The sequence below is a fragment of the Thunnus albacares genome, chromosome 1 (assembly GCF_914725855.1).
Source record: "Thunnus albacares chromosome 1, fThuAlb1.1, whole genome shotgun sequence".
Classification (NCBI taxonomy): Eukaryota; Metazoa; Chordata; class Actinopteri; order Scombriformes; family Scombridae; genus Thunnus; species Thunnus albacares.
In genome coordinates, this window is record NC_058106.1 from 16202183 (window position 1) to 16445975 (window position 243793).

Genomic DNA, 243793 nt, shown 5'->3' on the forward strand with positions numbered 1-243793 from the left:
TCCTGCCAATGGTTTTACACTATTCCACTGATCAGCAGGTGGTGATAACGTGCCAAGAAACACAACAATGCACCAACAGAGGCAGGAAAGAAGACGTTTTCAATATAGATGAATAAAAATAGAACAAAAGTAAGGTTATAAACTAAATAATATTAAAAGTAAATTTTCATTTCATCAAATCTATATACTAAATGGAATAATAATAGTTTTGAAATGGGATATAAAACTTGAAATATTGACTGTAAAGGAAATTTGGACTGTGCTATGGACAAAGAAATGAAATGTATGAAATATATGAAGGTGACAAGAGGAAAAATTAAATGTGACATGTGCATAAATAATTAAAGTATGTAACAGGTTGGATGCAATGTACAATGTTAAGTCCAGTTTGATGAAATATAAAGTGACAAGTGCAGGGATTTAATGATGGATGTGAAATGTAAAGTCCAGTTTGATAACAAATCCAACTATTTAGTAGAACAACTGCTTCTGGAAAGAAGCAGTTGTCTGCTGGTGGAGGTTTTTATGGATGTGAGAAGCCACACAGGAACTGAAGTTTAAGAAAACATACTTGACTTCCCAAGTGGGAAGCATGACTTAAAGGGACATCTCGTTTCATTTTTTCCAAGTCGAAATAGTAAATCTCACAATTCAACTCAAATGTTCACAGCAAGACAGATTTAGCTGTAGATTTCTGTTTTGCTACATTTTGCCCTTTAATGGTCAGAAACCTATTAATGCGGCTTTAAGTTTTACCTGATGGCCAGCTAAACATTTAACATTTTAGTCCACACTACACCTACTGTTGTGCCTATACAGCCATTCATGTGCAACGTATTCTGTGAGAAAATACATAAACAAATCCTGTGCATTTAGCAGGTTGGTTCCCATGGCTGAATCTAAGTGAAGTGCCCCAAGCTAAAAATACAGCCCATGACAGGGGAAAGGTGATTGGCATAGACAAAGTGTGTGTGTGAGAGAGAGACTGTATGATTATGTGTATGTGCATTGTGAAGAGAGGCAGGAGGTTAATTCAATCCTATAGAAACGCAGCATGGAGGGGATTGGACAGCACAGCCCTGAGGGTGTCACTGGCCTCAACCCCAATAGGGGGCAGAAAGCGTGCACGCGTGCGCACACACACACACACACACACACACACACACACACACACACAATATGGACAGTGTGACTTGAGGGTATGAATTCTGAAAAGCCTAGGAAAAGCCAAATTGTTTTCATATCTAGTTTCTGGTGCATTTCATTCAGAGCCGAGGATGGATAAATGATGAACATGGATTAGAATATATATATATATATATATATATATATATATATATATATATAGAGAGAGAGAGAGAGAGAGAGAGAGAGAGAGAGAGAGGGAGAGAGAAAATGCTGCATAGAACAAGGACAAGAAAGAAGAGGACATTTAGAGAGGAGCGGTGATGGAGGAAGAGGGATTGAGGGCATGAGGAGGGGAGAGGGGAAAGGAGTGAATGAAGGCAGAGGTGTATGAGTGGAGCACAGAAGTGAACAAAATGGAGAATTTAGACAACAGGATGACATAGGTGCCAGTGTAAAGTGGCAGAGACAGTCATGATAAACCTTACAACAGTGCAGCTACATATCCAAGTTTCACACAGTATAGCTTTTCCTCATATCAATTCTTGCCATTTCACAGCTAGCTCATTGAACAGATAGACTGTTTCACAGAAATACTTTAGCCTGGTGTGTAGCGTTAGGCCAGACTTAACTTTGTTCTTAGATCAGTCTAATGTAAGTTAGATAGTTTCACAAAAATAAAAACTGACGAAACTGAAGCTGAAAAGGTTAGCAACTCAGTATTAAGGGGCCAAGTTTCCATGGCAACAACCAGTGACACCTACTGATCAGTGGCACCCAATGCAAAAAGAACAAAACATGAGACTTAATTTGTGGTTTGTGAACAATGTTGTGGAGCAAGTAATTTGAAGGGAAAGAGTTTTAGAGACTGCAGTAACCTGTTGTGGAATACACTGCAGTAAGAAGACTGTCCAAATTTCCAGAATTTTTCCAGTACAATATCCTTGTAACTGTTGGATTCTTCCAAAAGGCAAACATTTCTGTTTTTTCTGATAGTCAAGAACCAGGCCGCTTTGTGCAACAGATCAATTTAAACATCAACTTAAGTTTGACTATCAATTAGTTTTGAGCCATAGGTAAAGTCTGAGTCTATCTCTGTGAAACCGGCCAATGGGAAACTTGATATAACTAATGTCTTGGCAGACGGCCGTAAAAAACGTCTCACTTTTTCACGACATGGACACTTAAAAAAATAACGGACTGTCAGGGCCTACCTACTTACCTACTACTTTTGCCTTCCCTCGCAATAAGTTTTGAGCCTCTAACCCATGGAGAAAGGCTGAGCTCTGACAGTAGCATAGAGCATGGGTGTATTAGTAGCAATAGTGTGTATTATTGGCGAAAGCTAGTCAACCTATAGTTCTCTACACTGTGTTATGACCGGCTACTGCTGTGGCTGTGACTGAGACTGCTGTGATTATGACTATAGCTTTGGCCCATTGCAGTTGCTGTGATTATTGCCATGGCTGCTGTGGCTTTGGTTATTATGATTACCATGGCTGTGACAATGGCTGTACCACTAAATACATGCAGGGGTTGTGTGTGTGTGTGTGTGTGTGTGTGTGTGTGTGCGCGTGCGTGCAGTGAAGTGACATGGTTGTGCTGCTTGTGAGCGTTGCAGTGAAGCTATTCTTGAACTCCTGTGGTGTGTATTGGCAAGACATCAGTCATCTAATAGAAGCACTGTGTTCAAATCCTGAGTGTCTGGCTTTATGATGCTTTCTCAGCTGATGTTAAATTAGTAGCTGTGAAGAGTAGCCACAGTACAGCTACAGCATCCCTATATCCATAGAAACAGCCACTGTTGCAGCAATAACCATATCTACAGTTCAACCATAGCTCAACCAGCCAGGCATAGCCACGGCTGGTCACAGCTAGTATACTGCATTTCCAAAGGTTGAACGTTGAAGGACCAGTGTATAGGATTCAGTTGCATTTAGCAGTGAGTTTACAAATTGCAACTAACTGAAAACACCTCCCCCCTCACCCTACACTTCCAATCATGTAGGAGAGCCTACGGTGACGGCGAAACTCGCGAAAAACGCGAAAGTCCCTCTCTAGAGTCAGTATTTGGTTTGTCCGTTCTCGGCTACCGTAGAAACATGGCGGAGCAACATGGCGGGCTCCGTTAAAGAGGACCCGCCATGGACGTATAATATGAGCTCTTGTAATACATCCGTGGGACCCGCTCACTCCGTAGTTATTTGTAAGTTTGTTAACGTTTAAAAAAAATAAAGTCAGGCTTTGTGTGGCCTCTACTGCCACCAGTGGTGATACCGGGCAACTAATTCTGGTGAAAACTCAGCAGCGAGTGTACCCAACTATTCTAATGGGAGGAAACACTATTTGACTGGGAACAGACTTTGACACAGAGAGGAAAGAAAACATGTCTTCAGATGAGGTGAAATGACTTTTCTTTTGGTTCTATTATCATCACATCCCTTGTGCTTATGCTCTCGGTATCGTGACCGTCAACAACTGAACCCACAGCAATTGTGTTATGTAGCGTTACTTGCAAAAGCGCACTGATTTACTATCAGCAGGGTCTCGCCTCGGCAGAACTGTAGCCATGGCAACAATCAAGTTAGTGAGAGGCCCAACATGTAATATGTCCCAGTAACGTCCACATCATCTTAGCGCCGAAAATAGAGTATAGTCTGATGGCTGCTGGTATGTATTGAAAAGGGCTTTTAAATACCCGACAAACAGGACGGTTTGGCTATTACGGTTACTATTACTAACTATTACTATTCGTGACAAAAATAAAGCCGGTTGCGAGAGGTAGTTCGTGTAACTTAGTCTAACGTTGCTGTGCTTTATAGTCACCTTCCTAACAGGGATATTGAAACGCAGCAACAATCAGTGACAACAGAAAAAAAGTAATAGTTAACGTTAGCTAACATATGCAGAGCAGAAGCCAATGTTGGAAGTTACATTACCGGTGAAGTAAAGCAGACAGCATACATCCACTTAAATTTTGTCATTCTATTTTCCATGCTGTATTTCTGTAATTTGTCTTTCTTGTTCTACTCTGTCACACACAACATCTATTGCATGTCTGTCCGTCCTGGGAGACAGATCCCTCCTCTGTTGCCCTGAGGCAAATGTGTGATTTGTGATACTCAGGGTCAGCTGTTGCTTCACTTCTTTCCACTTTATTATTGTTGGACCATGAAGGGTTAATTCTGTCTGACTCTGTTTGTTATTTTATTTTTTTGTCCTACAAACCTCCGGCTGATTTTACTTTTTTCTTACCTGTAACACTCAATGCTCCGGTTAATGGTGGCTGTCGAATTTCCACCAACATGTTTGTTTTGGTCGCCGTCCTTCTTGTTCTTATGTTGTATTATGGCTGGTAAACAATAAAGTGAATCACTACCGCCACCTACTGCTGTGAAAGTGTGTCATCGATGTCTTTGGTTTTACGTCGAAACCTTTGTTCTCACCTTGTTGCTTGGGGACACAGATATGACAGTACATTTTTTAATGAGAAATAATTAACTTTTTGTATATTTATCAGAGGTGGAAACTGACTAAGTAGCCTACATTTATTTAAGTGCTGTCCTTAAGTACAATTTTGAGGTTCTTGTACTTTACTTGTGTATTTCCATTTCATAATACTTTATACTTCCACTCCAGTACATTTCAGAGGGATATATTGTACTTTCTACTCAACTACATTTATTTGACAGCTTTAGTTACTTTTCAGATGAAGATTTGACGCAACCGATAATAAAACAACCTTTTAAAATACAACACATTGTTTAAGATGAAACCAGTGGTTTCCAACCTTTTTGGCTTTTGACGTCTTACAAAAAGCAGTGTGTAGTCAGGGTCACATTTCAGATGTCTGAGTGTGAATAGTGATTTTTCCCTCTAAACTTCTCACATTTCATTTTAATAAATGTTCAAATGATCCAATATTTACCCAAAAATCAAAGATTAGAGAGAAAGTCCAAAAAACTGAAAACAGATTTGTATATCGGAACGGAGTTTTTTCCTCTTTCCTGAATCATCTCATGACACCTCATAAATCCCTTGGCTTTATCTGGTAACCCTTTGGAAGGGCCTGACCCCTAAGTTGGGAACCACTGGACTAAACTAGCTAACTGTATATAAAGTAGTTGAAACTAGCTCCACCTCCAGCAGCTACAACAGTAACATACCGCTCTAACACTGATGCTTCAGTATTAATAATCTAATGATGTCATATATAATAATATACCAGTCAGAGGGATGAAAACAGTACATTTACTTTAATACTTTAAGTACATTTTGCTGCTAATATGTATGTACTGAAGTCATCTGACATTATTTCTGCACGCCAAAATCATAATAAAGATTTGAGGAATTTTGGTGTTGCTATTTTTCAATATCCATGCAGACACACATGCACATACACAGAAAGAAATTTGAAATCAGTGGCAGCCAACACGCTCATGATTTGGCACCATGCTATTACCTTGCTATCACTCAAGAGGTAAAATTGCACTTGAATGCAACGCTATGATGCCTAAAAATAATATGTGTATGTGTGTGTGCATGTATGTGGATGTGTGTGTATGTAACATTTCCATATGGACAGCCTAATATTGTATTTTGCATGGAAAAAACACACAGCCCAGCCATCAATTTATTCCACTTTTCCTAATCAGCAGCGAGGCCAAGGATGTCTCCATACATATTCATGCTGCTCTGGAGACTCAGAGAGACGATACATTTACAGCCTACATTTACCATATTACCCTTAATGTTATTAGACCAGCAAACACAATTTAGCCAAATATAAGTCATACATAAGTAATTTAGAAAATGAGACAATATTAATTGTGCGATCGTCATCCAGTTTTAATCCCGTTTGTGTGATAGCACTTCAATTTCTGGAATTGAATGCGCCTGGCTGAATAAATTAGTACAATCAATGTATGACTAGATTCTTTGTCATGTGGACACACTCTGTGCAAATCTATGCAAATGTCTTACGAAGAGAGGATAAGAGAAACTCTTCTTGGCTAACAAAGCTCTTGATGATTGTAGCCTATCTGACATGGTGGTGTGATGTCATTTTCACACTCTCAGAGGGAAAAGAGAGAATAAAAGAGGAGAAAAATATGATGAGGGATACAAAAAGAGAAGGCTTCAAAATCTTCTGTAGGTAAATGATCATGCAGATCATCAGAGGCTACACATGGGTGTCCATGTCGGGTACACCAAGCTTACTTAACAGTTTTTATTGATGCTTGTGTGAGCATAAAAAATATATTATCATTTTGTTGGCAAACAAAAACAGCAGGCAATATTTTCCTCTTCAAATGTATATGTATGTTATTTAAGAGAGTCTCTTATTTCCATTTAGCCAATATCTCTGGTCTGAAGTCATAGTTAAGTTCCTTCTACCCTCCGTCCACTTGTTATTTTTCCTCACCTGCCTTACTCCCTATATTTCTATATTTCTATCCTCTCCGTCCACAACCTTCCCCTTCTTCCTTCTTCCTACCCCCCTTTTGCTTTCTCCATTTTTTCCCCCCTTTTCCACCCCTTTCCTCCCTACCTCTATCCTAGCCCCTAGCCACCTCCCCTCGCCTCCTCTCCCCTCCCTTTGCTCCTCTCTGCCTGGTATTGATTAGAAGGCGAACCTCTAATCTCCTTAAGGTCATTAGGAACACTTAATTAAAACCTAGTTAGAATGCCTTTGTTCAACCAAAGCAAATTGCAGCTGTTCAAACACGATTAGTATGATAACACAAAAACTTGTCGGCAGGGAAAAAATATAAGAGAGGGTCTTTTTTTGGTAGAAATGTTTACATAATTTAAATGCAGGCCGCTTACGCACACAGTGGAAGTCTAAACCACTGTATACTTCAGCTTGTGCTTTGGCTGTGTGTATTTTGTGATTGTTTATCTTTTCCTAGTGGATGTTCAGCTTTATGAAACTAGAAGATTTATTATAAGTTACTGGGGAAAAATGTAAATCAGAACATTTGTTTAAATTAATGTTTTTATCCATGATGAGTTAGTTCAATGAGAGTGGAATGAATAGAAGCAATAGAAAACTTGCCTATGCTTTATGACATTTCACATAGTTGAGGTTTATTGGTCCCAAGTGAAACAAAGATAAGATTTCTAAAAAGACAGTTCATCTGATGTGAGGAAAGTGGTCAATTAATAAGATGTGTAACATTTGAGGATGATTTTCTCCTTGTGTCATGCGTCCACACTGTCAGTATTCAGACGTCCTTCATGACCTCACACTGCACGTACAGATTTCACCAGAAGCAAACATTGAGAAAAGAAACAAAACATTTTAAATTTGATTATTTTAATCTACATTGTTACAAGGACGATGAATGAAAACTTGCCAACTCCTTTGCCTGTCCTTTTTTTCCTCCATTTAAATATTTTTTGGAATGAGCTTCCTTCATTTCTCATATTGAGATTTGGAACTAATCACAACTCATTCAACAGAGTGACTTTAGTAAACACTATGTCAGATCTTCCGTCTCGTCCTCTTTTTGAAAACTGATACTAATTGTAATTGTAAAGGTTTTATTGATCATGCTTTTGATTAATACATCTCCAAAGTAAAAGTGCCCTTGTGATTTGGTGCATTATATGTATTTGGGGTTTTTTGCCTGCTTCTTTCCTGTTTAACGTAATTTCATTAACTCTACACTGCTTACACACATTTTACATTACTTAGCTTATATGTACAAAATATCTTTGCGATTTAGATTTTTTGTTTATTCACTTTAATTTAATTTTGATGAGACTGGAGTTATTAAAACATTTATTCATTTTACAGTTTTACTTAATAAGTGTGTAAAGGATCAGGCCTATAGTTTGTAGAAAGTTGCAACTTGTGTCCAGGTTTGACAGCACAGCTGAATAGTAGATGCACATAGTCATAGAGGAATCATGAGTGAATGATTTCACATAATGTGTCCATTCATTCATCCTATTGCGACATTGTTCCCTGTTTTTTTTCCCCCTGGATTTTTAGATGTTTGTCATCCTTCTCATAATGTATGATACCATTAAATCGTGATGTGGTATTTTGGTAAAAACATATTTGACTGATATTATATGATTATGGTTTCCAACCCACACACTCTCTGGCCGGAGCGGATCACCGTCGCCTAGCGACGGCGGTAGCGTTGCTGTTTCCTCTGAGAGCCACTTGTCTGAAACCCAGACGCATCCCACGTAGGTGGGGGGTAAAGCATTACTAGCAGGCAGGGGGTAATTATTTAAATCGCGTATTAATGCCTTGCTGTCACGGACAATCTTTAGTATTCTGTAACAGATGCAAAACGGATATGTCGCACTGTTTGTTCTCATGCCGCCCCCGCGGCTCTCAAGTTTGCGTTACTTGGTCCACAACAGTGTAACGCTCCATCGTCGTTACTTTGTGCCCAATATCCTGCCGCCTCTGCTCTGCGCTGCTGGCCAGATGGCGGCTCGCTGTAATCTCCTTAACACCGCGCGCCGCATGTTCAGAATGAGGTAAGACAGGAAGAAAAAAGAGGAGCCTCGTCAAGTAAAATTGTACTGGCATTCAGTCTAGGCTAGAACAACGGATAAAGTCATGTTTGGAAAGGACTATTTTTTCTACTGGAGCGGCGTCTGCTGACAGACAGGTGTGTGGAGAAATACAGGTAGCTTGTTTTGTCCGACTCATGCCAGAGCAACAAGTTGAATGTTTGTTGACGCTGCACTTGTGATGGGGATAGAGCTATGTGCTGGGAATCCACAACAACAGGTAAACCATGAGGAACTACCAGATATTATAGCGTGTTACCATATCTGCTTAGATTTACACATTTTTACAGCATATATCAATACATAGTAGCACCGTTATTAGATACACTGTGAGCTTTTACATCTATTTTTCTAACCGACATAATGGGCAAGAGGGTCCAAGTAATTCAACACTGCAGAGATGACTGTACTGCTGGCCTCTTTTTGTGTGTCAAAATGTGAAATTGAAGCTGATAAGTATTGTAATGAAGAGAGCTTTGGCCTAAGCCTCAATTTCCAACAAACCTATGTGAAAAACAGCCCAATAGTATAAAAACCTGGAGGCCAGATGCCAGGAGGAAAAAAGGGCATGTTTAATTCAATGGAAAATGAAGAAAAAGAGGAAAGCAATGTAGCAGTATCAGTTGAGCTGTGCCTCCATCAAGCTGTACATGGTAGTGTAGGCTTTGGCTTGGGAATAGCCTGCATGGCATTTCAGTCTCCGCAGATTTGTCTCATGTTGGATTTTGGTCTGACCACGTCTCTCTTTCCCTCTCTCCTTCTCTCTTTTCCCTCTCTAGATTGTGAAATCCTACCTATCATGTGAAGGCTTTGGTTGTGGTTCGTGTGTGAGGATGTGTGTGTGTGTGGGGGTGCGAGGGACAGAGACAGTGTAACGGAGAGCTAAGCTTCGTAGCCTCACCCCGGGGGCACTGGCCTGTAAAAAGAAATGTCCCTGTAACCCTGGAACCATGAAACCATGACAGCCATCACTTATTCAAGCACTGCTCGAAGACCTCCGAAAGAAATCCAGGTTCTTGAACATCCCTCTGCCTCTAGGAATGTTCCAGAACCCGTGTCCAAGAGTCTAGATCCTCGGAACATGCAGGAGCAACCGCAGAATCAGATTCTGGATTCTTGTGGGGTCAAAGGCCGGAAATGGTGTGAAGAGAAAGGAGGCCGGAAAAATGAGGGAGGAAAACTGCAGAGGAAGAGACAAACATGGGGCAGAGGAGTCAGCAAAGAAAGGATGAAGAGAGGAGGAAAAGAGCAGCGAGGCAACAGGAAAATTGGAAAAGATCGTAAAGGAAGCTGGGGAGAAAGGGTGGACGGGAAGGACAAAAGTGAGACAGATGTCTCTGGGATTCTGTCAGTAGCTGAAAGAGATGATGAGACCAAGCAGAGTGAGAAATGGATGGAGAAACGCAAGAGCTGGTCTGCCTTTTTGTGGAAGTTCCCCTTGAAGAACAGCACTGCGGAAGAGATGAAGAAAGAGAAAAACATCATGAAAGGGATGAGGCATGGTCATATCTTCCTCTGGTTACCTCTCTTCTTCCTCAGCCTGTGTCCAAAACCTGCTTCATCACTGGTAAGTAGATCCAAAGTCTGTGGAATAGTGAGTAGTGGATTATTGAATGACTATTAAATTGAACTTTTTCACAGCAGACATTTTGACTTCTCCTAGTAGGAAAAGCACTGTTTTATTCAAGTGTCCCATTAAGTCACGACAGTGAGCACACACGCACAACACCAGGACCCTGAAACTGAAGCAGCGAGATGGAATTCAGCGATTATTTTGTTTTGTTTTTTACACCGGTGCTTTTCCCACTGTCATATGTCAAAATGTCGTCTGTGAAAATATTGGAAGCTACTGTAAAATTAATGACTATACAATATGTTCTCTGTGTCTTTTATTCTCTTTCAAAGTTATTGATAATTTTATTGAGAGCAACTGTCCTTACACATTTTAAATGCACTGCATACATACAGTACATAACATGTACTCTATTTGTAGATTTATCCACAAAATGTGTCATAACCCTGTTCTGTAACCAATATTCTATTTCATTTTATAGCACTTTGAATGAGATTCTTCAAATTGCTAAAATGGCATGATAGGTTATTATTGTGTCCAAATTTTTCATATTGCTGTTGCCACAAATAAGTAAACAATGCAAGAGAGACTCAGATTAAAAGGAAAGATCACACTTGTTCAACCTTCTTCATTCCCAGGGACATTTCCCACGAATGGAGAACATCGCTGCCTTCAAACCTGTGTCCACATCTCCGGCTCGTTCCACCTGTGGGCTTCCAGAGCGGAGCAGCTACTGCCAGTCAGCCTCTTCACAGACTGAGCTGCTGATGTGCTATCAGGCCTTCTGTATCCAGGAGTGTCCTTATAGATCCTCTACACCTCCATACGCCCCACTGCTACTACCAGCACACAGGTAATTAGATGATTTGTTCAAATTCATAGGAATGTTCTTAAGGTTTTTTAGAAGCCTACATGATTCTTCATGACCTCTGCCCTTTCAGTCTGTGCAAAATAAAAAAAAACATACTTGCATTGGCTTGTACGGTGTTAATGCTTTATGTTCAGGAATAAATCAGGAGTCGAGGTGTTTAATTTTGGTTTGATTTGGCTGTGCTGTAATAGATCTTTTATAATATATCTAATATATCTCTCTAATTTTAGCATATGACTGTCTTGCATACTGTATATTCATGAGTGATGTAACACACTTTTAAGATCCTTTAAGGAGAAAATATTAACCTATTCTTTTTTTTCCTACACCAGGGGTACTTGTGTAACTGAAGACATTAATGACACTCGTCCTGGGATTCAGACAGAGTATGAGACTCGAACCACCTCCGGCTCAGACGGGGTTTCTAGCAGATCCGGTAGTGTGATGTTTCGGCCAGTCCAGCAGGGATGTCTGGTCTCTCCCCCCTCACAGAATCTGGGAGCTTTAGGATCCCTCACCCTGGCATTGTGGATGAAACCAAGCTCTCCTGGGGAGATGTGAGTTTAACTTTTGTAATTTCTCTGAAAGAAAAAGAATAGCTGTTAGTTGAATAGTTGGAGACATCATGCATTCTTTTACAGTAATAGAAGTATCAAGTAGAAGTATCTATTTACAAATGTTATCTTACAGTACATAATGTATGCTGAGCATTACAGAACGTATGGATACATAATTGATGGATGGATGGATCTTATTTAGCTACTTCTCTCTCTGAATCTGCTGTAACTCTATTAAATGACATATTTTCTCTTATTTAATGCAAAGACGCAAAGGTCAAATACAGAGAAGCTGTGCATGAGTGTACATGACAGGCAGTTGGTGTTTTCTGTGTGTGTATGACTGTATATAAGAAAACATATTAATTGAAATTCTGATTTTGATTGAAGTCAATGATCTAAACTCATCACAGAATGTGATTCATCATGAACAGTACCGAACTGAGAAATATAACAGGTTTAAAAATGTTAAATTGTATGTTAGCCAGTGATAATTTGTATAAATAACTGATGGATAGATTGATCTTAGCTAGCTATTAGTTTCTGATGTCAGTGAAAATGATGAGCCCTAAAGACACTAAAGTCATTTTTATGGGAACAATAACATTGTGTTACATATAGCAAGCTTTGGTAAAACTGGTTACAGAAGTGGCTCTAATAGCTCTAACAGTTATCAGACAGTGCACATTGCCTAGTTAAAAACATGTTGTTACTCAGTTAGCTGTGTTTTTTGTATACTTTCAACACTGGGTCACAGTTCAGGTACCTAAAACCTGACTCAGGGCAGAACACACATGGTGGGTAAAAAGGCATCTTTATGTTGGCAAAGAAAAGGCAGTCAGACCAATTGAAAAATCTAGAGGTCTGAGGCAGACACACAGTCATCGGAACGGGAACAGATAGGTAGGAGGAAGGGATGGCTGGTGATTTGGTAAGGCATGGCACGTCTGGAATGATGTGGTTAGTTAGTTTATACAACACAGAGATTGACCAGATGAACCAGAGGCAGAACAGGAAAGAGAGGAGGATGAAGAAACAATGTCTTGTACTGGATGTATTTTATTAAGTTTAAACATTTATTACAACTTACACTGTAATTAAAGATGGGTTTATTTGTTCTCCATGTATCTCACAGTGACATTAAAACCATTTTTAAAACAGAAACGGGAAATAAGCATTCAAATAGTTAATTCTCCTGCTTTTTAAAATAGACACTTGTGTGTCATGTGCATGATTCACAAATACCGATGTACAGAAATAGAATAGTCTAACACCATCAAATACAGCTTCCCTGCCAGAACACACTGCTGTCCTGATGCATAGTGAAATGTCTGTTCTGATATATCTAAAATGATTTTCAAACATTGAAAAGAAAGTGAAAGCTCTGCGGTATTGATCTAATAACAAGGAACAACTGGGTCAGGTCTGGTCAGGTCAATATCACCATCAGGAAATGTTAGCCAACTGCCTGTCATGTCCTACTTAGACATGTTGTTTGTGAGAGACAGGGGATGAGAGTGTGTTCATATGTTTCAGACAGGGTTGAGATGGTGCAGAGTTACACACACTGAGATCAACTTGCAATCACACACACACATGCATGCACACACACACACAAAAGGTACATGTACGCACAGAAAGAGATCAGTTAGCTCTGCTCGGCAACTCTATCTCCTTCTCCATCATGCAACACTTAAAGTAGATTGTGTCGAACAACATTGACTGCTTTGTTTAAAAAAAATGAGCTACAATGCATGCATGGCCACTTGGATTGTATTTGTTATAGTGTTCATGAATGAAACTTAGCTAGTAATGTAGTTGTTGTTAGAAATACACATCTCTTTGACTAATAAAGATTAGATAAATTACTTTGCTAATCAGGACACATAAAATTATGTAGTGAATCTGTCTTAGGACATGATCAGGAATGGTTGGCTTTATGTGAACTAATAAATGGTTTTGTTGAAGAGATAAAGTACGTCAACATTCACATATTCAGCAATGTGATTAAAAGATAAACGTGACTGATAACTTTGCAGTGGTGTCAGGTCTGAAGAAAGACCAAGTGCAACACTAGACAGGTTGCATGTGTACTCTAGTAACTGACCGGATGTTCAGTTTAAATGTGGCTGTCAGTTAAGTTAAACTCTCAGAAGGAGAATCAGACTAAGATCAGATCCCTCCTTTAAATTTCATGCTGTGATTTTGTTTGTGAAGTTGTCTGTCCAGGGATTCTTGTCTCGGTGTGCCGAACATGACACCTGTACGGCTGAAAGCATCTGAATGGAAGTAATATCTCTCCCCCCACTCTGTCCCCTTCTCTCTCTCTCTCTCTCTGTTGCTGTCATTGGCTATCAGTCTTTTGTTGTACAGACGATCATGGCTGCCATCAAAGAAGCCAGATGAAAGGAGGTCTCTATCCTCACCTCTGTCCATCTCTTCTCACCCCTCTTTTTGTCTCTCTCTCTCTCTTTCTCCCCTTCTTCTGAACAATGAACAGAGCCAGCCACCTGTTCTTACAAATGATAGTTTTGACTGTACAAAGGCTTCACTTTCAGAAATTGATTATTAGGTTATGTTTATAGTTTACTAGACTTTTTGTATATGGACAATACATGGCAGAAATGCACAAACACGTGATGTTAAATATAACAGAAAGACTGATTTGTTGGCATTATTACAAAAAAGTTTGTAAAAGTTTTTTTGCTCCTCCCAGCTGTTGACGCCTTGTCTTTTTCTTTGTTCTGCCCCAACATTGGATTAAATAAATCAGAATTCTTATATAAAAAGCAAAAGCACCTTTGACACAAGAAGCATTCTCAGTCCACTAAATCATATTTATATCAGATATAACTCTCACCAATTTGTACTTTATTTCTTCTTGCACTTATTCTCTATCTGTCCCACTCACAGGTTCACACACACACACACATGCATGTGAAGACATTCATACACATGCTCTTTTTCTCATGCATACATCTATCTGTGATTTATAGGGTATGCTGCTCTGGGTTCATAAAAGCCATGATTTCCCATAAAATGTCAGCGATGGTGGTTAATATGACACGTGGAGGGTGTGCGTGTGTGTGTCTGCACCCAGTGTAGCAGCAGAAACCTAGCAGTCATGTAAAATATTAATATTCCATGTGTAAATGTCAGAATGAGAGACTGCACGTAGTGGCGCTCGACTCCATGGGTTTTGGAGTCCACTCTTCTTTGTGTTTTCTGGGTTAAGCTGAAACAATTCCTCACTGCCAAATATTCAAATGGACTGTCTCCTGCTGCTGAAATAGTGAATAAATTCATAAATATTGTTTATTGACACTGTATATATGTGTGTTTTTGTTTCTTAGGATGCTGCTGGAGAAGAGCTCAGGGCAGAAGTTAGTTTTTTCTGTGACCGTGTCTGAGCAGGTGGTCACCCTGCGGTACGGTCAGTACAGCAGTCAGACTCTTCTAATGGTCAGCTTCAGAACAGAGGGACGACTTGCACTGGAGAGGTGGACGCACCTTGTTTTGCAGGTAACAAAACACACATTACATCAAAAACACATACACAGACAATGCCTTACACTTTCCATACATTTAAAAAGCATGCACAGTATGTCCCATGTGGAAAACTAACTGCACCCCATTTATTCTCTGTGAAGTTCACTCATTTATTCATTTCTAATTGGTGGTTATATTCAGATGTTTGTGGGTACTCTGATGTAGTACTGTTGTCATGTAATTTGTGGGTGGTGTTGGTATGGTGGAGATACTGTACAGTAGATTAAAGTTTGGTAGACTCCTTAGGTAAAGATCCTTAGGTAAAAGAAAAAAAAAATATATATATATATAAAAGGAAAAACTTTTAATTTCTGTAAGTAGTGTAATATGTAATATAACTAGGGCTGGGCGATATCGACAAAATCAAATATCGCAATATTTTTGACCAGATACCTCAATATTGATATTGTGACAATATTGTAGGGATGACTAATGGTGCTTTCACAAAATATTTATACAATGAGATTTTTGATAAATAATCATCAGTAATGTGGATATAATGACTAAGTGGGTAAAGGCAAATAATAGAACAGCTACAACAGTCTGGTAAGTTCAGAAAATTACATAATTTCTGTAATGCAGTCTTTAAGACCAGGAAAAGACAACACTGATGCCATATCACAATATTATGATATCCAAAATCTAAGATGTTATCTGGTCTCATATCACGATATTGATATAATATCGATATATTGTACCAGCCCTAAATATAACCATGTATGAATTTATTTCATTTTATTCATTTTCTTTTCGTTACTTCTTTTTCGTTATTTTCTCAGAACAGGTTGACCCAAGTGGTACATCAACTAGAAATTTTAGAAGGCATTAGAGGTTAGAAATAGAAGGCTGTCATGGACAAAAAAGGCTTTCATTAGCTCTGATTTTTTCTGAAATGGCAGCTATTGGAGTGGGAAAGAGTCTTGAGACCCCAAATGATTGTGTGTGTGTGTGTGTGTGTGTGTGTGTGTGTGTGTGTCTAGTCTGTTTAAGAGTATCATTTTACAGATTGCTCCACTGGACAATCTCTCTTTCAGCATCTCTGAATAACACCAGGGCTAGTAGGGAAGAAAACATGGTCACCATGACAAGCCTTATCACTATAAGTGTCTGTAATTTAAGTTGTTTGATTGTCTGCTTTTTATCAGTATAATCTTTGGACCCACATTTTTTTTTGACCTGGCACCAGTTTTTGAGAGCCCTTATTACAGTTTGTCTGCAACACATTTTCAAAACAAAGCACAGGTGATCGATTTGAAAGAATTTACATTTACTACATTTCATGTGGTAAATGTAAAATGTATGTAGCAAATCACAAAAAGTAATGGAAGAACAAAATCTCACGTCCTCTTTTGAATTAGATGTGTAGCAGTTGGGTGTATTGGCCTGCCCAACATCTTTTTGTTGTAATATACTATACAGCTCTACATGATCATGGATCAGCTCTCCTTTACTGTTCCTCTAGTGCTGAGCAGCTATAATGTAATATAGTAAAATGTATTATACCACCACTGAAATGCTAGAAAAGGTTTTTCTATGAAACTGAAGATGATTGTTTTGAGGTTGTATTTACAACAAACAACAACAGATTAACAGGGCAAAGGGGAGCAGATCAGAATCTAGTGAATCTTCTGTCTGTAATAGCTACTTGTGGATGATTATGACAGTCATATTTCAAACTGAGTTTCCAGTAATTAACTTTTTTCTTGGTTTAACACATCCATCTGTGTATTCTATAACAAGCAAAGTATAGTTTTAAAAATAACAATGAAAGTGCCAAATGCAAGTAGATAAAAGGAATGTGTATTCATTGTTTTTTTTTTTTTTTTGGTTTAGCACAATTTAAGGCTAGAGTGAGAAGCCAGGAATAAAGCCAGGTTATACATGGTGACCAGTACTCAAAGGGAAAATTATTGTGCCAGGTCAGAAAATCTAATTCGACTGCTTTGTTTACTTGCTGGCTGATTGGTGTTGATGCATAGTACAGTAATTTAGCAGTTCAGAGTGTTGTTAAATGTGCTAAATGTGGCGCTGCTGATGGCTCAATCGCTCGCAACTCTGTGTGTACAGTATGTGTGTATTCCCCCGTAGGGATCAGGTGTTTATATATGTCTATTTACAGTATATATGTGTGTTTCACATGTCCATGTAGGCATGTGAAACTATAAGGCTCGTAGGCATTTTGCTGTAAGCACGTTTTGCTTGTGTGGTTTGGAGGTGTTTTGCAACTGTGTGTATGTGTGTGTGTGTGTATTCTCGTGAATCAGTCTGCCTTTAGTTTAATGGTTATGGTGATGTGATCTGCTTTGACCATTCAGAAGAATAACATAATCATCCTTGACACTCAAACACCATTCGCATACTCCCGTTCTCATGCATGCACACACACTTATCTACTCACTCTCTCACTCATACACACAGATACACACTCACATACTCACAGTTCAGCGATAATTTGTAGCAGTCTGTCAGCCACAATACAGACATTACCCTATGAAGGAGCTCGGTAATTTAGAAACCATCCTACACACACACACACACACACACACACACACTTCACACACACACACGCACACACACACACCAGTCATCTGTCGGTTTGAAAAGCTCAAAACACCAAAAAAGACAGTCAAAAGGAATACGGGTTTCCAAGTGCCAGGAGCAATTCACACACACACTCACATACACACATGCACACATGTACACACATGGTGCCACGAGCAAGGTGCTGTAGGGATGCTGGTGCTCCCTAGGTAGTTGTCTTATCTGATTATGGTAACGATGTAGAGAATAGTAGAGGAAAAAGAGGTAGCCTGGGGGAGGGAGGGATGGATTGAGAGAGGAGGAGAGAGGGGGGGAAGTGAGGGAAGTGGTTCAGTGTAGTGTGGTGATAATTTGAAGTCAGTATACTGTGGGACTTTCTGTACATTTTAGCAGAATTAATATTATGTATAATTAATTGTTGATATATACGCATACATACATACATACATACACATGATTTCGCCCAGTACAAAAACTGGAAGTGATAAGCAAGGCTCATTTATTATAAAAGAAATAAAATAAAATTGTGGCATTATTAATGCAAGTAGCTAAACTCGATAGGTAAACCAGGGTGCAGGTCCCCCCCCATGGCGTCCTGAGCCATGTGACGCTGGTGTTTAGACGATGGCTGCCTCCTACCACCATCTTTAGTCGTGATTAACAGTCTGGCTGGGTAGTGCAGAGCAGGGTTTAAGCCAAGGTTGTAGAGGTCCCTCATTACATTTGGCATGCATCTCCAAAACCTCCAAAGTTTAGCTTAGCTTCTGAGAGGGAGTCTCAGAAGCTACCACCAGACCTTTAGTCTGGAGCTTGTGGAAGCAGATTATGACTCATCTGGGTTTCTCCCTGGGCTTTGGTTTAGCGGCGAGGGCTGCAATTTAGCATTGTCACCAGCTAGGTCTGTACACTTCGTCTCTAAGGCCTGAATGCTCTGGCTAATCATTGCTGCATTTAATTTGAGAGAACCAATTCGCTGTTTGTGGTCTGAGAGTCTGAATTATGTCCAGCATTGTTTCAATGGCTACAAACACTGACTTCAAATCAGCTGATAGGGTGACTCTGTGATGTTCGAGCAGAGCAGTCAGAGCAGACATGTCTGTGTCACTAACTGAAAAGTCAGCTTTCTTGGTATTATCTTTTTTTGACTGTTTGCTGGACCCCAAAGTAATGGCTTTGTCAAAAACAGTACAAAAAAGTACTCTGTTTGGTAGAAGGCAACAAATAAGTGAATACTTGGGCAAAAACATGACTTCATAGTGTTAGTTATGGAAGCATAGAACAGAAGCAACTCCTTTGAAGTCTAGTTTACCATTTTAATTAGTATTATACATATACATATATATTACAGGGGCTGTCAGTTTGTGCATCCTATCCAGAGTCTCCTCACATTAATTAATGGTGTTATTGGCTGTAACTGCCAATTTACTGCCATGAAACTAGAGGCTCTCGATGTTGTTATTGTCATGTTCACCTGCGCCCAATCCACTGTAAATGCAGTACTGTTGAGAGGAACTGGATAACTTCTGTGTATCTAGTGAGTGAGTGAGTGAGTGAGTGAGTGGGCTTTACAGAGAGGCAGTTATCTAATATGCCTCAATGGCATGCTGTTCTATTATGTTATTGTAGTGAAAGGGGAACACACAACCTAAAAGTTGGAGATGTACTGTAAGTCTTATGGGAAATCTAGACATTGGAAAGGAAAATAATTCATGATTTAAATAACTTTGTGGTACTATCTTTTGGAGTACTTGTGATTGACTGTGTGCCTGGAGGACCCCCAGAGGGGTCTGTCTGTTAGTGCCTGAGCAAATCAGCATTATCGGAAGAGGCAGTGGCAGGGACAACCAGTCACACCGGTCCCATCACGACCAAACACAGCAGCGTGAATGTTTAACACTTGTGTGTGCACACACGTATACACACTCCCTTTTTGTCTTACTTTCTTACCATTAAACACACACACACACACATACATAACCTCCACACGAGATACACAATTAAACACAGAAACGGCAGGTTGCTTTTTTGTCAAAGGTCTCTTGCCTATTGATAAAGAGAGAGAGAAGAGAGGAGAAACAGAACTGTTAAGAAAATATGAAGTGGTACTACAGCTCTGGAGCAAAGTCTTACGCGAATGTTGGTAAACATGTATTTACCGTAACCAGAAGTCACCTATAAATGGTCAAATGTGCGTTCAGTGTCCCATGTCATGACTTAGGATTCTTAGAGTAACTCCCTTTTTCGCTTGATTTTGGTTAAGCCCCTATTTTAGCGCTGGTGCAGGATTCATCTTCAGTAGTGTTAATACAGACAGTACATGCATTATCTCAATATACCCTACTCCCAACTTTCAATATTCGAACCTTCAAGACGAGGGTACTGCTACTGTGACAGGCTGCTTAATGAATGTAAAGCATCTGTAAGGTATGTGTTTACTGTAAGAGTAATGTAACATTTGATATAAAGAGAGGAAAGAAATAGGACACATCAAAACCTTATGCAGATGGTTGATGACATATGCAGTAGCAGAAGTGTTTTGTGCATTTTTTTTAGTGTGTGCGGCTCCCTGGCAAAAAAGGCAACATTTTCACTCACACACATGCAAACTCTCACACAGTCCTGCACACTTTTCTCTCTGTCCCATGTAGCATGACAGAGACAGATTGTGAGACAGATGAGTATGTGCGTGTGTGTGTGTGTGCGTGTGTTCATGTGCATAGACTATATGTACAGGCATGGGGGCACTATTTGTGCATGTTTCTGTAGGCTATGCGTGTGTGTTTGCGTGCATGTAATTATATGTGTGTGTGTGCATATGTGTGGTTCCGTGCATGTGTGTGAAGGTGAGGCAAGGTTGTTACGTAGGGGTGAAGCGGACACCTCTATGTTTGCCCTCTGCCTGCTGGCACAGGAAGCAAAAGGGCACAAGGCTGGCATCAATTACATAGTGAGAGAGAAAGGTGTGTATGTGTGTGTGTGTGTGTGTGTGTGTGTGTGTGTGTGTGTGTGTGGTGGGGTTCAGGTTTTTCTGTCTTTAAATTCATTGATTTATTTATTTATTTTACATCAGCGTTTCATCCCAGTGTGCAATGTGGCTAGTGAGAGCAAGGCACTAGCACAGCCAGGGTTAGTGGTGTCATTCCCACTGGAGCTTTGAGATATGAGTGCTAAAAATGTGTGCAGCAAGGGCAGAAATATCCACTAAAGTACAAGTTTCATGGCATAGGTTAGTAGCGCTATTAAACGCAAAACAAATATAAAATATAACCACAATATTGTAAATGATAAACAAATCATATCAATATCAAACCAATGTTTCTGCCTAGTGCTACAATTCTGCACGGGCCTGAAATTGAGACCCTGAACCTGCTCATACTTCTGTCTGTAAGACCCAACCTTACTGAACCCACTGCCAAATTTAAAGGATAACTGGTTTATTTCAACCTGATCTATTTTCCATAAATGTGGCCATCATGGCTCTATGGGTCATGCTGACTTTGCACTCACCAGCTCGATTATAGAGATTTGGGGAAATGGCTTATATCGGGCCGAGCTGTCTGAGTCTCCTACAGCTTTCCAAATAAACATCATTTATGCATGTATCAATTGAAACGTTTGTCTCAGAGAAATTGCTGTCCTCAATTTGACTGAAGATTAAGATAGGGCCCTTGATTTGCTCAACTCGGACTACTGCTCAGATTTTGTCTGCCATCACTTATATCAAAATCACTTTGGAGACAGATCTTTTTGTGGATCTTACAGCGACCAATAACTTTTTCAATGTACATATGCACATGTGAGTGTTATTTTAAGACAGACTTGAAAAAATATGATCCAAATCCGAATGCGACCCAAATTACAAAGGCCGGAATGGATCCAAAACCTGATACTTTCTCGATCTGATACCTGAAACCCTGTGTAGATCTGTTGCGTAGCAGAACTCTACTCAGTGCATCTAAGCCCTGGTCCAAAATAATTTTTCTGCACATCTCTCCCCTCTCATAATGTGATAGTGTACAGTATATGTTCCTCCTTCCTTCCTTCCCTCCCATGAATGCCTCTCTTTTTTTTTAAAGAGACCCCTCTTTGCTTTCTGCTTAGAAAGAAAAAGTCTTAGAGACTTATGGTCTTTATTAAAAGGTTGGCATGTCATCTTATATATATGTCCCCCCTCTTTCTTTTTCTCTCTTTATCTTTTCTCTCAGCTTTTTTTTCTTCCTGAAGACGACTTTCCCTTTCTCTCTTTCTCTGCCTCATCTATCTCTCCTTCTCTTCCCCCTGTTTCATTGTCTCTCCCCCTCCACCTTCTTTGTCCTTCCCTCTTTTACTCTCATTTTCCTTACACACACACTGTCTCTCTCTCCCTCTCCATCTCCCTGGAGACAATTTTCTTTTCTTAAATAAACTGTCATAGCTAGTGTTAAATTATGGGCCTTACATGGTGTGAGCGCGGCAAGGCAAAGGCATGGGGCCCTGGGCTGGTATAAAACATGGATAATATGCTGTGAGAGGTAATTGTATCTTTTAGCGCTGGGATGAGTAGAACAAATGTGTCTCCTCTCTCTCTCTCTCTCTCTCTCCCTCTCCCTATTCTTTTATTCCTTTTCCTCCTCTCTTCCTCTCCCTATCTCTTTCTTTACACACTGCAGCCGTCCTAATATGATGGAGAGAATATTGGCTGTACATCAGAGCTGCTAACAGTTCATAGTGGGTAGGGGCAAGTATAGAGGGGGGGGAGAGAGGACTAAAGAAGGTGAGAGAGGCTTGGAGGGTGAATAACAAGGAGAGGGAGAGCAATAACAGGAGAGCAGAAGTGAGAGAGAGAGAGAGAGAGGGAGAAAGAGAGAGAAAGGTGACAGTGTGCCTGGAGATGCAAAAGTGGAGAGCTGGTTATGCGTTAAGTCACATTACACTTTTATTTTACATACTGCAGTTTACATGTGGAGAACTGGAATATATTTGAATATCAGCGACCTGTTTCCCAAAAGTATCCTGAGATTAAGATGATCTAAGTCCCATTGTTTTTCAAGTTTTTCAAGCTGAGATTGTCCCAGAGATGTTTTTGTGTAGTTTTCTAATTACACTGTGGCTTTCAGGAGGGTCTCTGTTGTGGTGGGGTTGAGGGAAGCCGGTCAACACTGCATGGACCAGTACTAGTTCCCAACATTGGTGCTGCAAATCACTGATCTACCTGAAATCAAAGTCATGACAACATAGAAAACACCCTGCACATGTCCAGACCAAAAGATAAAAATCAGTCACAGTGACCGTACACACACAACTGATTTCAAAAATACTGTGACTTGTAACTTTACATTTTTATTTTTAGCTCTAATGAAGTTAGAACAAAACCAACTGGCCAACAAAAAATGAAGATTGAATAAATGAATGAATGAAAATGAAAGTCAAGAAGTTGCATATAACAAACTGGCCAAGCAATTATATCAGTGAAGGGAAAACAAAGATGTCTTGTTGGCCTTTTGAAACAATTATTAAAAAAAACCCCACATAGGCTACTAGGCCTTTGACTGGCCTTCTCAATGAATGTATAGAAAAAAAACTCGTCTCTTGTCCTTGTCCTCCTTGTCTTGTCATCAGCTCTGTTCCTCTGTAACACACAAATCACACACACATACACACCTTAATAACTTTTAGCCTAGTTCTGTTCCTGTTTGTTTAACCCCCTTGTGCACTAACCAGTGAACCACCAGTGTGCAGCTAAGGATTTTAACGTTGACTTAGTATTGCGTGGTTCTGAAAGCAGGCAGCTAATATTTGACAACTTTGAGCTCAGTCAAACTTTATTTAACGTTAGACGTATAGGGAGCAAGTCCAAATAAGCAACTACACTTTAGAAACAAGCCCAAAAAGCGTAACCCATGACTACCAATATTTGTAAGTGACTTTACAGAAAAACAAGCCCAAAGTTGTTTATAATAAGCGGACTTGGCAACTGTGGTTGCTCTGGTGAGCTACTGGTGATCAGGTTTTGTTTGAGTGAGCTGTTGGGACCTTCATGAGATTGTTGCCCGTTATACAAACATTTGTTGCAGAAACAAAGTGATTTATGTTGCATCAATGGTAATGTACACAATTAACTTTGCAATAAGCAACTATATGAGGAACATACTAGAACCATGTTTTTTTATATATTCCTTTTCTTCTCACACTCTCTCTTCCTTCATTGTCTTGGATCAGCTTTTTTTTCTCTCTGTTCTGACTGTGTTACCTTCCTCTTTTCAGTGTTTTCTTATGGTCTTTTTACACAATACTATGATTCAAAGTATTTTGTGCATATTTATCACCCTTTTGTCTTATCTTGTCTTGTTGAATATTGACTGTGCCCAAAATTTGCACCCAGCCCTCCTTAAACTGACATTGATACTGTTTTAATACTGTATGACTCAAATTCATTCCACTGAATGATTTAATGAGCCTGAACCCAATTAAAACCCAAATTCTTTGCAATAACCCTCACTTGTTATTAAATGATGTTCTTAAAATAACACAACTTCTTCTATTATTAACTGTAGATTCTATTCCATTCACAGTTTCTTTCTTTCTCTCTTTCTTCTCTCTAATTTTACCCAGTGTCTTCCTTTCAGTGTCTATTTAGTGTATTCTTGCGTGTCATATTTAATACTTAATTTTTCATTCACTTTTCTTCTGTCAACGCTAGAGAATCTCTTTCTCCAAACTCTTCACTCAAACCTCCCTTTATCATGTCTCGGTTTCTTTCTCTCTCTTTTTCTTCCTTCCTTTCTTTCCCTCTCTCTCTCTCTCTCTCTCCTTTTCAGCCTCTCTCTTTCTCTCCCCATTGACAGCTTCACTGGCTGTGGAATGAGGTGTGTTATCAGTGAGTGGCATGTCAGTCAGTCACAGGGTAGTACAGCCTGGAGGAGAGGGCCTGCGTGAAGAGAGTTTGGTAATGCAGGATGCACGGGGACAGAGACTGGGAGTCAGGGATTAGAGGAGGTTAAATGGAAAGGAGGAGATAGGTGAGGAAGAACAGACAAGCATGAGAGGAGCAACACGAGAGGGGAAGGTTCGAGAAAACAAAAGCTGGGTGAGTGAAGTTCAAGACAGCAGGGTGGAGATGGGTAGATGAAAAGAAGAGATGGAAGGACTGACAGGAGGGAGTAGGAGAACAGGAACTAAGAATAAAGCAGAGAGTGTAAGAGGGGAAGAAGTTGAACAAGAAGACGGTGAAATTTTAAAGTCAGTTTTATTGATACGCACCAAAATCAGCCCAGAATTTTTTCTCAAGAGGGTTTTAAAAACATATACCACCCTCTACTCTTTCACCCTAACTTTGCATGAGGAAAAACACACACACAAAAGCAGGATATACAGTACAGGTGCAGAGCAGACAATAAGACAGGGAAAGAAACAGAGAAAAAGGGAATGGAGGTAGCAAAAGATAGAAGGAAGTACCTGAAAGAGAAATGAGAGAAACAAAAAATAGGACAGAGGAGGTGAGATGAAGGGATGAATGATAAGTGGGTTGTGTAGACAGGATGAGAGGAGGAGAGGGGTCGATGAGGCAGACTGGGTGGGTGAGAAAAATGTGGAGGACAAGGGGGAGATACTATCCTCTGTGGGAAAGGTCAAACTGGGACAGTTCTCTGGGCTTCCCTTCCCCATTTCAGTCATAATTTCTGCTTACATTCACTCACACAAACACACATACAGCATCAAGCTCCTGCATAGAGCTCTACATTGCTTTAGCTCTTAATATAATAGTTGCGCAGCAGTAAAATATGTATCTCGAATTGGTTTCCAGTATAATTCAACTTTAACGTCCCTCTCATTTAATTTGACCTCCAACTGTCACTTCTGAGCTTCTAAAGTCAACACCTAAGATAGCCCTTCTCCACATATAAATAAAATGTTATTTTTAAGTCTGTCTGCAATATGTCAGATGTTTGGATAATGCCTGGCTGCTTAGTAGAGTAATGAGAATTATTCAGGTGAATTCCTGTGTGTTGCGGTAAAACCTTTCTTGGACCGTGATGAATTGAAAAGCTTCAGCGTGTGATTGCAGCATGACAGCTGTCTGTTTGAAACACCTCTACAGAATTTTTGAAGGAACAGCTTATATGATGTGACAACCAAATGTTCATTTCATGCATATTTGAAAGCTATATATGTTTGCTTACATTGCTGAGAGTTTAGTTTCAAGTGACACAGACACTCATTTTGTCTTTTGATTGGTTATTAATAAAATCATTAATAAATAAAGAATTAAATTCAAATGCAGAAGTTCACCTCAAATTTTTGATATACTTGAAAATCATGCTGGCAAAATAATCTGCCATGACCTCAGTGTGGTAACGTGTACTGTAGGTCACTGAGCGGTCGGCTCAAGTTCATGGAAAATGACCCAGGTCATCAGGAAGTGTTGCTGTGGCCCATAGACACCTAATTCCTCTCCTCACCTATCATTGTGGTTAACTGTTAAGTAGCTATCTATCCCTTATATATGCAAACTATCCAAGATTTCACCAGTGCAAAAAAAGGAAAAGAAAAGGTCAATTAAGCAGGTCATCTGACAAAATAAGTTTGTTGTCCATAGTGCAGAATTCTAGCATGTCTAGCATGTGATTTTAATTTAATTTTAAAACACATGTGACTCTTTTTTAATCCGTGTTCCTTTTTTTTTTTTACTTTTACAGAATAGAAATACTAACACAGTAGGTTCCATGCTGGTTACAAAAATAATAGTTCCATATAATATTATTATCTATTAAAATGTATTATTGACTGTATATTTTTGTGTCACTGGTTGGGCTAATTTTTATTCATGGTATATTTTCTTTACCACCCTTTGCTTTTGTTGCCCACATCTACAAAGTGAGCTTGGAAGAGACACTGCTGTCCACACTGTGTACTGAGCCATGGCTTGGCAGGAGTGTGAAAATCGAGAAGAGCTTTAGTCAAAATGCCAGTCTACAGATCACTAAAAGCTTTCCACTCAGGGTTTCCCTGGGCTTTTAGAGAGGCTTAGGTGGTAACATTGCCAGTGGAGTGGGTTTTGCACGGGGAAAGGGTGCTTTAAACTCCATAAGAGCATAGCAACCTTTAGGAACAAAGTTGAAGGAAATTATTTAATAAGGAAAAGAAAATAATGACATAAAATATGGTATGGTGCTTTTAATTTGATAGTCATGTAATATACCTGTAGCACTCCCTAAAGGTGGTGATACAGCACATCAACAATTTTATAGCCATCTGTGGTCACAGGATGTCAAAAGTCATAAAATAAATGTAGCTAAAATGGATGTAATAGGATGTAATGTAGAAATATTATATTAGAATATTAGAATGCTGTAGGTCTGTTGTTATTTTGAACATGAGTCGTGCAGGAATGTTGCAGGAGTATTTTCACTATAGGCAAGCAGGCCAGGTACTAATGGAGTAATGAATGGTGGCAGGACTACAGTGCAGGGGTTAAGATTCAATATCTAGACTGGCCTGGGATTGAACCTTCTGAACACATCTCTCCCTCCAGTTTCAGCTTTAACCTTAATTTGACAGAGTTTGAGTTTGTAGGAGAGATGAGCGAAGGAAAAAATAAATGCTGGAGACATAAAGAATGGTATGTATAGTACAAGTAAGGCTTCAACGATTACTCGATTGACTGCCAACTATTTTGATAATTGATTTCAGTTGTTTTGAGTCATTTTTTAAGAACATTTTCCAATTCTCTGATTCCAGCTTCTCAAATGTGACTATTTTCTGGTTTCTTTAGCCCTCTATGACAGTAAACTGAGTATCTTTAGGCTGTGGACTGTTGTGGATAAAACAAGACGTGAAGACATCACCATGGGGTTTAGGAAACAGTTGTTGACATTTTTCACCATTTTCTGACATTTTATTGACCAAACAACATATCGATTAATCAAGAAAATAATCAACAAAATTAATCAATAATGAAAATATTCGTTAGCTGTAGCCCTAATAGGAAATGACTGTCATGGAGCTTAGGTTTGCATGATTATTGAAGAAATTATATCCCAGCTGTTTTTTAAATATTGTAAAATGTTAAAGCAAAATTTGACCACAAACTTTGGCATTGGTTAATAGATTAGTATATGACATGATAACATTCTTTGGAATTAAAAAGGTAATAAACACATACATTATATACTACAAAATTACACTTGTTAATTATGGCAACAGAGTTGATTGCAGTAAGTGATTATTACTTGTATGGCTCTATTATGGCTTAGTGTAAAGGAAATGACTTCAACACTGCCAGTTTGATTGGAGCAGGGGATATTTGGGCTGAAAAATGTGTGCAGTGATGATGCCTTTAAGTGTGTTGGTTAAAGCCTTCATGAAATGGCAAATCCTGTGTAAATAAGGGAGAAGCTAGGTAGAGTTTAAAGTAGTCCTTTCCTTTCCTCTGGACTTAGTGGACACAGTCCAAATGAGACTAGTTATCACCGCTACAGAATTCTTTAACTCTCTCTCCTCTTTTTTTCTTTCATTCTCAAAAAAATTCAGAAGTTATACTGGCTAAAAGACACAAAGAGGTTGAGGAAAGAAGAAGGTAAAAATACAGATGGACGGAGAAAGGGAAAAACGGAGGGAAAGTGTTTGTGAAAGCTAACAAAGGGGAGTTGGCTGTGTTTCAAAAGGGCGCGTGGCAGCTAAGGAGGATGAAGCGTTTCAGGATTCATTTACATCAGGCCTGACAACTGCCTCACATCTCCCCAAGAGCCACACAGCTCAGCTTAGAGATTCCTAAAGTGGGCCCTTTTTCTAGCTCCGTCTCTTACACCCGCTCTCTGACTTTTCTTTTTCTCCCTCCTGTCTCTTTTTTTTTTTCTCTCTTCTTTTTTTTAAACTCTTATTCTCTCCCGTGCTCACTCTTGTGCTCTCATGTGCTTGCCAGTCTTCAATCAGCCATCATGAAAGTGTCTGTCTGGGCGTCTTAACTATCCTCTGAGAGGCAGACACTTGTCTGGGCCTGCCTTCATCCCCTAAAGGCGTTTTTTGACTTGGACTTATTTCCCTCCTCACACCTTTTCAACTTCCCTAAAGAGCTGACAACAAGTGAGAGCGACAGGGCAAGATAAACATGAGGGAAAGAGACAGGAAGGGAGATGAGAGGGGGAAGTTATGGACAGAGAGAGAAGAGAATATGAAAAATAGGGAGAGTGAGAGAGGGAGCAAATAAAAAAAAAGGTGAGGAAACTCAAAATAAGAATGTGAAGGATCCAGATGACCTCATGAGGAGGAGAAAGGACAAAGCAAGGAGGACCAGAGCAGAAGGGAGACATGAAAAAGATGAAGGAGAGGGGAATTCTAGTAAGACCGGGAGAGTCAGGTTTATCAGTGGTCCCACAGTGTGTTTCCCAAACACGGAATTTAGAGATGGGGCAAAGGGAGAGAGTGGGACAGGGCACATTAAAGTTTTTTTTAGGGGGGAGAGCCCCTCTTATGGAAGCGTCTTTCTTTTCGCCTGGGTTTGATGTGAAAGGGAGCTGCTCCTGCTTTGACGATGTTGTCTGCTGTGCAGTTTTTAATATTCATGCAGCAGATCAGGAAAGGACAGAGGAAAGGAGCGGAGAAGAGATTTTTGGTCAAACAGAAAGCTAATTTGCGGCTGAGGTAGTTTAGCCTGAGGCTCTTCTGCTACTGGGGAAACGAGCTGGAAGATTAGCCGTATGTATAATTCACACACACATGGTCTCACACACACACACATGCACACAGACACAAACACACACATGCATAGATATGCAAAAACACACTAATGGTGTGTGCATAATCTTTTTGTAGATTGATGCACATATGCACACACAGACCAGCTGCCACTCTCTGAGACATTGTGTGTTCAAGAAGTAACCTGCTGCTAGGCCTTTTCTGCTGCATATGCCCCTCAGGCCGCTCCCTTACATGTCCCTAGGTTACACTGTGGTGCTTGGGACTCTTAATTGTATCCAATGATGCTTCATGTAAAAGCTTATTTATTAATTGATCACCTTCGTGCTGTTTTTTCCCCCCAAGATGCAGTATATAGAATAGATGTTATTAGACAAAATCAACCATGTTTGCTCATTAAAATAAATTACACTGTAAGTCAATCCAGGTGCCTTCCTCATCCTAATCACATTGTCATGCTTAACATGCAGTATAAGGGAAACATAGAGATGGGTTGTTTTTTGTGGTTAATCCTGATTTTCTGAAATGTATTACTCTTTTTGATCTGTTTCCACAGAAAATATTGAATGTTAACTTTACAGTGTAATGTTGGAAAACCTGTGAAATATAACAGACACACTGTAAATATAAAGACTGCGTTCTTATTGGTGCACACTGACTTACATCTCATCCTGACTGATTTCCAGGTCCACGATAGACGTGTCAGTCTGTTTCTGAATGGCCTTGAGGAGGATGGGACACCATTTGACACAAAACCTCTGACCACCAGACTCTATGACATCAGCGAGGACGGTGCCATGTGGGTGGGACTCAGCTCTAACGGTAAATATGTTGGGTTTTTTGTTTGGTCTTTTGTAAACATGGTTGGATTCCTCTGTGGTACTGCTATAAAATGTCTCACAAACATGCCAAAATTAACTAAAATGATTATTGATTCATTCATGAAAGAGAGATTTTTGTTATACATTCAATTATACTGTAGGTTAGTTCAAATACTGCCAGCTCAGGTATCATCAAGAGTCAGTAATCAGTGTTTGAATGTGTTTAAAACTGCAGCAGAAAAGAAGAAGAAATTTGTTTTCCAAACCTAAAATGAGCCTCATCTCCAGTCCTCCTCCTTAACAGAGACAACTGTCTGTTTTTTTCCTCCAAGTGGAGAAAAATTACCTCTTAGTTTATCTTGTCTGTATATCTTAATATGGTGTCAATGACTACTCCACCTTTATTTTCCTCCCAGCCATTATCCCCCTTCAACTACACATCTGTGATTGATTGGTGGTGCTTGGGAGCCGTCTCGGAGTCAATAGGAGAGAAATTGAGAGAAAAATGATATCCGTTCATCTCCAGGGTGATAAACGAGTGTTTTTCTTCTCGTTTATCAGGCATTGATCCCTAGTTCACGGCAGGTAGCATCTGATCAGCTGAAGATCACATCAGAGGTGGTGATCAATACAAGTGATTGGCTTTGGGGGGGTGGGGGTGGGGGGGGGAGTGTGTGTGTGTCTGTGTGTGTTTTAGGGTGGTGGTTGAACCTGGCAGCTGTGTCTGGAATTCTGATCAGTGGATTGATTATATGAATGCTGATCAGATGTATTGATTAACAACTATGTCTGTTTTTGGAGGGGACACCACTAACTGAAAATTGTGTGTCTGATAAGTACGATGAGAACTTGTCAAGAATGGCAACCATATTTTTAAGATAGCTGATAAGAATGTCACGATCAATCGTCATCAGCTGCCAATAACAGATTATTAGTAACTTTTAAGAGAACTGATTTGGTGCTAAGGTATGGTTGAGATCAAGTAGCCACAAATATATGACCTTAAAGGGGAACTTGAGCGAGTTTACAGATCAAAGTTTATCTGCAGGTCTTGGGGAGTACTACTGCAGATGTGAAAAAAGTTGTACAAAGCCTTTTTGCGGCTCCAGAGACAGCCGCGCAAAGTCTGATAAACATGATGTGGGATTCACAGCAAACAATGCAACATTACTCTTATTATCTTATTTTATCTCATTGATATCAGCCTCACTGTGCACTGTTCACTCTCGCACAACTGTGTCAGGGCTGTATTAAGTTAATGCATGTGCAGCATTGGTGTAACATAGGGCGGCCATTATTATGAACAAGTATGAGGAAACACATTGTTTTTGTTGCAGACGTTAGCACTAACAGCAGTTGTTTATCAAAAATGTGTCTACAAAACAAGACCACTTTCATTTTTGGCATGTTAGCAGATCAGTTTTAAATGTTGCAGGGAGTAATGGAACAAAAGGGAGCAGCCGCAGGGAGCAAGATGTTAGATGAAGACCTGCAGCCGATTAGCTGCGCACCTCCAACTTCTCAGCAACCAACTGTACTGTGCCCTATTGTGAAGAAAACTACTTGCGCCATGCACAGCTTGAAAATAGAACACACAGTTATTATTATGCAATTATTCTAGTCTGAGTTCTTTATTAAAACAACCAGAATGTGTTTGGCTGCTCTGTAAGTAACTGCCTATTAAACTGCACTTGCTGTTAACACTAGTAACCACAAGTTTCCCCAGAACCATCAGGAAACTGACAACTTTAAATGATAACTTTAAATGATAACTTTGAAATTGTCTACAATCAGGAGTGTATCAGTCAGCAGGGCCAGTGAAGGACAGAGAGGCAAAGCATAACACAGAAAAAATTGCATGAACCTCTTAGTTGCCTGTATCAACTGTCATTAGCTCAAACAACAAAAAACAAAGAGGCAACTTAGAGATCCGGTGAATGACAGACTGAAACATAGAGAGAGAAGACAGAGACCTACCCAGAGAAGAGAGAATTAAGGCTTATACCTTGCATCATCCCAGTAACAATAGGGAGAGTGCTTTTCAGAGGAAGGCATAATCCCATTTCCACACGCTAAAGAAATCCTGAGCCAAAGCCTAAGGCTGCACAACCACACACTGTTCTAACACACTTACATCCCATAACACTCTCCCACTCTCACACTGTTTTACACACACACACACACACACACACACACACACACACCCTCCAGCACATACATGCTCACAGTCGCACACTGTACTTGAGCCAAACACGGTAAAGCCTCTCTCAAAAGCAAATTCACACATACAAGCACAGGCACACGCATACACTCTCATTCTCTAAAGTAAGGATGTTTGTTGGAACACACATGGTAAAGCCTCTAACACACACACACACACACACACTCTCGCAGACAAAGCTAGACATGGCAGGGGTTCTGTCGATGCTTAGAGACGTTATCCGTCTTCTAAGAGTTGTTGTCAAACTAGACAGAAGTTTGTTGGACACTAAAAGAATCTGGCTCCCTTTGGACCAGTTTCATTGTGTGTATTTAATTCTTTTATGTTCTATCCAACATTGTCACATATGTAGGGTTGTGAGTAGAGATGTGTTGTGGGCCTGCCTGTGTTCATTTATGTGTTTGATGGTGTTTTTTGTGTGCGGTCCAGTTTTTTCATGTGTGTGTGGACATATGCTTGAGAATTAGCACACAGTATTAAACAGTATATATATGTTCGCTACAGAGACATGGACAACTTGGCATATTTGGTATATGGAACATGTCTTGTCCCAACATCTTTGCCTTTAACTACCTCCAGATCCTTTCTTCTCAGCGTCAGCCAGCCAGCTCAAAGTACTCTTTCTATTTTAGTGCTACTATTAATATTTGTTCCTGGTTGTCACTTGTTAGACCAACTCATACATGCCTGCTTGAGCTAAAATGATTACATAACTTATTGATCAGTTGATTGCAAGAAAATTCATCAGCAACATTTTTTTTTTAATTGATTTATCACGTAAAGTAATTTTTTTAAAATGCCAAAATAAGGTGGTTACAGACCTTTAAATGCGATCACTTCCTGCTTTTGTCTTATAAGCAAGTAAACTGAATATATTTAGATTTAGAACTGTTAATCTGTTGATTATTTTCTCAATTAATCAATTAGTCGTTACAGATTAATTGAGAAATGTCAGAAAATGGTGAAAAATAATCACCTCAACATCTTGTTTTGTCTTGATCAGAAGTCCTTAACCCAAAGATATTCAGTTACAATCATAGAGGACTAAAGAAACCAGACAACATTCACGTTTAAGAAGCTGGAGTGATAGAATTTTTGTATTTTTTCTTACAAAATGACTCAAAACGATTAATCGATTATCAAAATAGTTGCTGATTAATTTTCTGTTGATCAACTAATTGATTAATCGACTAAACTTTGCAGGTCTACTCTTGGATAAAACCTGTAAAGAACTATTTTCCTTAGTAGTTTAATGAAGCCAGTGGGTAATACCGGATTATTCTTAGATAGACCTGTTTTGGCCTTGCATCATACCAAGCTAATGAATATGCCCTTATAAGCCTTGCTGCTCTCTAGTGGAGGCGAATGTAGACTGTAGCAGATCCTGTTCAGCTTTGTATCATGAACTTAGCCAATATAAGTAGCTATGGGCAGCCTCACTTAGCTGTTATCAAGAAACTGATAAGATAATCTACTAAATACTGTGAAATCCTCACTCACTGCCTTCAGTGCAAACCCATTAACACCTTCTTTATGTTCTTTTCTCCTCTCTTTTCATCTCTCCAGGGTCTAATCAGTTCATTGGGCGGATGCAGGACTTTAGATTTTATCCTGCCACTCTGACCAACAGGTGAGATGGATAGCGTGACGTAGAGAGACATTTAAAGATGAATGAACAGCCAGACTAAAGGAAATGAGTACTGTGAATGGATGGGTCAGGGGGGAGGAGGAAGGGAATCATGGTTGATGCAAAAAGAAGTGATATCTATTGACAGATTGAAAAAAAGGGAGAAAAGGATAGAGATGAGGAGAAATAGACAGATACTATATAGATTAAGACAACAAGGGAAGCGGAGCAGTGTGGAGTGATAAAGAGAGAGGTGGTAGAAGGAAAGAAGGGGAAGGCTAATCGTTGCATCTTAAGATCCATACTGCTTCCAGAGGATTTTCCTACCATTCAATACAAGGCAATTAGTGTTTTGCTTACCAGTGATGTACTCCACACAGTAAGGACTTACAAGTGTGTCTCATCAGGACTGGGGAGAGACAAAATGAAGGATTGAGTTTTCAAATTATGCCTTTGATTTTTCACTTTGCACTAAATGTTCAGTCAAAAGCCCATCAACAGGTGCTTTAAGATTTTATCTCAAGCTATTTTGTTTAGCTTGTTCAGTCACTGTCATTTTTGTTCTTAATTGTTTGTTATTTTTAGATAAAATAAAGATATGTAGATTAGGGGGGGGATATTAAATTTCTGCAAATGTGTTCCTTCATCTCCCAAGTTTAGCAGAGATTTAAATGAATTCGTCTTCAGTATTTTGGTGTAGCTTAATGTACTGTACTGTTTTTTGTTTTAACAGGGAAATAGTAGAGGTGTACTCAGGTGTCCTGCCCCAGCTCCATTCCCAGTCAGAGTGTCGATGTCCTCCCAGTCATCCCAGAGTGCACCCTTTAGTAGAGAGGTACAGTATCACAACTTCTTTTTTACGTGTAATAGTGGACTGTATATTCTAAATATTCAGTATCATAAATATCTTTTGTATATTTATGATTTGATGAGCTTGACTTTGTCATCACTCAAAGCTTCTACAAAGCTGAACCCTGCTTAGAGATTATGAAGTCTTTATTGTTAATATTAAATATGATCACATTTTAATTTAACAAACTGAAAAACGTTTACTGCCACTGTTAACAGATACTGTATTCCCAATGCTGTTGAGGACACCACCAATGACAGAGTCTTAAGACTGAACCTTAATGCCCATCCACTCAGCTACATCAATGATCAAGACATGGGCACCACATGGCTTTCTAAGATCATGACTACACAGGAACTGGATGAAGGAGTCACTATTACAGTGGATTTTGCTAATGGACAGTACCAGGTAACACATCCAATATCACAAATGTGCATGTAAGTTGACACACACAGGTCATGTTACAATAATGACAGTCAGACAGATGTGCAATCAGGGTCCCTGCAGATCCTTAAAAAGTCTTAAAACGTCTTAAATTTAGTTTTTGATATTCAAGGTCTAAAAATGTCTTAAAATGTCTGGAATTGCAGGAGGGGAGGAATTAAATTTGATTTGGGGCAAAATGAATGAGCTTGTCTATGTTTTGTTCAGTTTTTATGTTTTATTTTACTGATATTTCATATCCCACAACAGTGACCATTTCCACAATGTCCAATAGCTATTTGTTTGTACGTTAAATACGTAGCATATACTCTGCTTGGTAGTTGGCGGTACGCCTTGTGTGGCTGTGATCTGCATTTTAACCCAGAAGAAGAACGTATTTATTCAGCTCCTGATTTGAGGGATGCAGTGGGGAAAAAGGAAAAAAAAAAACCAAGAACACAACACTGTGAGCAAGCAATGCAGGCTCAGCCATGGATAAATGCAAATTTAATGAGAAGTGGTTGGTGGATGACAAATATTGTAGCTGGCTGAAACCATCCAGCGATTCGTATGAGGCGCAAAATGAACTCTGTTGCAAAACATTCAAATTTCGGACAATGGGTTGTAAAGCACTGGATTCTCATATGAAATCTGAAAAGCACAAGCGCTTTGCTAGCACTCGAAAAAGTATCCATCAAGTCGTTCACTGCTACAGCACTGCTAGTTTAGCTGTATGTACTAGAGATGATTTGTCTACTGCGAATATGTCCACTCTGGCAAAGCCTTCAGGCCCCAGTACCAGTCATCTGACAGTATTCAGCACTTTCTCTCTGACAGCCAGGTTGAGGGCAGAAGTGCTGTGGGATTTGCATGTACAATAAGTCGCCACCACTCATACACTTCAAATGACGACATCCACACAGCGTTCAGGGAAATGTTTCCTGATTCCAAAAGTGCAAAACATTCACCTGTGAAAGGGACAAGACAGCTCACCTTGTGTGCTTTGGACTTGCTCCTTACATGAAAAAGGAGTTCATCTCAAGAGTGAATTAAGATTCATTTGTCATTATGTTCGACGGGAGCATGAACAGGACCACTAAGAATAAACAACTAGACCTGCATGGAAGACATTGGACAACCAATGAAACTGGCACCCACGTTCAATTCTATTTCTTTTGATCACAATTCATGGGCCATTCAACAGCAGATGACTTGTTGGAACATTTCAAGGTAAGCCATGTGAGCTATGCAGTAACAACTTAACAAACTTAGACAAACCCTTGACTACTTAGGCAAAAATGCGATTTTGTTCAAACTGCTTTTTTATTCCTTTTCATGCTCTCTGCTACAGTAATGTTAGGCCTGGACCCATTTTTATTGGCATAGAATAAGAATGATATTTATTGCCAAGCAATTTTTATACAAGGAATTTGTCTTGGTGTTTGCTCACTCAAAGAGGACAAAAGCAACACATCTAGAATAATATAAAAGGGAATATATAAATGGATAACATGACTTAGTCAATTGTTGTGCGTATCATTGTTGTATTAGTAAGAAGTTGGCTGTTTTTTATATGGCATTTTTATTTTTCACATTTGCAGGAGTGTACAAAGGAACTCAAGCTTAAGAATATGTTTTCCATGTGGATAGATGGACCCAATGTTAGTTGGATGTTTGTGGAGCTCATACAAAAAGAACAGGGTGAGCAATTTGCTGGGGCTCAACTCGAAGTTGTGGTTAGTTTTGAAGAGTGGTTTTGCAGTGTGACAGATGTAGAAAGTGCCCAGAGCCCTGCACTCTCTCTTCAACTGTGCACCAGCAAGAAGGAGGACTTCAGTTCTGCAACAGTTCCTCAACGTTTCCTTAACCTTTCTGTTGCCATCAGTGGCTTGAAAACTTGCCAGCAGTTGAAAGAGCAGTTGAAGGTTGGCCCTCCATTGTGAAGTACATGGACTTGGGGTTATTGTCATATGACACCATCACTGAGGCCCGAATAGATCCCTTCTTCTGGCCATTTCAAGAGTCTTCCTACGTTTTCTGACAAAATACCAGACGGATGCTCCAATAACGCCCTTCCTCTGGAAAGACCTGGATGATTTGATCAGGGTAATTATTCAGTATCTTTCTTGTGTTGTAAACTGACTCCATTGTAGTCCTGTTTAGGCTACTGACCAGCTTTGTTCATATGACAAGCACTTTAATTGAAGAGTTAATATTTCTTTTTCCGTTTAATGAATTGGGCACATACACTCATCGACATAAAATCGTATACAAGATCATATACAACATATTCCCCTAACCCTTCCCCACACTCATTCCCCTTGTACACATACTCCGCATACATCAGTAAATGCTCTACTTATCTCTACTTATTAAACAAGTCCCATCTCTTCCACAATACTTTTCCTACCTATTTCATCTGTCCAGTTATACTTATCTACTTGCCTGCAAGCTGCAACACACATGTGCACCCACAAACTCACACATTCTCCCCTAACCACACAACCACTCACATTCATAAATTTAATCGGTATGGGTGCAGCAGCTGCCCTCAAGGTGGGACATCCAGTATATTCATGCCTTTTATTAATCAGAGCAATTCAATAATGATGTGTTGCAGAATGTCAAGGCAATTTTAAGTAAGTAAAGTAAGTAAAATGTATTTATATAGCGCTTTTCACAGACAATCGTCACAAAGTGCTTTACATGAGCATGATGCCATGAAGAAATACAGAGAAATACACAATCTGTAATTAAAGTGCACAGTAAAAAACATTTTAGGTCAAGTCAAATATTTGTGACCAATTTTTAATATTTTATCTGTAGTTTGATATGTACAGCTGAATTAATGTTAACCAACTGCTGAGTATGTGTAATTATTCTGGAGGTTTGAAAAACCACTTACTTTCGTCAGGGACTGTTGGGGGCCAAAAACAGTGTAAACAAGCTTGGTGTCTTGCAGTTTAACAAAGACTGTGAGATTGCCCTCTCAAGCATCTGCAAGAAGGCTCTGGATAAGTGCCCTCTGAAGTACTCCATAGTACAAAACATGATGTGTTTGGACCCAAATACAATGTACTCCGAGCCAGATGAGTGCCTGCAGAAAAGGAAGTGTCTCATCCAGACGTTTGTGGAGGATAATCCGTTGACAGGCGGAATATCTGCTAGTAAATTGTAGGAGTAAGAATAGAGTTTAATTTAATTTAATTATATTTTTCTGTCATTATTCTTGTCTGAAACATGGATATTTGTTAACAACACATGGATTTTAACATTCTCTTTAAAAATTGGCATTGCCTTTCCTACACCAAGTCCCTTAGTTTGTCAGGGAGTATTCACTTGGTCAGCATATTCATGTTGGTTTGATTTCATTGGCTACACACTGAATGCTGACATTTGATTGACATTGTATTGATGGTACACATGTTACATTACTGGCATCATGGGACAGTTAAGTCACAGCTTGAGAGACGGGGCACACAATGCTATTGTGTTTGTTGGGTGGCAATTTGTTGGGTAGCATAGATGACTTGAGAATGACACTTGCACTTTGGTGAACATCTGTTAAAACACAATTGTTGACTGACTTTTGAATGATTACAATGTTATTGTTTTAATTTTGCTCTGACTTGAACATACATATTTAATCTGTTATTTTGCTATTAATATTATGCGAATATTTACATATATATGTTTTTGCATCTAATTTCAGGGGATTTCACAGCAGTTTGAGACCTTCTTGTTCAACGAGGCCAAAGCTGTGAACTCCATGTCCTTAAGTCCACAAGACCAAGACTCCAGAGTTGATGTGTTTTTACAGCAGCACATCAGCACTTCTTACCCTGAGCTCTGGAGTTTTTGCAAGAAGTTGCTGCTCTTGTCCCAAGGGCAAGCAGAAGTCAAACAGGGTTCTCAGTCAACAAAGAGGTGGAAACATGCAACATAGCAGAGGACACCGTTATCACACAGAGACTTGTATGTGACAATTAGGGCTGTAGTCTCCTGGTCGACTAGTCGATTAGTTGGTCGATATGCTCTCTTCCGACTAAATTCTCATTGGTTGAATAATCTCTGTTACTTTCATGATGAGAAAGTGCTACATCAATAGCTTTCTAGGATTAATCCATTATTTCCTGCAGCGGGAGAGACAGACTAACAAATTACCTGTGAAAACGGGGGTGTATTCAAAACACCCCCATTTTTTTCATAACTTTGAACTCTCCCAAAGTAATGGAGACTGCTGGGTCACTCTGTCCCCCCCCCCGACTAATCGATTAGTTGAAGATTACGTACGATTGTAGTCGACCAAGATTTTCTTTGGTTGACTACAGTTGAGTGTCTGGCGTGGTGACCAAAGTGACTCTTACAAAATGATGGGGAAGATGATGCTGAACTAGTGTGCAACTGCATGCCTCAGGTACAGAGCTTACCTGGATAAGGAAAAAAGCAAAAAGGGATGAGCAAAAGCTGAAGAGAAAGAACGTTGAAGAAAACCTTGATGAGCTAAAGAAGAGGATACACAAGATGTATGCGAGAGTCTACAAAAAGGTGCAGACAACTGTGCCAAACACGCAGAGAATACTGCAGGGACCAGAATGGCAACACCAATAACAAAATCAAACACACTGAGGAGACGAGCAAAGGAAAAGAGAGAGCAGTTGCTAGTCCTAAATAATGAAATTGATAAGAAGGCTGCTGAGCTAGGACACATGTCATGAGAGACATGGTGTCCATGGACAAACAGGGTCAAACAACTATACAAATTATTTCTGCCAGACGTTCTGAAAAGGAAAGTTTGGTGCTTATTGACTGAGAAATTAAAAATTGAAGAACATAAGGATTATTTCTCCCTAGAAATTACCCAGGCAGACTTTAAGGGTCATTAGCGCTTTGTAGAAGTTGAGATTGTCTTATGTACACATTTTTGTGATTTTAGGCCAAAAGGTTGTAGCGACTGGGTTGTCAAGTTGTCTCTACAGGGCCCTCTTATATTTATTTGATGGTAAACGCAGGGGGACATTGTCTTCCATTGGAATGGGTCTAGCCCCATACAGTTTTATTTTCGTTAATGAGAATGCAGTTATGTCAGCTAATGTGCACCGAATATTTCAAAATATTCAAAAAACTCAATAATGGTGTATATTTCAGTCTTGTTTCTTAATTTCTTTTGCCACAGTAATGGTATTATTTTTTCGTTTTAGAGGTATTAAAAAGGTCTTAAAAGTCATTAAATGCGTACTTAAGAATATGCAAATACCCTGTGTGCAATGAAACAGAAAATAAAGTATCTTATTTTGTCTGTACATAGAAGTCTGTTAGACCATTATCAGGATTCTGACTTTTTTTTTAAATTTTAAGTAATTGTGATAATGGTGTCTCAAATTTTCCAGTGTTGACATGTTTTGACTGAGTTAATTGAATATGTCAGCCACTCCCTTGTACGTATTATCATCCTGAAAGACACGATTGCCATCAGCTGGTCGGATGGGCTGATAAGGATCCATTCTGTAGCTGTGAGGCCTTGAGTTTGACCTTGACAATACACTAGGAGTACTCTGTTGCTTTTGAAACTTTGACACACCAGCACTGAATGTTATGACAAACACACATTTGAACTCTTTCAGACTGCTTGCACAGGTAATCCATGGTGTAGCCATTCATTCAACAGTCAGCTTTTACTCTTTATACAGTACGTTACTACCAAACAGAATTACAGTACCGGTACTGTACATTCAAGTGTGTCCAAACCTTTGCCTGGTGCTGTATGTCAACAGGAAACAGATTTGTTTCATATACTATCTATATCTATATATATCTATCTATCTATCTATCTATCTATCTATCTATCTATATATATATATATATATATATATATATATATATATATATATATATATATATAGTATAGTATATTTAAGTATCTGAAATTTATAATAGCAGAAGTTATTATTTAGAGTTTTAGTTTCAGTTGTTAGCACAACAAGTAGCACAAGTAACATGACACAAAAACAAAATACATTAAGGATTACATTCAAATCCAAATTGGCTTATAAAGACATATCAACAAGAAATAAATAAAAATATAGCATCTAAAAGGTAAGTTTATCAATGATGAGGGAAAAAAACTATAAAATAGTTACAAAATGTAGAAGGCCATAAGTTGCAGCTAATATCTTCCATGGGGTTATAATATTTCAATATTAGTTATTACAGAATCCCCTGTCCATCTGTTATGTCAACATTGAGTTGTGTGATATCCATGTGAGCAGGGTTAGGAGCAAATGTGGGTTTATCGCAGGTCTCTGTGTCATCTCAAAGTCTTGGCTTGCTCATTCATTGTTAGCTGCTTTGGGTAGGACAGTCAAATAAATTCCATCATTTTGGAGTGTACAGCTGAAATGCTACAATACAAACACTGTACAATATCTATCTGCCTGCACCTGTGGGTGCAGTGGACAGTAGTTTCATCCTCTTTCTAAGCACTGTAGCGAGAGACAGACAGGGGGCAGAAAGAGAGAGAGAGATTGCTGGATTTGGTCGTTGTCAACATTGGGGGGGGGGCTGTCATCTCTCTTCTCTCTGAAGTGTGTATGTGAGTGTGGGCAGGATTTTGGGAGCTGTCCTGACGTGGGCGCTCAACTCAAGTCCCCAGATAAAAGACACTTTCTGAAGTTTGTGTGTGTGTGTGTGTGTGTGTTTGCACAGTGGTGGTGGCTTAATGCGCTCCCTACTGTGTAACCCAGTGTCCCAGCCCACACTGTAGTGGGGCAGATAACACTTAACACACACACACACCCACACCTACACAAAGACATACACATGGTTTGTGTGTGATAGGAATGTGTGTGTGTTCGTGTAACTATGTGTGACTGTGTTGTTTGAGAGCTGTCTGGTTTTCAACCAAAACCCCTAATTATAATTTTGGGTCCTCCATGCAAGAAAAAGACAAATAATGACCTATAAGGACATTGTCATTATTAGAACATGACTAGAAAAATTAACTAATAGTCATGTACAAACACCAGATTCATTCCAATATCATTTTGTTCGGTTAGCCCTCTGCAATCAAAGTAAAAATAGAAAATAAAAGTTATGAAAATTCCACACCATGGTAAATATTTTTGGCCTAACATACTTCAACTGAGTGCTAGAGATGGCTCAATCAGGTTGAGTTAAGTACAACTAATTTTTTATCAAGATTTCACAGTTAAAAATGTGCTCATTAGACTATTAAACATTTAATACAATGCAATGCAAAACAGCAACACCTCTTACTACAGCTTTGAAAATTGCTATAGAGGTGAATAAATATTTCTGTCACAGTGTCAACAAAAAGTAAAGATTTAAAGTATCACCATGGTGGGATTTATTACAGGGCTATCGTGGACAGGTGTGCCTATTCATCCTAACTGTACCCCTGTCTCCTCCAGGTATTCTACGTTATAGTTCAGTTTGGCGGCCTCTTGCCTGAGTCAGTTCTGATCCAAAGACGAAGGCTCGACCTTACTGACCAGCAGAGTGGCACCACCACAGAACAGCCCTGGTTGGACTGGCAGTATATTGCCAAAGACTGCAGTGTGTTTGAAATGCAGAACAACGGGCCTTTACTGAGACCAGACTCAGTCAACTGTCTGCAACTACCCAGGTAGGATGTGTGCGTGTTTGTGTGTGTGTGTGTGCATGTATGTTTGGATGGTGAGTATGAAAAATGGTATTATTTTTATCCACTGATCCTGGGTTCCAAGGTTACTAAGCTTTTTGTGCATGGTTTTAAACGTACATCAATAATAACACAATATGCTTAGTAGTATGGTAAGCCCTGGGGGAATCAGGGAGGGCAACCACACATTTAGTTACTTTCAGTTCTGTTGTAAAATTTAATATATGTTCTTCTCCTTTACTGCGTCATTAGTCAGATAAGGATACAGATTAATCATTCCATTTGAAACTGCTTTGAATAATCTATATGTGGAAAAGCTGAAAATAAACTCCTCAAACAGTCTGTTTGGGGCTTTCTCCCAAGAGCAGGGACCACATGTTCTCTTCTACCCTGTTGGGTGGTCATGGCCTCTTCCATGCAGAGAAGATGACACAGAAAATTACTGGCAAGACTCAACAAAGAGAATTATGAGCACACACATACACACACACACACACACACACACACACACACACACACACACACACACACACTGACTCATATTCATAAATGTATGCAAGTGTATATGTGTGTAAGCACATGTACTAAAACAAAAGAACATTAGTTTCAGGACATCAAAGAAAACCAGACACATACCCATTACACACACATGCAGTAAACACACAAAGAAGCGCACACACTTTCCTGGCACCCTCACAGTGAGTAGATTTAAAAAGCTAACCACCTACGGCGTTGCCTTGGCACATGACCGGTAACAGGCTCTCGATTGGCACTAGATAGAGAACTGGACTTGGAACGTAGTCTAACATACACACACAATCTCACACACTCAATCTTGGCATAGCTGCTTGTATCAAGGCCTCGGTTGGCACTAGATAGAACAGGTATGAATAGATCAGAGATTATGTAGTCATTGCTTATTTTTCACTTGACTGACAAATGATATCACATACAACCTTCCCTGGCACAGTTACATGTATTAGTTAATTTGGCATGAGAGCAATTGAACCTCACACTGGCAACATAATAAAACACTTTGTGACATCAGTGGTTGATAATTATATCAAAAAGAGCACCTCATTTGATCTTGTGAGATTTATGTTTTTTATCTTGCAAGATTTATTTAATCCCACAGGAGACGTTGCTTCTCCTGAGCTCACTAGAGTGTCTGGTGAGATTAATTTAAGCACGCCTCAGTCATTTCAGGTGTTTTCAAACCAGTCAGTCAGTTCTGCTCCAGGAGGGCTGTTCATGATCTATTTGCCTCTTGTTTACATGTACAGATAAACAGGTAACTTAGAGACAACAGAGATGAACAGCATTACAGCATTACAATATAGGTGCAAGTTTTGATATATGATTATTAGTTATTTTAGTGGTCTAGTTAATTCAATAGTTACAGTTGTATCACAATTTTTTTTTCCATTAGGAAAAAACAAAAAAACAAAAACTGTTGCCCAAATGATCATACTGATCTTTTTTTCATATTGAGCACTGGCTGAAATGTGTGCTGCATAAAAATAAACATAATAAATATCAATATAATTTTTGTTATTGCTTTGAATAAGTTATTATTATTGTTATTTGGGGGGATTTTTTTCCTTATTGGACAGTAACAGTAGAGAGATGAGGAATGACATGCAACAAAGGTGCCTGGCTGGACACAAACCAGGGACTTTGCAGTTCATGGTCGTTGCTTAACCCCTTGGCTACAAGGTCACTCCATATATTTCTTGCACTTATTTCTTACACTGTCCAGCTTTACACAGAGGTGGCCAAGTCTCAAGTCTAACTAGCTAATTAATGACCTGTTTATTACACGTCACAAGCAATGTGAACGGGGGAGCAGGTGTCTATATCTGGAGATTTTCCCAATTTCCCCCTACCTCAGTGTCACATATTCATATATAAATCGAAATTCATCAAGTAGATATATTATTCTTTTTAGTTTTGATGATAGAGTCAGCCTTAGGCAGGACAGATCTACTAGTGTATGCTCATGAGAGCACCCACATGTGTATGTGTTTGTGTGTGTGTGTGCGTGTGTGTTGGTAGCTGAACTGTCAATATGTCAAGTCAGTTTTATTTATATAGCTCCAAAACACAACAGAAGTTATCTCAGCACACTTTTCACATAGAGCAGGTCTAGACCATACTCTTTAATTTACAGAGACCCAACATTCCCCCCATGAACAAGCACTTGGCAAAAGCAGCAAGGAAAAACTCCTCTTTCATGGGAAGAAACCTCGAGCAGAACCGGGGTCTAGGTGGGCAGCCATCTGTCTTGACTGGTTGGGTTGAGAGAGAAAGAGGGAGGGGGAGAGAGAGGAGAGCGAGACACAGAGAAGCACAACAACAACAATAATAACAATAATAATAATAGAAATATGACTAATAATAATCGTAATAGCAGTGGTTGTCAAGCTGGACCAGCTGGACAGCAGGTGGTCCGCAACCAAAAGGTCACCTGCAAGATGAGAAAGCACAAAACTCCATATAAGATGCCAAGATAGTAACATGCATTAATGGGGCATGAATGCGTGCAGAAATGTATGTAAAACAGCATATGCACCAACCAAAATAGAGTTATGTGGACACATTTTTACATACATACATCCCGTTTACATCAATGAATACAATAGTGTGGACTCTGTGCTTGTAGTATGCCAAAAACCAAACTAGCATAAACAAACACGTGCACACACATGCATACACAGGAGAAGTGCCCTGAATACGTCTTACAGCATTACCTGAAGACAAAGTAGAGGAGGCATTTACAGAGAAAGAAAAGAAGAAAGTAAGCAAAGGAGGAGCCTGTAGAGGTGAAGACAGAATGATACAGTAGGAGTTTTTGTCTTTGTCATGACACTTGTACTGTGTGTTCAATGGTGCCTTATCTTAAAATGTTAGTACACCATGAAGAACCCACGGGCTACATACTGAATATAGTATAACAACCCTACACAGAAGTAACACTGCTAAGTTGTGAATAACATTTCCTCAAATGAAACTAGCATATTTCTCATGCGTCCTCCTTGTCACCAAATACAAATGTTTTGTTTAATATGTCTGTTTTTATCTTCATACTTAACTGACTTTATGTTTGTGTGTTTTTCCTGGGTTTCAGTGACGTGCCCTACTCAGGAGGTAACATCACAATCAGCCTGCTGACCCCAGGACCAAACCTGAGGCCAGGCTATAATGACTTCTACAACACTCCTGAACTTCAGAAGATGGTACATGCCACCCAGGTCAGGATACATCTTAGTGGACAGTACCAGACCAGAGCAGCTGGGACGAACCAGCGACACAGATACTATGCCATCAATGAGATCACCATCAGTGGCAGGTGAGGTTTACAATAATTTATCCAGAGAACCAATATAAGTACCTCATCTGTGTCTGAAAGTTGGTGGTATTGTGTATTATGATAAATGAAATGGAATTTAAATTTCCAATCTGGAATTTAATTGGATATGTTAATCTATGGTATATATAAATAAAAGCCTTGAAGAACTTAACTTGCACACTGAGTAGAATTTTGAATCATCATACCTCTAATATAGTTATTTTATACCTTAAAATGCAGGTAAGTAAGAATTAAAGGGTTACTCCAGCAACCTAGTATTATGCTCTCATAAATTTGGGGGGTTAGGTAAAACAGATTTTAAAAGTAAAAAAATATAATTAAAGCAGCATAGACTGAAATATCTTGATATTTACTCCGTAGTATGGGTCAAGCACCAGTAACAAAATGTATCCTATATTTCCCATAATGCAGCTGGATACTGTCTGTCAGTCATCAGACGCTCCCTGCCTAATTAATCTCCACATCTTTCAAACCCTGATGACAGTGTACTGTACAACCTCTTCAGGGTTGTGTTTTAAGTTTGGAGAGCTCCCTCCAGAAACACAGAAAACATTACACAACTGTTTTCACAGGATGTTTAGTACTTCTCATGGCAAGTACACTAAACTTCATAGAGTGAATGAAGTTATCATTAATATTCATAAACTAATACTTTAACTTTTAAGTGTTTTTACATCTTTTTGTGAGTGTTTTCAAGTTCTTTAATGAATGTAGGGAAATCATCACATGTTGCATCATTCCATCTCTTATAGTCCTTAAAGTGTAAGAGTCATAATTGGTTAAAGGGGACCTATTATGCTTTTCTTTATTTTGTGTTATATATATATAATGTTACAATGTCAAATGTTCATATTAAAAGTGGCAAAAGTGTCAAATAGTGAGGTAAAAGTAATCCCTGTGAGCTAAAAGCTCAGGCTTCAGACTGCTCTGAATTAACTATTTCTCCTTGCATTAGTTCTAACTGATCCTCTGAACAAATAGCTCCAAATATCTCCATATGTTGTTGTGTCAACCTGTTTTTATTGAAGAATAGCGCCGCTAACGGCTCTGATAATTTGGTGATGAACACATTTTATTTTCTAGAATTTTTTCACGATAAAAGTCTCCAGTTATTTAGTTATTTAAAAAGCTTTTAATGTGAAGCAGCAAAAGCAGGGAATGTTGGGTTTTCATCAGCAGTAACTTAACACATCAGGCTTCTGGAAGTTGGCCAATCAGAAGAAAGTGGGCTTTTAGGGAGAGGGGCAGAGGGGAGGGGACCTAAAACGGCTCGTTTCAGACATAGGCTGAACTAGGGGGCTACATAAAGGACCAGTATAAGATAAATAAGGAGTTTTTTGAGCTGTGAGTCATGCAAAGCTACTCTAGTAGAGTCCCAAAATAAAAATATAGAGCTGGAAATGAGCATAATAGGTCCCCTTTAAAAGAGACAATTGAAGATATTTTGTTAGTGTTGGTTTGTTAGAAGAGTGTTAAAGCTCAAAAAATATTTTTGACAGACTGTTGAGTTTCAGCAGAGCTTTTCTGAGAGTAATTGTGAACACATCTCTTCATTAGACTGACAGAATGACTGTTTTTATATGACTGTGGTAATTATAGGATTATGCAGGAGGCAATCATTTCTAACTCTTACTGTCCCTCCCCTCCCTCTAAGCTGTTTTAATTAGTAGCTTGTTACACTGAAGTAGGAGAAACAGATTTAGAGCTGCTGAAATCTCATCTTTGCATTCTTTACCCCTCACCATCTCCCCATTCCCCCCCTTTTCTTTCATTCTTCTTCCATCTCTCTTCATTCCTTATAAAGCATGTAAAAAGGCATGTTGGCAAGAGAGAGTACACTCATAACTTAAGCATGTGTGTATATGTGTGTGTGTGTATGTCATTAGCATTGTTTATCCTACATGTTAAAACAACGTCCCCCTTATGTTACATTACGGCATGTTATGGTGGCTATATTTTCAAAAAAACTGTATAGTAGGGGTGTAAAGGTACACAAAATTCACGGTTAGTATGTACCCCGGTTTTGGGGTCACGATTTTTTTCCATACGATTTCGGTGCAGCAGAAAAAAAAAGAAAGGTAGAAAATAACATCCAACAATGGGTCAATGGCCAAAGCTATTACTGAAGCAGTTTAGTTGTGCTGCAGTGGAAAAAGAAAACAACTTTTCTGTTTCTTGCAAAGAGTCAGGACACCTGCTAACAGCTGTTTTATGCTGATTTATGGTCGCTCAGAACTGGTTACGATGTGTTTTGTCCGACCACGTTGGAAATCAAATGTGTTTACAGTTGTGAAGTGAAGAACGGCTTCACTCAAAGGTGACCATCACAGCAAGGGGAAGGGGACCAAGGGGACTGGGAAAAGTTTCAAACTGAACCGAACATCCTGTACCAAATGGTTAGGGACGATTACACGAACTGTTACACCCCTACTGTATAGTATTAAAAGTCCCCCTACTACAAAAATGTGTTTTTAGGGCCTGAGCCCAAAGGGCGAAGACCCTATTCTATTTCGTGTATTTGTTTCTTTCTTCTTTATTATTCCACCACTTCAGCCCTAAATTTGTCCCCCTAAACATGCTCAAAAACTCACCAAATTTGGCAGGCACATCAGGTCTGGTGAAAAATTTGATAAAATGTAAAAATTAACCCTCAAAGTGCCAAAATGTGCTCGAGAGCGCCACCTACGTATCTAATATGGCCGCCACGGCCCGTAGGAATGTCGTAGAGAGATTGAACCAAAACTCAATTATTCGTCTCATCAAGACCTACAAATCATATGCTGACACCCCTGACCTAAATCCAACAGGAAGTCCGCAATATGCCCATCAAAGTATGACTTTGCGCCAATTTTGGACCCCCAAGAAACGCTATCTCCTCCTAGGGCGTTAATGGTATAGACTTCAAACTTGAATACATGACTGACCACTTTGAAACCTGTATCAATGGATTCGCGACGAAATTTCCTACGAAAGAATGTGATTTTTAATGTAGGATTTGGCCAAAGTCATGGGATTTATAAGGATATTTCACAAGAAGAGTGACATTCTCCTCTCCAACTGACAGGGAAAGAGAGAGAATAGGAGAGGAGGGGGTTGAATGGAGCTCATTGAGTGAGAATGACAGTTTAGTGATAAAGTGCTGCAGAAAAATAAAATCAAAACTAAAATTTGTAGCTCTGTACTGCAGTTTTTCCTTTTTAGGGCCCAAGCACCTAGCGGTTCACTCACACTCTCTATTCAAATATTTTTTTTCTCTGTCAAGCTGCAGTTATTTATTGTCTCTACACACCTGACAGTACACATTTCAATCAAACTTTGACCAGGTCATGTGGGTTAAAAGTCTTTACTTTTCTAAAAATAAACTTGATGAAATTAGGAAATTAATTTGTTTTACACACAAACTCATCAAAAGTTTTCAAATTATTAATTAAAATTACAGTGAAAAGGCCCAAAACTTGCATAATTTTGATGACACAGGTGTGAGCAAGACAGACATGTCTCACCCTGCAGAAAATTGTCATCCTCACACCGCTGAGTTTTGATGTTTCATCCTCATTTCCTCCATGACAGAGGAAATTGCTATAACTTTATTGTACATGCTCCAGTCTGCACCAAACTTCGCATGTTTGTAAAGTCAGACCTGTCAGCCCAGGTCTGGAGACATCTACACGCCCGTGACAGAAGCCCTTGGACTGCACCGCACCCCGACGTGTGCAAGGGTGCGAAGGCCCATTCAACGCTGCTTGCAGCTTTAATTCTTCTTGTTCCTACAGTTTGATGTTTGAGCTTCACTGTGCAGAATGATGTATGTGCAGAGTTTGACACTAGAAGGCTGTTATCACTTTCATCTACATTAAGTGGAAAGTTTCTTTGTGCTCATTGAAAATCTGATTTTAAGGGGTGGGCCTACAAGCAGGATTTGTGACATCACAAATAGTTTGGAGCCAATTCTGGTCTAATATTCAACTTAAGCAAGTGTGATGTGAAGCTTGAAGCCAGTGAAGTAGGAAACATCTGGTGTCCAGCAGTTAAACTTCTGAAATGAAATATATTTGCATATTCATAGATCCTGGATTTTAATGAGGGAGAACGAGGAAATGTCATTTCAGGGTTTTTGACGTGGTAATTATACTTTTTTTGTAGAAAAGCCATATCAGACACTCATTATTGTTCTAAGCAGAGTATTTTAGATGTCTTAATATATGTCTAGAGGGGATCTTTAAATATAGAAAGTAGATTTCCTTAGGTTATTAACAGAGAGACTGGGGTTACAGTGTCAGTCTCATCAGTATATTATTCAGTATTGCACCTGACCCAGGACTTTTTGTTATTAGGGTATTGTTAGTCTCCATATTATATATATAGTTTTTTTGTATTTATATCAGTTTAATCTGAATGATAAAAAGTCAGCATTATTTGTGTGGTACGTTCCAGCTTGAAGGCTCTTGTAGTTTATGTATTTCCCACCAGTGAGTATGTACTTATACATTTATGACATCATAAGAAAAACATTAAAGGATAGGTTCACCCTTTTTAAGTCCATCTTAAAACAATACTCACACGTCCACATGTAATCTATTCTAGCGCTGTAAGTGATGGGAGACAAAATCTATTGTGCTATTTCTGTGCAAAAATTGATTCCCAAGTTTAAAGCTAATACGAGGCTTCAGCATTCTAATATAGACAAATCAAGAATCAAGTGGGTAGCTACCACAGTCTTTTTTAGTATCAATACTTCTTTGTCTGTGAGAATCACAAAGAGGAAATTTTGTACTGAAAAGACTTTGAAAGATAGCTACAGCTGTTTATGGATTTTGTCCCCCATCACTTGGATTTAAATTGCTTTAGAAAGGTATCTTTTTGCGACCAATATGGACAGGATGAACAATAATAACTACCAGTAACTCTTTCACTGTACATATTGGCATGAGAGTATTATTTCTAGACAGACCTGAAAAAATGTTAACCTATCATTTAAGATATTCGTGTGATTTTTTTTTTTTCATTAGAAATGTCTTAATGGCATATTGTTAAGCATTCTTAAATGATAAACCCAAAGCCACCATTGTAAATGACAGCACATTATTGTCTCTGATGTTTGTAAAAGTTGTATTTATTCCTTTGGAAATTGCAAGTTATTATCATTATTTTAAATATGATAGTCTGTACCTGAGTTACTAATTCACTGACTGAGTGATGAAGTTACACCATTGCTTGGCCGAATGCTGCCACTTTCTGTATTTTAAATTAAAAGCCCTCTAGCGTTTCATACACACTCCAATCATATACTTGGTTTTGACCTAGTCTTGTTGTATGTGAGTATAGCAATGTATTTGTCATTATTTTCAGTGTTACATCAGTGAGACAAACAATCTGTAGATCTCAAAGGCAATGAAGCTAATTCTTATATGCTCCGAACGATTAGGGCTGTAGTCAACCAAAGAAAATCTTGGTCGACTAAAATCGTACATAATCTTCAACTAATCGATTAGTTGCGGGGGAGGGGGGGGGTTACGGGACAGAGTGCACAGTGAACTCAGCAGGCACATATTTCTCTGTTCTGTATTTCGCTTTTTTGTGTCGTCAGGTTAGGCTAACCCATCGTTGCTAACTTTGGAGCTAACTCCCTTCACTTTTCCAGTACTTGGAGAAACAACAGACGTGACTTTTTAGCATTTATCAACTAACACACTGTATTTTGTACTGTACATTTACTGCCAGACTGACAACTTACTACTAACGTCTTCCTCTGATCCGCTCGCACCCACCGTCACTTCTCTGCTGCTCGCTCGTTCCCACTCGCTACGCAAACATTCTATGCAATGCCGTATTACTTAACAGAGTTACGCTACCAATACTTTCCCAGGCAACGACACAGAGTTTGACTCACCTACCGAACAACACTGCACGGAGGCTCCCGAACGCTAATGATTTCCGAATGAATGGATATTTGGCGTTAATTCTGGCATTAAAAAATATTTTTTTGGCCTGGCGGGGGTTCTCAATGTTATACTTGTGGGAGAAACACTGATTTAGCAAACGTTCAGTAAACGCTTGGTAAACGTTGAGTACAGTTAGAGCCAGCAGTCTCCATTAGTTTGGGCGAGTTCAAAGTTATGAAAACAACGGGGGTGTTTTGAATACCCCGTTTTCACAGGTAATTTGTTAGTCTGTCCCTCCCGCTGCAGGAAATAATGGATTAATCCTAGAGAGCTATTGATGTAGCACTTTCTCATCATGAAAGTAACACGGAGATTATTCGACCAATGAGAATTTAGTTGGACGAGAGCATATTGACCAACTAATCGACTAGTCGACCAGGAGACTACAGCCCTACAAACAATACTGTACAAAAATACATTTTAAATTTAATAAGAAATTAAAAAATTTCAGTGCTTCAGACTTGATTAATTTAAACAGCTTGTAACAGGAAGGGGCATAAAGAGAAACAGAGGTGAAAGGATACATAGAAGAAAGAATAAAAGAGAGAAAAGCAACTGAATATCTGAATGAATAATTAAATCACTGTCCTGCCGTGTGTGTGTGTGTGTGTGTGTGTGTGTGTGTGTGTGTGTGCACACGTGTGTGGAGGGAGAGATGGAAGGAGAGAGAGAGAGAGAGAGACAGAACAGGGCTGTCTGCTACCTGTTATGTTGCTCTGATAATTCTCAGGATGGCATTTATAAATGTTGAATGGGAGCTTCCTAATGGCACTACTGCTGTTCTGTGGAGGGATGGAGGAGGTGGACAGCACTCTGAAGGGGGGAGAGCTTTGGACATGTTGTTTGCTTATCTTTTTGTTGTTACATTTTGTTGTTACTTCTTTTTTCATTTGCAATTTCTCTATGTTCAAAGTTTTACAATACAATCTGTTTCTCTCTCTCTCATTCTCTCTGTTCCGTCTTCCCCTCTCTCTGTCATCTGGGCCAGATGTGAGTGTCACGGCCATGCAGACCACTGTGATACCAGTGTGGCTCCCTACCGCTGTCTGTGTCTACCTGAGACCCACACAGAGGGAAACAATGTAAGTAACAAACATGTGATCACAAAAATATGCACTTTTAAAACCAATTTGTAACGTTTAACAATGGACATCACACATGTTAATGTTTCATACAGTATGAAGTTATTAGAGAGTCATGTTAAGAGTTAGAGTTCCACCCCTACCTAGACACAAAGTTGTGACACTGCTGCACACTGCTTTCACTGTGGATTTTTCTCAAGTTATCAATAGGAGTATTAGATTGTGATATTCAGCATCAGATGCTTCATATCATGTGCAAACAGACACAAACACACACATGCTCACACACACTGAGCACAGAGGAATCCCCCTGGGGAGAATCTCCTCATGGTCTTAATTAAGCACTTTCCTTCCTAGCGACATAGAGAGGACTTCTCTAATACTGAAAATTACACACACACATTTTTTGAACCCTTCCTTTCTGTCCCTCTGTGTAAAGTGTTTTTCCCTCCTTTTACTTCTTTTTGTTTAGTAGAGGAGTGTTTTATTCCTCATTTGCTGAGAAATCAATTGAGCGGAGTTAACTACCTTGCTTTTGGACAGATACTGCATACCAGTGGTGCCAGACAATTCTGCTTTTCACTGGACCGCTATCAGTGCGGCCAGGTTACAAAATATGACAGTATAGTGTATGCTGTTGAAAAGTTACAGTAGAGTGGAGTGACCCATATTTGATAGTGGGTCACTTCTAAATAGACTCCACTTGTTTTATGTTGCTGTCCTTTGAGAAAATGTATCTGTAGCTGGATGACAGGTAGGATAGTAAGACAAGGGGGAGTTGGGACAGATAAGATACAAAAATGAATATGCATGACTTAAATGTTATTCTAATAGTGTGTATTTGAATTTTGTTAATATTAGTGAGCATTAATAGCATTCAGTCTAATCAAGGCTACTTCATTCATCACATGTAGAGATGGAGCTGCAGCACAGCTTGTAGCCACATTTAAAACTGCAGCAAAAAAGAAGCCTTGGACTGAGTTTGACATCTCCATGAATTGTTGGAATCCTTCATCAACCGGCTCTCAGTCCATGGTGGTTTAGAGTTGGGTTAAAATATCACAGTTGGCTGCATTACTTTATCAGAAAGAGAGTAAGAAAGTAGAAATTAAATTTGACTGTGTCTGTTTCTGGTCACAGTTGCTTCCCAGTTTTCTTGCAGCTTGAGTGACACCCCCAGTTAATCCAATAGTATGATACCACACTGGTATGCTGCAGTATGTTAGCTTGAGTTCTGATTTCGAATTTGTGTGATGTAAACCACCTCCTTCTGACCAGGCCTTTGCTTGCAACCGTACTAATACAACTTGTCAGGTAATAGTAGGCATCACCCCAATAAAGCCTCCAGTCGGTCAGCAGTGAAAAGTTTAGTATGACTGCTCTACCTCACTGTAGCACAGGGCAGCCTGCATTATTCACTACTTATGTATCATTCATACACCAGCGCGCGTGCGTGTGTGTGTGTGTGTGTGTGTGTGTGTGTGTGTTTAGACAGAGCCAACAGAGGCCATTAATGCAGAAGTACAACTGTCAACAAGCACCTGTTCAATTGCTTCTTTTACTTACCCATTAAACTCAAATAACAAACACCTTCCTACACGCACTCTAGCACTGAATAGTTTTGATAGTTGTCGTGTTTGTCTTACACGGACTCCAGACTCAAATGAAAATTGTCATGTAAAGCACACATTGTCAAGTACATGCCGTCATCCTGACTAATGCAGATAAGAAATCTCTTTGCTTCCCTTTCTCTCTTTTTTCACCCTTGCTATCTCTCTTTTTTTAACATACCACTTTTCTTTTTCCTCTCTCTAGGTCCCTGTCTCTATCCTCTTCTCTTTGTCGATCACTCTCTCTCTCTCTCTCTCTCTCTCTCTCTCTCTCATATGCAGTCTTTCTCTCCAGGGTCTCAGTTTAAATAATGTCTCAAATCGACTAGAACAATGACATTCCCTCAGCATGCATCTCTAATCAGCTCTCTTTCTCTCTCTGTGTTTGTCTTTCGCTTCATTTCACTCAGCCGTTTTCTCTACTCCCCCTCACTCTTTATTGCCTGGCTTTCTAAGTATTTAATTCATTCCTGTTTGACTCTGTCTCTCATGTTTCATCGCTATCTTCCTTCTATTTTTCTTACAGTCTCAGGTCTTAGCTGTCCTTGCGACATATTTTTCTTCTTCTATCATACATACTGTACAGTAGTTCTTATGTGTTAGAAAGATGTCATGGAAATAAGCAATATGGATATATTTCTATGTGGTTGTGTGCATGTTTTATGTAAATTCCTCTCTACAGGAACTCTTCTGTGAAAGACATTAGTGTATATAGTATGTGTCTGTGCAGATTCCTCTTTGTGTAAGCATTCTGTACGTGATGGTCTCTCCACTTTGGTGTGGGCACGCGTATAAGTGTGCTCGCGCCTGTCTGAGTGCACATTTTCTCCCAAACCTGACCATGTCATCTCTCTGAGTGAATATTCAGGACCTTTCTTCTGTCTCTGTAATAAAAGGCTGTGGGGAATATTAGCGTTTAATATTGCATGCGTTCTGTTGACTTGGATCGGCCTAGCACCATGACGGATGTTGTACTAATCTGCAGAATTTCCACAGTGACATTAAAGTGACAGAAATGCTCAGACATGTGTCAAGATGATCAACGGGGGCTTTGGAAGACACACACTTAAACTCTCTCTCTCTCTCACACACGCACACACACTTAAACACATGCTCGCAAACGCACACACACTCCCACTTTCTCACTCTGTCTTTTGATTCTTTCTTATGTGCACTCTGTGTCAGACTTGATCTCTCATTCTGTCACTCTGTCTCTGTACGTCTCTCCACAACTGATGGATTCAGTCATGTCTGAAAGCTATATCATATATTCTATTGTACATCACATCCCACACTCTTATTTTCTGTTGTACAGTGTCTTTGTACTTTGATGGATCAGAATAGTATTATGGGTACTTTAATGTTGTCTGATATTAGTGTTACAAAAGTGAAAATGTATCTTCTCGGTTAATACTAGTCATTACCTTTTTCTTGTGTATCTTCAGGTTGATTTGAATGTGAACGTGACATCAGTGAACAAATTGTGCATGTGTGTTTATGTATTTCATCGGTGGAGTACTAGTAGTAAGAAGATATTTGGAAGTCTTTCCAACAGTGACAGTTTTTAGATCCAGAATTTAAATTGAGAACACGATTTAGGTTTGATGAAGCAGCATTATGCAGAAGTATTGACCTACTGTATCTAAGGTAGTTTGTACGAATTTTGTGCGTATTTTTCTGTATGTGTTCACATCTGTGTGTGTGTGATAGATATTGATGGCTAGTGACATTAACTAGGGTTGTCTGAGATCTCTGTGGCCAAAGTCTGCCTCAGCAGCAGATTTTCACCTAGGCAGGGGTTAACTGGGTTAACTTCAGATACGCACAACACAAGCGTGTACACACAAACATACTTACGCACACACACACACCAGTGGCACGACCTTTCCAGTGAGAGCGTGAAATTGGTCATGGCATTTAGGATAGGATGAGTTGCCCCAGCAGATTAACACACACACACACATATAAACACACACACACACACACACACACAGATGGTTGTGTCAGGCCATCTGAATGTCCACATATCCATTAGAGTAGGAGTCCTCACTCAGCAGGTTTTGTCAAAACATTCAGATTGAAAATAAGATGTTATTCTTTCCTCTGCATCACAGTCCACCACAGCACACACACACTAACTCACATGTTGGCTTAACTGTAATCTTTTTTTTTTCTTTTTTTTTGCATTAAACCTGACATGCAAAGAAATATTTGGTAAACTACTATAGGTAAAATGTATACATAATGCAAATTAATAACTGTCATTTTATATGATGTGTGTTGAACTATATGATGTTTTCATCTACTGAAAGATAATGACTTTAATGACTCTCTTATCTTTTTTTTTTTTTAGAAAAAGACTAGAATATCTAGAAATTTGAAAAAAAAATCTGTCTGTAGCATCTCACTCGCTTCATTCTGTTGCATCACAATTCGTCATGAGAAGACTGTCTTTTGCAATGAAAGTCGTAACAAATGAAGAGTTCAGAGTCGGGCTATTGATGAAGCACTGACAGAAATGCCGTGGTATCAGTGGAACAAACTTAATAAATCGGTTTTCTAATGAATATAAAGATAAAAGCAATAGAATTAAAACCGTGTAAACTCAATCTTAAGTAGGTGCTGTCCTTTTTTTGCTGCCGTTACTGTGTACAGATGATGGAGCGCCATCAAAACCTTTTGTATGAATAAGAGAATGAACATGTGCACTCTTCTTTTAACTCCCAAACACCAGTCCCTCGACTAATTAGCAGGCTGGGAGAGAGGGAAGGTAACGCAATGTTGAATGAAAAGAAAAGAGAAGAAAGAAAAAAAATCCTCTCCCTTTCATTTAGTATGGTAATATTTCCTGCTCACATACTCACCATGGCTATGAGAACAAGCAGTTGGGGGACGGTAGAGACAGGGGGAAGTGAGCGAGGAAGGGGAGAGGTGGGAAACCGGGTGAGATATACAGAGTGATTTGTTTTTCAGAAAGAGAGGAGATAGAAGAAGGAAGGAAGGGTGGGAAGATGGAGGAGGCACTGAGTTTGAGGGGAAGAAAGAGGCATAAAAAGGGAGGGAGATATGGGAGAGGAGAAGGGAAAACTCACTACATCTTCCTCTTGAACTCATCCCCAGCGGATGAGAGGAAGAGTGGGATATAGCAAGAGCTTTCTGTTCAAAGTGCAGAAGGAAAAGTACCTTTGATATGTGAAACGTTTTTGGGCACAGAGTCGCCGATTGACAGGCAGGCGAACAGAAAGACAGACAGATGGGCAGAGGGGGAAAAGCATCACGGACAAAAAAGAGGCAGGTACAGTAGTTACTGTAGGTATGACAACAGATAGACTTGAGGTCAAACAGCATGACAGACAGACAGAACAAACAGGAACATGCAAACAGCCCAGCACTCCTGTGGAATTACATGTCCCAAGACACACTCTCCTGTGTGTATGTGTGTGTAGGTCTTTACAGGCTTTCTGTTGTTTTTTTTCTGTCTCATGTGTTTGTGTGTGCATGTGTGTGTCTCTGGAGAATATCCTGCTGCTTCATTAGGTCCTGTTAATAATCACTCAACAGGGAACAACGCTATGGACTATGCTCACACACGCACACACACACACAGACACACACACACAAAAAAAACAGACTTTATCTTTGTTCATTCTGTGGATAAGAAGTGTGTTTATCTTCTTAAGTCTTCTTTGTAAATGAGTAGACAGTCCACAATATTTCAATATATTCCTTTATTATTTGATCATGTATGGTCAGTCCAGCAGCCAAACTGAGAGGTAATGTCAAATTAGAAGAATGTTACCAAGTTTTAACACCAGAAAAATGAGAAATAAATTACAATTACTTAAAATATATTAAGATTCTATTGTGGTGTACACATGAATGATGTTGGATAAGTTGAATAAGTAAAAATACAGTGATGCACTGAACAAAATTATGTTAGGACTGTGTAATTGTGTGATTTACTGTCCAAATGTCTAATGATCTGCTAAAAGACCAAGACCAATACGAGACCTTAAAAGCACTATGTGGAGTTATTGACCACTAGTGGTGCTATGGAGCAGTGTTTTTATGAGTTGGTCACTGTTATACTTGTATCGTGCACGTATGGGCGACGCTGTACTCATTCCTGCTGCTGGTTTCATTTGCAAAGAAGTGTAGCAATGTGCCCACATGTGCCCACAAAGGCAGTGATGAAGAAGACTGCAAGCTGGCAAACATAGATGTTAGCTTTGCATTGAAATATTTTTTTAAAAAACAGCTTTGCAAATGTTATATGAGAAAGGAATTGAATTCAACACATTTGTTAAAGATCAATGATATACACATTGCATTTTGTTTAGAGTGTGTGTGTATCGGTCCCGGGCCCTGTGTTGTGTTGTAGCTACACATGGGAGCTTTTGTCGTCTCCACATACTAACATGGATTTTATGATCTCTCTTTCTTCTCCTGCTTCCATTCTGTCCCACATATCTTGCTTACACACTTGTGGATGGTCTTTTGTCCCTCCTGTTTTAGTCTGTAAAACACAAAGGTCTTTTCTTTTTCTCATTTTTGTTCACACCAGTTTCCTGCATTTTTCCCTTCCTCCTCTCCCTCACTAGTATACAGAATAAGAGCTCCCTCCAACCCCCATTTCCATCTACACTCTCCCCCTCCCTTCCCCCTCCTCTGTGTGTCATACATAATAGGCCCAGTGCAGGTCTGCATGTGTCACACATGGGAGGAACTCCTGTGTTTTTTAATACATTTTTAATCCCGCCATTTGATGCCCCCCTTGTCCACCATAATTTGTACTGACTGCTGAACAAAATCAAAGGGCTTGTACTTGCTGCTTCTCGCCTCTGCTGCTCTTTGCTACAGAAAAATGCATTTTTTATTTCGTTTTTTTCCCCCTTCTTCCTCCCCTACACACACCTTGGTATGTTTATTTTGACATGAAAGTGGGCCTGTGTGAGAGCGCTGGCTGTTGCAAGTCACTCCTCATTAGCGATCTGATTTCCCTATGCTGTGTGTGTGTGTGTGTGTGTGTGTGTGTGTGTGTGTGTGTGCGTGTGTGTGTGTGCATATTTGTGTGTAAATGTACTGCCTCCCTATTATATAGTAGAGAATACCTCTGTGTTTTCTATTCAGTTATGTGTATTATTCTTCTCTCTCTTTAGATTTTGATTTACATGGGCCACTGATTTTCTGTTTCCTCATCTCTCTCATTCTGTTTCTCTGCGTTTCACTGTGTCTGTCTCATTCTTTGTCTTTGTTATATAAAAGCAAGTATTTTCATATGTCATGGGACCGTTTTTCTATGCATACACATGCACGCAGTCATTTTGAGTAAATGCACAGTTGATGTGACAATTTTTCATGCCATTGCTTAATACAAACCATTTTATTTTAGTTTATATTAATCCTAATCTTTTGTCAAGGGATGTTTTTGATTTTACAACACAAGGGTGTGATTCATTTCAATATTATGTTGTATTCTCTGTGGGGAAAGTGCTTTTGATTATTGTTTCAACTTGCTGTGTGTATGTGTATGTGTGTGTGTGTCTGTGTGTGGGTCCTCACGTGTGTGTCCAGGTCTGCATCTATGTAAACTCGCATCCATGATTACATTCATTCATTTTATAACTAGATCAGATTCTTTCAGAAAAAAATTGACACTACAGTAACCCGAAATGCTCAGATAGTAAGTTTTCTGCCAGCTGCTAAGTAGTTGTGTTGAATTCTAATAACAATTATGCCAACGTATCCTTACAGTATGTTAGATTGCATTATGATTAGATAAATGTCTGTACGTCTGTATTTATATACTGTATGTAACTGTTTTCTACAGTGCCAGCATTGTATGCCACTCTACAATGACAAACCATTCAGGCAAGGTAACCAGCTCCAGCCAATGAGCTGCCGACCTTGCCAGTGTCATGGCCATGCCCACTCCTGTCATTACGACGTTCGAGCTGATGACCAACCAGACGAGCACTATCGAGGAGGAGGAGGCGTGTGTGACAACTGCATGCACAACACCACGGGTACGGTGTTAGCTATTTTAACAAGAATCGCTCAAATTAAGAGGCAACATTCAGTCAACAGAGAGAGAACTGGATAATTTAACTATCCTTTCATATTTTATAAGAATTACATTGATAAATAATGAAAAAAAATGCCTGCATTGTTTCAAGTTTGTTTGGTCAGCTGTGCAAAGAGGTTACAACTGTGTGAGTAAAATATAGGTAAAAATAGACAGTTTTACACAAGTCAGTATTACATAATGTAAAACTGGTTTAAGGAGTCCTTTAATCTTATTATTTTAGACCTTCTCAATGGTGGCAAATGGAGTAAGAGGGCCATCGGTTGTTGTCCATTGTGTAATTGATTAGAAGAGCTGGTGGTGGTAGTTTTAATTGTGAGGGTGATTATGTCTTGTCTCATGCTGCTTACGTATTGGCATATTGTGGCTGACAGTCATGTTTTTATTTCCAGCAAAAACACTTTCCCACCGGGACAAATAAGAGTAAAACCTGAACTTTTATATCATGAACATCTTTCTTCATTGCTCAGTGGTTTCTACTGATTCCCTGGACTTTTTATGCTCTCTGTCTCACCCCGCATCTCTCTCTCTCTAACAGGTAAAAACTGTGAGCTGTGTATAAGTGGGTTTTTCAGGCTGGAGGACTCTGATCCCACTTCAGTTTATGTGTGTCAGCCCTGTAACTGCCACACTGCTGGAACGGTCAACGGCAGCATCGAGTGTGCCCAGGTACACACCAACACATATAACAAATCGTTGATGAACAGTGAAACCACACTCCCCCCGCTGCCTTCACTTTTCCTCACCAACCTGTTTTCTTCCTTCCTTCCTTTCTCCTTTCTCTCCCTTTCATCTCCTTCCATGTTTCTCACCTCCAGGTAGCGGGTCAGTGTAAGTGTAAAGCTGCTGTAACCGGTCGTCTTTGTTCAGACTGTTTACCTGGGTGGTATGGTCTTCAAGCCTCCAACCCAAAGGGCTGCATCCGCTGCAACTGCAGTGACATTGGCGTCATCAGCAGCTCAATAGTAGGAGTTCCAAGCTGCCATCAGGACACAGGACAGTGCCGGTGTAAACCCCATGTCACAGGTACGCAGACCGCTGACACACCTTGGAGAAAACCTTGGAGGTTTTTAAAGTGGTCACCTTTGATATTCTTATCTTGTTTTTGATTGTGATTACATATTTGATGGTAAGTTACCGGTGCTGTAGTATTTTGCACTGCACTTTTCAAACGTATGTCAGAGGTGTTATGTGGTTGCTTCTTTTTCTTTCCACCTGCTGACACAGAACTTTACCAGGAGGCCTTAACACATATAAAGGTTCATGCAATCTTCCCAGAATCCCACCCAAACAAGCGTGGTGTCCTCATTATGGGTGAGGGTTCAATTAAGATAAGGAAAAGATAAAAGGATTTTTTAAAGGGGGTACTTTTAAAGAAATATCTGTAATCTGTTCAGACTTTTGTATTTTACCACCGCAGCATACCTCTTAAATGCGAAACGTCTTGTCTCTAAAATAGCTTCTCTTACTAAATGTCCCCCAGTACTTTGTGATAACTTGAGCTTTTCATTAGAACTAGTTACTCTGTTTAATTGTCCAGTAATGGCGTCTTAATTAATACATAGACTCAGCTGCTCATTGGGGTGCACAAACAAGCAAAAGTGTATATACTGTGTGCACACACCAAAACAGGAATGTGTATATACACACACTCATAAACACACACACATTCATATCCCAAAGTGTTTTGCCAGCCAAAATAAACAGGCTTTTCTGCTGGCGGTGCTTCCAGCCGTTGTGCTTCTCTTTGTGATAAATGGTTTCACTCTCTCCCCTGTGTGTCTTTGAAGAGCACGCTCGTATGAAATGCAAAACCGGCCAACGCTCCTCAACTCAACGTATCATGGTTATTGCTAAGCCTTACTATCAAGGGCCCTCGGTTGTGTGTGTGAGTGCGGGCATGTGTATGCGAACTTGTTAATGTGTGTAAGAGTGTCTGTTTATGTATATGTAAAAGGGAGAGCGTCTGGATGTGACCATGTGTTCATGCACTTTTGTCTTTGCCTAGCTGTATCTATTGTATGTAAGAGTTTCTTTGCATGTGTGCATAAACATGTCTGTGTGTGTGTGTGCATGTGTGTGTGCATGCATGCCATCAAGGACTAAGCTGGTATTTAATTCTCTAATTCAATGCCAAGTTGATTAAAACAAACTGCTGCAGCCCCTTGTATTTTTCACACTCCTTCTTACAAGACCCACTTTCGTTTTTTTCTGTCCTTGTTTGTTTGCTTGCTCCCACAGGTATTTTTCAGAAATGAGATTTGATTATGGCAATTTATTACCGCCAAGCTGATACTTTGAGTAGAGCAATGGCAGGCACGCTTCAGAAGGACGGAATTGAAATGTGTGCACACAGACACACATGCAGACACACACGCACACTCATAACAAGGTGCCAGAGTGCAGTGTGTACATAATAGTGTTTGAAATGGTGATGCATGAGCCTGTTAACCAGCTGGCTACTGATAAAAGGGCTGGGCCATGTCCCGAAAAACACACACACACACACGCACGCATGTGCACACGCACACCCCAAGACAAAATTACCTCCTTTCTGTTCTATATTCTAAGACATTGAAATTCTCTAATTTGCTCACTTATTTATTGTCTTCTTACTTTTCTCTTTTCTTCCTCTCTTCGTTTCTTCTCTAATCTTTTGACTTCAAAAACACTTAGCCTACTGTTATTGTGCTTTTTGCAAAAAAAGGGATTCATTAATGCCAACTTGTTCAGCTCAGTGTCTAAAATATTAAAAATATATATACTTTTCCATCAATGTTTATTATAATGGATGTGGGATTTTTTTATAAATTGTATAGTTTTATTGAAAAAAAATTCACACAGAGTACAATATATCACAGTATTGTTAGGGTGTAAGCATCAGTCTGTCAGTCTGCATATTTACGACCAACACACTCAGATGTGCACACATACCTCGGCGCGCACATACACGCACATACACGCACATACACGTAGACACAAATCTTCACTGCCCCTGCACTACTATGAAATATGATCTATGGAGAGAAATACTCATATCTATAAAATCATTTAAGTGGGAAGACCAGGGGAAATGCCAAGTGTCTGGCACACACCGAGTAGGACAGACACGCACACACATTCGCGGACACACACACGCTCTAAGCACTAACACGGATGTACAGGTGTGCTCTCATGAATGTATGTGCACACACACACACATTGATACCCACCCACCCACATATGAACACGGGCTCCCTCATAAACGGCTGTGGTGACCGCGTTGCCCCCAGGCATCCATTTAGGGACAGATTGCCTGTCATGGAATACGTATGGCATATTCAAATAAGCCCTGCTCGCTCACACTGCATATCATAGTTTAACTAGCCTTGTAGCCTAGCACTGCTGCCATAAAACCTCCTACAGTATGATCCATTTTAATGTTTGTTACTATTCAATAACTATTAACAGTAGTATTAACAATCTAAGAAATTATTTGTCAGAATAAAATCCTGAGCATAAGCAAACTAATTTTAACCTATATTTAGAATAGATAAATTAATGCATAAATGAAAAAAGAGCAATAACTGAAATTGTTAATTGGTTCATTTCACAAACTTTACTGCCTTGTTACTTTTTGTCATTGAAATTATGGAGAAATTTTGAATATTCAATTATGGAAGGCCTTAAATGTTCACATTTAACTCTTTTATAAGAAGCTGCATTCTTAAGTTTTTTTTAATGCTCTGAGACTAAATCTTGTGAAACCTGTTTGAATGAAACATCAAATATTTTGGCTACAACCAGAAAAAAAAAAGATTTTCTTTATGTGCTCATTAAAAGCTAAGCCCTGGGAAGTGCAAGGTTTTCTCCAGAAGTGACGAAAAGGAACTCACCTTTTCTCGTTTTTACACCAGATGGTAATTTAGTATTATTTTTATGTTCCCCTATCCATCTTTCCATCCTTCCATCTCCTCTTTTTCTTTCCCTCCATTCTTTTCTTGTAGTTGCTTAATTTATTTATTTTCTCGCTCAGTGAAATTAAGTGTTTGGCCTTAGGTGAGTGATCCATCATATATAGAGGGCCTGGCCCTAATGATGGCAGTTTTATACACTCACCCACCATTTCTCTCACTCTCTCTCACTCACTCACACATATGCACGCACGCGCACACACACACACACACACACATACATGATTAGAAACAGAGAGAGGCTAAACACTATTTTGTCAACAAGCAAGCATCATATTACTTTTTAAATTCTCTGTTTCATTTCTCTGAACAGGTTTTTAACGTTCTTTCCCTCTCTCTCATTCTTTCTTTCCAGGTGTTTCTTGTGACCGCTGTGAGTTTGGTTATTGGAACCTGTCCCACCCAGACGGCTGCATCCCATGTGACTGCGACCCCTTGGGTTCCCTCAGCCCGTACTGTGAGCCTGAGGGGGGGCAGTGTGAGTGTAAGCCCGGGGTTGGGGGGCAGCGCTGTGACTCATGTGGCAGCGGTTTGTATGGTTTAAGACTGGAGGGATCCTGTACTCCCTGCAACTGCTCACAAGAGGGGACAGTACCTGGGACAGACTGTGATCCTCACACAGGACAGTGTGTGTGTAAGGCAAGTTCAACTTCATGAGTTTTTGTTATTATGTCAAACATTGTGACTTTCCATAATGGCCATGTTCAACAATCAGAAAACCCCATCTCAGATTGGCCAAAGCAAAGACAACCTCTTCACACTAGATTGCAATGTCACTGGTGGCCACTAGCCAGTGAATTGCAGTTACATTCTGACAAGATATAAAATAGAAGATTAAGGGAAGGATGACTCATGTATATTTTTCATTTTTCAAACAACACAGAAACTTAAAATCAATATACAAAAGCTCTTGAACTTTTTTTTTTGGCATGGACTCAGTGAATTGACTGACCAGTTCGTCACCTTATTGGCCTCAGGCAGTCATTGTTAAACATCAGTGTAACACTTTGGTAGTTGGAGTTACTACAATGTTAGCATAACACTTCATCCACTGCTCATCCAACACACAGAATCATCTTTCTTCACACCCACTAATCTTTTGTCCGCTGTCCCTCACTCTTTGCGACACTCCCATCATATCTCCTTCTTTCTTTTTTAGGAACATGTGGAAGGCCATCACTGTGACACTTGTCGTCATGGTTACCACACCCTAGAGCATCGAAACTCCCTGGGCTGTCTGCCATGTGTGTGTGACATCAGTGGCACTGTGCCAGAGGGTGTATGTGATATGTGGACCGGACAGTGCCCATGCAGAGATGGGGTGGAGGGAGCGCAGTGTACCAACTGTGCCCACAACTACTATAACAGGAGTTCAGACATCCACAGTAAGAAAACACAGAGCTGAAGACAAAATACATCCAAATTTAAGATGGGTTTTTCACTAACAGATTAGATACTGTATATATCGTTCATGCAAGATTAATTTTCTAAAGACATATTTTGTTTCTGTTTTGTGAAACTATTGTGTTGTTGTGTAAACAGTGACCGTTTGGGAGAAAAAGTCTCTTCTGATGTTGTTTTGTGTCCTATCAGAGGGGTTGTCCCAGGGTTGCGTACCATGTGTCTGTGACCCCAGAGGAACAGTGGCAGGGTCAGTCTGTGACAGCTCTACAGGGCAGTGCATTTGTATACCAACACGCTATGGAAAGGACTGCAGTAGCTGTCGACCCGGTGAGTGTGTTATGAATAATGGATGACATATGGATCAAAAAGAAATTTAAAGAGTGATTGGATAAATAAATAAAGTGGTTAGGTAACTGCCCAAAAGTTATTACCAGAAATAAAAAAAGATTTTGAAGAAAATGATGAAGAACAATGGATGATACTCCAACATTTTTGTATTTGTTCTTGGTGTATGTGTGTGTGTGTGTGTGTGTGTGTGTGTGTGAGTGTGTCTGGATTGGCTTGTGCCTTGTGCCAGATCTCCACTCAGTGATTGTCCTGTTGGTGCCAGGTCTTAACAACATCACCATAGAGGGGGAATATTGCATCTTCTCACTCATCTCACTTTGATTTTTTTGTGTACATTAGCTCATGAATTGTGTGCGTGTGTATTTGTGTTTAGTCTTATGGGACAAGCGGTAACAGATGTTGTATTGTGTCAGTAATGGAGAAGGACCAACAATATATTAAGATTTACTATAAACACAGTATGAATGGATGTATTGATGGCAGGATGTTAGACAGAAACAGAACACACAAGGTAAGATTTATTATCTCACAAATACCCCCAAAATCAAATAAAGCTAATATTCAGAATGTTTATGTGGTAACATACATAAACAATGTTTCCAACATGGTTTCATTATTGTTGAAGTCCATTCCTTCAATCTCTGACATTGACCATCTTAATTTCCTCTACTGCCAATTCATGACACTGTATACATGTTATTCAGACATTTCTTTCCAAGTGGCTAAATAGAATATTTCATTTGTTTATTAGTTGCCAGGCTTTGAGAAAAATTAATCAAATTTTGAGCATGGCGTGCTTAATGTAACCTCACACACACTTATTGGCTTTGTTTTAAATTATATTACAAATAAATGGCATATTAGGAGGCAGATTAAATGGTTGCTTCAAAATTATACCAGATTGTGTTCAAAATCACTCATTTACTGAATAAGGATTTCTGTGTAGAACACTATAACACTATATAATCAGATGTTGACATTAGTCAAAAAACATATTTGACACTATTCAGGATATAGACTATGTATGATGGCTTGTTCACAGTTTTGTGCGATGCATAGCCGGTACTTTTGAGCCTATTACATAAGATATAATTATTTTCACTAGAGAAGTATTGTATAGAAAACACTGGTACAAATAGTCGTCCATATAGACATCAATGAATAATTTTGTATGCAGACACATATAAATGATCTCAGAATTCATCATGGATTCAACATTTTAGAGATGTAGAGTAGGAAGGCAATAGCAAAGAAGGAAAAGAACGAATCAAAGAAGGAAGAAACTAAGAAATAAAAAATGTACATGAAACAGATTAAAAAAAAAAAATAAAATGCTAGACAGTCGGATTCATAATTTTCCTTTTCTTATGTTTGTCTCTTTCCAGGCTTCTACCTTTCTACAGATCAGAGTATGTGTGTGGAGTGTGACTGCCATCCCATGGGAGCATCACAGCGTGGTTGTGAGAGCCAGAGTGGACAGTGTGCGTGTGCCCATCCCTCGGTGGGAGGGAGACGCTGTGACCAGTGTCGTGAGATGTTCTTCGGATTCAACCCCGGCCTGGGCAGGTAACTCCCGTAAACTCAGTCTCACACACACTCACACACACTCACACACACACACACACACACACACACACACGAACAGATAAAATCCATATCTGCTGGTCGTACATCCTGTAAAACTTTTTTTTTTTCCATTAATTGCACCACCTGTACATACACACATGCAGCTGCACATGGAAGCACACACATCAGCAGGTGGGGTCTCTGTGAAGACAGTTTACAGATAGATAGGCAGACATATGACTTACATGAGTTAAGAGCTGCTTTGACCTTTACCACTCATGTCTCTACCTGCAGGCTATCTTACACACACACACACACACACACAAACACACACACACACACACACACACACACACACACACAACTTAAAACACACACACACACAAATCTAACTGTACGTTGTTTCTTCCTATGCAATACCTGTGCACACACACATCCTCTCAACAGTGTGTCATAGCAGATAGATGGTCCACAAACTGACTAGTGGTCCACAGTGTGCGTGTGTGTGTGTGTGTGTGTGTGTGTGTGTGTGTGTGTGTGTGTGTGTGTGTGTGTTAACTGACCTTGCCTGATTGCTGTGTTCTCCAGCGTTAAAACATTAAGGATGAGATCCGGCTGTGGCTGAGATCTCTTCACAGTAGAGAGAGATGGAACGATGGAGGGAGGGAGAGCAACAGAGTGATAGTTTAATAATAAACCCTGAGGAAGATCGATGTGCATCGATATGTGTTCATGTTGTTTTTATCATGTAACTAATATAATAAAGGCTTTTTAAGTTTTGTACCTTGACAAAGCAATGTGCCTTTGGGGAATTAATCCTCCCTTTTTGTAGCTTGCAACGAGAGTAAGAAAGTGATGCATTGGGAATGGAATAGTGTAATTAGCAAAAAATAGGGGATGGGAAATGTCCTCACATGAGTATATAATAAGAGTAAAAAAGAAAGAAAAAACAGTGTACATGGTATGAGGCACAGACAGTAATCATTTATACCAGTGTGATGAGTTTGTACCTGTTCCTTTCTTCTCCTTTTAATCTCCCATTTTCTCTCTTTGTGTGGAAGAATGACAAATAAAGTCTAAGGTTATTACTGCTGAATCCTTTTCGTGTGCCCAGAGTCGCTCCATAATAAGGATTTCTTCATCTAAATATCATCAAGTAATTTATCCTCCTCCTTCAATCAATAGGTTTTACACAAATTAATTCACACACACACACTCATCCACACACAATGTGAGCAGTTGGCTGTAGATGTGGTCCAGTGTCTCTATGTGTCTCTGTGGAAAACCAGAAAAATGCTGACTGCTGTTTCCTACTTCACAGGGAAATATGATAGTAATTCTGTCTGGAGGGATTAAATATTGGCATATTCACATATTCAAGTACACACATACACATAATTTTACTGTAAAGGATTACATGTGTAATATTCTAATACTTTAAAACCTTTAGATTAACACGCAGTTTGTGTTAGTGGGACCTAAACATCTTTTAAAACAGTTTCTAAATTATTACATGAAACAATATGACACTTTTTTGTTAATTTGGCCACACACCCTACATCACCTAAAATTACTGTTGCTTGATACTCGTCATCTTTATTAGCATGTTATACCTCAATAAATACTCACAAAATTCTCCCTCTCCCTCTTTCACACACAAACTGTAGTTTGAGGCTGATGAAAAAAGAGAGAATGGGTGTGATGTTGGTGTTTTCTTTCTCCTTGGGAATGGAGTGAAGGTCGAGTCACTATGGCTTTCGTGTGTATTTGTACGCATGTGTTTTTGAGTGTGTGTGTGTGTGTGTGTGTGTGAGCACCAGTTGACAGGACAAATTTGTGGCTCGTTATGAGGCTGTGGCTTTTCACACAGCAATAAAGAAAGTGTAGCTGTGTGTGAGAAGGAGAGACAGAGCATGTGTGTAAAGTATGTGTAAGCGTGTGTGTGTGTGTGTGTGTGTGTGTGACAGTAATAGGGTTTAGACAGTTTCACTGTCTCTGACACTGTAGGGTGTGTAGGTGAGTGTGAGCCAAACATCTTCCAACAAACAGATTGTGGTGCACATGTAATGTATGTGTGTTTATGCGTGCGTGTGACTGCGTGTATGTGTGTGTGTGTAAAGGTGTGAGGTGGCTGGCCGGATGATCACCCACTGCCCAACCCCAGTGAGGGTAACACCACACTGGTGACCCAGACACATACACTGTCAGTCACACGCACACAGGCGCACGCACACACACACACACACTTTGACAACTCTGAGGGGGAATACAGTTTATGTGAAACTAGTTTCACAGCTAGAGGATGGTGGGTGGGATAGACGGTGGTGAGGGTCTCTCTCACAGTGTTAAGGTGAAGACCCAACACCTTTCAGACACACATACAGAACATATCCAGTCTTTCAGTCTTTTTAACAGAAGCCTGACATCCTGACAGAAGCAAAGCTTGTGCTTTCTCTGAATGTCACTGTGATTGCGTATTTAGTACAATACAGGTGCTGTTACTGTTATATATTTTAGCATTATTTATTTGATTGATCATCTCAATGCAGCTGCTCAGGAATTACCATTAGTCTTGGTTGGTAGATAGCATTTACTATATTTTACTCTAACTATGTGCACTGTCATCTGTGTTGTGATTAGCTTATTAAAACACTAACAACCTTGAAGAAACACCATAGTTCACATGAAAAAGCTTAAGAATGTTTTTATATGTAAGTTGGCAGTAGAGTTTGTGTAAAAATGTCTCTAACATGATTCTTGTAATGTTTTTATGTGTTTTGATGTTATTTTCAACCAGCTAGGTTGAAGCTATGAATTAAAACTGTGGATTTATTCTTTCTTTGCTTGACCAGATGCCAGCCTTGTGAATGTGACCCAGTCGGCAGTGTCAATGGTTCATGTAATCCAGACTCAGGAGCGTGCGTGTGTAAGCTGCTAGTAACTGGAGACAAATGTGATGTATGTCAAGAAGGAGCAAGTCATTTGCATGCTGAGAACCACTATGGCTGCAGTAAAGGTCTGGTTTACACACTTACAACACAAACTCAATGTTGACTTAACCATCATCAAAATTCAGTATAACTATGTGCTGATGTAAAATGTAATTAATTCTGTGCAGTCTGATTTTAGGAGTCGTTCTGACTTTTTGTTGTCAGTTTTGATCCATTTATGAATCACTGTTTATCTCTTTCTATTTTAACCTTTTTGTCTCTGTCTGTCCAGCACCCTCTCAGCAACCTGCTCCAGTAGGTTTTGCTCTCAGTTATTCCTCCATTAATCTCTCTTGGCATCCGCCTGACTCTCCAAACTCCAACAAACTCAACTACACACTCATCAGGGATGGACAGTCAGTGCACAGCATCCAGAGTCACTATCCTTTCAGTAAGTACCACGCAGGTTTTCAAAACATTTCTGACTTTTTGAAATGCACATTGAACCCACATCCCTTGTTTCTTTTCACGTTATTCCTTCCACCATCCTTCTCTGTCTCTTTTAAGGCCATGAATCATTTGAGGACACCGGTTTGTTTCCCTACACCAACTACTCTTACTGGCTTATAACAGCTAATGTAGCCGGTGTGACAATAAGTGCATCTGCCTCATACCAGACCTTAGGAGCACCGCCCGAAGCAGACCAGCTCCATTTAAACCTTGTGGGACGACCAGGTCCAACTAGCGCTAGCTTTAACTGGAGCTCACCACGAAATGATACAGGCCCAGTGGAAAGGTAAGGAGGGAGGGGAAGGAGGGGATTTTATTGAGGATTTAGAAGCAGAGCGCCCAGGACCCCAGTCAGCAGGGATGCAGAGTTGGACTGTAAGTCAAACTCCAGTCACAAACTCCAATTTGTGGGTCTTCAAAATGAGAGATGATTCGCAGCTGCTCTGCCTACAGTATGTGTTGTGGTTTTAACTGAAGCTGACTGGCAATAGCATTGTAATGATCAACGAAAGTCATTTGTAGTTTCTGCAGTTTGTCGTTTACTGAATAACAATGTACCTGCATACTGGAGCAGGTCAAGGGCTGAACTAAGGACATGAGAATATAGTAAGATGCTAGACACTTTATAGCTTAAGGGCACGGGGTAGAAGTAGTAAAAGAAGCCAACCATGATAAGTGACCTATTGAAGCCTTTCTTGGGTATACAAATTATTACAAAACACGCTGAATTTTGAATCCCTTCAAGCAAGATACAGTGAGATTACTAACAGTGATGCGACACTGAGGAGAAAGGGACTTAAAAAGCTTCAGTTAGGACGAGCCCCTGATATAATAAATAAAGGAGAAAGGACAAGGGGAGAGAGGGAGAACGGCAGATGTAGAAAGAATTCATGGGAAGGAATTGTGGATAGTGGAGGAAAGGGCTGGAAAATGTATACTTTGCTGGAAAGCTATGAAGAATCAAAGGATGTGGAGTATGCAAAGTGGGTGTGGAGTTAAGAAAGAGAAGGGCATGAGGAGGTGAGGGAAGGAAAAACATCTCATTTGCCTCAAAAGCTGTTTCCCTCAGGGTACAATAATAGAAATTTTAAATTTAGAATATAGAAAATTTGATGAAGGGGAAAAATATGGATACTGGTGTTAGGATTGTCCATAGATGGTATGCTAAGGTAGGCAGTAAGAATGGATAGAAATAAGGAGTAGACGTCGAATGCAAAGGATTAGTAAAGTAGGTAGAAGGTAAAAGGAGAAACATAGAAAGTATGTTTGCGTAAAACCAGCTGAGTTTGAGTCAAGATGGGTTTGTATTTTTGCCTTTAACTGGTAGAAAATAGTTCAGAAGCAAAGATATGAGGAAGTGACATACAGCAGTAGTCGGGTGCCAGACTTCTGAATTGCTGGCGACAATTCAAACCAAGGATGTTGCCCACTGTGACACCACTGCACTAGTTTTTAACTGAACCACATTACAAAACCATACTGGCTTATTGAAGAGGTAGTGAGAGTTGGAAAAATTATGAAAAAAATGAATTATCAAAGTTTTTTTTGTCTCCCACAGGTTTGTGTTATCCTCCACAGAGTCATCTAGCGGAGCAAAGCCTGTCATCCACTACACAGGCCTCTCTACAGAGACTGTGGCAAGTGGTCTAAAGCCCTTCACTCAATACACTGTCATTCTGGAGGTAGGTGGGACAACTAGGCAGCCAGTGTTTTTAGTGCATGTGTACTTGTGCTATTACTTGAAATTATTTTTATTACCAAGAAAAAGATACATTTCTTTTAAGGAATATAGCAAGCATGCTTTAACCTGAGTTTCTCAATCAGTGCACATTTTCCAGCATTTAGGACCAACAAAATGAAAATGACAAAATCCTCACCCTCTCTACAGGCATGTTCCTCTGGAGGTTGCACTTCTACCCTTCCCTTGTCTCTTCTGACAGCCTCTGCTCCTCCACAAAACCAACCCCCACCTAAGGTCACTGCTACTGGACCGCATGCACTGCATGTTTCATGGGAGCCTCCCAGTCAGCCAAATGGTAGGATACCAAACATTCACAGCCATATTGTTCATTTTGTGTAACATGTAGGACTGAAAACAGAAAAACATGCACACACACACAAATTGTACACATATTGCATATCCATGCAATTTAGAATTTGAGTGTTTCATGCTTTATTATAAGTACATTACAATTGTGTGACATACCAAATATACAAATTATTAATGTTCCTGTCAGAATGAGTAATAATCACAAACATGCACACATACACACTTAGATTTTTTTTAACTAACATAAAACACTTGCTTAGTGGCATTTCTTACAGGCTTGTGTCACTTAAGAAGTATGAGAATCATCTAACCCCCTCACACACCACACACTCACACACACACTCACACACACACACAGAACTACAACTGCCTTTGGTAAATCCAGAGAGCTTTGTAATGGCTCTAAGGCTCAGTGTCATACAAAGCCCTGTAACCTGGGTTTCTCTCGCTGTTTGTCTCTCTTTTTTTTCTTTCTCTGTTAATCTGTTCCCCTCCCAGTGTCAATGCATTTCCTTCCTTCATTTTCTCTGTCATCAGTTCATTATTTAAAGAATTGTTTTCCATCACCATCTCGCTCACAGCTGGACTCAACTGTAATCTCAGTCTTGACCTTTATGGCCTTTTTTGTTCCTAGACTTGACGAGCCCTGTCATTTTTCTTGAACTCAGCTGAGGTAGTCTAAACTAGAAATGTACATCATTTCAACTATTTGAGAAAACTCATGTTGGTAAGGTTGAATGAGAGGTGCAGAGTTGCGAGAGGAAAAAAGCCCCTCCGCCATAGGGGATGTATTATCCTCTGGTATTTTGATGCCTGTGGTCATTGTTGATGTGAAGGCAGAGGAACTGAATATTTCTGGAAGAAATCAGTTTCAGTTCCAGTGCATCTGCCAACACCAGTTTTTGATTTACATGGTTAAATGGGTGTACCTACGAGCAGAGTGTGTGCATTAATGGCATTATTGCCTAGTTTTTCTCAACTCTGATTTGCAAACGTGGAATTTCTTTAGTAGTGCGTCTGTATTTTTGTTTTTTGTCAAAAGCCTTCAATTTTTCAGCACCCTTTTCTTGAGTTTTACAAAATTTCCGTCTTCTCCACAATGCTTTTGGCTTGCCAAATGTCTTTTTATTTCTTTTGCTCTTAAGAGATGCAATGATATCAACGCCATTTTAAATTTTGGAGTTGTAAGATGATGAAGAGACATTAAAGAAAAATGTCCTCCATGACTAATTGATATACCATTTTCAATGCTGCTGCTGATCTTGTACAGACCTTGAGTAACAAATATATCAGTAAAAGTGATAAGGTATCATTTGAGATATTCATTAGAGAATTAGAGAGGATTGTCAAACACTAACAAGTCACCAACAATGTAGACGGGTTACAGCCATAATGTTGGGCTTCAAACATCCTTATGTTGCAATTGTGGGAGGGTGTAGATGACTGTATATACACTATATTTGCATGAGAAGGAAGAGAAAGTGGGGTGACTGGGATAAAAAAGATTTAAAAGTAGTGTTTAAGGAATGAAAACTGAAATTGATTTAAAGGAAAGGAAAATAAAGAAAGAGGAGGGTATACAGAGTGGACTCGGGCCTAACAAAGGTTCCGCTTTAAGCCGCTCCATTTTGATTTATTTGTATTTAATACTTATAACAATATTTGGACACTCATTTATTCCATAGTGGGTCTGTAAGTCTCCTATTATAATGTGGTTCTGCTCTGTCCTCATTCTAACCCAGCTCTGTCTTTTTCCTATTAACAAGTGGAATAGAGCATGTGAGATTAGAACAAAAGCCTGGTTTCCACCAGAGAGCCAAACAGGACTAGCCAGGACTTAGTCATTATCAGCCTGTTTTCTACGACAGAGCCAAACACTGGCCAGGGCTTTCTCATTATTTGTGGTACTGATTTTCCTCAAAACAACATTACTGTATTGTAAAAATTGTACCAATTTTAGCATCCTGTTGCCAATAGAGATGAATATTAAGCAGGGCTACAGTTTCAAATACACACATGATGCTTTGATTCTTTTATCATAAACAGGCTGAACTGGCACTGGGACACTGATTCAATAAAAAGAGTTGAGCTAGGGTAAAAAAGAAAACTGTGTTGCTGTGTTGCCCTAACAATTCTTGTATTCCCTGTGCTTGCTCCCGTCATATAATTTCACAAATAACTGTTTACTGAGGAGCACTTTTGTTGTTGCATCAATATTAATCTCTTGCACACACCTCTTTTTTAACTATTTTGCTTTCTGTACAGGCGTTATCACAAGGTATGAGGTCTTTTTACGTGGACCAATGGAATCACTGAACTTTTCAAGTCCTGCTGCTGAAAAGAGAGTGTTCTCCAGCATTGGTTGGCTGGATCCAAGTGTTTCCCCCGAAGCACCACTAACCAATAGGAGCAAGGCCTTGCCCCCTGAGAGCAGTACCACTGTAGCAGGGCTGCAGGCCTTTTCCACCTATCAGATGAGAGTGATGAGCATCAATATGGCAGGGAGTGTCACATCAGGGTGGACAACCGCACGCACAATGGAAGGAGGTTTGTATAGAGACACATCCAGCCACTCATTATTGTTGTTAAACTTAAGTCAGTTTAGTATTCAAAAGTCAGTCTTGGTAGGTAGCAGGTAGTGGGGCTGTGCTGATATTTAATTAGGATCTCACTGACAGTGAGTAAAAAACCAAAGACGTTTTTCCCCATGGATAAACAATTCTGTTTTTACTTTTCCCTCAAGAGTTGTTAAACACCTAAAGGCTCTCTTTAAATATAAGTAAATAGGATTTTTTACACACAAAGTTAAGGATAAAGAAGAGGTTGTCTACAAACTGAAATTGGCAAGCTTCCAAAAGTTTGTATTGATGCAATGTTTCAACCTTTTTTCTGTATTTGCTTTTTTTTGTCCTGCACCTGGACCCAATTGAGGATAGATGTGCACACAAGCCACCTTTTTTGATTTACACAAGAGGCTACGGCCTCACCTACAGTAGGTAGTAAAGTTGGTAGGTAGGTGACAAAGTAGGTACGGAGATAGGTAGATGAATCAGTCAGAATAGAAAATGGCTGTCCGGTAACCTAAATATTTATATTTATTATATTTATTTATATTTGATTGAAATGGTACTCTAGGTTAGATTTTTCAACCAAAACGGCTTGTGAATGAAGTGCATTCCAGTCAACTTGGAGGTATTCTTTAGGGCTTTAGTCAACCAAAGAAAATCTTGGTCAACTGAAACCTACATAATCTTCAACTCATTGTTTAGTCGCAGGAGGGGTGGTGGGGGGGACATGTACAGTGAACTCAACATATTTCTCTGTTCTCTATTTCTCTGTTTTGCGTCTTCAGGTTAGGCTAACCCATTGTTGCTAACTTTGGAGCTAACCCCTTTCACTTTTCCAGTACTTGGGTAAACAGCAGACATGACCTCTTAGCATTTATTAACTGACACACTGTAGTCTGTACTGTACATTTACTACCAGACTGACAACGTACTTTTAACCTTTTCCTCTGCTCTGCTTGTATCCACCGTCACTTTCCTGCCACTCGCCTTTTCCCACCCACTACGCAATGCTCTATTCCTTAACGGAGTTACGCTACCAATAGTTTCCTAGATAACGACACAGAAGTTGACTCTTCAACTCACATTTCGGAACAGCGCTGCACAGAGACTCCCGAATGCTATTGATTTCCAAATCAATGGATATTTGCTGTTATTTTTGGCATTAAAAAATATTTTTTTTTTGTCCTGCTCCTTATAAAAGTAACACACGAGATTATTCGACCAATTAGAATTTAGTCGGACAAGAGCATATCGACTAAGTAATCGACCAGTCGACCAGGGGACTACAGCCCTAGTATCCTTACCTCAAGCACAAGGATGCGGCACAGGAAATGTTAAAATGTAAAACGTAATGACAGAAATCGCACATCTGAATAACTACCAAAATGTAATCAAATGATGATGGATCAAAGGTGTCAAGTTGTCCACCAGAGAACTTTGCTTATGGATGTAACAAGAAATTAACGGTATTATTTTTAAAAACACAACATTCTGTCAGAAGGAATGTAGTAGAGAAAGAAAGTAGGAAAGGAGGGAGGAAATAAAAAGTGTGTGGGGGAGGGGGAACTCATTAAGGTATTTGAATTTCAAAGAGATGATATGGCTCATTAAGACTAAACGATTGCCTCCAACATCACTGTAAGCTATGTGTCTGGATAACAAGCATATGATAACACCATTTTAAACGTGGAGTGTGTTTCAGTGTTTGTGCGCGTGCATGTGCTGTGTTAGAAAGACAGAATATGACTGTGGAATATGTCTCCCATGAATCACATTTCACACTGTATTTCACAGCTAGATGCCATCAACAGTAGAATAAAAGAATCCTTCTCTCTAATCTGTCATGTAATAGTGGCTATCACAACCGTAGAATTATGGAATACTTAAATCCATTAAATCCACATAATATCCACCAAGTCTCAATTTTGAATTTATGTCTTTGAGTCTAAATTTGTGTTTTGTCTTCAATTAACTTACTGTGAACGGTTCATTTCTCACCAAAATATTGATAAATCAACAACAGTTTAGTAAACCTTAAATCTCAGAGATATGCAAGTGTCAGATATTAGCGTCAGACACACATACATATCTAGTAATCTAAGATAAAATGCATTGTTTTGTGTCATATTTGACAATCAAAAACTGAAATGAATTGTAGATGCTGATCTAAATAGATACTAATCTAGATAGAATGCAGCAATATCATATTCTTAGTTTATTTTACTTGTATAAATAGCTTAACCTGTTGCTGTCGCTATTTTGTCTGTGTGTTTTGTGTTGTACTTATTATCTGGACAAACTGAATGCGACCAAAGGCATGATGTATCAGTAAGTGAAGCTGAAGTTGCTTCTGGTTGCACTAATGTGGTGAATTACAATTTTAGTCTAAAAGAGAATGGAAATACAATATTACTTACTGATAGTAATGTAAGCTGAATTGTCCTTCAGCTGCTAGTGCCAGAAGGAGTTCAGGTTTCTCTTGTAATCATTGACTGTCCAAACCCACAAAGTATAATCTTAAATTCATATGAAAAATTTCCAGTTACAGTATGTCAGTGATATGAAGTCATGGTGAACTTATATAACTGTGGAATTTTGTTAGCAGCAGCAATCAAAGTGTCCATAAGTCTCACAAATAGACAGTCATAAACAGTCATAAGTTAATAATTTATGATAAACCTGTATTTTTAATTAAATAAAATAATAGTTTATTTACATTAAACTATTGTGCAGCATCCTGTCATTTGTAAACCAGTAACTTAGTTTAAACTGGCTTTAACTGGTTCAAGCACAGCAGAGAACCAACTGTTCTTTCATATAGCTAGTGTTACTGTCTTTTAATAGCAGGTGAGAAATTAGTGGCTATAGCTTGGTATGTATAATGTTGTGTTTGGTATTTTTCATGCTCAGCAGGATTTAGGTCTTAGGAATTAATGTAACGCTAAGCTAATTTGCTAACCTACCTCTGGTCCAACCTAGCTACACTAGCCTAGCCTTGTTGCTTAAAATACCTCATATTATGCTAGCAGTTTTGCCAACTATTTTCAGAAAGTATTTAAAGCCTGCAGGAGAAGTCTCTAGATATTGCTAGAAGATGTAATGTGCGAATTTGCATATCTATGATATCATGATGTAATTACATACGAACAAGATTATTAAAAAATTTTGGAAAATTAAGTTAAATTAAACTGACTGTAACTAGCTGTTTCATTAGCTATTTTTTCTTTTCAAGCAGCACCTCAATGAGCACCTCAGTCTACTTCTAATAATAATATTTATGTAGGCTGTTGTATCAACTCTAATTGAAGTATCATGAATAGAGAGATAATCATGCACTGGAATAAATTCACTATTGCTAACTCTGTCTATTTAGACAAAACAAAATCAAACTTGGATAGTAAAATTAAATCATTTAGAATAAAAACAATGAGGATCAGTGATTGGACATTAGGTAAACACTTTTACAGCTCATTCACGACTCTGGCTGATGATTGGTCCTCTGAATGTGCTGCTGCTCTGTTCCACCGACTGAACAGTCAATCCAGAGAGCCACGTTAGCACTCATTCACTGAGAAATACTGGCAACTCCCTTCTGGGAGAAGAGTTAAGGTCCGTCCAAAAAGTTGCTAGATATGTCGCTAAAGGGGTCTGAAAAGTTGCTAAATCTAGCGACAAAGTCACTAAGTTGGCAACACTGTATGCTAGCCTCCTTCTGTAGGAGCTTATAAAATTACTAGTTATGTAAAGTTACAGAAAATGGTGATTATTTGGACAATTTAGCTAGCTTCCAGTCCTCAAAAGATGTTTAATAATTTACTGCAGCTTCATTTAAACATTATTAGCTTATTTAATTTATGTGACCCACAGTCTATGATGTGACCTAGTTAGTTAAGAGCCTAGCATTACTGAAATTAATGCTAATCTATTGTGCTAAAATTGGTACACTACTAATTGTGAATGCAAAAGCCGTGTAAATAAAATTAAGAGCATAATATAATGGATCATTTGTACCAGGTAAGGGAACATGGTGCGCTGTGTTCTGTCAACATTAGTGTAAACTGTATTCAGGGAGTTGGTACTTCATGTTCCTTTCTACCTGTTTTATGTATTGTATTTTTTTAAAATATTTTATTGTATACTTAAAATGTTAATAAGTATTTTATGATTATATTACAGTTCAATACAATATTTAATGAATTGTTAACCATATTTTTCATCATTACCCAGTGATTTATTCAGCAGATTTTTAATATCTCAACAAATAAGTCACTGATGATGTGTGATGATGTGATGTATTTTTCATGTGTGGGTATTGTGTCGGTGTTTTCAGTCCCAGAGTTTATGGCTCCTCCAGAAGTGTCTGCACTGTCATCCACCAGTCTCAAGGTTAGATGGAGCTCCGCTGAGGGTGACGGGGTCATTGCCAGAGGACCGGTCGCAGAATATCGGGTCAACTTGCTCACTGAGCAGACCAACAATCCCTATGCTCCTCCTGTTGTTAATCAGGTTAGACACACACATATTCTGATGCACTTGAACACAATGAGTAGGACAACTGAAAGACCCTCAAGCTTAGCTTGAGCTCAGAGTGTTTGAGTCTTAGAAGTCAAGGTAGAAAGGCTGTATTCGTTATGACTGTATTCATAATGTAGAAACAATACTAATGCTTCATTGTGTGTGTTGAAAATGCTCTCACCAGCAGGAGCAGTCAAGTTTTATTTGAATATGTGATTGACCCAAACACTTAATTAAGTGGTAAGACAGTTTGTAGTACTCTAAAAGCCCAGCACTGATATCTTAGCAGATTAAGTTGAAATTTCTGTGGAAAACTGATCACAGTTATCTCAGAATTGTGCAGCCTGAGTGTGTCAGTTGTCACGTTATGTTAATAGTTACTGCACGCACCATCTCTTTGTTGCTCTCATGTGTTTCTCTCTTCTTTTCATCCATAGTTTTATTTTCCCTAATTAAGTAAAACATGTCATTTTCTAAACAAGGTTAAAATTCAATTTTCTTTCCTCTTTTGCAGGTCTTACATAGATCAGGACCATCGTCGCAGCCTGTTTATTTGGTTAAAGAACTGAAGCCTTATCATGTGTACAACTTCACTATTACAATCTGCACAAAGTCCGGCTGCATTACCAGTCTACCAAGCTCAGGACGGACCCTACCAGCAGGTAAGACCACACATGGCTGCAAACAAACATACATATTAGTGGTGGGTGAAAAAGCTGATTCACATAAGAATCGTGATTCCTATCTTCAGCTATTCTGAATGGATTCACAAATGCCAAAAATCGTTTTTCAATAATAACATTAGTCAATATGTCATGTTATGTTGCAAATGCAGAATGCAACCGCAAGGTCAGTGCAGCACCCGGACGGTCTACAGCACAAATGCTTGAGTTATATTGTAGTTCATCTTCATTTTGGATTTAGTAACTTATAATTAACAAGACCAACTGACTAAAACACACTGCAGCACAAAACTTCAACCAACAAAGTAGTCGGTCTTTAGTCTATATTATTTCAAAAGCCCTGCACACATACAGTGTTTTGGATAACAGCAGAGAGGCTGCTCTCCACTGCTAGAGGCATAACTATGTGTTACTGTATGTCTTTATTCCCCCATCACTCCATTACACACACACACACACACACACAGCAACTTCTGTTTTACATTTAACCAGTGATATAAGTCAGTACACTTTCATCTGATTATTCACATACAGGTAGAAGACTGTAAGATGCTTCCAAATTAATTTCTGTTCATCAGACAATGACCTTCATCAAGACCATTTAGCTTAACTGCCAGTTATGTTTCATATTGCAGTTCAATACACTAAGGAAAGGAGTAAATGGTTTGCAACACAGCACATTGGAGTAAGAGCCTATAGTAAAAATAGTGCCCTCTTCTATTTATTGAATCAATAATCAGTTTTGAATCAAGAATTCATTCCGAATCTAATCATGAAAACAAGGATTGTAACTGTAATCTAATCATGAGATTCCCAAAGATTCCCATCCCTAGTACATATGGCATAACAACAGGAAGTAGCCCTGCAGAAAATAAGTTGTGCCAAAATAATTTGCCAATACATTGTCTGTTTTAAGGATAAGAGCCATTCAGTGTATTCATTCTCAATACTGAATGTTATGTCCAAATCACAGACATGAATCATTAAAAAGCGTGATACTCTCTTCATAACAAGGGCAACACAAGCCGCTGACATATGCACACACACACACACAGGCACAAGTGCACAGTCAGTCATTGGGTACTTGACTGGCGACAGCATTGGTTGTGTTAACCAGAGGGGATATTCATGGTGCTCGGCAGTAAAAACAATTTACTGTTAATTACAAGGAGAAAAATGTGGTGTAGCACACACTTCCTGCTGGCCGTGAATCAAACACACACTGAGTTGCAGAAAAACACACACGATCTCTCTCTCTCTCTCTATCTCTCTCTCTCTCTCTCTCTCTCTGTCCTTTAGATTTATAACCATTATAGAAGTGGGATGAATTAGCTGTGTTTAATAACTCAGACACAAATCTCTGGGACTGAGATGAGCACTAATTGATCAGTGCAGTATGACACACACACACACGCACAGTTTTTCGTTCATTGTCATTTGTCTGTTTCTCTCCGGCAGTCTGTTGCTTTCTGGCTTTTTCACTCAATCCGCTCGTCAGTCCTATCTCAGCCGGGCTCTTCCACTTAAACACAAAATAGCACATGGCGGCAGAGAAACATGAATCATTCTGCAATACATATTGCACACACACTTGACCCTCCAACATACTTTTCCATCTGTTTACTCATGGACTCTATTCTTGCTGCTCATTTTATGTTTTTTCTGTTTTGTTTTTGTTTTGTTTATCCTTTTAGGTGAATAGACAATGGGTGCGCTGGGTGGTTGAGAGAAAAAAAACAACCTTTCATCTATAAATACTTGCTCAGGGATTTGAGCTTTTGAACGTACTCTAAACAGCTACATCTGTTGACATAGCAAATATTTTCATTTTACACAATTCTCAAAAAGTCCTTCCTTGTGTTTATTGTGATGGATTATCCTTCATATTGTAATCGGTGGACTTTTTAAATGTATTTTTAATGGCTACATCTGTTGACACAGCGACAATGTTTATTTCAAGTGATTCCAAAGACTTCTCTTGACTGTAATACAGTACAATACAATATGGCTTATTGTACCCAGTTGACTTTTTGAATGTATTTTTAACAGCCACATCTGTTGCCACAATTTTGTTTCATCCAACACCAAAGATGTCCCTTGTTTCAACTATAAGAAATGATAATGGCATATGCCATCTCAAAACAATTTGCATAGCATGTGCTACTCCATTGGGTGTTGAGCTTCTGTTGAAGCTCCACAACTCATCACTTTTTCTCATTCAGCTTAAAACTACCATCTTGAAAGTTCAGAGAAAATGTTTAATAATAATTTTTAGAGCATAATCTAAGAGGTATTGGTGGATGCATACCCTCTTAGTGTTAAAGCAGTTTTATCTCAGCCCTAATAAAAGGCTGTAACCTATAAACAGTAGGGAACAAATGAGTTGTAATCATAAGATAAAAGAAAGCTCTTAAAAGCTGTTACCTTACTTTTTATTGTTTGTTTTTGTGACCATTTATGTAACTGTTTATATGCACTGTACAAGGTTATTTGTACATTCAATTCCTTTTATGCCAATTTTAAGGTGTTTCAAAGCACCGTACAAGTTTCTTGCATGCTCATACCCATTTACTACTGTTATGTAAGTTTTAGACTACTGGCAACCATATTATGTGTAGGGCTGTAGTCAACCAAAGAAAATCTTGGTCGACTAAAATAGTACATAATCTTCAACTAATCGATTAGTCTTGGGGGGGTTACGGGACAGAGTGCACAGTGAACTCAGCAGGCACATATTTCTCTGTTCTGTATTTCTCTGTTTTGTGTCGTCAGGTTAGGCTAACCCATCGTTGCTAACTTTGGAGCTAACTCCCTTCACTTTTCCAGTACTTGGGAAAACAACAGACGTGACTTTTTAGCATTTATTAACTAACACACTGTAGTTTATACTGTACATTTACTACCAGACTGACAACTTACTACTAACGTCTTCCTCTGATCAGCTCGCACCCACCATCACTTCTCTGCTGCTCACTCTTAACAGAGTTAAGAGCTTACTTAACAGAGTTACGCTACCAATACTTTCCCAGGCAACGACACAGAGGTTGACTCACCTACCGAACAACACTGCACGGAGGCTCCCGAACACTAATGATTTCCGAATGAATGGATATTTGGCGTTAATTCTGGCATTAAAAATATTTTTTGGCCTGGCGGGGGTTCTCAATGTTATACTTGTGGGAGAAACACTGATTCAGCAAACGTTCAGTGCGTTCAGTAAACGCTTGGTAAACGTTGAGTACAGTTAGAGCCAGCAGTCTCCATTAGTTTGGGCGAGTTCAAAGTTATGAAAACAACGGGAGTGTTTTGAATACCCCGTTTTCACAGGTAATTTGTTAGTCTGTCCCTCCCGCTGCAGGAAATAATGGATTAATCCTAGAAAGCTATTGATGTAGCACTTTCTCATAATGAAAGTAACACAGAGATTATTCGACCAATGAGGATTTAGTCGGACGAGAGCATATCGACCAACTAATTGACTAGTCGACCAGGAGACTACAGCCCTAATTATGTGGATTTTTGCCCTTACAGACAGCTTTAAAACTCAAAATATCTTCACCTGTCTGGTCTTCGTCTTAATGTATGTTTTATTTGATTTCAGTTGAGTTTGTTTTTCTAATTCAACTCAATTTCTTGACAGCAAAATCAGAAGTTTGACAGCATGTAAAAACCAATTCAACCTACTGTGTTCCTGTGCTTAAGTTTAGATTACTTACCTTATTTGTTCTAAAACAATCTATATTGCTGAAGAGCTGAATGAATCTTTGTAATCCATTAAGTTTTCTCCTCTCAACAAATTGTAGCCATCCCCGCAACTAAAAACATCCTGCATGATTTGTCCTAAAATCTGTCACATTTTTTTAAATGGTATTTTACAGAAATAAAATTAAAATTGTCATATCTCCTAATTGAAATTGTGTGTGGATAAAATGATACTCACATTGGGTGGTGCTCCTGGTAAGGTGTACTTGAGCGTGGTACTGATGCACTGATAAATCTACCACACATAAGGCTGGGCCATTAGAGCCAGCTACCATCTGTTGTAAGTGAGCAGGCAGCATCTGCGAAACCACTGGAGTTACACCAAAGCACATGACCAAACATTAGCGCACACACTGAGGCAGACACAACAACACAAGGAAAGAGTTCTCTGTCCATGTGTGTTGACGCATTTGCAATTGTTTCTGTGTGTGTGTCTTCCCACAAAGTTATCGATCACAACGTAAAGTGAGTGGCTAATCAGGGGCTGATGGTGATGTTTTATGTATCCTACATCCATAAAGTCTTGTTCTACAAGACAGGCACACACAGAGACATACACACATACACACTGTAACACCACTCAACAGAACAGGAACTTTATTGATTTACGCATAATTGGCCTGAGGCCCTTCTTGAGGAGAGAAATATGCATGGCAAGGGATCGCCATGTCAATAAGTAGTGTGCTTGTGTGCGTGGTGTAACTGTACGCTAAGAGCCTGTTAAGACATGTCAGTCGCTGTAAAAACAGAAAACACACACACACATGCACAATTGCTCCTGGGAGCTGGCCCATGATTTAGCTGCTTCATTACCATGTCGGCAGCTAAAATTAACCTTTCTGGTGGACTGTTAACCTTGTGTGTGTGCATGGGTGTGTTTGTACATGTGTGTTTGAGCACACTCATGATAAGGCTAGTGACTTTCGTCAAACCGAATGTGTCATAGTGTCAAATACATTACAGTGAATTAACAAGCAGAAGAATACAAGACAGCACATTAGATTCCCACCAGTTGCTAAGCCTACATTCAGACTGATTTTAGCTCTTCATGGAAAAAAACGCACCTCTTTCAGTTATTAGAGTGGGGGCAGTCTGGCGGCACAACACAGGTGCTAACGCTGAGGGCTCCGGGAAAATAAAATACAGGGTCGTTACGGGGCCAGAACAGCGACAGTTACATTCTGGCATTGAAAATAAAATTTGGCATTGAAAAGAAAACCTGAACCCAAAAAGGAAACATTGGCATTGAAACACTGTATTGGAAAAAGTTGTGTTGGCATTGAAACAAGTATTGGCACTGAAAAAAATTCCACTGAAAAATAAAAACATTGGCATTAAAAACATTTCCAAACAGGCATTATTTGGATAAACTGTCCACATAGTTGGAATGTACACGGTTACTTTCTCACCTGAAAAAAATTAAAAAATAATAAAGTGACATTAACAGTCTGAGAGCAAAAATTACTGTCTGGCAGTCTGGCTCAAAATCTCCACCATGATGCCATTGCACTTTGATATCTTCATCAGATCGCAAGGCATACTGGGTAATGTAGGCCCAGCAAGGGCCATCCTCTCTATGCCAAAATGCTGACAGAAAGTTGAAACTGAAAACCAGTGACACTGAAAAATGTCAGTCTCAACTTTTACTCCAACATGACATCATCCAGGAAGGCGCTGCGTTGGCCAATTAAATATGTGCAAAAGCACATACTTGGTGGACTGCTTTGTAATGAGAATGCTATTTTTCTACCGTTGCGATAGTCATAACAAAAGATAAAATTGTTGCCACCATTATAACTTTCCAGATTTGTAAAATCCTTTCTCTCAGTATTATAATCCGCAGTGCAGTGTTTTGGCATCTGAGAAGCATTCAAATTCACGGATCTGTTACCCAAACTGTTTTTTCTTGATCGTATTTCATGTCCCACCAGTATCTGAAGCTACACGCCCCACCAACTCAGCACTTTTTTCAGGCTGAATGCCCACTAAGGAGGAGAGCTGTCTTTTATGACACCATACACACCCACAAACTCATGGACACACTATCTATTACAGTACACTCCTCTATCCTTGTAAAACTGTCAAAGTTGTTTTCCTAGTTAACTTTGAATTTAAGTCAGTCTTCTGTCAACTTTGGTGGACAGAACACTGACTGAATGTTGTCTATCAATTTTGATTGTGACTCCGGACCTATCCATAGTGCCTGTTTACAGCAACTGATTTTGAAGTCCTGCTGTCCGAAATCAGCAGACATAAGCAGTACTTGTATTGCATAAATTGTTAGGGTAACCCAAAGAAATGAGAGAATGGTACTACAGGTGTTGATGTTGTGTCATTGTAGAGCTGTAACTTGATAAAAATAGAAGAAATGGTTTGACATGAAGTTAGATGTCCAAAAAACATCTTGCTAAAGCAACAGGTGTTGTTACACGGTAGGGTGATTGTTTCCTGGACAACAACCTGCATAAAGACTGAGGCAGCTGTTGGAGTGTAATAATAAAATATGTGATGATTTCGGTAACATATTTAAACTTGAAATTTGCTTAGATTAAGGCATTATAATTCACTCGTAATTTTTCATTTCTGCCTAAATAAATATGAGAAAATTGGTGAATGTTCATATTTGCCACTGAAGAATAAATCTGTTTGTAAGAGGGGGTCTTGCATGAGGCCCACTGATCACACACTTGACACTATTCTAGTAGGAGGAACATGCGCTTTGATTTTGACTGTTAAAATTACAATATTCTCACCAACTTTAGCAACATTAAGTCAAGTCTAATCTTTCCTTGTGTTGTAAAGCAGCTTTTATAGTCCAGCTCTCAGACTATAGCAAATAAGTTAAGCTAGTAGCCACCACACAATAACTGGGTGTTAAGTGATGTCTAGTGCCATCATAGGTGACAATAGAGCTCTACAAGGGTGAGTGAATCAGTTATAATACCCTCAGTAACAATTGCAGTCTCAGAGTCAGACATCACCCAGGGACACACCAGTTCACTGAACCGGCAGAGCGTGGTCCACTCTGCCATTGGGTCTCAGTCAGAAGCCCAGGAAACCTGGCCTGTTCTCTCATGCAACAAGAGACGTGCGTTGCCTCATGTACAGATACTGTAAGATTTAGTTGTGCGCAAGATAAAGAGGCAACTTTCCTATAGACTGTCACATGCAGCTACTTCCATTTTTTATAGACTCAATGCCATACCCACTTCTCTACTTGGATCATACAGTAAACCAGTCACATTTTTTACATTTTCATCTACTGTACATGCCTACTGACCAACCTAACTAACCATCTGCCCCTAATACACACAAACACACACATACACACACATATACACACATATACACACATATACAGACCTTGGCTGGACCAAAAATAATAATTTGTTTTCTAGTGTTTCATCAATCAAAGACGTACAACAATGTTTAAAACAAGGTGTATTTGTACGTGTGTGTGTGTGTGTGTGTGTGTGTGTGTGTGTGTGTGTGTGTGTGGGGCACAGACAATGTTCTAAATATAACCATAGCTCAATTTCAATAGACTGGTAAGCTATCGATTGACAGTAATTTATGGTTTGATGTGCCAAGATGAGCCGCCCAAGACAAGCTGTCCACTTCCCTTTTAAGAGCTCTATTAGAACTCACACTAAAGATGGTTGCATCCGTGTCACTGAGAGCTAATTTACTCCTACCACAGACCATTTAGACCATTACAGAAACGCACGCACACACACACACACACACACACACACACACAGAAACACAAGAATGGAATGACACTTAATGCACGCACATCTTTCCCATCTGTACACCGTTCCATCACTTGTGATGTTTCTCTCTCCATTCTTATAGATCTCCTCACCATATCAGCCAGTCTCAGGTTGATTTATTTATAATACATATTGAAGCTGCGGCTCCAGTAGCTCCCAGTATGTTTCAAAGGGACATTTAATTTCACGTCTAAAGTGAAAGAAGGAAATTAAATTGACCCTCTGTTAAATGAAAATGGGACATTTGGCCAGTCTGGAAATACAGTAACAGACTGTTCATTGTAATTGGTTCAAGACATGTTTCTACTGAAAATAACAAAAATAACAAGACCACAAATTGATTTTATTGGTTTGAGATCTAATGTAAATCAATCAAAACACTGGGCCAGATTCATTCAAGGTTTTTGGACCTGTTTTTCAGGTGCAGATGTGACGCATAAGACCCAAACACATACTGTGTATTTATCAAACAGCCACACTAGGCTGAAGTCACAGTTTGTGTGTCATCTGTGCAAATGCGAGGTGCGCTTCTCTCCTCGTCGCATACGCATTTATGAGAGGATCACGCAAATGATAGGAGGAGTCATGTTAACAGTGGTTTATTATGTATTTGCTGGATTTATTTAGATCACACAATTTGTGACAGTTTTGTGGGAAAACTCAGGTGTAAACAGAACACATGGGATTTATAAGAACCACAACGCAGATTGTAGTGGGGAAAAGAAATGTGAATGAAACATAGGCTTGTCTATAACTAGAAAAAACTAATTACTTAAAAAAAAATTAAGCAATTAGGTTTTTATTGACACACTATCTGATTACTGTAACGTTATAGAATAGTCAAACTCGAATTTGAACTTGACTGTTAATGAACTGCAAAATCACTGTAAGCTACAGCTAAACTTCTCTTTCTTTTGTTAAGACATTTTAGGCCCAAGAAGCTGCATTTATCTCAGTATTAACATCCATCCACCTACTCCACTCTGAACCTCTGCCCATCTGCTGATCTGATCTGTCCATCAGTCTCTCTCTCTCTCTCTCTCTCTCTCTCTCTCTCTCTCTCTCTCTCTCTCTCTCTCCATCTTGTTGTAGTGACGTGTTTCCATTGAACATGTTTATTGCCTTCTTATGTATTTATAAATATGCTAAAGATTATAATATCATAATATTTTGAGTAATATTAATAGTTCATGTCTGATGGAGTTTACCCCCTGTCAAAGTATATATTTGTAATCAAGATCACTAAGATGTTATTTATTTTCTGAGCTTAGAAATCCCATTGCTGAACTGTGCTTATGAGCTCTCTCCCACTGGCAGAATGCATCTGGAGGGCCGAAGATTGCAGCAAGAGACATAATAAGAGAAAGAGAAAATAAAACTATGTTATTAAGACATCTCTAAAAATAGGTAGTTTTTGTTTGCATTGTGTTGACATTCAGTCTCTTATTTTTTGCCTCTCTCTTCTCAGCTCCAACAGGACTGTCGTCACCTCGATTACATCCAGTAAATGAAACCACCATTCAGATAGACTGGGATCCCCCAGCCCAACTCAATGGACCTCACCCATTATACCAGGTCTGTGAAAGTGCAGCATTTTTCTTTCTTTTCATGTGCATGTGTGTTTTGTTTTTGCAACACAGTATTTGTACACGCGCACACACACACACACACACACACACACACACACACACACACACACACACATACACACACACACACACACACACCACCTAGTCTCCAAAAATGTGATTTAGCACAATTTTTCCTGTTGTTGTGTTTTTGTTTAACCTAGACTTTAAGAATATAGGATTTATTATGATTCTAAATCATTTTGCTGGAGTTTAACACTGTAAGATATCAACATGTGATTATATACTAATTGTAATAACCGTAATAACTTATCTGGGTTCATTTTATTAGAGAAATAACAATTTCATAATCCTAAAATATTTTTTTTGTATTGTTGCTGTTCTAGTTACTCTTACTTATTTTTCTAGGTGGAGAGGACAGATGTCTCTCTTTCTGACCCACAAGGTCCTTTGGTCAGAGGAACCAGGTTCCCAGGCAACAGTTACTACCAGTTTCCCAGTGACACCCTTCCTGTCAACAGTGACTTCACAGGTAAAAAAGCATGACTAGATACATGCACATGTCTGTGTGTGCCACCAGATAATGCTCTGTATGTCTGTCTTTGTTGCTCTATATATATATGTGTGTGTGTACATGCATTCATACATACAAGTCTCTGTGGGTTTTACCAGGTTTTTGTGTTGTTCAGTGGTCGCACTGCACTGTCTCAGTCTGCTTGTTACATTCCTTTACAATGACTTCTCCAGTCATCTTAAAGGACAATTATCTTTCTGTTTACCAGCATCATTAGAGGGTTGAGCTGCACAGCCAAACATGTTCTGCTTCATCTGAGAACATCACCCAGTCTGACGCTCATAATTAATGACTGCTGATACTAATCAGTGGGATTTGAGCAGGAAAAGCTCTTCAATGCCACTTGAGATTACTTCACTGTCCTGTATAAACCTAGTGTTTGTTTTTTAAATTTTAAAGTTTAAATGTTTAAAGTTTCTGGAGGGTGGAGATAAGATTTTTCTTAAGCATGTTAAAGCTGTACGATAACATGTCAAAAATTAATTTACATCTGTGGGTAAACCAGTTTTCAAGAAATGGTGACAAATTCCTGACTTAATGCAGATAAAAAAGTATTCATCTGTAATCCTTATGTGACCGCAGTCAACTGTAATTGAGCTAACAAAGCTCTCTGTGTTGGTCACATAATCTTGTTCCATCTAAAACACCCAAATATGTTTGCCGCACAGAAACAAAGGATTCATGTACTGTTCATTTTGTATCTGAAGTATTAGGAGCATACAGCCCAAACAGTAAGTCAGTCCAAACACTGAAGAAAGTATTGGAAGGCCTTTTAGTGGCCTTTTAAATGGGAAAGTAGGTGAGTTTACAAAGGAGGAAAAGGCAAGACAACAAAAGTGGAGGGATCAGAGCAACCACTTCCAAGTTTTACTACAACCAGTCTGCTTTAATGACAGATTGACAACAATTTTTAAGCATGCACACATATTTGATTTATAAAAACTGTTGTTTTTGTTTTTGTAAAGGCCTTTTGAGGGTTGTGAAGGCTAAAGGAAGGGTGATCTTCTATGAAATGAAAGGAGTGTATTTGGACAGATAAACCACCCAAAGGAAATCTGTTCAAATCACAATAATAACCTAAATTATCTGTTTATTAGTATAAAGATATGTTTGATTTTGTGACTTTCCTTAGAGGTGAAAATCACATTTATAGTAATTTTTAAAATGTATTTGTTTAAGATTGAGAAAATCATCCTTCTACTAAGAGCATACACAGTATTAACTTTAATTTCAACAGAAAATCAATTATCAGGAAGTCTTTTATTATTTACTGATTACACTCCTATAATATATAGATGATCTTGTGAACATGGTTGGTCTTGAGGTGTGTGACTGTGTAGCTAAAACAGAACATACAGTACTCAGCAATCATTTTAGTTTATACAGATCCCAGATTAGATATTTAATTATATTGATATCACATCTCTGACCTCCTCTTTATCATCTGCAAGCATTCTTCCATAAAATGTCATCAGTCACTTTGTACACTGTGTTTTTATTCCAACCAGCAGCTGAGGATTTTTTATTCCAAGAAAGTTTTTTTTTTCCCTTGCTTCCCTCCTTGTCCTTTGTAAAAAGTGATGGATAACTTTTCAACTCTTATCGTTTCCTCTGTCGTCTTTCAGAGCTGAATAGTAAGACTGTCTGGTTGTCTTAATGCAAATCAGTAAAACCCATTTCTGGTTTATGTTAAAAATCCCAACAGCTGTCTTACCTCTTTATTCTTTATCTCTACTCATAATTCCTGGTTCCTGTTCGTTGCTCACACTCGATGCTGTTTTTTTTATCCCAAATCAGCAAATGATGATTTTTGATCTCATCCATACTCCTCCATCACAAAGGAAAATAGATCTCTCTGAGTACAGCAAGCAAATAGATGATGATTTTTGCTATTGAGGGGTGCCTCTCATCTCTTCTACTCTCCTTCTTCATAAAGGGTAATGGATCAGACAATCACTTTCAGACCGGATCTATTCTGGACCATCAATGTGTCGGCAGTCCTCAAAACCATCGCCCTTTTACAACCATCAATACTAATAGCATCATCTACAGACAATTATTCCCATCGAAGCGCACGGAACAGCGAACAAATCAAAGCCAAATTGGATTATGAATGTAATGCAGTGTAATGCCCCCTCGAGAGTCAATTGATCACAGAGGAGAGACTCGTCAATCGTTGATGTCTTGGGGAAACCTAGGAACTCTGGCAATGACAACTGTAAAATTTAGATATTTGTATAGTCTTTTTTTGTATAGTTTCATAACTCAAGACAAAATTTCGAAACACGCATTCCCTCAAAATTAGGTTCTTGAGGTTTTTATCTCAGCGGCAGCATTGATGCTTCAGAACATCCTGATGGGCTTTCTGGAGGAAACAGCAGATCATCATTTTTCTCCGTCAACATTATGCACCATTCTCGGAATATTAATACTTTTTTGTTTTCCATAAATTGTTCATTCAGGTTCTTACTCCAGGCTTTCTCATGTCTAAACATGTGAATTAAGGGCACATCTTTGAGCAGGGTCAATACTTAATATGTTAAATCTTAGTTAAGATCAAGATTATTTACCATGTAAAATCACATATTTGCCCTTTCACCTTTAATTTTATGGCCACTTTACTAAAATTATTTTTAGCCAAATAGGTTGTTTTCCATATGCGATTATTGTTATAGGAGGGCATGTTTCCATAAATGATAAGTTTGTTTACTTGTGATTAACGATGCTTCTTAATGCTGAATGAATTTAGGGTACTTAAGGTCAATATTTACCACACTGAATCTTACTTTAGATAAAACAGGTTTATAACCATATGCAATCAGTGCAGTGATATGAAAACCCTGTAAGTGCTTGTTTCCATAAATGCATGTTAGTCCATTCATCTTATCTATGATGCCTCTGTACTTGAAGTCCTACAATGTGACTTCCTACTCTCCTTGTTCATCTTTGAATTAAGGAATCTGTGCATCTCAGTTAAGACTGGAATGCGTTAGTCTGTGGAAAATAATGTATTTAAATGGATACTGGTTCAAAACTGATTATCTAGTCCTCTCTCCTCATTTGTAATTCCTCAGTATTTGAGCCTGAAATGGGCTGATTGGAATGAGGATGATGGCCTGCTCATATTTCCACTAATCCAGATGTATTTCTTCAACCCACAGTAAATGAAGAGAGATGAAACATCACAAACATTTTAGAAAAAAGAAGAAAAAATGAATTCAGAAACAAATAGACTTGGATAATTTCCAGATACGTCTAATACAGTACATTGCTGCAGCACCACTGCAGCAACTGAGCAGGAAAGAGGGAAATGTTAAATGATACAAATTATTTTTCCTTAATTAATATGATTGATTGCCAGGCACTGACGTTGAGAGGAGAGGGGGAGAAATGTGTGAAGGGAAAGTTTGCACAGACATCATTAGTTTTTCCCCATTTAAAGATTAATCAGAAGAGGCTGGGCTCTTTAATTCTGTCATTTGTATATTTAATGGGCTGCTGCAGAATCTATGGGTGTAATTAGCTAGCTGCCGCGCTCTCATTAATACGCCAGGCTCTTGATTAATGCCAGCAGAGAGCTAACATGACTGGAGTTATTCGGGTTATGTTGTGTAGATGATTACACACAACCTCCTCTGTTTACTGAGACAGAGAGAGGAGAAACAATACAGTATCATATGAAATAATACTACCTAATATATAAGAGTCTATTTAAAACTTTAAATGGCTGAATATTGCTGCTTGTTAATGTTACATATTGTGGAATATATCAAAAATAATTTCTGTTTGCGTAGGCACAGATAGAGGAGAAACAGTTCAACATTCAGAGTGAACAATAAACTCAATTTATAACAGTCCATAATAGTTTTTAATTAGTAAAAGACTCGATTTGAACCATATAATTATCTCACTTAACAACTCTAGAGTTGATGATGTGGGTATAATTGGTTTTATGTACTTGTAGGTCATAAAATGTATTCTTTACAGTACATTAAGTAATATATCACTTATGAAAAACCATCCTGATTTTGACATAACAGCACTGTGAAACAACACAGGTTAAGTTTAATGACAAAGGTCTCTAAAAACATTTTTTTTCATACTGCTCAGAGGAGAGGCCGGGCTGATTTAATATTGTGCATGCATGCTATAGATTACACACAGGCTATTCCTGTAAGCCACCTCATACCATAATACGAATGGTAAATGGCTGCATTTGTGCAGTGCTTTTATCCAAAGCACTTTACAACTTGCCTCTCATTCACCCATTCACACTCTCACACCAATGGCAGCAAGCTTCCTTGCAAGGTGCTGACTGTCGGGAGCAATTTGGTGTTCACTGTCTTTAACATGTGTGCAGGAGGAGTTGGGGATCGAACTGCCAACCCTGTGATTAATGGATGACCCGCTCTATCACCCGAGCCGCAGCTGAGAATTAAACGATTTACAACATTTAAAATATTTATTTTACATTATACATGCCAGGTTTTTGCATGTTAGCTGTGAGGCTTAAGGATAGTGATGTTGTTTGGTCAGTAGATTTGCTGGTTGATCAATCTGTTCAACACTTCACTTACAGCAGGATATCTTCACATTTAATGGCCAGGTGGGATTTGGTGCCCTTTTTTTTGTGACTCAGTCAACTTTTGTCCATCTCTGCCATCAAGTCAAATTTGTCTTTTTTTTTTTATATAACAAATGAGCAGGCAGTCAAACAGGGAACCTTTGACCTTTACTCTATAGACATTATCCAGGCCAAAGTTTCCACAACATGAAATATCAGAATGCAGTGAGCAGATTGCCATGAGCACATTTATGCTCCCCAGAGGATGAACCCTTTCATTTTAGATACTACACGATGATTCACCCCTCTCAGGCCAAAATGTCAACCTATGCTAACAATATCTATAATCAGTTTGACAGCTTGTTGAGCACATTCATCATCCCTGGGGAATAAACACTTTATATTAATGGCCCCATGGTATTCCTTTAGTGCACTCTGTAAGGCAGACTGTTGCTCAACACTAGGCTGTTTCATTTTTGTGTCACTTCTTTCTAACTCCAAACCCCAAGATTTTTTTTGTTTTCAAATTTGTAGTCTTCAGTCTTCAGTCCTAACCAAAGTGACATCACTTGATTGTGACTTGAGCAATCAGACTTTGCTTTACCCCCTCTGGAGCCACAAATGTTCCGCTTTAATAACTTGCAAAAAGCAAACTTAGTCACTAGTCCCAATAAATTGATTTTTAAAAATAGGAAAATATTGGGCTACTGTGTATTTTTGGCTCAACTTTCTACAGGTAAAAAATAATTATGTTTGAGAAGACAGATTTTTATTATTATTTTTTGCGCGTGATTGAGCTTGTTTGTGTCAGTGAGGTTTTGGTACGTGTTCTCAGGTGCACAAATACATGCTGGTAGATGCTGTTTGTGTGACTGCACCGTGCAAGTGTTTGTCTGTGTGTGTGTGTGTGTGTGTGTGTGTGTGTGTGTGTGTGTGTGTGTGTGTGTGTGTGTGTGTGTGTGTGTGCTTGCATGCACTCTGTATGTGTAACAGAGACACCTGTCATGATGTGTGCTCAGGTCTGTTTGTTGATGGCTCCAAAGTGGTTGTCAGTGTGAAGTAGCACAAGTCCTGTGGGGAAATCTGAACAAAGTAATGCTGAGCACGAGCAGTGTCACTTAGATGCTGTACATTTGGGCCAAACACCTTGCCCAAGCATGTGTTGACAGTCTGTCCCTCCCTATCACACAGACTCAAATAAACATACTGTATATTATATGCAAACAACAACAGTTGTTTATTGCCTTACACATATCTCTTCAGTAATTTATAATAACCACATACTGTATGTACAAAATGCTCTTTTCTTTGTGAAACATAGATCAATACACGACATGCTGTATTCATGTGTACATATAAACATATACATTAATAGACACATTAACCTATCTCTCATTGCAAACAAGGTCAGAGGAACAATTACAGTTATCTGTAACACCATTACTACTGTTTGGTAACTGTAAACCTAAACTTAAAGCTGACTATATACCTGCATAATTTATCCAGAGAGTTTCCTTATAAACACAGCATTGCATAATGAAACTCACAATAGAGTTTCTGGAGTTTCTGGAGTTTCTGGAGCTCTGGGTCTACCTTAAGACAGTGGAAAAAAGCCTAATTCATTGCAGCAAAGTTCAGGATATTGTACAACATTTCTTTACATGAAGATATACCAGGTTATCATCATTTAGCATTTAATGTCTGACCATTGCACACAGCTATTTTGTATTGTATAAAATGTATATGGACTCTTGTGCTGAGGCATATATGATAGTGATGGTGCTTCTCCAAGGTCAAATCACATGAGTGTGTGTCCAGGTCCCATGGGCATGTCCCCTGTGTACATGACTGGTTATGAGTGATAGACTACATACTTCCTATGTCTGCATGCAGTATATAAAGTACAGTGTAATGTTATCTGTAGTCTATTTTACGATGGATAACTGTTTACACCAGATTACAACAGTAAAAGAGGAACAAAAGTAGGATACATGAGGGGCAGCAGAGTTGGGAGCGAAAGAGGTAAAAGAGAATTGATGGTGCAAAAAGAGAAAAAAATATTCAGAGGAGGCATTAGGTGGAGAAAAGGAGAATAAAAAGGTCAAGAAAAAGAAGAGGAAGGTTAAAAGCAGAGGGAGGAAAGAAAGAAAGGCACAAGAGATCAGGAGAGTGTGACAGAGAGAGAAGGTTAAAGGGGGATAATGTAATGTCAGGTATCTGTCATGACTTCACTCATCTCAGTGGTGACAAGGTCATGAATGTAAATGACACATGCCTGCATGATGTACAGAATGCAAGTCTGATGTAAAGAACATCTATGCCTGGTTTCAACTGTATACTACTTTGCACTTTATATACATGTAGGCCTGTTTATAAATGATTAACTGGGTTAAAAGGTTTGATTTTGTGTACTATTGATAATCATTGCATGTGCGCATTGCAGAGATGGGGCCATTTTAAGAAAATATAATATATATATATACTTATCCATTCATTCCAGATTCAAGTGTGTTTCATTCATTTTCTGATTTTTGCTAAGAAAAATGCAACAAATTCCTTCCTGTCAGTCTCTCACATGAATAGTATGCCAGTTTATCTTCTAAATCAGTTGTATTCTAGACTGAAATGGAAATGGCAAACCTGAACCTTCTTGTAATCCACATCTTGATGTTAGACAAAAGTAAAAATAATCAGTATTAGACCCTGTTATGTATAATATGCATACACTGAAACCGGCATCCATACTATTTGTTAGAATCACTTTCCATCACTACTCTACTATTTCTGACATCCATGTATGCACCTCTTACCTGTGTATATGCTGCTAGAGGTCCTGCTACAGTACTTAAGTGACACTGCTGGTAGACCTAGAGGTGAAAATGTTTGTGTATGCGTATATGGGCACAAGTATTCTAAGGATGTTGTATGTATTACAGATTGTTAAATGCTCTGAGATTAATTTGTGACTTTTGGCTTAATAAATAAAATTGACAAGTACAAGTCACTGTATTTATTATACCAGCATATTGTGTGTAACAATACACCCGTCAAAAAACAGACCCAAGGTAACAACATGGAAAATATATATTCTTATTTGAAATAGTTTGAAAACTGGGAGCTTGAAATGGCTTATCTGTATTCATCTTGAGTTGGCCATGTAACTGTTTGACTTCTTTCGATGTTAAGTAAATTCACTCTCTAATTATTTTACTAACACCGGTTTCTGATGAACCCTGGACTGCCTCCATTCAACTCCTCAGATCTTCCCACACTTCTGTTCCCTACAGGGACAGATAGAGTTGAGGAAACGCACACGTATTCACAGACACACACATAAAAACGCATGCTCTGTGTCGCTGTGTGGATCTAGTAGTGGATTAAGATCCAGTCTCTGATCCACAGTAACATGACAGCACCGCATGCCGGAGGAATTCTCTGTTCTGTGTGTGTGTGTGTGTGTGTGTGTGTGTGTGTGTGTGTGTATTAGAGGATCTGGTCTCTGAACCCATAAGTTTCCCACATTGCTGAAGCTTTGATTCACAATATGCATTAAAGAGGAACTACACACTGAATTATTTTTTACATTGTACAGATAATCACATAGATTCTTGTTGGCATATGTTATTAACACAGGTGATTTTTCCAACAATACACATAATGTGTGTGAAAACTAGCCTTTCTGCTCAAATAACCTTTTCTGTGTCTGCTTGGATTTGAAAGTTTAGTTCAGCCTGATTCCTCGGTCCTTCCCAACATTCACATACTGTAATAGTGAAGACTCTGAGGTCTGTTCTGTATATCAGCTGCTGTACCAGGTATAGATAACAGAATGCTGCCTAACTGTAACCGCAGTCTGCGCCTCTTACACATAGCTGCTGTTGGCTTCTGCAAGCCTAATAAGCAACAACATTCATGAGAACATACATGAACTAGGGATTTATTCCTCTTCTGTAGCAGTAAACACAACACATTGGCCGGCTGATTACTGTATTCAGAGCGTAACACGATATTTAGGGTTGACGAACAGTAATGTTAAATGCAGTAAACAGCAGGGTTACAGCTACTGTATGTACTGACACTCCCCCTCACACACACACACACACACACACACACCAGAGAGCCTCTGGTTGTAGATCCATTAGCTCAGTTACAACACAGGTACCCAGACAGAAACTCTCTCAAAGGGCCATGAATGTGCTTCTAGTGACTGTCAAAGCTCCAATGGACTCCCAGCTGTCTTTCCAGTGCAAACATGAAGAGTCTGACAATAGCTCCATGTGGCTGGTTAGCACTGACTACCAGCTCTATATATATGTCCCTAATCATGCTACTCTGAGCGGCGGTCAGTCCGTATCCCCTGGACCCCCTCGTCACGCACTACATAGTCACGAGACTATGCCTCGTACAGTTGTACCTCCTATCCTTTGTTTAACTTTCGATATTCAAACATTTTAATGTTTTCTTGTGATTTAGCCACAGACCTTCATATAGAACAATGTTGTACAGTAAACTGAAAATGCAGGGGGCTACAGGCTGTAATCTTTCTCCTAAATCAGTTACCTTTAGTGTAGTGATTTAGAGTGAAACTTGAATGAGTTTAAACAATGTTAGGATCCAGTTATATTTCCATTTCTTAAACAGTTCCATTTATTGTGTTTCAATCTATACCTTAAGGAGACCCCACTCAGTCTTTTAATTACTATATGATTCCTATAATATAAAATGGAAGATTGTGGTTTTAAGAGATGAAAGCAAGAGATTACAAGCGAGAGCTGTTAAAAATGTTGAAGCAAGTCTGTCTACTCAGGCTTTTCCTCTGAGGTTCATGTTTTCCCTAAAGTATCTTACTGGTAAGATTATCCTGGACGGTTGGCTTATAGTGGAAATGAAGTCAGCTTAGAGCCTTAGTGAAGTTGGGAAACAGTGAACTTGATGGAGATGTAAGAAGAAATACATTAACACATTCCTTCTCTTTCTCTTTTTCTTTTTTTTTTTCTTGTAAACGGGCATATATTGTACGGTATGCTTGACTTCAGAGCTCTCTAGTAGACTGACAGCAACCCAGCAGGCCTGGGGTTACATTATCCCCGTAGTCTTTATGGGGTTCCCCTTGCATGACTTAGAAAAAAGTCTGGTGGGAGAAGAAAGGAGCATATACACACATAGTATCTGTGTTGATTATTGTATTATCATTATTTTATGACAAATTAAAGACCTTGATCATTTATTTCTGTAGGTTGGATGGTAAACAGTGGCTGCTCTCTGATTTCTAAATATCTTTTACTGAGCTGTGCTCTGATAACAGCTCACCCCCAAATGTGTCCAACAGAGTTTAAAAGGTTGAAGTGCTGTTTTAAGCCTTAAAATGAACATATTACTTGGTTCCTCCATTTGATTATATTGTATATGGATCTTTTTTTACAACAATTCTTGTTCAAGGTTTTGTCCAAATTCATTCCTGAGAACAAATTCAATCTTTTGCTTTCTCTCCCTCTTTCTGTCTCTGTCTCCACACATACACCAGGTGTTGAGTTGAGTTTCAAGACTCGATCCCCGGATGGCCTGCTACTCTGTGCCCTCTCTCCAGGAAATCAGGAAGAGTTCCTGGCTGTTCAGATAAAAAATGGACGCCCTTACTTTTTGTTTGACCCACAGGTATGTAAAGTTTTTATACTTTTGAAGAATGTGAGCACAGAGTGGTCAGGGAGATGTCAACATCAGCCTGATGAGTTTTAAATGCATTAAACTGTAGCTCCAACTGGACTTTCTGGATCATATTTCATTATGTCACCAGTACCTAAAACAACATTTCCCCCACCAATGCAGCCCCTTGCATCGTTTTAAACAGGGCTGTTATGGGTCTGAATGCAGTCTAAAGCAACTTGCAGAACTTGCATCTCCATGTAGCTTGGATCTCTTTAAACAAACACCTGGAGCTGCAGCAAGTGAACTGTTATTTACGGCGTCATATTGACATGACAGCAGAACATGCAAACATTTTATTCAGTTTGGAGTGCACTACTGTCCTTAGAGGACATTTCATTCATTTTGTGTTCCCATCTCATAAATCTTTTTCATCCACACTCTGTCATTTGTTTTTGTTTCTTGGTTTATTTCTAATCACTTTACTTACTTGCTCACCTTCACCTGTCTTTTTTTTTTCTTCTGATCCACCTGTCTCTCTGTCTTTCTCTCTTTTTCTTCTCTTTCCTCTCTCACTTGCTCTCATCTAATAAATGGGATCTGTAGCCCCTCATTGGTTTCTGTCAGGGAGACAGGGAGAGGGGAAAAACTTTGAAAGTGTGTCAACGTTTGAATTGGACTGCAATTAACTCATTCCCTGCAGTCACCACGCGTGAATACCAATTGCAAGCTAATTAAGCTTTGCACCCTCATACACACACACACACACACACACACACACACACACACACACACACACACACAGCCCTGCGTCCCTTATCCATCCATACAGACACATGTACAGGGGTTAAAGAGTCAACGACTTCGATGATGAAAGTGATGATGGGAGATGATTACACATACTTCCATGAGGCCACCAACTAATTACACACTCAAACAAAAACACACATACACACTTCCACTTTCTATCCTCATCAGTATCACTATCCAATACTTGTTATCACAATGTCTTCATCAAAATGTAACTATGGGATATATCTGTGTGTGCAGAGGGGTGCATTTAACTGAATAGATCCTTGCTCATGTGTGTGTCTGTGGTTATGTGCACTGCCGTATGTGTATGTCTTCTCCAACTGGGTTGATTCCTTTGTTTAGGCTAGTTTGGGGTAATTAACAGTGGGAGTGGTGTCACGGCTTATTAGTGTTCCCCTAGATACATATAGCTGGGCCCATTACTTCCCCCTATTAGCCTGTTGAGCTAGCCTAATGGGATTACCAGTGCAGGGGGGGTAATTTAGCATGACACAGGAAAGTGATATGCTCATAAATATGTGCACGTGTGAGCTGCCACACATACACACACATACATTGAAGCTCAGGAGTACTCAAAAACAATCCCTTTCACATGAAGAGGAGATAGACCAAAGCGTTGGAGTTAGCTTACTGATACAAACTATTTAACACACTTGCTGAATCACACAAAAACACATATACTTAAAGACAGGTTTCCAAGCAATGTCATCAGTGAGATGCGCACACCCGGGGGGCAGAAAACAAACCATAATGACTGGCAAGCTGCAAAAGTAATAGGTGGAAAATGTTCATTATTACAAACAAGGAAACCTCCTGGTTAGCTCAGAGTGCAGAATTAGCTGTTATTATTATATGAACGATCTGGTCAGAGTCCTAGATTTTATGACGGAGGTGGATGGTTTTACATTGAAACTGCAAAAAAACAACAGCTCATACTGTTACTGTGTGTTTAAGGCTGTTTAATGAAGAGCATCAAAGTCTGTCATATTCTGTGATCAATCCTTTGATTAGTTTGACATTTAGAGTTTCTGTGTGTGACTCGTTGACAGCTGTGTAAACTGATTACTGTGGACTAGAATAGAATCACTTTTACACTTATAATTTTTCTGAGATAAAAATCCTACAGGTGTCTCTTTTCATGATTCTGTGTACTTCTTTAATGACGCAGTTTCTTATCAGTGAAGCTTTGCCTGTGTACACCACAGTCCAGTCTCTAGTATATTTTGAGGAAACAGCAGGATTTTCCTACATGGTAATATTACCAATATAATAACCAGAATAAGTGCACCTGTGCTCTTAATTTGTGCAGCAGTCAAACAGCAGGAATTTCATGTTAACATTTTGGGACACACATTTCTAACTACCTGTAGTGCTTACTTTGAATAGTCTTTATTAGTGTTATCAACTACTGCTATAACTGCTATTAACTGCTGTTTCTATATTCTTGACTCTTGACTCTTTGTAAATGAGAAACATGGTCTATACCTGGTGCGAGGGTAGAGCAGACAGAATCTGCAGATGAAAGCCTCCGACTCTTGTAAAAGGCACTGCAAGAAGCCAAACAACATAACATCTCCAGTCCTGGTTTATTCTTTCCACTCGTACTGTAGTAGTAGTTGAAAATGCCAGCTTAGTGTGGATAGAAGGTCAAAACCTTCATAAAAAGATGAATTCACTAAGATTGCCATATTCTATAGTGAAATACAGTTACAAGAATTGGAAACAGAAAACAGGTGGGAACCTCAGTAGAGACAGTGAGAGAGACAAGGACACAAGGAGACAAGATAGATGGAAAAAGATCTGGATGTCATCTGATGAGAGTGACACACTTCACCCAGTGTTCCTCTCCTGTCTATAGCCATAAGAGATTGCCTTCAGACACACAAAAGCACACGCACGCGCACACACACACACACATACACTTAAATACATGCGTTTTTGTTCAAACACACATGCTCACATTCTGTAGGGGGCTGCCAAGTATAGCTGGGAAAGCCACAGGGGCAGCACTTTGGATAAGAGCTATTTATTTGGTGTGTGTATGAACTTCCAGTATCACACACTGTATATTAAAGAGATTGGGCATTGGAGTATTCTCACACAACAGTGGACACTCACTTCAATCCAGTGCTGTACAACTCAAGTGAAAGCTACAGTGATGACACCACCATCACCAGTGGGTCTTGGCTTAAGTGGTGTGTGTGTTTCATCCAACTATTTACTCTTTCCACACATAGTGAGTGGCAGGGCTTCAGCTTACACTATATGTTGCCTGGCAAACTGAAAGTGACTCCCCAGTGATAATTCAATTGTGTGTGTGTGTATGTGTGAGTGAAAGAGAGAGAGATGATGACTAAGTGAGAGGAAGGTTATACTCATGTACTTTCTGCCCATGTTTTCCTTGAATTGTAATTATAATTGTAAAACATTTTGACCAGAAACCCGGTCTAACTAATGTGAAAGCTGGCAAAACTGATTACTTGTACTCAATCAATGCGGTTAGCACGATAATATACAAAAACATTTTTCCTATTTTCATTTATTTATTTTTAGTTTAGGAAGGTTAAAATTTGTTGGAAAGGTTTTTCTGAGCACTCACAGATTCAGTCAATGCCTGTTACCCATCCACACCGGAGCTTCACAGTAAGGTCCAAAACATGCTCCATGCAATAATGTAACTGCAAATGGCAACACCCGGCCCAGCTGGCGGAAACACGCCACCCTAGTGAACATACTCAATATGCACTCTTACTCACCGGTTAAGGTGATCAATTTAAGTCCTCAAAGAAGTTATATTGGCTACTTAAAGCTAATCAGAGCATTTCCATGACCACAGTAATAAACAAACATGGCATCCACGGAGGAAAGTGTACTGCTGTGCTCACTGCACTGAAGACAGAAAAAAAGAAAACACAGAAGACGCGATGTGTGGCCTTTGGATTGCTCATGGAGGAAGGACACAGTATTCCTGTCTGAATGAAGAAGTGATAATGTTCAGCTAGAGCTTTGTCAAACTAGTCGTCATGGTTGTTTTTTTTAGTGAACCCAAAGAAAGGGCTCAGCTTTCTCTTGTTGTTTCATTCTATCGCGACCTTGGCTGCAACAGACAGACTGCAGCTTGCGCTTATGTTGCCTTAAGAGTTTTCAGGTGACACACTCCAGGATAAAACAACGCATGAAATCAGCCTCGCAGAGTTCGAAGCGTGTACATTTTCATAAGCTTGGGTCGATCATGTTTCGGGCCTCAAACCTTTACCAGTCTTCTACCTGTCAAACAAATCTCCTTGAGCAGTTGTGTTTTAAATGCCTTGCTCAGGGACACTTAAGTAGTAGTTTTACGGAGAGTTCAGTGTTTCCTAGGCAAGGAATTGAAATGGGTGTGTTTGTGTGTCTGTGTAAAAGAGAGAGAAAGAGGTAGAGAGACTCCTCATCTGTTGTCTTGTTAAGTAGAGCTGTCCAGCAATGGTAGTAAAGATGTCAGAGGCTGATATACTCTGGCATTCATTCATTTATTGATCCCATCATTAAATCTTCATCACTGTGTGTGTGTGTGTGTGTGTGTGTGTGTGTGTGTGTGTGTGTGTGTGTGTGTGTAGATATATATTGTCAGTGCATTTTTGTGAGTGTGCACTGATCTGTTACTCATGTTTTACTACATTACTCTTTGTAACTTGCTAAAAGCTGATCACAACAATGATGTCATACTTAATAGGGAGCAGAGAGCCCTGTAACAACACTTTGATGATTATATGTCCGTGTTCTTGTCCTTTTGGACGATGGTGTGTGTATTATGTGTGTCATCGATCCATAATGTCTAACCTTGTTCGCACAAGAGAGGGATAAAGAAGAGATAATTTAAAATCTTACAAAGTAAGCATGTTTGATTACGCTGTGATTTGAAAAGTGGTCTCTTTAGAGCCAGAGGTCATCTTAGATTCAGGTTAGCAATTACTATAAGACACATAGTTGTTAGACCTCTGGTCAGAGTTAGTAAATGGGTTTAAGTCAATTGGATGTCTTCACAACACCATTAATGTAAATGTATTTAAATTCTTGTCTGTATTATGGGTTTATGTGTGCATGTGTTTGTGTGTATAGGGCTCAGCGGTGGCTGTGAGTGTACAGGGTGATGGAGGGCGCCGCTACAATGATGGACAATGGCACAGCATCATAGCAACAAGGCGAGGGGCCGTGGGAACAATCGTTGTAAACAATCAATACAAAGGTAACTCTTCTCATATTCATACTGACCACAGTGTGTATCTCCCGTTTGTGTAGGTGTTAATGCAAGTGTATTTATGTTCATCTGCAAGTATGTACACATGTGCTTGGATGTGCATAGTGTGTGAGACAGACAAGTATGTGCATGTGTGTCTGTTTCTTTGTATATAAATCCCTCAGCTGTTGAGGTATTAGCCAGGTTAATCCCAGCCACTCTGTGTCTGATGAGAAAAATACTGCTTCACAAACACACAGAAACAACTTAATTTTCTCAGTTCAAATGTGTAACTCATTCTCTGTCTGGGGAGAAACTGCATGAGCATAGCCCTCCTCTCACTTACACCATATCTACAGCATAACAGCAGCAGAAAGTAGTGCTTCATCTGTGAGTCTACACATGGTGCGTTCAGGTACAGTATGGAGTGTAGGTCACCTGCGTTTTGGCAGCACTCAGAGCCTAACACACAAAACGTAAATATATAGATTTGAGGCATAAATATCATGCTTTGCGTCACATTTATGTGCATAAAGTGTGAATTAATTGTGAGCCATTACACATCCTGTGTATTGATAAAAGAGAGTGAGACAGACAACTGAAAAATGTGACAGAAACACCTTCTGTGTAGACACGTCGTTAGTCTCAATCACTCTGCTCTTTCTCTTTCCGTTACCCCCCTTATGTTTTTTTTGTAATGTCTCAGTCCCCTTTTATTCACTTCTCTACAATCACTTTAACTAATTTTCCCTAAATGCTCTGATTCCATCTTTTCTCTTTTATTCCCTCCTTTTTCCACACTATTACTTTGTCCCCTCACATTTACATGTAACAACACTATCCCACTTCCACCTCACTCCACCACCACCGCCACCAGGTAGTGCATCAGCTTCCAGCGGCAGCACCATTATTGGTGAGAACACGGGGGTGTTCATTGGAGGGCTACCTGAAGACTTCACTCTGCTAAGAGAGGATTCAGGTGAGTCCATCCCCACCCACTGTGTTTTTAGATTGGACTATTATATACTATTATTCATACTTTTTAAATTGATTCAGTTAGTTGTGGCTGTCTGAACCTTGCTTGGCTATTTATTTTCTTTTTATATACTTTATTGATTATTCAAAGAAGTGGAAATGGTATTTTCTCAAAATGTCCACTCTTTTCCATAAGGCAGGTAGTGTCACTGCCCAGGATTACAAAGAAGTTTATTATCTTCCTCAATTATAATTCAGCAGGTATTGTCACACAGAGGAAATCAAACCTCAGTACTACTAGATCAACCTCCTACCTTTATGAAATGTGTCATCATTCTCATATTCAGATATTGATACTTGGAACTCCTGGTCATCCTCATGAAAGGCATTGCAACTGCCGCTGACAACTTTTGAACTTGAACTCAGTATTTTAAGGCGTTTGGAAGCATGAGGTAAGAACTTTTAGAGTGACAGTTATGGTTTTATTTTTGTCTGTCTCACCAGGTGATGCCCGGCTGATGCGACAGGGTTTCTCTGGTTGCCTCAGAGACGTGAGTTTTAAGATGACTGACAGCCCCTCAGAGGAATGGAAATCTCTGGACTGGGCAAAGGCCACTAAGAAGATGGCAGTGTATGAAAGATGGGAGGGATGCCCTACTCAAACTGTGGATGGAGCCCATTTTCTGGGTCATGGTAGGACCTTGTTGATTGTTGTTGATAGTAGTAGTTATGATGATTGTTTGTTGGTTTATTCCCTTGTTTCACAAGATGCACACTAATTGGTAAAGAGATTTGCTTCCATTAGGAGTGTAATGATATTGTACACTGTACCACAATACACAATACAATAATTAATTTGGTGTACTGTATAAACTAGTAACTCTGTGCTGTATATCTTAACAAGATGCTTATTAAGTGTAGCTGCTGATGTTGGTGATAATGAGGTTGTTGTTTGATGTTGATAAATATGATGATGATAAGTTAACTTGTCTCTGTGTGAAGGAGCAGGGTCATAAGTGTAGACTTCCTTCATTATTGCTTTGTAAATGAGCCCACTCATCCAGTCCAACATTTTAACCTTAAAGATGACCTATTATGCTTTTCCTTATTTTCAGTCCTATATATAATGTTATAATGTTGGATGTTCATATTAAATGTGGCCAAAGTGTCAAGTAATGAGCTAAACCTATGTAGAGGTTATCCCTGTGAGCAAAAAACATCGGCTTCAGACTGCTCCAAATGCTCAGTTTTCAACATTTTTTTTCTACTTTCAGACAGCGCCAACATCGATTTGTGACAGATTTCTTTATATGGTCATCTGCTCCACGCACAGTGCGCAAATTCACTGCTCTGTTCCACTAACATTATGGTGGTTTTTCATTGTTTTGGGGGTAGTCACACTGAGCCAAGACTCAGGTCGAGCTGGCAAGCTGTTTTTCCAATACACAGCAGGGCAAAGTAAAATAACTTGTTTACCTGTTGGAGGTGTGCTGATCGTCTACAGTAAATTCTTCAAGATAAAAGTCTCCTGTTGTTTAGTCATTTAAAAGCTTTTAAAATGAAGCAGTGAAGCAGGAAACATGGGATTTGCATCAGCAGTAACTTTATACAACTCTGATATGGCTGTCCCTCGGCAGGCTCCCGGAAAGCTGCCCAATCAGAACAGAGTGGGCTCATCGGGAGAGGGGCCTTAAAGAGACAGGATCTAAAACTGCCTGTTAAGACACTGGCTGAGTTAAGGGGCTGCATAAAGGGCCAGTATAAGATAAATAAGGAGTTTTTTGAACTCTGAATCATGCAAAGCTACTTTAGTGGAGTCCCAGAATAAAAATATAGAGCTAGAAATGAGCATAATAGGTCCCCTTTGAATATGTCACTTATTTTTAATGTTACTTATACATATTACTTGAGAGAAAAGTTTTCAGGTCCTCTTGATAAGTCCCCAAGAATTTTCCCTCTGTCGTAAGCCCCTAGCCATGTAATAAAATGATTTGAAATGTTGTAGGTTATTATTTCCTCTTTTTTTCAGGTTACTTGGAGTTGAGCAAAGACGTGTTTAGTGGGGGAGAGGACTTTGACATTTCTATGGATTTTAGAACAGACCAGCTCAATGCACTTTTGCTCTTTACATACAACACACAAACTGAGGACTACATGCTGGTAAGGAGCACACACATATTTAAATTGATTGTTTAAATGCTGAAAATACTCAAATAAAATTCTAGAAATACAGGACAAAGCATTTGTTTGTGATAATTGATTTATCTGTGTATATTTTTAGGTGGAGCTGGATGCCGGTCTCCTGTCCTTCATTTTTGCCTGTGAAGGTCATGTGACTGAACTCAGCATGTGGGTGGGGCTTAGCTACTGTGATGGAGACTGGAAACAGCTCTTACTGGCAAAACGTGGCTATGTTATCTCTGCTGCAGTCAATGATTGGGCAGAAGAGACAAGGGGAGTGGGAGGAGCAGGGAGGCTGAGAGTTGACACACCATTATACGTGGGGGGTGTGCCCACTGAGCTCATACATCCAGCTCTGGACAGCCGAAGTCACAAACACGGTGAGATATGTGTACGCACAAAGTCTTATGAAATAATGGTGCACCCAGATGGCTTAAATTATACAGATAACATCGTCATCACATCCAGCTTAGAGATAGAATATGGACATGCACAACAGACAACTAGAAAACTTCTATTTGTAATTTTGTACATGCATGTTCACACAATCAAAATAGCAGGAGTGCACCTGAGAAGTGTTTCATTCGGCTGTGATTAGTTGAGAATTTAGTTTTTGCCTGGTTTCCCCACCCTCATATACATTTGCCTGCAGCTGGTCAAATGTGGCATTTGATAGCTTGTGGGTTTGTTGTTTTTGGTTTTCTTCTATAGAGTTATACAAAAGAGAGCACAGGTACTTACAGGTCATGTTTGCTTTTACCATAATTTACCCTCTATGCCATTTGGCAAGGGTACCATTAAATCAACCGACCAGGAGTTACAGCTTAATTTTAATTCTACTGGTTACCCTAATTATCTAAGAGATGTAAAGGATTGAGTTTGATGCATAAGGATAAAGGTGTTAATATAAAAGTGGAAGAAGATATTGCTTATTTAAAAAAATGAAACAATGTAAAATGGAGACAAGCATTTCACAAACTTTTCAAAAAGATGTACTCACAGTCTCATCCTTTCTCTGTTCCCTTTTCTCTCTTTCTCCTTTTCTTTTCCTCTCCCCCTCCTCTCTCTTTCCCTCTCTTCTCCTCTCCTCTCTCACAGGTCTAGGAGGTTGCATAAAGGGTCTCACCATACGAAGTGATGAAACAAACCCTCCTGTCAGTCAAACTGTTAATCTCTCTGCTGCCTCCCGCCGTTCTCTTAGAGTCTACTTAGACGGCTGTCCCACCAGTGAAAGCCGGTACAACTGCAGAGGAAACGATTCAGTGTTGGTCTTTACTGGGAGAAAGACACAAGCCACAGATTATAGTCTACAGCCTTTCACTGGTAAAGATTCACAGTAAACATATACACAACTACACTAATATGAGTCAGTTGGCACTCAGCAAATAAGCAGTGTTGGTCTGTCAACGTTATTAAAATGGGGAGTTTCCAGTTTTGCTGCTTAAATGCCAAGTCTCACATTATTTGCATTTTTGACATTATTGTGTACATACATGTATTTCCATGCACTGGAACCCCCCCTCCAATAGTTATAGTAAATAACAACAAAATATGGCTCCAGGTAGTAACAAAGAACCACATTATATTGTACCATAAGTTACTGTAGTTAGATAAGCCTATCATTATGCACAGACAGGGATTTCAGTGTTTTGTAAATCAAAAAAGAAAAGATTTTGTCTACAACTTTTAGCATATTTGGTGTGATTCACATTAATATGTGGGGCATTATTGTGTTTTGGGACCCCACGCTTCAATGAGGATAACTTTTGTTCCCCCTCAAATACAATGTGGACTTTTAATTGATTTAATCAAAATCAACAGCAGCATCTCTTTCCAGTGTGCAATACAATAGAAGTGAATTTATAATCCAGAAAATAAACTGTTCAAAGTTAGGGAGGTCTGTTGACATAGGTTCACCTCCGCTAACAGTATGTGTCAAAATAGAATCTCACTCCAACAGGTTGTCGAAAGTTGGCGACCTTACATATTTTCCAATTCAATTTTAATCATTTATTTTCATTCTCATCCCATGTCTCGTCCCCATCCTAAACCCCACCTTCCATGTACATAAACACACCAGAGTACTTGTACAGGATTGTGGCCTTGGCTGCAGGAGGTTGGGCAGCAGGCCCTTGGCAGAGAGGACGCAGCAGAGGTAAAGGTAAGACATCTCTCTGGCAATAGTTGGTGTGTATTTGTGTGTATTATCAGACCAAAATGTTTTACAGCCAGAGATGAGATATAGCAGACCGATATCATAACAGTAATACTCACATTCACACACACACACACATGCATGCACACTGGGAGAAACACAATTTCAGTAACACAAACATGCCGATATGCTGGAGGTACACAACAACATGTGTATGTAAATTCTCTATGTACGATATAAAGCACATTACACATTGTATTGTTATTTCCTTTGAACATCTATCTGACATACTTTAATAGTGGGAGAGGGTGATAAATCTCTTTAATACATTAATACTCCAAAGCGCGTGTGTTTTAACATGCTGTGTGTGGGGGCGTGGGTGTGTGATCCCCTGTATGTTTGTTCTATGTGCTGTGGGATCTAAGTCACCAACAAAAATGTGAGGATTTTACTGTGATTAAAACATCACAGTATATCCTAACCAACTTTTGGCACATTCCACAAGGAGTAAACGTTCCCGCCTGTTGACTTTCTTCTATGGTGTTTCTCTTTGTTCTTAAGAGATTTTGGATATAAAAGCACTAATATATTGTACAGTATGTGAGACTTCTCCAGGGCCAGTGATATTACGTGTGCCCGACGGTATGAGAGATTGATAAGGCCTCTATAAAGGGCATCTCAGTAAAAGGCTGTTAACCCAGAATGGCCTGTGTGGTCCCTTGTGTAATATAAAGCTGCTCGTTAGTAGTGAACGATACACTGGTAGGTCTGCTATGCTATGACCACAGAGAGGAAAGGAGGAGAGGGAGGGAGGGAGGAAGTGTTAAAAACATTAAGAACCGAGGGAAGACAAGGAGGATTGAGGATGGGGACTGAGAGGAATGGTGGGAGGAAGGGAGGAAGAAGGAAGTAGTAAAAGTCAGGGAAAAGGGAAGAGTGGACAGCAACAAGGGAAGGGAGGATATAAAGAAAGCTGCAAGGTGACTGAGTAATGAAGGGAGGATGAAGAGGATAGATAAAAACAGGAGGACATAAGAATAGCTGATGTGGAGAGGGAAGGTGAGGAAGTTTATGACTGACAGGAAAAACAAAAAAGTTGCAGGAGAAAGAGAATGAAGCAGCTTCCTTGTAGTGAACTTATTTATCACTAAATACTATGTGGTACACTCCTACTGAAAACCAAAACAAAAGCACATGAGTGAGATAAAAGAGATGATAGACTAACAAAAATAAAATAGATATAAAATATAATAATTGATAGAATCTTTTCTTCAGATCGCTGTTTATATATGCCGTTTGATACACAAAAATATCTGGCCGGCCCTGCTGTGTTTGTGATGCTCCCTTTCTGACAATTACAAAAGTTGACACTAATCCAGTCCTCTCTAGGGCTAAGTCCAGCATAGGTGAGGGACAGAAGGATATAAAGAAACATGGAAGGATGGATGGAGACAGAAAATGAAGGTGGTGAGGCAGTGAGACAGACAGAGAGAGGCAGGTAGGTATGGAGGGAGGAAAGGAGATGGACCATCTTGAACGACTGAGGATGTCAGAGGGAGAAAGAAGGGGAGTGCTACAGAGAGGGAGGGAGGCTGATTGCTGTGAAATATAGCTCAGAATGAATGGCTGGCTGTATTAAATCAGTGCTGAAAAAGTTACTACTCTCATAAATACTATTTATGCTAATGGTGAGGTGTGATTTACTGGGCCTATTAAAACACAGAGAGATGGGGGGATGCCTTTTCTTTAACCTCATGTACTCCCGACCTGTTGTTTTTTCTTTTCATCTTTTATATTTTCTTTTTTTTTTTTTTTTGCTTTTATTTGATATCTTCGTTTTGAGTTTTGTTAATTTCTTATATCTTTCTTTCTATGGTTCTCTTACTTGTATTATTACTGTATGTATTGTTTAGTTTGATGGTTGTTTGTGATTCTTTTATTTATTTATTTATTTTGCTGCTTATAGTTATTTATTTCTCCCTGTCTTGGTTCACAATATTCTTCTCTTCACATTCTCTCACATCTTGACTAATCTCTCTCTCTCTCTCCTTCTCTCTCTCTCTCTCTCTCTCTAGTACCTGTGTTTGTACCGCCTCCTATCTCAGTTCAGAGTTTGGATGGTTTCAGTGCCAAGGTGAGCTGGTCTCCACCTACAGGTGACATCAGAGGGCTGATTGACAGATATGAGTTGAGAGCCTACAATAGAGACCAGGCAGAGGCACCAGCTATCAAAGCCATATACCTGGCAAATGGAAATTTCACAGGTAAAACAAACCTTTGATGCTATAAAATATTTGTATATGCTGTACATACATTAAATGACATTGTATACTTTAAGTTTTGCTACTTATTCCATATAATCTCACCTAGGGCACCAACAAGTGAATAAACATAGAGAAATAAACTGTGTTTTGGTCTGTAAGAGCCAGGTAAACATCACAGACAAGTAGCAGCAGTTTCAACATGGATAATTTAATTTAACTGAACTTGCATCTGTATTCTTGTTGAATTTATTCCAACTACATTATTTGTAGGTTTCCTGCCATGGTCATGTGAGAACTTTAAGGGCATTGTGGCCCTCGGTAAAACCACATTCACACTGTCTATTTCTTTCTCTCATACAAACACACATACACACACACTGTCCTAGGTAACCCTGTTAATGTCTCCTTGGCAAGTCCCCAGCTTTAGGAGACTGTCTCCATTTGGAACAAGACACTCAGGACTACCCCAATGATGTCATACCCTGGCATCGCTCCTTTTCCCTCTCTCTCTCTGTTGCTCATTTTTCGATCTTTCCTCACTTCATCTTTTATACTGATGATGATGTCTGCGTCCGCTGCTGCTATTCGTCCCTCCTCTCATCCACTCTGCCATGTCTCCAGGCAAATATGAAGATGAGCTCTCTGTCTCCGTCTTTCTCAGTGTCTCTCTCATTCCCTCCCTCTCTCTTTGCCAGACATTAAGTCCACCGTGATAAGGCTTCTTGTTAATTTATGATGGCCTCGACACCTGACTGCAGAATTACACCAATGGCTAAAAAACACAGAAAGCAAATGAGGGTGTAATGGGAGCGGAGTGGGGCCCTGGCCCTTAATTGAATTAAAAGACATGGGTAACAGAGAGAGGGAGAGAGAGAGAGAGAGAGAGAGAGAGAGAGAGAGAGAGAGAGAGAGAGAGAGAAAGGAAGGAAGAAAGCAAGAGAGAGAGAAGAAAGTAAGACAAGTAGAGGGTGATTGAGGGTGAGGAGATTTGGAGGGGGTGGAAGAGAAGAGGGTAGGTGTGAAAGAGTGACTGAAGAAATACGGAGAGGAGTGGAGAGGGCCGAGACAGCTAGCACAAAAAAACAGCACTATGAGATGACTGAAGCTTTACAATGAGAATAGACTCTCTTCATTTGCCAAATCCAGGAAGTTTGCTTAGCAACAGTAGCACATGGACAAGTAAAGCACTTTAATTTCACTATTGAAGCATGTTGACACATACCTCAGTAACAAGAGGATCTAACACACAGTTAAAGGGAACAGTAAAAAGCATTTAGTCAGGTAGGGTGTTCAGTGTGATTGGCTGACATATCCACTCCATGGGTTTTTTGAATAGTGGAGCTAGCCTACTAGCTCTATGTGAATATATTCACAATTTACATACATTCCTTGTACAACAAGTAAAGAATATATTGTTAGAATGAATATAATTTTAGTGTTAGGTGCCACAGTCAGTTCTGCTGTGGATTGAGACTTCACAAACATGTAGTGATACCGTTATTATTGGACAGCTGCATCTACTTCCACAGCCTCTAAGCTAAAACCACAGCTGAAGCACACTGAATACATTCATCTGCAGATACACAGTAGTGTACATTCTGTTACATTAGTGGGTAACACAGTACATGCATACTGTAAGAAAACAAAAAGAAAAAACACTTTCAACATTTTCAAATATTGTCTCTTTGGCTTATGTTAAAAAGTGTACAGTCCACAATATTTTTCTGATTATTTTTGGGCCTTTATAGGTAGCACCAGTAGAGAGATTACAGGAAATGAAGGAGAGTGAGAGATGCAACACAAGTCCACAGCCAGACGCTAAGCGGTTCATGCTCGTTGTCTCAACCTCAAAGCCATAGGGGCACGCCACACAATAAATTGAATATCTCTTCTATGAAACACACGTGTTATGACCTCTCACTCTTTCTCTCACCGCCTCCATGTATCTTTCTGTCTGTGTCCGCTGCCTCACTCCTTCTCTGACATGTTCTCCTCTTTTCCAGGTGTGTTGTCAGGTCTCACTCCCTCCACTCGATACATTGTCACTGTAAGCGCCTGTATTCCTCTTGGCTGCGCAGAGAGTCTTCGTAACGACAATGGTGATGATAATGATTTGAGATCGAGCCTCAGAACCCCGGAGGAAGGTATGATTGTGACAAATACACACATAGACTCACATACATGGATCCATAGACGCATGAGCAGAACATCTCTTTCTCCATCTGTTACCAGTAGCATTAATTTATGATGGTTTTTAAGTTCAGACACACACAGAAACACCAAGACACACATCAAACTCAGACACTCTCATCCTGTCTCTTCAGTGACGGAGATTTTTAGCTCTTAAGAGGGGAGAAAAAGAGCAGTGATACAAGACAGAGGGGACAGGTCAGAATGAAATAAACAGGAACAGGAAAATGAGAAGAAGTGAAATGGCTGGATGGGGGGAAGAATGAGGCACTTTACAACTGAGTGAAGGACAGATTGTACGGAGGGGAGAAATGTTTTTCTTATCTGGGAGGAGTGGAAGAGGAAAAGAAAGATTTTTCTTCATATGTTAGTCACTACATTAATCTGTGTTGGACTAACTGGCCTTGTTGGGGAGATAATGTGACGGCAGGGGTCAGTGCAGAGACAGCAAAAATCAATCTGAAGTTAAAGAAAAAAACAGATTACTGTATTGATTCTCACTGAGCCCAGAGTTAAGACACTAAACCATGTTAGGAAGACTGGAGGAAGAACTATCTAGAACTTCTTTTCCAAAGTCTTTTTTAAAACGCTCACAAACTCATAAAGACACATTTTTACTCACTTCCCCTGAAGCAGAGGAACATTTTTTCATCCTTTTTTTCAAGATTAGGAATATAAGATAATGTTGTTGTTTTCTTTTCTTTTTCTTGTCCAATACCTACAGTCTTCTGAACAGTAATCCAAGACTGTGTCAATGTTGAACATCATGTGAAATTAAATTACAATTTTCATAACTCTCTTTATAAACAAATTTCAGCTCCAGATGCAGTGTCTCCTCCAGCTGCAGTCTCATCCCCCTCAGCTCTCTATGTTACTTGGGAACCTCCAGCAAGGTGACACACAATACATAACGGCACCCATCCCTTGTTCCCTCTTATATACAAGATGCATGTTTATGTTGGTTTGTTATGTTGTTCTTCTGTAATTTGAAAAGTGTTACATAAGAAAGTACACACCAGATCTGAACAACATGGTATAGAGTTTACCTGCATTCTGTTTTACCTCACTTATTTCCTCAAGACGACATGAAAGACAGCAGTGAAGTTAATAGATATATTTTTGATGAATTGAGTATACATAAAAGAAACCTACTGTTGTAAAATAAGCTCAGTAAAGCTAATGGTAGAATGTTGATGAGAATATAATATGTTGTCTCTTGTGTATATTTTTTATATGTGCAATTTTTATCTGCTTTTATTTAGCACTTTTTTTTTCTTGAATAAATATGCTCTGAATATACATAACATAGAATTGAACATCAAAATAGTATAACATTTTGAATAAAACATCATAATATTACCCTCATTTCACTTTTTGTTCCACTGATAGGCCCAATGGAGGCATTACAGAGTACCTCCTCTATCACAACGACCAAACGGTCTACAGGGGGAACGACAGACAACACAACATCACTGGTAAAGAGGAGAGAGAAAATGTGTGTGTGTGTGTGTGTGTGTGTGTGTGTGTGTGTGTGTGTGTGTGTGTGTGTGTGTGTGCGTGTGCGTGTGCGTGTGCGCGCACCGCAGCATAGCTGTGGAGGGATGAGGCCTTGGTGTAAAGAGAAGGGGAAGAGTAAAGAAAAGCAAAATGGAGTGGGGGATTAGCATTTGAAAGAGGGAAGAGCATCTCAGTCCTTACCAAGGGAATAGCACTTTGAAAAAGAGCACTAAACACACACGCGCGTGCACACACACACACACACACACACACACACACACACACACACACACACACACAAACTTGAAAATGAAGCAGCAGAGAAACAAAGAACACTAAACATTAGCGCACATGCATTCACACAATTTGCTTTGAAAGCTTTCACTAAAGAGACTTAAAGAAGGTACGAAACACATGTCACACCACTGAGACTAGAGTGTTGCACCAGGATGAGAATAGATACACACAGTGAGACACATTTATGGCTCGCACAGCCCCTCATAGACACACAAACACACACATGCACAATAGAACATACAGGCTACAAGAATGTACAATCCTATATGACATTTTTATAAGCAGAATAAATTATCACTCATTTTGATTTTACAGACATACAGGTACACACACACACATACACAGACACGATTAGCAAAACATCACACTGCCCAACACTGTATGTGTGTGTCTTTGTAAGTTAATGAAGGCAAGAGAGCACATATCATTCATGCTGGGTTAATAATGTCGAGTGTCTGATGTTCACAGTGATTGGAAGGATTATGGACATAGTAATTACACAGTATGCACAAGAATAGATTGTGTTACAGAGAGTGAGATTGCAAGAGTGGAACAGATGGAGAATAGTTTTGTGACTGTGACAAAGATAGACATTGAAAGAGAAACAATGATCAAGTTACAGAGCCAACGTGAGAGCATATACTGAGGAATATTTCAGTAAAAAAGAAATCAAGGAACAGGGGATAAATGAGGGTTAAATCCCCTCACAATAAGGAGTTGTGAGGGCAATTTTAGTCTTATGATGTAAATCAAAGTTTTGTTTTATGAATCTGCCTTGGTGTGTGTGTGTGTGTGTGTGTGTGTGTGTGTTTCAGGTCTAGGTGTGTATTCCACCCACGTGTTGGTACTGAGTGCATGCACTTCTGTGGGCTGCACCAACAGTTCACAAGTTACAATGTTGACCTCTCAGCTTCCTCCTGGGCCTCTACAAGCACCAACTCTTACCCTGCTAGACTCGCGGACTCTTCTGGTTGAGTAAGAACCCACACACACATTCACACACTCTCACACACGTACGCTTACTCATACTCTCAGAACTCTCTCTTTCGTGCATGGTGGGTAGGGACACATATACACAGCGTACATTTACTATACATCAAAAAGGCACACATAGCAGGTCTTTTAAAGCTGCAGGACACAATGCATGGTATTATTTGTTATTTGTTTATTCAGTGCTTAGTGTGTATGTTAGGTGTTAACGTGTGTCTGTACTGTACGCATACAGTATGTGTGTAACTTTGTTTTTTAGAGAAAGAGAGTGTTGAAGCATCAGTGAAAGCGATGGGATAAAAATAGAAATAATAATAAAATAAAAGACATATAGCTTTTAATTTTTACCCGTTGTGTCTGTGTAAAATAGAAACAGAGAAGGAAAGGGAAAGAGAGAGGCAGTGACCTTCTGCAGTTGTGTTTACCATGCAGAATATTCTTCCGCACTTGACCTTTCACCTTTAAAGGCAGGGGGACAGAGGAAGATAGATCTCTGCACTTTTTCCATCATGTTCATGTGCAAATGTTCCTGGATTTTGCGTATGTGTGTGCAAGTCTGTGTGTGTGTGTCTGTAAGAGTCAATCTGCGTGAAAGCCATTAGTGTCCTGACTGTCACTTACAGTGGGACTCACCGCAGGAGGGCACAGTGCCACTCATACGCATGCACACACACACACACACACACATGCACACAGGCATATTCACTCACACTTAAACAATGGTCAGAGGGTGAGTGAGAGCAGGGAGAAGGAGTAAATTGAAGGCACACCGTTTCTGAGTGGGAAATGGGTTTGTGTGTGAGTGTGTGTGGTTAACATGTGACTATCTTGGTAATGATGATACTGGATGAGCAGCGCATCTACATATACATGTAAACATATGCACCTGAATTGTATTGTAGGAGTGGTAATAGTGAGAAAGAATCATAGAACTGTTGGGCCTCATTTTTGTGTTTATAAAATTTATTATAAAATTATAAAATTTCTTCTGAATAATTTTAAGAGAGAAAATTAACAAAATGTGCACAAGCCACTGATTTCTTTTTATTCACCTGACATTGGATGTGTGTTCCAGGTGTTCCATAGTATCACTTTGCATCCGTTTGCCAGTTTACCAAAATTTACATGTGGCCAGTCATGACCACATGTCAGTTTTGATCTTACCCACAATTATTTGGAAATAAAACATTCTGACAAATTCCTTACGCACCAGTTAAGATCATTTCTGCATGGAAACTTTTCACAAATGAGGCCAATAACGTTGCGCAAAGTAAACAAGCCAAATATTTGTATCTCTAGTCTATAAACAGTTGACAGCATGAAAGTAAATTACTAGGTGAATAAATCATCCATACGAGTACTGCTGTCTGTAGGGCAGGGAAATGTATCATACCCTGAGCATTTAAAATGTTTTTCAGCTATAAATTCACTAGGTGTGGGAAGGATGCGTATTGCCTTGTTAGCACATTGGTAACAGGCAGAGGTTGAGAGATCATACTTTGTCAATATCTCTCTATTGTGTCTGTGAGAAAAGCTGAGAGAGAGAGAGTGCATCTATGAGAAATGTGAAGACAGAGAGAGGGAAAGTGGACCAGAGAGAAGAGTAAAAGATAAATTGTGAGCTTTAAGGGAAATAATGGAGGGAAATAAAAAAGACAAAGAAAGTGAGGGACTGTGAGAAAGGTTGAGGGAGGCTGTAGAATGTGAACAAAAACAATATCAGCAGATTTATTCCCTGCACTCATTTTACACTACTGTACCTGACACAAATACATTCATACACATGCAATCAGACACACTCGCAAAAATACCCACACTGACTGTAGGACATGTGCACAGTCACAGTCACACAAAACCTGATGACACGCATGTTCAGGGCAGAGGTAGAATTCACTATACCTAGCTTAACTAAAACAGCCCTAAATGAATTTACTTACTTGAATGGCATTTATTTTCTTTCTGATTTGATTTAATCTCAATACTTGAATGTGTTTTTAGTAATTATTTGATGGCACTGATGCTGTTTTGTGGAGTGTGAAATGCAGAGAAGAGCAGGAGAAATCAGAGGGAGGGATGGTGCATCAGACAGGTTGGCATTTCATAGATTGTGGAGCAGAATTTGAGCACCTTAAGTGCCTGGTTTTCAATTTAATATGTCTGTTTCTTTTCATAACACTTTTAAAACCAATGGTTTTCTAAAACCATTACCGCAGTGAATTATGATACAGATTATTACAACTCCCCTTTGATTTAGTTTTTCAAAAGTGGACATACATCACAGTGCCAATCGACAGCATATTAATCTTATAATAAATGTGATAGATTAGCCACAGTGGCTAATTGTGTGCTAACACACACTCATCAGTCATTCAAAAACTGGCTTTTAATGGGAGGAACCAAGAAAGGAATCCATCACATTTTAAAATGGCCTCCCCGTGCAACCATGCCAGGAGGGTTGGGCTACTCTCTGGGACTTGTAAGAATTTCAGGACTATTTATAAAAAAATATGTTGTTGTGTTCCTTTATAAGTTAGTTCATTGTTGTGTTTTTCTCAAAATTAATAATTAATCAGATTCTTTGGATTTTGTTTGAAGTGAAAAGTGTGTCAACATCTGTCATTTTCAATACATTTGTAAATCACTGGCAAGTACCACTACAGCACTACAAGTTATGATGAAATGAAATAAACAGTTCAGTCTTTATTATAATTAACTGTAATTTTGTTTGCACAACTTTTCATAATAAATTATTTCACCTTAGCTTGAACATCAATCCAACAACTTCAGCAGGCACAAATCACATCACTGTGATTGTCCCTCCCTCTTTCTCTCTGTTGGGATGACTTTCCTGTTCTAAATATAGAAAAGAAGACACCACCAACTGTGTGAACAATATACACGTGTGTGTGTGTGTGTGTGTGTGTGTGTGTGTGTGTGTGTGTGTGTGTGTGTGTGTGTGTGTGTGTGTGTGGTGTAAGAAACCTTAGCTCAGCATTGTGTTTCCATCTACTTGCAAATAGAAACACAATGATAAAAGCACACACGTGCATGCACACACACGCATACACAGATACACAAATAGAGCAACTTCAGACAAAAGGACTTCCCATGAAGCCCACAGATATATTCTAGTTTTATTGTCTCTTATTTCAGAATTTCAGTGTACTGTAACATAAATATATACATACAATTTCAGTGAGAGCAGCATACTTACTAGAGTCCTGCAAAACAAATAGTAAGTTGATTCATGCAACCAATGAAATTCAACAAAGTTCTTTGATGTGTAAGCAGTCATCTGAATCTACAGTATTTTTATCAGTAGTCTTCTGTGTTGAATACATAAAGCAGACAGGCCAGGACTGTAGTTACTTTATTAAATCATATGTTTGTATATAAATTTGTTTTTAAAATGTATAATTTTCTATTTTAATACTGCTATGGTAATACAAGTCACTACAAGTTATCTTTACACCTAAACATAGTCAGCTACACTGGCCTTTGTCATCACAATGAAGAGGTATGTCAGCTAATGAAGCTGTGTGGAGTTTTTCATAAATGATGGAGTTCTGTTGGATGAAGGCATATACCTGTAAGCATTGGCATGTCAGGCTGTTGCTTAACAGAAAAGTTATTGCAATCTGTTAATATAAAATAAAGTAAGATCAAATAACATAAGCCTTATTCTTGAATCTGAAAAGTAAGTGGACATTATAGCTATCTGATTTATTTAGTGGAGTAAAAGCTCAAATATTTCTCTCTGAAATGGTGTAAAATTTCATAAAATGAGAATATTTAAGTAAAGATCTGGTCTCTGAAGACGTAGTTAGGGTGCACCCCCGTAGCCTGCTGGTTAAGACGCATGCCACTTAAATGCAAAGTCCACGGTTCGATTCTGGCAGCTGACCTTTGTTGCATGTCACCACCCCATCTCTGTCCCCCCTTCATTTCCTGTAAACTCTCTCTACTGTCGCTATAATAAAGGCATAAAATCCCCCCTCCCCCCCCCCCCCCCAAAAAAAAAAAACAAACTTCAGTTAGGTGCAGTATTTGAGTGAATGTATTTGTTTCTTTCATCTCTTCTTATTCCTCTCTTCCTCTCCAGGTGGTCCCGGCCCTCTCAGGTCAATGGTGTTTTGGAGTTCTATTCCATCTTCCTTTCACATGGCGGGTTAGAGCCTGTGTTAGCCTACAACAGCTCAGGACTTTTTGAAGACCACACACTCCGCAACCTAACCCCTGGAACAGCCTACACTGTCACACTGGCTGTGAGTCCTATACTCTTTCATCTTTTTGACTTCCATTGTCACCTTCATCCATACATTAATGTGTTTGTGTGCACGTCAGGCCTGCACAGGAGGTGGATGTACCTTTAGCCCCCCCAGCCAGACGCAGACTGAGGAGAGCACCCCAGAGAATGTTCCTGCACCGCTGGTCACTCCTTTGTCCCCCCATGCACTCAACGTCAGCTGGACACCTCCTGATACTCCAAATGGTGAGAAGACACATGCTTACTCTAGCACCTACACAGATACAGAGCCAAAAACAGTCAAATGTACATAAACATTTATCAACATGTCAAATAAGAATGTCAAATATGAGATAACTAAAGGCAAACACACACAAGTTTACAATAATCCCTTTATGACATGTTGGTTTAATATATATGTTATTAGATACAGTTACGTGATTGGAAACTAAGTGAAAAATAAAAAAGTGTAGAAAAAAGAGAAACATTGACAATAATGATGATGTTGAACTGTGGAACAGAATACAAGGTGTCGGTATTTACCGTAACTCAGTAAATCACAACACCTACTGATATCAAGACCTGTACATAGTACAGATATCCCATACATGTGACCATAAAACAGGAGAACAATTCCCTCTGTGGGAGGAGAAATAGATGAGTGTGCAAGACAGATAATACAGATAGAGATGGAAAAGAGGAAAACAGAAAGAGAAATCAAAAGGAAGGGTATAAGGTATTGTGAGAGAAAGGGGAAAGAGACAGAGACAGGGTGAGAGAACATACAATTTGAGGCAGAGACTGACGGACACCTAGAGTGACAGGGCAGTGCTTCACCGCACTCCTTTAAGTGGATGAAAAGTGCTCCCTTTTGACTGAATAGAGAACTGCAGGCTGGAAGCACATAGACTCAAAGTGACTGCCTTTCTCTCAGTTTTCTCTGTTCTTCTTACCTACATCTAATTTACTTGCAGCCAATTAAAATCCATCACACAGAGCTGTGGTCAAGGTATATTTCATTTGCTATTGACTTGGATTCGTCAAGATTTTCTGTGCAGATGTTTTAGCATAAAGAGATTCAAAGTTGTGGACAGAAGAGTTTCCTGCGCAACACAGTTTTGAGTTACAGTGCATAAATTAAAATTTCCTCAAAGTGTAAATACGCAATATACTAAAGTGTTTCAGTGAGAAAGAGCTAAGAGTGATGCTCCATCAATCAGTATATTTGTGTCTGAAGTATTGGAAATACATAGAAAATTGCAAAAAATCAAAATATTGCAAATAGTCTAAAACTGTGATAGACAACTGTTTGCTCCACGCTAACATCTCGCTCTCAACTGTTTCAAAATCCATTGTTGTTTATTTAACCTCTATTTGAATACGTGGTTATGACTACAAGCCATTTAGTATTCAGGAATCTACAGTATACAACTGTTTATCTTCACTGTAAACATTAACCTAGAAATAATAGAATAGAAATGTTCAGAAAAAAATCTGAATCAGTATTGAACCCTAATAAATATATATATATATATTATACCTAAGCACAAAGTATACATTTAAAAGCTTTGACACATATTATTATGAAATATGAATACTCAGGTCAATACGTCAGATGTTGCTTTTGGAATGATCTCCTTTTGTCTTTTTAAAACTCTTGATACATCAAATAACTAAAATATTGAAGGTAACATTATTTGCCTCATAGTATACTGAAAAATGTTTATTCCTCATGAATAGAACATTAATGTGTATTATCAAGGACTGTATTAACGAGTGCTATATCTTATAATACCAAATGAATTGAGTGATGAAAACCATCTGAGGATTTCCCACCCCATTTCACAGTCTCTAACATACAAATGCACTGCCACATATTATCAAATGTTACTGCCATGCTCGTTAAAGTATGTGTAATTCCATAATGCGTGTGTGTGTAATGTGAATCATGTGTGTTTTACGCTTAATGCCACATGAGTGCATTTCGCGCCATAAACCCTGTGATGTGTGTGCATATTAGCCTGGATAAATTACTTAAAGCTTTTCTCATCTGATGACAGAAATTTATAACAAGGGAGACACTTAATCATGATTACCCGATTATCTCATGCTTAAAAAGCTTTAATTTTTGCTTAAAAAGAGAGAAGAGCTCAGTGTCTTTTTTTTTTTTCTTCATTAAATTTTTTTCTCATAAATGGACGGCAAAAATGACGATGATGACTGCGATGGGTTCCAGAGGAGTGAGATTCTGTTTTATTTTCTCTCTCTCTCTCTCTCTCGCTCTTGTCCTCTCTCTCTTTCCCCCCTTCTCCCCAATTCCGCAGGGATTTGTGGGGGATAATCCTCTCGGGGATTAGGTCGGGGCAACACGCAGACAAAGAGGGGAAATAAGCCTGTTATGCATTCGCTGCTTCATTTCCCAACCTGTCTTTATTACAACCTATACTGATATGGGCTTATTCACACACACAAGCACACAGAAGTCCACACACATATACACACACACACTCTCACACACATGTGATTGGCCACATTAAGAGCTTCTCAGATGTAGCTGGCGTCCGTGGGGTTTTTGTGTCTTCATTTCCCTGATAGGTGTGTATATCTGTATTGAGCAATAATAAAACCCACACATGATTAAAGCAGAATAGACTCTTAGTTCTTAGCACTGATCTTTTGAGCCCCCTGTATGCATTTTTATTAAGGAAAAGCACATTTGGCACCGTACTGTTTCATTTTTTTATTAGGTGGATGTAATGTAATGTAACTATTGGGCTGGTGTATGTGTGCATGAGCATGTGTGAGTTTCTGTCTTTGTGTGTGTGTGTGTGTGTATCTTTGTAGGTATGTGGAGTACCTGTGTGCGTGTCTGTAGATTAGTTTGTGTGTGCAAGACATATTTTCACCCACATTTGTGTGTGTGAGTGTGTCATGTTCGCTGTAGTACCACTGTCCTTCTCAGGGCCTTTATCTTCGTAACGCCTATGGTTACATTTGTCATTTCAGTGCTGTTTTCATCATTGGATCACACTAGGACACATTGACTGGCAGGTCTGGAGCCTCTAAGTCAGTTTTCATTTACATTTTAATCCAATGACCCAGACTGCATCCAAAATAGCAAAGCTCACTTTGTGTCTGGGATTCCTCATAGTCTGGACACAGTCCTGCAATGTTTTTCATACCATTACACCATCGTGTTTAAATGAATGGATTTTTTTTTAATGAATGGACAATAAAGTGTTGACATTTTCTTCAATCATACACAATTCTTTTGTTTTATAGTTAGGCATCAGAGTTAGGGTTTTAATCTTGTGTTTGGAGCAGGGAATGGATGCACAGTGGTTATGTTTACATGTAAAGAGAATTACATGTTTTACAGAGTTACTCATTGATAAAAGCTAAAACTTCTTAGAGTAACTCATGAGTGGCCTGGCTGAGATCCTCGTCTTACTGTGACATGAAAACAGTTTACTCCTTTAATTTATATATATTTTTTCTGTATCTCATACATGTCAAAATCATGTGTTCTTTTTTGACAGGCATTATAACCAGTTACGGTCTCTGGCTGGATGGAGTTCTTATTTTAAACTCCAGTTCCTCCCAGAGGTTCTTCTTGGTGAAAGGACTCTCTCCATGGAGCCGACATGTACTCAGGCTTCAGGCCTGTACTGCACGTGGCTGTGGCAAGGGACCAATGGTCAGTGAAGTGCTCACACACACACACACACACACACACACACACACACACACACACTAATTGAGATCCTAGAAGATAGGCGTGCTCTGTAAGTCATTGCTGGGATATTATTTCTGTTTACTTCTGAGCTGTACCCTTCAAGCATAATAATGATTCCACATAAACTGTCGTTGCTGCTATCAGAAACATAAAACACATAAAATTATACCTCTGAAATATACACAATTTTTTATCTTAAGTATTTAGGGCAGGAAAAGTACAAGACAGTAAAACAGATATTTTTATAAGGAGGATGCAGATTATTGATGTAACGAACCAACACATGAAAGCAGAGATACTCATGTGGCATGCCTACACAGACATTTACAAAGTTTATGTGTGTGTGTATGTGTGTGTGTGTGTATGTGTGTGTGTGCGCCACTGGGTGTCATAAAGGTGATCGATTCTCTCAGCTCAATAACGAGGGTTGGCGTGGCGACAGTGACATTTGGTAGGAAATGCCACTCCACGCTCAACGATGTCTCTGACGACGGGCCATTTTTGGGGGCATTTTTCCAATACAGAGGCCATATTTAGTCAAACACCGCGAGAACAGCTGACACAGCAGAACAGGAGGAGAGGAAGGTGGGAAGGTGGTGGGGTGGACAGGATGAAGAGGAGAAGAGGAAGGGATGACAGGATGGATGGGAAAAGGAGAAGAAAGGAGCCAGGGAAGGAGAGAATTTAGGGATAAAAGTAAAATGATGAGGATAGAGTAAATGGTCAGAGCAAAATGAGAGATGAGGTGGAAAGTGAGGATACGAGGGCAGCAGAGGAGAAGGTAACAGGGGAGTGAGACAGGAGGAAATGAGACAGAAGAAGAGAGCGGGTGGAAAGAGATAGAGGAGAGAAAAGACGAGATGAGAGATACAGGAGAGAAAAGAGAAATATGGCAGGACAGAGATAAATAGAAAAGGGTTTCATTTTAAAATGAAATTGGTTAAAGTATTTTATTTCAACACCATAACTAATCCACTCAGTGAAATATATCACAGTGATTATGACCTTTGTCAAATGGAAGCAGATTTTATTATGTTTTTCTTGTTTCTAAATTAGTGTACATCTGTAGCAGTAATACCATTTTCTCTATGTACACACTGTATGCATGAACATATGTGCTACAGTGCCTGTGTGTCTGTTGTTATGTATCTATGCAGTTGAATACAAGTGTGCATGTGTGTTTGTTTTTTTTTTCTTCTTCTTTTAATCAGGTGGACATGCGTACATTAGAAATGGCCCCAGAAGGCCCTATATTCCTGGAGCTGACCAATCACAGCTCTCGATCAGTCCGTGCCCGCTGGACAGCCCCACCCAGACCAAATGGGAACCTCAGCTACACACTGTACTATAAAAGCAAAGGTAACACATACAGCGGTGTTCTCCTTTTCTCTGTCTCGCTCTCACACACACACAAAGACAGACACCACATAAACATTAAACCTGAACACACACATGTGGCTAGACATACCTAAAGCACTAGATATTACACTACAAAGTCCTTTACATATGCTCAGGTAACACATAGTTTCAAACATTCTTGCTCACACTTAGAGATATTTAGAGTACCATACTCTGCTTTATTTTTTTCAAATATGACTGTATTAATCACAAAGAGCACATTCACTCAGTGGGCAGACGGACATTCAGATTATGCCTCAAAGACAGCATCTATTGTTTGCTAAACCATGGCTACATTTTTTTCTGTGACATTGCAACAATTCCAGCCATGTTATACATTGTGCTGCTAAGTTTATCATATTCAGACACGGTGTCAAGCCACAGTTTTGTGTTTGCTTTTGTTTGTTTACTTGAATTAATTTGATTTGACCTGATATTGCTACATAAATATTAGGCCACAAAGGTATGCCTTGAGTTTTTAGTTGTTGCCAGTCTGTTCTGAACCTAGCTGGTAGCCAAATACAGGACTTTAAAACTGGTTTAACACCTGGGCTACTGGTATTTTGGACGACCTGCACTTTATCTGCACTTTATCTGCATTTTATCTGCCCTTTCCTGCGTAGACCAGTATCTGTGCTTGAGAGCAGACAGTTGGCTGACAGCGGAGAGTCAGTTGATCTGGTTCACATGGGTCTTCCAGGCTATAAGAGCTGGCCCATGTGCTCACTCTTTGCTCTCTCTTCCTATAGCTGTCACTCTTGAGATACACATATGTACACATACACACAACTCAGCATCACAACAACTTAGAATGAAAGTCAGACATGAAACGGGGAGCAGAAAGGAAGAGTAATCAAACCGTAGTGGTGGAGAAAACAGGAGAAAAGAAGAAAAGATGTCACTGGAGATGATTCAGGAGTCCAGCGCAAGAAAATAGTATGAAGATGAAAGGAAGAATAAAGGCAAGTTGTGGTAAAACAGTGGTGTAGAGAGAAGGGGGAGATGAGAAGCTCATATTCCATAGATGCATTATAAAAGATTGCAAGCAAAAACAAGAGAATACATAAAGATCAACAAAACAACAGAGAAAATAGAAAAGGAGGACTGGACATGGAAGGAAAAGGAGGAAGAAGAAAATTGAACAAGATGAGAACAGGGGAAACGGCTGAACACACACACACACACACACACACACAACAATCCTTAACTTACACAGATTCACCAAGTCTCTCTCTCTCGCTCTCGCTCTCTCTGTCTCACACACATGCACACACAGAGGCAGAGTCAGGGACTTTGATCTGTGGCTCACAGAGGAACAGACAGATTAAAATGAGTGGAAAGATAGATAGAAGAGGTGTAGAAGAAAGAGAGAGATGGTGTTTCGCTCTAGTTACCCATAACCCCTTGTTTCTTTGATACACACAGCCTTCATCAGTTCACACAGAACAGATATGTGTTTGTGTGTGTGTGTGTGTGTGTGTGTGTGTGTGTGTGTGTCCATCTAAATATATTGGATGGGCTTGCATTGCATTGTAATTTTCTGATCCCTTTTCTGACTATCCTTGCATAACCTCAATATGGGAAACCTCTCTCTTTTGATCATTCTCAGTTAATCTCAGCCAGTATTCCTCTTTCTTTAACTCTCTTTCACTCTCCTCTGTTGTTGTGTGTATCTTTTATGAATCACTTTTCTGCCATCACACTGATGACACTAATAAATAAATGTGCCATGAAAATAATCTGTGCAAGACATTACTGTCTTCTTCCTCGCTAGATATATACATCATGCTTGGCCTAAGACCTTACATGTCTCTCTCTTTTGTGTTTGCCTGTTTTATCTTAGATGGTGATGGTGTGTTGGATGGAAGTACAGCTGCGGGCAGCTGGTTGTCTGTGACTGACCTGCAGCCTTACAACAGCTACAGCTTCTGGATCAGAGGTTGTAACACACAGGGATGTGTGGAGAGCCTGCAACTCAATGTTACTACGCCCCCAGCAGGTACTTACACTAAGAACAAAAAGATTTTCCTCCCAACTACAAACTACAAGCTTGATTTTCATCAGAGATGTAAGTCAGGACACAACTAACTTGCAAATACCGTATATGTGGCTTGATCAGATACATACGGATATGATGCATGATAATGTGACTTACTACAGTTCCTCTTCAAACCTAAGCATATTTCTCGCCTCTAATTAATGCAAAGACTGATTTTGGTGGCCAGTTGAGGAGAAATGTAATGTTTCCAGAGCAGTGGCTGCTATTCTGTCATAACTTGGCACTGAGCTGTAGCTTTGTTTCACCAAACAAGACATAAACAATACCAACATTTTTATCTCATTACTCTGATGTTGATGTTCATTTGGATTCTTCTGAACTGGAAAGATTCATTTTTAAAGCTTGCTTTGCAAAAGAAAAAGGAATCATTCAGTAGCAGTGACAAACACACACACACACACATAATTGACTTAACTTAATGGTCTGAACACATATTTCTGATTTACAAAGCCTACATGTGTGTGTGTTTGTGTAGAAGAGACGCTGATTGTGCATACTGATAAATGTCAAAGCTGATCAGAGCAGTCTGAAGATAATAGTAAGCACGCAGTAACACACAAACACCATAAACGCTCATCTCACCACTTTAGCTAATGTTAACTAGAGAGTTTAGTACATACACATGCACACACATCACACCACACCCATTTCTCAGTCAGAGAACAACAAAAGACAGACTTCGGAAAGTTCTACTGTTCAAGTTCAAAACAAAGGCATAAGAAAGTATAAATTTTAAATACCAGACGTTTCCTCTCTTTCTATCTCTCTTTCTACCTCTGTGCCTCTGGCATCTCTTTAGACTTCTTTAAGGCAAACTGTCTTGATGCGTCCTTGTTCTATGAAAGAACAGAGAGAAGATAGCGGAGCAAGAGACAGAAGAGCAGAGGAGGAGGAGAGCAGAGAGAGAGAAGTGAACATAAAAGTGCATAGTTTAAAACGATTAGTGACACCTCTGATATTGTACCTGCTAACACAGCATGAGAGAGACACAGGCTCACCAACAATGTGTGTCTTTGTGATGTATGTGTTTTGTGTGTGCGTGCGTGTGTGTGCGTGTGTGTGTGTGTGTGTGTGTGTGTGTGTGTGTGTGTCAGAGAGGCAGAAATCAACCCGTGTTTCAAGAATTACACACACAGGAACACTTCCTCTCTCAAACACACACACACACACACTCTCAGGGAATGACAATTCTGTTGATCTGGATCATATGTATTGAAGTCCAACTGAAATTAGATAGCAATTTTTTAGCATACATTTCTGTTCTGTACAAAAAAAAAAAGAAAAGAAAACTGAAACAGATTTAATTGATTGTATCAATTAAGATCCAGTCATGGATTTTATTATTGATCAAATAATTATCAAAATCTTTACCATGTTTTTGTGAAATGTGTTGTTGGTTTTTATGTAGCTTAAAAAACCAAAACAACAAGTGCTTTAGATCTACTGGTATTGACTCTGACACAGGCTCTGACTAATATTACAGTATATATAAAATTGATAAGAAACTGGCAAAACATGTTTTTTTTAAACAGCTGCTGCCTTTGTGCTAGAGGCTCCAGTTTTATAATTAGACTTACATTATATTTTACCTTTAGACTGACATTGATTTTTCACAGTCACAGGACGTAACATCAAGGCCAAATTAGTATCCATGCTCTGGCACACAGTAGTTTCCAAAAGGTTACGAAAGCAGGCCTGCAGCAGGAATCATGCAGTTCACACTCCAGATCATCCATGAGTACCTGGTTAGAGAAAATGCATAGATAATGCTCTTTCTTTCCAGTTACCATGAAATAGCCTTTGAGCAAGGCACTTATTCTTGATTTAGACAATTATTTTAAAACAAACTGTCTGTAGATTAAATATTCCAAGTAACTCCTCACTGACTGAATTTATTGATATCCTTAAATACTATATGTAGGCAACAACTACAGCGGTTGCTTGTTTCAACACTTATTTCTTTTTTAAGCTGACCTTCTTTAAGACAGAAGAAGAAATTAGTTAGTAACTCTTTAGCCCCACCAGCACACACAGACACAAACATAAAAAAGTGAGAGCAAGAGAAGCAGATATGGGCATAAAGGTAGCGACAAAACTGCAAGCAACAATACACAAACACATACACACACTCAGACGTACTGTAAAGCTTGGCTATATGTCTTTGTTTTTAGACGAGTCTGTGGTGGGAAACGGACTGCTTGTTTCATGTTGTGTGTCAAATGTGTGTGTGTGTGTACTAAGAATGAATGTGGCCATAGTTAGCCATTAGTGTGATGATTTATGTTGGTGAACCACCACTAATATTATTCTGAAAGGGTGTTCAAAGAGCATTTTTAGGTTTTTTTTCCACATACTGTGTGTGCTTGTGTGTTTCTAATAGCCATCCTGAGCATAAGATGTCTTCAGCAATCAGAGTCTTGTAGTGGAATAAGACCAGTGTGTTTGATTGAAGGGTCACTTTATAGGGAGGAGCAAATCTTATTTCACATAGTCAACAGTACGGTCTCTCTCATTTTCTCCTTCTATTTGTTGTCCTTATCCTTTTATATTCTGTCTTTCCTCACATCTCCTCTGTTTCCACTAAGAGCATCATACTGAATCAAGATGTTCTTACTGATTTTCCAACACTAACACTACGCTATCATCCTCAGCTGGAAAAGAGGGGAACTACTGAAAGAGCAGTGTTATACCACTTTGTATTTCTCTGAGTGTGTTTGTGTGTGTGGGCGGGTGTGAGAGAGAGAGAGCCAGATTGTAGTGGCAGTGGTAGTTTATCAGTAAATCTGGCAGCTGGTTGTGACACTTGTCCTTTACAAGAATTTTTTTTTTTCTTTTGCTGTTATGTTTTTTTTCCCTCTTTTGTTGTCCCCTTCTATCCTCTCTTTTTTCTCTTCACTCCTGTCTTCATCTCTTCTTTTTACACTTCACTCTAAGCAAAGCCATACCCACATCTTTCAAAACGCAGTTGAGCAGTGAGATTAATAATGTAAATTCTCTTGTCGTCTGTCCTCGTTCCATCCCTCTTTTCGCCACCTCCATCCTCCACCTTCCTTGCTCACTCATTCCTTCTTAATCTTAACATAATCTTTTTCTCTCTTGCTGTAGCCCCAGATGGATTGTCACCTCCGAGGCTGGCCCATGCAACTAGTGTCAGTCTGAATGTATCTTGGTCTGCCCCTGCTCATTCCAACGCACCGGGCCCTCTTCGCTACACCCTGCAAATGAGAACATTGCCACAGAGGCCTGTGAAACGGTGAGTAAGAGCATCAAATGCACAGGCACAGCAGATAAACCTGCAAGTTTGCACACACTAGTTCAAAGCACATACAAGTGGTCTGAGAAAAGAGAAATATGATAATAAATAGCAATAAAAGAATGACAGACACACTCCACACTCCCAGACACATATCTCATATGTATGCACAGAGACCTAAAATATGTGAACACACACATATGCATACACATATACATACACAGGGGTACATTATACAGCACAGCTGAATATGTCACATCAATATGACAGACCATCAGAAAAACAGAGAGGGAATGAGCTGGAGAGACGGGGGGTAGAGTCAAAAAGACAAAAAATCAAAGAGAGGGCAGATGGAGAGAGAGAGAGGTAGAGAAAATGTGATAGAATGAAAAGAGAGAGAGGGTGTGCATCTGATATGTATTCATTACATGCTTCCTGACAACAAATTGCAATTTAATCCAAGAAGAGGAGGCTCTCATTCTGTGGTAATAAATAAATGACTAGCTACATGTATTATATATCAGACAGCCATGCCCTCCTCCTCTTCTGCTATGGAAATCTCATTGTTCCCTGATTTATTCATTCATTCATCCCTTCTATCCATCTGATGCTAAATGGTCAACGGTCCCTCATTTATGACAATATTCTTTTACTTTGTCCTAGATTCCTTTGTATGATTATATGATTTGGGACCAGGTATGACATGAGGATGTAATCAAAAGCAGTGAAAATATTGTACATATTGCCAAGATAGTGTATGTTTCACTTGACACTTGTTTAAAAACATAACACTCAAAAAAAAAAAAGATCACCTTAGATTAAAGGTTACTCTTTTATATGAATGTGTTTAATTTACAGAGTAATTACACCCTCAAAAAAATCTGGTTCAGAGTGCCACCTAAAGGTTAACAAGCTAAAACGTAAACAAGCAGAAGATGTTAATAGTAAAATGCTTATGTGTACAAGGATGATTGTACCGGCAGCTCTGAGTTTAAACTTTCACAGTGAGCAAGAGAGTCAATTTGTGTGTTACAGCCTTTAGTTTTAATAACTGGTGTTTTCCATTATTTATCAGTTTTGGTCAGAAGACCTCTGTTTCTAAGTTAATTTAGCGTGGCTCGCTAACACAGCTAGTAATGTTAACGAACTTTTATGGGCGCCGGTGGACATGAACTAGAGATTAATTTGTCCTCTTAGTAGTGAACTGTGGCAGATAACTGTGCTATATTCAGCTTCATTAGATATTCACACTTCAACAATAGTATATATGTCCATGAAATTAAGGAAATGTTAAATAACATTATAATAACACAGCAAAACAGGAATCATCTTGACCAGGACATCTATAGCAACAGTTATTGCATTATTTTTAATAGGGATCCATATAGATCAATTTAAAAACACAAATATTCACTAGCAAGCACTGTACTTTATCACCATTTGTAAAGTAAATTATTGGTTGTTCCTCTTTGAGCACCCATTTTCATTCAGAGCTTTTTGAGCAGATCCAAATGTGTCAGTAAATATATTTGTTTGTGTCTGTCCACTCCTAGGCTCTTGGAAAACGCAACAGATACCTTTTCCTATTATTTGGAGGGCCTGTCACCATACACACAGTACCTGTTCAGAGTGGTGGTTTCACATACACATGGGCAAACAGCTGGCCCCTGGGCAACCTTGCGCACCGCTGAGGACAGTAAGTACACATACATGACACCACTAGCACCAGATATATTCATAGTGCCCAGAAGATGAATCCTCAAGACTGGTGACTCCTTGACTTTCCCTCTAGCACCACCATGAGGTTGACACTTGTGGTTCGTAGTGAAACGGATGGTATTAGATGGGTTTCTGTGATATTTGGTACACACATTGATGTCTCTCTCAGGATGATTTATAATAACTTTGGTATACCCTTAACTTTTCAGGTTAAAAAATTCACTGTGTCCAACACTTTGATTTATGACCAAATACCTGCAAAACTACGACTGGGTTGTGCTGCCTGGATGCTCATGTCAGCAACCGAGCCGAGTCTCACAAGTGAGTGGCTGGCAGGTGGCTGGCAGCAGCTGGTTGTTAGTTGGCCTATGCCATCATTTGGCCATCAGAGCTGCTGAGTCAAAGTTAAATTCAAGGAGTCTGACAGATCTCCTGATTTTAGGTGATGATCTAAACAATAGCCTCACACATTAAACATATGGTCTGTAGTGTGAGAAGTATAGCCTCTGCCCAGTTTTCTTTTATTGTCTGAAAGTCTCTAAGGTTTAATTCTATTAGAGTGTATTTAATTATTTGACATTAATGGAGGCGGAGTAACTCAAAACATTAAAAAAAAATGAGGAAGGTGATGGAAACATAAGCACAAGCAAGATAGGGTGAAACACACTGACAGAGTGAGATTTGTATACTGTAAGGTGTGTGTCTGTGTGTGAGTGACCTAGCCAGTGTCATTGTGGGCTAATTGCTGTAATAGAATCATATTAGCCACTGGAACAGCCTCCTCAGTGCAAAGTTATAAATTAATTAGTACCACGCTATTATCACATACATTATCATTAAGCAGCTGAGATTTGCATACATTGGATACATGCACATGTACACACAGAGAAATGTGTATGTACACATGTATGTGGGGTGTACGTATACATACACAGTCACATGAACACAAGTGTAGTTACACACACTGATGCTTGCACACACCCATTCAGACACACAGAATTGCAGACATTTAGGAATCATTAAATTATGGCCCTGTGCTTTCCTCATTGCTATGCAGAATTAAATTGGCTCCAGCACACACACACACACACACACACACACACACACACATACACACACACACACACACACAAACACAAGCATACAACTACACTCTCAAACAGAACGAGCTGTTGTTTTTGTTTTCCCAAGTACTCAACAATTTATAAGTTATAGGACAATATTTATGTGTGTGTGTGTGTGTGTGTGTGTGTGTGTGTGTGTGTGGACTGTAATAGATGTGTCCGTTCGGTCATACTGTGCCCCATCGTTCAAACCTCCATCCCTCACGTTTCCCTCTCTCTGCCTTTCTCAAGCCCCCTCACACACACACACACACACACACACTGAGAACATGTGTCATACACATACACCCTCCTTGTCCTCCTTATCAATCACGAACATCCTCATGCTCACAAGCAGTAACACGTGAAGTTTCCTGCAGACAAACTCATTCCTAAAAGCACATATATACTGTAACAGTTTAAGTATAGGAGATAAGAAAAACAAAAGATTTTTTCTACCATCTCTGTTTAACCGGAACTGTACTCATAGAAGAAACGATAGTCGTGTGTGTGTCTTATTTCTATCCACAGCTCCTTGTGTCATAATGATTTCCAATAATTGCTGATAATTAAATGTCACATAATACAATTGAATCTAACATCAGTTCGTGGACATGTAGACTATTGTTGAAATGTGAAAATATTAAATTATTTTAAAGTATGCATAAAACATTCCTTTACCATAATAATAGAATACATGAAAGGTAGAGAAGCTTTTAATAAGGAGGGATTTAAAACTAAGATTGGAGAAAGCCAAGTGCAGCCAGATTGGATTTTCCTAACATTGATGTGTAATTTGTCACCGTAAACCCATTCTCTGGTCGTCTTGGCAGTGACAGGAAAGGCTGTATTCCCCTCTTAATCTCTTCTCACACACTACAAAAAAAAGACAACTTTTACATTTCATTCAGAATGTTTTTATGTATAGTAAGGCCCATAGTTATGTTGTAATTTTTGTTGTCTTAGTAAAGCAGCATTCATACATAAATTCACTCACACAAATGCAGGTACATAAAACTTTAAATGAGCAAAAAACCTTGACATATACATACTCACAAATTCACAAGTACAGTTAAATATGACCTGACACGCACATTCACACATACTGAAACGACATATACAGTAGATCATATGTGCTTATTTTTTATAGTGGTGCGATATTCAAGTTTTACCACTTTTGGAAGAGATCCTCCTGACATGATCTGTTTCTGTAGGTGGGAGCTGTAACCTTGCAAGGTTTCTGATTTTACAGTATATAATGTACTGTGACATAGACCTTCATTAACAATATGGATTTGAGTATATATTCTATTTCATTTATTTTATTTTGTTTTTCTCTTTTTCTTCTATTGCTCTTTCTTTTTTTTCTCTCTTTCTTATATTTTTGTCATACTTCTGTCTTTCTCCATTTGTCCCACCTCTTCCATTCTCCCTCTTTCTCTCTTTTTCTGTGTTTTTGCATTAGAGCAGAGTGGGTTTCACCTCTTCTATTTGACAGACTAGCCCCTTAAGTATTTACGAGAGAGAAACACAGGGGCAGAGAGAGAGAGGGGGGGGGGGGGGAATAGAGAGAAAAGAGAAAATAAGATAAGAAATGGAGAGAAAAGTGAAAGGAAAAGTGGAGAGAGCAAAAAGGTAAAATGAGGAATTGAAGAAAAAAAGAGGGAGAGAAGAAAGGAGAGGGCTAATGACAGAACAGAGAAAGAGAGAGACCCATGCTTCCTCCTTTCCTTTTTATCATTCCATTAAAGTTTTATATCCATCTTTTTAATGTAATTTGGTCCCTATGAATTCCTGCCGCTGCAGAACAGACAGACGGCTCCTGTGAACATAAACTCTAGCCGTGTTGGACAGCTCCCTTTTCTCTGTCTACTCCCATGTTCACACCAGCTAAGTGATCTAAGAGAGTGTGTGTCTGTGTGCGTGTGTGTGTGGGTGTGTTTCTGTGAGCGGGATGTGTGTATTTGTGTTATAGAGTGTTATATAGAGAGTATGATTAAAAGAACCGTTTTGACAAAATGATCTTAGCCAAGCAGTCTTAGAAAGTAAGTGTGTGTGTGTGTGCATTTTTTTTTTGTGAGTGTGTGAGTGAGAGTAAGAGACCGAGAAAAAAAAAAGCACTGTTTTACCTAATTGAACTTAAAGCAGAAAGTGTGAAAGTGTGAAAGAAGAAGTGTAAAGGACAAAGAACAACAGAAATGAGGTTAGAGGTAATGACAGAACACTAAGAATTCATGTTATTTAATGAATGAGTGACTCCATTAATAAAATAATGTTTTACCTTATTTCCCCAGTGTTTTGTCCAGTTAGCGTTCCCAAGGAAATATTCAAGTAATGTAAGCATAATTCCATCATTATTTTGCATATCAAGAGATAACTAGAATATTTTATGTACACTGTTAGATGCTCACTACCTGAACATGTATTTACATGTTGCTTTTTGATTTTTTTTTTTCTTTTACATGTACCAGAGGGAAGAAATACACAGTTATTCTTCAGTAGTCACATGCTGAAGTATACTGTAGCTTTTGTAATATTTAAAAAAAAAAGATCTTTTAGCAGCATAATATTCCCCCTGATTTAAATCACACACATTTTTTTTTCTAAAGCTACATATTACCTTGCAACTTTTTGTAGCCTGGAATGAAATAAATTACTCCCAAATAGTCAGCGTCTAAAATTGATATAGAAAAATTTGAGTGATTGACAATTCAAAGGTATTGTGATGGTCGTGGTTACTTAAAGGCTAATGCACATCGCATATACTCATGATGCGATGGATACAAATCAAGCTTGTGACCTTGGCCATGCATCATCCTCTTTCTCGCTTGCTCCTCTTTGTCCCCCTTCAGTGTCTCCTAAAGCAGCAATGACACTAAATAATGTGTTGAAAAAGTAAAGATATGAAATGCAATGTAAATTCTCACCGTATTGCTTGTCACGTTTTGACACCATGTCGTAAGCATCTTGATAACAGTAAAGCTCACTGTTTGTCCTCATTATGACTCCTAGGAGCCTCGAATCACCTTCAAAAGCCCAGTCACCCACATACACACACGTCCACAAACCCACACATGTACGCACAGGACCCTGTGCAAGGCTAAAAATAATACCCTTCGTCTTCTCTTCACATGGATACACACAGATGTACACACTTAAATATACACGACTGAGCCTTACATACGCACAAATATGCACAAGAACCTACATAACATGTATACACCCTCAAGTACACATGCATAGACACACACACAAACACACACACACACACAATCCTTCTCCCTCCCCTTCTCCTAGCCCTTGTCAGTTGATTGTGTTATTACTATGCTAACCAAATCCTTATAAATGTGATTTAAGGCTTGGCGGCCCCACACTCCTGTTTTAGCCTTCTGCTACTATGTTTTACTGGAGAGAGGAGGAGTGATGGTGGGAGGTGTGGAGGGCGGGATGAGGGGAGAGGGAGAAGAAAGAGGGAAAGGCGTGAGGTCAGAGAGATAGGGAGAGTGGCAGGGGGGAGAGAAAAGTCAGGAGTGAGCGAGGGGCAAGGGAGAAGAGCAGCAGTTGGGAAAGGATGAGGGATGGAAAAACGGAAGAGGTGAGCAGGAAAGAGGAAGAGAGGAAAGAGTCAGAAAACCAAAGACAGACAGAGAGAGAGAGAGAGAGAGAGGAGGGGGGGTCGCTACGCATTCCCTCAACACTCGTTCCCTCCTACCCAGAAAGCAGTAAAGCGTCAGTAAAATAAAAAAAAGGAAAAAAAGCATCACCTGCATCTTAAATGAAAATTTCAATTGAAAAACTTAACAGCCCTTCAAATTGCAGAATTTTACACGCGCCAGTAAAGCCTAAATAACACTCAACATTTAGAGGGAGAAGGAGCATGGGGGAAGGGGAGGAGAGAGGGAATGAGGGAGGAATGGGGGGTAACAACGGGCGTTACTTTGGGTGGGTGACGTTGGCTGGATCAAGGTGACTTAATTGTGCTTTGTGGTAAAATTATTTACAGTTAAATACTTTCTGTCTGTGATCTGGCTCTTATTTTCTCTATTAATCGCTCCCATTTGTATGTCTGTTGTTTGAACATATCTTGATCAGACAGACAGCAGGAAGTACAGTAGGACAGAGAAGAATATAGTCAAGCAGAATGTCTAATTAGACAAACTGGTCGAGAGACACCCCAACCTGCAAAGATGAACGAGCACGCAGCAAGGCACGCAGACATGCACATAGACAGACAGGGAGATGGGCTCCTTGGTTATTCGTGGGGTTCAGTGAACCTTTGGTGGTAATTGAATCAGTGTGAGTGCTGAGTAGAGCTAGCATAAAAACCTGTTAACCCAAAAGGTCAACTCTCTGCATTGTTTATTTAGCAGGGAGAGCAGAGAGAGAGGGAGCAAAAGAGAGAGAGAGAGAGAGAGAGACCGCGACACAAAGCACGAGTAAGGGAGAGAGAAAGAAGAAAATGAGAGGGAGATGGAGGGGGGGGAGAGCGAGAGGGAAGGAAGGGGTCACAGAGAGGAAAAGGGGAGATGGAAAAGATGGACAGAAACAGAGAGAGATGGAGACAGAAGGAAAGATGAGTTGTTGGTGGGAGCATTTGTGATCTGTAAAATCAACCAAGCTTTACATCACAGTTTTTTTATACTGTTGTTTATTTATGTTGGAGATAGAAAAGTGTGTGTGTGTGTGTGTGTGTGTGTGTGTGTGTGTGTGTGTGTGTGTGTGTGTGTGTGTATGTGTGCGGGGGTGTGTGTGTGTGCCTAAACATTTATCAAACACTTTTTAAAAGGTTTTTTTCCGCCAAAATACACCATGGGTCAGTGACAGTTTGAAGGAAATAGTTCTACAGTCGGTGTATGCTCTATATACCAGTGGACTCACAATTTGGCATGGGCATTTAAAAATTGTATTGACTTAAAGTAACCTCAGGATAATCCAATCCATTACTTCACTGCAGCAGTTAACTCTACAAAGTCAGGTCACCTAGATCCACAACAGGGATAGAAGATACAGTTTTGTCAAAAAAGGAGAATAAGGAATAAGAAATAAAAGAATAAGTAAGAAGAAATGATAATTTATATTAGTTTAGATAGGGTGCTCTCAGGCTATTTGAAATATGGGAGATGTGCTGATACACTGCTGCTGTGCATCATAAAACTTAAATAAAGGATGAGTAAAAGAATTAGTGTCTCATAAGCAATATACTAAGAGACATTTTAAACTTTTAGCAGAACTGGGACATCCTGGGTCGAATGTTGGCATCACAGTCTGCTGGAAGTAAGGCCTGTCAGTTAGTAGATCGTCTGCAACACACACACATACTTGCACAACTACTGTCTCATGTGCATGCATGCTGACATACCCATACACATGCTTGCTTACACACTTTATCTCTCATGCACTCATGCACGCACACTCTCAAACGCTCATCTTCTTTCACTCTCTCTCTCTGTCTCTCTCTTACACACACACACACACACACATACACACACACACACTGCCATCTGGGAAAGCCGTTAGCGGTTAGCGGTAGCACTTAGCGACGCAGCACGCTCTCTCAGTCCGCTCAGTCACCTTGATCTGCTTGCCCTTCACACAGCACCATTACTGCTATACTGCATCACTGTGGATGTGGGCATGTGAGTGTGTGTGTGTGTGTGTGTGTGTGCGTGTGTGTGTGTGCGTGTGTGCGTGTGTTACAGTAGGAAGAGTGTGTGTCTATGTATATGGACATGCGTCTGTGTGTGTCCATTATAGAGCAGTACAGTGGGATGTAAATGCAAGGGGAGGAGGAGGGGGGGCATTACCTTCAAATGAGCTTCCGTGGAGTGAAATATCCCTCTGACTAGTCTTGTGTGGCTTCTTATCCGTGCATGTACATGTGTAAGTCATATGTGTGAGTGTGCCTGTGGCCTGATGTGCATGTCTCTCTGCCTGCATACTAGTGAGGATCATTTTGCGTTCTGGACATAAAATTTAAGGTTCTCCTAGGAAGTGGGAATGGCGATAAACATGAATACACAGTGAACTCAAATTAAAAACCTACTAGGTCTTGGAGACCACAACTCTGCTTCTGCAAAAAGAGAAAGGTCTTGTGAGGAGTCACCACAGATATGATGCCTGTATGGCCAAATTTCTATCCCTCTTTGTAATTGCTAAAACGATGTATGTATTTGTGTTTTTGTTTGTGTAAGCATTGATGCCAAAACCAGGGCAAAGTTGTTGAAAGGAGTGAAAATGTTCCCTGCAGTTCAGAGTGGCCTACACTTCAGTCCCTGATTTCCCACTTGAAAGATCGTCAGACTCACATTCAACCAGTCAGGAGTACTGCATAAATACAATCTTGGTTTGCTCAGAGGGAGAAATTTAGAAAGAACAAGAGTTTTCATTTTAATCCCTTGGATAGAGATGGCAAAATCACTCTTTGTCCTTCTGATGTCATTCTTGATGTTACGTGTCAAATAATGCTTTAGAACAACCCCCCTCCTCCCTCTTTTTTAAGCACACATGCAAAGAATTTGTTTATCTCTTGCTTTTTCTTTCTCTTTACCTTTCACTGTTGCTCCCTGTCTTTATCTGTTTTCTCTTTTTCCCCACAGGTCCAGGAGCATTAGACACTCCAGCTGTTTCAGGGCTCCATCCTCGTAGTGTGACAGTTACCTGGGTTCCTCCCTCCCAACCAAATGGCATCATCACCAATTATACCCTCTATCTTCACCCAAGCTCTATCTCTGCTTTAGATTCCAAACGCAGCTCAGTCTTCAGCCCCAGCATGAGCCTCAACTCAAGCTTAGGTCCTAACCCAAGCCCAGCACCCAGCACTGAGGGTAGATACCTCTACTCGAGGCATAACCTCAGGCCAACATCCAATGTTACCACCCTCAGCTCAAGCCACATCTCCATATCTACTGTCAGAGCACACACTAATAACCCTTTCTCAAGCTCCAGACCTGGTATCTCAGAAGACAACCAGATCGAGTCCAGTCGTGTAAACAATACAAGCCGAGGCCCTGGTTTCAGCTCATTCCACCACACTGAACCGAATACCATCTCCAATGTGAACCCAAGCCCCAGCCTCTTACTGTCAAACCCAGAATACAATTCAACCAGCTTGAACACTGATCATTTTATAAAACAAGACACAATCCACAGACTCATCTCCCATTCCTTTAGTGCAGCTTCAGATTCAAGTTCATCCCCTCTATCAGCCACAGTTCCAGGGAACACAACTAGCTACACTTTCCTCGACCTACTGCCATACCAGACCTACAACATCCAGGTACAATATGTTGCTTTGTCATTATGGTAGATATAAATAGACTGTATCATATAATGCAATAGATTAAACATTATCAGGGTTCTTCTTGGCTCAGAATGGGCATTTGGAGGGCGACTACGCACAATAGTAAGCATGATCGATCCACATACAGTAAAGGCAATGAGTCTGTGTTACCTTATTCGACAGAAATCACAGGAAGTCCTCTCTCCCATTAGCGCTAGCTTCACAGTGGACCGTTCAGGCCCAATCAAAACAATGCAGCTTAGCTGGCCTGCTGCATTTATCCCTAGCCGCATGCGTAAAATATAACGGCTGTGGATGAAAGGGGAGTTGACTGCTGGAAGCCAAAGATGTCATATTTAAGGTTATGTTCTGCTTGTTCAACAGTTGTTTGATAAATTGCTATTAAACACATTCGGAGAGGATTTGACTTGCTATATTTGTTCTCAGTTCTTATTGTTTTGGTGCTGGTGATTTTCCTTTGGCGATGGTTCTTTGGGGAGCGCAAAAAAATCCTCTATGCAGGAAAAACCCTGATTAAAAATAAAAATACATAAATACAATTAAAGTATCATAATCAATTGTTAGTCTCTTTTCCAGACTGTTGCTCCAATAATTAATATAAACACAATAACTAGATGTTTTTCTTGGCAATTGAATCATCATATGTTTGCAGTTACAGATGAGACTTAATTTCAAAATGTCACTGCACCCTTTATTTTTTTTGCCATTTTCATTCCATTTTTTTAATAGTTATTGGAGCATGGTTGCAGATGGTGCCAGAATTAAAGATTATTGACTGAAGAATAATAACAGAATAAATCATGTTATTCAATTGTTCTTTTCACTATTCATTTGTGTGATTAATTGAGAAAACTGCTGGCCTCACAATGATAACACTAGATATCACATTTTAATGTTACAAAATTGTTTTCCAACGTATAGCTGGCAGCCTGTACCAGTGCGGGTTGCTCAGTGTCTGGGACATCTCAGCACTTTCAAACCCTCCCAGCTCCCCCTGAAGGGCTCCCTGCACCTCACGTATACTCTGACACACCCACCTCTGTTCTCTTGTCCTGGGGTGCACCAGAGTGGAGCAATGGACCACTGGAGCGGTAAGAGATGATCACAAACTGTATGCTTCAATCCCTCTGTGACACTCATATTTGTGTTTGAATATCTGTGTTTTTTGTACTGTATCTTGTGCTGGACATAGGTGGGTGATTGAGCGCAGAGTTGCAGGGACCAAACAAGTCTCCACAGTAGGCTATCTTCCACCTGACCCTCCCCCTCTTTCCTTCCTGGACTCTTCATCAGCTCTTAGTCCCTGGACTAGCTACCAGTATCGACTTGTGCTCCATAACCAGGCTGGCAGCACCACAGGTAAAACTAATAATGGGCTCATTAGAAATTAAATTGAATCAAGCCAAGATGTTTGTATTTTGTGTTTTACGCTGTCAAGTGTCTTAATGAATTCCACAACTGTGTGTCTTAAAAATTAATGTGTCCCCTTATCAAACCAGAGGCCTATGACTTGTTGTATGGCAGTTGCATATTTTACCATGTATTCACGTATTGATATATACTTGCAGGACCCTGGGTCAATATTACCACCAGACCTTCTCGGCCAGCTGGTCTCAGTCCACCAAGGGTGAATGTCTTGGAGCCAGAGACACTCCAGGTGAGGAGACATTATGACCTTAGATTTTTAACAGGTTCACCGAAATACTCTTGGAGCTGGAATAAGAGGGAAAAAAATTAATGTAAATAAATTGTGTTTTTCAGTAAATTCAATACTGAGCTACCTATATATATAAAAGTATCAACACACTTTCCCATTCACTGTGTCCAGTCCAAACTTCTGACTGGTACTATATGTATGAGTTGTACATTTTCCCTGATATGGCTGAAGCATGCAAATATAATCCATGCCGGCGATGCTGCTACTGATTGTAAATTACAATATCTTATAGTACATTAACCAGATAGAATGTTGAGTATCTCAGAAAATACCAAAAAAAAAGTGTTTTAGTGTCTTTAAATGGAAAATACAAAAAAAAAATACAATGCAACTTTATTGAGAATCTCTCCGGTCACTCTGAGTTTGACAGCATAGAAAAGACAAAGCAATGTCATACTGATTCCTCTGTCTTGGGATTTAATGAGAAATAAAAACATTCAACTCAAGGTCCCCTTCAGAAAATGGGAGGGGCTGTGACCCTGTCTGACGAAGCTTCCTTCCTGTCGGCCATTTTTAAGGAGGGGCCAGAGTTAAGTTCCAGCACTGGCTAATCCCACATCAAGGCCTATCAGCGAAAGACACAGAAACAATATTGTATGCATGCACACACACACACACATACACACACATATGCATGCACTCACAACCCTGCACTAATGCTAACAGCAGAAAAATGCTAATGCTTGTCATCATTTCAGAACCACCCCTGTCATCTCAGCAGCAGCACAGCTTTAGGGGTCACAGGCGCGAGAAGGAATGTGTTCCTTCCTGGTTGTTGCTAATTGGACAGGCAGGCAGGGTGTTTCCTGGGTACCAATTGACCTTGACAACACAGAGGATTTTGAGTATCTCCCTTCATTCTCTAAATGGCTACTTTTCTACCGTGCTCCTGTACACTGCATATCACTTTTTCCTCACCATTATCCCATTTTCCATTTTTCTTTTTTTGCATGTTTGTTATGTGGGCCTTCTTCCAGTCTCTCCTGCCTTTCTGGATTTCCCTAATCATTTTAAATACTATATAATGTATTCTTAGCCTTTCTAACAATTTATTTTCTTATCATTTTGTTGTTTAACAATTTTATGCATAGTTTTTATATTTTTTTGTAAGCCAAGTAGAATGACTAGTATTTATGTTGGTAGATAGTTTGTGTTTTTACTGAGTGTGTTTACCTGTATATTATCCCTCTGTTTAAATAAGGATATATATGAAGCTGTGAGGTGGTTTCAGGTGTTTTATGTGTTTCTGGTTCCCCAGGGGAGAGAGATCTTTGATGATACTGCTGTACAGTTGGGAGTTTTTAACAGTGCATCACTCTGACTGCCATCTTTTTCAGTTTTTGTCAATTTATACTTTCACCTTTATTTCTCTGTTCAGCCTGGTTTCCTGTTCCAAGGTCATTTTGTTGCTCAACTAATACTAAACAAAGCAAAGAGCAAAATTAGGATGCCCAGTGAATTTCTCTTTCACACAGTGAGATCACAGTTACAAACAGAATTGTTTTTGTACACAAACTCAGATGTTTTGCCACATATAACTCACTAATTTGAGTTGATTCTGCTATGTGCATCCAAAATATATATTTGTACAACTGGAGAATAAGAGTTTCTGTTACCTGTATAAAGTTAGTCTCAAGTCTTTGCTATAAAGTTCCAAGTCAAGTCCCGTGTCAAGACCAACTAGTCCCAAGTAAAGTCCAAGTCCTCAACTTTGTGTTTTGAGTCCTAAACAAGTCATTATGTGCCCCTGGCTTTACTTTTTAAACATTAACTTTGCAAACATCCCTGTAATAAATTACAGGGAATGCATAATGTTTTAAATGTTTGTTTCTCAAACACATCTGTAGTAAAAACATGGAACTATGGAACTGGTCTTCTTAGGGAATCAAGGAGCAAGACTGGTGAAATAAAAGGAGTATTAATGACCTCATTATGGTCAATTGGGGTTTCCCTCTGAATGGACAACAGCAGAACATCTGAGATCCTTCCTCTCCACATCTGTTTCTAAGCTGGTTCTTGATCAGCTCCAATTTGGAGAATGATCACTTGACTGATGCAATTGTCACTGGCAATGTAGCATATATTTTCAGGAGTATTGTCAGCTTTGGAAAGACTATGTTCACATCATTTTCTTTAATGTGCGTAAGCATAGCTTGGACATTGCTGGTACAGAGAGCATAGGAAGAGTGGAACACCTTCAGTTCAATGACAATACTGTCTTCCTTTATGTCATAGAATTGGCAACCATCCTTGAAAGATTGGGCAGCTTTGTCATTTGTCATGCTGTTCCAGTTTCTTGGGGTGGTAAGGCACTGACATACAAAACAAGAACTACACTAGCCCTCTTGTCTTTGTCATATGTTTTTACCCCTACCATCTTCCTTGGTAGGGGTAAAAACTTTGGTAGGGGTTTTTACTCCTCTGTGTTTGTTTGTCTGTTAGCAGGGCTGCTCAAAAGGTTCTCTTCCAGACTCCATTACAGTGTCATGACAGGATACATTTTTTAAACTTTTTAACATGCCCAAGCACTGGTTTAACTTCTACTGGACATCCCATCTAATTGCTAATGGCTATTGCAAACATACCTTTATCTCTCTCATCTCCTCCGTTGCTGCCTTTAGCTGCATTTTGCAGATCCCTTTGTATTGTCTTCAATTTTCTCCCTCTCTACAAGTCCAAGTTAATCCAAGCTGAAGAGTTGTAAACACATTTGAATCAGTAATACTTCAGTGATTTCGTTAAAGATTTTAGTACATCACAAGGTTGATTTCCAGTTTGCACTAAATGTTTAGTATAGAGATGGCTAAGTACATATCTAGCTAGCTAGCTAGCTAGCTACTGTCCATCTAGCACATTGTTTAGCATGTTACACAGCTTTGGAAAGGCCTACATATAAAACAAATTTAGAAAATACACTCTACATACATTAGCAATGCATCATTAATAATATTTAATCCATAAACTTGCAAAAAAAGTCCTGCTTTGTGACCTACTTCACAATTGTCGTAAGATCAAGGTTACAGCTTAGACTGCACGAACCCAAAGACAATTAAACAATCTAAAGGGGGTGTGAATCAGCCAACCAGTGAGTAGTACTGTACCAAAATCAACTGAAAGGAATAGTGTCAGCTACAACAACTACAACATGTTTTTCGGGGTGCTTTATTTTCCTAATGGTCAGCTTACATAAAGCATCCATTAATTTCTAGCATAATGGGCAGTCTGCTCCATCATTAGGGCATCTTATAGGGCAAAGTATGTCATGTTCTTCACTGGAAGGGCACTTCACCATGTTTTTGTCCCATACAGTGCACCCTATAGGGCACTTTTTTCATTGAAAGGGCAACCAAATCTGCTCTTCAGTATGTTAGACTTAGGGGAACCCGAAATGCACTTTTTCCTTTGTTTTTTTTTTTTTTGTTTTGTTTTGTTTTGTTTTTTTTCACTAGAAGGGCACACATACAGAACCTCCAGCTCACCCCATTACAGTGGCAACTCATAGGGCACTGCATTACATCTTCTTCATTCAGGGAACATCATGTTTTCTCGCTTTTGGGGGTACCATCACATTTTATCATACTGTCGTGGCAGCTTAGAGGGCACTTTTCCCACAGGGGCAAGTCCGCCAGTGCCCTGACCAAATTATTTCCATTTTAAATTTTTTAACAAAGTAACAATTAAATTGATTGATTTGCAATAATTACTTAAAATAAAAATAAAATAAAATAAAATAAAGGCAAAATGATCAGCTGTGCCTTGGTATGTTATTCCTTTAACTAAGGTTGGGGTTCAATAGCATTGCATGAAATCTGAACCCTGATTAAATTAATTTGTCTTCAATTTTCAACAAAATAACTAAAATTCAACGATTTACTCTGAGCTCTGTACTTTTTGTTGACTGTGAAAAGGCAGAAACACTACAGCGTTGGGGGGCAACATAATTATAAACAGGTTTGTGTTATGGTAGGCTAATGTTTACAGATATAATCTGTTGCTGGAGAAGTTTGTCATTTTGAGTGGCAGATGATAAATTAAGTAGAAGTCTACTTACCTGAATTTTTAATATCTGTATGTGGCATTGTGCTGCTCTGCACCACCAAATGCACCTTCCTGCCTGTGCAACATGATTGGCTGCTGTTGGATGGGTTTGTTGTGTCCATTGTCAGGAGTTGATTCAATGCACACTTTTTTATAATACATTTATTTATATTTGGAGGATATCAACTCATTCCAATTCAAAAGGTTAAAGTCCAAGCGTAACATGTTTAGGTCTAATTCCAATTGCAAATCTTTTATGATTTTGTTGTGCCGTGTCTAAAGTCATTAGATTTGTAACTTGAGTCAAGTCATGTGACTCAAGACCACGGCTCAGATAGAGTCTATAATTCTTGCATTTTTTCATCTGTGTGTTATCTGTTTTAATCTAAAGGTCCATCTGGTTCTCTGCTCTTTTGTCTGTTTGATTCACAGATAGTAGGGCTTCATTTTTCATTCTCTCACTCATTATTTCTACCAAAATAGCTGTTTTTATTTATATGCTTATTACATAATTAGTTAATTGTCCATGAGGCATATTAATCAGACTGTGGTCCACATCTATGATGTCCATCATATATTATTTTCATTTTAAAAAATACGTTTGGGGATTTGATCTCAAATGTTTACAGTGCATTTGCACAATGCCGACATAAATTTAATACTCAAGTGATACCACTGACACATGTACGATTAAATTGTTGCATTGTATTGTCAGCTGTAAAATTCGGCACTCTCTGAATACCTTTTTTTCGGAATGTAATAGCACAAATGCACAAAGACATGCACACATACACCATGTCCTTACACACACACCGATTCTCTCTCACTCTTAACTTTATCATCCATCTCTCTCTCTCACTCATATACACATAAACACATATACAAACACACACACACACAGACTGTACTGGCCTTAGCCCCAGTGGTCTGTGTCAGCCCAGGGTCTCTGCTGTCTTCACCATCTCTAGATTACATCAGGCTATTCAATCTGTAAATGACTTCCACCACAAAGCACACCCAACACGCACTTTGGGAAATGAGCTACCTAACTCAACATGACCCTGCCCATATGTGGCTGTGTGTGTGTATGGCTCAGTGTGCGTGTGTGTGTGTGTGTGTGTCCTGTATCACCTCACGGTGTCACTTGTTAAATGAATATCAAGGTTGTATGAGAAATAATTATTCTTGACATTCATTCATAATATTCTCCTCAACATTGAGCACTTAATCACCTAAACTCATGAGTCTCAACGAGCTCTGAACTGATCAGTTATTGTACATGACAGTTTGTCTTCATAAGTGTGTTATAGCACACAGTCCAATACAAGTGTATGTGTGTGCACATTTTGAATGCTAGCATATAGTAACTGTGCATGCATTTCCATTTGTGTTTATGTGGACGTGGATGTATCAATGAAACATTTATTGTATAGATATCTCTGAATTCACACGTATAGAGTCTGTGTGTGTGTGGGTGTTTTTGTGTGTGTCTGTGTGTGTATGTTTTATCATTTGTGTGTGTGCCAGTTACCTTCATCCTTACTCTAAAATGCTGACGGACTGAACGGTTTCCAAATCAGATGCAGTGCTCAACGACAGCAAGCTTTTGTTTTTGCATGCAGCAATTCCATTACCAGCCGCTTTCATTATTTTAGCATGGTGTTTGTCCATGTGCGTGCATTTGTGTGTGTGCGTGTGCCCTGTTTTAAATGTGATGAACGGAATCTTCTGCTCAAGTCAAAGTCAGGTTATCTTTCCCCACAAGAGAGTTGATAGCAGACACACACGTGTGATGATGCATGCACACAGGGATACTACGTACACGATCGCACTGTTAGCACTCACGACAACACACGCATCCACACTATGATGCAGATACCGTATGTGTTTGCATCAGCACACGCTGCAAACTCTACACACACGCACACGCACGCACTATGCCATGACTTCCTGTAGTTCATCCATCTAAAAGCTTTCTGTCGTCCTCAGCATGCCGAGAACGTTTAGAATGCCCAGCCAACCAATGAGAAGGCTTTTCTGGGATACTGATAGGGCAGTTAGAAAGGATTAAGTGAACAAGGCCTTTAGTTTCCTCTGTACTATTCTGATATATCTGACTACTGTATTTTAAAAGGAGTGCACTGAACTTTAATCTAACACTCTTATGTTTCAGGTCATATGGTCTCCTCCTCTTATTCCCAATGGGGAAATCCATGGCTATGAGATCCGGCTCCCAGAACCCCGCATCTTCCATGACAGTGGCACTGCATCTGAGCTCAACGTCACAATAACAAACCTGATTCCATATACGAACTACAGTATCACTGTGTTGGCATGTTCCAAGGGAGGTGGACAGGTTGGAGGATGCACAGAAAGCCTGCCCACTCTAGCTACCACATTACCTGCAAGCCCTCAAGGCCTTGCACCACTGTCAGTAGTGGCAGTTAGTGAGTCCTTCCTGGCCATCTCTTGGCAACCACCAAGCAGGCCAAATGGACCTAACATCAGGTAACATAAGTATTACAGAGGAAACAGTTTGTGTCTGACAACACCAAGATGTTTTTTCTTACCAGTGATGGCACAGATATCTTGTATGGATCGTAGGCCACCACTCATTGCATTCCACAGTGCAGCTTAATGTTAGTCAAAGATATATTGGCAAGACACTCATATGCGAAGATGCATCATCACAGAAAAAATCCTTTATTTTCTTTCTCATCAACTCAAGCAACTTGCATCTGACCAATAGCACCACTTGTACAAAAGAATCAGAGGAATTTGAAATGACTACTGCGTAGGAATATCTATTTTGATTTGTAATGAAGACAGGGCAGTCGGTGTTGGGAGTAACGTGTTATGCTTTCAGAAATCACTAACATTGCTTTTCCCAGTATGCAGTAGTACCTGGAAAAGTAAGGCATTACCACTGGTTTTCATTAAATGCATCACATTTACTGACTTAGTGAAAATTGTGTTAGTGTGATCAGATATACCTGTCCACAGCAGCAATCTCAACAAGCAATCTGTCAAAGCATTTGATCAGAAAATGATGAGAAAATGTTTCTAACACTTGGCTCCATAGTTGATATGATTCAGTCAACATATCAACTATGGATCAGACATGCATAACTGCTTTGAACATGCACAGAACCCAGCAAATTGCTTCTATTGTTTTCTAATGGTTGCCAGAATTTAACCAAGTGCAAGAGAGAGAACGTTTTAAATGGTTCTGTACAAGCAAATGCGTATCAGAAATCCAATGCTAATTATGAAAAGCTAGTAAGTGTGAACCTCAATCTGTGAAACCATCATTTTACATAATCTGTATCGAGCCTGTTTTTTTATTCATTAGATATAACGCAAAGTTAGAAACCAGACAGTCAATACTGAAATCTACAGCATGTTTCGTTAAGAGACACGTTCAGGAAATGTTCAATTGCCGCTGAAAAACTTCAGCAAACAAGCAGATAGGAACACGTTAACAAGCTGCTAACATGAGTGCCCTGGTAATGAGCTAAGTATTGTGCATTTTTTAATCAGTGTTTTCTCATTCCTAATGCAAATTCTGGTCCGTTTTGTTCTGTCCTGTTCTACTCTGTCAACAATTAGGCCTAAAATAAAGGTCCATTTTCCTGGCAGGCGATTAAAATGCATGAGCCCGTCTGTCTGTTCTGCTCTGCTCAGCTCTGTGTGTTTGTCTAAGTGGGTTGGTTAAAAGGTGGCATTAAGCCCTTCTTTTCTGATTACAGCAGAAATTAGCATCACTGTGGGGAGAGGAAAACACAAACCCTGCAGGAAAAAAACAACAGAGGGAGGGAGGGAGGGATGAGATACAGTGAACGCAAAAGAATAGAGATGATGAAAAACAGCAGAAGAGGACGAAATGAGCGATAAGGAGAAGAGTCGGTTGAAATTGGTGTGCAAGTGTGTACGTGTGTCTATATGCATGAATGAATGCATATGCAAGCATGTGTGCCTACATATGTGGGTACGGCGTGTGTCTGTGTGCTCATATTGGCACATAATTCTGTACATGTGTTGTGTGTTAATGCATTCCTAAACATCCAACCATGTGTGTGTGCTTTCTTTTATTCAAATTTCCCCTTCAGATACGAGTTGCTCAGATGTAAAACCTACCAGCCCCTGGCCATCACCACGGTCCCCACAGTAACAGCCACATCCCCTCCCCCTTCTGAAGATCTCCATCGCTGGCTCCATGTTTACTCCGGCACCAAATTGTTCTACCAAGATAAAGGCCTAAGCAGGTGAGATTACTGAAATGAGCTCTAGAGCAAACGCCGGCGCCGCAGCAAACCGTGTGTGCAGAGCCGATCGGCGAGCTGCCGCTGATGCCGATCTTTTAATACCGCTCAAAGATACATTAAGCAAATATCCCAAAGAATTAAATTGTTTTTCACACAGCATCCCCTAATCTCTGTTTGGCACTTGGTGGAAGCAGATTTTTTTCCCTCTATGCTTGCTAAACGGCTCTGGGTGTACTCTTTTCGGGTTTGTGTCTCTACTGGGCTCAAGTAGTGAATTGACAAACTTTTGAACGTGTCAGCACTTTTCAGTTCGTAGTGTTTTTTTATTGATGTCCTAAACAGCACTTTAAGAAAATAATTAGTTTTTTGATAGAAGTCATCATATTAGCAGAACCAACAGAATAACTTTAGAGTGAACTAATAGATAAAGACAGACTTGACTGAAATGATGGTCCCCTTTATCCCAGTTATAGAGCATCATTCTCTGTTATTTCTTTTACTTAAGTGGAATATTGATTTACAGTTTCAGTTGGAACTTGTACCAAGAGCTTATCTATTATAGCTGTTGTTTTTTCATTTCATTTCATTTTTGAATGATTGAAATTCATACTGTTTAACGGTACAACATAAAACATTTGTTGTCAGTTCACAAGGAAAGTAAAACATACCGTCTCTCAACAGATTCACCCGTTACCAGTACCAGTTAGTGGTCCATAATGACATGGGCTACTCTTCAGGAGAGATAGTTACTGCAATGACCATGGCCGGGATTCCTTTCCATCCTCCATCTCTGTCGGCCCATGCTATCAATCACACTGCTGTTAAGGTCAACTGGACACAACCCTGTAAGACTACCCTTACTCTTAAACACACACACATAGTCTGTCCAGCAAAAGTCTTTATTCAAAATGGTCTGAAACTTAAACTGTTTTTCACAAGGACAGAAGTATAAACACACACATGAGATGAACGCATAAGCATACTTTCATGACATGATGTTTTATTAAGCTTAATCTGTCATTTGATGCTTACCAAAATGTGAAGAAAAAGACCTTTTCACATTTTGACTTCTCTCTCACTCTACTTCCCCTGTCTTCATGTCTTTCTCAGCTTTGCACAACCTGCAAGGAGAGGTGGAGTCTTACTTTCTCACAATAGACTCTGCCCTCTCAAGTCAAAATATGGTTTTTCACCCTGAGATCATCTCCACCGTGATAACTGACCTTTGGCCCAGCACCACCTATTTGGTGTCATTACAGGTGTCTAACGGGGCACATAATACAACTAAGGCAATAGTTAACGTCACGACAAAGGATGGAGGTATGTGTATATATGTGAGTTTATTGATGATTAACATGGCCAAAAACTTGGTTTCAGAAATTGGTTATAATTTGCATCTGTATGTGTTGTATATGTGTATATGTATATGAGGGTGTCATGTATCATGTAAAGTACTTCAATTCAATAGATCCCGGAGAGGTGTCTGTGTCAATGTGTGTTCCTCTGTGTCTCTGTGCTTCACAGGAAATGTTAAATACATCATGTAGTGAGGCATGAAATCAATACAAAGTGTGCGTGTGAGGCAGATTTAAGGTGTTGTAAAATGCTTGTTGGCAACACACACAGCCATACACACAAGCTGTGTTTTACCTGTCAGACAAGACAGCAAACATGGCTGTTCCCAAGTCTGAGGCAAGCTATAGCTATACTGTACTTTACAACATAATTGAAATACATCACTTTGGCTTTCCTAAAAGGTTAGATGGGATATTCTATAAATCTACAGAGAAAAGAAATCATGAAAGTATATCAGTCCCTTATGTTGAAATGGAAAATTTCCACCAAAATATGCAATGCCATCATTACAGTACATCTCTTTTATACAGTCTCATCCGTTTTCTCAGCTTTAGCTGTCTTTGCATAATCTGTTAATATTTGTAAAAGGAGACTCAGTCTTCATCAGAAAGTAAAATTGAGTTTCGAGTCTATACAGTAAGTGGAACATGAGTAGCCAATCAGTTCTTGAATCTATTGTTATTTTCCTTTTCAGGCTTTACTATCTTTAGCTATGAGTAGCACAAGCTGTGCAACTGTCATCACGACTTTTCTCTCCATTTCCCTCTTCAACTCTCAGCCTAGTCTCTCAGCATTTAAGGGTTATCTTTCAACTGTCACACTGTAATCACATGTCAGAGGCCGCTCACTCTGTTGTTTTCTTTCTGTCTCCATTTCCTTCTCAATCCCTCTCTCTGACCATCTCTCTGTCTCCTTCAGTTCTATCTCTTTCTCAGTATAATCATATGTCAGAGGCCTCTCTCTTTCTCTCTAATCTGAGCCGTATAATAAAAAGTGCATTAAAAACATTAGAAAATCATTAGGTGCTAAAGGCAAAGCATGGCTCGTTTAACTGAGAGGGCTCTGGAGGTAATTTCATTATTTTACAGCCATAAGAGTGCGCACACACACACACTAACACACACACACGTGCACACACCAAAGCCAAATATATTTTAACTAATGCAGCTCAACCCTACCAACCGTCTTAACATGGCTTGCAATCTATAGGGCAATGCTAACATCAGGACTAATTGGCAAGAAAAATGTGCGTGTGTCTGTGTGTGTATGAGTGAAAGAGGCTCTGTGTGCAGTATTGCGTTGATAATGTCATCCTGCAGTAAATGAAATGTAGAGCAGTAGGTTGGGTTTAGGTAAGTGCATTGGCAGCAAATGAATTGGGTTAACTTCTCTTAGCTGAGTACATTTTTACTTAGAATAATAGATTGAATCTGTATGATTACATCTCACCCACACACACATCTCATCACAATACTCTACTTAAACCTTTCCTCTCTTTCTCACTTTCCACAACTTGATCTTTACTATCATCTTGAAGGAAACCTTATACAATGAAATTGTCTTTTGAATTTGTTCACTCTCTCTCTTTCTCTTTCTTTCACAGATCATCTCTTACTTATCCTCTATTTTTCAGATTCTCTCGTGTCTTTCACTGTCTCCGTCACCTCCCTTCAAAACCCATTTGTCTCTGAACTTTGGCAACCCCCATGGTGAAAACCAACAAAACGTGTGGGAGTGAATACTCCCTCCCTTATCCTCTGTACCTGTAACAAATTCTCTATAAGCTACCATGTTATATCAATCGCCATAGAACATGTGTTCTGAGAGTGGAGCAGCATTTGGAGTTTTAGTTTATTATAAATTTGTACTATAGATGTGCTGAAAGAGAGTTTCTTGAAGGAATGAACTAAGGGAATGAAGAGGTGGAAGGGACAGTAAAGGAGAAAGGGAGAGATAATGTGGAACAACACAGCAAAAGAAAAAAATGTCTCAGAGAAAGATTCACTATCATTAGCTATGAGATAGTGAAAGAGAAAAAGAGAGAGGGCGAGCTGATCATATTCTGATTATTCTAAGTGAAAATGCACTCAGCTAAGAGAAATTAACCCAATTCATTGGCTGCCAATGCACTTACCTAAACCCAGCTCACTGCTCTACATTTCATTTACTGCTAGATACCATTATCAACGCAATACTGCACAAATACAGTCACACAGGTGGCCTCTTTTCTCCCTCCCTCACAAACACACAGACTCACACTCGGCCTGTTTTATATGCAGACCAACACACACTCTCTGTTTCTCTCTGTAAAATACACACACACACACACAGTCTCTCTGTCCTACTATACAAATAGTTGCATGCTTATAAAGTCTGTCCATTTCTCTCCCTCACCAACATACACGTACCTCTTGAGTGATGGATGGTTAAAAGCTCAGTATTGTTGTTTGATCTCTGAGAAGTTTGTCAGGCTGTGTCTCTACTCATTGTGTGTAAATAGGGCTGTTACTGAACTAATGCTGTAAGAAGCTTGTATGATATACAGAAAATAGACTTCACCTTACATTACTTGTCTTTTTAAAAAATGGTTGTACTGAATACTGGAGACCTGACAGTCACAATGTGTAATTTAAACATACCCATATTTTTCAGTTTTACAACTCTGGCCTGATGATCACTAATGTAGCACTGTTTTAGGACGTTTTAAAGTTTTAGTGGTGTGGATTGTGTGTAAAAATTTACAAGCAGTTATCAAATCTTTCATGAACGGTAATGGTCTCTTTGAGAAATTTCAGTCGGGCTTTAGGGCAGGTTATAGCAGAGAAACTGCACTCTTTAGGGTTTTAAATGATCTCTTAGCAGCTGACTGTGGTCAATACACTATATTACTCCTGTTGGATCTGTCTGCAGCTTTTGACACTGTCTGTCAAAGTATTTTAATTAAACGTCTTAAAAATTGGGTGGGTGTTTCAGGTTTAGTTTTAGGTCATTCTGTGTGGAAATTGGGAATTATCAATCAGCTTCAGTAGCACTAAAATATGGAGTTCCACAGGGATCCGTTCTTGGGCCCTAACTATTTTCCATTTACATGCTACCAAATGGTCATATTATTAATATAGCCGATGATACACAATTATATCTCTCCTTTGACACCAATGACACCAATCAATTACACAACCTCCACATGTGTATTGCAAATATCAATAACTGGGTGGTCAAATTTCCTACAGTTAGGTCCAGGCTCATCACAATTACAATTACATTTCCTCCTATCTTGGTTCCCTCTCATCTAACATTACTAACTCTTGCAGAAACCTCGCTATTATCTTTGATAACCACATCAGCTTCGACCAGCATATTAATTCTGTTGTCCAATCATATTTTTTCCAATTAAGAAAATTTTCACATATCAGGTAATTTGTAAGAACTTAGAAACAGTAATTCATGCATACATTTCATCCTGGTTAGATTACTGCAATGCACTCTTCTCATGCCTCGCACAACAAAACCTCACTAAACTTCAGCTGATTCAAAATGCCGCAGCCATACTCATAAACAGGACCAACAGGAGAGAACACATCACACATGTTTTAAAATAACTTCATTGGCTCCCAGTCCATCTTAGAGTGGATTTAAAATTTTTAATGATCACTTTTAAGGCTTGTTTAGGGTTGGCTCCAGAATATATAGCTGACCTCCTGATCTCCTACAAGCCTGAATGCAACCTGAGATCCTCTCGTAGGTCATTCCTAGCCATTCCTCAGTCAAACCTTAAAACTAGAGGTGACCAGGCCTTTTCTGTTCAGGCCCCCTCAGTTGTGGAATGACCTGCCAGAGAAAATCAGGGAAGCTAACACATTGTCTTATTTTAAGTGACAAAAACTCACTATTTTAAACATGCTTTTTATTGATTTTACTGTTTGTTTTATTATCTTTCATTGTATTTTATCAAAATATTATAACTGTTTGCTTATTGTCTCTTTTAATTGTATGTAAAGCACTTCGTAACTTGTTTTGAAAAGCACTATATGAATAGAGGTATTGTAAGTATATTAGAGGTAAAAATCAGAAAAAAAGATCTGCACACTGTACTAGTAGCTCCCAGCAAATCTAATTGAGCAACGTTTCGATCTACCAGAGATCTTCGTCAGGCATTGTGAAATCACCATCACAGAGCAAGACAAACAATATGCACAAACACATTGTTAGTATATTATAAATGAATGTGGTGACTCACAAGTAAATCCTGTTCTTGCAGCTTTGTCTTCACATTTCTGCAGAAGTTGAGATTATATATAATATATATGTATGTGTGTGTGTGTGTGTGTGTGTATACATATACACATATGTATGTATGTAAACACTTAGATGTGATGTTGAGAGCACTGGTTTCATGCCATGCTTAATACTGAGCTTGGTGATGATCATGTTTCACATCTTCAAGCTGTATAAGATGTTATTGTTCTTTAAAAATTAAATAGTTTTGGATGTGTGAACTCTTATGTGCCATCCCCAGAGCCAGATGGGATGTCTGCCCCGGAGGTCGTTCCAGTTAACAGCAGCACCGCACGTGTGCTCTGGTTCCCTCCTCAATGGCCCAATGGAGCAATTACTGGTTACCACATCTACGTTAACGACCATCTTCATGGCAGTGTAGACAACAGCTCAGGGTCCTACCTGCTGGGGGACCTACTGCCTTTTACTGTCTACAACATACAGGTACACACACAAACAAAAGCAGACATGCACATCCAAACAAGTATGCAGAAATGTGTTCATTATGTTTTGTCTGCTATATTTGTGTATGTATTTCAGGTGGAGGTGTGTACTGTGTATGCATGTGTGAGGAGTAATGTTACTCAGACAACTACTGTGGAGGACCTGCCTGCTGACCTGGTTACACCTCACGCACAAGTTGTCAGTGCCAGGTAATGCAGAGATGCACTGTGAACATTTATGCAGTTGCATCTTTACTTTTTTTCTGATGACAAATATTTAATCTTAACCATTTTTCAAGTGTTACCATTGTTCCAGGTTCATGAAAGTTTATAGCCTCTGGTTTAAATGTACTAATCATCAATGTTTATCAGCAGCACAAAAGGTTGGTTTACAGGTTTGACACAACAGAATCAATCCAGCTTGCACTTACAGAGTATATGGTGGAGCTTTTTTTGTCTTGTGAAGCCAGCATAAGATGTGATGATACAACTGGACTGCATGAAAATATAATTTTACTCACTATTAGTAACCTGTATATCAATAACACATCACATTATTAAAAATATTTTTATTACACAATGTCAGTTGTACTCTTAAGTATTCTGATCTAATATAATAAGTTTACCTCAAAGGTACTTTTCAACAGCATCCACAATTAATGAAATAGGAACAAAAATGGAGATTTTATTCGCAGTCTTAAATTTAAATTTAAAGACATTTAAAGTGATGCTCTGCTTCCCACATTTGACCGCAATGTTGCAAATCTTACAGTTGCAGAGGAAGTAGTGATTTGTGGCTTATTTTCCTTGTAGGAAACTGTGGGAGTTGTAACTGTGTGTGTTACTACACAGGTCTTTCCCCTGCCAAAGATGTCAGAGATAAAAAAGAAGAAAATCAATAGTGTGAAGTGTATAAAGATACACACAACCTGACACTGTAACTCAACTTTGTCAGGCATTAACCATGCATGAATGCATGTGTGTTTGGTATGAGAAGGTTTGTGTGTTTGGTGTGTGCTCGTGTGTGCAGTATGGTGAAAGGAGTGTGAAGGAGAACATTTCATTGCCCTGTTCAGATTTGGAGTCCTTCCATAACCCCATCTCTCTCTCTTTCTCTCTGTTCTCGCCTTGCTCTCTCTCTCTCTCTCTCTCTCTCTCTCTCTCTCTCTCTCTCTCTCTCTCTCTCTCTCTCTCTCTCTCTCTCTCTCTCTCTCTCTTAGGATTGTGAGGCTGGACTGGTCCCATCCAGGCAGACCCAGTGGGATCATGCTGGGCTATGAGGTCTTAAGACGGACCTTGAGGTCATGTGTTAGTGGATCAGCAGGGGTCACGTCCTCTGTGGGGGAAGAATCAGGAGGTGCAGGTGGTGTAAGGTTCACATGTACCTACCTGCAGTGTTCTGCCACTCATAGTGTGTGTGGGACATCCTGCTTCCATCCTGACGTACAGGTAATTTTGCTCTGGCCATTTTGTTCTTCTTTCTGTATTTATTATTATTTTCTTCATGAGTGGGATTATGGAATTTTCTCCATCCAGTCGTTTATTTGTTAGTTGTCACATGCATTTTGCAACTGATTTTGACAATACTGTATGTTGACTGTTGTGCTAAAGGAAGGAACAACATTTACAGGTCAAAACAATGTGTTATTAATTGAAACAAGTGCAAGAGTGTTACCTGGGGCAACATACACTTCTCAATGCATTTTTTTTTTTGAAAATCTAGACACACATTATAATTATGGGTGTATTAAGAATGGAGCATTTTAGTGGGCAATGTTTCTACTTAAAGGCAAGAGCCTCTCTTCTAACCAGAATTTATTGTGAGTAATCATTAAAACCCTCACTGTACGACAACAACATATTTGTATTAAATGTGTAAAACAAGAATTTAGTCCAGGGTCTTTGCTTTGGCTGCTGATCTGAAGTGGAGAATACATTGTTGCTGTGTACCCCCTCAGGATATTAGTCCTCACCAGACCTCAGAAAGACACATAGAAACACAAAATGAAACACACACACAGAGACCCACAGTCAAATACACACTCTCACGGTTCCTCTTCCAAGCACACGCTATTTATGTGGGATGCATGGTCCTCCTCTCAGTGATTAATTTCTCTAAACAGATTAACTTGTCATCTGCATTCACTTCCATCCTTGTGTCATTGAATGCCAGCCAAGTTGGCACAGTGAAGCTGTACGCCATACATTTATCCCCACCACACCCAATAGCACAAACAATAACAACATTCAAACTCACATGGATAAATACACACATGCACACCGATTCAAACAGTGAAAGTGGATATACAAACCCACACTCATGTAGCTAGACAAGAAAAAAAAATTGCTCTGTATCACAAACATGTACACACAATAATAAAGGCATGTACACTACATACTGTAGGTTGTTTCCTTTAATAGTTAATAAAAAATAACATTTGTCATGTCCTGAATGAAATAGTATGATATGATATGGTCAGAGTTTTATGTTCAAAACTTGTATCACTCTGAAAGTTGTGAAGTTTCAGATCTTACATGAGAAAAGGGACAAAGATGATGGTGTATCATGAAGTAACCATTCAAACACTCATTTTTAGAGAGCATGCCCCAAAATAGAAATAGCCTTCAAAAGATAAATGGCTTCCTGTTTGGCTGATAGACACACCGTAGTAGTGCAGAAACATACGTGATTTCGTTTTACTGTGTCTGTGTGGATTTTGTTGATTGTTTTGTGATTATTTTCTCATATGTGGGTACATCTGTGTGTGTGTGTGCGTGTGTGTATATGCCAATATTGTTCAACCAGGTTTGCTGCAATGGACTATTATACACAAAGGAGCCACATCATCATTGCTGTGAGGGCAGTTACCTGAGTTTCATTAATTCCTCCAACCCAGTCTGCTGCAATGGCAAACTGCTCCCACCTCTCCCTGACCACCAGTGCTGTGGAGGATACTATGTTCATGTAAAAGCCAGTGAGTTTCAGATTGCTTCATATGTTAACACTTTCATGGGATTTGTTCTTTTCCACTTGACTTGACTCTAGTATTTTCAATGTTGTTCAAGTGTTTTCCTTCATCTGTCCTTGTCATTGTAGATGAATACTGCTGTCCTGACCACTCGCAGGGCCGGGTCTCAGTGGGGCTGGGTGACAGCTGCTGTGGGGGAGTTCCTTACTCCACGAAAGGCGGCCAGCTCTGCTGTAGTGGGAGCCTCCATGATGGCTATGGGGTCCAATGCTGCAGAGGCCGGGTTGTAGATGATACACTGGTGTGCTGCGGTGATGCTGAGAGGGAGGAAGTGCATACATACATTCCAGGTGAGAGAAGTAAACATACAGACACAAACGTAAACTAACATCCACTGTTGTTTTAATGGTTTTATATTATGGTGAGAGGGAGGAAATAAAAAGATTCTGCGATGAATAAAGTTTTTTGCTCAACAATGAACACATACGGGATGAAGTTTGTAATATCCAATCAACAAAAAGGCAAAGGAGAAAATGATGAGGAATAAAGCAAAGAGGGTTGAGGTAGACACATGGTGCAGGAACGTGGGGTCGTTTCCCTTTCTTCCTCTCCCGCAGTGTCCCAAAGCACCCGGATACCATGGCACAGATGTGACTGTGTGTGTGTGTACATGTGTGTCATTAGACATCTTTGTCATGGCAGATGATGATGAAACACACTCGGGATGGCACCGTTGAGGGCACTGCCAAGCACACAGCAGGACAAATACACACCCATTCTCTTTCCCTCACACAAACACATACACACAAACACACTCTCACACATACGTACATATTACAGGCACCCACACATACACAAAAACACACACATAGAGTCAACAGGGTGCCCTCGGCAGGGTTCGCTTAGTGTTGAGTGCCAGAGACAGACACGTGGACTCTATTCATCACACATAAACAATGGCCCCATATGGGCAGGTCTATAGTGCCCCATAAGCCTATCTGCAAACACTCAGACACACACTCACACACACAAGATCCCCACTCACACAAAAATACATGTATGCTGGCAAAAAAGTTCCTCCAAAGTAAGCCAGCAGATAAATTATATAAATGTTCTTACCTCATGTCCATTATCAGTTGTTACTCTGGCTTCATCTTTTCTTTTTCTTCAACATGTTGTCTTTTCATGACATTGCCAATTAGAGTCTCTCCTCAAAAGTTTCTTTAGGAAGTGGTTCCACACTTAAATACTGATTTATGTTGAGTATTGTCAGAGTAACCAGAGTGAATGGTAGTTTGACATGTTATTCATGAGTATTTTACTCTGCCACAACCGTTGCTTGTTTTGTCTCATCTGTTTCCTTTTCTTCCCCTCCAACAGTGCCCCCCACCTCCTCCTCCTCTCCATCTCCCTCTTTCATTTATTTCCCATCTCTTCTTCTCCTTTGATATCTTCTTTGTTACCCTTCATCAACTTGTTTCCCCACACCCTCTGTTCTTCCTCTGGCCTCTTGTTCCTTATCTCTTCTACTCCCACCTTTTCTTCCTCCTTCTCCTCCTCATCCTACCCTTTCCACTCCCTCCCTTTATGTGCCCCCTTCCCATCCACTCATCAGTCATTAGCGTTAGCTTCCCCACTGAGAACATATGGTATGATGGATCGTAGGGCTAGCGGCACTAGCAAGGCTAAGGGCCATTTGCCGGGTGCACTGTGCTGTTGGGGAGCCCTGGGGCCGGCTTTGCAACCTCGACCCCACACGTCTGTTTCAAGACACTCGCACATACAACATGCACACAGCAACACCTATTATAGGATAGGCTACTTAACCTTGGCACCAGTCACTCTCATTCCTCCCTCTCACTATGTCCAGGGTTTTGTTTCTTCTTTAAAGATATAGTGAGAGACAGATTTGTGAAAGAGAAATAAAGAAAATGCCAGTAACAGAAAACTACACATTGCATGCAATACTATTTAAAATAACTTAAAGTGCACATTGAAATAAGTTACAGAACAGAACAGAAAGGAAAAAGTGAGAGAATGAAATTAAGAGAGGGCTACAAATTAAGTACAATTTTGATTACAAACAATAGGATACCTTTAAATAAAATGTACATAGTACAAAAAAATGCTAGACAAAAAATATTTTTAAAAAGAAAGAGGAAAGGGAAAGAAAGAATAGAAAATGTTAAGTATGCGTCAGATAAATTAAACTGGAAAAAAACAGATTGAAAGAGGAAGAAAGTCAGTGAGAGAAAAAACAGGAGAGAACAGAAGAGTGGTGAAGAGCTAGATGGAGCAGATTAAAGGAGGAGTGAAGGGTATCCCATTGTGCCCAGCTGATAGACTAGGTTAGGCTGATGTGATTATGGGGTCCCTGAAGTGCGATCTATCACACATTACCGTCCACACTGTCAACAACCATACACACACACTGCAGGGGAACAGCAATGCCAGGAGACAGCCGTCTGGCAACAGATACACGTACCGGCTTGCGTGCACATGTGCACACATAGATATGCACACACACATCCACACACAAGCACAACAACAATCATACTCAATGATACACACTCACAAGAAAAACATGCATGTGTATAAACACAGAATTGTATGCACATGTGCACTCATCCCAAAACATACAAAACATAGTTACACAAGTGCTCTAGGCTGGACTATTTGATTTGAAACAGGAAAGCATCCAGAGTAAATCAGGTGAAATAGAATTAGGGTCAGAAACATCACCTCACCCAGCCTGTACTCACCAAACACATGAAAAACAAAGCTGAGTCAGTGGACAGTGTTCTTCTAAAACATTCTGAGTTTCATATATTTATATACATCTTTGGGTTTAACATGATTAGAAAGCTTTAGCAACATAAGTTGTTACCTTTCTCACTCTGTATATAGTGCAAGTTAGCTTTCTTCCTGCCCACTCAACGACCCACTCATCTATGTAACCACTCACCTTGCGCTTTGGCAGATTTCAGGTTTTAAGTATATTATTTTCTTCTCTCTTTTTTTTTCTTAGGTTGTCAGTGTCACTCTGTAATGAGAAAGCGCCCAGTCTTGCCTTATAATGCGCATGTCCCAGAATTGAATGACTTGCCTACTGATCAGCAGTAAAACCTACTTATTTCAAGTAGGGTTCACTGATTCCGTTTCAGTTTAAGTCAGACTAATTTTTCAAACTTCAGCACCCCCTAGTGGTAGCAAAATAGACACTGTGGCAAACGACAGCCGTGCATGCTGCTTCTCCCGCTTAGACTGTAAAAAATATGAATGTGATCACTGTGACGTCACCAATTGGTTTGTGGACTGCCATTTTGAAGCCTTGAGTTTAGTTATTTGACTGTCGCCATCTTGGATTTGACTGTTGATCTTTGATTTTTGGAACCAGAAGTGACCATATTTGGACGAGAAGGTGGAGCTGACCCTAGCGCTAGCTGCCAGCTTGGTTAGCACTGTACATTTACAGTCTGTGGTTAACTGTGCTAATGCTAATGCTGATGCCAATTTTCACTAGCGAAAAACAGGCCTAAAACCATTAAAACAAAATGTACTTACCGAAAAATGCAAACAGCCGACTCCTCAGGAAGTCTTTCAGTGCAACCAAATGCTGAGCAAGATTTTTTTTAGGCCACAAAAATGTTACAATTAACTTTCATGAACTGAAAACACAGTGTAAAATAGTGGCAGCTACACCTATACTCTGTGAATCTGGGGTTACACCATGGTTATGTACGTTATCAATGTTGTCGCCATGGTAACTACTTGTCAATCACAAGGTAGCCACGCAAAAGCATACGCTGCTTTATCGTCTATCTTACTCCAAATGGGTCCATAATTTAAAAAATGAACATCATGCGTTATTGAAGAAGACTTGAAACTAGCGATTGAGACCATAAACTCATCAGGAAAGTGTTTACTGAGGTAATAAATCAAGAAGTAGAGAAGTAGGGTCATTTTCTCTTAGACTTCCATAGAGTCTGACTTCTTTTTGCAACCAGTGGAGTCGCCCACTGTTGGCCATTAGAGAGAATGCAGGTTTAAGTCACTTCCACATTGGGTTCACTTTTCAGACTACCTGTTTGTTCTCTAGCAACAATCTTGCTCTGTTTACCAGGTTTCTCCATTCCCTTATCCCAATTATAGAAACTGGTCCCTCGTTTATACTCTATGACTCAGTCATCCATCTCAAGCGCATCTGACAGAACAGATGCATTTCATATTTAATCAGTACAGCTACCTACACTAGGAACATAATAGCTCACACTTCACTTGCCCTTTAGACAAATAAGTGAGATCTAAATCCTCTGTTTTAGGCTTGAAGTCAATTTTCTAGCAACTTATGAGCGCAGCTACATTAGCCCTGTCAAAATTCTTGTGAACGCACAGCAGTACTGTGGCTGAACAGATCCAGTGTGACAATGACAGCGGACTGCAGCTGCTACTGCTGCTGTGCTGCTGACGTTTGTGACCAGTGTAGACTTGGATTAAGTCTAAATAGGTTCCTGTCTACATGTGTCTTTATTCAGACTTACCTGATCAAGTAACATTAATATGCCATTTGCAATGGCCGGCCTAACTTCTACTCTGGCCAGTTTTAGTCTGGGGTATTATTGAGAGGGTCTATAATCCTTTCCTCAGCATCCCCAGTTGTTATACAATAACACAAAGTCTCCATGCTAAATCCCTCATTTCAAAATCTGCCAGTTTGTTTAAACAGCTTTCATTTCACTTTCAAGTAGATTAAATACTGTTTGTTTTTGGACAAGAGTGCCTCGGTTTTGTTGCAACATTTCCTCCTGTGTTGCAGGTTCAATACCAACTTTTAAGCTCTTCATTTGCTCCTCTTTTCTTCTCTCTCTGAGTTTGTATGTAAGATGTTTAGCTAAGACTTAGATGAGATTAGATGGTGTTTAAAGAAACGTGTGTGGTGTCTTTGGCCTCCCGTTGCTCTCTGACTCTCCCTAAGTCCCCTGCCTCACTGTGCGCGCTCCACTAATCATTTCCCCTTCACACTTTTACTTTATAGTGTGCAGTTCTTTAACTCTTCCATCTGCCCTTCAACCCCGCCTTCCCCATCTCTCACTGTGTGCGCTACAGTAAATGGCCTCCCCAGCTCACTTTTTCTTAAAGTGAATGAATCTTAAAAACGTGTGCATTTCTTTAACTCCTTCCCTTACTCCCTCCCTCTGTCCCAGCCCAGCAGGCCCTATCCAAACGTTCAAGGACAAATCTGAATATCCCTTTTCACCGTTTAAGTGTTAAAAGCCTGGCGGTGCCGGGGTGTTATCTTAACGCGCCTTGCCGTGCCATCATCAGAGCGCGTGATGAAAATGGCTGTGATGATGCTAAAAGAAAAAAAGAGGAGGGGGAGAAAAAAGTAATAATCAAATATGTTTTTCAAGGGCACAGTGACCATTTACTGAAGGAAAATTATCCCAGTAGTTAAGCTAGCTCACTCTGAGCCTGGTGGAGTTGTGAGAATGGATGCATTTGTGTGTACAAGTGTGTGCAAGTGTGCATAGTTTATATCTTCAACTTGGTGAATCCATGCCTCACTTTCTGTATGTAGCTTTCTGTTTCTGCATATATACATGTTTCTTTATGCAGTGAGACAAACATCCTTTGCACGTCCTTTCATGGTTTCTGCCAAAAGATTCTCATCAGTTTCAGAGCGTGTTTTTTTCCTGTTTGTGTTTATGTGTGTGTGCGCACACATACGCGTATATCATTGCCAAAAGCCCCTCATCAATGATGGGTAGCAAATGGCCAACAGTAGTGCATTCCAAACAGCAGCGTCTGGCTGCTTTTGAAGATAGAGTACTCTCTGAACACAGGAAGACATTTCTCTCTCTGTTAATGTATTTATGATGATGGCTTTTCTATTAGGTTTACTTTAATGACTGGCAAGAATAAAACCAGAGGCTGTCAGGAGCACAGAGATGAGGACAGTCTGCACTGTGTGTGTTGTGGGTGCGTGTGTGTGTATGCACGTGTGTGTTTGTGTATTTTATTTGTCCTTGTGTTATTCTTGATGTTTCTAGTGTTAGGCATTGTGGTTTTATTAAAAGTTGAGTAAGAAAATTAAATAAAATAGACACAAGGTCCAGGTATGGACAAGGAGCAGATTGAGCTCACTTGCCAAAAAAACAATACACACACACACACACACACACACACACACACACAGACCTACACATTTTAAGCAAGAGATTACTCTAGGATGTAGATGCAAATAATACATGGATGGGCTGTTTCACAGATTTGCCATATGTGTGGCATGTATTGCTCTTTTGCATTAATGTATTTTACAATCATGAAAGCCTTTCATCCCAATTCAACTCTGTTATCTATATACAGCAGACCAGTGGCTAGTTTTAGTAACCTACAGTTACAATGTAACTGTCTACAATGTGGAGGTATCTGCTCTGGGGTCACCATGTCAGTCTGTTGTCTGCAGTAAAGCTCATTTAATAATTTCACATCTCTGTAATGGACAAAAAAGGGTTATCTCTCCAATAGTTGGTCAGTCTTCCCTAGACTGAAGGTATACATCTCTGTGGTTCAGTGCATGTGATGGATCATCTGTACTTGATAAGTGTACTAACAAAACATTAATTTTTGTACTCACTCATTAATTTGTTGCATCCACGGGTGAATATAATACAGTATATTACATTTTTTATTTTAGCAAATAGTTACTCATCTCACATCTTTTAACTGTTTTGTTTGTCAAACAAGTGGCACTTTGTCATGCTAGCAGTATGGTCTGTCGGTTCACCACTTTGGTCCAGACTGAAATATCTCATCAGTCGTTCAATATTTGGTGTTCCCTTGACTTTTCCTCCAGCGCCACCAGTAAGTTGTCACTTTTGGTTTTCATTGAAATATCTCAACAACTATTTCATGGATTGTCATTCAGCTTTGTACAGACTTTCATGGTCCTCAGAGGTTGAACCCCAGTGACTGATATGATTCCCAGACTTTTAGTATGGCACCACCAGTAAGCAAAAGTTTTCACTTATTCTGTGAAATATCTCAACATCTACTGGATGATTGGCACAAAATTTTGTACAGACTTTCATGGTCCCCTGACGTTTCCTCTAGAATCACCATAAGGTTCACATTTGTGGTTTTTAGTGAAATGTCTCAACAGCTATTTGATGTTCCCCTCAGCATGATTTGTAAGAACTTTGATCTCTTAACTTTTCCTCTTGTGTGCCTGAGTACAGCCTCACAGAGCCGCTAGGAGGGCTGTAGACTCCTATGCTACATTCAGACCAAAAACAGCCCTGTGTTAAAACAATTCAAGGGGTTGTGTCGATGAGGGCACGTTGCTTCAGGTACTGATAAACAGCAGAAACACAGCGTTCATGTTACAAAGTAATCCACCAGAAATGTGTGCTTGCATGTATGTGATTAGCCAACGCAGTGCATTTCCTCCATTCAAATGAATGAGAGGACTGTATTTTTTCACACAGGGCTCAAGTCAGTCTGAACACAGCCTTTATCTTCTTTCTTCATCTCAGTCCCTCTTTCACATTCCTCTCTCTGTTGCTCTCTCACAGACACTAAACTTCCCAAGAGCTGCTTTCTGTGTCTCACTCTTTGGTGGATCCCTGTAGAGCAGTGAAAGTATAACTGCTATTGAAGTTTTTACCCAAGCTCAGCACACACACACACACATGCAAGCAAACACAGGACAGATACACGCTAATACACACAATGTCACACACATGCCCAGCTGGTAATGTTGCTGAAATTAAAAAAAAAAAAATAAAAAAAAGACGTCAGAAAGACAAGAGGACAACTAGTCACCTGGGACAAGAGCAGGTGTGTGTGTGTCTGTGTGTCTGTGTCTTGCTGGCCCAACATCGACATGTGTGTCCACAGGGGAACACTGTGCACTGTTTGAGAAAGTCAATCCACTGTGATTTCATCTCTCGACATGGCATATAGTGTGGCCCCTCTGGAGCACAAAGCGTGCACACAGACACACTCACGCACAGTCCTTCCTGTAGTGAGTGCGTGTGTATGATACACGCACCTGTATCTGCATGTATCTTTGTGCATCTGCAAGTTTAGACTATAGAATGCAATGGACACAAAAATAAAATACTGGCCACAAAAGAGTTAACTTCTTGTTGTGACCTTAAAATCATCAGCTAGTCAAGTCAGTTTTATTTATATAGTGCCAAATCACAACAGAAGATATCTCAGGGCACTTTTCACATGGAGCAGGTCTAGACCGTACTCTTTATTTTACAGAGACCCAACATTCCCCCATGAGCAGCACTTGGCGACAGCGGAAAGGAAAAACTCCCCTTTAACAGGAAGAAACCTTGAGTAGAACTGGGCTCTACGTGGGTGGCCATCTGCCTTGACTGGTTAGGTTGAGTGAGAAAAGGGAGGGGGGAGAGGGGAGAGAAAGACATAGAGAAGCACAGCAACAACAATAATAAAAATAACAAAAATAATAGAAATATGCCTAATAATAATAGCTAGCAGTGGGCAAAAAGACTAATAATAACAATAGCAGCGATGAGGCATCACGCTGGACAGCAGTCAGTCTGCAGCCGAAGATCCCCTGCGAGACGAGAAAGCACAAAACTCCAGGGACGCTCCAACAGTCTAGGCCTATAGCAGTATACCTAAGAGCTGGTCCAAGGCAAACCTGGGCTGGCCCAAACTATAAAGTTTCTCAAAAAGGAATGTTTAAGCCTACTCGTAATTGTAGAGAGGGTGTCTGCCTCCCAGACAAAAACTGGAAGATGGCTCCACAGGAGAGGAGCCTAATAGCTGAAGGCTCTGCCTCCCATTCTACTTTTGGAGACCACAAGTAAACCTGCATTCAAGGAGGGCAGTGTTCTAGTGGGGTAATAGGGTACTATGAGCTCTTTAAGATATGATGATGCCTGACCATAAGGGCTTTGTAGGTGAGAAGAAGAAATTTTACATTCTATTCTGGATTTTACAGGAAGCCAGTGCGGAAAAGCTAAAATGGGAGAAATATGATCGCTTTTTCTAGTCTTCGTCAGTATACGTGCAACTGAATTCTGGACCAGCTGGAGAGTTTTTAGAGACTTGTTGGGGCAGCCTGATAATAAGGAATTGCAATAATCCAGCCTAGAAGTAGCAAATGCGTGGTTTTCTGCATCTTTTTGAGTCAGGATGGCCTAATTTTTGCAATGTTATGTGGATGAAAAAAGGCAGTCCTTGAAATTTGTTTTATTTTATATTCATTCAACTATACACAGTACATACCACACGTGTCTGTACATAAATATACATATGTGTATTATTATTCTTAAGTAAGTCACTTTTTACATGCTCCTTTGTTTCTGTGTGCTAGTGTGTGTGTGTGTGTGTGTGTGTGTGTGTGTGTGTGTGTGTGTGTGTGTGCTACTATGCATGCACACAAACTGTGTGTCTGTGCACTTGCTATGCACTTTGTGCCAAACCCCTTGTAATATATTCAGGTATTTAAAAGTGTTTGGTTTGTTTAAAGTTGTGGAGGGGTTTTGGTCTCCTAGAGAGCTCGGATAACCCTAATCCACAACACACATTTTTATCAGTAGTTCATTGGCAGGGCTAAATATTGACTTATCATTAAGTGGAATGACTGAAACCCTAATAATAATTCACGTTGTCTAAGCACCTTGTGTTGACGCGGCGCTCCCGACGCTATTAACGAATGTATGCAAATCCAACGTAAATCTGAAGATTAGGGCTGAAGCATTCTGCGATGCAAGAGAGAAAACAAGAGGTGTGTGATAAAATGTTGTCAACACATACACGAACACATGCACAAATACACACAGCTTATTGCGAGGAGGAGAAAATAGGTGTGTGTTTCAAAACATTAACACAAATGTACAACCATATCACACACACCCATACACAGATAACGCTTACAAAGACAGGGATTGGATTTCTGCTGAATGGGTGATAATACAATAGTGAAGTTTAGCAGCAGAATAGTAAACAGACGATGCAGACCTATGAACTGTGTGGATGCAGAGAGATAGAGAGAGTAGGGAAGGGCAAGAGGAGAGTGGACGCAAGAGAACAAGGGGTAGAGAGGTTGAGAAAAGAGGACAGGAGAAGAACCAGTAGGTATATGGTCAAAAGAGAAATAGAGAAATGGGTAAGTGGGTAATGAGAAGGTAGAACATGGATGAACTATGAAAGGTGCAGAGGAGAAAGACAGCTGCAGAGATCGAAAGATTTAGGTCAGAAGTTAGGGATGCAGGAAAGAAAGATTGACCAGTGAAAGAACAGATGGAGGAGAAGTTCGATATAACTCATGAACTTCAGGTCACAAGTGATAATGTTGGCATTTCCTAGAGTCAGAAAAAAGTATGAGAGAGAATCAAGATTATGCAGAGTGTTTGAACAGAGAGCCCTGTTGATACAATACATGGAAAGAGAGTCAGACTGTTGGAGAGTAAATGGAGAGGAGGCTAATGAGAGAAAATTATGAGACGTTGAGGTCCTGGTGTCCAGATGAAAGGGAGGCGTAGAAGTGAGGATGCTGAAAGGACGAGGGATGAGTGGAGAAAAGCTATTTTGGAAAAGTGTTGAGCTGTTTATTTGCGCGTCATTGAAGCTGAAGTAAGGCGCTGGGGGAATTGGCCACCAAGCCTCCGCTCTGCAACAGCTGCCGCTGCTAAGTGAGTTACTAGCCGTCAGACTGCCTTTATGTCACACAATCACACACACATACACATGCATTTTCCTGTCACATGGTGTCTGTGATGGATGCTGTGAGGATATAATGCACTGCAACAGCACACGAAAAAATATGTGCCATTCTCCACTTTTGGCCTTTAAGTGAAATGATTGCTTATATTATCAGCATTTCATGTGCACAAAGAGTGAACGCTGATTAAGGTGTTAAACAATAAGTTATTTATCACTCCGCAACTAGCTGCAGCCCCATTAAAGGGCAAGGCCATGATACAAAGCAATGACTTAGTGTTTAATGTCTGCTGTCAAATAAAATGGGTACCACAGCTGGGGGTAGATAGTGCCACAGATCAGCATGTCATCAACTGCTCAGATAAATTTGTTAAATACCTCATGAAAGTTAGATTTTTTTAACTGTAAGCTAAATAATCACAAAAGACCAGGGGTTCTTCCAATTTTTCAGACTCTGATTTAAAATGAGAAGCTTTTACTGTTGGACTCTCATTAAAATACAATTTGTCCTTTTTCCATCAGCACAGATATAATATTTTACTCGTGCCATTCCGTGCCATGCCATACTCATTTGTATTTCCTATGCATCCTCACAGCAGGGGGTTACTTTGCTGACTCAGTATTATAGCAGGACAATATTATAGCCCTAATCCATTGCAAGGCCAAAGCAGTCCCCCCCTAGCTAAGCTGTGTTGATCACCTTTATCTAACACACAGTGTTCAATTTTCCTGCACTTCTCTCCTTTGTTGAGGTATCAGAGTTGTATAGTATATAGCAGTGTTAATTTTTTCACTGTTAGTGCAAACCCAAAGTTTGGGTTCTCACTAACAGTAAAAGAAATTATCCAAAGTGTTGACTTGGTATCGTGTACATCCAATTCAAAAAGTGGATAAGGCAACATCAAATGTAATTAGACTTAATGAAGTTTTGGACCTATAATTGTTATGTAACTATTGTCGTTACAATAGATTTAGTTAGTGTACTTGTAACACTACAATTATCTTGATTTGTCAGTTATTCAGTGTTATTTGAATTTCAAATGGAATGAAATGAATTTGAAATTTGATATTCAGCTGAAAAACATTTACAGGGAAATGGAGTGATAGCATGTATTTTAAATGTCACCTTGCTGCTGAAGGTGAAGTGGTGGCAGACAGGCATCACCTATCACTGTCAGAGATGGCAGCTCTCAGAAAAACACACATCCTCTCCCCCCTGCACTCCTCAGAAGGCGTAGCCTGAATATTACTGCCGTACAGATAGATGTATATAGGCAAGGAGAAGAGGCATGCAGGTGAGGAGAAAAGGAGGAAGAGAAGGAGGGATATGAGAGGAGATAACAGAGGATGCACACTAATATTCATAGCAACCTAAATACCGCACAGATGAGAAAACGGAGATTAAAGAGGAGAGGGGAAGGAAGTTGGGAAGTGTAGAAGCAAGACAGTATAGTCCTGCATTACTTAGATATCGTTACAGTATGACATCAGGAGGGGAAGGGAAGAGATTGAGGAAGAGTGTACTATATGGAAGGAGGAGACAAGAGAAAAGACAGAAAATAGGTGAGGACAGAAGCACAAGAGGAGCTGACACTGGCAGCTCAGCAGTAGCTTATTCTTGTAGATATTCAGTGATCTGGGAGGACCAAAGGCATTTATACTGTAGATGATGTGGCGTCACTATAATACTGATTTCTTGAAAATGCTAGTATTGTTTGACAACCATAATATGGTTCTCAAAATTGGCAGCAAAATTAAATTTCAAGAAGTTAAAACTAACTCATTTGAGGCTTAAACACATACTTGTCATTTTTAGTATGTGAAGGTGGCTCATAAAAATGAATTTCCTTCATCTGTATAACTTGCACCAGGTTTTAACCAGTTTACTGTACTGCACAAGTAGGATAAAAAAAAACCTACACACTAAACAATAATGATATGCATATTTTCTTGTCTTTAGGTTTTGTCTGCTGTGGTCCTGACTACATAAACTCTTCAACCTCTCTTTGCTGTGTGGGCAGTGACGGATTTCCTACAATGCACCCTGCTGGCAATGCCACAGTCACACTGCAGTGCTGTGGGTCAAAGGTTATACGTCAGGAAGAAGAATGCTGCAATGGGATTGGCTATGACCCTCAACGACACGTGTGTGCTAACCGACCTACACCCGGCCTGTTAATACAGGTGAGTTTGGGTGTGAAATAATGGGCCTCATGTAAGAACTACTTGTACCAGCAGATTTGTTCTTAAATGGCATGTACAAGGGATTTATGTGAATTTGTGGCATTTACCAATTTTCTTAGGCATGAGTGAAATTCACAAGTGGTCCAGATCTTTTGTACAACTCATGTACATACAGTCTGCCTTCCTCCACTGGATAAAAAATACTAATTTGACCTGAATTCATGTCTCAATCTGAATTAATTTTGAGTTTCAATGTGATACCACAATTAACTAAAATAAAACGTATAGCTAAAAAACTTAATGTAAATTTAATATTCTGTTTACCATATCATCATCATCATTATTATGGCATGCCAATTTACTGAGATTTTATGAATTTTAGTGGAATTTTCCAGCACAGCAACTCATACATTTCAGTAGTCACTCTTACAGCTGCCTCAGGATCTTTATGCTGGTTGCTGTCCAGTATCCTCTTTTGCATCTGACAGTGCAACATCACCTACTGTTGGCTTTAATATTCCCTCGTCTAATATCCCTGTCACTTCAACTGATTTGATTTAGAAAGATGTTTTTTAGCATCTAACTTCATGTCAGACTGAATATTCCATCTTCATTTCTGTCAAAATACAGGGCTGCTCTGATGACACATCATTGACAGCTGTACTATTAATATTTTCTAATTGTTTTTTTGTCTGCTGATTTCTGACAACAGGACTTTAAGCTCAGCAGTGTGAAAAATAAAGCGCAAACAGAGCAGAACAATCAAATCAAATGACCAAATCTCACAAACAGGAAATCTCATGAGCAGGTGGCATTCATCAGACTGAAATTAGTAATTTATGACAAGTTTGTCCCGTTAAGAGAATTTAGTGCATCCGACTTGTAACACTCATACAAGTGAGCCTCATTGAAAAAGTAGGAGAGATTTAGGATAAGAACACTAAGATGTTCTTGCATGAGGCCCAATGTTTGCAATGTGCACGTCTCTATGGACATCTGGGGGTCTCTGTGTTGATGTTTATGTGCCAGTAAGTGAATGTTCTCCCAAAGATAGAGAGAAATCTAATCTGTTGTTTACACTATGTGGTGTATTTGCTAATACATATAGTATACCATAAATGAGGAAATATCAAGAACACTGTCAGGTTTAAACTGTCAATTTGTCAAGCTAATTATTTCTACATCTCACACACACACTCTCTCTTTGTTTCCTCTCGGTGATGCGGTTGTCTAGTGTCCCAGTTTCATCATAGCTATGTCTGTCTTTGCTGCAGTTCAAATGTCCACTGGAAGTGTTTCAAGGGAGAAACATCCTCGAGTGGTCTGTTCTTCGGCAACCACAATTATAATACTGTTCAAAGATATTTTGGCATTTGCAGCTCATCAGATCAATGTGGTTACAGATATTATGTGTCTGTATGTTACTCTTTTAATTACACAACACACTGTCTTATTTTTATTTGGTGTCTGTATTTCCTGAAGAGTATATTAGTGGAAGAAAAACTGTTGCATCCCTCTGTTGTTCCTCACAGACTTTGTTGGATAAGTGACATAAATAAACAAGAAAAACTAGATTTGCTACATATACAAAGTCAATAACAAATAAAATGTATTATTAAATATAAATTACCTATCAGTAGTATTACTAGTATATTATTACATTCAAATACATAAATTTGTATTTTCTTCGGAGACACTAGTTGGTCTCTGGCACATGTAGAGCCAAAAAAAAAGAGCCCAAGAGAGATGTTCGGTTTACGTATCCAGGAGACATTAGGGGTTAGATAGAGTCTCTCTGTCTCTCTCTCTCAAACTCACACACATTGTCACATCAGGAGTTGGGGACTGGGCCATCTTCCATTTATCAACTGGGGTCATGTGGTGTTTGTGTGTTCCTAAGTCAGCATGAGACATGCACACATACACACACAAAGGCACACACACACAGGGACAAAGGGTAGGAACTCTCATTAGCTCTAATGATGTCATTAAGGACCATGCATACCACATATACACACAAACACACACATGCTGCATGTATGTGTGTTAGAGACACCTAAGAATTAATATAATTTTTGCTTACAACATATAAGATCAACAGTTTCTGTTAGTCTTTGCTTTTGTGCAGTGCAATCATAGATATGATTTACTGAAAATAAAGATTTTGAACCTCATATTTCCCTTTTCTCCCTTTTCGTCTCCCTCTCCCCTGACTTTGCTCTTTATTGCCCTCACACTGTTTGACTCCTCCGTCTTCCCTCCCCATCCCTTCTCTTCCTCTCAATTTTTTCCATCTCTACCTGTGTCTTTCTCCTTCCTCTGTCCAGCACCAGTGTATGCAGGCCACTGTGTGTCCTGTAGCTGCAGCCTCTACAGCGTACTGTGGCTCCTGTGACCTCGATCCATCTATGACTGCCTGCACATGGGTCCTGTCTGCAGACACACATCCTGACACACCCTCAACATACTCACCTTCCATCAACACCACACAGGAAACTCTCACTACAGGCCTGTATATACATACAAACAGGAGTGATAACACATACAAAATGGCAAATACACACAGTCATACACACATTGGCAGCCTGGGATACAAGGGAAGCCTGTGCTCGTCTCATGAGGAGGTAGTGTACAGCGGAGATGCCAACAGATACACGTATACAGGTAATCACGTTGTGTGTATAGGTGTGTGTGTTCAGTGAAATAATATAGTTTAGAATAATTGAAAAGTACTGTTCAAGGGTAAGTATCTGATTTTTGGAATTTTTATATTCTTTTTTTCTGCAATTCACACAATTATTTTGCCATCTATTTGATCAAATTTGTCATCACTGCTCCTCACTGTACTCTGCCTCAAACATGAAGCCTTGTTTTAAGCTAAAGTTTTAGCTCCTCGTGAGTCAGTTAATGATCTGCGCAGCCAGGCAGATTAAACACCTACTTCTTTCAAACACTTAATTCCGAGAACAAGTCTGCAATAGGCTTTTCTCTCCTTCAAATTTGTAAATTTCAAGTACCAAGTCAAGTTACCTGAGTGACATCACACAAGTAGTTTTCTCAGACAACTTTCTTTTACATGTTGTTGTTAAAATATGAAATCTGAAGTCAGCCACATTGCCTTTGAGCGCTTTAAAAGTTTACTTTAAGGATATTTTAATCTAATAGTCTTTTATCTGGTGTCAGCATGCCTGTATGCCTTTAGCTATTTTAGTTTTAAACATTTTGACCATTCATAATGTATTTGCATCTCTGCTTCTAACCTATGACTTTGCTGGAAAATAGGACTCGCTATGAAGAATAACTAATACAGCCTATAACCATCTGTGAAACACACAACTCATAGAAATTGTGAGCCTGCAGAAACCAATTCTGCATTTACTCTAAATGTTTCAGCCGCTGCAATCAGCGAGCTTTTCGAGACAGATGCCCTTCCACACACTCAAACACACACACACACACACACACACCCACCAAGACAGCTGTTGCAGTGTACATTAATAGCTGTAACGTGGTAACTCTCTCCGTGCTGTACACTGGTGTGTCATTAAAACTTAGAGATGGGCGTTTAAATGCCATTTGAACATTCTCTACTATTTATCAGCCCAATGGGAGTTGGAGTGTATGTGTGTGTTGGTGTTTGTGGGCGTGTCTGTCCGGATATTCAGTCTGTCTGCACATTATTTATCTGGGTAGTTAAGTCTGTTTAATCAAGACTAATTGTGGTTGTGGGTGTTACGTGTGCGTATGGGTGGTTGTGCACCCATAATTACATTTTTTTTTGTGTGTGTTAGTATCCCAGTTAGTTACTATTTAAGTGTGCCCGTGCGTGGAATGTGGTTTTCGATATGTGTTTCTATTACTTTATATGTGTGTGTATGTGCGTGTGTGTGTGTAGCATGGGGCGGTTAGGATAAGAGTTTCTAGGCGATGCTGTGACACCATCTGGGCAGAGGCACATAAAGCTGTCGCCACCCACCATACACCAGATGTTTCTTGTGCACACATACACACACATACTCACACACACAGGGTATCATGCTATACTTCCCCTGGTAAAAAACCTAAACTAGATCACACACAGGTAGGTGCACATGTGCTGTAAATAGGCTATATATTGCCCACACATAATGTATATTTTTAATACTTTTTGGAATTAGTTCTCAATCAAACACTTAAACTGAATTTTTTACACATGTATCTATGTTCACACGTCCAGTGATTCATTTACATGTGGGTGTCACTATGTGTGTTTTTTTTGCAGTTTCAGTTTCCACAGTAGTAAAGACAAGAGTCCCAGACTGGCGGTTAAAACATGGTCTCATTTACAGCAGCAGTCCCTTAGCACTCCTAAAAATAATGCACATCCCGTATGTGTGTGAGTGTGTGCGAGTACATCTGTATGTATATATGCTCCTGTATGTATACCTCACCAGAAGGGCTGTAACAACCTGTTTCCCAGAATGCCTCAGTCACCGCCTGACATTTACAACTATGCGCCAGTGATAGTGCATATATTTGGTATATGTTCATATAATGTCTACTTAAATTGGCAATACAGCTCCCTGTACACACATTCTTAAAGATGGAATTATTGTTACTGTAACTACAAGTTCTTTGGATGAACACGTCCCCCATATGTTTCATGAATGGTACAAGTTTTATTTAAGGGCACGATTTCTCTAAAGATTTTAGGGCACAAATCTATCAGAATTATTTTGGTGAACACCTTTTGTATTCATTTATATTTTTTTATAATCTTGCTGGTGAGGAGTGCAAAGCTGAAAACAAAAATAAATTTATTCAAAAATATTTCTCTGTTTTGTAAATAATGTGTAAAGATTGCCCTTGCAAAAAAGGAATCGTTTATTCTCATTGTGCTAGTGCCAATACATACACTCAAATACATTAAAACAATACACCAAAGAGTCCATGTTGAAATGTGTATTATTGTTGATGATGTACTGATTATTTGATAAAATCATAGTTAGACTTTTCCATCAAATCCACAACAGATTTAAGTCTCTTTTCTATCTATCCCCACAATATGTCATTTTAATAGAATATTATCTCTTTTGGAAAGAACTCATAACAAATTTACAAATTGATTGTTTGCGTACTGGAATTTTAGTTTATACTATGTGTGCACTCATGATATAACTGAGATTTATTCATTGACCTATATATTTACAAAATTATTTATTTCTCTTCCTTTCTTCCCTTCTTCCTCTCTTCCTCTCTACTAGACTCTGACCTGGAGCCCTTCACCACCTATGAGTACAGAGTGAGGGGCTGGAACAGCTTTGGACGAGGCTCCAGTGATGTTAGAACAGTGACCACCAGTGAAGATAAACCATGGGGTGTGGCACCGCCCCGCTGGAGTCGGCTAAGTGAACGAGATGACATCATCCAATTGCGCTGGCAAGCACCTGCCAGGCCTAATGGTATGTATATATGTGTGTGTGTGTGTGTGTGTGTGTGTGTGTGCGCGCATGTACTTATCACTACTTTTTGGATGTGCTTAAAAAATCATTCCCTTCTCTGGAGATCAGGTCAGTAACTTGAGAAGGGCAGTATGCACAGTTAATGTGGATGCGATTTTTTTAAAAACGTCAAGATGTTTTAAATCTATTAGATATTGAGAAATTAATTAATTATCAATTGAACCACCTTTTTCATTTCACCAGGGGACATAACCCACTATGTTATACTGCGTGATGGACAAGAGCGTTACCGCGGTGATGAGAACAGTTTCACAGATGTGGGTGGGATCAGGCCTTTCCAGGAATACAGTTACCAGCTGCAGGTCTGTAACCGGGCTGGTTGCACTGATAGCACACAGGTAAGACTACTCGTGTCAGTGCTATTATACTGTATTTTTGCTGTGCCTCACTAATATTTCTGTGTTGCATCACAACATTAGCTGGCATGTTATCTTATGCTTACCTGTTACGCAGTTATGACAATTTTGGAGCATTCAGTTTGGAGCACTCAAAGCAAACACACATGGCTGGGCTGGCCTGCACATCGAAACGTTTGACATCTTGGCAGCAGCCACTGAGAAAACCAGTAATTATTGCATTGATGAGTGACACTTCACAATTGTTATTTTGTAGTTGTTTTTGTACAGAAAGTCAAATATTAGTGATTGCACCTGTAGGTGAAATGGGATTTTCCTTTGATTCTTGCTATTACTGTTTTAGCTGATTGTCTGCATTATCAGCGCTCCATGTAGAGCTTTCTCTCTTTTTCTTTCTTTTTCTCCCTCTCTTTCTTACACACATCCATACAGATACATACACACACGGCAAAACTGTACTCAGTTGTAGCACCCCATTTCCTAAAGACATTATTCCCCTGTATGATTATCTAATGGCTTCTCAAAAGATGGACTGAGCTTCACTGAACTAAGCACCACTTTACTCTGTAGTTTAGTTCACTCCTTTAATTTAGCCTGAATACTTAAAGAGAAAGAGAGAGGTGTGGGGAAAAAAGTGTGTTGGTGTGTGCATGTGTGTGTGAAAAAGACTGAGAAATCAGAGAGAACATAGACCCCTCTTTTAATTACTATTAGCATCATCTGATAGATAAAAGGAGAACGTACATATGTTGGTGTATTGTTACTTGTTAATCAGTGTTTTGTCAGTGTTTGTGTCTGTCAAGGAACAAAAATTAGCTTCTTTGCCATTTGGCCAGAACATAGCTAATCAATAAATTTACCATAATAGTCGACAGTGTGCAGGAGTTGCCTTTGTTACTTGAACTCATCTTTTATTTTCCCATATACCTGTCTGAGAATAAGTGTGCAAAGATCACTTTTCCTGTTCTGTTGAGGAGAAATTGCCTGGACATGCAACCCCCTACTTCACATTGGGTACATTTACAGAAGCAATCTTAAAGTATGTGTAAAGCAACGATAAATGCCTATTCTGAGGTTTGTCACACCACAGAAAAATGTGTAATTAACCACCCAGCCAAATCGTGAAAAAATAAGCAGTATTCTCTGCTCTGAAATGCTGGGGGCGTGTCCACTGAAGGTGATGAAGGCAGCTCCCGTATAAAAATACACACTTTAACATAGGCCTTGTTTATAGGTTTATGGCAAGCAACATGGATGATATTTTTAAAATAATGTAACATTAGGAGCCACTGTTTAATTCAGCACATATTTTGTAGGTAAAAGGACTTGTTTCAATTAAAATGTAACCTAAACGACTAGTTAACAAGCAAAGCATCACCAATCATCATTATGTTAAATTGTCATTTTTTTCAATGGAGTTTGGTGCACTTTATGTTACTCACTTATCTGCCGAACAGTCCTTGGTGGCGTCATTGTGGCCATCATCCTTGGAGCAATTGTCTCACACTGTACTTTTTGGTGTAGTGTTGCCCGGCAAATGCTGTTGCACAGCCGATGCTGAAGCTGAAGCGGCAGGCAGCGGCCAGTGTCAGCCAGTGTTGGCTGTTGGCGGGGTCACATCAGCTGACTGTACCTGGCCTCCCAGCCAAACAGCTGATGCTGAGGCCAAAGCTGCTGGCAGCTCCAGCCATCAACGGACGTTTCAGCTGGGTTTAAAATAACTCCTTGAGCACTAACGTTGACTGATTCACCGGTACCAGCTGATCATCTGAAGTGAATCCCAGTTGTCTCTGATGAAAGTTTATAAAACTACCCAGTGAAAAAATGGTAACTATGAGTATGTGTGCTCTAGTGTTTATGTAGTGGAGGAGGTGCTAGTAACCCCTCTACATCATAGAGCCACCATTTCAGGCCCGCCCAAAAAATCTTCAACACAGAAATGGTGAAAAACAGTTTAACGCTCTAACTCCACAATTCAGTACTACATAGTTCACAGTCTTTTCACATATTTTCAGAAATTATTTTCTAATATGTATAATGTGTTTAAAAAGAAATCTCTCGTTTTCCTTTACACAGACTTTAAAGCATTGATCTGCCGTTGGCCGCTCTTCTGATCCGTTGTTTGGCTACTGGCCTTTCAGCTAAATGTTCTTTTACCTTCTCATGAAAGCCTCCTCAGATGCTGATTTCTAGACATTGTTTTACATCGGAATTCAGCTGCTCAGTTGTTCGGTATATTTTACAAATTATAAATATGTGTCTGACCTTTGTTGTTAGAAAATTACAGTGTGTGATATTTTCACACTGTGTGAACTCTTGTACTGTTCCCATGTCAGAACAAGTTGTTATTTAGCCTTGTTTCCGCTCTCCCCCTGTATGCGAGGCTCTGGATTTGCTGAGCCTAGCTGATGTTTGTGATAGCGTCCATAATAGCTTCACATAGAACTCCCCCTTGCTATCTCTCTGGCTGTAGCTGAGCTGATATCACCACAACAATTAATTTCTCCGGCTTAGAGATGATGAAAGCTCCCGTTGAAAACTGTCTCTCTCTCTTTTAAAGCTAATTTAACATCTCATTATTTTGCACATTCTTACATATAGAGGAAGCCTGTAGATGTGTCACTGGGAGGGGTGGATGGACGAGAGAGGGTGGGATGGGGGTACAGTTGGTTGAACTTGTTGTGAGGTGTAGATAAATGGATGATGGATGGATTAATGTATATAATAAATGAACGCTGGGAAGAATGATGACAGATGAAATGGGAATGGATGGATGTAGGACAGAGATAAAGGAAGGAGAAGTATTTACTTTTAACATTGGTTGGCTCCTATATCCTCAAAGAAGTCAATACATATCAGTGGACATGCTCATGATTAGGCTGCTACTTGTAAGTAGCCAGTATTCCATGTTCATGGTCATCACCTTGTTGTAGCTTCTTAGAGCCAGAGCAGCTAGACCCACGCAAAGAATGGAGCCCAGGTAAAGTGAGTGAACCTAAGTGAAATCCAGTGCTACAGTGACCTGTCAGTCACAAGACATACAACCAGTACATGTACTCAAAAACAAACTTTCAGCAGCACAGCCCAATTATAACATATGTATGTGCTAGTAAACCACTGCTTAAATGAAAAACCCAGTACGAACACAGCAACCGAGTAATCATCATCATCGGTTCATTGTAGTCATGTATGCTGGCCATACTGGACAAAAAGGCCAGTATTCACTCAAACTTTGTCGTAGTTCTTGTAGATCTGAACGTCTGCTTCTTTAGCTTGCAAGACAATCAACTTTCTTCACCATTCGTTCTCTTACCTTTACTTTCTGCCAGTTTATGCTGGCCAGTGGATACACTGCCTGCTTGCCTGAGCTCATTTGCTGGAAGCATCATATTATGAACCAAAGCAATGAGCTGAAATCGGCTTAAAGCTGCAACTAAAAGCTGTTTAGAGCAGAATTGGCTGTTGATTCTCAGTGTGTTCAGCAGTAATTGGAAAGGTTATCAAAGTAATTCAGTAATCTGTTCCTGTTGTCTATCTGAATTTGTTTTGTACTCGTTTATACTACAGTGACATTGTAAAATGTTAGAAGACACGTTGAGACTGTTTGCATAACAAGTTTTTTACTTAATAGTTGCGTTGGGTAGAGAGCAGGTAGACTGACAGTGTAAAGCTCTGACATTCATTTATATTGACTGTTTGTGTTTTGTTGTTGTGCCTGTCTGTCTTTTTTGTACAGCAGCCAAATTTGTCATGTAGTCTCTCCACAAGTGCTCTCTGGAGGTTTTATTGTTGGTATAAACACCCGACATGTGCAATTAAATTAACATTTTGCATACATCTAATGCAATAAAGCCAACAGTGTGATGCACCAACTAGACCTCTCATATCTAAAACATCTCTACATGGAGGCAGACCTCTAGATCCTCATGCCTGGAAACTTTCTCCATTTACCAACTACATGACCAACAGGAGAACTCTGTATACATGCACATACCTTCCTAAAGCCATACACACTTACACCACAAACTCAATCTCTGCCTTCCATGTTCTCTCCGTCTACCTCCCTGTCTCTCACACACATACATATGTTCACACAAACAAGTGCACCCACTCTCAGCAGAGGGTGGAAAGGGAGTGAGTTGGATTAGTTTGTACACCAGTGAAAATTGGCCAAACAGTCCCAATTATGGGATAACTTGGGCTAACCTAATACACCACTGCAATTACCTGGCATCAGCCCCCCCCGCCCCCCCCTTCCACACACACAAACACAGGCACAGACAAACAAACACAGACACACACAAACGCACACCTGCTGTGACAACAGAAGGTGCTGATCTAATACAGTTGGTCACTTAGAGAGGTAGGAAGAGCGATTGGTCCTCCTTTGTCTTCGAATCCTTTTGTCCTGTTCTCTCTGCTATTTGTCTCCTGTCATTCCCCTGATCGTAACGCCGCACTCTCCAGTTTCTCCCAACTGTTGTCTCCTCTTTCGTTTCTCTTCTCCCTCTGTCTAACCTCTCTCATCCTCACTCCTCTCCACTGTCCGAACACCAGTTTCTGTCTTACAACAACTGTCATCTTGTGTCCAACATTCCTCCTTCTCTCTTTTCTACGTGTCTCTCACAATCCTGTTTTCTTTTGTTCCTCCAAGTTTCCATTTCTTTATATACAAAAAGAAGGAGGGTATGAGGATCCTAGTGAGTTATTGTGTAGTTTTTTGATATGTGTGAGTGAAATATAAGTATCTGCAATGTATGTTTCTGTGTGTTTACTGATTCTGGCCGTGTCATGTTTATATGTTATACTGTATATTCAGTCTACTCTGTAGAATTATAAGATGCACGTTATATTTGTATTCATGTACTGCTCAACTCTGGATCCTAAAGTATGTAATTTTGATTTTAATTGTCCACCAAAGTAAAGTTGCAGCAAAATAAAGTGAGATTTTAAGTTACAGTTACTGTAATCAGGCATATATTAGATGGTTATATAGCTTTTATTTTCTTTAAATTTGAGTAAAATCTTGACAGATACAATACCATACTTTACAGCTCACTGAAGCACTCACTGATTTATCGCACACTTCCCCTACAACTTCCTTCTATTCTTCTTCTTCTCTGCCTCCCTCGCCGTTTCCTCTCTTCCTCCTCTTTGTGTTTGCGTGCATATACCTCCATGTACCTGTGTGTTTGTAAGCATGTGCATGTGCGCGTGTGTCTCTTTAGTTGTAGGAGCAGTGTTCTAATTGCATAGCACTGTGTGGGACAGGTGGGGGAAGTGCTAGTGACAGTCTATTAAGGTAGGATATCCCTGTTGCCATTAGCAGCAGATTGCCCAGTGATTCTGTGGTCTCACATTCACCCAGCATTCACAGGAGCCCACAGACACTACACTAAGAATATACAATAACATGGTCACTAACAACACTGCACTAAAAAGCAGTCATTTGTTTCACGTGAGCTGGGCCTGTTGTGGGATTGCTTTTTTGATTTGTTTTGTTTTTCTTTTGTGCCAGCAATGGTTGGGAAATATATTGCAACTGGAACCCACAGATCCAGTAGAGTACATGATAATTAAAGTTCTAATTGTAAGTTGTGTTGCTGAAATTGCTTTTAGTTGAATTATTTGTCATGCAAAATGCTTAAATGGTAGAGTAGGTCATGTCAGGCTTATATGTTACATGGGTGGTATACTGGAGAAGACAAAACTGACTAAAAATGGAAACAAGATAATGTTAGCCTCCAGTGTTCCCGCAAATACCCATATAACCTAAATCATTGGAAACATTTTCTGGTCCCTGGATTCATTCAGTATTCACATATATTAATTCACATGCTTCTTTCCATTAGATCAGTGGGTTCCAAGAATAGAAAGTAGTGTTGTATGAAACACCTGTAATTTACAGACTTCTTGCTGATTTTTCAGTACATGCAGTCAGAGTGTGATAAAATGTGGTGATACTGAAGTAAATTCACTTTAATCATCATGGTGCTTTGTAGCATGATCTTTCCAGTAATGCAGGTTGTGGATATGTTGTCTTTTGGTTCAATTTGCTTCCAGTTTTAGTCCCATTTGCCAGAACATTGTAACATAAAAATATGTGCCTTTCCACATTTGTCTCTCTTTCTGTTTTATTCTTTGTGAAAAATTATGTCACCAGCAAATGTCTTCCTCTGTTGTCAACAAGGTCTTTATTACCTTAGACAGCGAGGCCCTGAATTTGAATGCATGTTTTTTATCAGGTTTTGATCATGTTAATTGCTTTCATAAATGATCACGGCAGAACTCCATCTGTTGTCCACACCTTTATTACATTCTGTAAAATATCAGAAATATGTTATATTTTATGTTTTTGTGTGCGTTTCCTTCTGTCTGCATCTGTATGTATGTTTTTGTGCCTCTGTGTATATGTCCATGTCCGTGTGTGTGTGTGTGTGTGTGTGTGTGTGTGTGTGTGTGTGTGTGTGTGTGTGTGTTTAGGTGGTGGCAGTGACAGTCCAGGGAGTCCCAGAAGGGGTGCAGGCTCCAGTGGTAAAAGCCTTGAGCCCCTCCTCTCTTCATGTGAGCTGGTCCGAACCTAAACGTCCCAATGGAAGAGTGCAGTGGTACCACCTGAACCAGACCGGTCTTGGAACCATATTTACACACATTGAGGGACCCAGAAATTATACTGTGACTGGTAAGATACGTGTTGTCTCCTTATCTGACCATCTGCCTCACTTTTCATGCACTCCTCAACTCTCTCTTTCATTTTTGTACTTCATCCCTCTCTTCTGTCTCCTGCTCCTGTGCTCCTCTTTCATTCTCCTGTAACCTTCTTCATTCCCTTTCTCTCCTGGCCCTCATTTCTCCTTCTCACTTACCTCCCATTTCTCTTCTTTCTCTCTAAACAGTTCTTTGTTTTCGTTGTTTTCTTTTTTACTTTCCTGCTGCCCTTCTTCTGTCATTGGTGCCATTTCCTTCCTCACAATTATCAACCTTCTTTTCTATTCCTCCTGTCTTGAGTTATACAGTTTCTCCTTTTCCTCTTTTCTCCTCCTCTCCTTATTACCTGCTTCTCTTTCTCTTTTCTCTCCTTCTTTCTTCTCTCTCCTTTCCTCTTTTCCTGTAACACTCACTTCATTCCTCACCCTTTTACCTCCTAAGCTCACACTCCAGATATTCTTACCTCCTCCCTCCTTTCCTTTGTCATCTCTGAACCCTCTCCTCTCTCATCCTCCTCCTCTTCCCCTCTGCTTACCTGTCCACTCCTCCTCTCTCCTCCCCCATCTCCTCCCTTTCCCTTTGTCATGCATTTATTTATGTATGCTGGTTTCTGGAAGCCATCTAATGACTGAATTTACACCTGATTCCCGCCACACTCTCTTTGGCCCAGCCCCTTACACAGACACAAACACACACAAACATGCTCACATGAACACACATGCACAGAAGAAAACCCATCAAGCACAGTAGAGGAGCACACAAGACCAGCCTACTTGCACACACACACACATGAGAAAAACAAAAACATAAATACACAAACCACAAAACAAAAGCAGTGTGAGGCCCAGTGCTCTAAAAAACACTTAAAAGTAAAGAAGGTACACAACCAGACAAACAGAAGTGTTGGCTTGTCTTTATACACAAACATGGTGGTGTCAGGACTGGGTGATTTGTGGGTCTTGTTTTATCTACCCTGAGGAGGAGCAGTGTTGCTGGCCCTGTGCCATCAGTCACAATACACACACACACACACACACACACACACACACACACACACACACACACACACACACACACTCACACACTTAGACATGCAGGCACAAACACCTGCATTAAGCATTGCAAACATTATTGTCTGTATGAAAACTGAACATATTAGAGACTCAACAGAGAAATACATCACAGTAGACACACTTATCTAGACTTACTACCTATCTGAAACTGGAATAGTTAAACTAACTTTAGATGTAAACATTTAAAGTGTTCCAAAGTGGATTTGATCCCCTACCCCCCAATAGATTTTTATGTGTAAGAACCAATTGATGACATTTTTGAAGCTGAAATCCAGTAGCATTTTCCCTTCACAGTTCTCTCCTCTCTGACTTGGACTCAGACCAGGCATCGGCTTTGCCAGTAGCCAATAGACTATTCCCATGGTGCCTGTGGTTGGCTTGTATGGTCAGGAGGTGCGTGTGCACGAGCATGTGTGTTTGTATGTGTAGGCATGAGGCAAAGCAAACAATGCCAAATAGAGATGGTAATGTGCTGTAATACTGTACCACCCCCATGTGCCAGTGTAAGCAACCAGCATGCGTGTGTGAAATTCCCCTGTCCCCCAGTGAGACACTGGAAAACCCTGCGTATTCAGCCAAAACCACTACTGGGGCAGTCTCTCTCTCTCTGACTCGCTCTCTTATTTCTCCATGTTGCAGCTCTCTTTGTCACAACATTAACTATGGTTTAGGAACAGATTCCAGTCTTTTAATATTCCTGTTTGCTGAAAAACACCTGAAACAGAAACATTCAACACAATGCTTCACATAAACAAAGGCTCAGAAATAGATAAACTTTTTTGTAGCCAATACATATTATTTCAAAAAGACCTTGAGTGCTCTTAATGCCAGTCCTGCAGATTGGCTGCTTCATACAGCAGGTTTATTAACTGTAAAAATAGGCTTTGGTTACTTACTTTCTCATCTGCACTTTCTCTTTTTTATCATTAACAAAATAAATTATATTTTTATTTATATACTCATATTTTAGCAAAATGTTTAAATTCAATATTAACCTTGCAATATTAATATGTGTGTTTTTAAGCAATATTTTGTGTTATTTGATTTATCTTATTCAGTTTTTCTTTTACACATTTATAACCATTTCAGCGTACACACACATACACACTCACACACATATACTACACACTGACTCAAGTGTTCCTCTTCATACCGATGTGGTGTTATTGTAATGAGTAACTGCCATTGAATGGCAGCTGTTGAAACTGTTGTGTGCCACAACTTTAAATAGAAAACCAATAAAAAGTGAAATAGAGAGACAGAGCCAGTCAGATGAGAGGTGGGAAGTAGCTTCAGTGGCAAAATTAAATAAAGAAGGAAGGACAAAAAAAATTATACACACTGAGAGAATGAAAGAAGCACAGAATGACACTTTTTAAAAGAGAGTGAAGGAGAAAAGGAGGAAGGAGTGGAACAGATGAAAAGATGGATGGATGTATCTAAGTGTTTTCAATGAAATATGAACAGAAATAATTGCTGTGCTACTCCCTCATCCTTAATGTTTAATACGCCATTATTCATCTTCTCTGCATCTCTCTCACAGCTCACACACTCACTCACTCAAACCACAGAAACAGGAAAAATGTGCTTTTTTTTTAAGCTACAAAAATGTCGATTTTAGATTGAATCACTCATGTAACTTATCTGATGCATGAAATATCTTTACCGCTAAAAAGGCCTCCTGATCATAGAATTAGGTGTATCTTCTGTCAAAACTACTTTAGTCTGTGATGTGATGAGTTATCAAAAAGCTGGGGTAAATTCACTCACCTTATTATTTATTTTAAATTATAAAACAGTAATAGCAAAATAGTAATTTCAATTACTACTTGTTGCTCTCCAGTAAAGATATAAAATACAAGGTTCTATACGTTGTTTTCACAATCTGTGTATTTCAGACATTAAAGACTTTTGTGGTTTGTTTTAGTCTAGAAAAGTTTTACATCTGCACAATATCTACTACACAATAAACAGTTTCTGCATCTTTAACAGTGCTCACCTGTGAATGACGTGTTGTGACCTCTGCTTTAAAAGCATTGGCGCCGTAGACCTTCAATAAGCACTGCATAATTTCTCAGTAACTCCCAAATTAATGTTAGTTTTACAAATAGTGAAAAATCCCATACCCTTTCAAATCAAGCAGTTGCTTCAACCAATGCCAAATATAAAAGTATAAAAACTAATTTGTGGCTTTTGCTGTTTACAGTTTATCAATGATTTGCCTTAGGAAAAGCAACAAATAGACTCTTAATAATAGTATTTTTAGCAGTTTGGAAAAGCGACACTTCATAGAAAGAATTAAGCACTACTGTACAAAGACACCCCATGTGAATCGATATTAAGTATTGCTATCATTAGCTCACAATGAATTATTGCCTGCAATTATATAGATTATGGCATTAATCATGTGTTTAATTGGTCTTTTGTAGGCTCATTATTAATTCAGAACAGCAGGGAATAGAGTATGTTCTTTTATTTATTAATGCTTTTCCCCCCGTAGTCCATGCTCTGATTGGTCCATGCTGCAGTATAGGTGCGAAGTATGTAGACATGGGAAAAGGGGGAAAGGAGAAAGACAAGAATTTTTACTTTTCACGTATCAATCTTGAATCTGTCCTCCATCAGAAGTGTCAGTTTTATGCAGAAGAAGAGTCTTTCATCCAGATTCTTAACAACGACACAACTTGTAACTTCAAAAAATTATATTTGAGAATGGGGAAAAGCACAAGTTTAAGCAGGCTTGCAGTAAAAAGGTTGATTTCAGAGGGATAGCTCGCTAGAAGCCTTTCTCCTGTTTAGGCCCTATGTCTGCCTGTCCTCCCTCTAAAGAAAATGTACAGAGATGTAGTGTAGTGAGAGGACTGAAGACGATTACAAATTAATGATTTGCTTTTTTTCAGCTGCAAATTGTCGTTTTTTCCCAGATTATGATGTTTCTCTGAAATCAAAAATGATTTCAGAGAAACACATATGTACAATACAGTTTTATCTGCATGTATCGGTTTGCTTGCTTAGTGGATCTGTGTGTGTGTGTGTGTGTGTGTGTGTGTGTGTGTGAGAGTGTGTGTGTGAGTGTGTGTGTAAGTGTGTGTGTGTGTGTGCGTGTGTGAGTGTGTGAACCTGATCTCACTGCTCCATCCCAGACAGTCTCTACATTAGGGAGCCACAGACAGGAAGTCAAACTCTTAATTATTTAGGAGAGGTGTTATCAAAGCTCTCTCTCTCTCCTCTCTCCCACTGCCTCTCTCTTCCTCCCTCTGTCCTTTTCTTTCATTTTCTTGCTTGTTCTTAATACAGCGTCCATTTTTTTTCTATTTCTCGTGCCATTAAAGCAAATTTGAATTCCGTTTCTCTCCTGTCTTCTGCTTCTTCTCTGTCCCTTATCTTTCAATTTCAGGCTCTTCCTCAGCAGTCCTCACGTTCCTCTCGTCTTATTTCCCTGTCTGTCTTTCCCACGTTCTCTCCATCCTCTCTTTCACTTTACGATTTCTCTCTTGATATTTGCCCTTTCTCGTCCCTCCTTCCAACCACCTTTTTCCATTTTTTCCCTCTCTCTCTCTCTCTCTCTCTCTCTCTCTCTCTCTCTCTCTCTCTCTCTCTCTCTCTCTCTCTCTCTCTCTCTCTCTCTGTATCTCTTTCTCTCTGTCTATGTGGTGTATCAGGTGACAGGTATGGTATTGCGGCCTGTGCCCATCATCCTATCATATTCTCTAATGCAAACAGGGAAAGGCAACCTGTCAATAAAATGTCGTTTTAAATCTGTTATTTTTACTGCAGGCATACACACACACACACACACACACACACACACACACACACACACACACACACACACACATAATTAAGAAAAAGAAAGCATCCACAAATACAGTCTCACAGTTATGTGAGACACGATTGTCTTCACATGCACAATCTCTTCCTTTGACTTTTTACTTGTATGTAAGCTCCAACTCTTCACTGTGTCTTAATGTCTAAGTTTCTTTCTCTCTTTCTTTTTGTCTTACACACACACACACAATCTCCACTGCGTCCAGCTCTTGCGATGACAGCTACAGCCTTGTCTCACTCTGTGTTAGTGAGCCGCTGGCTGCTCACATCACAACGCCCTCCACCCGTTTTTCACTTCCTGGTGATCACAGTTAAAATGATTGAAGCTTCCTCTGTCTTTCCATAATCAAGCACATAAGCATGTGTGTGTGTGCACACACGGGTATGCGTGTACATGTATGTACACACTTTGTCTCTCTCTTTCTGTGGGGTGCGCACACACACACAATCACACCATCGTAGACAATGTGTAATTTCTCCAGCAGACCAATACTGCCCTCTTTAGGACGAGTGATAAAGGTAAATTCAAACACACCAAGAAACATCAGAGGTGACTGTGTGTGCGTGTGTGTGTGTGTGTGTGTGTGTGTGTGTGTGTGTGTGTGTGTGCGCTTGTGTGCATCTGTACATGCACATGTGTTGAATGAGAAGTATAATTGTGCTTCTTTGTATCTACAATAACATGAGAAAGAGCAGATAGTTGGAGAATCAGGCCACTCATAGAATTTGTTGGCCTTGTAGTTGTAGTTTCTGACTTTGGATGCTCATGTCATGTGAGTGAAAGTGATAAATCAACTTTTACAATCATGGTCTATGATCAGTCCACTCCTTTAGGCTGTAAAAGGCACGGGCAACAGTTTAAAGCATTTTGATTATTTTGCTTATGCACATAGATCTTATCACATTTTCTAATTTTCATTAGGTCTGAAGCCATTACCACACGTCTTCATTGTCTCATAATGTTGACTACATGTGGTCTGTGTTACAAATAATATAATCCAGTCGTCTGTCCAGTTTTCAGGCCCATTCTCACTCCTGCAGTTAAACTGTCTGTCTCTATGTAGGAAAATGTAGTGACGGGCTCACTGCTTTATTCAGCGTTGCAACAAATGACATCACTCGCAGTGTAGACATTTACTATGCTAGAGTGCACACACGCATATACACACGCTTAGTTGCACAGTTAAATAGTGTAACAGAGCCTTACGCTTCAACCCTAGTACTTTCGTATGGCTGGCAGATTTCCTTTATTTAACCCAAACACAGGGCAACATTGTGAGAACATTTGCACACACGCAAACACACACACACACACACACTCACACATTGATCAGAGGTTGGGTTAAACGTGGCTGGCTGCGAGGCATGTTAAGCAGGCTAAGCAGTAGAAAGAGATGTGAGGAAACCGTGGTGAAGCACTCCGCTGTGCATTGTGTGTGTGTGTGTGTGTGTACACACACAAATGCTCTCTGCCGTATGTAGTCAACACAGGCTGGGTACCGACATACATATAGCAGCTGAGACACACAGCAGGGTGTCCTTCTCTGTCTCTCAACCTCCAAATATACACAGTGGGTAACAACAATAGATAATTTAGATTATTAGCTAAATTATATCTTAAAGATGTTTATTTTTATTTTATCTATCTTTATTAAGTGGGAACATTTTTGTCTTTTCTCACTAAATTAAAGGCGTGGTGCATTTTGATATAATTTATTAGTAAAATCAGTGATATTAAATTCTATCTCACATGTGGTAGTTTAGTCCCCCCCTGTCTGTTTGTTCTTAGATACTAAACAAAAATTTGTATCTAATAAGAAATTTCACTTTCATGTAAAGAAAAAAAGTCAAAATGTATGTTATAATACAAGAGTCGGTATGAAAACATATTCTAAAAAATGTATGAGCGAAATTAATTGATTTATTTCTTAATATTAAAACATATTTATCTAATCTAATCAGAAATCTTTAATAGTCTAAAATATTTATTGCTTCACCTAAAATAGTGCAGATAAAGAATTCAACACACTGTATCATGCAGTGCCAAAGCTTATTGTTGGAATCATCCTTTTGAAGTAAAGTTGTTTTAGTTCATTCATTTTCCCTTGAATGTGATTTGTAAGCTGTTGTATGCAGTCAGCTAAGTGAATGACCATAAAACATCCAGTCAACTCCCTTGACAGCATTACGGATTTGCATCCACCCATTTATCCTGATCATCCAGCTTACATCAAGAACAAGGCAGTAAATATACCTAAAGGATAAAAGGTTTTAAATGACTAGAAAGTGGCTTTAACTTGAGGATGACTTTGTTCAGGTAAATGTGGCATTTTTAAGAACACATAGTGTTAAGATCTCACCAAAAAAGGCTCAATATAACACTAAAAAAAAGATTTCCTGTGGTAGCAGTTAAAGAACCACTCAGTTGTATGTGATTTCTTTTAGACTGCATAGCGGGTGCCCATAAATAAATCATGTCTGGACGCTGTAGCCTAAACGCATACCGAGGTATCATAATTATCATAGATCAAAAGCTGATGACATTACAGCGTTGGACCGGTCCTATCCCATGTCAGTTCCGCGGCTGCCCATCTTTACGTTGTTTCATTATTGAGTTATGGCATGCATAATTTAACACCGACAGATATGGATCCATCCGTTGAGAGAGTGTGGAAAGAACAGAGGGAGAGAGAATGAAACAGATAGAGAGAGAGAATATGGTCAGAAAGAGAGTTAGTGATACAGGTTGGGTGAGCTTCCCTCTTTCTGTCTCTCTTTTACTTTTCCCTTTTGTCTTCTCCTCTCCTTTATCCCCCTATACTGTATATCCTTCTATCCACCCAATTTAAAAAAAACCTCATCTGTATAGTTTATTGCAATGAGAATAAAAAAAGAATCATGATATAGGAAGTATGTATGTAATTTTGCATATGTGATTATATGTCTATGATTCGTCCTTTGTTCGTCCTTTCTAGCATAATATTCATACGTGTGTGTGTGTGTGTGTGTGTGTGTGTGTGTGTGTGTGTGTGTGCGCTACAGGTTTGCAGCCATACACAGACTACAGTTTCTTGCTGGTGGCCTGTACAGCTGTTGGATGTGGAGCCAGCTCAACTTCCACAGGACGCACCCTGCAAGCCTTCCCTGCTGGTACACACACACACATGCACACACAAACACACACACACATACAGTTAGGAATACCTTGAATATCCTGCAGAACCCTAGTACCTCCAATTAACACATACTGTACATTTTAGGAATTCTGCTTTTGATTTTATTAACAAATGATGTGGTTAAACTGATTCTGTAGGTCTTAAACATTTACTTTATCAGATGTCCTTTGTCAGATCCAAGACAGGAATAATATGTTTTATGCAAGAATGTATGGAATTACACATAAAAAACAATTTACAAAAGATTCATGCATTCTTTTTTTGTTTTTGAATATATAGATTACTGGCAAAAATCTGTCACATTTATAGTCTAATTATACAACGTATCATATTATTTTTACATATTATACTAGCTCATTTTAATTTGTTTACCAGTTTTAATTTGCTTAAAAGATCACTGATTTAAAATACTATAATTGAAATTGAAATTCAACAATATCTTCTGTGTTTACCTTTTACCTTTGTCTCTGTCTTCTTTACTCATCTATTCTACTCTTACTTCCTTCAGATTTTTTTTTAATGCTTTCTCTCATCTCTTCTTGCTTCTTCCCTTTTCTCCTCCCACTGTTCTCCTTTTATGAATCCTCCCCCTCTCTTGTTCTTCTTTGGTCTCACTATACTAAATCTCACTCACCTTTCTCTTGCTCTCTTCTCCCTCACTGTTGGCTGCAGTGGAAAAAAGCCTAATTTTGTTGCCTGGCTCAATTGGCTCCTTGGATTCTTGTTTATCAAAGAACTTAATTTAGGATAATTTCTCCCCTCTTCATCCTCATTTCTTTATCATATCCCTCTTCCTCTCCAACACCTCTCTGTCTCTCCTCGTCTAATCTACTGTGTCCTTCTGCTCTCTGTCTGTCTTGAGTTTTTCTTCCTCCTCTTCCTCCTTAAAGCTATTGCACATTTATATATCCTATTTTTTTTGTAATGTTCCAATATTTCTGCTCTTTCTTTTCCATTTCAATATCTCATTCTTTCCCTTAGTGTGTACAGTACCTATACCCCCCTCTGCTTACCTCACTAACCCCTTATCTATTGCATCTTTTATCTTTCTTTATGCAGTATATGTTTTATCTCTTTATTTCTTACTTTTATTTGAGCCTACCATTTCTTCTTTTTAAGCTCCTCCTCTCTACCCCTCCCCACCCTTATCCTTGTGTTTTAATGTCAACCACAATGCCACCAGATAATTTAATAACATCTGAAATACACTTAATTGTGTAATTGGCATTAACATATCTGCAAAATGCTTGTGTTTATATTATCAGCAAAATAATTCATTTTCAATTTAAAGTTAATTAAACTCTCCTCCTGCACACGTTTGAGTTGAGTCTGAGACCATTTGTGTACCTTTTTTAATTTCAAATCATTTTGATCAGTTGTTTGAAATAAAAAGAAATGCCTGGTTAGAATGAACTGCGACAGCCACCTCTCTGAGAGAATCTGTCCAAAAAGCTTAAAGAATTTACCAATCAATCTAATAATAATATAATAATGATATATAAATAATAATAGGCGCCAATTAATAAATGTGGAAACTCACGTCCTCCTCCTCCTTTTCTTCACCAGGTGTATGGTCAAGGCCGAGACACCTGATAATAAACACATCTGCGGTAGAGCTGTATTGGGATCAACCATCCCAGCCTAATGGACACATCTCCCAATACAGACTGAACAGGGATGGGCACACTATTTTTACCGGAGACCATCGTGACCAGAATTATACCGACACTGGACTCCTGCCAAACCACAGGTAGAGTGCATGCGCTCAGACACGTATACACACAAATGAATACGTGCACGAGTGTGTGCCCATACAGTACGTAGAAGTCACACATGCGTAAACACACTTCACTTGTAGCTTCATAATTAATCATCCCTTTAATTCCACATTTTTCCCATTTGAGTGTACGTGTGTGTGTGTGTGTGTGTTTGTGTGTGTTTATATTGGGGTCACCCTGTTTTAAAAGCTCTCCTATCGTCCCATCCATGTCTCTCTCTCAGGACTGCACGCTGTATATGTCTGTTTGTGTCATTTAATGAGCAAATATTTGACATTCCAATGACAGACGCAAACATCACCACACACACACACACACACACACACGCACACACATTAAAATCACAAATCAGATCTGGCTTTTTGCTTACAGACAGCAGTGGAGCGTAGATTTTATTTATCTGTTTATTTTCATTTAACCTTTATTAATCCATGTCTTTTTTCCAAGATGGATTTTCTGTTTTAATTATAGGGTGTAAAATGATACCCTCTCTCCTCCCCATCCTGTCTCTCTCTCCTGTCTCCTTCTCTCTCTCCTCGGCCTTCTCTCTCCCGAGACAATTTCTCTTTACCCCAAATAGAATTCTTAGGATAACAACCTGCAGTACTCCAATCTCCTCTATGTGCGTGTGAAAGAGAAAGAGAAAGGAAGGACTGAAGAAGATAGGACTGTATGTGTGTGTGACGTTTAATTTTCCCTAATTCCACATAGTCTGGCAGAAGGCATCCCCGTCCCGACCCTTCGCTTCTCATCACTTGTCTCGCTTCCTATTCACTTCTTTTCCTCTCTCTCTCTCTCCCTCCTCCCCTCCCATCCTTTCCCTCTTACCTCATTCCCTTCCTCCTTCTTTTCCCAATTTAGCCCTGCGCCAAGAATTACACAGGGAGCACCGGCCCCATTATCTAAGCAGACTTGTGTGTATTTTTGCCCCCATGTGTGAGTGTGTAGCCCCGCATGCCTTTCTGTGTGTGCATGTGTCTGTGCGTGAGACTGCTCAAAGTGGCCATTGATTATTTATGACAATGTTGATTAGCTGTCACTTTGCTTCGGCAGCCCAGGAAGTGTCTAAGATGACGAGAGAATTAACCTATTCCCTCTGGCTGGCCCCGCAGGACACACACACACACACACACAACCACGGCCAAACAGATGCAAATGCCCCACTCACTGATTACCAACCACACACACACACACACACACCATTTTACTTTTGATATCCCAAGGCGGTGTTTACATTTAAGTAAATATCTTCCAGTGATGAAGTGTTTAAATTCATTCTCCCTCTGAAACCTTATGCCATGATGAAATTCTTCCTCTCCATCACACTCAGTCTCTGCTTCACTCTCTTTTCCTCTCTTCACTTCCGTTTCTCCGTCTCACTCTCCACCTGTCTCTCCTAGACATAGTTGGTATGTCTAGAAAGGTGTGTTTATTTATTTTTTTTATCTGTGTGCCACAATGTATGTGTGTGTTTGTGTGAGTCTATGAGAGTAACATACGAGTAGTTTTAATATCCTTTCCTGACTGTGTTCTAACCCACTGCAGAGGTGCTAATGGCCTCCTGTTTAAAACGGTCTGCGCAGGAACAATAACCCAACACCATCGCCTATTAATGCATGTGTGCCCGAGTTTATAGCAAATTAAAGGCTTTTAATGTTAAATGGTGGCCCACTTACACAGCTAATGTAGGCTTTAGCACCAGCCAGCCACATGCTCTTAAAAGGGAAATCTATCTTATGATGTCATGGGCAGGAAAGATAGAGAGTGTGACGAGAGAGGCGGTGAGACAGATGAAGGAGAGAGAGAGAGACAGGTGGATGATGGAGAGGGAGAAAAGAGGAGGAAACCAACCAACAAGTGTAGTCACCGTATGAGTTCACACACACACACACACATATGTATACACGCACATACTTTCAGAAGTTTAAATATATTTGTGAAGTGGTTGCAGGGTTTTATGATTCCTATGTGTCTCTCCAGAGGTTGTTTTAAAGAAAACATTAAGATTTCTTCTATTTATCAATTTATCACAACTCTTAGAATTCAAAGACAAAACATCCTGGAACATTGGACTTGCTGGTTATCTATCCCCATCTATTACTTGTAAACTGTAGTAAGATGACCTCACCAATGTTGCTTGCTTTGTTTGCTGTGGTTCCATTGTCAGTGTGAAAGCCCTTTACCATCACACCTGATGCTGTGCTGCTAAATGGTGTTAGGTGGAATAGTAGAGGAATATATTTCAGTTTTATTGTGGTATGGCAAGATGAAACACATACATTCAAATAAAATAAATATATATTTTAGGTTGTGTCATAGCTTATATGACTTGATAACAAACTGGTGGAAAATACAAAGAAATCTTAAATATATTTGGGATATACAGTATTAATAACCCTGATCCAGACCATGATCCTGACAATACACAGTGGTATAGTATATGTTTTTTGTAAAACTGCCCCCTTAACCTTGTCTTTCTCTATTTTCTCTCCTTCTTCCTTGATCCCTCATGCCATTATTCTCATTTTCTCCTCCTTGTTTTTCTCTGTGCTCTGTTATCTCTATGCTGCTTTCTCCACACCCCTCTTTACGCTACCACCTCTTCAGGTACGTGTATGAGCTGAAGGCCAGTACAGGGGGTGGGACTGGTTTGAGTGACAAATATGTTATAAAAACACCAGTCTCTTGCCCCACTGGGATCCCAGCCCCCCACAATGTGACAGTCTCAGGCCCCCACTCCATCTCTCTTGCCTGGACCCCTCCTGGTGAGTAGCAATCTAAACGAATGGATGGATGGATGGAAGGAGGAGGGGATGGATGGATGGATGGCTCTCAAGTAATTTTCAGTGTCTATCAAAATGTCATAACAGATTAGACACTTTGTTTTGATATAACAAACTTGTTAGTGTTTGTTAATGATGATTTTTATAATCTGAACTTAGGTGTTTTCTATAGTATCTAAGTGCATAATCACATGTATCTCAACATTCTCTCCAGGAATAATTTTAAAAGACTCTTCAAAAGTAACAGATGGCTGTGGCCCATCAACATTTTAAAATTCATACATTTAGATTCACAATGTTGAAATAATTAAAACTGATGGCTCACTAGCATCGTTAGATTAGAGACGCCTGTGTGGATATTACTAAAAGAAAACAGTGGAGAAAACATTTCCAGAAACCAACGTTCCTCCGGCTGCACAACTCTACTGGTGTTTGGATGTCTGTTGTCCATTAACCAATCAGACATCTGATCTATTCCTTTAACAACTGCACAAGATTTTATTGTGAGTAACTGCGCAGTAACTGAGTTGTCATTGTTCACCAGCTCAATGCATCCCAGAGAGAGGGGCTCGATTCAATGTTTAGTAATTCAAATCTTTTTTCAGAAGAGAAAACTGCATCTGCAATTAACCCTCTAACATAGACATCCACGAGCATATACTTGTCACACTGCAGCAGGAGCTATTCAAAAATCAACCCACAGAAACAGAAGGATTCTTTTTCATTGTTCCTGAAATTATATTTGTTTGATGATTGCATTAGCAAATCTAATCTTCTAAAATATACTATACGCACAACACAGAAACATTAGCTGTCACATTCATTGGATTTAGCTCTACAAGGCAAAAAATATATATAAACTCACCATATCAAACTGACCAGAAAGAAGTTTCCCTCCATGTGAATCACTTCCTCCTCAGATGTAAAGAAACAGCAAGAGAGGGGTCAGACTTAAACAAAAGCCCTGAGTAGTTTTCCATTCACCTTCTGGCCTCTCAGGACCTGGACACACACACACATCCGCAGGCATACATGAGCATACACTCAGGGCTGAGTTTCATGCTTATGGGGCAGTGATTGTCTGCCCTAACCCATCTATCATTGACTATTACTCTCTCATTAGGCTGATTTCCTATCTCAGAAACCGCTTATAGGGCCAACTAGCAAAGACACTTCACTCTGTTGCGTATGTGGGTTTGTGTGTCTTTCTGTTTCTGTATATTTGTGTCTGTGTTTATGTATGCATCTTTATACATGTGTATTTGTGTGTGTGAGTGTGTGTGTGTGAGTGTCTTTGTGTGCATGTGCATATGAGTGTGTGCACATCATTGTGGAGATATTTCCATAGGCAGGTCTATTCTATCGTCATTACTGGTTGATTTTAAAGGTGAGGAAATATCGTCTGGGTTCTCACGCTTGGTTAACTCCCTGAGCCCATAGTCTGGAGTGTTTTCGACTGGTGTGTGTATTTGTGTGTGTGCATGCCTGACTCTCTGACAGTGTGTCTGTCTGTGTGTATGTACATGCACATGTATTTGTGTCTTCATATGCATACATTGACTGCCAAAGCACTGACGTATGGCTATTAAAAATACATTTACTCTAGGATCAATTCCTCCATCATGATGTTTGTGTGTGTATGTGTGTGTGTGTGTGTATTTGGGGAGGCTTTGTATGTGTGCATGGGTTGTTTGTATGTAAGTGTACATGTGTGCATTTATGATTGTGTATGTGGTTATCATATGTGTGAAATAGAAGATGGAGAGGCAGCTGATTGGTTGTAAATAATACAACTTAAATATCACAGCGACAATTAAACCTCTATGACTGAGCAACATAGCGATCAAAGAGAAATGCATTATGACCCCTGTGTGTCATAAATATCACTGTGTGTGTGTGTGTGTGTGCGTGCGTGGACTATGTGAAAGTGTGTTAATACAGCCAAAGTGTGCTCATATTAAAAGCTCCATGTGCTGAAGTCAGAAGTGTGTGTATGTGTTTGTGTGTAGGTGTGCATATGTGAGTTGGGGGGTGAATAATTGAAGTCGCTCATTTCTCTGGTAATCAGTTCGTTCTCAAGATATCCAGAGTTCATGAATGTTGAATAACCCATCACAATACAGTTGGCCTGAATTATGGAAAAACCTCCGGTGAGAATATTAACAAAGTCTAGGTGCGTGTGTGTATCTGTGCGGGTGTGTCTGTATACATTTGTGTGTTTTTGTCTAGTTGTGAGACCACAGTGGCAGGATTGTGAGGGCAAGATGTGTCAGTTTTGAGGCAAAAATATAAACAGATATGTACTATAGATGTACATGTAATATCAAAAGATGTTTATTCATATCCAACAAACATTTAATATAGAATACAATCCTCAAATTATCAAATAAAACCCTGCTTGTCCAAAGTATTATTCTACATACAATACAATTTCAAAATGGAGCAAGACTTCCTTGACTGTACCTGTAAATAGCCAATTAAAACCAATGGAGATACTATATGCTCTTATTTACCCTACAGAACACACAGCCTGATGTATACAAGCTGAATGTCTTTTTTTGCACTGTGAAGCAGGCAATGACCTTTTTACATGTTAGAATGGTTTTAAAAATGCTTTCCTGGGCATCAAGAGGCAAATGTGAGCCATTCAAGTGAGTGCTGTCAACGATTTGATGACAGTACTACATTACCCCTCCTGTAAACACTGCCGAGTGTCATGCATATGACATGCTCAAATGTTATCTCACAGTCCATGTACATAGCTGTTACGGTCAGCTTGGTGTATCTTTCTGGATTGAAAAAAACTTAAAAATTATCTAATTTATCCTTCTTTTTATTTAAGTTATAAATGTACTCCAAACAACATTACTATACTACAGTACACTAATATACAGCAAGTAAAGATAATCATATCCTGTGTGTCATTTTCCTTTTCCACAGCTCAGTTTGACAGCAGCCAGCCTGTAAACTACAACATCCTGTTAAATCCAGGAAGTGACAGTGCCATAATGCATCACGCAGGGCAACGCCTGCACCTCTCTGTTACAGGTCTAGAGTCTTTCACCACCTACTACATCAGAGTGCAGGCCTGTCAGATTGGTAAGTATTTAATTATACAACATACATTTTATATAATTAACTAAACTTAATAAGACAATAAGATGCACATTAAAAAACAAAGGTACAAAAATATATAAAAGCCTCACCATTAAATTGAGGAAATTGTAGAGCTCAGCATAGAGAGACTGCAGACCTTAACCGAATGATTTGTGTTTAACATGACATTTCTGGTGTTCTGTTTACTCAGGTAGGCTTCACTTTATAACAAGCTACGTTGTCCTCTGTGAAACAACACACTGCAATGTGCCTGCACTTGCACAGTAAATTGGCCAGTTAGATTCAAACCTTGAGGGTGGTTAAAGTGGCTTGATTTATTCTGTGTCGGCACTTAAGATGGCCAAACAAATTTGAATACTGAGGAGGCTTCAGACACCTTGTTTCATGTTCATGTGATGTGAGTGGTGAGAAGATCTTTACCTGTGATGGAAGATCATTAAATAGAGACGTTTAACTGTAGCTAAAAGAGTTTTTCAATGGGCTCAGTATAACCCTTTGGCCTCTGTGGGGCGTGCCAAGCCGTTACCACTTTCATTTCCATGTTGGCCTCTCAGCAGGGGATAACCATGCTGATCTGTGAGATGACGGCCTTACTAGCTACAAAGTGCAAACAGGGTCACTCTGTGTCCTCAACAGATCAGTCATAATCAATGGTTTGGCCCAAAAAATGTGCCAATGTGCAAGCACTGAAAAGGGGGCATTTAAAGAATTAATATGCAGTGTTTGCCAATTTTTTGTTAGGGGTAAATTGTTGTTGTCGTTTTTGAAAAGTTTTTGAGGCGATTAACTGGTGCACCAATGAGGTTCAGACACTCATTCCTAAGATTCAGTGTGACTTCAAAGGCTCCATCAGAAACCTACAGAGAACAGTGCAGAGAAAGTTTGTAACTTAAAGTTTTAGAGCATTTCTTCATCAGAAGTCTACACTCCATGTGGATAGTTATGTACGGTAATAGGGCAACATATTTTCAATTCAGGTCAATTTTATTTATATAGCGCCAAATCATAACAAAAGTTATTTCACGGCACTTTTCACATAGAGCAGATCTAGACCGTACTCGTAATTTACAGAGACCCAGCATTTCCCCCCATGAGCAAGCACTTGGCGACAGCAGCAAGGAAAAACTCCCCTTTAATGGGAAGAATCCTCAAGCAGAACTGGGGTCTAGGTGGGCAGCCATCTGCCTTGACTGGTTGGGTTGAGAGAGAAAGAAGGAGGCAGAGAGACACAGAGAAGCATAGTAACAACAATAATAACAGTAACAACAATTATAATATTAGAGATATGACTAGTAATGTCATATGATGACAGACAAACTAAAAATGCTACCCATGTTTTACCAACATTGTGTTTGATAAGCACTACGTTAACATTCTTAGGTGTTGCTGGTAAAAAAGGGTTATGTTTGTTCTATGATATGTTAGCTTTCTCACTGAATATAAGCAAATGTAGAATGTAGGCATGGCAGCCTGTACTGTATATATTGTTTATCTGATTTGTTCCATTAATGTAAAAGAAATAATGCAATAAATACGTGTTCCTAGAAATGTGTGTGTTTTGAGATAAATTCCTCCTGTTGCATCCCTTGCAGAGGGGTGTGGAGTAGGAGCGGGTGTGTATGTTCGGACTTTAGAGGCCGCCCCAGAGGGTCTGCTGCCACCCACAGTAAAAGCAGCTGGTGCCAGTGTCCTGGAGATCCACTGGTCACCCCCCCAAAAACCTAATGGTCTGATCACCTCCTACCATATTTTCAGGTAACATACACACAAAAAACACAAATATACTGTATTCATACACAAGTAAAAAATGAAAAATAGATGTAGAAAAGAAAAGAAACCAGCATTGTTATTAGGTAATTGTCTTTGATGTCATGCTGACTTTCTCCCTTAAACTTTTTGTCAGTTCTCTCAAAACATAAGAAATATAACAATGATGCATCATAACAATTTTTTTTTTTGGTATGGACAGTCATCTGTATCGGGTTTATCAGGTATAGGAATGTAACATGAGGAACAAGATAACTTAAACCAGCACCAACCTTTGTTGTTTAAAACATACAGGATGAATATACATTAATCACTTAAACCGTACAAAACCCACCATCAGTATGTTTAATCAGAATTTTGGATTCACCGTATTAGGCCACAGCTAAAGTCATCAAACCCACTCAAACTTTATCATCTTGTTCTTAAAGCTTGGACTCATGCTGCTGTGCAGGAGTTGCGTGCTATGAGATACACTTGATGCACACCATTGATGTACTCAGTCAACCCGGCTCTTAACTTCACACATTTTAGCCCTTTACTTAACCTGTGAAATCAACAACTTACTTTTACCCCGCAAAATACCAGTCGAGCAGACATTTCTGAGGAATGAACACACAAAGCAGACACAACAATAACTACACACCAAACACGGAGCTGCATTCACCTTCTAATGTACTGATACATACCAGTTTTTTCATGCGCTCACATTAGATCCTCAGTTTATCACTAATGAACCAAAAGTAACACACATACAGGGCTGTATAGTGCGAAGTTTTGATCGCATGTGCTATTAAAAATTATTCTGTGCGAAGAGAAATATGTATCTACTCACACATGTGCACACACGGAGCTCAGCGGAGCAGAGGAGAGACAACATTCGTTACATTACTGTTACTCAGTTGTTGGTTAACTTGGCCTACTGTTGAGCCACTTGGTTGCTACACTTGCCAGGGTTGCCACCTAGGTGGACATCTGCACCTGCAAACAAGCCTATACAAAGTAACAAATCAAACCCATCAAGGCAACCAAAATAATGTTTGTCCAACATGGTCCTCCCCGTAGCGGAGGACAGATTTCATAGAACTATAAAAAGTACCTGAAAAAAGTATTTCACTGATATGGTGGAGTGGAAAGAGTGATTTGGTGGATCTGTTAATCCAAAATGAAAAAGGAGACAGTGAGTGGAAGAAAAAGTATTAGAAGAAGAGGGCAACATAGAGAAATGGAGGAAAGGTCCTTGTGACTTCTCTCATGCAAAGGCGACACCACCTTCCCCACACGCCAGCCACAGCAGCACAGTAGTTCAAATCTTGTCCTGATCAGTCTGCAGTCCCACAGTCAACTGCCACAAAGGGACAAAAGAGAGGGAGATGCAATTTCTGCACAACAAAAAAGTACTGTAAAAGTAATGTCTTTTTGCAATTTGATTGAAATTTGTAAACCAGTGTGTTGTTTTGTTTTATGACTAATACACTCAATGCAGAGTTGATTGTGTACAATTGACAGAAAAGGTGGGCTTCCAGTTTGCAAGCAGTATTGATTGACTTTTTTATTGATTGGTTTTAATGTTTAAAGTGAAACCTACCATTCAAAATGTTGTTGCATCTTCACTTTCAAAAAAATTCATAGAAATAATTATGGCTGTTTTGTTTGTTGCAGCTGAACAGTCAGTCTGTCTAGTTAGGTGATAAAGGCAACTAAATACCAGAGACACAGTATTCTTTTGCAGTCCAAATGCCTTTAATAAATTACTAAAGCGTATGCATACAGGCTCCCTGAGCTCTGCAGCAAGAGGAGCACCTTGAACACTTCACACAAACACTTTATACTGTCAGCCTCCACCCAACACAACCATCAACACGAGGACCTTGTGTGCAGTCACAGATCTCTGTCTGCAGACACCTGTTTCCCGTAAGATAATCAATAATAATTCCATATATGGAGTCATACCCATCTTGTACAGCTTCCAGTTCTTGCATTAAGTTCCCTTTTTCCAACAATCACCTCTTAAAATCAGGGTCACCATGTATCATGCACTTCAGATAACCTTATCTATCTTCTTCTTTCCTAACAGACTAGACATTCATTTGCCTAAACAAACGAGGTGCGAGACATCTTGGCAAGACATCTTAAACAAAAACAGGGTCAAGAGTGCATCATGTTCTTTAAAGACAAAACTGATCAGTTGATCACACTTCTACACTGGATTAATGATCATCAAAGTATTAATAAAATAATATAGTAATTTCTCCAGCAGTACACTTCTAATATCATTTTTTTCCTCGACACTCTTGTTTTAGATAATGTGAGATCATAACATAGTGTGATTGTGAATGTTTTCTCTATAATCGAATGGTGTCAAACCTAAAGAAAACACTCTCTCTGCTCTCTGAAACAGTAATGAAGGATAACTCACCCATTTTTTAATGGCTGATAAGATGTCTCTGGGTGCAAAATACAATATTGGTTCAAAATTTGGTATCGGGACTAATCATAAAGGGATACTTGAGTCGGAACAAAAATTACCCGCTCCATACTATGAAGGGTCAGGATATGAACAGTATGTAAGTGTTAACCATCCACCTGTGTGTGCTACTACATTTTTCTTTGTGCTACTGAAATCTTTAGCTTGCACCAGTGCATACATATAGTATACAAAGAGAATGTATATACAGAATAGCCTAGAAGTTTTGGTGATGCATCTTCTGGCAAATGTCTACTCACCAATCTTCTGTGTGTGTGTGTGTGTGTGTGTGTGTGTGTGTGTGTGTGTGTGTGTGTGTGTGTGTGTGTGTGTGTGTGTGTGTGTGTGTGCATCTGCGCATGTGTATTAATGCATGCTGAAGGTCGTGGTCTGCTTGTTGACCAAAGAGTGTGTGATCTGTATGCAGGGTCAGACCAGACTAAGCCCTTTAAGTCCTCAGGAAACACAAATTAGCATAGCAGTACACACACACACACACTGACACACCTGGCATGATTAGACTGAGGCAGACAGGGACTTGGATAAAATAGGAAAATCTCTCTTTTTCCCTCTCTCACACACACCAGAAACCCTACATAATCACAGACATAGGAGCTTACCAAGACATAAGGGTGCTTGCATCAGCCAGTGACTTACACATGATGTTAAAAATGTGTTATATCTTTCATGTAGAGGCGGAGGTGTGGCAACATGTCACTCCCAAAGTATTTTGAGTGTCGTTTTGTTAATATAAGTTTTCATCATAATCAACATTTAGTTATAGGAAATCTCTATAGACCTCCATCTGTACCTAAGGGGACTTTAATGTTAAAAAATGTTCTTCTTCAAATGATAAAAACTTATTTGATAGCATACATTTAACTCATCTTATTACTGAACCTACCAGAGTTACTGAAACATCATCATCTTTGTTAGATTTGATCTCACCTAGATAGGATTATTAAGTCAGGGGTGCTTTCTGATTGTTTCATTTTCATTTTCTGTGTCTGGAAGATTAAGATCCCCCATCTTCCTCCAAAATACATAAGTATGAGGCAGTGTAAAAACATAAATATTGATCACTTTATTCAGAATGTTACTGCAATAGACCAGAATAGGTTTCAGTTGAAACCTTATGTCGAAGGCGAATGGAATTTTCTTTTGAGTGAATTTATTAAAGTTGTCGATAAACAAACCCCTTGGAAGACAATGAAAGTTAAAGGTGGACATTTACCATGGATTAGTTCAGAGGGCGTGAGCAAAATATTGAACAACTAGGGATCCAACTGACTGGGAAACATACAAATAATTATAACACTTAGAAGTCCAACTATTATAGAAATAGTCTTTCTTAAGATTTTTGTAAATTGTTTTATCCCTATTTCAGTCCGGTTTTTGTTCTAATTTTTCTCCTACCACTGCCCTTGTAAAATTTACCAACAAAGTATTCTCATCCTTAGACAAAGGTCAATTTACAGCTGCTATTTTTATTGATTTAACCAAGGCTTTTGATTTGGTTGACCATTATCTTCTTCTTAATAAACTGTATAAAAGATACTTGAGTATACTTTTTTTCTTTGTTTTGAGCACAGTGCAAGAATATTTTGAACATATTGCAATTACGCAAAAAGTAAAATGTATAGACTTGAATATACCTTTTTTAATTTGGGTTGTAGGGAATAAAAAAATGATCAATGGCTAATCCAAGTGTTTATTTTTTGAAGGTGTCCAGTAGGAACAGAGGAGGAGCTCTTGGTTTTCATCTGGTCCAGTGGGCCACTTGAATTTTTTGATGCAAGCCCCGCCTTGCAATCCTTCAGCTTCTTCCAGTACAGAGTTCGTGCCTACAACTCCAAAGGCTCAGTTCTGAGCCAATGGGCTTCAGCCCAGACCCTGCAGGCAGAACCACAAGATATGTCTCCTCCCACTGTCACACCCACTGGTGAGTTTACAGAGTCACATGAAAATTGGTACAATTAAAATATTATTGTGTTGTATCACTGTAACACTGTAACAGTGTAATAGTGCCACATGCTGTGCACAGGTGGATACTCAGTCCATCTGAAATGGAGTGGACCAAGACAGCCCAACGGACTCATTTCCCATTATAGACTGGTTTACAAGAAGCACCAACAGGACCCAACGCTCAACTCAACTGCTGTTACTGCTCTCACTGTGGAGGTAAATACACACACACACACACACACACACACACACACACACACACACATAAATGCACACACACACACAGTGAATGCTGGATAATGGGAGCATGCATGCATTTATCTGCGAGAACAGTCTCCTCCTTAATCACGTTTGGTTTCTGTTGCTATTCATTGTATCTGGCATCTGGTGGATAAGTTTACTCACACATAGAAAAAACTTGGGATCACAAACTTAAACACATACAAACACCCCTGTAAATGTCCATGTATAAAATTCCCAAACATTAAAAAATGAATAAAGTGTATAGTTCATATATGTAATATACGGTGTCTGTGTGCATGTGTGTTTATTGTCCTTTGCGGTGCATGTGAAGAAATTTGGACTCTACCTGTGGTGCTGGTACCATCTGTTTGCCAGTAAGGGGCCTGAAGACACACACAAAGACACACACACACACACTGGCCCATGGCCTGCTATTCTCCAGGGCCCTTCCCACAATTCCTTGCCACTGTGCCATGCCTGATGCACCAACATAGACAATAACTATGAGCAAGCTCCCTCAAACCGAACACACAGACACCCCCTCACACAAACACACACACATACTTTATATACACATATCGTATACTGTAGCCCATATAGCCATACAAAAAAATTAAAACACAGATGAATACATACTCAAACACAGACTAACACCTAAAACATGTCTTTGCATACATATAAAACTAACACACTTAGTTGGAGTCATACCTACATTCAGTGCGTATAAATAGGGATTGGTTCACCCAAAGCTGCAATGGGATAATTGCCAACAGTGGCTAGAATCCTCTCTGGACGCCACCACACACCTGTATATGAGAGTTTGTGTGTGTGTGCATTAGTATCTGGAACTCTTGTATGATGCTACTTAGATGTAGTAGTAATCCATTTTGTATTTTGTTTTAGAATTTATCTATACATGACAGAAAACAGGAAAAGGAGAACAAGAAAGAAAAAGAAACATGATCAAACAAGAGAAACAGGGATTTGAGACAAAGATGACATGGAGGAAAAAATGAAAAGAGGAAGGAGGACAAACACACTTAGAAAGAAGAAATTGGCAAAAGACAGTGGGACAGGTTGGTAGAACAAAGAGCAATAGTTAATGGAGAAGGTAAGATGGAAAAAATGAACGAGACCAAGAGTGAGTGAGACTAAAAGGGAAAGTAGAGGGGCAAGAAAAAAACAAGTGAAGGAACAAGAGGGGGTGACAGAGTGATAGATAGGGGAAGGAGGGAGGAGAGCGAAAGGGGGAGAGGAGGAAGAAGTATAGATCTATATTCTGTCCATACGAGTGGCCTCTTCTCCCTCTGTGACCTTTGGCTTGTCACTCATAATTAATACAAGATGTAAATGGAGACCTTTCACCTTCTCATTGATATGGAACACTCTGTGTGTGTGTGTATGTGTGTGTGTGTGTATGTGTGTGTATGTGTGTGTGTTTGTGTATGTGCTTGTGTGTGAGAGGCTCATTGACATGGCATAGACTTATTTTGGTGGCGGTCATTTGTCACACAGTTGCCTTCACCACATGCACTCCGTTGTTTAGGAATACACAAAGAAAGTGTAAATGAGTTCAAAGTTCTAGGCAAACTTGAAAAAAGCAACCTTTATAAGAAATTTGTAACATTTGTCTTGATTTTGTGCTGTTAAATATGTGTCTAGTAATGTACAGCCAAAATTATTATTTGATAAAAACAATCTAATAGTGTTGTTTAGTTAATATTGTTGTTTTTAGCGGCTTTTAACAAACACAAGACAATTGAAAGATGTTCGGCATAGAGAGCAGAGATTACAACTCAGAAGTCGAAAAAAAGTGTAGGTGGATAATGTGGAGAATTGTTGTTGAACTTTTGAACTATTAAAATCACAAAGGTCTCAAGTTTTAGTAGCAAGTTCTATAGTGGGAAGTGACGTCAGGACTTCTTCTCTTGTCTGCTTTGTCCTCACATTTTCATTATTACTGAGCATTTTCTCCTTCGTTATGTTCATGAAAATGACTTTTAATTTCTTTTCAGCTCAAAATTTCTTAGTTTTTGGATCTATTTTTGCATGTGTGTGTGTTTCTGTGTCCATTTGGTACGTGTGTATTTATGTGTGTATTGATCTCAGGCTGGCTTGGGAACCCTGCTCTGTGCCAGCTTGGCTGATTAATGGGGTCGTCATGGCAATCGGACGGAATGAGGGTACGAAGCGCAGGCGGCCTGCCTCACTAGACCCCTATGCGCCGCCTGGCACACACACACAGTCTCTCTCTCTCACACACACACACACACACACACACAAATTTACTCTCCATGCCTTACACCTTTCTGACAGACATGTTAGTCACTCACACAACCCTGTCAGCTTGCCTTTCTTGCATTGTGGTTCCCCTACTTCTTTTTTCCTTCATCTTTCTCTTCATTATTTTCTGTCCTCCTCTTTCTCCCTCTTAATGTCTTCCTCTCTGCTGTTTACTCTTTTTCTTTTTCATCCATCCAGCTCCTTTTTGAGGCTCTTTTTTTTTTTTTTTTAAAGAAAATCATATTTTCTCTCCACTCTTTCTATGTCCCCCCCTACATCCCACTCAGATTCTAGCAAGTGAGGATCATTTTGCTCTCCCCAAATTCTAGGCACTGGGCAAATAAAATCCCATCTTTGTTTCATGCACCTTCCCCTCACCTCACACTTCCCCATGACCCTCTTCTCTCACCCAACTCTCACCCTTTCTTTCTTTTCCCTACTCGTTTTCTACTCACATCCTTCACTACCCTGCAACCCTTCCACCTGTTTCTGCCCATTTTCCCCTCCATCTCAGTCTCTGCTGCCATTTTTCCTTCATTTCTCTCTCTACATCTCCTTCCTCCCTACCCATATATCTTAATTTCCTCAGCTCTTCTCTTCCATCTTGTACCACCATTTTTACCACCTTCTTATTCCTTTTCCACCCTTATCCCTTCTCTACACCTCCCCAGTCTCCCCAATCTCTTCCCTTCCTCGCTTCCTTTCTCTCTTCCAGTCACTCCTCCCTCTTCTCCTGCATCTTTCACTGATGTTTAAATCCTGCATTTCTACTACCTTCCTCTTTCTCCCTCTTACTTTTCTGTCCTTTCCTCCCTCCCTTGGCTCTTCCAGATGTTACACTGTGGCCCTTGGGATCACTGGTGAAGGGAGACCATGTGCATACATATGTGTGCTTGTGTGTGCTCGTGTGTTAGGTACTCTACGTGGATACATATGTCTGAATATGGTTGCGTGTGTGCCTGTGTGCATGTATAACATATTTTTGTTTGTGTGTGTATGTGCGTCAGTGTGTGTGTGCGTGTGTGCTGTATTAATACATCCCATTGATCAGAGCAGGACCCCTGACAGTCATCATCCCTGAGAACCATCTGGCCGACGCCTGACGCTCCCTCACCCAAACACAAGCTGACACCCTATTAATCTGCTACCGCCATGCATACATACGTGTGTGTGCGTGCGTGTGTGTTTCTGTGTGTGTGAATGAATGAATCAGTGAGAGCGTGTGGAAGATTGTGTAATGTGTATGTAAGAGTTTCTGTGTGTGTCTACGTGTATGCATGTGCGTGAATGTGCGCGTATGTGTGAGCTCCAAATCCAAACCGTGCACACACATACGAACGTGTACATGCACCACTCCACCATCCGCCAACAACAGCCGGCGCTGAAGGGAGCTGAAGGGTGCTTGGAAATTAAGGTTATTACACAAATTGAGCCATATGGTCTAAATATTTCAGAGCTGAAATTTACTAGGCAATAAAAATGGCCCCTACCTCGGTAATGGTGTAAATTACAGCTTAACCACCAGCGCTAATGATGTCCTTCTGTATGCCCCGTAACCAACCGTACATGAAGGACACATTGTTTAAAAAATATCCCAGGAAAAGCGAGAGAGGGAGAGAGAGAGGGAGAGAAAGGAAAAGGCAAGAAAGAATGGGGATAGAGGGGGGAAGGATGCAGTGAACAGGGGGTAAGAAGGAAGTGAAAGAGGTGAGGGAAGAGGAGAGTTAGGAAAGAAAAGAGAGAGAGATTGATATAGGGAGTGGAGAGAGAGAGAGTGAGAGAGCTAGCAGCATGTTTACAATCTGTTAGTTTACCATTAAGAGCCCGTCAGAGAGTGCAGGGACAGCGAGGGCCAGCCGGCAAATTGTGTCTCAAAGCCAACATGAGGTTTCAGAGAGCGTGTGTGTCAATTGCACAGTCAAAATGTGTGCATTTAGGCATGCGCAGTTGGAAGACGTATATATGTGGACATGTTATCAGAATATGTGATGTGTACATAGGCACAAATGGTCTGCAGGTGTGTTGAGTGATTAGATAGGAACAAACAAGTAATAGTGTTAAACACATGGTATGAACGCATAGTATGAATACAAATGCATAGTTTGGGAATACTTAAGCATGTTATATGTTGGCACATGTTGCGGACACATGGTATGGTTTGAATATGCTCAGTAAGGACGTGATGACTTAGAATACAGTTTTCATCTGCTCACAAACAAGGCAATGATGTGAGCATCACCGAAAGGAAAGAGAAGAGCTCAGCAGGCATGGTTTCTGTTTGACACGCAAGTGAGCTTACCTGAAGTACAAAAGGACATCACATTGTTGAAAATAAAAGTTAGCTTTTACCTGATGAAGTGGGTGGCAAATCAGTTCCATGCCAAGTATTTGATTGCCCACAAAGAAAACGTCCTGCCAAGTGCAGGTCATTGTCCGAACAATTTGACACATGCCAGACTTCATCACTTAACGAAAAAGGTTGAATAACTTAAAGAAATAATTCAACATTTTGGTAAATATGCATATTCACTTTCTTGCTGAGAGTTAGATGAGAACATTAAAACCAATGTCATGTCTGTATGGAGATATGAAGCTACAGCTAGCAGCAAGTTAGCTTAGCTTAGCATAAAAACTGGAAGCAGGGGGATAAAACTAGTCTGGCTCTTTCCAAAAGAAACAAATGCACCTACTAGCACCTCTATAGCTCATTAATTAACATATCATGTCTTCTTTGTTTGATCGTTACAAAAACTGAAGTGCAAAAATGTCAAGTTGTAGTTTTACGGTTTCTTGGCGGGATGCAGTGACTTCCTGGAGTCTCTGCTGGTTGCCTGGTAACCTCACGGTCACCACAAGACTCTCGGCAAGAAATCAAATGTGTAGTTCACTAAATGTCCAACTATTCCCTTTGGATGTATCTGAAATACAGGTCTCAGGGGGACACAAAAAACTGAAAGACTGATGCTATTTGTAAAGCCAATACCTCCATGATCAGAATCATGCAGTCAGAATAAAGTTAAAATAAATATTATTAGTGCATTTTATGACATCACTGACTGACATCACTTTTTAATGTCCCCTGAAAAATTATGTTGTGTTGGACTTACAGGGTCTCTGTATAGTATTTGCTTGTGTTTTCTATATTTGCAGCAGGTCTGTATTTCGCCTATGTGTTGTCAGTGTCAGTTTGGCTGTGTTTTGTCTATGTTTTGTTAAGTTGCAGTCCTTTAAACTCTCTCAGCCACTTTAGTTTTCATGTCATCATCAAAAGCAAAATGTCACGGCTATAGAAATATATTTTTGTCAAGAGATATATGATTTTTCTTTATATACTATAATAGAGAGATATGAAAGAAAATATTCAGTTATCCATACCTAAGAGCATTAAGGATTTTGAGTTTGGAAAACAGCTTTACTCCTTCACTTGTTGATTTTAACCCAGTATCCTCTTTGCATTGCTTAGCCACAGAAGAGTGTGCAGAGATGGAGGGTGGTCAGAGGAATAGGAATGATGAGGCTTCGCCCTTGCTCTCAGTGACACCCTTTAACAAATGAGGGAGACAAAGGAGTGGAGGAGAGAGGTAGAAATGCATAGCTGAGTGCACAGAGGGTGAGGAGAGTGGGATGAGGAGGTTGAGATGGGAGGAGGAGACAGGTGAAGAGAGGAAGGAAGGATTAGAGGAGAGGATAAGGAGACTCAGATGCAGAGTTCATTAGGCCCTCGGCCTATCAGACCCCTTAGTTAGAGGTCTCCAACTCTGATTGGAGGGCTCTCAGCATTCTGCATAAACAGCCAAATAATCAGGCTGCAACACTCCCTCCTCTCCTCACTGCAACCTTTCTCTCCATCTCCTCATCTTTTTCACAACTCCTCCCTCTTTGGCTTCATACTACTCATTCCTCCCTCCATCTCTACATTTCCATCTGGGTTTTCTCTACCTCGGTCTCAAATTACAGTTTTTTATGTTATTCACTCCTACCATCCATCCCTTCCTCTTCTGTCTCCCTCTCACTCTTTCAAGTGATTTTTTTTTTCAAGAGAGTTTTTATTCTCCTACTTCCTCTTCCTCCCTCTCTCTTTCTCTCAATAATGACAGGTTGTGTGTTATTGTGTGTCTGTCGGCGAAGAGGCCACACCATCTAGTGTAGTGCTCTCCACTTGTCTTAATGGGTGTTTAGTGCCGCAACCACGACATGATGGTCATCACTTTAAAGGAATGCTGAGTATGTGAGTGAGTGCATTTAAGAGAAAGAGAGAGAGAAGTGTGTGTGTGTGTGTGTGTGTGTGTGTATGTGTGTGTGTGTGTGTGTGTGTGTGTGTGAAAACTTGTAACTGAACCCTTGTCAAGTGTTTGTTTTGGAAGTGGGCAGTACTTCTGACCATAGTCGGTCTGGAGGAGGCGTTCCCGCCAGCCTCCTTGTCTGATGCAGTCTCACAGTCCAGACATGAATGCAGAGTCTTTGTGTTTGTATTTGGCAATCTGCATGAAGCTGATTGATTGGTGGCAAAGGTATTAAAGATGACAGGGATGCCACAGAAGGATAAATTACTTGTGTCTGCATTTTGGAAGATTAACCCTCCATCGAATCGAGAATTTCAAGACACACCCTACGCACCACATCTAATGCACAGAATGTCTCATTAGTTCAAAGAATAGGCTGTATACCTTTGATTATGGGCTAATACAGCACCATATATTGGCCTCCAGGTTATCCCCAAAACAGTTACATGATAAATGTTCAGTGCCCCAAAATGAACTCCACATCAGTTTTAATGTACTTTAATGTACCCAAATACTGGAACATGCCAAAACAGAGGTAGAGGATTTTCATGGTATAATATCGGTTCAGCCCTTCATAGTAAATTGAAGGGAACTTTTTTCCCCCTCTACTTTTGATTTGTGTTTTTTACCAACTAGTCAATAATTAAAACCAGCAGACCTGGTATATAATACATTTTATGAAATATTTTTCATATTGGATTGCCCTACCTGATTAAAAAAAAAAGCAGACACATGCTCGCTCATTTCATTTTCTGGAGATATTTTTGTGGATTTTAAGCACGCCGTCCCTCTCTCACCAGAATTGGTTGTCTGGTCTTTGGCCACATATCACACACACAAACACTCACACACACACACACACAAACACACACAGATGCATATGTACACACCAAATATGCTGTTCCTGGGGTTTGGAGCCGCCAAAGCCAATCATGGCTGTCGGTGTGAAGTGGGCATGCCTGTTCCAGACCCCTGCAGTCCCTCTCTACTTCTGTGCTGGCCACAGACAAAACACATGCCTAATGGCACTCTGTGTGTGTGTGTGTGTGTGTGTGTGTGTGTGTGTGTGTGTGTGTGTGTGTGTGTGTGTGTGTGTGTGTGTGTGTGTGTGTGTGTGTGTGTGTGTGTGTGTCGCACGAACGTCTGTATGTGTCAGGGTTTGTCTAACGCACACTGACTAGCAGGGACACCCATGCAGGGCATTTACAAACAGACACAGGGCAATTGTTCCAGCAGCATTGAATTAGGCATGCACACATAAATACATACACACACACACACAAACTTGGCTTGCGAGCTTGGCATGGGGCACGAGAGAGCAGCGTGTGGTGCTCTGGCTCACCTCAGAAACCTCCGAAAACAATTACTGCTCTCACAGCGCTGGTCAGGGCACAGCTTGTACTAATAGACTGGACTACAGGGTTGAATTGAATTGAATTGAATTGAGCTGAATTGAATTGAATTGAATTGAGCTGAATTGGACTGAATTGAAGTGAGCTGAATTGAATTGAATTGAATCACATCTGATCATAGCATGTTTTACTAGACTCTGAAGATACATAATGTAAGAAAAGGTGAAACAGCAGGGTGCTTTATTATCTCTCCAGGACTTAATATGACAGAGCAGAGAGGGCTGAGAAGGCCTGTGGAGAGAAACATCCCTGAGGCAGACCAGTTGGACCCCATTCACCTATCATTAGACATGGGTCTTTCATGTATGTTCTTAGGCAGTCGCTTTACTTTTACCTATGTGTGTGCGTGTGTGCGTCTGTGTGTGTGTGAGAGAGAGAGAGAGTGAGACACAAAGAGAGAGAAAGAGTGTGTGTGTGTATGTGTGTGTGTGTGTGTGTGTGTGTGTGTGTGTAGCCATATGCTAATGTTGGTCCGTCTCTCTGTCTCTCTGCGGGGCCCAGTGCTGGGGCCTTTGTGAGATAATCAGCATAATTCTTTTGACAAATACACATGGTTATTCTTAATTAGTATCACACACTGTCCCCCCGGCCGCACCATGCCTCTCCACCTGAATATCACACACACACAGATGTGCACACACTCACATTTCTGGGGACAAATGAGTACAAAACAAGATCCTTGCAGATGTTGGCCTGTTAGGATACATGCAGATGCTTACGCATACAAGAATTTATAGGGATACCGTGCACAAGGCTCAAGAAACACACACGCACACTGACCCTCTTATATAGGCAACACAGACAGAAACACACACTGTCCAGAGGACCCCTGCTGTAGCTCAGCTCACACACCAAAGAGAAGACAGATTGAAGAAATAAAAGATTGAATAGATTGCTTCCTTGCCCTGGATGCTAACTTGTGTTGAACCATGTAAGATCTGAGGACTCTTTAATGTATAAATTAGTAAGACCTCATCTTGTCTCTTCTCTTCATTCCCTATCATTGTCTGCTTTACTCTCTCTGTCTTGTTTACACTTTCTCCCCTCCATATCTCTGCAAATCTCTCTTGTTCTCTCTCTCCCCCCCACCCTCCCCCCTCCCTCTTGACTTCGTGCTCTCTTCTCTGTTCTTTTGCATTTGGCATGATTAACTACTGACTTTGATCATTCTCACACACATGCACATGCTCGAGCACATTGATTTTTAGGTTGACTCTAACCTTTTCCTTTCATATCTTACATTGTTGCTGTTCATGTGGTCTTCATAGGTTGGCCTTTTTTTTTCAAAATAGGCTTAACAGAAAAATACCATTTATCAATAGCAGTTTTTGCTGCCATAGATGTTGACAACCTCTAACTTTGCTGATGCTGTAGCAAAAAATGAAAATGAGATTTTAAATACTTCTTGCTAAATTGTGATATAACTTTAGCCCGGAAATTGGTATGAATTGATATGTATTCAAATTAAAAAACAACCATTTAATAACTAACTGTTTAATCAAGGTCAGATGCTCAAAGTACACATGTTCTGTAGTATACATGACAGAAGTTAGGGCACTTTTCGCACAGAGCAGGTCTAGACCGTACTCTTAAATTTACAGAGACCCAACATTCCTCCATGAGCAAGCACTTGGCGACAGCGGCAAGGAAAAATATAGGATACTGTTAATTTCTTAAAGTGTTTGTTTTGTCTGTGCACATGTGTATGTATGAGAGAGAAATAGTTATTGAGGGAGCTGTTAATGCAATGTAATAGTAGTGTGTTTCAGTGTTACACCATTTGATTACTGCCTGTCTGTGAGCATGTGTGTATGTGCAGTTAGCAGGCTGATGTGGTGAATTTCATATTGCTTGATTGTTGGGTATTTGTGTGTGTGTGCGCGCACACGCGTGCATGTGTGTGTGATGTAGCGAGGAGGCTGTTAATGTGGTGTGTTTCAGTGATAAAGTGTTTGAATGTATTGCCATCTAGAGGCGTGTAGCAGAGTCTCCATGCTCCTATAAAAGCTGCCAGCGCCAGATGCTGCTATTGACAATGTGCATATGTTAACCGCTTTATAGGCCACATGCCTCACATATTTCACTGGCTTTTAAGGTAGAGAGATCTCTCATTCTCGCTCACTTAATCTGTCTCTCCCTTTTGTAACATCTATCTTTTTTTCTCTCCCACTTTAGCTTTCTCTCTTTTTTACCCATTCACTTAATCTTTCCCTGTCTTACTCTTTCTCACACACTCCCCTCTTCCTCTCTTTGTCTCTCCTTTTTTTATTTCCTTCATCAGTTTTCCTCGCTCACCTTTTACTTTTTTCTGTCCCTCTTTTCTAATTCTCTGTCCTCTATCTTATTAGTTATATATACTTCATTTCATTCCGATCCCTTCTTTTTTTTTTTTGGTCTTTATTCCTCCCTCCCTCCACCCCTTTCTCTCTATCTTTCTCCACCCCATGTCCCTCTTTTTCACGTCCCTCCCTCCCTCTCTCCACTGAGAAGTGCTGTGATTTGCAGGAGGATTTAGCTTGTGTCTAGGTGTCTAGGGGCTTATTAATCCTATTTTACTGTGGATGAAAAACACGTTGGCTCCCAGACATGAAAACTGTGAATACATGCATTCTGGTTGTTGTTCAGACAGTTCATCCTTGGTGCCACGCTACGGTGATTTGTCAGGGTTTTCATTTGATTCAGTTTGAATTGGAGCCTTTTTGATCCTCTAGCCGCTGCATTGAAGTGGGTTACCAGTTAATCTCTTTACATATGCTTGCTTATGTGAGAGCATACAGTCCTGAACAGACAATTAATAAAAAATGCAGACTCAACACATGAAAAAAATATAGCCTCATTTGTTGTACATTCACACAAATGTGTTCACTCACACACACACACACACAGAAGTTGGTTAATAATAATAATAATAATAAAACTTTTTTTTATTTATATAGCACCTTTCATGCAGGGGATGTAGCTCAAAGTGCTTTACAATAAAGTGAAGAAACAAGAGAATAAATAAAAACAGGCAAATTAAAACAAGTGAAAATAATGTGCAATAAAAGGAAGGCATAAGAACAATAAAATATGTAAAAAAAATAAGAATAAAACAAAGAGAGTGACAGTTAAAAGCAATGTTGAATAAATAAGTTTTCAATTGTTGTTCACAGAGCTTACATCCCTTGGGCAGGGAATTCCATAGTTTTGGTGCATAGTTTTTGGTGCTTTAAAGCTCTCAGTCATAAACAAACAAACAAACAGGCAATGCTACATCCTGGAGCCTGCTGCTCCCTAACTACCATGTCATCACATGCCAGGGCCTTTTGAAACAACAGTGTGTCTCTTATCAATTAGTAAATGGTGTTCCCACTGTATCACACACATACACACTGTCCCTGTGTCTGCCAGGGTGCTGGGCTGGGTCCCACTGCCTAAAGCTACTGGCAGACTCACTGTGCCTGCGTCTCTGTGTGTTTGTATATGTGTGTGTGTGCGTGTGTGTGTGTGTGTGTGTGTGTGTGTGATTGTGATATGAAAGGGTGCATGTGTGACATAAACACTCAATCTGCAAGCTTTGAATTCACCCATAAGGGACGGCAGTTTGCCTGCCAGTCTTTCTCTGTCTCTGCCACTTCTCTGGTGTCTACTTACTTTGCCATGGCAGAGCCAGTATGTTGAAATGTTGATATCACAAATCCCATGTCATGTCATCTTAGCTTGCCATTGTTTCAATGTTCCTTTTCATTTCCCATTTTAATGAGTAACGTACAGTTTTATATTCATCAATGGTTTGTTTGTCTAACTAATTTCCTCTTGCTCCCTTCTCTTGCTGTGTTATACTGTACGACCCTCTTCCCTGTGTCCCTTTCCACCGTCTTTCTTTTTTCTTTTAACTCCTGCCTAATCACTTCCCCTCTTTTCTCTTCCCTATCTCCTCCTTCCCACAACCATCTCCCTTTTATCTCTCTCCCCTACTTTCTCACACATTTTCCTGTTTCCTTTTCCTACTTCTCTGCACTCGTACTCATTCAATCTCTCTATATATCATTCATTGGTCTCTCTTTATTTCTCAGGGTTCAGTCCTAGAAGCAACAGTCTACGGTCTTGAGCCTTACAGTGAGTATAGTCTACGAGTGGAAGCTGTAAATGAAGCAGGTGGGTTGATTATGATCAGTATCTCATATAAAATATGCTGGATAATTGCTGTCTGCACAAACCACTGAATGTCTAGATGTTTTGTAACTCTTCAGGCAGTGTGTCCAGTCAATGGGCAGGCACTAGGACCCTGGAGGCTTCTCCTGCTGGACTGGCTAACTTTACAGTGGAGCAGAGAGAGCAGGGGAGGTCGTTACTACTAAGCTGGGATCAGCCAAGTGTTCCAAATGGAGTCATCACGGTACATACAATACACACAACAAGGAAGAGCAGATAGATACCAACAGTATACATAGACACACTCTCTAAAGCCCAAGTACGCTCATAAGTGCAACTACACACTACAAAAAACAATCAATTCTCCCATGTAATTGAATTTAGCAACTCTTTTGTTCATCAGTCCATATACTTAACATGCATTCTGAGCCAAAACTACTTGCACAGCAATAGGCCTGCACCTGAAGTCAAGCAAACACCCCATACTTGTTCCTCTTTTCCAGATGTATAACTTGTACAGTGAGGGGAACCTGGAGTTCAGCGGGCTATCACGCAACTTCCTGTTTCGTCGTTTGGAGCCATGGACCACTTATACTTTGATTCTTGAAGCTTGTACCTCAGCAGGATGCACACGCACCCCTCCTCAACATGTCACCACTGCTGCAGCTCCACCTGCTTCACAGCCCCCTCCCAAGCCGACCCTCATTGGTCCAGACCATGTGTCACTTACCTGGGGACCTCCCACCCAGCCAAACGGGCCAATCAGAGAGTATTTCTTACTTGGGAGAAGTCTGGAGGAGGTGGGGAGGGGAAAAAGTAATGAAGAGGATGCTGAAAGAGAAAAAGTATGTGAAACTGAAGACACAATCAAGAAATAAGCAGCCATTCCTAAATTAATGGTCATTGTGCCTAATTGGCAGATAGCCTGATATACATGAAAAAAATTGAGTTTTTTGTCATGGCTTCTTTCTACTTTTCTCATGCTTACTAATATATCTATATGTAAAAATACAATAAATTTTACCAGGCTCTGTATGGCTTGGTTTTAATCTTAGTAGGAATTATCAAATGAAAATCGTGTCACAAATGTGTCATTTACAACATCACCCTCAACAATCCACCACTGTCTCCAACAGGTGCTGTTCCAAGAAACATCCCCACAACAAACTGACACCTTCTCCTACACAGTGACTGGTCTGCGTCCCTGGACTCAGTACGAGTTCAGTATCCGTACTCACAACCTTGCTGGCCACACCCGCAGCCCCTGGGTGACCGTAACAACAAGACAGGCCCCCCCTCGTGGCCTAGTGTCTCCAACTCTGAGTCACCTCAAAGGCAGACCTAGTGAAGTGTTGGTGTCCTGGACTCCTCCTCTGGAGCCCAACGGGGTACTTCAGTCCTACAGGATTCAGAGAAACAATATCAGTTTCTCATTTAGTTTTGACCCTACTGTCCTCAACTACACTGATGAAGATCTCCTGCCTTTTTCAACATATAGGTATTGCTTGCCTTCAAACATACTGTGTTGTAGTCTGAAATGAACTAACCTGAATGCTTCCTTGTGGGAAGTTACTGCCACAAAGTAATGAATAATATTTAATAAAAAATTATTGAACTTTCATAAACTTTCATTCTATTCTGTTCTTTTCCACAGCTATGCAATCACAGCATGTACATCTGAGGGATGTATCACCAGCCCTTATACAAACATTACAACCTTAGAGGCTCCCCCTGCAACAGTGGAAGCTCCCACAGTGGACACCATCACATCCAATAGTATAAACATTTCTTGGAGGAAGCCACTGACACAGAACGGGGAGGTGACAGAATATGTGCTGAAACTGAACAGCCAAGAGGTTTATCGCGGAAGAAACCTCAATACAGAGCTGTCAGACCTGCAGCCTCACACATCATATCAGCTGGTCCTGCTGGCTTGTACCAGTGGTGGGTGCACTACCAGTGCAACAATGTCCACTGTAACTGAGGAGGCTTCTCCGACTGACCTATCTGCCCCGACTCTGAAGGTGTGTTTGACTTTAAATCAAATCTTAGTTACTCTGTGTGCAGTATGTGAATCTGCAGATATCCATCCAGAATGAATCAAGGGAAACTAGACTTAGTGCTGAAGATATTTTGCATCCAAAAGGCTAATTTTAACTTCACCTCTTGTACAAGTTTGCAAAACATCTTCGACTGTCATTATTCAGAGTAATGTACAATATTTGCAGCAGTAAAATAATCAGTAGAATCATTTAATGTCAGTTATATGAAATGACCTTTGACCTTTCCTCTGAAGGTCACCGGCCCAGAGTCAGTGGAGGTTAGCTGGGGACCACCAGAGCATCCTAATGGCATCATCACAGGGTATGAACTCCGCAGAGATGGTGAAGTTATCTATGTCGGCACTGAGACTCATTACCACGACTTTACACTTTTGCCAAGTGTGGAATACAGTTACTTTGTCAGCGCCAACAACAGCAGAGGGACAGTGAGCAGCACAGCAGCCACAGCAAAGACTCAACCATCAGCTCCTTCTGGTGTCGGTCTCCCCACTTTATCACCTCTGGGACCCAGCCAGGTCGATCTTTTATGTATTAATTATATATAAGAAACAGCTGAATCATGATATAACTAAACTTGAGGTGTTTGCAAAATTACCAAACTGCCTGTTAAAGTTCAAAAGTTTTCAATGCTGGGTGTTCTTTGTCTTTACAGGTGAAAGTGGAGTGGAGCGCTCCTGCCCGTCCTAATGGAGACATTGTTAGTTACACTGTGTATCAGCGAGATCCAGTCCAGCTCAGATTGACCACCTCTGTGTACACTCCAGAGGACAGTGCCTTCTCTGAGCGACACACCACCCTGCAGGGCCTGGCTCCTTACCGCAGGTCATTCAAAGCAGATCTCCACCACAGTAAACTTTTTATGGTGTTTTTATGGTGAAAAATATGTTTTTATGGATGCACTGTATGTATTTATATATAGGTAAAAGGCAGGTACATATATAGATTTTGTAATTTAAGAAAAAAGCTTAACAATACAGTTCCCTATTTTCCTTTGTGGTCAATTTTGTAATGAAGGGAAATATGGGGAGGAATGTAAGATAACAATGCGAGTTAGAATGGGAACAGAGTGCCATCTCTTGGTAACTGAAAACATTGTGCTAGACGTTTTACAAACCAGCACAACCCAGGGACCTCATACCACAGGTCAGTTAATACCAGAGCAAGGTTCACTTCACTCTCTTTTCAGCTAATTAAGACAATCAATCAGTGCAGTCTTTCATAATGGATAATAACATTATACATATCTTTTAAAAGGATTGAACTGAAAGGGAACTTACAAAAACTGGTGTAAAATGGCCTCATCGTGCAGTTTGTACTCTGAAATGCAACAACAAATTCTTTGTCAGGAGACATCTAAGCATTTATGAAATAAGTCAATGTCATGAAGCCTCAGTATAGTAATGCATTTGTCAAAATGCAAATATCTTGATTTGGTGAAAAATAACCACTCAAACAGGCTGTGAAAAAGACAACATCAAGACTGTGGTGGTTCAAAGCAAGAAATAGAGAAAAAGAAAAATAGAAAAAAAGAAAAGGGAGTCAACTTTTAAGCAGAGCAATATATCTATCACTCTCTTTCTTTCAGACAGTAGCATAGACCAGCAACTTTATGTGTGTGCTTGAGTGTGAGGGTGCATATGTACAGCTGTGTGTGTGTGTCTTTGTGTGTATGTGGTGATAAGATTAAGATAATAAAATCATCTCATTCTCACCCTTTTGCAGTTTCTGAATCATGTCAGCAGATGTTCTCCAGGTTACATCTTGTAGTGAAAACTGAGCTCAGGATGTCTCTTTCTATTGATGTCAGACATGTTTGAAGTATCTTAAGCATGTAGTTTTTCCCATGATTGTCTCTTAAACAATATACAAACATCACTGATTACTGCATTTAGAAATATGTGCCTCTGTGTGTGCAGGTATGAGGTGAGGGTGGAGGCTTGCACAGCGCTGGGCTGCTCCTCCAGTGACTGGTCATCTATACTCACTCTGGAGGCTCCCCCTGCTGGACAGACAGCGCCACTGTTAGACCTTCAGCCTGACACCCACACCAGCCTACAGACCACCTTCCTACTCACCTGGTCCCCTCCAGCTCAGCCAAATGGTAGAATCCTGCATTATGAGGTATACCGCAGACTGGACCACACCACTGATACTCACAGAAGTGATGCAGCAACACCTGTCTGCAGGAATGTCTCCACTACTTGCAAAGATGAAGGACTCCTTCCATATACTGTATATCAGTACCAGGTATAATGCTCTGCGCGTTTTGATGTGTGTGTCTGTCACTCTAAAAAACAACTGTAATATCATGGAGGTAATGTTTTGGCAAGAAATACTGTAAAATAAAAACTGTAGAATTGCGATACTAGAAATAATATCAGAACAGTAAACAGAAAAAGTGCAAACGGCTTCACCATATGCAGCAATATTATAACTAAAAACACTGTTTACCTGAATAACAACGTTTACGTTTTTGTCCTCTGCATTGGACGTGGAACCAGAATTAAATGTCTTATTGTGATTTATGAACCTCATTTTGAGATGAGATCTGATGTGACTGACACATTAGGGGATGTAGCCTGTTTTCAAAATGAAATGTTTTCCAAAAGTCCAGTCACACACACACACACACACACACACACACACACACGGATTATACACACACTTCAACTGAGAGTCATCCCTACATGCCAACATACACAGACATACACACACACTAACACAAAGTAATCAGACAGGTGTTAAATAGTGCAGTCCATATTCATGCTGTTGTGCTGTGTGTTGATACGCTAATTGACAGGCTAGCCCTTTGGAAGCAACAATAACATTAGCATTCCTGCCTGTCAGTCGTACGAGCCGAGGCCAGAGAACCTGTGTAATTGATTGAGTTTGCCTGATTGTGGTGCCGTCTTTATTTATGAGGGTCCTAATTTATGACAGGAGGAGGGAGGGAGGGAGGAGCTTTGGGAGATGACGAGCGGGCAACAGAGCCATTAATCACTGGGCCCTCAGAGCACCCCACTTCCTGATTACCAGCCAGCCAATCGAATTAACTGTTAGCCCCCTTGGTAACAGAGCTTGTATTGGAAAGACCTTTTAATGGTGACCGCTACACGTCCCCTGAGGATTCTCCAATGGGGGATTGGGGTACGTGGACAAGGTGGTGGTATGTGTGTACTCCTCGTGTTTGTGTGTGCATGTAAACACGTGTATGTGTCAGAGACAGAGAATTAAGTGATGGTATAAATTTTTATTCTCCTTGCTGTTTCACTTCATTTTTAAGCTCTGAGTTATATTTTATCATCTATCAGACTGTCCAGCTATCGATGTAGCAGTCGATCCACTTACTCACCTGCCTCTCTTTCTACCTAACTGGCTTTATTTTTATTTAGCTGTTAATCTGCCTACGCACTGCCTCTCATTCTTTCTCTCTCCATGTTTCAGGCATACACAAGGACGATAAGTCAGTTCAGTTTAGCACACCACAGTGCAGAGAGAGAAATCATATTAGGCTAATTACACTGGGTCATAAGCTACTATTGACAGCTTTATGCTTGGTTTTAATTACTGCCCACTTTCACACAACTTAGCCCCTTCACCCCAAGTAGATGCACCCGCCAAGTAGCTCTGTTGGCCTATCGGAGCGCTTAAATCGGGTCCGCAGTCCAACCATCCAATAAAAAGGCTTGAATACTGTCTGGAAGTTTCCTGAAGTCGTTTGTTGCCATGGCGGCTCATTTGCTGCCATGGCAGCTAACAGGGTATATTTTTATTTTGTGTCTAATAAGCCAAATCATGGCCCAATAGGAGAAGAGAGGACAAGAGAGGAGTGAAAGCAGTAAAAAGTCTGTAGATGATATAAGGACGAAGAGATGAGTTCTACCTTTTAGCACTGGATCAAGGGCAAGGTGATCTAGGCTGGCTTTAGCTTTGAACTTTTTCTCTGTCCTGTCTATGTGGCACAAACTTTTTAATCAAGCCCAAAGCCTTGCGTCACGTTTAGACTTGAACACTGTTGCTACCGTGGGAAGAACATGGTTGTTGCTGGGTAGAAATACTTTATTGCAAGTTATAATTTTGTATGATGGCAGTAGCAAATTAAATTGAAACCCTTTAAAGCAAGAAGTCATAATTCCAATGCATTAACTTCATATGTAAGAGAAACTTGTTTTCTGCAGCCTGTTAAAATAGCCATTTCATATCCTTCCTAATGGCTCTGTTCCATTAATATGGTGCTGCAAGTGTTGTTACACTAACAGCAAGTTTGTTGATCACAGGTTGAGAATGTAACAATAAAAGTTACAACCAAGACATGAGTGATGTAATTACAGAACTGATTGATAACATACAGACACATCTGTAGGAAAGTTTTGAATGCATGAATCACCTCCACTATGTGCTATTTATATCATAGCAATAGTATTTACTTTTGTAAAGTTAGTTATAATCAGGAACAATAAATGTTAATTGACATCATTATGATATAAATGTGCCAGATTTTGCCAAAGGTCAAGTTTTGTCTGCAGGTCCTCAACAGGTTGATGTTAAAAGTTAAAAACAAAGTGTAGTATAGTCATCATTTTTATAAATACTTAAAACCAAAATAATTGACAATATCGTGAGTGTAGTTTAATCACACGCAACCAGAGGTAGTGGCATAAAAACACTATGGGTGCATCTCACACAGCCATTAACCGCACGCTTCTCTTTGACCTGTTCCTTACCAGGGTGACAGCATGTCCTTTCCTTCATTCTTCTTCCTGCCATCACTCCCACCGTTTCCCTTTCTTTATGCACCATACAACAGTCAAGAAAATGGCCCAGAAGCCTAATAAAATATTAAGTCTGTGTGATCACATTCACATATACTGTGGCATTTGCACTCTTTTGACATTTACATTCTTTTTCATTTTCTGAGAACTTTATTTACAGTAACAGGTACAGATGTCCGCTACATTTGTTTCTCTAAAAACAGGATGAGTAATAGACATCTAGATAAATTTTCAGGCCTCAATTTTCAGTATCACTACATTTTGAGGTATTTTCTGGGCTTGTTGACATTAGGTGTATCTTTTTACTGAACTGCACCGTTTCAGCTCTCCTTCACTTGTAGAAGGCATCTGTAAGGCAGTCGTTGTCACTGATCATGTCGAAGGCACTGCTACCTTAGGTCATGTTCAGTGCAACATGTTGACCTGGGTCAACCTTTGCCATAGTGCAGTCTTCCAGCAACAGATTGTGTTGGTAAGTGAAATGAATGCATGTGTGTAAAGCAGGAAGAACACTTTGTAGTGTGTAAATTAAAAGACTAATTGGACTGATTGGGCTGTTTAAATTGCAAGCATCAAGATGGAGTGATAACTCTGTAATTTTTAAATCCTGCCTCAAATGCTGTGTGGTTTCTGTGTGTATGATAAACCTTAAAATAGGACGTCCCGACTCATATTTTGTCCTTTCACCACCTTTCACCGATGCAGACTGTTGACGTCTTTGGCCAGAGCGCTGCTGTTAGTCTAAATTTAGACTAAAGTTAGTTAATCACATGATAAATTCACTCAAGTTTTGAGTGGCAACACAAATAATATTTGGCAAAAATTTGTGTGGAAGGTGGCCAAGACAATGTAACAGGATGAATACTTTATTAGCAGGAGTAATGCAGTGTCAGCTGGTTGAGTCTGGGTGGGCTACAATAATGGCCAATTACATCAGCTCCTCTCATCCCCTTTAAAAGCTCCAGACAGTTTCATGGGCTGGGGGACGAGTCCAGGTCTCTAAGGAGAATCTGTGGGTGCAGTCACAAGGCACACACACCCAGGATCCCAAATATTATAACACAATAACCTAAATGTGCTTTCAAGGGCATGTAGCATATTTTTGACTTTACATTAGATGAAGTTATGTCAAAAGACACTGATATCTGTAAATGTGTCTTATTTATATATCACAGATTTGTAAGTGATTAAAAATGTTGCATTCACTTATATAACTGGAGGATACATTTATTTACTTGCACAATAATACAAATGCTGTGAGAAAAGCAATAGTAAGAAACTTACATGATTGTAACTAAAAGCATAAATGATCTCTTAAATAAGTTGTTCACACAAAAGAAACATTTATGTTGATTATCATGAGAAAATTGTGTTTTCTTAGAGTGAAAATGACATCTTCGATAGAGCTCAGGACACCTACTACCTGCTATACTGTGTAAACTATGACTGTGTTGGTTTCCCAGACTGGTAAACAACTGCTCACTAGGTTGTTTACCTATTTTATTGAATACCAGTAGTGTGTTGTATTTAGGCTTTTTCACCAGTACAAAATTACATACATAAGAATTAGGACCTTAGAAGTAGTTTTGGTTGACGATATTGGTAAGAATCACCAATTAGTGTAAACTATCACAGTACAGTAATCAAGTGAACATGTCTGAGGTATTTAAAAATGTACTACAGGGAACAAACAATGTATAACAACAGGAAGGAGGCAATGTTCGGCAAACATGAAGAGGTTTTTTGTGATGTTGGTGATGTATGTGTTTGCACCGCCAGCAACTAAAGCCAAGGTAATTGCTGTTTGGTTAACTGCGTTTGCAGCTGGAAACGCCAGCACAGTTTCATGCCAAAACAAATACCACAGTTGTCTGTCAGATCTAAGTGAGAACAATCTTATCTACATAACTTAACTCACCTCTATACAAGCAGGTTCATTTAGAGCCACGAAATTACAAAACAGCAACAAGCAAAATATTTATCCTGATTCTCTCCCTTTCTTTGTGTCTTGTCCACCCTTCCTCCTCCTCCTCCTCCTCTTTCTACTCCTCCTCCCCACACCCAGTCTCTCCATCCTCCATTCTTCCTTCTCCTCTCCCATCTCAGTCCATCTGTGCTGTCACTTAGATCAATCAGTCTGATTGATCACGGCCTAATTGACTATTATTGAGGTTAATTCAACTCTTAACACACTTGCATGCACACGCATACACGCACAAAACTCGCCATCGCTGCCGCAAACAACACAACACACACGCATAGACACGCACACACTCTCAACACTAAAGCTCAGACCCATCCATCTGCCTTCTGCACTACTTCTGACAGGCTACAGATGACTTACACATGCAAATCTCCACCCTGCCTGACCCTGTGCTGTGTACACCCTCTAATTATACCCAACACAAGCACACAAATAAGATTACTGTGTGTGTGTGTGTTGGTCTGTGCATGTGTGTGTATCTCTCTGTGTGTGTGTGTGTGTGTGTGTGTGTGTGTGTGTGTGTGTGTGTGTGAATAACTCCTTGATGAAGGTGAAAAGTAATTGTCATGCAGATATGTTAGTGTTGGGTTGCATGGTGAAAAGGTTTTGCTCTCACTGCTGATGGTAGTTTTGATGGATGATCCAATGAATTGACTTATATCCTTTGGTTGGTCAGGTGGATGATGGGTAATTAGGAGATGCTTTCATTAAGAGTTGATAAAATCCAAATGACAGGCAGAAAAAAAAAGTTCATGCTTGTAAAGTCAAAGCCATGCCAGCTCTGGTGAATCATGTAACATGTGCTTTGGAAGTTTGACAGGCTCTCGCTTTCACTCTGTTCACTCTGTACTATTTACTGTAACTTAGACATGTGAGTTCAATTTTACAGTATTCATGACTAAGATGTGCTTTTGACCAACAGCTGTGGGCAGTGAACTCAGCTGGTCGTTCTGCCAGTCCGTGGACCAGTGGGAGAACAGGACCCGCCCCTCCTGAGGGTGTCGGCCCGCCTAATTTCCTGCGTGTTTCAGCAACCTCAGCAGTAATGGAAATCCATCCTCCAGCCCGACCCAATGGGATTGTTAGCCTTTACCGGGTGTTCTCACTAGACCACAACAACCACACTCTGGTAAAGAATGTAATACTGTATAATAATCATTTGAATAGATTTTTGGGTTTGATCTCTGCACTGTCCTCCTCTCCAATCTTCCCTCTTCTATAACTACAACCTCCTTTTCTGTAATCACTCATCCTCACTCCCTCCCCTCCTTCTCTTTCCTGTATTTTCCTCTTCCACCCTGCCCCACCCACTACTTGTTTCTTAATAATATGACCACTTAAAACTGAAACAAACCTCACCCACACTTTATCCCCTTGCTGTAGCTCTCAGAGGGTACATCCCATCAGCAGACACTCCATGGTTTACGTCCTTACACCCAGTACTGGGTAGGAGTAGAGGCCTGCACCTGTTATCAGGTAAATATAGTATAATACAGAGTAGCATGTCTTTAAAAAAGATACTTTTAGACTTTTACCTGAGTATTTTCCAACACAGAAAATTATTACTGCTTGAGTTATATTAAATACTAAATAATATTTACCACATTTTATGGTGAAATACTAGAGCAAAGGTTCTTGTTCCACCACTGAGTGTGCAAACAACTCCCTGATCTCAGTGTTTATATATAATTTGTTTATATAGTTTTATATATTTTTCTGCGAGGATACTGTACTTGTATACTTGGAAATACTATAAATCTTTTAAGTTTCCATTTTTAACATTTGCCAGTGCTGTAGCCAGGGACCACTGAGTGAGCTGCACACCCTGGCTGCCCCCCCAGCACATCAGCCCCCTCCTCATCCCATCACCCTGACCTCCCGCTCTGTTCAGCTGGAATGGGATGAGCCTCTGGCACCTAATGGAGTCATTGAGAGGTGAATGGAAAAAGTATCTGCCCTCAGATTTAATTTGTGAACACAAACCATAATCTTACTCACTTACTCTCCCTCTCCCTGTATCCAGCTGTGAGCTACATCTCAGATCACCTTGCCCACAGCCCCCCCAGCCTGTGACCCTCCCTTGTGTTGAAAGACCAGTAGAAATCTGTTTCTTTGGCAAGAGGCGGAGCTACAATGTGACAGGTAACTCAGGAAGTCCTAAAACCGGAAGCAGATCTATACAGAGACAAGCAGCAGCAAGACTAGAATAAAACCAAATTATAAGAAACTGGAGATATTCTCACTTGGTGTGTTGTCTCACTGTGTTACTGTTCAGGTCTCCAACCATACTCCACCTATGAGCTGAGAGCTGCCTGCTTTAACAACATGGGCAGCACTGCCTCCAACTGGACTACTGTTACCACACTCTCTGAAGGTAACACATTCATCCTGTCACTCAACACTGTCAGCTAACCAGTTATTGGAAGCATATAAAGTTGGCGATATCCAATGTTTCTCTAATCCCCTCTTCTTCTCCTCCCAGCTCCCCAGTATGTCTCTCCTTTCTCAGTGGACAGTAACCTGACAGTCATTTGGCTGGACTGGGCCGGGTCCTTCTCCCTCAATGGCTACCTGAAGGAGTATAGTGTGACGGAGAGCCAGCTCAGAGTCTATACTGGCTTCTACAGCTATCTCCATATTCCACGCACCTCTCAGAAAAGTGAGAGCACACACACATACACACACCTATCTACTTAGAAATTAATAAAAGGTGTTAAAATAAGTAAATACACACTTTCGAGGACAAGTGTCCTCCTCTACAGGCATAAACATACAGCAGGGGTAATTGGAGAATTACACACTTTGGCAGTACACACCAAACAAAATCAAATTTTATGTTTTTTTATAAGTGCTGTTGAATAGAACCATGAAAAAATGATGAGATTGAGACCGTGTAGCCTTCAGACATATCAAATTAGTATAACCTTAGCCCACTGCCCCTGGAAAATAAAATACTCAGGGAAAGACTGGATCTAAGAACCTAAAAATGTTTTGAAGCTAGGTCTACAAACTTCATTTTGGCATAAGAACATAATTCAGTGGCTGCCAGGTTGGTAGGTTAAGCCAGGTGTTTGACGCTGCTGAGTATTTCAGAGAAATAGGAGTCGCCATGACCGAATGAGTTGTAATTGAGAGCCAAGAGAGTTGAAGTATCACTAGAAGCAACAAGAAGGGTGTGACTGTAAAGGGTAGTTTTTCTTTGTCCCCTCTGCTCCAGATAAAGGCCTTCTTTGTTTCCCTTTATGTTAAGTCTTCCAAATCTGACTTCATTTCAGGTATATAAACAGTCTAATAGGGAGCTGACAGCCTGATTAAGAGTAAAATCTACAATGTTCTGACTTAATCTTAACTCAGTATATCTTGTTCTGTGTGTCTCCCTCTGGTCTTCTCAGCTCTGTCATTTCAGGTGACATGTACCACAGACAGTGGCAGTGCCAGTACTCCCACCATCAGATACAGCCCTGCCACAGGCCTAGGTAACACACACACACACACACACACACACACACACACACACACACACACACACACACACACAGACACACACACACACACACACACACACACACACACACACCTGAACCTGAATATTGTTAGATTCAGGTTAGTGATTCAGGAATGTATATTTCTCTTTGTCTCTGTCTCTCGCTTTCTCTTCTTCATTTCAATCAGTTTTTATTTGCATTAAAAAAACATGTTTAATGAATAATTCATTTTTTAAATTCTTTATCTCCAGATCTTCTTGAGCCAGAAGACAGTGGTAAACAGGGCGTCAGCATGTCAGCAACCCCTGTTTACTCTGAGCTGTGGTTCATTTTGCTGTTAGCCCTGCTGGGTCTGTTTCTGTTAGCCATACTGCTGGGTCTGGTGCTACAAAGGTACTCTAATGTAATATGCAGCATGTATGAGTTTTAAGGCAACAGACATTTTTACATGAAGTAGAACAAGAACAACACAGTGACAATTTTTTTTTTCTCACTTCTAGAGCTCTGAGGAAGAATCCGTCAGCCAGAGAGCGCCCTCCGCTGGTCATGCTTCAGAAGACAAGGCAGGCTGGAGGAGAGGCGTACACGGTGAGAGGAGCAGAGACAAGAGGCAACACAGGGAAAGAGAGAGTGACAGGATGGTTGAGAGGGGAGGAGAGAGAGAGATAGTTTGGGGTTAGAAAGAGGGAAAAGCAGAGAAAAAATGGGCAGGTGGAGGGAAGATGAAGTGAAAGAGGAAACAAGACTGTTTCGCTAGTATTTTGTTTGTTTCCTTGAGATCACTACAGTAGATGACTGAATCAAAACTTTACTCTGATTGATTGAACACATTTAAGAAATTCTCCTCTTCACATAGCCAGTTGTGAGTTAATCTTTGTACCACCAGAGGGGGCTGAAGAAACAATGTTTCCTGCAAACTTTTTCTTATAATAAGAATTTCTTTGACTGTTTCCACTGAATGACTGGTTCAGTTTTACCAATGAGAAAAGGGAAACCTACTCTTACACATTTGTATGACCTTGTTTAATATTTTCTAAACAAGGTGTTGGTGTCTTTAGCATATATTTAGCATATCTGTTGTATAATGGTGAATAAGAAGAACCTTATAGTTCTCACTCCAAATATGCATACACAGCTGTTTTTCTCTCGCCTATAACCTTTCAGAAACGGGAGCATTTTATCTAATATAAAGTTGTTACAACTTGAAACACCATCCATCTTTATCTCTCAAATCATTCATCATGGCAAAGACACCACACAGCTACTCAAACAAAAGTATCCACCGGTTGATTGGCTGTTTTATTCATTTAGTTTCTAACTTTTTTTTTTTTTTTTAATTTTATCTTTCCTTCATTCTTTCATTCTTGTATTTAATTTGTCTCCCCCATATCATAAAAAATGTTGTACTTGTCTTTCATTCTCTTTCAATCTTTGTCTTTTCTTCTCTGTCTCGTCTGACTCCCATCTCACTCTCTCTTTGCCTCCCTCATTGTGTCTGTCTGTTTTTCTGTCTCTCTCTCTCTCTCTCTCTCAGAGGCCCTGTCCTGAGTTATGCTCTAAACATCATTCCGGCTCTGTGCTCCTTCCCGATCGTCTCACAGTAAGACTTTTTTCTATTTTTACTGTCAAAACCCTAAATATTTACTTTATTGTCCCCCTGCAGTTTGACACTGTAGCAGACTGTGTTGAGATCAGCAACGTTATACTTAAAAGCTACACTGTGTACACTGAGGTAGGGGATTGTGAATGTGTGTGGGTGCCTCCTTGTGCATGCTTATTTTCTTTGTTTATGCATGCTCTGTGTGTGCTGTCTGTGATAGAGAATGCGCACAACCCACACTGACAGAGGCCAAATTCAGGCTGCATGGTTTGTATTCACATCAGCAAGGACAGAGAAAAATGCATAATTTGATCTTCAGACTTCATCATATGAAACATTATATTACAATGGGTGGTTTGTTTTTGTTTGTAAAGAATAAGACAGTTTTGACTTTGAATATCTTTGAAAATCATCTGACTCAAATGTTTTAACAGGAAGCATAAAGTTAGGGAACATACATCTGCTGCTGAAAACTGTTATCTTAATCTTGTACTTTGTGTTTGGTTAATTATATACTTGTATATATAATATATATAAACATCCTTTGGTTCAAGAAAAGAATGGTTGCATGTGTGTCTGTTGTGTTTTGTTTATTCCTTAAAATTGTTTAAAAAGAACAGATGGTTTTTTTTTCCTCCTCTCTACTGCATGAGCCAGAGGACTGATTCTTTATTGTTGCACTGTAGCGCCCCCTGTTGAGGCAACTGTTTAATGAATCAACTTACTTGAGGACCTTTTTACTTTCTGAAAGCTTTTATATTAAGGACAATGTATGGATATTACAACAACGACAGCTAGTGTGGATTTCAATTCAAATAGCAATTCATAATGAGTGTTGTAAGAGTCATAGATCATTTACATTTCAAAAATACACTTTATAGTTCAGAAGCAACAGAATCAAGAATTTGTTCACCTCCATGTTACCCCAAGTTGAGCTTTGAAACTATCTTTATTTTGGGGGAAAATGACTTAGCACTATATACAGTACTTAACATCACTGCCAACTATTTTCCAGTTTGTTTTCCTTCATTTTCAGAACCACATGAAAATCAATTTGGTAGGAAAATACTTTGTTGCTGTAATCCATAACCGTGAGCATCATGTCTGTGTTTATTTTTTCTTCATACAAATTAAGTTGTTGTTGCAGTGCACACTTAAAACTCTAAAGAATGCTTTAAAATGGTGAACAGATGTGAGACATATGATTCGTAATAAATAGGTCAAACATGTAAAAACACTTGTATAGTCCCTTAAGTCACTGTCTCACCGAAAAAAAATATTTTTCAGGGTCTGGCTGACACAAAGATAGTTGGCAGCAGCTCACGGTTCAGCCCCATATCTGTCCTGCGGGTTCCCAGCCAACCCGACATCAGTCAGACCTACTCCCAGCATTCCCTGCATCGCAGCGTCAGTCAGCTGATTGACAGAAAGTCACTGATGATGGAGGAAGGGAGCTGGGACAACCCACTGGGACATGATTCTGGACTGGTGAGGACGGAATATATGTTTATGTTAAATTAGTGTGTTAAAATGACAGTTAAAATACAGTACAGTTTTATAATCACCTCATGTTGGTGTATTTGAGGGAAATCAGCCGTAGAGTTACAGTAAGTGAAAAACTCTGCTAGGAAGCAGGACAGATTATTTTACCTGACTGACATTACCTGATCTTTGCAGATTGTTGCAAACTCAGTGAAATTGTGGCTGAAAACATATAGAGCCTTATAGCCTCTTTGTGATATTCTGTCAAAAGAATAACAGACAAAATAATAATAAATGTTAAATATTAGATAAATGGGGGCCAAAACCAAATACGAATAAATGTAGTATATATATATACAGAAGTAACAAAGCTCTCTGATTAACATACCATACAAGCTTTGGTAATTTATCATTTGGTGCATGTTGTATTGGAACATTGGTAACACATTGATTTTGCATCTTTGAAGGACAAAGCATCTGAAGCAAACTAAGTTGAGCACACAGAGAATATGAATAATCATCATACTCCAGTATATCTGTCAGAGGAATTACTTCTCAAGGAGCTGGCATATTTCTCTAAGGAGTATCACAGGCATGTTTCATGGATTTTGACGTGTCACACATGTAAATAATGAAATTAATGATTCAGTTTCCGGGTCCTGGTATTGTGCGTACTGCCTCCCTGAGTGCATTTACATGCACATTATAATCCCAGTTACGATCGGGTTGTTGAAGTATCCTGTTTTTGTGTTTGCACATGTAAACATCATATCCGGGGTTCACATTATGTAACTGTTGCAATTACATACTATACTTAAGATCTGATGTTGTGATCTGATGTATTTTCTTTCAGTACGTGGAGGAAGATGAATTTGTCGACGCCATCAAGGCCCTGAGTTCTGGGAAAAAGGAGCACACCATGTTCACTGACACTCATCTTTAAAACAAGATCCCTACAACTAATCAGGTACCACAGTCATAATTCAGAATTAGTTTCAAACAAAGACAATTAAAATATTCATACTTCCTATTCGATATTGGCTGAGGACAGAGACCGACAGGGCTTGTATACGAGGTGTGGAAAGTTTGGAAAAGGGATGTAGACAGTTTCCAGTGGTTGAACATGAAGGATGTCTTGAAAAGTAAAAGAGATGAAGTTAATCTGTTTTGAAATATGATTCACCACCAATGACTAATAAACAGCTCTACCCAAACAAAAACCAGGAGCAGAAGGTAACAATTAAAAAAAGTTGTTCTGCGGGACATTTACTGCAGTTTTCATTAAATACATTACCTGTCAGTCCAGTCTTGGGGTGAAAAGGGGGGGACAAGTGTTGTTTAATTTCAGAGCAGATCTGAGTAGGAGCAGGGGTCTAACATCCATACATACAGTTCAGATATGGACCCAGATGGCTGTGATTGTTGGAGAGTGTGGATATATTGGTTCTATACATTGAATTGGTCCATATCAGGATTGTAATTACGCGCCACATCTCAGTCCCTAATCAGATTAATAACCAGAATATTCTGGGTGTATTATGATTCACCGTCACTGTATGCCAAGTGTTAGTAGTTCAGTTAGTTTGAAAAAGGCAGAAAGATTAGTTGTTACAGGTTTATTGTTCACTATTCAGAATCAAACCAGGCTAGAAACAAACTAAATGTCGAGGAGTTTCAATCACATCTCCCGCTTCTACAAGTCACTGTGCCTAGTGAGATTACAGATGATCAGCAGCATTAGTCTTGTAGTTGTAAAACAACAAATGGCGTTGGTGTTAGTTTGTTTGATGTCAAAAATGCCAACTGTTTTTTTTTAATGTCTTAAATGTGGCTGGGAATCACAGATGTGCCGTCTGATTGTTGTGATTATGTGATGTAACTTGAAAAAAAAACACAATCTGAGATTTTTTTGACTTTATCATTTGTGGACATACAGTAGAGTTTACTGCAATTTACATTTAGAAGGAACTGAATTAACAGAAATTAAGCTTTTTGTGACTTCTGTGGTAAAGCTAAATGTCTGGGTTTGATTTGATCGTTTAGCTGTCAGTGTTGAGGCTCACTTTTCATCTTTTTATCAAGAACACAATCAATGAAAGAAAATATCTGCAAGGTCCTGTTTTGTTTTTACTGCAGCTATTAAAGTTTGTTGTATGTGGATTTTACAGATTGAGCCTTTAAAGTTTAGAGGAAGATAAACACCACAGATATTGTATTTATCTGAACCAAATGTTGAATTTCTTTGTAATGTCATTGAGTTTTGATGTTTTTCTGTACAAAACTGAAGCCCGATGTATTGTTATGAAACCTTTTGTTTTTTTACACTGGCAGTATTATTTATGGTTGTTGTATTATAAGTCTTATTCATAGATGATTAATTGATCACTGTTTGTGTTTTTGGAGAAATTATAAATAATGGCCAATGGTCTAGATAATATCTTCTTCTCTTGCTCTGTCATTTTCTTTACTTGAAACTCATTCACACACAAATGGAAACGCGTTGACACTGATTCTTAAAGCAAACTTTCTTTAGCATGATTTTGTCCATTTTATATATTCATATATCTGCCCCATAAATTCTTGTCCACTTCCTGTTGCTTATAAAGTTATCTAAGAATCACTCCTCATACATCATATGCGCTTTTTCTTCTTTACAGTATAAACATGAGGGCAGCGTTTCTGTATGATTTTAAAAAAAAGACAGACAGACCAGTTGTAGCAGGTTAATGTTATTTTACTCCAACGTAAACAGAGGAGATGTCAGAATCTAAAGGCAGCAGCTCAAAGTTAAAGACACACAAACGTATCGCTTTCACCTTCGAGCCATGAACTTCAAAATATCAACGCATGAGGACATAAAAGAGTTACAATGACAGACGACAAAAACTCCACTCATATAGTTTTACATGAATATTTCTTCCATAATGAGGTTATTGTTATATTATGCCGCAGTTTAAATATTCATTTAGAGATACATTGATGAAAGCAAAACAGTTTGCACGTACAGTTTAATGATTTGCGTGTGTGTGTGTGTGTACAAGAGTGAGAAACACACGGGGAACACAACTGAGAAAAAGACGACTTCTGTTATAATAACACGAAAATTTAGAGAAGCTGCATAAATGGTGCATCAAGCAACATGTTATTACTTATAAAGATTCGGCTGAATTTAACTAAATGAAACTCTTGTATCAAACTTTCTTCCTGACAAGAACTCAGACTGGTCATGATGGTCTAACTGAAGATGAAGTGTCATTTTAGGACTCTTTTGCTGAGTTAGTGAAACACAGATGTGCCATCAGCTGTACAAAGACTTACTTACACAGTCACACACACACACACACACACACCAGCACGTACACAGAGAGGGCCGGTATCTCCATCAAAACTATGCAGCAGTAATTTAGTTTTGCTCCTGTGTCCCTTAAGGGGACATCAAGGCAAGTTTGAAATTAACAAACTGGCAGTAACAACAGTGCCCTCGTTCAAGGACACCAGTCTGACAAGGGCACTTCTAAAACATTCACAGCCACATTCACAGCTACTGTCAGCCATGGAGGGAGGGAGGGGTTGTGAAAAGAGAGCTTGTGGAGTGATTGTAAGGGACAGTATGGCCCTGAGCTACACACACACACACACACACACACACACACACACACACAGGGTTTTATTAAACTCATAAATCACAATGACAACAGACGGCGTCTCAGAGAGGAGACTGTCTGAATGGGAAGGTTAGTGAAATGAAAGCACTCGGGAGAAACACACACACACCTCTGTGACGCACAAACAAAACAGAAATTGTGCACTTTGGCAAGTTATCCACACAAACCATGTGCTTAAAAACCCAGCGATGACTGGCAGCCTTTCTTTCAGTCTGTTTTTTTCTCTTGCTGAGTCCGGTTTTAAAGGTGAATTGCAGATCAAAGGGAATATTAACACTGAGCACTGATGGTTTGTGTGAAACCAGCTTGTCATCATTTCCAAACATTCACACATCTCAGCTCCCAAATCATTTCTGAAATGTTTTCAATTACTCTCAGTCTGTTTATGATATTTGCCTGGAGTGAAGTTAATGGTCCCGAAACAATCTAACAATGTTTGTTACAATAAAAAGAAAAACCAAAATAAATAAAATTCCTGTCTGCAAACTGCTACTCCTGATTAAAGCTTAGTAATAATACAGAGTCAAAGCATTTTCTTTGTAATGAGCTGAGTGTTTGCTCTTTTCTACATATAGACAGTGTCTGTATGAATGACAATGCATGACTGTCAGTTTACCTCTCTTAACCTTATGAGTTTTAAAGAAAGAAAAAAAGTTCGAAGAGGTTTTAGTGAATGCACTTTAAATTGCTTGAACATTGAAAGAGTTGACATGTTTGATCATGGGTCAGTACTGTAGGCAACTGTAAATAATATTACAACATAATGCAGCATTTCTAACATACACAAAGTAAAACAATGATGTGCAGAGCAGTTTAAACAAACAGATATGTATTCCTTTTTGCTCACATCAGCGTCTGGCTGGACTATAATGTAAACGTAGCCAGAGAGGAACTGAATGACGAATAACAGATATGGACAGACAGACTGTATGTGCCTAAATACAATTTAGATTTTATATTGTTTTGTATAAAATAAACATTAGCAAGTTACTTAATAATATTAGTCTTAATAGTGCAAGTGCAATTGCAGTTAGGTCCAATAGCATCAACATAGGCCTTATATGATTATCAACAATATGTAATGGACAACAGTGTAAGTATCAACAAAGCATCACAGACATCAATGCATCCATAATAGGATTTTGTTTTGAGTATGTATGTCTACTTTCCGTACAGTTAATTGGGGTATCAAAATTTACATCTCTGTACAGGCAGGGACCACGTGGTCATTTATCTTTTTGAAACGATAAGCAATGTGCTAAAAAAAACACTTAAGATATGTTACATAGCTGCTGCATTTGGCAAATGATAATTAACATTTCAGGACAGCCTTTGTGTTTACCTGTAATCTATTTCTGTCACACTCATTTTTACAGCACGGTGTCACCAAAATGGTTCTGAAAAAGTACCGTATATCAAGCGCTGGCCTGGTTTTCCTTAAACAGCTCTTGGAAATCTCGCAGCGGATTTGGTAGGTTCCAATAGTTAAGAAGCAGGTTTAGCTCACAAACTGAAGGTTGCCATTTTACTTTTAGCTGTCCAATCTTTTTAGGCCTTCACAACTATATAATGTTTATTACATAGGTTACACTCATGTTTTATGTCTACATGCTCGGCAGCAACTGTGTTGATTCACCTCAAACTACTGTAGAAAGAAGCTACAGGTAAGAGTTCTCAAGTTGTAGGGAAAAAGGATGGACTTTCCAGTTATAGTCTACTATTTACAATTCACAATAGATATTCATCATTTAATGTCTACTGCCTATCATTTCAAGCGACCACTCATCAATCTGCCACACAGTCATGAAATCTAATTTGGCCTGATATAAATCTGTCTTATAAGAGGTCCGCTCCACAACGAGCTCAATCTTCACGAGCCTTTGGTCAGAATCCTTTTCTTTAAAAACACACAAACAGGTTGATAACCGTCAAACAAGTTAAATAAGGCACTGCAACAGTCATCCAAAACAAAACC

General features: G+C 39.6%; 1 protein-coding gene across 5 annotated transcripts; it reads left to right on the forward strand.

The window, feature by feature from the left end:
- The first annotated feature begins 3108 nt into the window (after positions 1–3108).
- Positions 3109–240590, forward strand: ush2a (Usher syndrome 2A (autosomal recessive, mild)). Of its 5 annotated transcripts, none has more exons than XM_044346023.1 (94): positions 3109–3526; positions 9444–10231; positions 10876–11090; positions 11441–11665; positions 15019–15187; positions 30115–30250; positions 34037–34100; positions 34831–34932; positions 35166–35355; positions 42801–43015; positions 46158–46379; positions 53331–53424; positions 60865–61060; positions 61658–61788; positions 61938–62145; positions 65428–65711; positions 66232–66457; positions 66666–66803; positions 68210–68390; positions 71243–71406; positions 71613–71771; positions 71888–72116; positions 73389–73512; positions 73719–73866; positions 76146–76427; positions 80778–80953; positions 81477–81624; positions 90649–90755; positions 91178–91301; positions 101432–101562; positions 106462–106588; positions 107457–107558; positions 108059–108247; positions 109584–109714; positions 109836–110115; positions 110834–111058; positions 111816–111896; positions 113966–114154; positions 116158–116298; positions 117162–117237; positions 117734–117819; positions 118954–119113; positions 123231–123393; positions 123473–123620; positions 126914–127071; positions 128322–128469; positions 130352–130507; positions 133673–133820; positions 135374–135516; positions 143239–143918; positions 144864–145033; positions 145135–145301; positions 145511–145599; positions 151871–152205; positions 153807–153962; positions 154644–154807; positions 155073–155282; positions 159835–160037; positions 160134–160246; positions 161257–161485; positions 162843–163011; positions 163134–163355; positions 175673–175896; positions 178224–178560; positions 181140–181337; positions 181581–181735; positions 188237–188435; positions 196405–196512; positions 198105–198288; positions 200924–201081; positions 204040–204198; positions 205809–205971; positions 210172–210389; positions 210492–210628; positions 222689–222770; positions 222866–223011; positions 223271–223612; positions 223904–224265; positions 224422–224791; positions 225064–225345; positions 225483–225652; positions 226747–227077; positions 232509–232715; positions 232970–233062; positions 233376–233521; positions 233610–233728; positions 233862–233960; positions 234069–234245; positions 234979–235062; positions 235323–235464; positions 235572–235659; positions 236606–236671; positions 237959–238159; positions 239007–240590. In XM_044346023.1, the coding sequence occupies exons 2-94, from the start codon at positions 9623–9625 to the stop codon at positions 239094–239096; spliced, it is 16992 nt and encodes a 5663-aa protein (XP_044201958.1). In that variant the 5' UTR covers positions 3109–3526; positions 9444–9622; the 3' UTR covers positions 239097–240590. The 5 variants fall into 5 exon arrangements, with proteins under 5 accessions (XP_044201958.1, XP_044201989.1, XP_044201966.1 ...); XM_044346054.1 differs by having other exon boundaries at positions 3109–3331; XM_044346031.1 differs by lacking the exon at positions 3109–3526 and adding an exon at positions 8306–8762.
- Positions 240591–243793: the final 3203 nt, after the last annotated feature.

Coding starts and splice junctions, on each gene's coding strand:
- ush2a (XM_044346023.1), top strand. CDS start 9,623: ATGACAGCCATCACTTATTCAAGCACTGCTCGAAGACCTCCGAAAGAA. Junction 68,391..71,242: donor TTCAACCCCGGCCTGGGCAG/GTAACTCCCGTA, acceptor TTGCTTGACCAG/ATGCCAGCCTTGTGAATGTG. Junction 110,116..110,833: donor CAGCCGAAGTCACAAACACG/GTGAGATATGTG, acceptor CCTCTCTCACAG/GTCTAGGAGGTTGCATAAAG.